The sequence below is a fragment of the Arctopsyche grandis genome, chromosome 12 (assembly GCF_051622035.1).
Source record: "Arctopsyche grandis isolate Sample6627 chromosome 12, ASM5162203v2, whole genome shotgun sequence".
NCBI classification, from domain to species: domain Eukaryota; kingdom Metazoa; phylum Arthropoda; class Insecta; order Trichoptera; family Hydropsychidae; genus Arctopsyche; species Arctopsyche grandis.
Window position 1 is genome coordinate 6,417,689 of NC_135366.1, and position 282,841 is coordinate 6,700,529.

The 282,841-nt window shown below is 32.8% G+C and overlaps 7 protein-coding genes across 8 annotated transcripts in view; 6 read left to right on the forward strand and 1 right to left on the reverse strand.

Annotated features, from left to right (window-relative positions):
* Positions 1-15,809: 15,809 nt before the first annotated feature.
* LOC143920358 (uncharacterized) lies at positions 15,810-21,695 on the forward strand. The gene is made up of 2 exons (XM_077443221.1): positions 15,810-16,037; positions 20,935-21,695. The coding sequence occupies exons 1-2, from the start codon at positions 16,011-16,013 to the stop codon at positions 21,490-21,492; spliced, it is 585 nt and encodes a 194-aa protein (XP_077299347.1). The 5' UTR covers positions 15,810-16,010; the 3' UTR covers positions 21,493-21,695.
* Positions 21,696-27,349: 5,654 nt separating this feature from the next.
* Positions 27,350-41,745, forward strand: ImpE3 (Ecdysone-inducible gene E3). The gene is made up of 5 exons (XM_077442745.1): positions 27,350-27,388; positions 35,093-35,195; positions 36,853-37,028; positions 39,138-39,891; positions 41,206-41,745. The coding sequence occupies exons 2-5, from the start codon at positions 35,148-35,150 to the stop codon at positions 41,422-41,424; spliced, it is 1,197 nt and encodes a 398-aa protein (XP_077298871.1). The 5' UTR covers positions 27,350-27,388; positions 35,093-35,147; the 3' UTR covers positions 41,425-41,745.
* An 8,923-nt stretch (positions 41,746-50,668) lies between these two features.
* On the forward strand, positions 50,669-68,236 carry LOC143919781 (protein takeout-like). The gene is made up of 5 exons (XM_077442302.1): positions 50,669-50,903; positions 57,720-57,812; positions 66,997-67,144; positions 67,240-67,373; positions 67,548-68,236. The coding sequence occupies exons 1-5, from the start codon at positions 50,831-50,833 to the stop codon at positions 67,859-67,861; spliced, it is 762 nt and encodes a 253-aa protein (XP_077298428.1). The 5' UTR covers positions 50,669-50,830; the 3' UTR covers positions 67,862-68,236.
* Positions 68,237-81,925: 13,689 nt separating this feature from the next.
* Positions 81,926-240,993, reverse strand: LOC143920054 (GAS2-like protein pickled eggs). The gene is made up of 9 exons (XM_077442740.1): positions 240,621-240,993; positions 220,748-221,128; positions 152,622-152,907; positions 150,526-150,722; positions 103,058-103,165; positions 86,212-86,399; positions 84,015-84,745; positions 82,483-83,579; positions 81,926-82,267 (listed from the first exon to the last, which is right to left on the reverse strand). Exons 2-9 carry the CDS (start codon positions 220,916-220,918, stop codon positions 82,175-82,177), a joined length of 2,871 nt encoding a protein of 956 aa, XP_077298866.1. The 5' UTR covers positions 220,919-221,128; positions 240,621-240,993; the 3' UTR covers positions 81,926-82,174.
* A 9,594-nt stretch (positions 240,994-250,587) lies between these two features.
* Positions 250,588-265,109, forward strand: sno (Protein strawberry notch). Of its 2 annotated transcripts, XM_077443449.1 has the most exons (25): positions 250,588-250,783; positions 253,584-253,689; positions 254,031-254,150; positions 254,240-254,344; positions 254,932-255,057; positions 258,101-258,297; positions 258,368-258,446; positions 258,521-258,730; positions 258,806-258,981; positions 259,056-259,220; positions 259,291-259,532; positions 259,614-259,767; positions 259,850-259,984; positions 260,054-260,199; positions 260,279-260,427; positions 260,500-260,733; positions 260,808-261,187; positions 261,268-261,458; positions 262,033-262,109; positions 262,183-262,544; positions 262,631-262,885; positions 262,962-263,149; positions 263,220-263,403; positions 263,479-263,626; positions 263,710-265,109. In XM_077443449.1, the coding sequence occupies exons 1-25, from the start codon at positions 250,781-250,783 to the stop codon at positions 263,811-263,813; spliced, it is 4,236 nt and encodes a 1,411-aa protein (XP_077299575.1). In that variant the 5' UTR covers positions 250,588-250,780; the 3' UTR covers positions 263,814-265,109. The 2 variants fall into 2 exon arrangements, with proteins under 2 accessions (XP_077299575.1, XP_077299576.1); XM_077443450.1 differs by lacking the exon at positions 254,932-255,057.
* A 4,438-nt stretch (positions 265,110-269,547) lies between these two features.
* On the forward strand, positions 269,548-270,597 carry LOC143920284 (solute carrier family 35 member G1). Its single transcript, XM_077443104.1, has one exon. It carries the CDS (start codon positions 269,548-269,550, stop codon positions 270,595-270,597), a length of 1,050 nt encoding a protein of 349 aa, XP_077299230.1.
* Positions 270,598-274,857: 4,260 nt separating this feature from the next.
* The window catches only part of Pp2C1 (protein phosphatase 2C), a 13,080-nt gene continuing 5,096 nt past the window's right edge, over positions 274,858-282,841 (forward strand). Inside the window, exons 1-4 of the mRNA XM_077442003.1 lie at positions 274,858-275,313; positions 282,191-282,325; positions 282,401-282,492; positions 282,565-282,767. Of these exons, the coding sequence (XP_077298129.1) occupies positions 275,010-275,313; positions 282,191-282,325; positions 282,401-282,492; positions 282,565-282,767 (734 nt within the window). The 5' untranslated portion in view covers positions 274,858-275,009. The remainder of the gene's footprint in view (positions 275,314-282,190; positions 282,326-282,400; positions 282,493-282,564; positions 282,768-282,841) is intronic.

Here is a 282,841-nt window from a genome sequence, read left to right on the forward strand (position 1 = left end):
ATTAAAATTCCTGTAAAGGGATAGTCAGATAAGACACGAGTGCCGGACTTTGCCCAATCCAGGAATGCCAGAATTTGCCCAACCCAAAAGATAAAAATAATTTATATAGACCACGATTCAATCACATAAGTTAGTCATCATGATCGAGACTCCGAGAGTGGCAGTCATCACCATCGAGGCTCCGAGAGTACCTATAGTAGTCATCAATATCGAGACTCCGAGAGTGGTAGTCATTTATATCGACCCCGCAAGTGACCGTCAGCACAGCAGCAAAATAAAGTGACCCAAAGTTAATTAGTGAAACAAAGGTCATTTTAATTTCATCATCGTTCCATAATTAAATCAGTAGTTTTTGAATATATCTACATACAAATAACATAAATGTAACGTTTTTATGATAATAAAGAAATCTTGGTTTGTTAACCAAGTAATTTAAAAAATATATAAACTGCGTTTTGGAACATGACAATATGTACATACATATATGTACATATGTATATGTATGTGTTTGTCAGTATTCACAGCGTGATATTCTGCATTCCTATGAACTTTTGATAATTATAATGTTTATTTTCTGAAATCTCCATACTTGTTCATGCAAAAAACATACATACATACATTCCTTTCGTTTTTTTATATACCTGTACATATGTACATACAAACATTATATGAAAACCGGCAAATTTGATGATTAACGTACATATACTTACGATGCTTTCATTAGGTGAAAATTCGGATCGATAAATTTCCATCATCTCACACTACAACTATAATTTACATATTTAGTAAATATGTATCTACATAAGTGCTTTTATAAACAATACCCAAATAGATCTGAGCAGTTCGTTAAGCTCATCTAAAATAACAAAACAACGTATAAAATCAAGATCGAAGTTATAAAGTAAAAAAAGGAGCAGAAAAAAATTTCAACATAGTTGATCTATAAATTTAGATCCTAATAAAAAAACCGACAAAAAATGCATCTACAAAACATCAACATCTAAGCAGTTAATATATGTATATGCAACTGCAGCGTGGACTAGTGGTTAGCATTATGCTTTCGAGCAGAGTAGTCACGGTTCGAGTCCCACTAATGGCTGCTGGCCACACCTTGGTTTGTGACTCCAGGTCGATCGTTTCCTATCAGAGGTTGCCAATGTTTCTGATTTTCATTCAAACAGTTCCTGTAAAATTGGCATCTCTTTTCCTATCTCTCTCGCAAATCTCAAGTTATTTAGCGTCTTATTTGTATAATAAAATGCTGCAAAAATTTCCAAGAATAGTCTCTGTGGATTATGTTTGTATGAGTTCGCATAGTATAAATCCTTGTATTGTATAAATGCTTGAGATTTTTGACCATAGATGTCTCTGTGGATAATATTTGTATGAATTCGCATAGTATAAATGCTTGCAATATTACTTTGCAATGTTTGAACAATAAATGTCTCTGTGGATAATTATTGTAAGAATTCGCATTGTATAATTGCTTGTATTGATTGTATTGATCGTATTGTATAAATTCTTGCAATGATACATTGCATTGTTTGACCATACATACGTATATGTCTGTATATGATATTTGTATGAATTCGCATTGTATAAATGCTTGTATTGATTATATTGATCATATATTGTATAAATGCTTGTATTGATTATATTGTTTATATATCGTATAAATGCTTGTATTGATTATATTGATCATATATTGTATAAATGCTTGTATTGATTATATTGATCATTTATTGTATAAATGCTTGCAATGCTACTTCGCAACTTTTGACCATACATGTCGTATATAATGTAAAAATAAATATATACTAATAATAATTATGTATTAATATATGTATAATCTAGAGTTTCTTGAACTGCATTAGTACACTCGTCGCTGTGGAGCGATCTGTAACAGCAAGTGTAAATCTTCGATTGAATAAATAAATAAATAAATCCCCAAAATACACACACACACACACACACACACACACACACAGACACACACTTTTTTCTAGATAATTAAAACAGTATCCGGACATGTACCCCCTGGACACATACCCCCCGGACACAAACACACGGTCAAAAAGCCCCTGCACATTAACCCCCCGTGCAAATAACCCCCACCATGCATTAAGGCTGGCCGCGCACTAGGCAGCCAGGCTGCCGCAGCCAAAATATTGAGCAGCCAGTTTCGGCAGCCAGAGTCGACGGCCGGTAGTCACCCTTCCGTCAAGCGATATGGACGTAGAAGAAATAATTCTTTACCTCTTGTTTCGTAAGAAACGCAAAGCAAAGAGAAGATTTTGGATGCATCCTCTTCTTCTGGAACGACACTCAAAAGGCTAATTTAATAATTATTTTATGGATCTTCGTAACGTTTTTTTAACTTTACAAGAATGTCAGTGAAATCGTTTGATAACCTCTTGAACAAAATAAGAAATTCAATTACGGGTACTAATACTCGTATGCGAGCTTGTATAATTCCAGAAGAAAAATTGATAATTACTTTGAGGTGAGTACATAAATCAAATATATTTTGTTTATTTTTAGAAGCATTTATTCTTTTATTTTTTGCATTTTCTATAATGATTCTGATTCCCGAAACAAGTCAAGTATTTCAGTATTCTGAGTATCTGATACATTTGTATCAGTTGGTGATAACCGCTCATTATATGCCGTAGTACGATTGCGATATTGTCCACTGCTGAAGGTTTCCTGTTCATGGTTTGGCTGTGTCGAGTATTGGCGATATTGCCCATTAACTGAAGTTTCTGCTCCATAATTCGATTGTGTCGTATATCTTCGGCTATATGTTGCTGGTTCATTATCAGCATAGCCTTGGCGAAACAGACCAAATTGCGAATGCTGAGTTTCCATAGGTTGCGGTTGTGCTCTTTGTATGACATCCATTATCTCCATTCTGGCAAATAAATGGAGAATTCATTCTTTTCATTTTCTGCTAAGCTTTCCTCACACATTGTATTTGTGATTTCTTCCCATCTTCGTATTTTCACATCCCGATCACTATATTCTTCTGAAGACATATCCCATATTGCCTTACGATTTTCGATTTCTCGAATTAGTTTCTCTGTATCGAAACTCATTTTCAAAAAGAAGTTAAAACTAGTTTCGGAGCGTAAAATACTTCTGGCTGCTACGACAAGTGCGCGGAGACTGAAGGCAGCCACATACTAGCCTGTCAGTTCTATGTACCTTGCACGCTCTGGCTGCGTGCAGCCAGCTGGCTGCCGTGCAATCGTACGCGATCTATTGGCTGCCGCAGCCAGGAATTCTTGGCTGCCTAGTGCGCGGGCTCCAATGAGCCACCGTATGTTAGATTGGCTGCGGCAGCCTGGCTGCCTAGTGCGCGGCCAGTCTAACATTGTTTATAAATAGTAATAAATAATTAATAATTAATAATAAAGTAAAGTAATAAATAAGTATAAATTAAGTGTGATAGAGCATATATAATTTCAATTTATATACAATATTTAAATTCATTTTATTGTTGTAAATATAATAAATATCAATTTAAAAGACTTTTAGTCACCCGTTTAGCGTTTGGGTTCTGTGGTATTGAAATTAAATTTTAATTGAAGTGTATATTATATGTATTATTATTATACTTTAAATATTTTTAGACTATCCATGATGGAATTTGTAAAATCGAGAAAAGGAAAAGAAAAAGAGATTAAAATACAATTGACATTGGAGTTTTGTATATTTTAAATTATTATTATTGATTATTTATAAAGAATCTGATATATGCATTATTAATATCAGTATTTCTGAATCTGTATTTTTCTAGCTGAAATAAAATAGCGTTGATACTGACTTTTTATTAAAGATACTGTCAATTTTTATAAAATATTTTTATCCTTGATGGGGAGCTAATTTCCTGGGGGATTTTGACCGGTGATATGTGTCCAGGGGACAAGTGTCCTAGAACAAATGAAAACGTGATCAGTGATCGATTCCGAGTTCAGTCAAAACCTCGTGTTCGAATTTTTGTTCAATGTTCACAAAACTTCATATACTTATTGTTACTACGTACAGAAAAGTAAATATAAATAAATATGTATAAGACAATTAGTAAGCACCTACATGCATACATAATTACACAACGCCGAATACAAATTAATAACACACGAACGAATATACAATATCAACATATTAGTCAAACGACAATAAAAAAAATAAAATAAAAAACAATCACAACAAATGAATGAATTGCACGTAAAAAAAGTGAATAAAAACAAACGAATAATAATAAAAAAAAGAAGTCAACGCACATGTTTTATTTTTTGCTATTGCCACACCTGCCGACTGACGGTTCGACATTTGTCAGTTTCGAAACGAAACAACAACAAACACTCCGTCTCTGTCGCACATTCCACGAACGGCGCGCAAATCTCCGCGAAAACTTCTTCCCCATGCACAACGCAAACTCACACCGGAGAATTTTCGTCGGGAAAACTCGCGGAAAACATCGCACGCGCGGATAAATCGCGAAACGTGTCCCAAAACGAAAAGAACGCGCGACTTATCTGCCCTCTCTCTCGCGAACGACTGACAGTTCGGAGCGATCGGCTTATAAACCCATTATACACAACTAGATTTTGGTTTTGTTTTTTTTTTTGTATGTTTTCTACACGCAGTTGAATGAAACAACACCGACTATACACTTTTATACGGAAAGATTTATATCTTAATTGAATTTTCCGCACTATCAGATACATATATAGATGTGTACATACATACATACCTACATACATGTTACATTGGATTCGTCTTGTTTGTCAACTCACCTTTCACAACTACACGGTTGGGTATTTGTGTCCCTAATAATTAAGTGCGTGGTAGATATCATCATTTGATTCATCATTCCGCTCGCACAGTGCTTTATCGATTGGTTCCTATTCCGAGAGCCATCCGACTTCTCAATGAAATCGTTGCTACTAAGCCTGAATGTGATATTTTCCACCTCAATGAGCATTATTTTAACAACAATGAAGAAGATGAAACTAGTTTTGAAAAAATACATTCATGAACAGACTTCTTTTGTTTATTTTATATTGTTGCAAGATACATATATAAGAGAGTCCAAACACACCTTTACAATACTCGAAATCCTCAGCGCTAGTGATCTAGGGTTTGTTTGGATTTACTACAATTTTTATACCTGTATATATATCATTCTAGTTGGAAATATTGGCGAAATTTTCAGCGTGGCAGGTTTTCAACAGAAAACACGTCAGCACTCAAAGGATTTGACTGATATACAGTTCAGTTCTATTTTAGGTATTGAACTTAATATTAATAAATGTGCAATCGTGGGCTATGGACGTGGACATTCCTTCTATTGTCACGGATATTCGATTGGATTCATCTTGTTGAAGCGTGTGGAATATATGGTTTAGGTATCACTTTTGATCCTCAACTCTCCTTTCACAACCACATCAAGACAGTCGCTGACGTTTATTTTCGTCGACTCGAATTTGTCTTGATATACATATGCTAGGCTATTCTCCTAAGGTCTTCTAGTTTTATTTTAACACGCTTATGAGAAGCAAGATTGAGTATAGTACGATTGTGTGGAATTTGCATGAAGCAAATTACTTTCTAATTATTGAGAAAGCGCAAAAAGCATTTTTTCGTTTCCCATATATGTATGGGAAAGAGTATGCGTATTACCCATATTTCTGCTTTACTCTTTTTTTTTTTTTTTTTTTTTTTTCGTTTTCTTTTTGGCGTGTTTGGGTATAATTACTTTGAACTTCGAAGAAGAAAAGAAGAAAAGTTTTGTTCTCCAGCTTCCACGTGCTAATACATCATGCCCGTCGTTGCAGGAACAGTCGGGATTTTATGTCCCTAGTAATTACATACATATGTAATTACTTAGTAAATACCTTCTGCTCACACAGTTCTTTATCGAATGGCTCCTATTTCAAGAGTTATCCGACTTCTCAATGAAACATTGCTGCTGATCTTGAATGTGATATTTTCCACTTGAGTGAGCGTAGTTATCGGAGATTATTTTAACCTATTTGTCTGATAGCCTGGGCACATCGTTATTTTCACAATTGAATGTTATGTACGAGTGGAATTTTGATCTTCTCTCTTCTATTTGGGCCTCGCAGGGATATTTTGTATTTTCGGCTGGTTCTTATATATTGGTGCTGGCTATAGGCTACTTTTATTAAATTATTTTATATTTTTACTTTTTCTGTTATTAGCCAGCAGCATAGTTCGGTCGTTAATCATCTGCTTAGCGTCGAGAGGCGCCGGGTTCGATCCCATGAGCTGACCTCGATTGAAAATAAATTTTCTGAGTATACCTGTAGTGCTGCTGGTCACACCTGGATTTGTGACTCCAGGTCAATCGTTTCCTATCAGAGTTTGCCAATTTCTCTGATTTTATTGTTGAAATGGTTCCCGATTAAAATTGGCTAAAAATCCTTCCTATCTACTATGTCACCACTATTTGAGATTGATTAATGTACAATTCAAAGATGTCTCGTTAATTTGCGAGTTTTTCAGTGTCTCGTCATTCAGCGAATTGTATAATAAAAAAATGCTGCCATGTTTGTAATTGGCCAGGAAGGCGCATTCGGGTTACCTGTAAGGCCTTCCATACATATGTACATATGTATATGTATGTAAAAAATAAATAAATAATAATGTGCAACAAAAAAAAAAAATAATAATTAAATGCTATTGTATTTTTTGTCTGTGTATGAATATACTATATTTTTTTATATGAATATATTTTTATTTTTCTCATCTAAATTTTTTCGACCGTTGTGTCGCATTAGGGCCTCCTGTATTGCCACAATGGTCCAAACTTAAACTTAAAGAAATATCTACGGATGAGGATTGAATCTCGCCGATTATTCGTCTGTATTAAATTAGTAAATTTTGACTCACGTTTTGTTGGTCGGCGACGATGTCGTTTGGCAAATCTGCATAATTATTCCGTCGTCTATGTGGGGGAACGGGGATGGCAACGGAACTCTGAAAAAAATTAGACAAGTTGATTATAATTAAAGACGCTAATTGTATAGATAAGACCGCACCGAAACGAAGCATCGATCGATTGACCTTAGCTGAAATGTTTTAATAAGCAATAAATGAAAAGTATGGTAAAATTCGAGCGGAAGCGTTGTGGTACATTTTCACTATTGCGAATCCAATCTAATGAGATTTTCCAAAGGAGACGATCAAATTCGGTATATATTGTATCATATTTAATACAAAAAAAATATTAGTATTTATTATTATAAAGAAAAATATAATATTTATCTATTTAATAATATGTTTCTTTCATAGAAAGTCGTATTTTTTGTACATTTCACAGTTTAATCAGCACGGCCATTTATTCTTACCTGAAACAGACTCAAAATGACATTCCGAGATTTTATTAACAAACTAACCAGCAGATTATATGACAGAATCACTTATAACCATGATATGTAATACACTGGTGAAGAGTCTCAGTGATTACAACAAGACGAACAGGTATAAACACAGATTACTCAAAACACAATTTGGGTAATCGTCGAATTCAAAGAGCTTTTAGTCAAAAATAATGTTTATGTATAAAATGTATACTAAAAATTTATAGGAATTGTAAATATTTAGGTTTTTAAGCTTTTGTATAAGCCCACTATGCTGTTTACACTAATATTGAAATAAGATAATAATTACAAAAGGTGCAAAATAGGAATAAGAGGACACTTAAGAATGTTTAGAGTATATATGTATGTATTTATGTTAGATGAATTAGAATGATTGGATATTAGAAATAGTCCTTCTTAGTCATTCCTAATTTTTTTGTATAATCTATTACCTAAATATTTGAATAATTACATAGTTAGCAATATAGATACGTAGAATCAAAAAACTAGGAATGGGAATAAATTTATTATCGGTAGATATGATATTGTTACGTATACTAAAATAAGAGGTTAGTAAAGAGCCGCCGGTTAGTTGCAATCGGATTAGGCCGGGTAGCCTCCCAGAGACTGTGTGACCGCTATAATTGGTTTCGGAGATTATCGGCAAACTAAGTGCTATCGGCTAAACAATGGCGTAGTAGCGGCACTCGGTCCCGTGGAGTTCTCAGAAGTGACCGATACCTTGGTACCGTGGGACCGAATGTCGTGGGAATACATATAGTACGTGACCATAACAATAGGTAACAAATTAGACGTCGAAGATGTCCTGAGAGATCTATCCCTTATGAGGCGATACTTAGGTGATATCAAGACATTCTGAACTGAGCACTGCCAGTGTGTGTATCTCCTTAATCATCAATAAATGCTGTGAGACGACTTTGGCCTTTGACTTTGATCCTCCACCCACCCCTACGCAACAATATATTAGAATAATTTGAAACGAAAAATATTGAATATAATTTGTAAAATATTGAATTTGGAGTGAAAACCCTATAAATCTGGCAGTATAAGAAATATATGTATGGATGTATCTATGTACATGTGTACATAATACATAAATGTTGCAAATTTAAGACGATAGTAAAAACAGAAAAATGTTTCCTTTTCATGTAGTCGTTTGTAACAATTTGAAAAAATTCACTTATTATAAAACGAATTGCTGCTGATGGTTATTAAAATACATATGTAGTTCAACCTAATAACCTTATACAACATAATATGAAGTACATATGTACAATTACAATCAATTCAAAATTGTATTTTACACTAGTGGTTTTACCCGGCTTCGCTCGGTATTTATAATATAAACCGTCTACCATGACTAATCTAATAGTAAAAATTTTATTAAATTTATTTGAATAGTTTTATTTTATATAAATTTATTTGAATACTCATTCGTTTTTTTGTTAAATTGACTGTTACGAACAAACAAATGTATTTTTTTTACATAGATACATATATACCAGGAGGGCTTGACAGGAAGACCCCAATGTGCCTTCCTGGACAATTAATTGCAAACAATGCAGCATTTTATTATTACATAAATCACTGTATTTCCAGAAGCTGAAGAAATAACAATTAATTAATTAATCACAGAATTAATCCATTGAGACATCTATGGATTTAGATTTTGTACATAATTTTTACAAATTATAAACACAATAAATACAGAAGATTTGTGACAACAGGAAAGATGATTTTTGCCAATTTTGAGGAACTGTTTCAACAATGATCAGATAAAATTGGCAAACTCTGATAAGAAACGATCGATTTGGAGTCACAAATACCCCCAAATCTAACCAGCAGTATGGGGGATCGAACCCACTGATCACTTGGTGCTAAACATATACGCTACCATTAAACCACATTGCTTAAGCCTCTTTCGAAATTATATGTATACCAGAATCCGGCGCCCCCCTCCCTCTCCCCAGCGCCTTCGCCCCCGGCGCGAAGGCGCCTTTGCCATCGGCCCCCAGAGCCTTTGCCACCGGCGCCTTCACCCTCGGGGACTTCGAATCCTTTGAATCGATAAAAATCGAATCGGCGCCTATGAATCGAAAAACAAATCGAATGTGTCTTCCACGAACCAACCAACGAAGGTTACATGCATATGTATATACAAAGTCGCTTTCGAAATTATATATGTATGTATATATAAGATTACATAGATGTAAAATCATAAAAAAATGTGAAATTAGTTTAAAAAATAGTAAATGTATAAAACACACATATTTATATAATATACAAGAATGAAAAGAGAAGGGAGGCTCAAACGCCCAAAAAATATTGCACAACTGCATTGCAATGTGATGAAATTTATACGGACCAAAACGAGCACGAAGGGAACGAGTTTCAATTTCCGATTTAATTTGGACAACGTCGTGTGCTATACCTACATACAATGTACATACATACAAAATATAAACATAACATTACTAGGCATGTTTCCGCCAAAAAAAGTTTATTTTTTGAAAATGTCGTATTTTAATAAAAAAAAAATCGTAAGATCTACATACATATATGTATGTAGATCAAGATTACTCCAGCTTAAGCATAGGTACATACATATAAATCAATTTTTCCAATGTCAGTGTTTCTCAAGTTATACCTATGTATGTACTTAAGTTATACCTATGTAGCTGGCGAAACTCGTTCAGTGAATAAATACTAATAGAAAATAAATCTCCATTTATGGTATGTAACTATACCTTATATTATACTTACATATATATAAAACGTAGTGCGGCCCAAAAAACTCACAACTTTCAAATAATATCCACCGAAAATCCAATAAACGTGCATAATTGGTCGAAAATCCCGCGATAGGTAAACAACGTCTTTCGTACAAATTAAAAACATTTCCATTTAAAATTATGTATTACGATCGATAACGCGTTCAGTAAAATTGCTCAAGCGCGCAATTTCGTATCAGCTTTAACGAGTTAGCAATTAGAAAACGAAACTAAAGAAACGTAAACGAATTGAAAATTTTTCCATACATATAAAAATTACGAAATACATAATCACACACACACACAATTAAAATAATTACAATCAAGGATACATCCGAAACTCGTCAAATCATTATGTCAACACAATTCGCATATACATATACATACGTACACACATACGTATATAAAACTAAATAAAAATACGAACGACGTCGAATGAGAATCGATTTTGCGCACATTTTTAGACATCGACGAAATAAAATGCCACATTAGAAGATAGGCGCACATAAAATACACAATAAAAGTGAAAATGCGATAATACGAAAACAAACCAGGTTGAACGTACCTGCATATACATATACATAGTATAAAAATAACATGCCGGTTTTGACAACGTGATGCAATCGCACAATAATCGATTATCTAAATATACATACATACATATGTACATATGTATAACCCCAGGGATACGCTGGTAAACTGTTAACAACCGGTTAGCACTTAAAAAAATTAAGATGAGATTTTAAACATTTTGTTTTACTTTTCAGCCAAGGAGGATCCAGGAAGAAGGATCGATTATTAAAAAAAAGTCGGAAGGAAAGTTGCAAGCAAAAATGTAAATCCATCAGTATATTATTAAATATGTAATTATTTTAAATACATATGAAACATAAAAAAAAGTTTAATATGAAATAACTACGTAAATATGTGCAAAATACATTCATTAAATTAGTAATGGTAAAAAAGAGACTTTGTAATTTTCTAATATATAAGCAATTTCGAAATAGGCTTTGTAAGGTTTAATGTAACTATACATATGTACATATGTATCTAAGGTTTTTCGATTTGGAAAAACAAATTTTATAATGCCAGGATGTATGCGATTTCGATTTTGATGTCGATTTCGATTGGGTAGCGGCCTAGGGGCGCAGTCTCGGGGCAGCCGCCTAGGGGTGGCAGCCTTGATTACTGTTTTAGTTCCGATTACTGTTTCAGTTCTGGATCCCGATTCCTGTTTCAGTTCCGGTTCCCGACTTTTGTTTCAATTCCGAATCCAGAATTCTGTTTCAGCTCCTGTTCCCGACTTTTGCTTCAATTCCGGAACCGGATTCCTGTTTCAGATCCCGTTCCCGATTCCTTTTTCAGTTCCGCATCCTGATTCTTTTTTCAATTCCGGTTCCCTATTCCTTTTTCAATTCCGTATCCGGATTCTTGTTTCATGTCTGGATTCTGATTCCTATTTTAGTTCCGGATCCCGATTAGTGTTTCAGTTCTGGATCCCAATTACTGCTTCAGTTCCGGATTCCGATTCTTTTTTCAGTTCCGGATGCCAATTACTGTTTCAATTTCGGATCCGGATTTCTTTTTCAGTTCCGGTTCCCGACCCTTGTTTCAGTTCCGATTCCCGATTCCCGACTTCTGTTTTAGTTCCATTTAGTTAAATTTTTGACATCCGCAGCGTACAATATCCCACGTATGTATGTAGTTCATATGAAAATAGCATATTGATGCAACCTTACCAATTGTTACTAAATTTAAAATAAAGCTACTTTAACGTTGTACAAGAGGAATGAGAAAGTAAAAAATAGTGCTATTGATGATGATACATATTATCCTATAAATCAAACCCAATATATACATAGTATATGAAAATATGTACATTAATAATAGTCGATAAATATATCGAACTCTGACTTCGCTATTAATTGAAATAATAGTATTAAAAATAATGTTCAAAATGGACTCCACCAATAAAATAACAAATTCTGAAACTTTATAATTGTGAGAAGTATGAAATGTGGTTGATGTCATGGTGAGAGTGAATAAATTTAAATGGCAATGGACGAGTCACGTAGCTGGAAGAACGGACGATAGATGGACGAAAGAAGTGTTCGAACGGTACCCCAGAGAATGCAAAAGGGTGACAGGAAAGCCACAGGGAAAATGGATGGACGGATGAAATCGATGAGAATTGCCTAAAACATAAACGAACGGTAGCGTGTCGGAGAGGCCTTCATCCAGCAGTGGATGGAGAATGCCTGTAAATGATGATGATAATTATGTAAATCAACTCATCACGAATAAAATTGCATTAAATATTTAAATGCGCCTTCCTGGCCAATTACAAACATGGATAAACAATTTCAACAGTAATTTAAGAGCATCTATGTATTAATCTTGAAAAATTTTCATTTTCTTCTAAATATAAATAAATAAATAGAATAGAAAATAAATAGCCGAATTTATAGATGCTTAAAAACTGCAATTTTGCAATATGACATCTATGGACAAATTTGCAGCATTTTATAAATCAGATAATTTGAAATGCTGTTAACTCGAACTTTGTGAGAAATAGGAACCGTTTCAATAAAATAATACAAATTGGCCAACTCTGATAGGAAACAATCGACCTTGGAGTCACATATCCAAGGTCTGGCCAGCAGCACAGGATAGCCAAGGATTGAACCCATAACCACACAATTGAAAACATTTCACGCTAACCATTGATCTCTGTTGTTGCTTATTTTCTTGACATTCTCAAACGCAGCTAAAATATACTGTAAATTAATTGATTTCAAAAACTCCATTGTTCGCGGGTTCATCTTTTTTTTTTAATACATTTTTCACTTCTATTATAATCAGCTTGATCTCCTGCTCCCAAATAAAATGCAGCACTAATTTTCATCGGCGAATTTTCCTAAATCGCTAAATAATTTCAAAATCTCAACAACAAAAGAAAATTCCAATTATGGTACGCGACTAGGTACGGCATAAAAATGCACAAGACATGTAAATTTATATGATTATATAAAAAAAGAATATCTAAAATTAAACCGGCTGACCAGACAAAACAGAGATCTCAATAAAACAATTCACACACAATAAACCGACTTCGATTAACACCAAAATCGCTTCAGACTATAATAACTCTACACTACATACATAAAACAAAGCGCATAAAATACGCAAATGCATCTGCATATCACGTAAACAAAGCAACTGCCGAATATACACAAACCAGACGCGTCGGTGAATCACAACGACGATAGCAACAACAACCCAAAAGTGATTACGATTTTAATTAATAATTAATTTACTTTATTTTATGTTTAAGTTTGGACTATTGTGCTTTTAATTAATAATAAATGCCTCCTGAAGCATTTGCAGCGTGCATGCCACATGCGTCTTTGATGTGCGGCCGGGCTAATGCGGGAGAAATATACAGTGAGATGAGAAAAATAAAAATATATATGTATGTACATACATACTTTTATACATAATCATAAAAAACAATACAATTATAATAATAGCAGATACAGTAAAAATATTAAATAATAAAATACAAAGTATGGAATGTCTTGCATCTACAGCCAGCACCAATATATAAGAACCAGCCGCAAAAACAAAACATCCCTGTGTGGCCCAAATGGAAGGGAGAAGATCAAACTTACACTCATACATAACATTCAATTATGAAAATAATGATGAGCGCAGGTTACCAGACAAATTTCTGATAACCTACGCTCACTGACGTGGAAAACATCACATTCAAGCTCAGCAGCAACGATTTCATTCAGAAGTCGGATAGCTCTCGGAATAGGAGCCATTCAATAAAGAACTGTGCGAGCAGGAGGTACAACAGCAGATACATCAAATGATTATGTCTACCACGCACATAATTAATTATTAGAGACAAACCATCCAGCAACGACGGGCATGATGTGCTACCACGTAGAAGCTGGAGAACAAAACGAATTAATGAGAAATTTCTCCGAAATTCAAAGGAATTATACCCAAACGCGTACAAAAGGAAAGAAGTAGTTTAAACGAAGAAATCCTTTTTGTACCGTCTCGATCATTATAGAGTAATTTGCTTCATGCGGATTTCAAGCTTGCTTCTCACAAGCGCGTTGAAAAGCAACCGAGAAGACCTTAAGGTTGGAGAATAACCTATCATATATCAAGACAAATCCGAGTCGACGAAAGGAAACGTCAGCAACTGTCTTGATGTGGTTATAAAAGATGAGTTGAGGATCAAAAGTGATACCCAAACCGAGACCATAGATTCCACACGCTTAAACAAGACGGATCCAAAGAAATATCCGTGACAATAGAGCCAATGTCCACGTCCATAGCCCACGATCGCACATTTATTAATATTAAGTTCAATACCTAAAATAGAACTGAACTGTATATCAGCCTAACCCTTTGAGTGTTGACGTCTTTTCTATTGAAAGCCCGCCACGCTGAAAATTTCACCGACATTTCCCAACTAGAATTATTTAGAAATCCAATAGAAAGCAGGTACTAAAATTGTAGCTAATCCAAACAAACCCTAGATGACTAGCGCTGAGGGTTTCGAGTATTGTAAAGGTGTTTGTTTGTAAAGTTTGGACTCTCTAATACATCTTGCAACAATATAACATAAACCAAAGAAGTCTATTAATGAATGTATCTTTCCAAAACTAGTTCCATCTTCTTCATTGCTGTTAAAATGTAATGCTCGCACGCCAAATTCAGAAATTCCGGTGTAAACCAGTCTTTATAAACATTGACACGGATCACACGACCCATGTTCAATCAGAGAAATGTTATATTAATAGAAGTGGCTTTAGGCGTCATATTGTTGTCAAGTGACGATTGTCCACAGACAATCCTAAATAATTTTAGCATCAGTGGTATTTGATACTTGGTGCTCGACGTATGTTATTATTACTCGCAAGATGGGTAAGTATCGGTAAAAATTGCACAAAGCATTAAAAACACACACAATAAACAACATGTGATACATTTTTATAAGTAAACTGATCCAATTGTATTCCGTGCGTTGTAGCATATTTATAGAGACGTACCGAGCAATATTGACAACAATTATTTGTTCATAAGGGTCCTTCTATTATTATTACATTTCTCTGTGTTAAATGCATTTATTTTTCGATGCTACCTGATAATGCTTAGCGGGTCGTATTATCTTGTTTACTTTGTACAAATACAACGCCTATCGACGTTTTTAGGCCTATGGACTTGTTGGCAAAGCGCTGATCGGCGTCGGTCGGCATTCAAAGGGTTAAAAAATTAAAACGGAAACTCTCACACCGATCCGCTCCTTTGTTACGATCACGTACAGAACAAAGATAATACATTGAAAAATAGCAACAACGTCGAACGTTGAGCAACTAACCCCCATGTGACACTTTTCCGCCGATTGTATTAGCGGCGAGTTGCTCAATAATATTCCCAAAAATTAAGCATGCATATGTACATACATATGCAGATACATACAACACGACGTATTTATGTATATATATAAAACGACGATCGGAAAACGCGTCGCATTTTCACCGGTGACGTGTGTGTCGGGAGCGGAGAGCTACATATATATGTACATACAGTAAAATCGGCTAGTGGAATTTTCGCACGCGACCGAGTGCAAAATCGAATCAGATGCAATCCGGATGAAAGGCTAATCCTGGGGGTGACCGTTAAACGTCGCATTATATTTACGTGTGTTGTTGCTTCAGACGACGGACGTGCGCTGAAATTTAAAAGGATCCGAAGAACGCGAGCCACGCTTTTATTACCGAAACGTGGTTTTTCCCGCTTTGACGTCATGCTGTCAATTACAGGCGCGTTTATGGTGAGGGACAAAATACTAGATGCCCGTCAAATCGTTGACATTGAGACATCTCAAGATTATACAAAATCCTGATATCGTATGTGTGTATATTATCATTGACAGTGAATCGCAAAGGTCGAACATATGTATGTATGTATTTATATTATTTATGTAATGTTAATATTATGACAGTGTGTTATGTGCATCAATGACAAATTCGAAGCGACCTGCCAACATAATTAATAACACTGTTCGACAAATGACGACTTTTTTTTTGGTTCAGAGACGAGATATGACTTTTCTTATAGAATTATGGCCAGTGAACACGAATCTGGTAAAAAAAAATGTTGATTGGCTCGAGATTCGGAGATATTTGTGTTTTATAAATCGCGCGATTTTTCTATATCTTGGTGTTGTTCGGTCGATGTCTCAAAATCTGTCAATTTCCTGTTCAAAATGAATATTGGAATCTATAGTCGGGTATTTTATCATCCATTTGTAGTATTTTTCAGCTTTCAAATCTCTCTAAGTAGTCATCCAGTTCAAATCAAAAGTCAAAAGTACGTATTTTCACTTGGGATTTTTTCCCAGTGTTAATACTATTTTATATTGAGTTTTTTCTATTGAAACATGTTTATTGAGATAGTGTTCTGACCACACTATTTTCTGTTTTCGTTTAAAAAGGCTTATTGGAAGTGTGCTGAACTTTAAATCGGTAAAATTTCGAGCAAAAAGCTCGTACTAGTGTTTTCTCGTATTTACACGAATCTGAATTGAATTAATAGGGATAATATATTAAATTATCTTTATATGAGAATTAAATAAATTTCCACTTAGAAAAATCATATTTCGACTATTCTTGTGGATTAATAACAAAAATTCTATTGATAACTGGCTTACCTCGATATAATAAACGAATTTTTCATAAACCAACCTGTTAACGTGGTTACCAACAAACACATTTCATTGACTACACAAAGGCGCTTCATACTTTCGGGTCGGTAAAATCGTAATTTCAAATATTATTATTAAAAGGTTTTTTAGACAAACAGACAAACAGACATTCAATTTTATATTGTATATAGATTCATTTTATTTATTCATTAAAAATAATTTAAATTAAATAAATTAGAATTTAAGCGCTCAAAAAAACGTATGAACATATACAGTTGTGGACAAATGTATTAGGCCACTTATAAAAAATGGTTTTCATTGAAAACTCTCAGGTATTTGAAACAACCATTATCTGCATCGTATCTTACTAGGAATTCCTATATTGTTTGATCGTACTTTTTCTTCTTTGTGTCGCTTATCCTTAAAAGAAAATTGCGAAAATTTCCACTGTACGCAAATTAGTGTTACGAGAGAAATGGTTGCGTTTAGTGTTTCGATAGAAATGGTCGTCGCGTTGTTTCCATCGTTTCCACTTGTATTTGCTTACTTTTTTTAATGAATTCCATCTTATTTTATTGAAAAATATGGTAATCAAGTGACGGAACAGGGCTCAGATTATTTCAAAACATTTTCAAGGTTTGGAATAGAAAAAAAAATCACGCACAAAAATCACTTCAATTATACCGTAAGATTGGTTTTATGAAAAATCGATCAAAAACTGGTAGAATAAGGAAAAGAAAACTGTGTTCAGATCTCATTTAAATGAGCACGTCTTTAAAATCCCAAAAACAGACCTTCTGAGGTAGCTGGAGAAGTGGAAAGAGATTCAAATTGAAAATTTTCTTCGCGAACCGTAAGAAGACGTCTCATGGAAGCTGGAATATGGGGTTGCAGAATCGTAAAGTAGGGTTAAACAATAGATGAATTCCCAGTAAGATGCAGTGCAGGTTGTGGCTGTTTCAAGTGCCCGAGTATAGTACTTTTTATTTGCTAGCTACTAAACATTTAAGTATTAGACCTTTGTACAATACGTTTATAATCTAATATATAATTTCGAAAGAGACTTTGTATGTTTGTTTGGTTCGTAGATTCCTTGACGTTCAATGTAATAAAAAATCAAATGAATATTCAAATAAATTTAAATAAAATAAAACTATTCAGGTAAATTTGATTAAATGTTAACTATTAGATTGGCCACGTTAAGCCGTTTATATTACAAATACCGAGCGGAGCCGGGTAAAAACACTAGTATTATATATGCACGTATGTATATTATATCGGAAATAAAAATATTATTATGGCATATATAAGGATATGTTTACATTGAAATTTTCCATCTCAAATATAATAAAACACTATATCTACAAACATGCATATATTATAGTACATTTATGTATGCATGCATGTATGTAGTTTAAAAATTTCATAGACTTCGATTCCGTCACACAAATATTATACAACAGCAGCTGTGTTCAATATTGACTTCGAGAAAATTCTACTTTGTTTGCATGTAGTACATATTCGAGAGAACTTTTACTATTGCAAATCAATAAATCGCGTTATAAAACTTCGCCGTGCAAATCAGAGATGGCATTCTATTGAAATGATAAAAACATCGAATAGATAAGAAAGTAATATCGTTGCAAATATGTATGTACATTTAAACTATTCACACTTTCTATACACCTTTAAATTTTAAATGTCGATATCATTTTAATTTAAACTTGAACTATGCAACAACTCGTGTGAAAGCGAATTTTCCATAATTTTTCAACATTGTCCTGTTAAATATTATTTAAAATCAAATTCAAAATATTTAAGGCGAAGTTTGATCTAAAAAATTGTTTATTTTTTGACGTCCGCAATTTCATGACTTTTTTTTAGTATAGTATAATATAAATGCAAACATATTAATAAAATTTATAACCAGCAAACAATATACTGTTTGTTTATTATAATCAAATTTTACGACTCGACTATTAAATTGTACTAAAAAAGATTCACGAAATTGCAAATGTAAAAAAACTAAATGTATTTTCCAATAAGTAGACAGTCAATATACCTAATATTATGTATGTATACATATGTATGTACATACATCTAATAACCTTGCTAAATTAATGCAAATCCAAGATTTTTATTTTATCTAATATTTACATATGTATTATTACAGCGATCTGACTATTGAAGAACGACTATAAATTCGAATTGAATAAAATAAAATAATACATGAACACAAAGACAAGGAAAAAAAATAGTGGATATCGAATGATCTACGGTTTTGAAATACCAATAAAATAAGAACATATTGTATTAATTATCAAGCAAAATCCCATTTCAATGTCCAATCAGATCTTCACTACATATTTCCCATTAATCCCCGTTATATCAACTTTTTCTGTAATTCCTTTTTATTATATACCCAGATCTTACGCTTCTCTTAAAAATATCCCCCCTCATATTGATCTATTTTGTTTTACATACCTTGTCTTCCTTTAAATTATTATTGTTTAGTCACTTTTCCAATTCTTAGTATCACACATATCCCATTTCTCCCACTATTCAAAGATTTTCTTCATTGTTACTTTATCTACTGACGTAGTAATAATAGATGAAGTTTTGTGATCATGCGAAAATTCGAACTCGTGATTTTGACTGATTCGAACTCAAAATCGATCAAGTTTTAATGATCTAGAACAAATGTGTGCGTGTCTGTGTATTTTGGAGATTTTTTGAACACCGTTAGTCCTATCTAACTGAAATTCTTATGGACACGACGTAATTTTTTTTCAAATTTTTAAGTTGACCGGAAATGGTACCTCCCCTTATTATGTATTTTATATAAAATTGTGAGAGTCAAACCAATCTACAGTTTCGATTAAAGAAAGATAAATTACCTCACGTCTATTACAAACTATGGTCCATTTCATAAAATTCATAGAATTTTATGAAATGGACCATATAATGAAATGCCCTTTTTTAAGTTTTTGAATTCAATAATCTCCCAAACCGCTAACTGAATCGGACTGAAATTTTCTTATATGTAATAGAAATTATAAATTTTATAACCTAATATGTTTTTGAATATTTTTATCTGAACCAGAAGTAGTACTTTTACTCTAGAGAATCGAGGTTTTTTATGTTTGTCTTGGAAACCTTTTGATTTATTGAACTAAAATTTCATATCTAGAAGTTTAAGCTTAATACCAAGTTACATACGTATAAAATTTGGAAAACATCCGTCAACCGAAAGTGGCAGTTTACTCTTGTACGATTTAGCTTCCACTATTTTTTTCAACCCCTTAAACATGTGTATAATTCTTGTATTAATGTGATGAAAATAAAAAAAACTAAATTTTATAAAACGGAATTGGGATTTTTTCCTCTTAGAAAGGTCAAAAATGTTGTAGCTATGTATGCTACCACACCCCTCAACGTATCAAGCTGAAAATGTATATTTGTATTCTTTATGTATTAACTTAGAGCTGATAAGGTTTTGGTCATAATTTGTAAACCGGAAGTAGTTTTCTTTAAAACAATATTTCATTATTTTATTTTGACCTTTTAAATTATTTTAACCTTCTTGATATTTATTATGTATAATACTGATACTAATTGTAAGTAATAAAAAAATTTTGAACAAAATCCGACAACCGGAAGTAGAGCTTGTGCAGTCTTGTGCAAGTTTCCATACATTTCCGCTCAATTTGTATCGAAAACGCTGTCATAGCTATTACATAGTATTTCATAATGCAGCCGGCATGTCTGAATGTGTCTGTACGGTTCAATATCTAATTTTGTTCTGTGACCTCTTTATATTCCTCAAATACATAGATAAAGTCATTGGTTGGTCACATCCGAATTCATTGTTTAGAATCTGTTTTGGTGTCAATGTTATGTACACACATATGTACATTGTAATAATGTTTGTTTTTTATAAATAAATTAATGCAAACACATTACCTGTATACGATGTATGAATTATCACCATCGATCATCATAATAGCATCGTTTTCTGTTTCAGCTATTGTTAACGACATCGTCGACACTTTCTGCAACATATCAAATACAAGAAGACTATGAAAACGAAACGTACAACACAAGTTCAAACACAAACAATACAGAACAACGTGACGAAACAACAGACTCTGCATATGACGATGATAATGAATTTGATGCAACATCTCCGAAATACGAGGCACGAGTGACAGTATCGACTTTGAATGCATACGAGGACCAAAATCAAACTTTGGGCGAAATGCAGGGGGATTTTTCAAATACGAACCAATATCTCCACAGACCGGACGGAAGCAGCGTCGGGAAAACTTTCGGGTTTTTCCTGAACGCGGGGCACAATTGGCGACCGTTAGCTTCGAAATTTCACTTGCACTTCGGCTTCTATCCAAACTATTACGATGCCGCTGGCGACAACTACAAGGCGAAGTTTGCCAATTTGTGGAAGTTTCCTGGGGTGTTGTTGAACAAAGCTTATCGGAAGGGTGCAGCGTTGCTTATGGGACCCCATCAAAATATTTACAGCGGATATTCAAATAGGAAAAAATTGTTTTATAATAATAACTGACTGAGAGCAGCATTTGTGTAGAGTAGTGAATTATTTAATTTTAATACGCACGTACGACTACATATATTATAAACGACGATTTTCTATAGAAAGTCCATTGTTCATTGCTTTGAGATGACGCAAGGCAATATTCAACAATATTTTCTGAATAATACTGACGCTAAATTGTATACTAATTTTTATAAATAAAGAATTTAAATTTTATATGACACTTTTATTTTTGTCGCCCAATTTAACGAATATTAAATAAAATAAAAATCAATACATCTGAACAAGTCTTTTTAAAAGTATGTAGGTACATTTGATTTTGATTTTTAAATGCTTTTTAATATTACGAAATTATGTTCACAATCTACATATTTTAATAGCTACTGATCTACTGATCATTTTCTATTTTACAATTTTTTTAGTAATCATAGTATTATATTATTCTAATGTTATTGTACAGCATAATAGAAAAAAGAGCTCAAAAACCTATTTACAATTCTCATAATACATCTAATACATAATATTAATTAAAAACTCTCTAAAGTCGATGACATAAAGCAGATTGTGTTTAAAGTAAAGTATGTACATAAAATATGGAATTGCTATGAAATTAAACCTCACTAATTTATGGGTATCTGCAATATATATGTACATACATCTATAAATTCATCCATTTCCAATAATTTTTATTCGTGACAAGCTATTGTACGGATTTATCTTTTTCGCATAAAGCAAACTTTAATACTAATAAGTACTATCGATTCTATCGATGTTCTAAAATACATAAATATATGTATGTTAAAAATAAAGTAAAAAAAGTTTTGGCACCACAATAATAATTCTAATTGAAAAATTTAATTTAATTTCGATCGAGAATGTATTTTATTAAATTTATACAAAATATCATATTTAAATAAATTTTAATATAAATTTTCATCAAGCAGGCGATACTCAAGTGGAAGAAAGGTGAAAAAATCGAAAGTGAAATAAGAAGAGGCTAGTAAAAAAAAGTTTCCATAGAAAAGCAAACAGATTCGACCCTTTCCATAACACATCAACGGTATAAACTAAGGTAAAGTTAATTAGATAAAATGTATACCAAATTTAGTGATCCAACGATGAAATTTAAGTATTTGCATAGACAAACAGCGTAGTTCACTGGTTAAGTAATTATTTACCAACGGAGAGAGACCTAAGGTCCGAAAGTTTTAATTAAAATAATAATTCCCGCCTTTGAACGAAATTTTTCAAAAAATAGACCATTCCAAATATTTCGATTCATATATACAAAATTTTAATTAGACAGCAAACTATAAACATATGAAAATAGCATATGAGTGCTTTCGAGTATTTCAGAAGCCCATATCTTTGCCTCGTTCATTTTTTTATAATTTTTAATATAAAAAAACTCCAATTAATTTCGGTATTCATGTCGCTTCGTATAAAACGAATAAACGCTTTCCTATTTGTTTAGTTAATCATAATTTACATATGGGCATATATTTATTATTTTAAATATTTATTTTTCATTTTATGGAACGGGGGAAGGGGCAAATTTAACCTTTTACCCCGGGTGCAACTTTTTCTTCGCACTGCTCTGCATGCAAACCTTCAATTGTATATATTTCATTTTTATTACATACATATGTACATCATTTGTGCCATGACAGGAATTATTCCAAGGTGACACATATGATTAGATTATTTTGTACATAAATAGTAAAAAAATTTCAAACATAACAGGAGATAGAATACAATAGAGACATCTATGGAAAATCACCAAATTTTTTTATATACGGCAAATTTATGAGGAATGCATTATGTAGGTAGCAAATTTTTCTAAGATTCAACAAATTCGAGATGCTAATAGCTTGAATTTGAAAGAAACTGAGGGAAAGGATATCGATTTATTAGATCCGTCACCACAATTCAACTAGAAAAATCGGAAAATTCTAACAGGAGACAGTCGATACGTTTGAAGAATGGAGCGTGGAGATCAAACGAGTGTCCCAAACCGGGGTCGAGTAAGACCCTAGTATTTTTTAATCAAAATACAGCTTTTCTCAATACAAATGGGTTCAATATATATCTTATTAATCATTTTATACATCAACATAAAAAAGTTTTAGTCCTATAGCATGTTTTTGACTATTTTTGTATTAACAATTAACGATAACCATCGACATGCAAAAGCACATAGGTAAGGCCAACAGGCAACTGCATGACTCAATAGCCACGCGCCAAAAGCGAAGAAAATATATCTTACGAAAATACAGCTGTCTCATTCTCTCGCATTGATTCATCGATCAACAAGAATATGCAAGCGAACACTCAAAAACATGACTTATCGCTACTGCCTTTAAATCATACTTTGGAACGTAGAAATGTGTAAATGTATTTTTTTACGAAGTACCCCTTTTCTAAATCATATAAAATCTATTAAAATAAATTTTTCGTAGTTCATTTTAGGAATACAAGAAATATAGCGGTGTATACACAGCTTTAAAAACCACATAGTTATTACGAAAAACGTAAAATTGGGGCACTTGCGTGAGGGTTAATAACCACAATATTTCGCCTGCAGCGTATTTGGCCGCGACCTTTCTTCTGATATGCTATTGCATATATACATGCTATTGCTATACCAGTGCACTTCATTGTGTATATATAAATAGATATGCACAATGCAAATTATTGGCTTTTAATCATTGTTGTGTAAGATGAAAATGCAAGGTTATTTAATTTTGAAAAAAAATCGTTACACAGCATAATTCCATGACGATATTTACCATTTTGATATATGTACATATATGAAGTATATTACATATGTATGGTGTTCGCATTAGCGTTGTCGTTACGGAAACAGGTTAGACATCTCCATTGTTTCGTTTAACATTTAACTGCGAAGTCGGATTATGCACGTTTACGGTCCTCGGGATTGTTGCGGCTTAGCGCTGGATTAACATGCCTCTCGTGCCAACTTTTGAAGGATGTCGAAACAGGGATTTAAGGACGTAAATCCTGGAAGGACTTACATCCATATTAAGCGTACATAGCTCGCTCACGTCGAACGAGAACGACTCGTTTAGAGCGGACTCGTGTCCATGAACTTGCCCCGAGCGCCGCACTGTCGCACTTTAACGGTCATTCTAAACCAGAGATTACAAAACTGCGTCGTGAATATCTAATGCCCAGCTTCACAAAATGCGTGAGAATATTACGGAAGCGGGTAACAGTAAAATAAAATCGTCAAACTAACCGAAAAGTCCAAATGCGTACAAGTGAAAAAAAAGCGGCCATTTTGGATTCAAAACACTATGACAATACAATATAATAAGAAAACAAATGATAGTAGTTAAATTCAATTATTTAAATTTTCCACGAAAACAATTATGAATTGTAAATAATATAAACGGTAAGAATTGTAAATTGTCATATACGAGCATTGATTTGTTTGGCCGAATAGATTTAAGTTCGAAAAATATTGATTTAATTTAATTCCAGTTATATTCGTTGAGATTGTTATCATCCTGGAATACCGGTAAGGTTATATACTGAGTTCATAGACCAAGTTTGATCCAGTCAAACAACTCCTGCATCTATGTGTGTATGTATGTATAATATGTTTGTATATAAAAACCGTACATTATTATAAATCTATTGATTTATTCTACAAATCGTGGTATTTTCAATGTGACTCGAACGTGAAATGATTATACGAAATGTACACGTTCAAATTTTACATTATTTACTATTGATATTACCGTTATTGACTGTAATTGAACAACAAAGTTGTGTGGCAGAGCGCAGTGGTGCAAGCTGCGATTTAAGCGGGCAAAACTAATGTTGTATATAAATTTTTAATTGTGCAATTTATAATATTTCAATACTGTTCAATGAACTTAAAAAATAATCTGTTTAAAAAATAATTAGTTCAGATGTAAAAATAATTAGTTCAGATGTAAAAATAATTTGTACAGGTAAATTTAAAAATATATTTAAAAAAAATTATGTACATATTACAGATATGTTGCATATGTATTTGCATCAATATTCATATTCATCAGTAGCTAAAAAATAATAAAAAACAACAACATATTCGGTAGGACTATCGAGTATAAATTTGAATTTTATTTTTGACTACTGTCTCTATTTTCTACAATGCAATTTCCCATAGCTCAAAACCTATATATTTTTCATATTATAGGAAATTATAATGTATAGATAATTCATGAAATACTATCTATGTATATACAAACATCAATATCCAAACAATATTTAAAATATTTGTATTTGAATATACAAACTCCATATTTTGGCTAAAACAGTAAAAAATGTATTGATTCATGACTTATGTATATGTTTCGGCTTTTAAGTCATTTATATTAAAATGCAAACAATTTTTTTTCTTCGATTTTACATATGTATACAACAATAGCCAGCAGTTTGGCTTAATGGTAGCGTATATATTTAGCACTACTGAGGTCGAAGGTTCGTGTCCTCGTCAAACTGCTGGTTAGGTTTGGGGGTTTTGTGACTACAAATCGATCGTTTCTCTATCAGAGTTTGCCAAGTTTATCTGATCATTGTTGAAACGGTTCCTGAAAATTGGTATTAGATCATTTCCTGTTGTTACAAAATCTGTGTGTATAATTTGTAAAAATTATGCACAGTAATCTGAAATCTATAGATATCTCTATAGACATCTCTATAATTTCGTGTTTATTATATGTATAAAAATTGTAATAATAGTCTCTGTGATTATTATTTATGTACTGATTAATTGTTATATGCTATGTAGTATTGTATTTCTGACCGTTATCGTACACTCGTCGCATTGGAGCGATCTGTAATGACGAGTGTATATTGATTGTAACAATAAAATAAAATATATGTATGTACATAGACATAAATCAACGGTGTCGACTAGTTAGCTTAGCATATTGTGCTTTCGTGCTGAGTGGTTATGGGTTCGAGTCCCACTAGTCCCGCTGGTGGCCAGACCTTGGTTTGTTACCCCAGGTCGATCAGAGTTTACCAATTTTTCTGATTTTCATTGAAACTACCTTGGCGAGTGCGTGCGAATCGCCAAGGTAGACACTTGCCTAGACCATAGAAACATTAATGGATCGGGGAAGCTATACGGTGCAACTTGATTATGCTATTTACATATATTACCGGAATTTGAATTGAAATCGAAACCACAGTCGAAATCGATATAATAACTTTTGATAATTCTAAAATTTGTGTTTTTTTAAATTTCCATATTGATCGACGCGTCCGCCACATGCCCACAAACATACATACATCGCGTCCATTTTTATATATATTATTAAAGATTATATATTAGTTTTTTTATTCAAAAATACATCTCAGCGAACCAATCAGCGTCCTTTAAAATGATCATATTAAAATTTTCATTACAGAAGCAGTGGCCCGAATACTTATCGTAATTCATTAAATCGGCACGAAACGGCGCACTCAAAATTCCCATATAATACAATATTAACGAAGAGAAGAGAGCACAATAAAAATTCAAATGCGGCCCGAAATTTAAGGGTTCGACATTAAAACGATCGAAATTACCATCCCCCGGAGTTCATACAATATTCATAGCTCGTCCAGGACGATTTTTAATTGAACGTCCAATCAAAGACCGTGACATTGAACGGACCTCGAGGATTTCACATAGAGTTTTATTTTTGTATATGCACACACACCTACACCGATAAAGAGAGAGGTTGTCGTTCGAAATATAAATGTTCAATAATTTAAATTTAATCGACGACATGGCATTTGGTACACATCGAACGTGGCTGGTGAGCTATAGTCCGGTTTTGTCAGGATAAGCCGGACTAGCTCATCGGCCAGTCCAGTGCCGTTCGCTATAGCAGGTTTGTGTCTTTCGGTTCGTTCATGTCTCTCATGGTTTTTCTCGGCTCGAAACGTCCCGATCCGCCATTTGAATATCTGAGATTATGTATACAGTGTGTGTGTGTGTGTGTGTTTTTGCATTGTTGCTAATTGCAATTTAATTATGCGTCAAGTCGATTTGAATTCGTGTGTTTGATTCGCGTCAGTTATTATCTCGTCTATATTTAGTCTATCGGTGTTTCAATTAGTGTATGTGCGATTTTGTATTATTATTTTAACATATATATATGTACATATGTATATACGGAGCGAGATCAAAAGTTAAGGTCATGATTTTTTTCTTATGTAATGAAGTTTGTTTTTTTGCTTCATTACTATGCAGGTTTGTGTGAATTGATGGTAATTGCTGAAGATTCCAGAGGAAGTTCATTGTATCGAGAAATAAATAATAAAAGTCGAATATATTACTTTTTGATATGTATGTACCATTGTTTTCCTTTTCATCGTTTGCCTTTTTTGTTAATATACTGTTGAATATATTTCGCATTGTTTCATTTGAAACGTCATCATGTTCAATTGCGGATTCATCGGGGTTTATACGCTTGAAAGTTTTTATTTATTTTTAACAATTTGGCATTTTCATACTCTTGATAACGCTTTTGTATAATAATAATTTTGATTTATTTAAATTTCGAATACGTTTCCATTGTTTGAAAATTTCAAATGTGCGCATTACTCGCTCGTCATGCTGTACGTGTCAGCTTAAAAAAGTAAATAAAAATACGATTTATTTTCTTGCCTAAATGTTCAAAAAAGGTTCGCCGCATTCATTTTACTTGATCATATTTTATTTCGTATTTAAAAATAATAATGAAAGTATAAAAGATCAAGAACAAAGAACGCACACACGTCTTTCGCATCTTCAAAAGGTTCGCGTATGTATAAATTTTAATTTTTTCGTACTTCTTTTGATAGCTACAATTTACATATACACATTATAATTAGTGGAATTTTTTTCCAAAAGACACACACGTTCGTTTGAAAATTTGTATACACGTGTGTCGTAAAAAAGCGCTCTTTCTGTGTAAAAAGTTAAGCTAAAAACTCATAATTGACATCCTCGAAGCGCCTTTGAAGTGTGTAAAAAGGATCGTTAAAGGCGTCGCTAACGGAAAACCTTTCAGGAATAAATATTTTATTTCTCGTTAGCGAGCGGCCCCGCCCGTTGGAAAGTGACAAAAATCCGTTGTGTAAAAAAATATTTATTTTTTAAATCACACCGGTGCAAAACACACGCTCACTGGATTTATATGTATGTATGTAAATTCAAAACGAAAAAAAAAACTTGAGAAGCACTCGTTCTTGTGGTTCTTATATAATGTGACAAGTCAGTCATACGAGGATAACATTTGTCGGGAAAACACGTGAGTCAGTGGCCGAGTCCTCGTTGGCTAAAAGGACTTTTTATTTGTTTATATATTTTATCATATTTTTATTTTTATTTATACGGTGACTACTGCGCATCAGTTGAGGTTGAACCTTTGTTTGATGTTTACAAGGCTATTCTCATCCTTCGGTCATTTCAATGTGTGTACAATATACATATATAATATAAAAACCGAAAGCTGTATAAAGGATCCCTTCAATACATACATATTTACATTCAATATTTACTCTGTATAATAATAATCCCACTGTATGTACCTACCACGAACAATATACAACCTGAAATATCAACATTCGATATATTATATCAAGTGAATTTATTTTTCAAAATAAATTTGCAAAAATCGAAAGCGTTCATACTACGTATTTTGATTTTTAAATGCTTTTTATTATTACGAAATTATGTTCACAATACATTTTATATATATTTTAATAGCTACTGATCTACTGATCATTTTTTATTTTACAATTTTAATTTAATTTTGTTAGTGATCATAGTATTATATTATTCTAATGTTAATGTGCAGCATAATAGGAAAACGAGCTCAAAAACCTATTTCATACTACATATAACATTTATTAACCGTTTCAAATATGATTTCAAACTTTCATTTATTTAATATTTCATTGAAACAGTAGAGCACAATAACGTATTAAATCCGATCTATTCTTCAATTTTCAATGAACATTTATTTCCCATTGTAACTTTCTATTGCAAGTAGTTTTTAATAAATCCTTTGAAATGACGTTTATTGTGCACGATAATACAAAATTTTGACCTAAATAATTGCAAACGTAGTTTTTGAATGCTAGTCGTTTAGTTTCCGTTCTTTTTGTATTCATTTTTTGTAATACAAATTTAAACGCAGTGTTTATTATATTGTACTACTTTCCTAAATTTTATAATATCATAATTATACACTGCTGTGTTTGTATCATACCAATTTGTTAACAAATTTTGATTGCATAAAATCGACTTTGACTTCGAATTAATTTAGGGTACCATTTATCGGCCCACCAAATAAAAATAATGCCCCTCTCTAAAATTCGACAGATTCGGTTTTCGCCTGATAAATCAAACGTCAAATGGGTTGCCAGTAACAAATATAAAATTTAACAAAAATAAATACTGACCCCAACAACCTAATCTTAAATTAATAATTAATTTTAACCAGCAGCGTGGTCTAGTTGTGAGTGTTGTATTCTTTCGTGCAAGGTGTCACGGGTTCGATTCCCACTAGAGTCTCGTTGTTGGCCAGACCTTGGTTTTTCGAGGTCGATCGTTTTTTTTCGATCGAATTTGCCAATTTTTGTTATTTTCATTGAAACAGTTCCCGTAAAATTGGCTTTTCCTACCCAATTTTCTATTGCAAACCTCGATTTATTGTTATATCTCAGGTTTCGCCAGATTTCTCTCCATATACATATGTCTCTGTGGATGATTATTGAATGTAAAAATTCGTATTGTTACATAAAAAATGTTATTGATCGTATTGTTTACGATATTTGTAATGTCTGATCATAGATGCCAGGTGTTGTTTCGATTTACATTTGTATATTTACGATTTGTATGTATGTAATAATTATGTATTTAATATATGTAATATATAATTTCTCGAGTCTTAATCTATTGAGCACACTCGCCGCTTTGGAGCAATTTGTTAGGCAATAAATAAAATAAAATAATAGGACCAACCTTAACTCAACCTAACCTAACCTAACCTTTAAATAAATAAGTGTTGGCTGCTAAGATATTACGATTACCCAATGAAAATGTAACTGGTTATGATTTCAATAAAACGTCAGTTTTTATTTTTGTTACTGGCAGACCGTTTTGGTGTTTGATTTGCCGGGCGAACGCCGCTTCTGTCGTGCGATCTATTTTAAAGATGTTAATTTAACATTAAATGACGTTTTGATATTTGTCGTGTAATTTATTTTACAACCGTACCAAAAATATTATCCCATTAATTTATAGCAACACTACTATTAAATGTACGAAAAATAATAATATTCTCCTCATATGTATGCATATTTGAAAATTTATTTTATATTATTGTAAGTAAAAGTACACGAAACAAAGACATCGTCATTCATTCTAATCACTGTATTTTATTTTTACGACTTATTTCAGTATTCATATTATTATATTAAAGCAATTACGGATTAATGGACGCTTTAAGGCAAACTGAAATGATAATAAAAATAAACGAAATAAAACAATAATCTATTGCAACTGTGAAACTTTAGTCATTCATTAGCTCCAAGTTTTCCGACGTCGTCTTTTCAATGTCAAAATAATAAAATTTGAAAATATTCACTAATTCAAATACATAAAAAAAAGGAAACATTTCAATATTAGCTTAAGTCTTTTTTTATTTATAGAATGACTAGTATTATTTTCAAAGTGAAAATTAATTAATGATATTTTAGCTTGCTCTCATTGAAGATGAGTTTATATTACGTTATAAAATTCAAACAGAACTTTTTATGTAAATTTTTAATTGTACTTTGGCTAAAATTATTAAATAATATGACCAACATAGATCAATTGTCATCGTACTACATATACATATGTATATATATACGACGAGTATATTTACTATACAATATATTTAGTATACATTCAAACTTTTATGGTAAAAAGCCACAGATTTACATTGTGCAAAACGCTTATTGAAAGCGCAGCAAACAACAAAGAAGCGTTGCATTCCCGCGAATGCAATTTACGAGTTGTGCAGCGAATTCTGCGCCGTAATTTCGTTATATACAGAGAGTACTCGAAAGTCGTTGACTTTTCCTGTTCCCAAGACACTCCGCATAATAATAACAATTTAAAGAAATTTTCACACACACACACATAAACACCCACACGAGAAAAGGGAGTGTTCAAACAATGCGATGAATATTTACACGCAATTTACTTTCGAGCCGAGTCGCGACTTAAATACCAAAAGGCCCCCAAAAGACGACAAAACTGATTGCATCGAACGATTCAATCAAAATATTTACTCTCTAGATCAGTGTTTCCTAATCTGTAAAGGGATGTGTTTGTATATTCAGCGAAAGGGTATAAAATAATAAAAATTGACTAAGTCATCTCAAAACATTTGCCATAACAGTTTGCCTCAAAGCGATACCTATGGCCGGTTTTATTAGATCCGTCACAAAAATTAACTAAGATAAATTGTAAAACTCATGAGACATGAGACGGTCGATATGAATTAATAAATTAATAAACATCCAGATCTTGCCAGCATCGTATATGTATGTATGTATATGTACGGTCTCCGTGACGAGCCAGAATGTTAAATTACAGAAAACGCAAATATCGGTCGAAGATCGAGAAGATATTCAAAGATCGAAAATCGAAAGATCTTAAGTCGAAGGATCAAAAAAAAGGGTGCATGGTAAACGGTACATACTCACATAATTTGCGCGAGCAGGGTACAACAGGAACAAGAGGAACAGGCTTTTCCTCCCGTATTCTGCGCGCGCACATTAATACGGGAGGAAAAGCCTGTTCCTCTTGTTCCTGTTGTACCCTGCTCGCGCAAATTAAGTGAGTATGTACCGCTTACCATGCACCATTTTTTTTTTGATCTTTCGACTTAAGATCTTTCGATTTCCGATCTTTGCTTTCCGATATTTGTGTTTTCTGTAATTTAACATTCTGGCTCGTCACGTAGACCCGTATATGTAAATCGAATAATTACTCGATTCTAACCTGAAATTGAGTCCTTAAACTCTCTACTGGTAAATAATGGCTTAACCAGTGAGCTACGCTATGACTTCATTGAAAATATGTAGTTTATATTATTTATAATATTATTGACTAGTTATTTTACCCGGCTTCGCTCAGTATTTGTAATATAAACAGCTTAAACACGGCGAATCAAATATTAAATATTCATTTGTTTTTTTATTAAATTTATTTGAATCGAAAAAAAAATATTCAACCAATCGAATCGTCATATAAACTGACTTGTTTTCGATTTCCAACCAACTATAGTTACAAACTTACAAAGTCTCTTTCTAAATTAAATATTAGATGTATTATATATTATACTAGAATCCGGCGGCTCCCCCGGGGGCATTCGCCCCCGGCGCCTCCCGTCCCCCGTCCCCATATCGTCATCAAAATTTTGACTTGTTTTCGAAGTTCTCAACCATTATCCAACCAACAATATTTACATACAAAGCCTCTTTCGAAATTATATAGTAGATTTATTATCTATTTAGTGCAAAAAAATACCAGGCCTGTTTCTTTGTATATTAAAAGAGCTGGTAAATTGAGTCCAATTTGCTACACGTTTACTGAACTGACTACTCCAGAAGCAAGCTGCTTCATACTCGTAGTATTTTCTTCGAAATAATTCGAACGAATAGTAGAATATGTAAAATATGTTCTATGTTCAAAGGATTTTTTTCAAGTGTGATATTGAAATTTTAAAATAAAATTTTATTTTATTTATTTTAATAGTTCAAGTTTGTTAATTACCTACATATGTATAGGTACGTACATACATATATACAAATATGAAAAAATATCCTATGCATTATTCATATTTCGAAAATATTTTCGTGCATTTTCATCATTAAATTAATTTAATATTGAAAGAATTTTTGTTAATTAGTAAATGCCATATTTTTATTAAAAAACCCAAGTGATAAAATATTTTTAAATAAAAAATAAACCATTACTAAAACTTAAGCATTTTCCATGACACAAGTATTGAGCGTTTCTGTGTCATTTTACATGACACAAGAACAGCGTTCTATTTAAAAAACATATATTTATTTTAGTATATGGAATATAATTTTAATATAATAGAAAACACTTAGAATTTGAAACTAAATATTATGTACATATATAGTCACTGGTGTTATATTAATCAACTATTATAAATTACAGCCAATAAATGTATATATGTATGTATAGTAAGAGTAAAAAAAAATGTTTCAACACTTATTACCATTTCAATTCAAATTAATGCTAACTACGGAGAGGTTGCCGGATTCAATCTCGATGGAAAAAAAATATATTCCGAGTATTTCTGCAGTGCTACTGGCCAGACTTGGATATTTGCGACTACCCGACAATCGTTTCTTATCAGAGTTTGCCAATTTATTTGATTTCATTGTTAAAACGGTTTCTCATGAAATTGGCAAAATGTACCTGACCCAAAATGTCACCACTATTTAAATCTGATTTCAAAATTGATATACATATATGCTTAAAGGCAACCCGATAATGGCATCATGGAAAAATATTAAATTTGGTCCATCATGCTGCCTTTCCAAAGTTGTAAATAAATAAATAATTAAATATTAAAAATCAAGGAATAGTCACAAAATCCTCTGTGTTTATATTTTCTGGGAACTTATCTCATATGTACATACATATATGTATGTAAATAATAAATCAATCTACAAATGAAAATGTTTCAGAAACTCAGGTTTTCAACCTTTAGACTCGTTCAGAGTAGGCGAACATGCAGGCATCATCAGATAAATATTTACCCCGCAAAAATAATAAAAAAGTAAAAAAAAATATATCAACCGGTTCGCTAACATAATTTTTACAACACCGTACAATATTTCACATAAAATTATTAAACCTTTCATTTAAAAAAAACACATCTTTACATTCCGGAAAAAACATATCAATTAATTCACAGCAGAGCGCAAACATTACAATTAACTTTAATTATTATGCGCACGAAGCCACGCTTAAAAATAACAATTTAAACAAGCAATTTTGCGAAACGTGACATTTTTTATATATATTATATATCTAGATCGCATACGAGATTACGAACTTTCCAATCGAGACAACCGACAATAAAATAAACATACCAAAAAAAAAATAATTTTGAAACCAACATTACATATGTACATACGTATGCCTAAATTTATTACAATATTCTTGCGGTTTCTAAAAAAAAACCGCAATTATTATTTAGACCTATTATTTAAATATCGACAGTTGTGTAACGGTATATTATAATTTTTTTTCATCTTACAATCGATGAATCATCGCATCGTAAATCACCCACACGTTAATAAAAACAATGGCCGCGTTTTGGCGTTCTTCGACCGGTGTTGTAAGTCGGCAAACACAAAACCAAAAAAAAATAAAACACGATCTTCTCGTTCGCAATTCGGTCAATTATATTTTAATTTTGCCATATCGTACGATATAATGATCGGTGATTGTGCAACAATGGAGCTGTGTTGACACATTCGATTTTGCATATTTTTGTTTTAATTAATTTATCTTATTTTGCAGAGACTATTGTATAATATTCATAATATATTGAAAATTTCACCGAAACACAATCAAGATGAAAGTGAGACTCTGGATGTTGGTGATTTCGATTTCGATTAATTCTGTGAGTATTATTCGAATGACTTATTAAAGCGGTGTCTCTTTTGAATTTAATATATAATAATGTAATTTAAATTCATTATAACGTTATGGACATTATATATTTTAAACGCATACATATGAATGAATTTACATATTATATGCATTTTTAATATGTATTTAATCAACGGCTGCTGAACGGTGCTGATTTGATATCAGAATCATTTATATTTAATAATCTGAATCGTGTTTGTTTATATATGTGTTTAAGTTGATCTGCCTACTTAACTGCAATAATATATCCAATCGCTTAAGCTTTTCAAAAGTTACAAACCATATTAATGTTTTGTAAAAGTTAGGTAGATAGAAAGATAGCTCTGTTCTTGAGCTCGTACTAGCAAAAGTAGTTCAGACAACTGTACAATGGTTTCTTCTGTTCTTATTGTTAATAGGAATACACAAAATTGATCATCGAGTAAAGAAGCGAGTTTTTACATGGCTCATAGATTCATTGCTCTCTTTTATGTATGCTCTGATATGAAGCATAACATAAAAAACTACTTACATATTAGTAAAATATTATCTTCTAAATTAAAGTTGATACTTCCAGTATCAAAATTTCATTCTCAAATGTTGATAACACTCTAAAGAAGCAGAAACTTTAAAAATACAGGGTGTTATGAAGCTAAGTGCAAAATCTTAAAGGGTTGATAGCTTATATTATTTAGGACATTTTGAGTCACACATATTTCTGTACAAAGTCTTATGGCACAAAAAAATGCTTATTAGAAAAATATAAAAATCTTTCAAACCATGATGGAAGAGATGAATCTCAAAATTACTACCAAGGAATTGAGACAAAGGAGTCTATCATACATTAGAAATCGGCTTTTGAACATTAAAATAAATAATTTTAACAAAATTTTTGTTTTATTTGACATTAAAAGTTAAAATTAAAGTCGCGTGTGAATGACGGCTTTTGTTCGGCGTGCTCTTTCAATTAGGTTTTACACCCTAATTCTGATAATTGACAAGATATCTGCATGGCTAATATCTTAAAAGAAAGGGCAGTAAGCAGGCATGTTTTTAAAAATGTTATATTTCTTATAAAAAATTTAGTAATTTAGCAATACAAAAACAACATTAGTTTTTTCCTACTTGACAAATTTTTGAAAACTTATTGTACCTCTAATATTTTTTTCTGTTGACACAGATGGTTGTATTTGTTTTCATTTGATTGAATAAACATTAGAAAAACAAAAAAATAATAATTGATCAACATAACACTTTTAACTTGGGCAGTATTAGCAATCAACAGTGAGATTATGGTGTTTTTACTAAAAATCTTTAAAAATGAAATAAAAAAAAAACCATAAAACTTTGTACTGAGGTATGTGTTGCTCAAAATGTTCTAAATAATATGAGCTATCAACCCTTTTAGGATTAGCACCTAGCTTAATAACACCTTTACATACATATATTAGATTTTTTTTTGTCCAGTTTTGAAAACGTACAATCGAAAGGTTGCCTAATGTGAAATACATATAATATGAATAATCTCTTTAGATCAAATATTTTTTCAATAAATAAAAATGCCAATTGAATGATCAATTACTAAAATCTATCTATATGATTCAGAATTACTATTTACATAATCTTAACCGAACAAAAACTTCTTCCAGTCCCTGTGCGCCAACAAACCAATAGCCCTTACAGCGCCAGCGCCAAAAGGTGAAGCATCTCACCTGAACTCATACCTACCAGCAGCTATGCAGATCCTAGCCCACTTCACCAATCAGATGAAGTACGAAAGAGAGCCTGACAAACCTCAAGAAGACGCAACTACGGAGAAAATTAGGTAACTATGTAAAACCCGCAACAATACAAACAAACGTTTCTAGTTGCATAATGCTATGTAGTGTGGGTTACAAGTGAGTAAAGTTTGAACTCGGTGCATCGATCGAGTGCACTTTGTGACGTTAGTCTCGGCATTGTGTGGGCGAAAACGGTTTTTCCAACTTGCGGAACCAGTGTGAATGGACCAATGCACTCTGCTCGCTCGAGCTGAAAACCGTGCGATAATCCCAGCTAAAGGTTAACACACACGCTAGCTAGTTAATGTATATATGTATGTAGTATAGTTTGCAGAGGAGGATTACAGGAAGCTGATTGTGCACGACCTACAATATAGATTTTCGATTAAGTTCAAAGTGGTTATGCTTATGGCTTGCTTTCAAGGATCGCTCTTTCTTTAAGACAAGTATCTCAACACATTTTCTTTTTTTTCAGAGAAAATTAGTTTCAGAAATTATAAATGTGGAAGAAACAAGTATAACGCCTTCATAAAGAACTATAGACCTTAAATTAGTATTTCATTATTTTGAAAATTCAATTTAAAAAAACTAGAAAAATCGAAGCGGTTTTGCTTAACTATAATACATAGTAAATAAATAAATAAATATATAAATATAAATATATAAATAGTATTGTGCCCGTTGATTTCAACGGGTGGCTTCGGAAAGGAATTAATACACGAATTTAAATAAAGTTATCTATATATAGGAATATAAAATTGAGTGTCTGTTTGTCTGTCTCGTATAGGCTCATAAACCACTCAACCGATTACGATGAAACTTTCTGGATTTGTTGTATGCATGTCTGGGAAGCTTGCCGTGAAAAAAAACCTCTTAATAATAATATTCATAATTACGATTTTTTCGACGCGAAAGTTTGAAGCGCCATTGTATAGTCAATGACATGTGTGCATTGGTAACCACGTTACCAATTGGTTTATGACGACACGGCTTTGAAGAGACGTTAGTTGAGCTCAAACCATCACTTGAAACGGGAACGGTAACGGGAATTGCATGCGTTATTGTGGCATTGCAACACATGCCGGGTTCAGCTAGTGCTATATTTTATTTTATTTTATATAAATATAGTGTATATATGTATATTAGTAAAAAGTCGAGCGCTGATGAATAAATGTGTGTGTGTCGTGGATGTGTGTATGTGTGTATGCTCCCGCGCATCTGACGCTGACGCCATCCATTCCAAGTCAGGCGCTCAATATCAGGAGCACATGTGAAATGCTCCACCCCCCCCCCCCCCACTTTCCCGCTACCCCGCGTCTTGTCACGATCGGTCATCACGCCACATCCCTACGCATAACGTATACTTCTGGTATTCTAAAATTTGTTTTTTCCTCTCACATACATATGTACATACAAACTATATTATTATAGTTCATTATACATACGTATGTATATGTACAATTAATTTATTGAATATTAAGTAAAGTCAATTTTACTATACATACATATATGTATATATGTAGGTATACATACATATATACAGAATTGTAAAAAGGTTTAATATATTAAGCCTAAAAATATCCAATCGAATTTTATTACAATAGCCAAACAAAAAAAAATTATAAATAATTTAATGCTAACCTCAAACCTTCGATTTCATTGCATATTCATACCTTTTATGTATGTATTTAATAACAAAGCAAAAGCTCTTTAATATACCTTATTAAAACCGATATTTTAGATACCCATTAAAAATATAATATTTCATCATATTACAGTATTAAAAGTAAAAGTGTAAAATATTATATATGTATTAAAAAATAAGCTCGATAAATTTACGGAGAAAATCGAATATACATACGAATAACGACATTCTTTATGCGTTTTACAAATTAAAAGATTAAAATCTATACTTCATAATACATAAAAAATTCTTTGAAATACCGCCGATATAAAATACGGTGCATATAAATTGCACATATTAAATTTTTCATAAACAAAATTATCTTGTATAATTTACAGAGGCATCTTTCGATTGAAAACCAAAGTTTTACAACCTAACTCAATATAAATCGATAGATAAATTTTTCATCGAACTTTATAAATACTTCTACGTATTATAATACCAATATAATATTAATTTCATATTACAGAACCACGACATCCAAAATCGACCTTACGACTCAATCGCACAAGCCGGGCATATTTGCCCCGATACCTCCTCCACCGGAAATCATTCCAGGATCTTCTCCTCTCAAAGCGGACCTAACAGATGCTGTACTTCCGCCAATCGTAGACATAGAGAAAACACCCCCATATCCGGAGACTCTATTTTTGCCTGGATTCCACCAGAACGAACCCAACCTACCGGTCATTCCAGACGAGTACCCCGAAAGTCAATACTCAATACTACCAGCATATCCTTACAAATTTTCACAAGACTCTGCTCCACAACCGTCAGCACCGACAGGACCTCTCTATTTCCCAGGAAATTACCAAGGACAACCTTACACATATTCCCAACTATCTCCCATAGCCAGGAGCGGCGAGGACGATGCCATAGTGCCGGATATTTCCTCGCTTCCGGTCCAGAACGAGGATAATTTCAAATCGAATCCGCTGGAGATTGAACCGGAGGAATTGTCCGATGAAAATCTCCAATATCTCTCGCCGGTTATAAGGGACATGCTGCGTGGAGTCAGAGATAATGACGATAATATTGACAATTGGAATCCAACTGTTGGATACCAATCTATCGAGCAGCTCTACGACGATTCCACTAATAGAAATAATGTCGATTTGCTGAGGTTGAAAAAAGCGGCTCCTACACAAACTCTGATTCAAATGTTGCTCATGTATGATTTGCTGAGCAGAGATGCGAAGAAGCAGAAGCTTAATAAATATCAGGTATTATAACATATATTTTTTAATGTATAGTTCATAATCTAAAAAAATATATGACATCAAAAAGCTTAAGAATATCTATATGTAATAATAGTCTGCACTACGAGATCGCCGTCTCTACAGAATCAACTTTCATAAAATTCAATGAAAGCTAGAATATATGATACCTACTATAAGATATTAGTATTATAGGTACTTCTTATAAGTTATTACATGTTTTTCGAAGATGTCTATTGTGGAACTCATATAATATTTACATCGTACATTGGCAACCATTATTACGTACTCATATTTATACTGTTCGAAATATATATATATATATAAATATTATAATGGATTTATATATACATTTCATAGAACAGGTGTTTAAAGTATCATAATAAATTGCTTAATAATATTAGATAGAAGCATCCCGAATCCAGAAGTTGAGTGTATAAGTTGATATATACATACATATGTATATATGTTCAATTATGACGATTAAATAATATTCAGCTATAATTCAACATATTAGCAATAATATGTACACAATAGAAGCACTTTTATTGATCATTAGCTCTTGAATCTAGAATCTATTGATCATTAGTTTATCAATAGATTATAATCTATTGTTCATCAGATATTGATTATTAGCTCATTGATTCTACAAGTTGAAAGTTTCAGGACGTATAGGTATACATGTATAGCCAGCAGTAGAGCTTGGTTATTGCGTTAATGCTAACCACCGAGAGGTTCTCGGGTGCAAGCCTTGGGTTGATCTCGATTGAAAATAATTTATTCCGAGGATTTCTGCAGTGCTGTTGATCAGACTTGGATATTTGTGCTCCAAGTCAATTGTTTTCTATCAAAGTTTGCTCATTTATCTGATTTCATTGTTGAAACGGTTCCTTATCAAATTAGCAAAATCATCCTACCTACTACTTGTCACCACTCTTTGAATATGATTTCAAATTTATAATTTATAAATTTACGTACAAGTTTAATGCCATAGGTGTCGCTCAGGGGTAAATGGAGAGCTATTTTATTTATATTTACTATAGCATACTGATCTGTAGATACTATCATACAATGATACATCACAACTCAACTAGTACTTTATATCCAGAAAGTGCATAAATATGTATGTATATTTGTAGATATGAGGTTTTTTCAAGAGAGTGATTGAGTGAACAAAGACAGAACTTTATCTAAATTAAGATAAGAAAGTTATGACATGGTTGTATCGGGATAATTCAGAGGTGGTACAAAATAGACGCACCTGGAGGAGAAATTTTAATTTCAATTTAAAACAAACAGCACATTTTCATGTGATTTCAGGGCTATACAGAAGATCTAATAACAGACTTGTCTGAAACGTCAAAGGGTACAGCCATAGAACAGCTCAAAGTAGTCCTAGACAGGATGGTAGCCAGAGGAGACTGCACACACGATTTCGCCAATAATCGAGCCAAGGATATGATGAAGGAGTTGGATAAACCAGACAGTAAACTGTCAATGCAAGTGAGATACCTGGAGCCGTTACATTTTACGGAATAGAGTTTTGCAGTTACATTATAGCTCGCAATAACAACGAGTAATCATATCAAAACTAGTACGGTAATGTGAATTCAAGGTCATCATTCCTTTTTCTCCAATGACTTTTCCAAAACATGTAAGTGAAATCAACGCGGTTAAGCTGAATACTAAACTACATCATTTACATAAAATGTAACTGTACTGTTTAAGCTTATAGAATATATTTATATATAATATATATAAAACGAACGATACTATTATCCATATGTGTGTATGTATGTATGTACGTACGATATGAATTAATTGTATTTTTTATAATTTTATATAATAAAAATAAACTCCAAACAAATATTTTGTTTTATTTTTTATTTAATATGAAACGTGCGCGGATCGATGCAGAGAACGGAACACTTTTTAACACTTTCGCTGCCGTCACTTAGCGAAATAAATAAATATTTTCAAATACGGCAAGTTCAAACAGACACGAGTGGCAATAGTAATAAAAATAAACGATACGAAATGAAAAGTTGTGGCCATTCGGCCGGTAATGGATTCCGAACACATTTCGGTCTCACCTCTAAAATCTATTGAAGCGGCCGATCTGAAGCTGGAATACAAAACGACATAACAACCACACACATACACCATATGCCGGTCACGTATGGCCCTGTTCCTCAATCTGACATACCGAGAATCCTTCGCAATACATCAGCCAGGGCCGTTTCTAGTCCCAGACCACAAAAGTGTTCGACGCCCTCTGAAAAATTCAAAATATCCACATGAATATCTTAAACTACGGTACAAATAACTAATTCCATATAAAAACAACTTCATACATTAAATACTAAAATAAAAAGCAAACATACACTTAAAATAATGATTTTTATTTTACACCATAAATAGTCACTCAATAAATAAATATTCAAGGATATAGATTCATTGTTATGCATTGTATATAGTAGGCAATTTGGACAAATAAAGCTATATAAATGTTCATGCAAGTCTTGGCTATAAACAATATAACATATTACATATACAAAAGCAATACATGTATGTATGTAAATTTGTGCATGAAATATGCAATATATTGCATAATTTAGTATTCACTTTTAAAGCTTGTTACAAATTATAAAATTTGAGCACTTATTATATACATAGGTACACAATATCATAATAATGTTTCAAAAAATATGATTCATATTCATCGACTTTGTTTTGATAATTTGTAAAATATTTGTAGACAACTCTAATTAGTAAAATTTGGATTAAATAAATAACAGTTAAACAATTTAATAGTTTAATATCAATCTAAAAATATTCAGTAATTTTTTTATTGGCATTTCATCTCTTAACCCTTTGCCGCGGTAATTTTTGCGGCATATTTTTACCGAATTTGTGTAATCGAGTTTTTGACCATAAATATACATATATTCAAATGATCAAATATGTCAATTGACACCTGAAGTATTTTTTTAATAGTAAATCACGCTTGAAGTATTTTGTTTACACAGTGAGTCACATAATTCTCGTGACTGGCATTTAACGCATGACATCTATAGTGGTCATCCACGGGCAAAGGGTTAACAGTAAATATTATCTAAGTAGATTTATGGCCATTTGATGGTACGAGTATAAAATTATAATATAATAAAGTTTGCCTTTAAATTTATGAAACAATAAAACGTGCACATATTTGATGCTTTCAATAAAATAAATTTGAATAAATTTACAATTTTCATTTAAATACATGAATTTCGATTTCGTTTGTATTCCAAATCTTAGCAGTGTAAATGTACGGCTTTATTTTTTAACCTTATATATAAAATATCAATAAACAAATTATTGTTTTGTTTTTTTTTTTAGATATATTCGTCTTTTAAAAATTGAATATTACATACATATATATCTACATATAAAATAAATGTCTTTCAAGCAAAATATGAATTTGCCTCACATTAGGGTTGATAAATAATTTTATACATCTGAGACTTACTATATATTTCTAATGGAAAAAATGAGTTTGGAAAATAAATAAAATAAAATCTTTTCAAAAAATCGAAGGCCACTTCTATGTATGTATGTATATATTATATACTACATATATATGCATATTAATACATATAAAAGCACACATGACTATTTTTTGATTAAAAAAATTCTCATTGATATGTATTGATGAGGCAAAAACTATAGAACAATTTGTTTCGTTTATATTCGAAGCTTAAAAAATTTTAATTAAAAAAATCATTGATAAAAAAGTCAAAGACATTCTCAACACTTGACTTTTTTTAACAGTTTAAGCATTTCAATTAAATATTGTGATAGTAATTAACGAAAGCATGTGCTCCACTACAAATATGTCGATACGAAAACATACTTTCAACATACTAACGAATAACAATTTCATCCCTTACAAACTCCGAACAATGAAACGACCCTTTGTACACAGCGTAACGTCAACCATGAAATCGTTCACTCGCAAAGTCACATAAAATGGCACATCCCAGCATTCACCGGTGGACAACAATCGAGCAGTTTCAAATTAATTTGGGTCCATCATCGGCCTGAAAAGAGCGCTGAAAGCACCTCCCAAGAGAGTGATGGTCGAAGCCACCAGCTCGAGCACTCTAAGTAATCCGTTTTCTGTAAAATCCTTCCCCTTGCTCTCCCCTTCGGCTAAATTTAGATCGTCCTTTTCGTCCCAGTCGATCTCCCGGCTCGGTTTCGAAGTGGTCGAACCCGCACCGGAATCCAACACGAATCTCTCAGGATGAGACCGACCCATCGGTATAACTTTGAAGCTGGGATTCGAATCGATCAATTTCGGATTTATCAATTCTTTATCCTCGACCTCGTCCTCCTTGTCCGAATCGGCTGAATTCGTCTCCCTCTCGCCGAAATCCTCATTCGAATCGTCCACTATTTCCAATTCTGCATACGTTGGCTCCCTATTCGACACAATCCTGCTGCTAGTATTGATGGGAATAACCAGACGCGATACAATCCTTTCTAGAACATTCCTAGCGATTTGTTGATAGACAGTAGGAGATTCGGTCACGATTCTAGCACTCTCTGAAGTTTTAGCTGTTGTTGTGTAAATGCTAACATTTTCAGACTCTCCATCTGATGCTATTGCGGTTGAGAAAGGGTTGACGAAAAACAACGGAGATGCATCCTATAATGAAAACATTACAATTGTCAATAATTCAATTTATTTATTTTTAATCTATAACCTCAATGCGCCTTACTGGCCAAAAACATTGTAGATTTGATAAAAGTATTATATAGTTAAAAAGTAAATATATATCAATTAACGGTAATTGGATTATTAGTCACATCACGATCGCCCAAAAGACAATTTTTGCCATGAAAATCGCGAATATGGAATATTTGACACTCGAGTTCTCTTTAGTATGATGGACTTTTCGGCTGCCAGATGTTCCGTTATAGAGATTTTAGTGACTTTAAGTGACCAATAATCACCGAACCCAATTAACACCTACAGAGACATCTATGGTCAAATTTGTAAATTCGTATCATTTTTAACCCTTTGAATGCTGACCAACGGCGATCGGCGTTTTGCTGACATGTCCATGGGCCTGCAAAACGCCGATAGACGTGTATATTGAACATGTACAAAGTAAACACGAAAACTACCTGCTAAGCCTTTATAGGTAGCATTGAACATGGGTCGTGTAATCCTTGTCATTCATTTGTCAACGTTTATAAAGACTCGTTTACACTGGAATTTCTGAATTTATAACCATAGCAGAATTACCCCCATGGAAATCCCTAACTGCTGAATATTTTAGATTGTGAGCATTACATTTTAACTAGTTTTGGAAAAATACATTCATTAACAGACTTCTTTTGACTATTTTATATTGTTGCAAGATATATTAGAGAGTTTAAACACACCTTTACAATACTCAAAATCCTCGGCGCTAGTGATCTATGGTTTGTTAGGATTAGCTACAATTTTTATACCTACTTTCTATTGGATTTCTAAATAATTCTAGTTGGAAATGTTGGCGAAATTTTCAGCGTGGCGGGCTTTCAAAATAAAAGACATCAGCACTCAAAGGATCAAACAATTCAGCGAAGTTCAGTAAATAAACATTAGAGATAGAGAAATGGTCAGATTTGCAAATCTGCAGCATTTTATACGATTCAGAGAAATTTGAGATTGCTGACAACTCGAGATTTGCTTGAAAATTTGTAAATTTGTTGAAACCGTTTCAATGAAAATCAGATAAATTGGTAAACTCTGATAGGAAACCAGTGGGATTTGAACCCGTGACCACTCTGTTCAAAGAATTATATGCAAACCACTAGTATATTCTGCTGGTCAATCAATTAACACGAATAATAATAAAAAAAAATGCTTACACAATTCAGGATGAATATGAACACTGTTGATATGAGGCACGAGTAGTACTGCATTGTATCTGTTTTCTATCCCTCGAGAGTGTTGATTTTATTTTAAATTAAACTTGTAAATTTAAATTTAAATTAAACTTTTATAAATACTGATGGGTTTGATTCAATCGAGTGTTGTTTATAATAAATAATTGCATTTATTATAAACATGCGTGTGCAACGCGTTTACCGATCGCCGGTTGATTGAAGTGTCACAAAGACAGTTCGATTACTTTATTCGGCACAATGCGATGTTCGCTAAAGATTGTTCGGACAGGGGTATTCAACTCTCAACAGTTATACAATTCTAACAATATTTTAAATCTAAATCATTTTTCAGGTTTAGTTATTGAGACGATCACATACAAAATTGGCATCGTATGGAAAACGCGAAGGTTAAATATGTTTCCGTGTTTTTGAAAATAGAAAAACCAAATTTTCCATTAAAAACTTTAAATTTTACTATTTACAAGGCTTTTCTATATTACACTTCGTTCATTGTTCTAACAACATATGCATTATATGTATTATAATCTAGATTCTTCCGATTGTTTTGAAACTTTGCCATTTTGCGCGGTTTGGTCAACGATAGATATTTAAATCGATTCCGCCACTACGATGGTGAAAAATAATCGTAATAGACTCGTTTAAAAATGCAAACATTTTGGACACTTTGTGGTCAGTGGTCAGTAATTAAGATTTAACCCAAAATTTAACATTTTTTTAACTGTCATGAAATATCTGTATGTTGTTTTGGGTTTCACAAGTACTACATCGGTTGATGTTTTTTTTACTATTGCTGCGTAGGGGTGGGTGGAGGATCCAAATAAAAGGCCAAAGTCGCTTCACAGCATTTATTAGGTCATTAAGGAGCCCGCACAACCAGTGCTTCGTTCAGAATGCCTTGATATGGCCTGCTTATAAAGGGGAGGTCGCTCACTACATCTTCCTCGACGCGTTTGTTTACTTATTGTTATAGTCACGTACTAGATATCCAGTCCCATAGTCTCGGCATGCAGTCCCGCGCTTTCACGCTGTCAGTTCTGAGAACTCTAGCGGGAAGTGACCGAATGCCGTTACCGACCACTTAGTCAATTCGGGGGTCTTCATTGTTAGCCTACTGCACTTAAGCCTGCAGAAAATCCTCGAGATAAATCTTATACCCTGAAAATCTTATTTTCAATGTGCAATCTTGGATTGCACATTGAAAATAGTTTTAATACTGATTTTTACATAATAAATCTATGTAGCTAAATTTTCAAAATTGAAGATATAAATATAAAAAAACCATCAATAGAAAATCTCACTACGATAAAATAAAAAGAAAACAGTTAAAAAGAGAAAGAATAGTGAATTGGCAAGTACAGAGATAAAAAACTTTTAAGAAAAAAATTGAACATTCCAATTAAATTGAAAAAAAAGCTTGATCAACCACAAAAAAATTAAAAATGATTTTTTAGGTACATTCCACTAGTTTATATTCATTTAATTAATAAAAATCATATATTTTCTTACACTTCGCCTGAAAGCGATGGGAAACTTAACAAAAAAGGATTATTCACGAACACAATGAAAATTAATAAGCTTACGACCCCGTCAGAGAGTATTACAATATTTAACTGGAATATATGAATAAGTAAATTTGATTCTAACAGGTTAAGTGAACTGTTGGGCTTCAAATGTTTCCCGTCTACTGTTGATTTAATATTGTGTAAGTATTTAAGTTGACTCGAAACACTACACGAGGGGAGCAATTAATCAAAAGCTATAATAAAGTTACACAAAATATAATATAAACATCTGATGCTGAATATATTGTTTAAAATTCAAACCTTGATGGTGCCGATGTGCAATATCAGCCGTGACAATAGTCAACTGAGACGAGAGCGATGGTCACGATAACCTTCATAATATGACTTATGGAATGCAAAAATAAAATGAAATGACTTCCAAATACGATCAGGAAATGTATTAATCGATTATTATAAATGAAAATCGATATTTGAAGCATCCATAATAATGCTGCATAATTTAAAACAACGAAATACATACATACACTCGAAATGTCTATCTAAAAATGTATGCTACAAATTTAAATATGATAGATTTTATAATAAATATGAATTAATTGTACAATATTATCTTATAATATACCTATATATGTATGTTTGTAAAAAATAATTTAAAAAAAACCAGCGACATCTATTGAAATTTGAGTATAGTGTTTGTAAAATTGTATTGTACACTACATATGTACATTAGCGTTCAAATAAGTGTTGCCAATTAACAATAGGTCATATTTATTTGTACTTTAGTAATTATTTGTTTCGTTTTGTGGTCTATTGATATATTACACACAATAATAAAAGGCCTTTTGCGACGTAGAATGAATTTAACTGACAATTTCCTTAAAACATGAAACGTTAAAGAGGATTCCAAGAAAATTCTCAATGACTGAAGTTTCTTTTGTGAGTCTTTGATATAAAAGGCGTAATATTTTTTTGTATTGGTCTTTTCAAAACCTTGGTCTTGAACTCGTGTTATAAACGATGCGAATGAAATGAACAGGATGCGTCGACAAAGAAATGAATATATTTTATTTTACTTATTTGTAAAAAAATTCAGTGACGACGTTTTAAATTAATAGTTTAAAAAAATGTTATTCAAGCGAGTTTTCATAGTTTTTTTTCTTATTTACAATATAATAATATTAAAAATAATATATAAATATAGTTTCGCTTATTGAAACTTATTCGTCGATGATCTAACCATAAATATGATCAACAGCTTATTTATTTTAAATACGTAGTTGATTGTAAAGTACACATATTAGTTATATTGCTATATTATATAATATTATTATACACAATATATTATTCTTTTATATTTTTCTTTTTATGATTATAATATATTATCGTATATATATGTAAATGAGTATATTGGCACCGTCACTAAGCCGCGCGGGACAAAGTCGCGGGGACAAACTCGCTTGGATGAAACCTTTGAGCGACAAAATCGCGCAAACCAAAATAGCGCGGTGACAAAATTGCGCAATTCAAATATAAACAAGAAAATAAATATAAAAACAAGTAATATACATAAATATTAAAACAGGTTAAATGTATCTATGTAATCTAATATATAATTTTGAAATAGACTTTGTAAGTAAGTAATGTTGTTTGTAAACATTGAAAACAAATCAAAGTTTCTATGACGACGATTCGATATTTTTTTTCGATTCAAATAAATTTAATAAAAAAATAAATTTTATTTATTTTTATTTTACATAGATATGTATATGTATATATACCAGGAAGTCTCGACAACAAGACCTCAATGTGCCTTCCTGGACAATTAATTACAAGCAATGCAGCATTTTATTATTACATAAATCACTGTATTTCCAGAAGTTGGAGAACACACAATAACAATTAATTAAGTACAGAACTAATCCATTGAGACATCTATGGATTTTAGATTTATACATTATTAACAAATTGTACATACAATAAATACAGAAGATTTATGACAGCAGGAAAAATGATTTTTTGCCAATTTTGAGGAACCGTTTCAACAATGGTCAGATAAAATTGGCAAACTCTGATAAGAAAAGATCGATTTGGAGTCACAAATACCCCCAAATCTAACCAGCAGTACAGCGGATGAATATTTACTATTAGATTCGCCATGTTTAAGCTGTTTATATTACAAATACCGAGCGAAGCCGGGTAAAAGCACTAGTAATATATAATTTAGTAATATGAAATACACTTTGTAAGGTTGTAAGCTTTCGTTGGGAGCTTCAAAAACTAATCAATGTATCTATGACGATGGTTGAATATTATTATGTTTTTTCGATTCAAATAAATTTAATAAAAAAAACAAAATGAATGTTTACTTGAATAACAAGATATTAAATATAATTATATGTCCTAAATTTAAAATAATATCGAAGGATCAGCAGAAATTCAAAAGTACACTTCCAAAATAAACACTCGATTCTTATTTTATCATTAATGTGTAATTATATGTATATTAGACGTGTTTTTAATATTTATGTAACTTGTTTTTGTATTTAATTTCTTGCTTATATTTGTTTATATATGCGTTGCACGATTTTTTCGCCGCGCTATTTTGGTTTGCGCTATTTTGTCGTTGCGTGGTTTCGTCAAAGCGATTTGCTCTGCGCGGTTTTGTCGGAACACCCAGTACATATATTATACCAATATGATCACATGTAGCTATTTATTAAAATGTAATAAAATTAATTATTCATTTAATTAAATTTATCATAATACTAATTCTGCATAACTGTTTTCAAACAAAGTAGTACATACATATGTATACAAACAGAATAAATATGCATGTATGTCTGTAGTTATATGCATATTGATTTTTCTGTACATCAAGCACTATATCCCGCGGTTTCGATTTTTATTTCTATATTTTTTAATTTTATCTCCCCGATCAACTTTCGACATATCGGCTGGTATTAAATAAAATAAAAATTCCAAAATATGGTTCAAAATAAAATATTTAAATGAACGATATACCTTTAAATCACGTAGACTTATAGTCTCATAGAGGATTTTGATTGCCATTACCATATATATGTATATAGTATGTTATATTGAAAAGCCTAAATCTTGACAAAAATATATAATACTTAAGCAAATTGACAAGCGTCTTTATTAGATAATAATCATTACCCAATTGGTTTGATAATATTTGATGGCGTATTTTATATATGTACCTAGGAGCGTAAAAGAAATTCACCTGCACAGTTTGGGCACAACTGGTTTTTACAAATCACCTTTTATAAACAGCAATAATGTGGAAGTTGAATGCAGTCGCGAGCGGAACGCGAAAACGATACCGACAAGACGCGTTCGTTTTCAATCAAAATAAATAAAATCCGATACTAAAAATAATAAAAATTTAAAAACATATAGTTCAGCCCTTCATTTCCTTCTTTAATTTTTTTAAATTAAAAAAATTAACCGTAAAAATGGTACAAACGGTGTGGATATTGTCTATTATAAGCATTTTTTCAGCAGTTCAAGCATTGGATAAGAGATTACGTGAGTACAATTTTATTTATTTATTTATTTTAATATATTTTCAAACATAGGAGATTATAGCTAATGGAGCTGTCTAAATAAAAAAAAAATAATCAACAATAACAACTGAAAAATATAGAACGTTAGCATAAAAATTATTTCGAATGAAAACAAAATTTTTATTTTATTATATTTAAAATTATCATTGTTTTTATTTTAAATAATTTATGTAAGTCTTAAAATCAATTCACAATACATATGTATACATATGTGTAAATTGGTCTCAAATAATATTGCCCCATATTCAAATTCAGTTAAATCTCGATCTACCTTGAAAATGATAAACAGTACTAATTTTCGGCATTGCCGTGTGAAATATCAACATACAAGTATTATAATGCAAATTTCCACAACTTGAATGTATATTCATTTGCGACACATTTACAACTCCATAAATCAATTACCTCACACTTCGAATTTGAATCGTATGCTGCCAAAAGTGACAATTTGTCAACATTGCCATTTCTTAACAACACGGTAACAATTTTAACCGGTCGTTGAACGTTTTCGCCTAACAATCACATAACAAATCGAGAAATGATGCATAATTGAACGTGAGCCTCGCAATTGAAAATGAATCGACAATATATCAGACGTACATATATGTAAATTAAAATAAACAGACGGTTTGAATGATCGGAAATTCGTATTGAAATCAAATGTTTATTCATTCGAAAATCATTAGAGTCGAATTTGAATTTGACCGAGAATTTATTCGAAATTCGACGACTTATAAAGTAACTTGCGTAAAAGCGGTATTAAGAAAAATAAAAAATAAAAATAAATTGTACACAATAATTGAGAATAAGTACAAAAGCACGAGTCGAATTAAAATTTAAAGGTTTTAAAGGTCAAATTAAAATTTAAAGGTAAAAGGTATAAACATTAACCTATCATTGAAATAAAGACACATTTTGCAACGGAAACTTGTATTTTATTTAAATTATGCAACACTCTTGGCTTATTACTTTGGTGTGATATTTCGTTGATTTCCCAACTCATAAGATAAGACGATGGGAAGAGATTATATTATATATTAACCACAAATTATACTTTTAAATTGTTAAATAAATGTCGAATACGAATTATACAGTACAACTGTCAAACCGGCATTGTATACGTAATTTTAGTTAAAATTTGCAATTTTCAAACCATTTACATAACTTTTTCGATGACTTTATATGTATATTACAATATTTATAAAAAATATTTCAAATAAATTTAATTTGAAGAAAGCAATTGGGCAATGATTATAGACTTGCGCAAACCGAAGATGATAATACAACGTGTATAATAAACTCTAAGGTAAGATTGCGCGTGTCGTAAAGCAGGATTCAATAATAAAAATGAAATAATAATAATTTCGTTCCAAATTTAAAATTTCCTAATATTCTAATTAAAAAATAAAATACACACACACACATGCATAAAGTGTATATCAAAATAATTACCTGGTGAGAAATTACGAAAAACGTTATACATATACAATATTGGAATCTTTTTGCAATGTCCATTAAGAATGTGTTAATGATTCGTAACCTGAATATGTGTATGCGAGTTGCATAAGACAATCTATCAAAACTTCACCGTTGATCCATTGATATTTGAGTATTATGACGCGATTACCATTACCCGCTGCATTTAGAGCTAATTGCATTATTGCGCACGTGGTTGCAAGATGCAAAGAAAAAATTAAACGTTTCGTCAACCGACGTGATTTGTTATTGTGTGATCGTATTATATTGTATACATATATTGGACTGTGTTCATTTGATTATCAGACCGTGTTACCTTGCATTTTTTGTCGTTTTCAATGTATATATCAAGGATTTTTTTGGAATTTATAATAAAAGCTTTAATAAAAACTCGCTAATCGACTTCAATGATATAATAATATACGTGATGTGCTTTTTTGATATTCATTCGACAACGTTTTTTCATCACTCTTCTATTTTAAACAAGCTATTTATTTATTGCACAGCTTTTTCAATGCCAGTTTCCTCATTATAATATTGTATAAGTAGGTACAAATTCAAATTTAAACCTACATTGTATAGGTATAATATATTGTATGTGATAAGAAAATGTAAATTCGGTAAAATAAGTGTGTTAATTGCTTGATTACTTTAATTTGTTATAGTCCAGTGGCGGTTTTAGAGAAGTTCAAAATTCTGCCCCTTATTAATTTATTTCAAATTAAATTCAGACCATCGTGACTCTACAGGTCGCCCCAAAGCGCTACTATGGTCGGAAACATGAAAAGAATACTCATTAAAAAATAATACAATCGTACAAATAATAAAAAGAAAAATAATACAATATTATTAAAAAAAAAAACAATAAAACAAGAAAAAAAAAAATTAAATTATAAAAATACCAATAATACAAAATCAAAATTTGAAAAAATAGAAATGTTTATAGAATTTTTTCAAAAAATGGTCGGTAACTTTTACAAAAAATTTAATGATAATAGGTTATTTTTTTAAAATATATTTTGACCACCAATACTGATTACACTGAGCAACAAAAAATCACGTTTTTGAGTTACCAGAGCGGAGACTAGCCAATCTTTACTAAGTTTGACCCACTGAATTCGAATATGATATTGAATAGAATATCGCTTGCACCTAACATATTACGCGATACAACCATATATACGACGAAAGCATTTAAATTAAAATTACCGCTTTCGTTAGTACGTTTAGATAAAAAAAAATATTAAGATAGAAAACCAATCCTTATAAACGTGGTGAAATAAAAAATTTGCCAAATAAATGAAAAATAGCACGGAAAAAAAATCCGTAAAAAAAAATATATTTTTGACTTTTAAAATTCGCTAGACAATTAATTAGAAGTATTTTAAAGCAATAAAATATAACAATTAATAGGAAAAATATCTGACTATTGATTCCAATACTCACATTGAGCGTAACAATTCTAAATTTTGAGTTAAAGACCGCAAAAGCCAAAAAACTGTAAAAATCGCGGATTTTTTTAAACGATCATATCTCGTAAACGATCGCCCACCAACAATATCATATTCGAATTCAGTGGGTCAAACTTAGTAAAGATTGGCTAGTCTCCGCTCTGGTATTTTTTTTTGTTGCTCAGTGTTATCTATTTACTGACCAAATCAAACGTCACCGACCAAAAAAAAAAAAAAACAATTATTATAATAAAACCAGTAATCATAACAAAGCTACAGGCCTTTTAAAAATAAGATACTAGCGAAAAAGAAATGATAAATAATATATATTTTAAATTACATGTGCACATAATATATATTTATATATGTATATATATATATATATATATATATATATATATATATATATATATATATATATATATATATATATATATATATATATATGCACTGCATAATTTAGATCATTTGAGGATTGGCGTTAAATTCTCGAATTTCAAAATACATATAAATGGAAGATAACAATTTCGATTCACAATTGCAATTCGTTTTTCCATCTTTGATTTGCCGCCCCTCAACATGTGCCGCCCTTGGGCGCTGCTTACTTTCCTACGCCCACGGGACATCCCTGTGCTATACATATTTATATACATAAAAAAGCTCAATTAGTTTATTTATATTTAAAATAAGGCGGTCTAAATCAGAATATAAACTTTTTTAACATATTAAATTTAGATATAGTAAGCATTGGTTGGGCAAAGTTTTGTTACGTTACATTATTTTCAAATCATTCAAATTGTTATATGTATATAGAATTTTCGACATTTCTAGGAAGAAATCCTACATTTCTTCCGCTTCCACATGTTAACATGTTCGATATTTATATTTCCTAGATATGTACATACACATGTTCCGTTCAAGAAAAATTCTCAATTTTGTGTATTTCACATACGTACGAAGAACGCGAGCCGGTCGTCCGTGATAATCAATTTCTCCGAAGAAATGAAACGACAAACGTGGCACCGAGAGAGAGAGAAAGTGATTCGGTATTTTTAATTATGTAAACTTTGGAATTGTGCTATCACAACACGAGAGAAAAAAGCCTCAAATCTGACACAATTGTAACACAAACGAGTAGGTTAAAAAAGGTTGAATTGAAGGTTGAAGTCATTACATTCCTAAAATTGCCTTAAAGAGCAATAATTTCCAAATGCTATAATACACTAAATGTCAATGGGCAAGTACGAAATTAGGTTCACGTGCACATGTATACATATATGTGCATACATATATATTGTATGCATATTTCGAAAGATCGACTCAAAGCGTTTGAGAAGCACTCGTCATCGTATGCAAACCACTGTACGATAAATTGCCCAACGATGTTCTTCGTAATACAAATGTTCGATTTTAGCGCGTTTGTTATTCGCGGCGAAAAACAGGACGATTTGAATAAATATTGCAAGGACGTGTCTGTGTGTGTGTGCGTGTATAATAACCTCTTGTCATGAAAAGGACGTGAAAAGATTGCACACGATTTAAAATATTCCGATCTTTTCCGAGTCAATGTCGACGATGACGATGATGTGTTCTAAAATGGATTGTTTTCATTTTCAGTTGCATAATGCATCTTTTATGCTCATGGTGGAAATTAGAAGGCTAGTACATATGTACATATGTATAATACATATGTGCATATGTAGATAGATAGGGTTGCCAACTTTTTTAAAAACTTGTGAACTCACATCATTGAGCCGTAATAATTGAATGTGGCTTAAGTTCATTTTTCTTCATTTCGAGAAATATCTCGCAAAACATTAAATATAATGATTTGAGTTTAACAATATTTAAAAATACTGGTGGACTTTAATACGTGTACTCTGCTTTTCCAAGATTCTGGCCATATCGAACATAAATAGTGTTTTTGGAACTGAAAATTGTATCAAATTTAACGGCTCATGTATTGGATTTATGAACATTTTTAAATATAAAATATTTATATAGAACTAATTCTGCTCATCGGAAAAACATAAAAATTGCACCGCCGTCAAAATTTTATTTTATAATATTAACTTGAAACGTACATATGTACATATGTATAATGAACTTCCTTAATGAATTTCTCTCTAAGCGTCCTGTGAAGGATATTTCTCTTGTAATTTCACATTGTTCTGTGGATAGATAGATGGAACAATTATTAAAAGTTAACAATTATTAAAATCCAGCAGCATAGCTTGGTGGTTGCGTTAATGCTAACCAGCGATAGGCTACCGGATTCGATTCCAAGGGTTGACCTCGATTGAAAATAATTTATTCCGAGTATTATCTGTAGTGCTGCTGGTCAAAATTGGATATTTCGAGCGCAACTTGCATTTGATAGTGGATTCTGGCGCGGTTTTGTCGCCGAGCGGGTTTTTGCTGGCGCGGTTATGTCGCCGCGCGGTTATGCCTGTCGCGGTTTTGGCTCTCGCGGTTTTGTCGCGAAGCAGTAACGTCGGCGCGCTTATGTCGGGGCGCTTATTGACCGCGCGGTTTTGACTGGACACCGTTTTCCACAGAGTTGTGGAAAACGGTGCCTTGAGGGGTGTTAATGGATACCTCTGTGGAAGATGACGTAATTATATATGTACTTAAGTTTAATAAAATGCTTGGTATTATATTATATTATTTTAGGATTACTAATATCATATTATATTGTTATTTTTAGTTTAAAATTGTTAATTGTATAATAATTCATTAGCAATTTGCTATTTAATAATAGATAAATAAAGAAATAAATTGCCCTAATTATCTTCAACAATTCTTCAAATGTCCCTTAAACCGGATTGATACGATACGAGTACACTCGAACCGTTTCCACAAATTTGGTCACTCGGACGTTGCAACGTTACGAGTAACGTCAAAGTGACTCGGTTTGGATTCATTCGTATCGTGTCGTTATTACTAGTCACCGGACCCAGAAGGTGCCGCGTATTGTTCAAAGGTTGTAAATGCATTGTTAAAGGTTTGCCGAACCTTTTTTACTAAGGATTTACAACAATGGAACAATGGATAGCACTGTGACTATCCGGTGTCTAGTTATTACGAAACGACTCAATTATCTAATGGCCTAATTAGACGGAATATCATTTTGTACCTATTGGGAGCATAAAACAGTATCAACTTAATTTCACAATTATTAAAAAAAAACTGTTTTTCTTGGCCTTAAAAAAGAACTAAAGATTATTTTCTATTCAAAGGAGCACGAGAGACAACCCTGACTTATAATATTAACCCACAAACCAGCATCATAATCATTGTAAGTTTGCAAAAGACCGGTTGCGTGACAATCACCACTAGTTTTAGAAACTAGATTCGCTCGTTGAAATCTCTTTTCCTCATATTTCGTATGCACGTCAACTATAGCAACGAACAAGCCTATGGTTGTATATTCGAGCAACTTTCGAGCTGACAGAATAAAAATCTAATCAAATTTTTACAATCAAAGCTAAGATTACGTGTCAGACGAGGACAAAGAAAATTCGCTCGAGAAACGGTTATATTTAGAGCAAAGTCAATAGGCGGAAGTGTTACAAATCGAAATTGATATGCAAACATTACGGAATCATCAACAAATCAGCCATCTATGAAATAATGTTATAGGAAAGTGCTGACAAATTCGCTGAAACATGTAATATCGGTGTTGGCAGCGTCGAGCGCTTTCCGTTTCCGGCGAGAGAGCGTCGGAAAAGCGTCGGAAAACTCGCTATCGGAAATGAGCTCACGTTATACAGCAGAATGATCATGATGAGCCGGTTTCCCTACGGTATGAATTAATTGTGAAATTCATTTTGTTTTATTTTGATTTTCAGCTGAAGATTTTAAGAGATGCAGCCAAAATTCAGCCGGACTGAACGATTGTCTTAAGAATGCAGTGCCAGACGCTCTGCGCAAGATGATCAAAGGTAAACATCAATTTATATAAAATAAATCAACGGTAATTGTATTATTAAATATTACATTAAAAAAAACAGTTAAAAAATAAAATAAAATATTATTAAAATAATTATGTACTACTATGAAGTTTTGTACTAGTTATTTCAACATCAATATTTAGTCTGAATTAATTATGTATTAGTTATTTCAACATCAATATTTAGTCTGAATTAATTATGTACATTATGTACATTTATTATGTAATAGTAAAAAAATCAATGTTAAATTAATTTTTTAAAAATATTTTTTTAATGGGTTATGTATTTAAATTCAGGGGCGGATTGGATCATCAAGAAAAGTTGAATAGCAAATTAAGTACGCATATTATAATTAAAACTAGTGTTGTACCCGATGACATATCATCGCATGGGTTTTGGCATAAATAAATAAAAATTAAAATAAACGTGTCGTTGATCAGCTATTCGATCCCCACGCGCGCGAATTTTCAAAAGCTTTTAAATATATTTAATTTAATATTTAGATTTAATTGTTTAATGTGAAAAAAAAATGGTAGAAACTACCTACGTACATATGAACAATATAAATCACCGATACAAAAATTAATTAATTAATTAATTGATTAAATAAATTTTCAATAGACGGCGGGAAATTCTCTGCCAAGTGGAAACATTAGTAGCGATCAGTATATATAAAAGTTTTTTTCTTTTTTTTTTGTGTTCGCATATACGTTTTGGCTGTGGCTTAGTACGGCGAGCGTTATTTCAGACAAACAGACACACAAACGGAATAGCGTTATTATAAATTTATAGGTATTTTATTTTTATCTATATGAGATCAGGAAGGCCTGACAGATAAACTCCAATGTGCCTTCCTGGCCAATTACATACACATCCAACTCGAAACAATACCTGACATCTATGGTCAGATATTAAAAACATCGTATAAATATGTTCAATGACATTTTTCATGTAACAATACGAATTTTTACATTCAATAAACAACCACGCCAAAACCTATTAATTTAAGGGTTAGGCTAGGTTACAGATTGCTCCAAAGCGGCGAGTGTGCTCATCAGATTACGACTCTATGGCCAGACATTAAAAACATCGTAAACAATACGATTTATAACAATACGAATTTTTGCATTCAATAATCATCCACAGAGACATCTATGGTGAGAAATCAGGCGAAACCTGAGATACAATAATAACTCAAGGTTTGCAACAGAAAATTGGGGAGGGAAAGCCAATTTTACAGGAACCGTTTCAATGAAAATCAGAAAAATTGGAAAATTCTGATAAGAAATGATCGACCTCGACAAACCAAGGTTTGGCCAACAACAAGACTCTAGTGGGAATCGAACCCGTGACATAATGCACGAAAGAATTCAACACTCACGTCTAGACCACACTGTTGGTGAATGATGAGCAAAAGACAAAGCTAGTAAAAAATAAAAATATTTTGTATTGTTTTATATTTAAGTATAAAACAATACGAAAATTGTGACCCTAGTGGTGAGTCACCAGAGGCATTTTGGCGCCTTTTCATTGCTACAGCTGTTCCATCGAGACCGGTCGGTTCACTGTCACTTGAGATTTCGACACGTCTTTCTCGTTGAAAAAAATATTCACATATTTTACATACACACAACATGTATGCCACTTCCACTCCTTCCTGTCTTGGGCAAGCCTCATCCGAGAACGTTGCACTTTTCACATTTACTTCTTGGATACGACCTTGTCGAAGTAAATACATACATATATCTACATATGTACTGAGAATGCATTGAGATACCAAATAGTGATCACAAGAAAATTAAAGTAGGTGTAAAAAATCTATCTATGTATATATGTATATACATATATAAAAAAAATGAATGTCTGTCTGACTGTCTATCTGGCTGTGTGTCTTGAATAGGCTCCTAAGCCACTGAACCGATTACGATGGAACTTTCAGGATTTGTTATATGCAAGTCCGGGAAGATTACTGTGAAAAAAAACGGGAAAAACCTCTTAATAATAATATTCGTAATTACGATTTTACTGACGCGAAAGTAAAGCTATGCCGCGAGTATGACAATAATCGCGCCACGCCTACCTCGCACTCGAATGTACTGAACATTCAGGGCTGTACCACAAACACACAGCGGATGGCCCACGTCAGCAAATATATCTATACACCTATATATAGAATTGAATGTTTGTGGAATGGTAACGGGAATGGGAATTGCACGCGTTTTTGTGGCATTGCAACGTATGCCGGGTGCAGCTAGTGTAATATATAAATGAATAAATAAAATCTTTTTTCTTGATATTTTAAGTTGGTTAAATCTTTCAGTTCGCATGGAATTTTATTTTATTTCTTTTGTCAATTAATTTCATTTAAAATGTATCCTTTATTTAAAATATGAGGGTTTTTTTTTTTTTGACATTTATAAGGCTTCGTGATTTTTTCTATACAATATGAAAAGAAAATATAAATAGTATTATGTACATATGTATATTTAGAATCAGGATGCAAGGGCTTTCAAACGATGCACGTGGATTAAAATATAAACTACGACCGAAAAGAGCCCGCGTGGCGTACACTGCTATACACGCTCGGTAACTACACACACTGCACGTTCAAAACCAAATCCTACATAGATTTTATTTTATTTTATTTCAATCGAACATACAGATAAAATACAATAATACAATTAATACAAGCATTTTAATTGAATGCGAATTCATACAAACATCATCCAAAGTGACATCTATGGAGAAATTTTTGCAGCATTTTGTAATAGAAATTGGCGAACCTCAAGACGCTGAATAACTTGAGATTTTCAAGAGAGATTGGAAAGGAAATGCCTCTGAAAGGAAACAATCGACCTGGAGTCACAAACCAAAGTCTGGCCAACAGCTACTAGTGGGAATCTAACCGTGACCACTCCGCTCGAAAGCATAATACGCTAACCACTAGCCCACGCTGACATACGACAGCTCTTTTGTTTATTTTTCTTGAGAAATGCTATAAATTGGTTAAAAAGACATTTTGCAATACCATCTTAATATATACATATACGTACATAGTTTGTTAGAAAAAAAATAAAGCTATGATTATTGCCGCATTTATAATACATGACTACATCAATCTACTAGAGGTAAATTTAATAAATTTGCATTTACTACATATATGTACATATGAGCCGTTATAATTTAAAGTGGCATGAGTTCACTTTTGTTCAATTTAAGAAATATTTCGCAAAACTTAAACATAACATTTTGCGTATAACAGTATTTAAAAACACTGGTGACCTGTAATACGTTTATTCTGCTTTACCGATATTCTGGACATATCGAATTAAAATAAGTGATATCAATTTTTGAATCAAGTCAAATAGAAATAGTGTTTTTGGAACTGAAAATTGGACTTTCAAATATAATGGCTCATATATTGGAAAGAAAAAAAATTGATCCTTTCTTCGAAGCTACATTTGTATATTAATTATTTATATGTGTGTCCAAAATCTACATATACATATTATAATGCAACTATCGATACGTAACACAGGGGTGAAGCGTAACACGCGATAACACGATATTGCACCACAACGCATGACATTCGCGAAATCCACACACGCATACAGAATTGCATATAACATTTCCTGAACACTAGTACATATTCATACATATACCCAGTGGTGTAGTCGGGCCAGGTCGCCGCCCTGACACTTTGTTTGATATAAACATTGTTTTTCCGAGTACAATTGATAATAATATTTCACATAAAAATTTGTATACATACATATATTGTGAGCAGACTCTCGTTCTAACACTCGATGACCACAATCGAATAGTAATCTGAGCACATTCAAAACTTAAAATACATTTAATGAAATTTATTGGCTTTTTTATCTAAAACCAACCACTCAAAACTTTGATAGAAAACATTCTTTGAACTATTGACCATACACACTTAAGGATAGATAAGATGAGGGAACTCAGCTTAAATGAATAGTCATCTCTAAATTCACATGCTAAAATTTCATTTTTGACATACATACGTATACATATGTACATATATACATTGCTAAAAGGAAATATTGCTGTTGACACACAAACACGGGTTTTGCAAAATCAAAGATGTTGAAAAGGATGCATTATGGAAGTTTTTATAAAATATAAGAAAATACATCATAATTTCCACAAGTAAGAATATTTGTTAATTAATTTGAGAATTAAATAAAATTCCACTTAGAAAAATCATATTTCGACTATTCTTGATAGCAAAAATAGCAAAAATTCTATTGACAACTGGCTTACCTCGATAAAAAAAACGAATTTTTGTTATTAATCTACAAGAAGAGTCGAAATATGATTTTTCTAAGTGAAATTTTATTTAATTCTCATATAAAGACAATTTAATATAATATCACTATTCATTCAATTCAGATTCGTGTAAATACTAGTACGAGCTTATAGCTCGAAATTTTACCGATTTAATATTCAGCACACTTCCAATTAACCATTTTAAACGAAAACCAAAAATAGTGCGGCCAGAACACTATCCCAATAAACATGTTTCAATAGAAAATATTCAATATAAAATAGTATTAACAGTGAGAAAAAATCCCAAATGAAAATACGTACTTTTGACTTTTAATTTGAACTGGACGACTACTTAGAGAGATTTGAAAACTGAAAAGTACTACAAATGAAAGATAAAATACCCAACTATAGATTCCAACATTCATTTTGAACAAGAAATTGACAGATTTTGAGACATCGACCGAACAACACCAAGATATAGAAAAATCGTGCGATTTAAATAACACATATATCTTCGAATCTCGAGCCAATCAACATTTTTTATTACCATATTCGTGTTTACTGGGCATAGATCTATAAGAAAAGTCATATCTAGTCTCTGAACTATTTTTCATGTCGAATAGTGTTATTATTTTGAACTACCAATATTAGAATACAACCTTTTTTTAGTAAGGAAAAAATCGGGGGGGGGTCATAAAAATTAAACACCGGCCTTGTTCTTTTTTATTTAGCACTACACCACTGCATATACCTATGCATGCATTTTCTAAGTGGCACCGTTTCATTTTAAAATTGCACGTATAAAAATAATTAGAATATACCGGAACGATAAGACAGTGGAATAGTAAAGAGCATACCTACGCTCAATGGGTACAAAATTGATAACGAGAGTGTCGATGGCAAGTGCCTGATTAGGAATGCGAAAGAGGTTTTCTCAAAAGAAAGTTGCGGGTGATGAGGCCCGGCCTGGCCCCGGCCACTGGCCGTCAAATGCTCTCATAATGGCCAAGTTGCGCAACAGTCGTTAATCCGTAACCGGTTTCGTAACCGGACGATTGTCCGTCCGTCAAATCGATTTTCCGTACGCCCCATTTCCGATTTAGCACCGACCGACCGATCGATCGATCGACCTTGTAATACAACGCTATGATAATAAAGATGATGCAAATACACGTGTAGCTAAACGCTAAAACGCGTTTGACACCTTTCAATTCGCCTCGATTTGATTTAATGGTCCTGTGCCGAGAAATGTTCTCGGATGTGTCGTGGTGATGATCAAGCTCGCATGACTCTCCCTCACCGAAGTGGGGTATGCAAGTGCCCCAATTTTTACGTTTTTCTTAATAACTATATGGCTTTCAAAGCTATACACCATAGATGTATAATAGCTTTCATTCTTTTCCTTTTCATTTGTTTATTTTGTATTTACCTTTTTCATTTGTTTTATATTTGTAAATTTCAATTTCTTCTTATATTCTATTTTATAACCTTTTCCAAATATTTTAATACTATAGTTTAATTATGCAATGTTCTACATATTTTGTCATGCCTCTATTCTTTACTTTTTAATTTGTTTTCCTTATATTTATCTTTTCATTTTTGTAAAAATCTATTATTGGACTCGGATGTTACATATATAGCCAGCAGCATAGCTCGGACGTTAAGCTTCTGCTTACCGTCAAGAAGGTGCCGGGTTCTATTCCTGAATGAAAATGAATTTTTCAGAGTATGCTGTTGGTCAGACCCGGATTTGTGACTCCAGGTTGATCGTTTCCTATCAGAGTTTGCCAATTTTCTCTGATTTCATTGTTGAAACGGTTCCCGGAAAAAAAATTGGCTAAAAATCCTTCCTACCTACTATGTCACCACTATTTGAAATTTGATGGATGTACAATAAAAATGTATGTACAATTCATAGATGTCTCGTTAATTTGCGAGTTTTTTCAGTGTCTCGCAATTCAACGACTTATAATAAACAAATGCTGCATTTTTATTTGTAATTGGCCAGGAAGGCGCATTGGGATTTACCTGTAAGGTCTATATGTAAAAATAAAATAAAAAAATATATTATTTATTTACTATTTGTTTTTTTATACATATCTATGTACATCCTGTCTGTTGATTTTTCAATAAATAAAATAAAATAAAATACATAGATCCGCCCTCACGGTTTATACTGGTCTCCCTTTTGGCGCATGCACACTTTTCTCTCAGTAGGTTAGTAGCTTCTAAGTAGGAAAGGTCGATTGCAGGGATCTTGTCGATAGATATACGGAGATCTTTTCATCTTTTCGTCACTAACTGAGGGGTTTAACTAGCGGGGGTAAGTGAAAATACGCCGACCGCTGCGTCGTAGGGAAAAAAACCTTTTTTTTCCCCAACTTCCCTCCGCTAGTTAAACCCCCCGCACCCCTCAGTTAGTGGCGACAAGATCTCCAACGAAATTTGTTGCAATGCCATATCTAGTATATTCTAGATCTATGCTATACACCCTATATTTCTCGTATTCCTACAATGAACTACAAGAAATTTATTTTAATACATTTTGTATGATTTAGAAAAGGGGTACATTGTAAAAAAAATACATTTCTACGTTCCATAGTATGATTTAAAGGCGGTAGCGATAAGCAGTGGCGGACTGGCCATACAAGAAAACATGCCCAATGGCATGTGGGCCCCACTATTTGTTTGAAAATATGGGCCCTCAGTAAAATTAAATAACTTTTTAACTATTTCACGTGTGTAAAAATTTATAGGATATTTCAACTTTGGGACCTAAAGTTTGGGTATTTCAACAAAACAATTTCTTACGATATACACAAACAACTAATACCTGCTTTAACAGCCCAAGGATCGGTTAACTTTTTTTATTAGGCTCGAAATGTAAGTTTCAACATTTGCGTGGGCCCTTTTGCTGGGCCCATTTCCAACGTCAATATTATGTACATATATACCAATACCTATGTAACAACTAACTACTGAAATAAAAATGGGAATAAACAAATTTTCGTGAATAATATAAACTGAATTGCTTAAAACAATTTTGATTTAAATTTGCTTCATACTTTCAAAATAACATTTGATTATACTTCGATGATATAGTAAGATTTAAATACACAATTTTAAACAGTTTCCGAATATAAAATCTATTCCTAATCTAGACACATCCATGTAAATAGAAATATAGGATAGGGGCCCCCTCCCCAAAATCCCGATTTTCGATTAACATTAATTGAAAATATTATGCATTTTTTTCAGGGACGTAATTTGGGGGGCCATAGGGGGGCACTCGCCTAAATTAAGGAATAGAGTGAATTTAGAAAATATTATGAATTTAATGTGATACTATGGATCTATGAATGCTAAGTTTATTTCTTATGTATGTTACTTTTGGGTAACTAATAAAATAATCGCTGCTATGTGCTTTGAAAAAAAAAACAAAACAAAACTTTATCTATTGTTATTACGTACATAGATAAAGTGAAAAGACAGTCGGTAGAAATTAAGTTAATTGATAGTTTTTTGGTGACTCAGTTTGATGGTCGATTAATGTTGACCATGTAAAGATTTGTGGAAAAAATGCGCTTTTTTCTCTTTTTACATAATATTTTTTTATAATTAATTTTTCAAAAATAAGCTTATTTTTTTCATATTTTATAACTCAATAAGGTAAAGAATATTTTCCATTTCTATTCCGATTTAAAAAAAATTCAATTTCACCAATCTTTGCCTGCCCCCCCAAGAAAAAGTTGAAATGACGTCCCTGATTGTTTCTACCGAAAGTAAAAGCCGCTTTTATGATGCATTCTATTTAACTAGGACAAAATTTAGGTACAACTTTTTTTGTTTATTTTATCTGTTTATTCCCATTTTTTTAAATTTTATTTATTTTTTACCCTTGATTTTTAGCGTGGTGGAAAGAAGAAATTTTTTTTATATGGGGGGGGGACAAATTTTTTTAACCCTGGGTGGGCCCCCTTTGACTCCTGGCATGCACTGATTTCAGTCCCAGTCCGCCACTGGCGATAAGTTATGTTTTTGACTGTTCGCTTGCATATTCTTGTTGATCGATGAATCAATGCGAGAGAAAGAGACAGCTACATTTTCGTAAGCTATTGTTTTCGTCGCTTTAGGTGCATGGCATAAAATCTAACAGCCGAAAAGTCCATCATACTAACGAGAACTCGAGTGCCAAATATTCCGTATTCGCGATTTTCATGTAAAAAATTGTCTTTTGGGCGATCGCAATGTGCGTAATAATCCAATTACCAGTTTGAAGTATTTCAAAATGTGGAAAATGAAATTTGTTTGCGTATTTTTTAATAATGAGCTCACAATCAAGTTAAAAATTGAAAGCGAATTAAAGTGAGCTTTTGTTATAATTAATACTCCATAAAACATTTAGTTCAGCTAAAATATAATACATATTTGAAACGTGAAATTTGCCGATGTGATGATTTTGTAAAACTTTTGAATATGTTTGTATATGTAAATCTCTAATTTTAATTTCAAATTTACACATTTATAAATATCAACAGTTTTTTTTACATGCAAACTGAAATTTGTCTAAATTTTTTTATTATGTTAAAATAAAAAACTACTTTTCATTCGTTTACAAAATCTTATCAAGTCAAAAGCTTAATATCACAACGATATTTGAATAATGTTTCACAATTTAAAATATATAATTATTATAGATACAAGAATGAATGTCAATTTCATATTCTTGTGTCTATTTTTATTTGAAAAAAGCAATATAAGTTTCATAAAATTTAAATTGATTTAACAAAACATTAGAATTATGTAACTCAAAATGTGTTAATTTTATGATTTAACAATACAATTTTATTAAAAGTCCACTTCTCATTGAAAATTACAGGAATTCCAGACCTCAATGTGCCAAGATTAGAACCATTGTCAGTATCGACAATAGATATTCAGACTGGATCAGGTCCCGTCAGCATCAGACAAGTTTATAACAATATTAAAATTCTTGGACTGACTAATTCAACACTGTTGAATTACAAGTAATATAAATAAGATGTTATGTACATACATATATTGATTCATCTATTTAACTATGATATCCAATGTATATTAATTTCCATCCGATAATTTCCAGTGCTGATTTGAAACAATACACTTTGATTACGGATTCATTTACTCCATCACTTGAATTCATATCTGATTATGTTATGTCTGGACGGATCTTGTTGCTGCCAATTCAAGGAAAAGGAAGGTGTAACTTTACTATGGGTATGGAAATTTGTATCATATGTAATTATGTTTATAGTATATAATTCAAATTTATCTGCAATAAAATATCAAAATTTATTAACCAGCAATGTATTTACATATATATTCATGAGTTCATTACCATATGATGAAATTTGTGCAATCATAATTTTAATTACAATTCTATTATTTCAGCCGACCTTGTGGTGAAACACGTGTTAGTTGGAGAACCAGTGACGAAGAAAGGTCAAGTTTATATGAAAATAAGACAGTATGATATCAAGCTTATACCAAAAAAGATTTCTTTCTATTTTTCAAATTTGTTCAACGGTGACAAGGCACTCGGTGAACAGATGAATAGATTTTTAAATGAAAATTCCGAGATTGTTTTCAATGAATTGAAACCCTCGTATGAGCAATCGTTTAGTTTATTATTTAAAGACATAACAAATAAAATATTCACTAAAGTTCCGATGGATCATGTGTTCCCAATCGAGAAGGAAAATTAAAAATTAGATCTAGATCTAACAAAATGGGTGTCTGTTTGTACATTTACATATTTTAAAAAGAAAACAGTATTGTTACTAAATAAGGTGTAGATAAATAAAGATGTATTATAAATTAATATTTATATAGAATAAGGAATAACGACGAAATGTTTTACTGCTTTAAAAAATGTATAATTATCTCTGTGGTTTCATAAAATAATTTTTAAAACATTTTCAAACATTATTTTAATTGCATTTATGAAGAAAATATTAATTATGAAATTGATTGTGTATTAAATTTGAATCAGCAGTGTGTAATAATATGTGTGTGTGTGTGAATGAACTGTTGCAGAAAAATAATTATTTTTATTTTTTAATAATAAAAATTATATAATTTAGAATGTTGTTTTTTTTACAAGGTATACATATATGTACATACATATTTTTGATACGATCAATATTAACAAAATTACATATTTTAATAACATAATTTTTAGCACATTTGTATTTGTTTTTTACTGACATCTATGGTTAAAAATATAAACTATACAATAACCAAAGCTCAAAACCGTTTTATTAAATAATAATTTGAAAATCCCGGGACCCGAACCGGAACCGAACTGATATGATATGAACCAAATCTGATACTTTCCATTGAGAACTGTTCTTTCCCTCATATCAACGGAATAAAATGTGTGGTATATACTTTACAATTAGCAATCAAAGATTTTATACAATTATATGTGAAGCTCACAAGTTGGTTAAAAAGTTAAGAATCCCTTCTCTTATGAAATTTAACGAAAATTATACTAAAAAACCTGTAATATCTGTACTGTATTATTAGATGGAATAGCATATACGATATGTTAAGCTCTTTATTGTTATGTATATAATTTTGTTCAAAAATAGCTGAAAACAATATGGAGTACTATTTCCCAGAACATAAATGGATCGAAATTAATGTCATCGTTGAGACATTACGGCCATTGAATTCACAATGAAATTTCAAAGCGAAAAAAAGACGTTGAGTGATTTTTACGGAATTTAGATTCAATCAAAATCGAAACTACAAAACTTAAATGAAACATAGAATATAGAATAGGCTTGTAAAAATAGATACACCCATACCTGAAAAAATCAACTTCTAGAATAAAACACTATTAGATTATTTCTGAACTGTAGTCGCAATTTTGTTCCTAAAAGCAGGGCCCGATGAAAAGTTGGTAAGCCTAGATAAAGTCAATTATGAATAAAAAAAGATAGAAAACCAATCCTTATAAACGTGGTGAAGTAAAAAAAAACTGGCCAAATAAACGCATAATAGCATGAAAAAAAATGTGTAAAAAAAATATATTATTGACTTTTAAAATTCGCTATATAATTAATTATAAGTATTTTAAAGCAATGAAATATCACAATCAATAGAAAAAACATCTGACTATTGATTCCAATACTCATTTTTAACACAGCAATACTAGATTTAGAGTTAAAGACCGCAAAAGGCAAAAAAACTGTAAAAATTGCGCATTTTTTTAAACGCTCATATCTCGTAAACAAAAGTGAATCAATAAAAATCATTATCATATTCGAATTCAGTGGGTTAAATTTAGTAAAGATTGATTAGTCTCCGCTCTGGTAACTCAAAAATGTAATTGAAACACTAATAATTTATAAAAAAATAATTATTAAAATTTGACTTATAATGACAATTGTATTTTAAAGTGAAGCTGAAATGAAATGTACATATATTTCATATACAAAAATAAAATTTATACCAATAAAATTTGAAACAAATAAATATATTTTAAAAGAAAAATATAAGATAGTGTAAAACTATTGTATACCTTTGTACCTACATACATATATATTATAATGTAATCGTTCTTCTTTCCTGATAAGATAAAATATGTAATTAATTACAAGCCATTTTCCAATTTACTCTTATAGTCAATTGAAATTGTATCCCCATTTTAAAATTCAAAAGAAACTAATGATTGAAAATTAAGTATTAATTTATTTACTTAAAAAATCCGGGAGCACAAACAAAGCTCAAACACAAGTTAACGACAAATTAAATCAGCACTATTAACATAACTAGATTTTTCTACGTGACATCCTACATTACAACAAACGCACCTGCACATCATTCAACGACAATTAAAAAGGATAATATTTTTTTATTACTCTCACATTATCATAAAGCTACAATTTTTTTTCAAACTGAAAATACCCATAACGGTACGAACATTCAAATCTATTCACCAACATACATATGTACTTCCGTATAGATTCTACATACATATGTAGTATAAATAATTTGTAATCAAATGAAATGAGTCGAAAGTTGAATCAACAATCAAACAACTACAATTACTCAAGAGAAATACATTATTTATAAATTTATTTAAATAATACTTTCCAGATAGCACAGCCGATGAGTCCAAAAAATATGTCACTTCATGATGAATTTATGTAATATGTATACCTATATGTACATACATATGTATGTACATCGGTTAAGATTAATTGAAAATATAGATTAAGTAATAATGGATTTCTCTCCGGTACCCCTAATACATAAATATATTATTTTCAATTTCGTTCTTTCGTTCGTTCGTTTCGATCGTTTCTTATCAGAGTTTGCCAATTTTATCTGATCATTGTTGAAACGGTTCCTCAAAATTGGCAAAAAATCATCTTGCTGTATTTATTGTATGTATAATTTGTTAAAATTATGTACAAAACCAAAAATCCATAGATGTCTCTATGGATTAATTAATTGTTATTTCGTGTTCTTTAGCTTCTGGAAATACAGTGATTTATGTAATAATAAAATGCTGCATTGTTTGTAATTAATTTTCCAGCAAGGCTCATTGGGGTCTTCCCAGAGAAATGTAATAATAATAGAAGGGCCCTTACGAATAAATAGTTGTTGTCAATATTACGCGGTACAATCGGATCAATTTACTTATAAAAATGTATCCCACGCTGTTTATTGTGTGTTTTTGAATGCATTGTGCAATTTTTACCGATGCTAGCCCATCTTGCGAGTAATATAAACAAACAGATAAGTTTTTATCGGACATACGTCGAGCACCAAGCATCAAATACGACTGATGCTAAAATTATTTAGGATTGTCTGTGGACAATCGTCACTTTACAACAATATGACGCCCAAAGCCACTTCTATTATTTATTTATTTTATTTTTACATATATACCAGGAAGGCCTTACAGGTAAATCCCAATGCGCCTTCCTGGCCAATTACAAATTACAATTACAATTACAAATGCAGCATTTTTAATACAAATCGTTGATTTACGAGACACTGAAAAACTCGCAAATTAACGAGACATCTATGAATTGTACATAAATTTATTGTACATCAATCATACTTCAAATATTAGGTAGGAAGGATTTTTAGCCATTTTTTTTTTACGGGAACCGTTTCAACAATGAAATCAGAAAAAAATGGCAACGGAATCAAATCTCTGATAGAAAACGATCAAACTGGAGTCCAGAATCCAGGTCTGACCAACAGGGTTTGGTGCATCCGCTCTAAAATCGCCAAACAAACGAACGACAGATTAACAGAACGGCAGCTTTAAACGTAATTCTTGTTTTCTCGAATGATATATTGCACATCAGATGACGGGTAACCTTTCGATGTGCACAGGTGCAATTATTAAAATTGAGTTGGATCTTTCTGGCGAGTTTAATAAGGCAAGATTCGGAACTTATCGAATCTTGCCTAATTAAACTGGCCTGAAAGATCCAACTCAATTTTAATAATTGCATCGGTGCACATCGAAAGGTTACCCGTCATCTGATGTGCAATCTATCATTCGAGAAGACGAGAATTGCATTTAAAGCAGCCGTCCGCTAATCTGTCGTTCAATTTGTCTGGCGATTTTAGAGCAGATGCACCGCATCCCTGACCAACAGCATACTCTGAAAAATTCATTTTCATTCGAGGCCCGGTCCCAGGGATCGAACCCGGCGCCTATCGACGCTAATCAGAAGCTTAACGACCGAGCTATGCTGCTGGCTAATATAACATTTCTCTGGGTCTTCCTGTCAAGCCTTCCTGGTATCTATGTGGGTAAAAATATAATGTGAAATAAGACAAGGAATAGGGGAGATATTATAAAAGCTAGAGATATTGTTGTGGGGCGCCAGTCTGGAGCCGGGCCTGTGCAAGTGGCGGCCCATATTTGGATATCCAGTTTCGCAGCAATGAGTGAGGTTGTGACCTCCAAGGTCGCGTCTCGACCATGGCTACCTGGTCACACTCACCTCACGAGGAATGACCTACCGCAACAGGACGACAACAAACTCACCAACCCCTCGAGCCGACAAAAAGATTCAAACGATTCCAACTCATATGATATATACATATAAATATATCATAAATCGCTTCTTCTCACCTCATCGAATACTCCAAGTGGTGCGAATCGATAAAGCGACGTTCAAACCAAAAGTGCATTGCAACTTTTACGTGCTACTAAATGCATCCGATTGCCTTGTGCAACCTTTTGGGGCGACATTCAATTTCGAATCGGCTAATAATAGCGTCAACCGTGTCACGATATCTCCATTTTCCATGACCTGACGGTGTTATTAACGGTTTTAGATAAAATCGTCCGATCGTTAATGATTTATTTACGACTGTGGAGATTTATCGTTTGAGATTTTGCTTATTAGAAGATTGGCATTTAAAATTGATCGAAACGTCGAGAAATCTTATCTTATCTTTTATGCATGTTTGAGCATTGGTTTTATGAAATCATTCGGAATGATGGAATCTATAAAAAAAGATCCATATGGTCACTTTCGAAATTGAATTCAATGTCTGTGACTCATAAACTACAATTTTCGTAATTGAATCTTGAAGACACTCTAAAATAAAATAAAATTTAATTTATCTAAGTTGGATTCATATAGTATTGTTGCGGATTGAGCGAATTGCACATAGACCAACGGATATCTGTTATCGGATTAACTAAATGCATGCACTTACTTCCAAAGATTATATCTGGACTCTAAGTGCATTTAGGCTAAACAATGACCGTTATTAGTTATTTCTCAGAATCGGTACGGGAAGACCCAATGTCGTGGAAACACATATCCGAATACGTGACTATACAACAGGTAAACAGATTAGGCGTCCTGAGAGATCTACCCTTTATAAGGCGGTACGTAGGCGATATCATGTCATTCTGGACTTAGCAGTGACACTGCGTGTATCTCCTTAATCATCAATAAATGCTGTGAAACGACTGTTGGCCTTTTACTTGGATCCTCCACCCACCCCTACGCAACAGTATAATCAGAGAAATTATTTGCTTCATAGCGTTTTATTTTCTTCATTACTTTGAAATACAAATTTAAAGGATGTTTGTTCTATCAAATTTTATTTTATTCATTGACTAGTGGTTTTACCTGGCTTCGCTCGGTATTTGTAATATAAACCGCTTAAACATGGCTAATCTAATAGTAAACATTAATTTGTGTTTTTATTACATTTATTTGTTAAAATTTATAAATTGCACACACAATGAATGTTTTTTTCTATTTAAAGGACCCGAAATTTAAAAAATAATCCTGATCCAGAACTGAAAAAGGAATCCGGATTAGGAACTGAAACAGGAATCTAGACTCGGAACTGAAAAAGGAATCAGGATCCGAAACTGAAAAAAGAATCGGGACCCGGAGCTGAATAATGATTTCGGAACCGGAAATGAAAAAGGAATCCGGAACCGGCAATGAAAAAAAAAGGAATCCGGAACCGGAACTGAAAAAGTAATCTGGAAACGGGACCGAAATCGGCAACGGAATCAAAATTGATATCGATATCGTCGTCATAGAAAACCCGATTTTTTCGATAACGTCACGGATTCTACCACCCAAACCTTATATACATACATACATATATACTTGCATACTTAAAGAGTCTCTTTCGAAATTACATATATATTAAATTACTATGCATATATAATGGTAGTTGTTTTTATTTAAAACTTTTTTCTAAATCTGTGAAAAAAATATATGAACAAAAAGTAACTCTTGGTAATTTCTCAGGCATATAATAAATTTCTTAAAAATTTTCCCAATTTGTTCGTTTAATTTTTATTGCAAATTCTTCTGCTTCATTGCAACATATTTGCTGAATCAAATTTCAGTGCAAAAAGTTTTACTTTTTACAGCCGATATGTATGTATGCATAAGTTTAAGGGGTGCACCTCACGGGATCGAATTAGAAATGCACGAAAAACCGAATATCGGAAGGCAAAGATCGAAAATCGAAAGATCTTAAGTCAAAAGATCAAAAAAAAGGGTGCATGGTAAACGGTACATACTCACGTACATACTCATTTAATTTGCGCGAGCAGGATACAACAGGAACAAGAGGAACAGGCTTTTCCTCCCGTATTCTGCGCGCGCACATTAATACGGGAGGAAAAGCCTGTTTCTCTTGTTCCTGTTGCATCCTGCTCGCGCAAATTAAATGAGTATGTACCATTTACCATGCACCCTTTTTTTATCTTTCGACTTAAGATCTTTCGATTTTCGATCTTTGCCTTCCGATATTTGGTTTTTCGTGCATTTCTAATTCGATCCCGTGGGGTAGACCCAAGTTTAAGGTATCTTACCATACAAAGCCTGGGATGCGGTGCATCCGCTCTAAAATCGCCAGACAAATTGAACGACAGATTAACGGACGGCTGCTTTAAATGCAATTCTCGTCTTCTCGAATGATAGATTGCACATCAGATGATGGCTAACCTTTCGATGTGCATAGATGCAATTATTAAAATGATAATTATTAAAATTGAGTTGGATCTTTCAGGCGAGTTTAATAAGGCAAGATTCGATAAGTTCCGAATCTTGCCTTATTAAACTCGCCAGAAAGATCCAACTCAATTTTAATAATTGCATCTGTGCACATCGAAAGTTTACTCGTCATCTGATGTGCAATCTATCATTCGAGAAAACGAGAATTACGTTTAAAGCTGCCGTTCTGTTAATCTGGCGATTTTAGAGCGGATGCACCAAACCCAAAGCCTGATATTAAGAGGGCTGTACACCCGAAACCTTAATTTTGTTACCGTTCCTTTCTTCGATATATATATTGAGTGTATGTATATATTGAGTGAATGCGACAATATATATCAATATATATATTGAGTGAATGCGACAGTTGCGCTTCGACCAGATAAAACGTGTTTTAAATTGACAAAATCGAGGTTTCGTATTCTACTATTTTCTCCTCCAAAACTGGACCAATTTTTAAAAAAATTTCATCATCGGTATGAGAAAGATATTTTCTGTGCATCTATCGGCGTATTTTTTTTTAAATCGACCGTTAAATAACCACGCTAGACTCTTTTCGTGGGTGTAAAAAAGAGGCGATTTTATAGATGTTTGGCGGCTCCTGGCTCCTATAAAAAATAATTAATCAAAAAAATAAAACGATAGATGCACCCTAATGGTGGATATCCATAGCATATTAAAAAATAATTTCTCTAGTGCCATAATTGAGGTAGGGAGAAGTATAGTACTGTTTCGTAGGGGTGGGTGGAGGATCCAAGTAAAAGGCCAACAGTCATTTCACAGCATTTATTGATGATTAAGGAGATACACGCAGTGTCACTGCTAAGTCCAGAATGACATGATATCGCCTACGTACCGCCTTATAAAGGGTAGATCTCTCAGGACGCCTAATCTGTTTACCTGTTGTATAGTCACGTATTCGGATATGTGTTTCCACGACATTGGGTCTTCCCGTACCGATTCTGAGAAATAACTAATAACGGTCATTGTTTAGCCTAAATGCACTTAGAGTCCAGATATAATCTTTGGAAGTAAGTGCATGCATTTAGTTAATCCGATAACAGATATCCGTTGGTCTAAGTGCAATTCGCTCAATCCGCGGCGTACGTTACAGTACGTTTGTATGGACAATGCGCTGCTGTCCAGCCCTCTTAAACATTAGAGTTTATATATATATAAGGGAAACTTAATCAGGAACATAAATAAAATTATGTATATAGGTATGAGAAGCTTCTAGAGAGAAAATGTTTTGCCCTAAGCTATCTTATTAAATCGTGGGAAAATTTTCTAAAGTTTATTTTCAATTATTCAAAGTGCACTGAAATGCATGGGGAACATTAAATTGTATGCACATGGATAGACGTGGTTAGCGCTAGTTCACTTTTGATTTGAGCGACCCGCCATCCATATCGGGCGTAATTTTCATCCTTCTCAGCAGTAAAAGGGTAAACGGTCAGTTTTGCATGCAAGTGTTGCTCGCCCCGTCACAGCTATTTATTTGGTGCGAATTGTTAAGGACTCTCGATGGTGTTTTACGCCAAACATGGCGCGAGCACTCACTTAAAGGTGAAATAACGATTCTCGCCGACCAGTTAAAATATGTCGCCGATGACATTACTCTGGCTGGCCGGCCAATAAGGAGTCCTCATTACGCCAACAATGGTCGAGTGACTCACCGCAAGGGCACACCACCAGCTCGAAAGAAATTGACCGGGGGCCCCCGAAACGAGCCTTCAATTATATGAAAGAAACGTGCATAACAATTCCAAGGAAACCTGTTGAGAGTTCAAGTTGCCGAGTAATCAATTCATTGATCGTTATCTGCGCTCAAAATATCAACAAATGTTTTTATTTGTAAGCACTAAGCTATACCTTATGCATAAATTAACTTAACCACTTGGCAATGTCCAGGAAACGGTTGCAGTTCTCTTAAATTTCCTTGTAAATAGTCATAAGTTCTATGAAATTAACCGGTCTCCGTGACGAGCACGAATGTGAAACGCCGGAAAACGCAAATATCGAAAATAGAAAGATCTTAAGAGGGCTGGACAGCAGCGCCTTGTCCATACAAACGTACTATACTTCTCCCTTCCTCAATTATGGCACTACAGAAATTATTTTTTAATATGCTTTGGATTTTTAATATCTGGACTCTAAGTGCATTTAGGCTAAACAATGACCGTTATTATTTATTTCTCAGAATCGGTACGGGAAGACCCAATGTCGTGGAAACACATATCCGAATACGTGACTATACAACAGGTAAACAGATTAGGCTTCCTGAGAGATCTACCCTTTATAAGGCGGTACGTAGGCGATATCATGTCATTCTGGACTTAGCAGTGACACTGCGTGTATCTCCTTAATCATCAATAAATGCTGTGAAATGACTGTTGGCCTTTTACTTGGATCCTCCACCCACCCCTACGCAACAGTACTATACTTCTCCCTACCTCAATTATGGCACTAGAGAAATTATTTTTTAATATGCTTTGGATATCTACCATTGTGGTGCATCTATCGTTTTATTTTTTTGATTAATTATTTTTTATAGGAGCTAGGAGCCGCCAAACATCTATAAAATCGCCTCTTTTTTACACCCACGAAACGAGTCCAGCGTGCTTATTTAACGGTCGATTTTAAAAACAATACGCCGATAGATGCACAGAAAGTATCTTTCTCATACCGATGATGAATTTTTTTTAAAAATTGGTCCAGTTTTGGAGGAGAAAATAGTAGAATACGAAACCTCGATTTTGTCAATTTAAAATACGTTTTATCTGGTCGAAGCGCAACTGTAGCATTCACTTAATATATATATTGATATATATTGTTGCATTCACTCAATATATACATACACTCAATATATATATCGAAGAAAGGAACGGTAACAAAATTAAGGTTTCGGGTGTACAGCCCTCTTAACCTTCCAGCGGGCGCGCTGTCGTAAAATTTACGACAAATGCGCTTTATCGCATCTCCTACTTTTACCACATAGTGATAAGCATCGAACTTCGAGCTATTCGAAGGTCAGTGTTTCCCGAAACTGTAGTCTAATCGGTTGTGCTTAGAAGTTTTTGTGAGTCATCGATATTTGGGAATTTCCGTTGAGCGTTCCGTTGAGTCCTATACATGCAAGAAGCATTCTGCAGTTGAGGTGGTTTGTAATAATGGTAAGGATGAAAATATTAATTCTGACTAATAGGTAATATTGATTCTGATTAATAATTCTGACTAATGATCGAATGGGTCGAGAAAATATTTTGTTTTGAAATGTTTGTTTATAAAGTAAAATATAATTTTTTTAAAGTATTTTCATTTATCATTTTTCATAACTTTACAACATTTCCTTAATATTTACATAAATAAATCACCATTTACATAAATAAAACACCATTTACACGGAGAAAACTTGATGACGTAAAATTTACGACAAGCGCTCGCTCAAAGGAAATAACTCCGCGCGCCCGCTGGAAGGTTAAGTCGAAAGATCAAAAAAAAAAAGGTGCATGGTAAACGGTACATACTCACGTACATATTCACTTAATTTGCGCGACCAGGATACAACAGGAACAAGAGGAACAGGCTTTTCCTCCCGTATTAATGTGCGCGCGCAGAATACGGGAGGAAAAGCCTGTTCTTCTTGTTCCTGTTGTATCCTGCTCGCGCAAATTAAGTGAGTATGTACGTGAGTATGTACCATTTACCATGCACCCTTTTTTATCTTTCGATTTTCGATCTTTGCCTGCCGATATTTGCGTTTTCCCGCGTTTCACATTCGGGCCCGTGAGGTAGACCCGAAATTAGCATATATATTCAAAAAATATATGTATATATGTGTGCATATAGCTAAAACTGTTTGTTGAGGTTTGATTTATCACATTAATAGACTTGCTATGATCCTGAATAGCTTATAGGCCAATTATATTGAACCTATGACCCGTGGGTCAGACACAGACTCAATAAGGCTTTTTAAATGACCCACGTGTCGATGAGTGAAAATTAAAAAAAAAACTAATAACGTTGAAAGGGTAGTGCACTGGTCTAGACATTTTTAAAGAATTTAATAATACATTTAAAGAAATGGATCAACTTACAGAAAATTGTTTCTGTAACAACAGACGGTGCTCCCGATGTGGTGGGAAAAATATTGGTTTTCTTCAGCAGCTTAAGCAAACTATTAGATATTCTCTGATTGAATTTCATTGTATAAGTTCCATGTGCGAAGCAAGGTTTAAAAACATTTTCCAATGTAATGCCAGTTGTAATAAATTCATCAACTTCATAAATGCTTAATGTAAAATTTTGACGTTGACCTTCATTTTTTGATCTTCACTTGTAAAAGTATAGTAAAATAAAAATAAAACGTAAACCTTTTTGGAGGATCAACTGATAAACTTTGACAAATCTTTGGTATTTGATTTCCAAATTTATTGGTATTCTTTTTAACCCCCCCTTCAAATGATTTAACTGACTTAGTGACCCACGGGATAGTTCTAAAAAAAATAACTAACGAAATTTGACCCACTTCTCAAAAAGCTTCGCAATCACTGTTATAGGCAGTAACTTTTTGCTATTTTACTACAAATTATTATGATTCATTATTTGATAACGGCCCATTTACATAGTAATTGGTTTTAGATACTAGAAATCTTTTATATCTAAAGGCATGGTATATTTACTAGTTGACAGTAAAATGTATGTAGCTTTCCTTATTAGAAATATTATAATTCATGTCAGTGTGTTTTTTATTATTTTTGGTGTCATGAATGTAGTGTAATCATAAAATTAATACTTTTACATGTAAATTTCACTGATTTTGCATTTGAATTATACTTAATACACCTCGGTTCGAATTGTAAACTTTCTATTATTATTCCACCTGTTTTAAATTAGGACAGAGGTATATTCTTTATGCTAACAATGATCATTTGAAAGACGAAGTTGACCCAGTTTTTATTTTAAGTCTCTCTAATGGACCCTAAATGCTAAATGTCATTAGTTCATACTAAATATAGATCTCTATTTCACATGATCAAATTTTACTTTGACTCAAAAGAAAATATGCCCATAAAAGATAATGCTAGAAGAATTTATTTTAAGTATGTACTGAATATGCTTTACCAATACTTTGCTAGAAATACTTTGCAGATATGTTTAACATATTTTTGTATGCATAAATACTGCTTTTCATAGAAACATTAAAATATGTGATACGGCAGGTATGTATGTAAAATGAAACATTTGTATGTGGTTTTACTCGTTTTCTTTATTTAGTACCATTATTCTAACGGTTAGTTTTAGGCAGTAGGATAAAATTATCCAAAAAAATAATAATAATTTATACAAAATTATAATAATTAAAATAATTAAAATTAAAGATTCTGTGACTAAATTAGTACAAATACGCATATGCGATAAAAAATAAACACAATAATAATAATAATAATAATAATAACAACAAAATACATTGTAAAAAAAGTCACTTGAATAAAATTAATCTAAGATTAGCTTCTCTATTTGGTATTGTTAAACTGATTCGTCAATTATAATTGTAATAATAATATATTTTTAAGAATAAACAGCGACAGATAAAGTCATAAAATGTCAAGAAAAGTGTTTACATGTAATAACAGTGTAGCTTACAAACTAAAACGTTATACATTAAATAGATCAATAGATAAACAGAAAACTTGCTCATTTGTGCACTGTACTATGTATATACTCGCATATTTAATATATATATTGTATATATTTTAATTTAAAATAGAGCGAAATAAAGTTAAAGGTTTATATGTACTTAAAACATAAAATTTTGTTAGCAAATTGTATAAAGAATAATATAATATACATATTCAATTTATTGCTAAGAAACGTACACTTACGTACATGTAAGTTTATTATGGAAAAAAGAAAAGTTGTCAAATGCAACTTTATAATATTTGTAAGCACCATTGAATATTAGGATAGAAATGCTTCTAGTAAGTAAGTATACAATATGTGCGTGAATTAATAATTAAATAATCAATAATTAATATTGAACTGGTTTTTTTTTTAATTTTGTATGAAAAAATATAGCCTACAACCTACAAGGCAATCATTTCATTCAAAAAATATAATATTAGACCACAACTAGTACTGTAACTACGAATAGTCAAATTAAATGTTCCCAAAAAAGTTATCAATACTATATTTAAAATCATCAAAATCAATTAAAAGACCATTTTTTTGTGTTGTATCACCGTTTGAAACCAATATTACATTCATTGCACGCAATAATACAGCGTGATAAACTTTTAATAAAACAAGATTAGGACCAATCGAAACAATCCTAAACTAACACATGTATGTTTGTATAGTACTACATACTATAATATAATAGAATAAATGTCAACAATAAAATAAACATGCTACAAACTTATCTAGCACCAATCTTCTTGAGAAGAGTCGAAACGACGACGGCACACACACACGTGCCCCTCGTCAAAATATATTTATGGTAGGGTTTAAAGCGGCGTTTACCAACGGTGCACATTTCCATCATCACAACAATAATCCTAGTATAAGATAGTCAAAGTTCACAACGTGCTACTTATGTATGGGAAACACCGATTTAAGAGTAGAGAGAGATTGTACAATTCTATATAGTATATTCATATTTGTGATCAATATAATACACTCAATTCAAATACATGCCCAACGTATCCCCTAATACTAACATGAATACTTTCAATACTTTCAGGAACAAATCATATAGAAAGTATTTTTTATTTCACTATAATATATTATATTGTAATTTATAACACTTGTCAAGAACACGTTCTATGTATGTATGTAGTTCAGTGTTATGTTATTATTGATAATTTTCTACCGTTCGGAATCGTTATTGACAAATGTTAGCCGAGACTTTCACCAGAGCGCGTTCAAATCGATGTCAGAGGGCACCGGTAGATCCTGAAGACAAAAGCGTTCATCTCGGCACACACACATTCATACAAACACTCGGTTTTTCCACCGAGTGTACACTTTCACTACATTATAACAAATGCACTATAAATCTCTACAGTTTAAAAAAATCTCCTTAAATATCACTAAGCGTTCGTACCCCATGCAAAGTCGTACAACACCAGCACATCCACCGCGGATAAAAATTTGACAAATTCGAGTGTCTATAATATAAAAATAAACTAAATATAATATTTAAAAATAAAATATTTTTCTTCAAATATTAGTGTTTTTTTTTTTGTTTTTGTATATGTATTTAAAACCTACATAATTCTAAGCTCATATCTGGATTAGTAACGGAATGGTGATTCAGTCTACTATATAAATATATAATTTAAAAAATTAAAATTGCACTTCAGATATACTGTAATCCGTACGAATCAATCCGTCCCAGGGAGATTTTCTTCTACAATTAACGATTCTTCATTTGATGCCATCCTATGCAATTATCGACGATGCTTCCAGCATCATTTGCATAAATCGGCTATTAAATATTCATAGCGGTCGATGGTGAGCTTCTTTTTTCTGTTTGAGAAGCTCGTCGTTTACTTGTCGTGACGTCGTGTTCGAGCCCATATCTTGTAAAGCCTATTTTATATACAATGACAATGGTAAAAAAAAGTTTAAAAAAATAAAATGAATAATAAAAACAAAAACAGAGGTAGAATGGAAGGGAACGGGTTTTATCAATCGTAAAAATCAGACGATTTCTTATAGGAGGCTGTCGATATGGGTGCCGGTATCCTGGACGTTATCCCAGCCTTAGGATCTTTTCTAGGGGTAAACATAGGTATTTTACTAACTAAAGCAGCCGACTTCAATCCGGAAGAGTCCTCTGAATCGACTATCAAGCCGCTGGAGCTTTGACTCCTCTCTAAAGTTCCATTGGAGTGGACCCAAGCTCTGGTAAAGTCGGAGAAACCACCCTCGTCATTAGCTACTTTCGACATACCGTTCTTAGTTGCGGTATTGGTATCTGAATATTGCTTTATAATGTCCTTTAAAGTTTCCAAAACCAAAGTGTCATCTTCTACATTTTCAGCCGACTTCAATATTTTCTCTATCAATGGACTCCTCTGTTTATTAGTTTTGATTGGAGATGAGTTTGGCGATCCTTTGATTTTGCGCCCGTTGTGATCGTAGCCGTTCATGTTCTTCAAAGCGGTAGTGCTAGATCTCAAGGTAGTGTTCCTTTGGAATGGTGGAGAGGCAACTTTGTTTGGATTAGTCTTTCCGTTGGGTGTAACGAATGTTTCGTTATTGATGGCAGGCCTTGTTTTGCCTTTAGGTGCTGGGCTTCTACCGTTCCATGTGTTATTTCCAGAAGGAGAGGTAGTCCTGCTGCCTGTTGATCTACCGAAGCTTCCAACGCTGTTGCCAGTTGGTGAGTTTGCTGGAACTGTAGGGGGTTTGCTTGAAGCATCTTTGGACTTAGCTCCTGGTAACGGTCTCTTGACTGGACTCGGAGACTCTCTAATCATAGACTTTTCCCTATTCATAGAGCGATCATAACTGGCCGACCTGGACCTGTTCTGAGGGGATAGATTCTCAATAGACAAACGCCTCCTTGTCAGAACGGGAGACTGGGGTATTTTAGTCGAAGTGGCTGATTTCTGCAAGCTTTTGCTAGGCGAGTCGTTCTTATCCAAACTCATTGGAGGAGTATTAGTCGACTGTTTTTTGTCCAAAAATGAGAGGGTGGGTTTCTTATCTGAGCCGTAAAGATTTTCCGAGTAATTCGTTTTCCTGAGGCCCGTAATCGAGCTGACTTCTTCGAAGGGTTGCGTGCGTGGCTTGCCGTAGTTCGGTGTCTCGTCGTATCTGCCGCTGCGATCTTCGTTCGAAGACAAATGGGAGTTGCAGTACGCGGTCTCGGTGCTGGCGATTGCATCAGGACGCTCTGCAATTAAGATACATCACACATTACTTAATTATACTCGTGGAGATAGCGATAGAGACGCAGCTTAGCTTAATTGATAGGACATTAGTTGGTGACATGAAGAATTACGATTATCAACAACACACAGTAGCAGCTGGAAAGTTTTGGATACTACGGTATTTGTTGGCACAATACACATTGCACCTTTGAGTGGGAGGGAAATACTAATGCACAGTTTATATGTAAGATCACGATCCACGTTAAGATATTAAACTAATAGTTTTATTAAATAAGTTCAAGTGTGGCACAAAAATACACACTTCTATTGAAGCAGTTGATCCTTTATTTGAATTATAATAATGCTGTTTTTTTGTTTGTATCAAAGCTCAATTGAATTAGGCAGTTTTGTCTATTCATATAAAACTAAACGTATTCAAGGATTTAAATAGTACATACCAATAATATCAGCGTCCTCCGTGGAAGCCTGGCTACCGAGAGAGAGTCTGTTCAATTTCGTTGTCAATCCTCTATCAGTTAAATCTTTAGTGTTTGAAGAAGCACTAGGAGGAGACGTCTGAGTAGATCCACTTCCTTGTTGAATCAATCCAAGACTTCTATAACCTTCATCAGAAACTTCGCTACCATTATCAGAAGCATTCTCAGAACTGTTTCCAATATTATCCAATGCAGATGAGGTATCACAATTATGACCGTCGAACAAATTCAAAGATTCCTTTTCGGGCGACATGGTCGTCTTCCTAGTATCAGTTGGGACTTTGGGTGTTGGGCTTCGAGACATGTAGCTCCTGTGCGGGCTGGGAACCAAAGTGCTCGCTGGAACTATCGAAGGATTCGTTATAATATGCAATTTCTTGGTGGGATTTGGAGATGGGGCGCGGTTCTGGCCAAACTTCCTAGCTGGACTTGGAGACACAGATCTTCTGCTCAGTTTGGACTGGTAATAAGCATTGTCGGCCGTGAGATGGTTAAATGCCTGGTTCTCGAATGCGTTGTTGTTTTGTCCCATGTAGGGGAGCGAGGTGTGTCCTCTTGAAGATGGTGAACGGCTTCTTTGACGAGCTGCAGTATGCTGGGGAGCACCCAGCTGCATCGGAACATGCTGAGGACTTCCACCTCCTGATGATCCAATGCTGGATACCGAAGAACGACGGGTACGTGGTGGAGACCTGCATAAAAAATGCTAAATAAGTATTTTAGATAATATAATTCAATATTAGGGTCGAAACTGAAAGTAGCATTTGCATAAAAAATGCTATTCTCAATTGTGCGGCGAAATATAATTTACATAATATGTGCAAAAGGGTGTAAAGCCTTGTTAGAAGCCGCGTATTGTAGAGTTTTGGCACTTAAACCCTTCAGAATTACAACCCCTAAATTTTGTGAAGCCTTTATGTATGATACTCATGCGGCAAAGCCTTTCAAAGGTACGAACGACTGTCGCTGATTTAAGTCCTACTTTAACAAGCTTGAAACGGGTCACATTTTGAATTATGAGGTCAAAATAAATTGCTCTACATGAAATTTCAATAAGATATTACACGAATTCGACGCATAATCCCAGGCTTAGATTGATAAAAGTGCTCAAATGTGAAAGATTTATAAACTTTGAGCCTCGGCGAGTGAAGAAATGAAAATAACAATGAGGGTGAAATGTAGCTAGAAGTTATAATTATAGAAGAGGGAAATATTTTTAAGGTACCCAAGAGAATAACAAGGATGAAAGGTAGGCCTTAAACGCGCTGGGGTGACGAAGTAAAAGAAAATAAGCGAAGTTAAATTGACGAAACTAACTCAAAGTAAGAATAAAAGTCGTGTAGCTTTTTCTGCCTATCTATAAATCTATCTTCACTTTGAACAACTTTCTTCTAAAATTCAAACTCTTCTTTCTCTTGGACAAAAATTATTTGCGTACCATATTTTCAAAAACTCCAAAACTCCTTTCTTCAGATAGATACACAAATGCATATACATATGTAGCTTCATACATATGTATGATGTTGAGATTTTTTATTTAGTTTTCATTCTACCGTATATTTTACAATTCAAAAGTCGTGTTTTTATATACATACATGTGTATAAACAAAGTACCTCATTAGCCATTCTAACCCTTCACAACCCAGTAGACAATGGAGCAACTTGAGCAGACTGAGGACTAGTCATGGATGCTATGCATACTTCTACATACATACTTTACACACACTTTAAACTGCAAAGAAACCTATCTAAGTACGACAAAGGTTACTAGGATTAAATTCATATCCAAAACTCAGTTTTAATATATACTTAAAATCCATATAAGTAAGATTAACTTCATTTTTTTTAACTGCTTCATTTGTCAACGAGCATAAAACGCTGTCCACACATTCAGGAAGAGATTAGAAGTCGGCCGACCGACAGGAGGAAGGTTTTCGTTTTTGCGCGTTAATTTAAACGTCACACCGTGCTATAATTAATATGCCAACCCGTAAATGGTGCACACGAGCTATATAATATGTCAATGTAATTAAATCGCAAAGGCGAGATAGCGAACACGTGTACTCGAGCGATTCGCCCGAGGCCCGCGGCAGCTTCCGTTCCGAGACAAAATGACAAAGCGAATCCACCTGGAAGTTCGACAATCACAAACACACACCTGTCATAGTGGACTTCAGCCCCGTTCAGGTCCATGAAACCGGCTGCAGGTGGGTATCTCTGGACCACTCGCGCTGCGTGCGTGGCACGATGTTGAGCACGACAACGACAAGGGTCGTGCTTGTCCAGATAGTGGGCCAGGGTGTCCCATCCTCCGCCCACTCTCACCATGACGTGGCTTCTCAATACCTGAAAAGAGCAATTATGGAGTATGAGTAGGAGATTAAAATAATTACAAAAAAAAAAACGGTTGGTTTTGACCCCGCATCGTTCGGTCGAGGTCGCGGAGTTAGCAAACGATCTGGTGAAAATGCAAGGCTCTGGGTTCACTGGCCAAATTCGCGGACAATCGATGTGACCGTGTTGACGTATGAGAATTTTCCAGATTGATTGTTTGGCATTTGAACCTTGGAGTGTGTGTGCCAAGTGTAATGGAGCGTGTGCTCTTGAGAACAAAGAGTGTTTGTTGTGTAAAAAATCTGTTTGAAATGGTAAGTGCTTTCTTTTGTATGGTGGGTACTGAGTAGTGTAATTATTTCAGTAGTTAAATGAAATATTGGATTTTAATTTTATGTATATGTTATTTGATATATGTACATATGTATAGGTACTTACACACAAGGCAGAAGTTTAAAGTACACCCCAGAAGCAACAAGTGTCAATATTTGTGTATAAATAAGACGAAGAAGGTTTCATATACCCATGTTGACATTTGACACTTGTTGCCTACTTGTACTATATGTAAGAACTACTTTTCCTTGTTAGATTTTTATAAAAAGAAATGCATATATACATATGTACATAGTTCTTGAAAAAAGATCCAACCAAAAAAATAAAATAAAATAGTGGGGTAACATTATATTCTTGCTACTGTTGCTATACTAGTGTTCGTTGATAATTCATCGGGTAGTTTTGGAAAGGAATTGATACAATATAAACAACGCACTAGGCTATTGTTGTTAACAGTTTCAGCATATACAGCCCTTGCGGTAAATTTAAATCGCACCCCCATTTCATCCCCATACGTCCAAGTATTTTTTCGTCAGTGGTAATGGCACGATCTCCTGCATTCTTATGTAGACATTTAAAACCTTATCTATAATATAGTTCGGTGACGCATACGTCACTAAAATCTCAATCATGGAATATCTGGCAATCTAAGATTCCACCCACCGAAAGCCACCCACGCTAACGAAAATTTGAGTACCAAATATTCCGTCTTCACGATTGCCGTGTGCGAGATTGACATGTGCGAAATTTTCTGTTTACTATCTATAATATATGTACATATACTATACATATAGAGCCGTTATATTTAAAATGGGCGTATTAAAGTCCACTTAAAATATATTTAAAAAGTCCACTTTTCTTCATTTCGAGAAATATTTCGCAAAACATTAAATATCAGAATATACATGTAATACGTATATTCTGCTTTTCCGAGATTCTGGACATATCTAATTAAAAGTAGTGATATCAATTTTGGAAATAAGTCAAACTGAAATTTTTTTGGAACTGAAAACTTTCAAATATAACGGCTTATATGTATGGACATTTTAAACCATATAACTCTCTAATATATTTCAAGTATTTTAAACTGTCCAAAATCTTATTCTGAAATTGGAAATATGTAAGTACTCAAAAACAAACCCGAACTTTCCTCACTTACATACATACATACATAATTATGCTGTAAAATCAGTCGAGAGAAAATTCGGACCCAGAGGAAAATATAATTTAGTGACAAAAAAAGAGTAATTAAAATGGATAAAAATAATTGTGCATTTAATAAGTACATACAAGTACTTCACTGTTATTGGCAAATTTTGTCGACGAATTCCTCTCAGCTGGGCAGACGGAAAAATTGCATTCTTCGCTTAAATCGCTTACCATTTCAGACCAAGCCCTTAAAAGTAGTCCCGGGAATTTGTACCCCCCTCCCCCTCTCTCTTGGATATTTATCTTAATGAAAGGGCCATCATCAATATACATTATACAATATAATAAAACTTTAACAATCTAATATATAATTTTGAAAGAGACTTTTTAAGGCTTAATGTACATATTTTATAAGTCTTGGGTGGTAGAATCAAGAAAAAACCTGTATATATGTTTATATTGTTTAATAGTGCCACGAGCATTTAACGCCATCTACTAAAAATCAATAAATTATTTTTTCTATTGCTGTTTTATATTGTTTATATGTAGGCAATTCGGTAGTTTTTACTTAAAATACACCCTATGAAACTTTCATCGGGTCTATCACTAGTACTAAATAAAATGCAAATTAGTTATCTAACCAAAAAGTACCTCAAGTTTTCATTATGTCTACATATATACACAGCTTCAATCTCAAATAAACACCCATAAACTAGAACTAGGCATTAAAATTTCGGGAAGTCCATATATGGACACCATCAACGGAACCATGACCGAGCTCAACCGAACCCTGAGAGAGTCCACCACAACCGGACCAAGGAAGTGTACACACACACACACACACACACACACACACATCCGAGGAAGGTTATCCAAGTAAGGATCCTAGACAGATGGAATCAGACGAGATTAAAATTGAGGAGGTTGCACTTTTTCTTTCGCACCCAGAAGTACGTAGTTCCCGGCGAGACCTTGGCTTCCACGTAGGGTCGACCTTCACCCGTTGAGCCACATGTCTCGCAGACGTCAAGTTGGGGCAGATCTTGCAAGTAAGTGGTCGTTAGAAACGAGACCATATATGGGATTCGAACCCGCGACCGTGGTGGCTGCGTTAGTCACCTACACTTGATCGCACACTCCATATACGCACTGTCAATGTCAGCCCGTTTGGCAATTACACCACATATCGATACATATACACCGTGGCAACACTATAAAATTTGTTATGAAACGTTATAGAGATGTAGTGTACATGCTGGATATGTTGCCAGCAATGTGTTCAATGAAATGTCTAGGAGATTCGTAGAATTTTGTTCGTTGTCGAGCTAGTGCTGGAACTACACATGTATCTGCTGCGAGTATGTGTGGAATGAGAGGTACATCGTGTGAATAATAACTTGAACCAACTTAAGTGTTGGTAGTAAATGTTTGGTTTGCCTCTCATTTGTCTCCAAGTACAGATCTATGCATGTGTGTAGTTTCATCTCAAATTTCAGAACCGGAAATTGGTTACTTGTTCAGCGAACAAATTGGACGTGAACGTGATGCACTGTTGGCTTGTTTATAGGACGGGAACATTTCGTGGAAAATTTAGATCCATCCGTATAAGGAAATGAATTTTCGAAAACCTTAGCTGTCCGTGTTCTATTCCTGGACTGAGCATTCCAACTATTAAATTCCTTATACGGAACAATCAACATTTTCTAAGAAGTAAACTTGTCCAAGCGAGCACTAACTAGAATTAGAACCGAAAACTATTTTTATTCGTCTTATTTTACATATATACCAGGAAGGCCTAACAGGTAGCCCCAATGCGCCTTCCTGGCCAGTTACAAACATTGCAGCATTTTTTTTTATTATTCAAGTCGCTGAATTACGAGACACTGAAAAACTCGCAAATTAACGAGACATCTATGAATTGTACATAAATTTTATTGTACATTAATCAATCTCAAATAGTGTTGACATAGTAGGTAGGAAGCATATTCAGCCAATTTTACCGGAAACCGTTTCAACAATGAAATCAGAGAAAATTGGCAAACTCTGGTAGGAAACGATCGACCTGGAGCACAAATATCCAGGTCTGACTAGCAGCACTACAGATATACTCAGAAAAATTCTTTTCAATCGAGGTCAGCTCATGGGATCGAACTTGGCGCCTCTCGACGCTCAGCAGAAGCTTACCGAACGAGCTAGGCTGCTGGTTATGTTTTTTACAAGGCTTTTATTAGTTTTACTTCGCCTATTGCTATTCATTAGGCGCAGCTTAGTGCACTGGTAGAACTATTGCATACCAGTAAATAAGTTATGGGTTCAAATGCCGGGCAAATACGCTGCTGGCGAGATCTTATAGTTATTAAAACACAGATTAGAATCTTCCGATTTTTCTAGCGTAATTGTTGAGACGGATCCAATAAATCGGAATCCTCTCCCTCAGTTTCTCACAAATTCGAGTTATTAGCATCTCGAATTTGTTGAATCTTATAAAAATATGCTACCTAAATAATGTATTTCTCGCAAAATTTCTGTATATAAAAAAATTGACTGTCAATAGATATCTCTACTGTATTCTGCATACATATGTACATATGTCCGATTATGTTTGAAAAATTGTTAGTACTTATGTAGAAAAATAATCTAACCATAAGTGTCGCCATGGGGTAATTCTTGACATGGAACAAAGGAGTAGAAAAATAAGGACTAAATCTATACTTCTGATACTCTATAAAATTCATAAGCGATGGGTATGTGCTAGAAGAAGAAATAGATATTTGATGAATCAAGCATCTGTACGAAAATGGAAAACCATCAATAAAGATAATCACAAAAAATAAAAACTAAAATATCTATAACTAGTGTTGTGCCCCTTGATTTCAACGGGTGGCTTCGGAAAGGAATTGATACACGAATTAAAATAAAGTTATATGTTATATATAAATATAGTATAAGGTAATTTATATTAATAGTAAAAAGTCAGGCGATCATTAAACGCTCGCCGTTCACCCGCGTCGAAATAACGATTCAACGTGTGTGTGTGTCTTTGTGGATGTGTGTACAATCTTATACACTCCTACGCATCTGACGCTGACGCCACCCGTTCCAACTCAGGCGCTCAATATCAGGAGCACATGTCAGACGCTCAGTTCCCCATTTTCCCGCTAAACCACTTCCCCGCGTCTCTTCGATACGATCGGTCGTCACATTCCTATGCATAACGTATACTCCTGGTATTCTCAAAATTTTTGAAGTCCACGCATCCACCACATACATACATACCCACATATCCACAAACATACATCGCGTCCTTTTTTCTAATATCCTGTAAAAAATCATAGGGAACGTGTCGTTAGTCTCGAATTATTAAAAGTTATACTATGGAGTACGTACAAATTTTAAGGAATTCTTAAAATTTTGAAGGTAGAGATTATTCAAATTGCCAGTAACACAATTTTTCCCGCTTGTTTCCTTCCAACAATGGAAATCGGAATTGTTTACGACGCCATTAGTACACTTTACCGCCTTGTAGTTCACAGTCGCACAATGATTTATAGAATTTTTCTATCATAATGAATAACAATGTTGAAACGACTGTAGTCTTACGTGTACGGGTCGTTCGGTCGGTGAATTTGGTACACTTAAAATAAATCAGCCGGTGCGATTGCATCGATATGCAGGTACATGTATACATGTATATGAAGTCGTTTCAATTTAACGTGAATTATTTGTTTAGGAAAGGAATTCGCGCGATTTCAATCTTGTACAAATGTACATAGTTGCACAATTTAGAAGTCAGCGGTAGTATTTAATAGTCGAAATAAAATAATAAGTTGAATTTGATCATGTCTAGATATGTACTATATGTATATGCATGTGCTAGTATGCAATCGTGTAATGATTGATGAGTACGAGAGTTTATTTTGTATGACAAATTTTATCGTTCTGGATATGTGCGTTTGGACAAGGTAATATATTTAAGAAGTTGCATAAATACATAAATGTAGAATAAATCCTTCGGGTGAATGTATCAGGGTTTGTCAAGCTGTACCACCTATACACAACTATGTATGCACATTGTTGAATTTAAGTTCAAATATCCATCTGTGCGAATTATATTGGAATATAAAATCGATAAATCACATATATGGATTTTCTTATGCAATACACAACAAACAAGCGTTGGACAAGGTGTTAATAGGTTTTTAACCTTTGTTTTACTATTATTTTGTATCCTATGTATATCATAATTTTTCTATTGATGTTTATATTGTTTATATGTAGGCTTTATATTTGAAGTGAATTGATAGATATGACTAAAAATTAACGGAATTATTAACTTATGTATATAATAACATCATCTTCCACAGAGGTATCAATGAAGAAAGCACCAATGTTATTAATACTTCTAATGCTCTCCGAAAGGGCATTATAGATTACCTCATATATATGTATATACCTCAGTGAAAAACACCTCCTGCAGTTCCTGTTTTATCAACTCTGCCAATAATTAATTTATTCCTATTTCTAGTTTTATAATCATGTACATCTCTATTCCTAACTATGTATGTAATTATTAAAATATTTGGGTAACAGATTCTAATCTAGCTTATTTACAAATTTGAAAGTGCTCAATTTAAGACTGTTTATTAAATATCCAACCATTTCAATTCATCTAACACACTTCTAACCAGTGGTGTAGTCGGGCCAGGTCGGGTCTGGTCGCCGCCCTGGTACTTCTTTTTGATCCAAGGCACTTTGATTGATATGAAAATTGTTTTTCGAGTACCATTAAAAAACATTTTGGGTCATATAAAATTTCGTATACCAAATATTTCGTACAGTCGTTCTTACATTTGGTGACCACAACCGAATAGTAATCTGAGCATAGTTTAAAAGACAACTTAAAAAACGTTTTGACGAAATTCTTAGGCTTTTTTTATCTAAAACCACCGAAAACTTCGAACGAAAAGATTTTTTGAACTATTGACCATACGCACTTGAGGATAAATAAAAAAACCTGTGCATTAAAAAAAAGTTTTTTAAAAACATACCTCTTGTATAATTTGTATATAAAATTATTATTTTGAATAAAAACACCGTTTTTTTTTACCACCGCCAAATATGTATAAAATTAATGACTACCAACTGTCACCGAGATTAAAAATCTTCGGACCTGAAATGCTTCTTATACGATATTTTATCTCTATCGTAATGGCGGAGGCTCCATTTACTGATGACCAAAATGAGCAATATGGCAAAGTATGAAAACGATCGGATAAGAGGCGAACTTTATCCTGAATTGCAATCGTAAGTGAAACGTAAAGGAGGTATGTAATAAGAGAACTCAGCTTAAATAGATAGTCATCTTTAAATTCACATGCTAAAATTTGCGTATGTACATATATGTTTTTAGCACTGTTAAAAGCAAATGTTGCTGTTAACACATAAACACGGGTTTGCAAAATCAAAGATGCTGAAGAGGATGTTTTTATAAAATATAAAAAAAAAAAAACATTACAATTTCAACAAGAGCTAGTTAATTAGCATTTGACTTTTCTTTTTATAAATATTTGAACTACCAATATTAAGATACATATTTGAAGTATCAAAAAAAGCGGAGGTGGGGGGGGGGGTCGAAAAAATTAAACACCGCCCTGGTCATTTTTTATTTAGCGCTACACTACATACACCACTCACATTCAAATTCTATCCTCATACAAAAAGCAACGGAAAATAACTTGTGCATACACATGTACTATCTTAGTTACAAACGAAATTGAAGACACAACCTTTGAAATCAAACACACCGCGCGCTCAAACAAGAAATTTTTCAAACAAATAATGACGGTTTTTTTATAAATCTCACAAACCATCGCACCACTTTTTCATCGAGCAGCAATCCAACGCCAACAGATCGAAAGGTGTGAAAAGCGATCACATCCCATTTCGCTAATTGGACAGAAAGCGAGGCGTTTTTCTCAATCACCCATCGACGCGGAACAAAGTCGGCTAATTAAGCTCAAAACCCCAATTAACACGGCGCGCTAAGACAACAATGAGTTTTTAACCCCTTGCGGACGTCCGCGTGCAAATTCGATCGGCGTGAACGTGCTATCTCCGCCACCTCGTTAGCAGTCCTACTCAATTACGAACAGGCAGCATTCCGCGTCTCTCAAATTTGCATACAGGCAGAGAGAGATAAGGGCCCGTTGCATTGCGCAGCGCGCCACAGCTTGGGAACCGTTTGCCTGCAAGTACCCTACACTCGTTTTCTTTTCTGTTTAATGCGAGCCGATACTCGAGAGCGGAATGGGTACATAGTAGGATTTGTATCTTCACACCTAAGCTGTGTCACGAATTAATTTAAATGATAATTTCGTTGCACTGTATATATACATATGTACGAAGTCGGGCTCTTTCTTAATTAATGTTCAACGGTTTGGGTTTTAATTAAAATTTTATAATGCGTATACATATGTACAAGAATGGGTATGCATTTGTCGAGTATTAGTTTCACAATGTGATGCAATGACGGTTTTAGTTCAACGAAATGTTTTTGTCGGTCAATTATTAATATCTAATATATTTAATTTCAATTGTAAATAGATTTTTGAGCTCTTTTTCCTATTATGCTGTACATTAACATTAAAATAATATAATACTATGATTACTAACCACATTAAATTAAATTGTAAAATAGAAAATGATCAGTAGATCAGTAGCTATTAAAATATATATAAGATGTATTGTGAACATAATTTCGTAATAATAAAAAGCATTAAATAAAAATAAAAAATTTCGAAAGAGACTTTGTATGTGAGTAAATATTGTTGGTTGGATAGTGGTTGTGAGCTTCGAAAACAAGTCAAAATTTCCATGACGACATGGGGACGGGGGGTGGCGGGGGCGAAGGCCCGGAGGGCGCCGGGGTCGAAGGGCCCCGGGGGGTCGTCGGATTCTGTTATAATATATATTACATCTTTTAATATATAATTTCGAAAGAGACTTTGTAACTATGTATATTTAATTGGTTGAAAGTCAGTTTCAAAAATATAATAATCGATTGGTTGAATATTATATTTTTTTCGATTCAAATAAATGTACATAATAAAAAAAAAGAAATGAATATTTACTATTAGATTTGTCATGTTTAAGCTGTTTATATTATAAATACTGAGCGAAGCCGGGTTAAACAACTAGTATATTATATATATGTAGTTATAGAAAAATAATTGCGCTTCAAGGCGCAATTAATTCGAATTATATATCATTGAATATTGTTTTAATGAAACGTGAACTTCCTTTCGTGTCAGTAGAAAGTTAATGAATTTCGTATTGCCGATAAAGTGCATGGATTTATTTTTACTAATTAAATACACATAGGAAGTAATAATTTGGAAAATATGTATATAGTAACTGCAATCATCTTTACAGCTTAGTAAAATTAAATACATTTAATTAATTGCACATATACTGACTTCCTCAAGTATGTAAGGAATGGTAATGTTAAAGAAAAGAGACATGGAAGTATGTACATACGTAGAATTAGAATGGTATCTAGAAGTACGTATCTATTATGTTGACTGATTGAAAAATACTTTCCAAATATTATGAAATGTTAATAAACATATGTGTATACATATGTACATACATACATAATTAGTGAGTAAATTTTGAAAATCTCATGCATTAATTTTACCTATTTATGTAGATCTTCTGGAAAAGACAGGTGGGAGATTTGAGACCCTTATTTTATTTTTATTTTTATTGCTTATGGATATACATATGTGTACATACACCATATGTCCCATGAGGGGAATTACCCCAAGGTGAAACATTTGGTTAGATTATTTTTGTACATACATAAGTACTAACAATTTTTTAAACATAAGAGGACATAGAATACAATAGAGACATATATGGGCAATAAACTACATTTTTGATACACAGAAAATTTGCGAGAATTAATTTATGTAGCATTTTATAATATTCAACGAATTCGAGAAACTAATAAATCCACTTTGCGAGAAACCAAGAGGGAAGATATCGATTTATTGGATTCCACACAACAATTAAGCTAGAAAAATCGGAAAATTCTAGCACGACATGGTCGATCTGGGTTTTAATAACCACAAGATCTCGCCAGCAGCATATTTGACCGGGACTTGATCACACGACCTCTCTACTACATAGTCTGCGATAGTTTATTTCAAGGGTTTCGCTAGTAGTTCATTTCCTAACTCTTTATAAGCTTTTCGAAAGAACAATTTTAGTCTAACATTGCACTACGCTGTAGTAGATATGAGCAGAGGATGTGAAGTAAATTTGTCTATATAATGTCATTTATAGTGAAATTTAAATATCGAAAATTGTAGGTTTGATCCAGACATATGTCTCAAGAAGTTCACTATAAATATTAAATATTTATTAAGAGCACAATTTTCTATAATGTAAATTCTTCAACACCAAAGTGTTAAAATGAAACTTCTTTTATAGAGAGTTTAATTGCAAAAAAGCGATAAATAATAATTTCGGGGGAAAAACGCCTTTCTTTTAGATATTTCATGTTTGAACAATATATTTCAATTATAAGGAAAAGTGTTGACGCTAGTAACACATTATACATATGTACGTACATATGTAAATGTGGCTCAGTCTTTATATATGTAGGTCCTTTTGAAGTCAAAAATGGCTAGTTTTATTGCAAAAATCAAAAACCGAAAGACCAAATCGTACAGTTCTTTTGATCAGTGATCCAATAAATCGACCCTTTGCGACATCGTCTTCCCTTTTTAGAACCAATATTCACTAAAATATTCTAAAGGAAGTGCCTTTTTCAATCCCCCTCGTTCGTGGAATTTCTTTTGTAGCGTCGATTTCACTCGAAAGAAAATGAATTTCCTTTCGCTCGACAATGAACAAAGCCAGACTGATGATAAAGCGCTCGATTTAACAAATCATACTCGCACAAAGAAATATTAATTAATTCCAGAATAAGTCACCATTCAAACACGACGGAATCGACGGATTTAATCAATTTCGTGAGACATTTAAAAATTCAATAATCCTAAAAAATGACTTGCACTTGTCTAGCTAGGTATTAGAAGCCGGATCTCCTGCTTAGCATTTTCGCGAAATTGATTTCGCAGATGACGCTGCATTTTCGCGCCGCGAGTGGGAAAACTATTTATCCTGTTACGTACGACAGATCACGAAATGAAAACATCCTTGTGTCGATAAACGGCGTAGGCAATCGTTTAATTCAATCAAGAGGCTTATTATTTGTAGGTCAACTTTATTTCGGACCATTCCGGCGCCACTTTGAAGGCTTCGAATTATCCACATTTCGTCCGCGTCAAAGGTCAGAGTTGACGAAAATGAAGAAATGACACGACATCGGAGGCTGCACATCACGCGAAGGTTATCGCGATGATATATCGCACTGCGAGAATCCATTATTATAATACAATAAATGCATATTATTATCAAGAAGACGGGGTGAATGGTAGACCGACCGGCGAGAAACTCCAAAAAACGAAAGTGTACGAAAACGTGACTAGAAAACGCTCGTGTCTTCATGCAAACGTATCTTCATGATATAACAACGCATGTTATTAATATTTCTTAATTGTGAGCAGATTATGATGAAAAGTCGAAAGTGGAAAAGTCTTACGGCATTTAGCAAAGAAAAGTCGTGATCTGCAAGTAAGAATCAGCGGCGAATTAGACTCATCAGTATTATTAACGGTTACGTTGCTAGTATATGGTTTTAAATAATTGTTTTAATTTTTACGTAAAACTGCGTATATCCGTGGGAACTATGTAAATATGTACGTCTATAAAATAATTTCTCGTATAATACTGTTGCGTAGAGGTGAATTATGGATCCAAATGAAAGGCCAAAGTCGCTTCACAGCATTTAATCAACGATTCTGGAGGTCCACACGTAACCACCGCTCACTCCAGAACAATTGATCTACCGTGTGTACCTCCTTATAAAGGACAAGTTGCCCAGCATAGCATCCCCGATCCGTAGGCGTGTCTATTGTCTAGGCACGTAGATCTACCCGCACTCGCCCCATCCTGTGAAAACCCCAGCGAATTTTTTGTTCGGGCACTTACTTCCCGTTAGCCTAATACGGGGTCTTTATTGTTCACCCAAAAATTCAGTGGATACTCTCTTCCATGTTTTGACGTTACAATACTGACATCCTAAACCAGAGCCATACTGAGGCATTTTTTTCTATTTCACATATTTTGTATATAGAGAGGTTTGGAAATCGTAGCTATTAAAATATATAAAAGATATATTGTGAACATAATTTAGTAATAGTAAAAAGCATTTAAAAATCAAAACAAAATCAAACCATAACATATACCTACATATATATGCGAACGTTTGGTTGACCCGGCAACGGCGATAGATTCATTATATAATAGAATGAATTTGGTAACTCAATCTCATAAATGAGTTTTCCCAAAATAAATTGCAATTTCGATTACTTTTGGACCCAAAATAGTAGTAAGGGTAATTTCATTAAAACTATATGTTCAATAGTTATTAATAGTAATATGTAGATATTATTATTATGCTAGTATTGGAGATTAAATATTTTATATATGTATACAATCACAAATCAAATGAACCATTGATTATATATTTATTAAGAAATTAATTCATTCTAGAGATCAATAGGTCTGTGATTATGAATACAATGTCACCTTTTTTTTTCTTCACATTTTTTGTATCTAGAAAGGTTTGGAAAACGGTACTTGACTCGGGTCATTCGCCGTCGAGATATATTAGATGTGTTGCCAAGTTTAGAGCCGGACAACAAGACAAGAAACGTGGCATTACGGAATCAACGAGTCTCAGAGATTTATGGGATCAATTCCCAATCAGGATAACAGCTCACCTACATTCGCCATACAACGCTTGATAATTTATCCGCTGTGTACTTGTTCCGGAGCCGGAATTACGAATTTATATGATTATGTGCTCTGTTTATACGTGGTGTGATATTTTACATACATGGAACGCGTCTGTGTTTCCCGAACTGTGTTACGATGAAAAAATCAAACTAAAACATTAAGACTGCACCCATCAAATAAAACATATACTCGTATAAAAAATAATTTCTAACAATTCAGAAGAAAAAATAAACTTTGAATCATTGACTAAAACTGTTCTTTCGAAAAGCTTATAAAGAGTTAGGAAATGAACTACTAGCGAAACCCTTCAAATAAACTATCGCAGACTATGTAGTAGAGAGGTCGTGGGTTCACGTCCCGGCCAAATACGCTGCTGGCGAGATCTCGTGGTTATTAAAACATAGACCTATCATCTCCTACTTGAATTTTCCGACTTTTCTAGCTTAATCGTTGTGACAGATTCAATAAACCGGTATCCTCCCCTCCGATTTCTCGAAAATTCGAGCTATTAGCATTTCGAATACGTTGAATATTATAAAATGCTACCTACATAATGTATATCTCCCAAATTTTCTGTGTATCAAAAAATTTGGTAATTGCCCATAGATGCCTCTATTGTATTCTATGTACTGTTGTTTGAAAAAAATTGTTAGTACTTATGTACAAAAATAATCTAACCATATTTTATTTTATTTTATATTTATCGCCTTGTGGTAATTCCTGTCATGGCACATTTGTACATACATATATTTATAATAAATTAAATTAAAATAAAACACATCGATTAAATAAATCGAATATCAATCACTTGTTCAGCTAATATGATTAAAATATTTTCAATGTTAGGATTAACCCATTCTTACAAACAACCATTTAATGCTAAATTTGCAAGGGACTATAATATTTTTACTTAGACAGAGATGTGTTAATTTGGGGATATATGTATGTATGTAGTTCAAATAATAGCGAAAGTTTAAACGGTTCATAAACTATCTGAAATCACTCTGCCGATCCTCAAATCTACAAACCACTAATTAAAACATATAATCCAGAGTTATCAAAACGAACCGTCAAATTAAATATTCAAATCGTGTATGAAATTATATTGTACTTAAATGTCGGTTGCAAAAATAAATAATATATAGAGATTGGTATAATTTCGATTGGATACATATCCTTCTTGATAATAAATCTTCGAGAAAAATTTGTATTCAACACAGAACATTTTTTATTGCATAGGAAAGTAAGATACATATCAGTGAATGTATGCATATATACAGTGAAGAATTAATTATACTAATCTAGATTAATTTTGACATGAAACATACACCCATTATCCAACATATATTTATAATATCATACGCAGATATTTCAAACAAACGAAAAAATCCATGTATTAATGGAAGTTACACAATAAAGACAAGGCCGCATTAGATAATGATTACAGACTATTGAACAAACAAAAATTTAATTAAATATGATATCTTAATCCACTCATTTCTAGACGAACTAAAAAAAACGCGATATGATCCTCACACTCGAGACAAATTATGCAAGATCAAATATTCAAATTATTTAAGTGCTAAAGTGCATTAGCTGTCTTTTTACATACGCTCGCATAAAACATGTATAACGAACGAATACAAAACCATTGCGATATGTTAATGTTTTAACACAAAGAAATACAAGCATAGAAATGTATGTAAAGAGTGAATTATTGACCATTTTCGATCAGCTCCTATTCGAGATAAAGCTCACATAATCATAATAATGTCCACAGGCATATTTACATACATACAATATTCGCAATATAATGCGGTATAAATTTGCAAATAATGAAAACAAAAGACCATTTATTATGCCCATTATAATATTACGCAAAAATTAAATGGCGATTATCTTAACAATATACTATATGTATGTAATATACAATACGAAATGGAAGCGCGAGGGGATTCTAGTTCGAGATTCGAAAAAATTATACGACGTCGGCTCTCGGCTTTACCTTTTTGGGATCAGATCGTCCGACAGATATCTTTGTTGATCGAAAAAGGAAACGTACATGTGTAATATGATGTTGGAAATGTCAAGCGCAATAAAGTTGAATAAATGTATTGGATTAACCCTGAGCTGGCGCCCTAAAGACTAAACTGAAAGCGCAATACATGCATATGTACATACATTCAGACGTATGTATGTATGTATGTATTTACGATTATGACAAGTTTCGAGATTGTCCGACAAATACCCGTATAATGATTTCCCGTTAAAGGGCATGTGCAAATTGGAGATATTAATGAGTGTTGACGTCTCGTCGTAAGTTGGCATGTACATAGTATGTGAATAAGTTTGTATGACGATTTAATTTTTATTTCAGTATATGCAATTCGCAGTAATAATGCGCGGCGTCGTTAATAGTTGATTATTTTCGCAATTGGCTTCTGGGAACGAAAAGGTTACAAGTATATAATGAAAGCACTCTATCCATTAGTGATTCAATTATTCAATTATATATTGTTTGCAATAATAATGAAGACCCTTGTCGGTTTGTTTTCCGATAGACGTTGACGTCAAACTTCGACTTTGAAATGACTAGTCTTTTTTTAAATACTAAAAAAAATCGCATAAAAAGTGCTGTCTTTATACATATGTATATTGATTTTCAAAAAATGATATATGTATAATTTAAATTTCAATAGTTTGATCTATTAAGTCCTACCGCGCATTATGCAAGTTGAATATTTCGATTTCAGATATTTTTGACAGCAAAAAAGGACTAAAAAAGCTTGTAAAAATCAATGTATCTATTGAGATATACTAGAAGGCTTCTTCTATACTAGAAGACGTTATCATATTCATACTTTTTTCATGATGGTTTTTCATGTATTGACTTGACAACACTGAGCAACAAAAAATCACGTTTTTTAGTCACCAGAGCGGAGACTGAACAGTCTTTACTAAGTTTGACCCATTGAATTCGAATATGATGATTAGTGCTGTTGGTTTACTAAGAGTTAATTAGATATGAAGTTTTACATAATGCGAAATTTTACAGTTTTTTGGCTATTGCGGTCTTTGACTCAAAATCTATAGGTAGTATTGCTGTGAATATTGAAATCAATGTCTTTTTTTAAAGTGAAGTCCGATGTTTTTTTTCTATTGATACTATTTTTTTCTCTAAAATATTTGCCATTAATTTTCTAGCAAATTTAAGCAGTCAAAAATATATTTTTTACCCATTTTTTCCCGTTCTTTTTATACATGTATATTGGGCCAGTTTATATATGTATTTCAAGGATTGATTTTTATCTCAATTTTTTTTTATCTAAACGAACTAATTCGAGCGGTAAATGATTTCGAGTATTTTAAAACAATAAAAAGATCACAATCAATAGAAAAAACATCTGACTTTGATTACAATGCTCACTTTTAGCACAGCAATACTAGATTTTGTGCTTAAGATTGCAAAAGCTAAAAAACTGTAAAAATTGCGCATTTTTTCAAATGCCCATATCTCATAAACGAGAGCAAACCATCAAAAATCATTATCATAAAGATTAATTAGTCTCCGCTTCGGTAATTTTTTGCTCAGTGTAAGCATTCAGCAGTTCAAAATTGTATATAAATTTCATTAATTGTATGTCCTTCTGAATTGAATCGCTATTTTATTAATTTAAAGAATGTGCCTCAGCCATCATATTTGATACATATTACATCTCGTTTGGTTCAATCTTTGGTACATTTGATGCAAATGATTTCTCTAGGCTACGCATACATACGTCTACATATACAATGTACACAGCGGTCAGTCAACCAAATTAAATGTAGATATCTCAATGAAATATGAAGAATTAGTAAATACATGTAGAAAGTCACAAGCCTTTAAATTTTAATGCATATATGTATATATAAAAAGCATTCATAATTCTATTCATCGATCTTGAAAAGTTTATTCAAAACGAGCTATAAGACAAAATAAGCTCTACTTTATGTGCCACAAATAGGTTATTTCCATTCCCTTTCCCTTTTCACGTATAAATCAAACCCTCCCCTTTCAACCGTTTATCGTGAAATTAAATACAAATTAAGCTTGAGCCTTCTCAGGAGCTGCATTGTGGGGTTTCTCTCGGAACGCCCCAAAGTTTCAACGCCATTTAAATTAGTACACAGATGGTATCTCGATTATTTCGATTCATTTTTAAACAAATTTCCATAGCAACTCATAAAAACATTTACAAATAACATGAAGCATAACTCACCCTGACAAAAATCAGCACTTTGGTATCACCAATCCTGTATTTTCCTTCAGAAACCCTAATCATAGGGAATTGAGTGGGGCAAGTGCACCTTTCGACCAAATCTCGAACCTGTAACAAACAAGAACACACATATTAGATCATAAATTTTCACCGAAGATGTACATACATATTCAGCATTTCCTGATATAGATTTCGAATCGAAACGGATTATGAAACAATGTGCGTCAAATACGTACGATAAAGCGAATCAATGTATTACACGTTATCTAAACGACACCACAATCCGACATTTCCTACGATATCGAATGCGATAAGTCACGTGCTATATGGGGTGACATTAGAGGGATCGATAGTCGTCCAGGGGGTGCCATTTACGCCACAGCTAAGGGATCACCTTGAGGAGATCGAAGCCTTCGAATCGCATCTCGTATCTTTAGAACGGATCAATTCGGTTATCGACGCAACTAATTGGTCGCCCACGCGACAAATTTATTATATAGTATAACTACGATTTATCGGCATTGCATAATTACATAACGACACCAACTTCAAGGATACTCGGATCGAGTCCTGCACCTCGACAAGTCCCTATAAAATATAATTATCCATTGAATCCGCTAGATAAATTGCCCCTATTAAAAACGCCGCTTTAATCTCAATCTTTAAGACATTTTTTATTAATATTTTTAAAACACATTATAATGTACTAAAATAGCCGGAAGCGGCAACAATTGGTCTACGTAATGATATACTTTTACTAAGTATGCAGATTGGGTTCGTATCGATTGCGCAAATGTTACTTTTGTGCCGGTCTGTATAAACGCTCGGTATAAAGGCGATACGATAAGTAAATTAGCGTGTACGAATTCGATGTTTATTCAAAGGAAAATTTCAACGTGTCTAAAATACGGACACGAACGACTGGTTTCACATTATATTGAGAAGTGAGTATTTGTTGAACAATATCGAATAGCAAAAGTGAACCAAGTCCGCTTAAAAAAATAACATATCGAGGAAAGCTTCATTAAGTATGCAGGGATTTGAAAGATTAGATTGAAATTGGTCTGCATATATTCGTATGAGATTCTTATCCATAGATTTACGATATAAACAGAGATGATCAGAAACTTGAAAGCTGTGGTTCTTTAATTTTTTCCAGAGAATAAAATTTTAAAATTAAATTAACTTGAATGAAAGTTGTCATACGAATGATTAAGGTAAGCGGCAAACACGCTAGAGCTTGACATGCTATCACCAAAAGTTCAATTTTTATGGTGGATTTCAGTTTCAATCATCAGCAAGTCGAATGTGTGAAATTGACAATTGACGAAACATTGAGAAGAAATATTGGAAGTGCAAAATCACACAGGAAGGAACGCGGCACGTGGATTTTTTTAGATCCTTTTCAACATGCGAAAAAAATGTGGCATAACGTGACACGCAGCACACACCGTCCCAAAACGACCCCCTAGAGTGTTTTCGGTAAAATTTTATCCTTGTATTTATCCTTGCTTGACAGTAATCGATAACGGTGTATCCCATATTTGAAGAACCCCCACAGCGGGGAGCCAAGCACACGACGTGCCGTTCTTCCCTGTGTAATTTTGCCCTAAAAAGATTTCCAGATAACGGGCGGTGTAGAAAAAAGTTCGATATGCGTAGGAAAGGGATGTAAAAACAGTTTTACAATTTCAATGAAAATACACTTTACAATCATGACCCAAAGTTTAATAACCACTGTCCAAATCACATAATGCATTAAAATCCCTAGAGATATCGACTATCCAAACACTCAATTCCAATCAAATAAATCGCGAGTATTATCGTCCTCGAATATATGTACCTATATATAGATAAAATTTTCCCCCGAAGGAAAAAAGCTCAAAAAGATTTTCCTCTCGAACGCACACACAGCAAATAAATCCCCATACAGAACGAGCTTATCCAAATCTAACCCCCCCCCATCCCCTTCCCCTCCTCCCCAACAACAGTACATACTTCCTGAAACCCCAAGTGATTTAATACCGAACACTTCAAGAGCGTATACGTATAGACAGTAAGTACTGTGTGGAAAAGTGCAGGCAGCACATAATAATAAGGTGGAAAATGCCATATCGACCGTTTTTCCCGGCACGACATTTCCGCGGCGGGAAATTGCTGGAAAGCGATTTGCACGATGCATGCACCAACTGCATTATAGACCTGCATTGCGGCTGTGATGCATTAAATCGAGCAGTCTAGTATGTCCTGGAGGCACACGGTACACCGGGCTACGTAATTTGAATCAAACGTTTCGTGACAACTGATTTTTATATTGCCAAATGCAACCGCATGCATACAACTTACTGAACAGAAAATTACATAGTAAAATTATATAAGTCGAGTCAAAAGTTATGGAAGCCTTAACTTTATGACTAACCTTTTAACTACAATAAAACATCAAATTACCAAACCGTCTATGTAGGTATATGGAATCAAAAGCCCATTAAACATAAAATTTTAAGCACTGAAAACTTGTCTTCATATTAAAAATATTCATATGTATAGCTAATACATCAATGAGTATGAAATACATGAACTATTTTTTATTCATTAATGAATTAATGGTTCGGTAATGAATACATTAATTTGTTATAAGGTCTCATCATCCTAATACAAGTGAGTCATTTTTTAATTTTGTATAAGGAAATTTCTGATGAAGTATTAACTGACAAACCCGATTAAGTAACTGACCAAATTAGTATATATTATATGTACCTGTAATAGTTACTGACCATTTAATTTGAAATGTTTGTATTTAATAACTGGTCATACATTTAGTTGCCATGTTTATTATCTTTAGGAAGGAAAACTGCAAACATTTCATTTCCTATGTCTACATACAATATAACATAATATCTTGCAGTTATGCAAATATTAAGTCGAATGTCAGCCATTAATTAGCATTATGGTGCCTCGAAAAAAAATCTTCTTAGCTTCCATCACGTCAAATACACAATCTAGTGGGAAATCGCTAAAGAAACACCTTTGCTAATATAATAATTGCATATATTAAGATATGGAATATAAATAAAAATAATAAGCTTTATATTTTCATGTAGAAAAAAAATCAGATGCAATTAAATCATATAAATAATGTTTAATAGTATCCAATTCAACGCTTGAAATACAACAGATTCAAAAATGCTATTCAGAAAATGAAGCATCTAAGTTTTAAAACTGATGCATTATTCTTATCTTAAATATTTTTTATTAACACATTATTTAAATGAATGGAAAAAAAATATTTCAAAAAAATATCCTTCATAAAAAAACGCGTCCTTCCATCAAATCGGCAAATGAATTCCAGAATTAGACATGCTGAGTATAAATCTTACATGTATTGCATATAACAATAAAAAACACGATTACTACATACGTAGAACTAGAACATTAGAAAAGTAAAAAAAAAAACCACCATCACTTATGGTCCACTTATTATACAAGTCCATTAAGAAATTAATATGCATTTTCCAACAATTATTCATAAATTAAAATATGAAATGAATTATTATCACTTAATAAAATTTACATACAGTATATCTACTTCACGTTCATTAATACCGGTATAACATAACGATGAAATATATGTATTTCATTATCAATTCATTAACATTGAAGACCGCGCAAATAAAAGCTCAAGTTCAGATCAGGTTTTTCGCGTTCAGAAAACGAGTTAAAAAACGCACACACACATAAACACAATTTTATTTATATATGGCGAGCGGCTCCTTTGGTACAATTAATCACTGTCCACGTGCTTTTTTTCTTGTTCATCATTGTCACGAGCTTTGGGTGAAGCTCGCTGATCCGACATGAAAAAGTGAACGAGCTGACAAAAGCCTTCTTATCTTTGACATTAGGAATAAATCAGTTACGACTCGTATTATTGCATTTTATGTTTTTTATACAATCGAGACAATAGTAATATATATGACTTTGTCATTATTGGAACAGTATAATGATTATTCGTTCGTATGACACGAATATCCCTGAACAAAAAATAGCCATTTCATAATACGTGTAATCTATTGCCGAATTCAAATTGAAACTGTGCACTTTCTCTTGCGGTTGCGAGTCAAGTTGAATTCATTACTACATATTTCAGTGACCCTTTTGTTGCGCTGAAACATTCATACGTTTGCCTCATTCAATTATTTCCATTAACAAGATAAAGCGACGGGCGTATAAAAAGAAAATGGAAAAGCCGCATATGAAAAAAGTTTGACCTGGATTTAATCGTATATGTAGATTTTCACACAATAATCCACATACAATGTATTTTATTATCGCTTAATATAATATAAATCTACCCCATATTGAATATACGAGCGTGCTTTTTCATTACATATAATATTTTTATGTAATCTTGTGGAGTTACTCCTATGAGATTCCATGGAAAATTCCACATTGATAAGTAGACATTCAATTCCAGTCAATCTTTCTACACTTTTTACGATTCCAAAGAAGAGGAATGTCGAATTGGACGTTTTTCTGCGTGAAAAATCATCCGTTTTCCATAGGCTCTGAGATAAAATCCACGAAAATAAAGGTGAGCGATGTCGAAAGGTGAGATAGCGCGTATAAAAAATTAACTTTGGCCCTTATTTTTTTCCTCGTTCGCTGGGAAATTCATTATTCACGATTAGACCGACACGTTTCCGAGCAAAAGTCGGGAGGAAAATTCCGGGAAATTCGAATAGGGGGAGGGCAGGAAAATAAAGGCTTAGACTGAAATAAATGTAAGCGGGTTGATATGCACATACATTATTCAACAGCTACAACGCAACGGGTGCAGTACAGTTGCTTTTTCAATACAATAAAAATAATTAAATCAACAATATACCTATAATTTAGGCTATTCAGTAAAACAAGCAAACGACTGCTTGAAATTCACTGATTTAATCAACTAATTGGTCGAACTTTTTCATGGAAAGTTTCCCTTACTCACTATATGTAAATCGTGCTGAAGTTTTTAATAGTATATTATCTGAAAAATATATATACATATGTACATTTTTATGTATATTATGTTTGTAATATACATATTTTGTAATATACAGGTTGATATGAAGCTAAGTGCAAAGCCTTAAAAGGTTGATAGCTTTGCCTCTTAAAGAAAATTTAGCTATTTTTTTAATACAAAAAAAATATCAGCTTTTTCCTGCTTGACAAAATTTTGAAAACATGTTGTGTTCTGATAACCTAAACACAATCTGCTTTAGATCGTCGACTTTAGAGAGTATTTAATTAATATTATGTATTAGATGTATTATGAGCATTTATAAGAATTGTAAATAGGTTTTTGAGCTCTTTTTCATATTATGCTGTACATTAACATTATAATAATATAATACTATGATAACTAACCAAATTAAATTAAATTGTAAAATAGAAAATGATCAGTAGATCAGTAGCTATTAAAATAGATATAAGATGTATTGTGAACATAATTTCGTAATAATAAAAAGCATTTAAAAATCAAAAAAAATATTCATACTTTTTTCATGATGGTTTTTCATGTATTGTCTTGACAACATTGAGCAACAAAAAATCACGTTAATTAGTTACCAGAGCGGAGACTGAACAGTCTTTACTAAGTTTGAATTCTATTACAATAGATATTAAATTAAGGTATTAAAATAGATATAAGATGTATTGTGAACATAATTTAGTAATAACAAAAAGCATTTAAAAATCAAAATTAAAATATATTGCGCCTCTAATATTTTCATTTGATGACACAGATGGTTGTATTTGTTTTTATTTGCTAAATAAACATTAGAAAAACAAAAAAATAAAGTAATAACATACCACTTTTAACTTAGGCAGTATTAGCAATTAATTCACTGGGAGTTTTCGGTGTTTTTACTAAAAATCTTTAAAAATGAGACTTTGTACTGAGGTATGTGTTGCTCAAAATGTTCTCAATAATATTAACTATCAATCTTTTAAAGCCTTGCACTTAGCTTCATAACACCCTGTACTTTGGGAAAAGTACTTAAGACTTAACTATGTACATATGTACTAACTATCGATTACATACTTATTGGAAGTATTGAGAATAAATAAAATGGTTAAAATTGAGTAGGTCAATATTAAAGGTACCAATTTTTCATTAAATCAGATGAGTGCTAAACTATATTGCTAAACTAAAAACTCTACATATATTTTGTCTTCACCTACGAATATACAGAAAAAATACAATTAAATTCACACTGAAATGTTTAAATTATACTAGAATAATGTCGTTGGGGGTAGGGTGAAGAGAGGGGGGGGGGGTAGGTTGAATTGAATCCAGACGATAATTTTGCAGAGCCAGACGGTAGTATTGATCCAGGGGTGGCCGTGAAAGTTGTATGTGCGTGCCATAGTAGGAGGCCAGAACCCCATCCGACCCTGGAAACTACCCCATACCATAAATCCCATACACACCGAATCCAATCTCACCGACGAAGACAACCCTGGAATGGCGGGTGGATGGCGTTTTGGCATCGTTTCCAACGGCGACCTCGAACAGCCAGCCCCCTTTCCCCGGAAAGTGATAATTTTCACACCGAGTAGCTTTCCCTGAGATTGGGAAACCGCCAAACATTGAACTTCCTTGGCACGTTTTCCTTTTCCAAATGAAAATATGTGGAAAATTCTACGAAAGATTTTCACGTGAAAAACGTTTTGTACCTACGTAACTAATAAAAGAAACAATTAGGATGATTGTTTCGAGTTAGACCCCTCTCGCTTTTATACTAATGAGTTCCGTTTTAGCATCAATTCTACCCTTCTAAATTCGAATTTGCTTTCCAGTAAGTGCCTAAAATCTAGAAAATCGATTCAAAATAATGTCTATGGATGCGTAAAGATTTTAATACAAAAATATCAATTTTAAGTAGGCCCCATATATGTATTATATACATATATTTATATTTAAATTTATATTTTTCCCATAATGACATTACGGGTTGCCCCTGAGCGACACCTACGTACGGTATTAAGCTTGTACAAATATAAATTTAAAGATTATAAATTTGAAATCATATTCAAATAGTGGTGACATAGTGAATGTGTCGTTTTTGCCAATTTCACGAGGAACCGTTTCAACAATGATATCAGATAAATTGGCAAACTCTGATAGGAAAAGATCGACTTGGAGTCACAAATATGCAAGTCTGACCAACAAACAGCACTATAGAAATTCTCGGAATAAATAATTTTCAAACGAGGTCAACCCAGGGCTTGAACCCGGGAACCTTTTGATAGTAAGCATTAACGTAACCACCGAGCTTGGTTAAGTAAACGTAAATGTAAGTCAGAAAATAAATTAGAACACAAATCTAAGCGAAACGATCAAATGGATTGATTGTATTTTTCATAAATATGACATGTATTACGTCCATGGCTTCCCGCTACGTTTTTTACTACATTTACTTAATATTTTACGACCGTGTCGACAAGGAGATGAAAATGATGGATACCGATGAGACATCGACCTCAATATTTCATGTAAACGTGCACTCTGACTGACTCGGATAATGAACTTTTTGCACACTCGGTTGACCCCCTACGGCCCTTCACAGTTTGAGTTTAAACTTTATCTGTTTGAGCCTCAGTATTCTTAATACTCAAAAAATACAGTGAAATTGGACATTAAACACATAATAATTAAATTTTTATCTTCAAATCAAATTGAAACCGAAATAAATAAATAAAACTTCACATACATTCAAATTATGCGTCTAATACAGCTACACATATCTAACATAATATAAACGAGTATGTACGAAAAAAAATCTACTTTGTTATTAAAATGTGACATGCATTATAATAAGGATACATAATAATATTGAAATTGAAAAGGTTAACGTAAACGTACCATACATAATATAATGGCACACGAAAAAAATCAATTACACACAACAGTATGAATGATTTATTATTACGCTACAGTAATAATAATGATACGGAGTAATAGATAATAAATAAATAAATTAAAAAAAAAAAAAAAATCAGCATAGCAAATCACTTCGCAGGTACACAAATACAAATAAGGCTCAGTAAATACGCAATTACGGCGACACTGAAACGGTTTTAAATTATATCGATATGCAAATCACAAACTGTCCATGTCGACATGTTGTCATGTCACCGCAACGTTTTTGTCATCGAATAGAAATAATTAGAAGAAAAAAACACACACGACATCAACTTCGCGGATGATTAAGCGTGCAAAATCAATCACTGAAATATTATCTAATGCGCAATCGCATCGACCACCTTATGAATTACATAAATAAGTGCCATAAATATTTTCCGTCGGTGCATTATCGGGTCTTAATGGACTTGGCATGATCGACACGATGATGAATTCCGAGTATTTTCCTCCTTTTACGGCTGGTGGAAAATTCTCGAAATGCCCGGACTATGAATGTATGCAGGTCGTTTAATATTTATGTATTGTGTTCAGTTGTCTGGCGCTTGTTTCTTGGCAGACATTGCGAAGGGCAAACACAGTAGATGGGGGGGTGGGGGCTTAGGGGTTAAAAAGATGGATGCTGGAGGTGGTATGTAGAAAACGACGTCGTTAAGAAGATAAATAATACCTGGAGTCGAACCGGTAAACTTTAGATACGCACGCCAAAAAGGTTTATAACCCTCGGGGGTTTGAGCGAAAAAATGACAACACTTTCGTATACACGATTTTCCAATTTAGAACGCGTATTATAAATGCGAGGAATATATCAAAGTGAAATTGGGGATTGTTTAAGTTTTTCTTTGTCAAATTATTTATGGTGCATATAAAGTTTTAACGCGTAAGTTATACATAGCTGTCACGAACATTCGAATTTTGATCGATTGATTGAATACGTTTTCAATTTAAGACAATTGTTAATAACACCAAAGAAATTAATACGAGATTTGCCAGAAGCAATGAACATAAAATCAGAAAATACGTCTGGGAAAATCAAATCATACAACTCCTACAATGTATTTCGAACAAATCGTGTACAATGAATTCGATAGATGAGTAATTATCGTACATAGAATAGATATATTATGTAAAACATTCATGTCGGATATTATAATATATATTGGTATTATATATACATACATTCATATATAAGCGAATTCTATAGCAATAACGAACACAATCCAAGAGATTAATGAGACAGATATAATATAATATATTGAAATTATTACATGTCCATAAAAATCATAATACATAAATGGTACGTAATTTATTATAATCTTAAAACCAAAATTATGTCATACAAATCTATTATCATATATTACTAAATCAGTTTCAACAAAATTATTACACATACATACAACATACAGCCGTGGACATCTATGTAGATGTATTAGGCCACTAGTAAAAAATGCTTTTCACCGAAAATACCGACTTCATTTTATCTTACTACGAATTTATCTATTGATTAACCCTGCTGTGTTTTTTCTTAGTTGCTAATTATTAAAAAAAAATAGGAAAATTGTCTATTTTACGCAAATCAATGTTTCTAGATAGTTGGGTTCGTTTTTTCTTCCTTCTTTTGGTATATTTTCAATGAAATGCATCTTTTTTTATAGACTAGTGCCCAAAACATGGAAATGAAATTAAGGGAAAAGAAAATTATTTTAATGCATTTTCAAGGGTCACGATAGAAAAAATTCAAACAACTTAAATTATCGTGATATACGGTATAAACGACATTAAAAAGATACAATGAGATTAGTTCTATAAAAAATCGATCAAAACCGGGAAGAGAAAACTGTGTCCAGATCTCGTTTTAACGATCATGTCTTTAAATTTTTCAAAAAGAAGAGGCTAGTAAAAATAGACATTTTGAGCTAGACGGAGAAGTGAAATGGAAATAAAATACAAAAATTTTAACAGAAAGCTGGATTACTCGGTAAGCATCCTCGGATACCTTATATTTAAAAAAACATGTTAATTAAAATAGATATCCCACTTTGAATGTGCGTCAAAGATATACATACATAAGTACATATTGAGAATTTCTCGTCTAAATTCAAATCCAAAGTACCCTCTTCCCCCCCCCCCCCCGATAAACGATACGTTTAAACTTAAACCATTCTAAAACAAAGGATTCCATTTACACTGAACTTCTACGAAACTAACTAAATGTGTAAAAGAAGACATCACGTAATATATCTATATTGATACATCATATACGTACATACACACATACATTTGAACTTTTCTTTTTTATGAATTGTTAATTTTTTTTTTCTTTCATATAAGTATTTTTGACCATTGTGGTGCATTAGGAATTCCTGTAATGCCACAATGGTCCAAGCTTTCAAATAAATAAATAATATCTATAGCAAACAGTCCTTAATAATGGCACCACATATTCAATAAATACTACAACTTTCAAGTTATTATACATTGCATTTTAATACGATTTAGGTTGAGTTAAGGCCACCGTTCAATTTATTCCAAACATTATAAAACAATTTAAAATTAGTTCCGTCAAATGAAATAAAAATACTCAAATACTTACCGAACCGTTTAGATATGTATATGTAATGACAAAACCTTGAACTAAATCTTTAGAATCGCGAAAATGTATAAAAATAAACGTATATATGTATGTATGTATGTTCTTAATAGCTACTGATCTACTGATCATTTTCTATTTTATAATTTTAATTGAATTTTGTTAGTAATCATAGTATTAGAGATATAAGATGTATTGTGAACATAATATATGTATAGTAATAATAAAAAGCATTTAAAAATAAAAAAATATTATGTACATACATATATACGTTTATTTTTATATAATTTTGCGATTTTAAAGATTTAGTTCAAGGTTTTGTCATTACCTATACATATCTAAACGGTTCGATAAGTATTTGACTATTTTTATTTCATTTGACGGAACTAATTTCAAATTGTTTTATAATGTTTGGAATAAATTGAACGGTGACCTCAACTCAACCTAAATCGTATTAAAATGCAATGTATTATAATAACTTGAAAGTTGTAGTATTTATTGAATATTTAGTGCCCATTATTGGTGACTATTTGCAATAGATATTATTTATTTATTTTAAAGCTTGGACCATTGTGGCATTACAGGAATTCCTAATGTTAATGTACAGCATAATAGCAAAAAGAGCTCAAAAACCTATTTACATAATATGAAATTAGCTCTCTGTGTGCAAACATTCGCCACGTACTGCCTTATTACAATTTATGATTTGATCTCTATCCAGACTAGGACACGAGATGAACAACGCCCGTGTCTGGTCTGGACGCGTCTTTAATAAAAACCGATTCTCAATTCGAAATTTTCTCGGTTCAAACTGGCACAGCTTAATAAACATTAAAGCCCCGCTGACCCGATCGATCGACAAGCAAAAGGCGTCCACAGTGAAAGTAAATATAATAACAAAGTCAGGTATGCGGATAGCCACCAAAGTCGCAATAAATCACAGGTGGTCTATCGTTCGGTTAAAAGTCATCAGGCTCCCTGGTCAGATGGTCGCACACGATTCGCCCCGGGACACGTCGAGATCGGACCGCGGCACTCAAAGGGTCAACGACACACATTACCTGGGATCATACACATAATAACCGGGATCATACATACTATACACACATGTATGATACATCCAGCTTTAGCTCGTATTCTCGGCTCATTTTAGCCGGAAAAGCCGTAATTTTTCCGACGCCCGTGCTCAGCCTCGGAAAACGTGACCGAGAGAGCTTTTCCGCCGATGCAGATACGGCCGAATGTATTATTTATGTATTCATTAGTGCAGCGGGTATTTAAATAAAAATAGCATAAATCAAAACTCGCAATGTGTAATGTAAGAGTGCGTGACTGAGCAATTATAAGCCACTTTACGAATGCAATGCCGTGATTGATACGTTGCATAATACAAAGATCGTACACGTATCAATTAACCAGAGCGGCGATTCTCAATCTGTAATGTATTATCTATACATATGTATACATACATACATAAAAGTAATACGGCTCGAATTGAAAATAAATACTAATTAAATTAATCAAAGATTAACTTAAGCAGTACCTGAACCATTGTAGAATATCTTTCCCCGAAATAAAATCTAAAAGTCAAACACACCTTGATATAGTGCACATGTTACAAGGAAAGCATATTTCAAGTAAAAATATATTTTCACCAATTCAAGCAGTGAAAATGTATCAAACAATGAATTTACAACGTTTAACTCTATAAATTAACCCTAACAACCCAATCTTTTATGAATAGGGCCAACCCTTACTTAACCTAACCTATCCTAACCATTAATAATAATAAGCCTAACAAACTAATCTTAAATGAATAAAACCAACCCTGAAAATGTAACTGGTTATGATTTCACCGAAACGTCATTCAAAATATATTTTCACTGTGACATATATATATATATATATATATATATATATATATATATATATATATATATATATATATATATATATATATATATATATTACCGTTTACCATGCATACATTATTTTCGATCTTTCGACTTTCGTTTCACTGTGACACATACATATATTATCTTATGATATTACATCTAATTAAGATGTATTATTCAAATCTAACTCTATAGATATTCCTAAACTGTAAATGTATATGAGCTAGGGGTGCTGCGTTTTTTTCGCATGTTTAAAAGCATCTAAACAAAAACACGTACCACGTACCATTAAGTATATTTTTGCCCTTACTTCAAGAACTGCCCCAAATAAAGGAAAGTTTTGACCAGTCAGATTTTACTGTACACTTAAATCAAACACGATATAAATATTTATTTAAAACATGTGTGTAAATTCTAGAAAAACTATATTAAATAAAAATTACATACGTTCAAATGATCGTTTTTCATTTTGATACGTATGTATATAAGTTCAAAAATTAAATAAAAATATAGGTTTATAAAAATTTAAATTACTCATACACAAGACCGAAATGTACGTATGTATGTACATAGTTATTCTGCTAGGTATTGATTTCTTATTTTTTATTTTTATTTTTATTTTACATATATACCAGGAAGGCCTTACAGGAAAATCCCAATGCGCCTTCCTGGCCAATTACAAATACAAATGCAGCATTTTTTATTATAATTCGTTGAATTGCGAGACACTGAAAAAACTCGCAAATTAACGAGACATCTATGAATTGTACATAAATTCTTATTGTACATCCATCAAATTTCAAATAGTGGTGACATAGTAGGTAGGAAGGATTTTTAGCCAATTTTTTTTTTCCGGGAACCGTTTCAACAATGAAATCAGAGAAAATTGGCAAACTCTGATAGGAAACGATCAACCTGGAGTCACAAATCCAGGTCTGACCAACAGCATACTCTGAAAAATTCATTTTCATTCAGGGATAGAACCCGGCACCTTCTTGACGGTAAGCAGAAGCTTAACGTCCGAGCTATGCTGCTGGCTTATGTGATGAAATTAGATATATCACGTGGTATGAGTACCAAGATTAAACAATTGAACTACACACTAGAATCATCTTGCATAAAGCTTGACTCGACAATATAAACTTTTAGTCAATCACTGACTCGGAAATTTTAAGTGGCATTTATATCACTAATAAATACATTTGAGATAAAGTGAAAGAAGCATCGCTGGAGCAAGCAGACAAGCACTTCTTATGCACATATAGATAATAGATGGAGAGAAGGGATTAAAATAATTCAACGTATTGATAATTTCCCACGTGAAAATGACATTAAAATCCCGATCGTGCAAACTTTAAGATGCATAAAAGCACATTGTGTACGTAGACCGCAATCGCCGTTTCGATTGATGAGTACTAATAATAAAACGTTTACCGTAACGGTTAAATATTTACCTAGAGAGGCGGGCTGTCTTCGAAACTTTCTACGGACGACGTGAATTGTACCAGATCATGGGAAATACTGTGCCCATATAAAATTATAGCGAGCTCGTAAAGCGAGAGAGAACATTTTTTGACTATGTACAACGCGTTAAAACTGCCACCGCAATAACCGCACATAAAATTACCGGGAAATGCTATGAGTACTACATATGTACATATGTATGGGCACTTGAGATAAATACGCATTTAAACATAATATCATAGCAAACAAATCTGGAGAGTGTACACTTGAATATCGGCTTTCAATTGTAAAATGTGTGCGATATTCTCAGATTACACGATAATTAACGGATGGCAGTAAAAGTCGGGAAATTCCGTGCTGTTGCAATAAACGGACAGTTTATGGAATGATAGCTTAAGTTTTGTTAACAATTGATCGGGGCTTCTCAATAATCTTGGAACATTGATGATTACAACATTAGAAACGGAAAATTGTACCAATAAAAACAGAAAAAAATAGTATACCTATAAATTAGTGGAAATTCAAATCAAGAGTGAATTTTTCAGGATCAATTTTTCTTAGGATATAATTATTTTATTGAATAAGTATGAATGTAAGGAAAAATGTAGAATAAAACTCAACTGAAATGAAAATCAGTCTCGAAACTATTACAAGAAGAATTCTCACGAGGAGACGAGAAGAATGAGAAGTGATCTAATTGAAATCTATAAAATTATAAATAACATTACAATTATTGTATTATGATAAACCTCGTTTAACGATAAAACTCATCTGTTAGGTCATACTCTAAGACAAAAAAAAAAAAAATATATATATATATATATATATATATATATATATATATATATATATATATATATATATATATATATATATATATATATATATATGTATATATAATATGATATTTACTTCAAAATAATTAGAGAATTCTTCTTTACAAATAGAGACGCTAATATTTTGAATAGTCTTTCCAATGAATTAGTAACTTCTTATAACTTAAACATTTTTATTTTTAAAGTAAATTTGATGATTTCCTTACAATAAATGGGTTTTTGTAGTTCTTTCTTTTGTCAGTTTATCTTTGTATTTTATTTTCTTCTATTTTGAGTTCTTCATATTTCTATTCGTTATTTTTTCATCTTATTTGATATTTGTATTATATTATAACTTTGTGCACCCCTTAGGTCCATCGGCTATGCTGCCTTTCCCAAATATTTTTAAATAAATAAACTTAAAGAATTTCCTGAAACTAACCTATGGCAGCATTTCTCAAAGTAAAAAATATAGTAACTCTAATTTTTGAAATTACATATTTTAATGGATTAAAGCTCACGTTAAATTTAAACAATTTTCACAAGAAAATTCACAGACAGCGGAATTGAAGTGCCCATCTACATATGTAAAATTCACCAAATACATTTTTAATTACATATTCTTTAATTAAGATATTTATTTCATAATACTATACGTACATACATACACATATTATAATAGAAAAATAGCATAATCGACGAAATTGAAAAAAGCGAAGATATCGATTTATAGAATTAGACTCTTCAATGGCATGTGAACAAAATCATTTCACACAAAAGCGCTAATAAAAAATAAAATAATTTGCGACTCGTAAAGAAAATTCACACGACCAACTAACTATACATACAAATTAATTTGCGAATAAAACTTTGAAAAACGCTGACCTACGTGATCCACACATATACAAATAGCGAAGAGCCTCCACTATACATATGTAACAATAGGTTCTACATAAAATAGGCACAGCAAACACGAGCATCTGAAATCGCCCTAAACAGACAAAGCCATATATCACAACAGAATCAATATTAGAACGAGAGATTTGACAAGATGTGTGGGTTGCCGTGACACGACGCTGTCGAGACGTGTGAGGGATTTTCCATATAAGGAAAAGGAAAGGGGTACGAAGGGAGGCAGCAGGGTAAGATTTCTGTGAACCCCGGTGGCATTTTCACGAGCGCGAGTGCACGTGCGCAATTGCACGAAAAGTCGTGCACTTTCACCGGGTGCACACGCGTCACGTAGATGCGCGCGCGCGTGCAGTAACTATCATAAACGATTGCATACTTTTACGTAATATCGCATAATAATAGCACATACCACGTAGATAACTAGAACAAGCGTAATCGATTGATTTTCGACTTGGTACTACATACTACATATGTGAGTGTATTCGTGAGACAATGCGTTAGTAGTGGATGCGTTGCACAGTTTGTGATATGTAACATAGTTTGCAGAGGCTTTATAAGTTGAAGTATAATAATCTAATATATAATTTCGGAAGAGACTTTGCATGTACATAACTATGCTTAATATAAAATTCCGAAAGAGGCTTTGTATTTAACTACATACGTACATATGTATGTCTAATATATAATTTCGAAAGAGACTTTGTATGTAACTACATATGTAACTATATATGTAAGGTTTGTTGGGAACATCGAAAACAAATCAAAATTTCTACGACGACAATATCGATATCTCTGAATTTTTTTTTTTCGATTCAAATAAATTTAATAAAAAAACAAATAAAATTTTACTATTAGATCGTTTTGCCATGTTTAAGCTGTTTATATCATATATATAACGACGGTAATCTGTGTGTGTGTGGGTGTGTGTGTGTGTCCTAACTCTCGCCGAACATAATGAACGAATCGATAAAAATCGATTAATTCATTTTTCGACGAGACGACTTTGTCGCGACTCGAACCGATCACCCCAAATAGCCTGAATATGGGTCTAAATGAGCTAATGGTCTCTGACATCGTGCCAAATCCAATTTTTCATTTCGCCTTTTTTTTTTAAACATTAATTGAAATATTCCTTCTCGCCATATAAAAATACGTAATTTTAATAATTTCATTTATCGAAGTTTTGAACCATTTTTTTTTCTTTTCATATAAAACAATTAAATATATATTTTTAATTGAAATTATTGAAATTGAAATTAATTTATATTTTAGCGATATTTGAAAAAATAAAATCAATTCCAGGACGCCGACTCGAACCTAACCCCATCGCGCCCAGATCAATATACACTGACCAGTACACCATGATTCGGATATAAAGGCTGCTCTAAATAACGTTAATATTCAATAATCGTACAGAACGTATGGACAACCAATCAAAACGGAGTCATATCTTCGGTAGTTGTCGGGAGAAGTCGGGTGTCATGGATCGAGTGAATCGATTTCGATTTGCAGTATCGCTCGGGGCGATAGCTAATAATAATAGAAAAAAATAGGAAGTCTTTAAATAAATAATTGAAAACTCTCCATGGGAGTCTGCGTATTTTTAAGAATCGAAAATTATTACAAATAAAGAATTGAAAACTATCTATGAGAGTCTACGAAAATAACGGTTCCGGTTCCGGATTTTTTTTTTAGTTTTATAAGAGTATATAATAATTTTATACCCATGCGATGATGTTTCATCGGGCTATTCACTAGTAACAAATACCGAGGGAAGCCGGGTAAAACCACTAGTATAATGTTTGTGGCGGACGCTTGGACAAGTATGGAGATATTTAATAAAAATAAATACACGCGAACAAGGCGCACAGCCTATCAGAGTCAAGTGGACTACGTGGACTAAAAATTAGAGGAACATTCTGACCTATGGGTGGATTTTAAGCATTCGATATATAGATGAGGCGTGCAAGCGGGGACGCGACAATTGGTGCAAGGCCAAAATGTTCAACGACAAAATGTACCCGAAAATTAGTGCACTGACAAAATGTACCCGCGACAAAATGTACCCGCGACAAAATGTACCCGCGACAAAATGTACCCGCGACAAAATGTTCAAAAATGTTCAAAATGTTCAAAAATCCTAAATTATCCTATTTTAATGGCAAAAGTAACTTTTTATTGTATTATATTTATCGATGTATATGGTACTTTTTATCGTATAGATCGCGGATGTTATTAAATTATTATAAATTAAAGGTGTTCTTAACCGTACCAACATATACTTATTTAAATTGAACAATTACATTTTAAGCGAATGTCATTGTGACTCATTGAATATCATTTTAAGATGTCATTGAATTAGTATAAATGACAGGGGTTCCCAACCGTATCCAATATTTACGTATTTAAATTGAAAAAAAAAACTTTCCGAGCGTATGAACTGCAGATTATATTGCATTAGTTTATATGGCAGGGCTTCTCAACCGTCTCCAAAATTTACTTTATTTCAAATGAATAATTTACTTTTTATCGTACACATCGCGGGCGTTATTAAATTAGTATAAATGACAGGGGTTCTCAACCGTATCCAATATTTACGTATTTAAATTGAAAAAAAAAACTTTCCGAGCGTATGAACTGCAGATTACATTGCATTAGTTTATATGGCAGGGCTTCTCAACCGTCTCCAAAATTTACTTTATTTCAAATGAATAATTTACTTTTTATCGTACACATCGCGGGCGTTATTAAATTAGTATAAATGACAGGGGTTCCCAACCGTATCCAATATTTACGTATTTAAATTGAAAAAAAAAACTTTCCGAGCGTATGAACTGCAGATTACATTGCATTAGTTTATATGGCAGGGCTTCTCAACCGTCTCCAAAATTTACTTTATTTCAAATGAATAATTTACTTTTTATCGTACACATCGCGGGCGTTATTAAATTAGTATAAATGACAGGGGTTCTCAACCGTATCCAATATTTACGTATTTAAATTGAAAAAAAAAACTTTCCGAGCGTATGAACTGCAGATTACATTGCATTAGTTTATATGGCAGGGCTTCTCAACCGTCTCCAAAATTTACTTTATTTCAAATGAATAATTTACTTTTTATCGTACACATCGCGGGCGTTATTAAATTAGTATAAATGACAGGGGTTCCCAACCGTATCCAATATTTACGTATTTAAATTGAAAAAAAAAACTTTCCGAGCGTATGAACTGCAGATTACATTGCATTAGTTTATATGGCAGGGCTTCTCAACCGTCTCCAAAATTTACTTTATTTCAAATGAATAATTTACTTTTTATCGTACACATCGCGGGCGTTATTAAATTAGTATAAATGACAGGGGTTCCCAACCGTATCCAATATTTACGTATTTAAATTGAAAAAAAAAACTTTCCGAGCGTATGAACTGCAGATTACATTGCATTAGTTTATATGGCAGGGCTTCTCAACCGTCTCCAAAATTTACTTTATTTCAAATGAATAATTTACTTTTTATCGTACACATCGCGGGCGTTATTAAATTAGTATAAATGTCAGGGGTTCTCAACCGTATCCAATATTTACGTATTTAAATTGAAAAAAAAAACTTTCCGAGCGTATGAACTGCAGATTACATTGCATTAGTTTATATGGCAGGGCTTCTCAACCGTCTCCAAAATTTACTTTATTTCAAATGAATAATTTACTTTTTATCGTACACATCGCGGGCGTTATTAAATTAGTATAAATGTCAGGGGTTCTCAACCGTATCCAATATTTACGTATTTAAATTGAAAAAAAAAACTTTTTAATCGTATTGGAGATGTCATTGAATTATATGTATATATATATATATATATATATATATATATATATATATATATATATATATATATATATATATATATATATATATATATATATATATATATATATATATATATATATATATATATATATATATATATATATATATATATATATATATATATATATATATATATATATATATATATATATATATATATATATATATATATATATATATATATATATATATATATATATATATATATATATATATATATATATATATATATATATATATATATATATATATATATATATATATATATATATATATATATATATATATATATATATATATATATATATATATATATATATATATATATATATATATATATATATATATATATATATATATATATATATATATATATATATATATATATATATATATATATATATATATATATATATATATATATATATATATATATATATATATATATATATATATATATATATATATATATATATATATATATATATATATATATATATATATATATATATATATATATATATATATATATATATATATATATATATATATATATATATATATATATATATATATATATATATATATATATATATATATATATACATATAATTCAATGACATCTCCAATACGATTAAAAAGTTTTTTTTTTCAATTTAAATACGTAATATATATATATATATATATATATATATATATATATATATATATATATATATATATATATATATATATATATATATATATATATATATATATATATATATATATATATATATATATATATATATATATATATATATATATATATATATATATATATATATATATATATATATATATATATATATATATATATATATATATATATATATATATATATATATATATATATATATATATATATATATATATATATATATATATATATATATATATATATATATATATATATATATATATATATATATATATATATATATATATATATATATATATATATATATATATATATATATATATATATATATATATATATATATATATATATATATATATATATATATATATATATATATATATATATATATATATATATATATATATATATATATATATATATATATATATATATATATATATATATATATATATATATATATATATATATATATATATATATATATATATATATATATATATATATATATATATATATATATATATATATATATATATATATATATATATATATATATATATATATATATATATATATATATATATATATATATATATATATATATATATATATATATATATATATATATATATATATATATATATATATATATATATATATATATATATATATATATATATATATATATATATATATATATATATATATATATATATATATATATATATATATATATATATATATATATATATATATATATATATATATATATATATATATATATATATATATATATATATATATATATATATATATATATATATATATATATATATATATATATATATATATATATATATATATATATATATATATATATATATACATATAAGCAGCATAAAACGGAACGCTTGTGAATTTTGCGACATACGTGTTTGTTCTAATCATCACTTCGTTATTTGTAAATTTATCTTAGTTATTTCTTCTGTATATTGGTAAAAAAACGTAATTCTCTTTAACTATGTACAAAATACAGTTATCTTGTATGTATGCAAAATAAAACAGACTAAGGTACAAAAAACCCGTAATATACCTGCTAAGGGTTCGCCTTTGTTCATTGTGCGTCAAATGCTTTCAAACATTGAAAAGATCATGCTCAGCTGAGACCTTTTGCTGTATGATTGTTCTAAGGGTAATTATGGGTTTAATAGTTTTTATTTTATAAAATTGATGGATTTAATATTTAATTTTGAATTTTTAAATTAACAATATCGATTCTTCAGAAATTGGTCGCTGCAGGGATATTTCCGCCGAAAAAAAACTTTAATTGCTGCGTATTTGAAAGCGAAGAAGGTGTCCATGCGAAAAATTGCCAGAACAGAGTGTTTCGGTAAACACAGTTTCGATAATAACTCCGGAGTTAAGTTCTTGTACTAACTTCTCGGTTTTGGCTTGGAGACCTTGAAGGGCTTTCAAGAACTTCCACAGGTTTGGAAATTGGGCTCTAATTGTATAGCCAACTTTCATATGGAAGCCTTCCACTTCGTTGTCCGTTTTTCCATAATTATGTAATATTCGGTCTCGAACATTCCATATGTCTATGGAAGCTACACGAGGTTCACGTCTGACATATGGCCAAATGCGCAAGTAACGGGTTGCTTTTTCCATCTGTCCCAAAGTACCTACAGAAAAATCCAGGAATTGGGATTATCTGAATTTTACGATAATCAGGAAAATGCAATTAAATTTAAAATGGTATTGGCATTAGCATTTGTTCCTCCAGAAAATGTAGTCGAAAGCTGGGAGGAACTCCTCCAAATTCTCAACCCATGGCTATTGGCACAAGAAAGAGAAATCCAACAGAAGGTCGATGATTTCCTCATGTATTTTGAGGTTAATTACATTGGGAAAATTATTTTACCAACCCTAACTACATAAAAAATGTTAAGATTCCTAGAAAAAGATTTGGTCGAAGCATATGCGCTTCAATACTTCGAAGACAATAGGTTCTTTTGAGCTGAAAAATAAAATTCGATTTACAATCATTTTATTTTAACCATGCATTTTTTTTCTCAACGTGTGAATTTGATTAGCAAAAAGTTGAATTTGATTTACAAAGGAGTGAATACGTAATAAATAATAAATGTAATTATTTAAAAATTCATCATTATCAGTATATAATAAAAAGAAGACACTAGACATTTCCATGTTTTAATATTCATATAAATTATTGATATATTAATTATCTATTAACATATGTACAGTCCATCCTAAAATGCCAATGTAACACAAAACCGGACTACGGAATGACCTTAAAAACAAAATTAATTATGGTTTTTTTTTTTACTAAAAAAAATTCGGGTGTGACCAACCCATGACTTTATCTATGTATTTGAGGAATATAAGAAGGTAACAAAACAAAATTCGATATTGAACTGATGACTATGATAGCGATACAAATTGAGCGCAAATGTATGGAAACTTGCACAAAACAAAAAAAGTTCTACTTCCGGTTGTCAGATTTTGTTCAAATTTTTTTTATTACTAAAAATCACTATCAGTATTATACTCATTAAATATCAAGAAAATAAAAATAATTTTAAGGGTCAAAATAAAATAATGAAATATTGTTTTAAAAAAAAATACCACTTCCGGTTTACAAATTCTGACCAAAACCCTACCAGCTCTAAGTTAGTACGTTCAGGGGTGTGGACAGAGTAGTGGGCACAACATTTTCAACCTTTCTAAGAGAAAAAAACCCACTTCCGGTTTATAAAATTTAATATTTTTTTTTTCTTTTCATCACATTGCTACAAGAATTATACTTGAATTTTTTGTGACGAAAACACATGTTTAAGGGGTCGAAAAAAATAGTGGAAGAAAAATCGTACAAAAGTAAACTGCCACTTCCGGTTGACAGATACTTACTAAATTTTATATATAACTTGGTATTGTTAACTTGATAACCTTATTAGAACTTTATAATACCAGAGTAATTATAAATTAATTACATACATATATGTATATTTTTCTATAATAAATGTGATCGAGCTTATCAACTGTGAATAGCTAAAAATTATTATTCCATTGCTACAAACCGACGTTGAAGAGGACATTGAAGAGATTTCGAACCCACCATTTGCCTATTGTCCTAGGGTTTTACGCAAAGAAAAAAATGCATTCAATAGCCTCTAACATGAGGGTAGTAAAATTTTATAACCCATTTGTCTTTTTACATATTTTCGTCCATTTGTGTAGACAATTCATCTGTCAATCATAGAACTAATTTCAAAATATATTATTGTTTTGCCATCTCCATTCAACGCGCGTGATTTTTTTTACATTTACATTTTAATTGTCTTTTACATGTCAAAATTAAATTTTGTATGCAACCCTTACGCATAATAGTTAGTTGTAAATGATGCAATATTAATGTGAAACATAAAGGAGGTATGTAAAAATAATTTTAGCTGTAAATTTCTAATGTCTGCCTTTTTTACATACCTCCTTTTTTCTACAATACAATGTCCGATTCATACATTTGTTTTTTGCTAAACACTAAGTAAAATCTCTCCATCGTTAATCCGAATAGTCGTAATTCGAGACTTGACTGTAAAATAATACATTAAATTTATTATACATATAGCTTGTTTAAAAAAAGTTTAAAAAAAACTTTCATTATACATATAGCTTGCGAATGTACACTAGAAGACTTATTTGGAGAAGAAATAAAATAATTGCATTTTAAACAAAATTTTGGAAAAAATTATGTGAATTTGATTTAGAGACGCCGTAAAGGTCACATTCAATGTTAAAACTCGAAGTACACGTGACCGCTGGCTGGGAACTGTTTTATCAAAATAAAACGTGGCGTTCAACGTTTATTTATTTATATATTATCTTAGCTATAAAGCTAATTTTAAAAATACATCTTAATTACTTAACTCTAAATAACACTAAAATTTATAATTATCTTATATGTACTGTCCCTCACAGAGGTCTTCGCACCTCTGTGAGGGTGTTAAACTAATTCAATGACATACGCTTTAAAAGTAATTTTTTCAATTTAAATAAGTAAACATTGGATACGGTTTAGAACCCCTGACATTTAAACTAATTCATTGACATCTGCAATACGCATAAAAACTTTTTTTTTTCAATTTAAATAAGAAAAAATTGAATACGGTTGAGAGCCCCTGTCATTTATACTAATTTAATAACGCCCGCGATGTGTACGATAAAAAGTAAATTATTCATTTGAAATAAAGTAAATTTTGGAGACGGTTGAGAAGCCCTGCCATATAAACTAATGCAATGTAATCTGGAGTTCATACGCTCGGAAAGTTTTTTTTTTCAATTTAAATACGTAAATATTGGATACGGTTGAGAACCCCTGTCATTTATACTAATTTAATAACGCCCGCGATGTGTACGATAAAAAGTAAATTATTCATTTGAAATAAAGTAAATTTTGGAGTCGGTTGAGAAGCCCTGCCATATAAACTAATGCAATGTAATCTGGAGTTCATACGCTCGGAAAGTTTTTTTTTTCAATTTAAATTCGTAAATATTGGATACGGTTGAGAACCCCTGTCATTTATACTAATTTAATAACGCCCGCGATGTGTACGATAAAAAGTAAATTATTCATTTGAAATAAAGAAAATTTTGGAGACGGTTGAGAATCCCTGCCATATAAACTAATGCAATGTAATCTGGAGTTCATACGCTCGGAAAGTTTTTTTTTTCAATTTAAATACGTAAATATTGGATACGGTTGAACATTTTGAACATTTTTGAACATTTTGTCGCTTAAACATTTTGTCGCGGGTACATTTTGTCGCGGGTACATTTTGTCGCGGGTACATTTTGTCAGTGCACTAATTTTCGGGTACATTTTGTCGTTGAACATTTTGGACTTGCACCAATTGTCGTGTAACCGTGCAAGCAGGGTAGTGGGGAAGTGGGGGAGTGTGGAACGTCTGTCATGTGCTCCTGATATTGAGCGCCGAGCGATGGGTGACTTCAGCGTCAGATGCGCCTAAAAGTGCGCGGAAGCGTACACACATAAACACATCCACGAAGACACACACACATCATTTCGAACGGGTTGGATCGGTGATCGCGTAATGCACGCACTCAACTTTTTCAATTAATACATATAAATTACCTTACATACATTATATTTATATACAACATATAACTTTATTTTAATTCGTGTGTCAATTGTTGGAATCAACGGGCACAACACTATATCATATAAATAATGTAATCTTCAAAAGCCCACAACAAAGTCAAAGATAAACCAACGTTTATACTCTTTATTTAACCCCATTAATCTTCCAACCCATTAAATCACAACAAATTAAATTATACTTTACAATGAAAAGTTCTTCTTCTTGATTAAAAATTCGGCCGCATTGCACCACCTCTCAACCCTCTGAGATTCGACCTTTCACTCCTTACATATTTTATAAGCTGCGTCGCATAGATTCAAGCAAATTTATCGCGAATATTCACGATTGATTATTAATAAATAATACAGAGAGATCGACCCATCACGCAACCCAATATATTATTAATACAATTTGGCTTTCAACTTGTGACATTTAATGCCCCAAAACTACATATTTATCGAAAAACTAAGAGAGTGATCCGTAGCCTTTTATTGTTTTAAAAAAAATGTGTATTTAATATTATTCAACAATCTATTGATTCAGTTTTGGAGGGCAAAAGGTCAGACACTTATTCTGTCAGAACTTTACGACTCAACGACTCACGGGTCAACCACCACGCTTTGTGCAACTAACCCGAAACACTTTCGGATTACACAAGTCGCAATTTGTAGTCGTATGATAAAAAGCTCGGGACAAGATTAGGAAATGCTCAAAATTGAAATTTGAAAACAATGGAGACAACAGTGGCACACCTGTCGCCGGTTTGGAATCGCTTTAAAAGACCTCCGAGAGAGTGCATTGTGTCACGACATTTGCGTAATGCAAGCAAACCGTATCCTGATTATCCATTTTTAGTTGTCATCGCGTACGCAACAAAGGAAAACTAGTTTTCGTTGTTTTTTGGTTTTCTGTTTTTTTTTTTGTAACAAGTACATAGAAGTATTTTTTATGGTAAAATAGTTGAAGGAAGTTGTCGTTTGAAACCCTTCCGGTGCGGCTTGCTCAACACCGGGGGCCATTGTCTTCGGGGAGGGCATTGTTCCCTTACTCACACTTCACAGGTAATTAAATGCGAAAACACGAAGCGGGCGGGAACGGGTTGGTGCAAAACTATGCCTAATGAGTGTTAGGAGAGGGACGCTTTAAAATTTTGAATGTTGGCTCACGTTTCATTAACCTTTGCAGATTAATTTATGATATCGCTCGTTATGGAAACTTCACAGTGTCAAATTTTGCATTGTCACCGGTTAAAATATTCATATTTAATATAATATTAATGTTAATTTAATGTAAGTATATGTATAATATATTACTTGGATTATTTTTTACCGGAAATTAATAAAAAAAAAAGTAAACTAGTTTTGAGGTATCGTTTTTCAACATTCCTGCCCGTCGAAAAATGTTGATCTTATTCTCAACAATTTCCACTCTTAAGAGGGTTGGATACCCGAAACCTTAATTTTGTTGCCGTTCCTTTCTTCGATATATATATATATATATTGAGTGAATGCGACAGTTGCACCTCGACCAGATAATATCTATTTTAAATCGACAAAATCGAGTTTTCGTATTCTCCGATTTTCTCCTCCGAAACTGGACCAATTTTTAAAAAAAAATCATCATCGGTATTAGAAAGATATTTTCTATGTTTGTCTTGGTATTTTTTTTAAAAATCAACCGTTAATATAGCACGCTGGACTCTTTTTGTGGGTGTAAAAACGAGGCGATTTTATAGATTTTATAGGTGGCTCCTAGCTAATAATAACTAATCAAAAAAATAAAAAGATAGAAATATGCCTATGTTGGATATCTATAGCATATTAAAAAATAATTTCTCTAGTGCCACAATTGAGGAAAGGCGAAGTGTAAAGTGAAGTGAAGTGAACGTTTGTATGGACAAGGCGCTGGTGTTCAGTCCTCTTAACCCTTTGACTGCTACAACAACGATAAATCGTTGTTTTGAAATCGGCGAAGATTGCTACGACGATCGTTGTTGACGTCATTAATTGTCGTATTTCAATACTTTCTTTGAGCCACCAGCGCATCAGTGGCACGAAACATTTTTTTTATATACGTATTTATATTTATTTTTCAACCAAGCTTTATAAATATTTATCAATTTTTTAAATAAAAGCTCTTCAATTTCGGGTTCATCATCAAAGTAAATTTCGGGTTCGTTGTCAATGTCATATAAGGAGTTATTACTTGGGAATTGATTATTGTCGATAAATTCATTTTCAGAATCAGTAGAGCTGCTGATTTGTCGAGTTCCTCGGCGAGGAGCTATTATTTCGCTTTCATCACTTTCACTGTCCGATATCATTTTGCAGAGTTAAAATAAATGGCAATAAACAATAGAAATCCGCTTTCAATTATATAGGTCACGAGACGTCACGAATTCATGCAATCAATCAAATGCAACTGAAATGCATACAAAATGTTTATGATACATGTTGAAAAATTATTTGATTATTAGAAACTTCGCATCCTTGTGTGTCTCGCTCACACGTACACAATTAAAACCAAGAAATAAAGAGAGAAAGACCGCTACCTGTTTCGAATATATCGCATGTTGTAAGGATACATCGATATCTAAAAATAGATTATTGAAAAGAATAAAGCGTCGGAAAAAAATCGTCAAAACTTATTTAGTGTATATATGTAGGTATCTCTTTCGCACGCACGCATGTAAAAGCAAGACAGAAAGAGAGAGCACGAGTCCACGACTGCTTCTTAAAAACGTATATAAAGTATTATAAAAATTACGAGTGTTCGGCGAAGTAAGTTTGTAAAAAAAAATATTATATTTTTTTTTTTTCAAAATAATTACAAATGTTAGCATTTTTCGCTTGGACATTGAAAAACCTCGTAGCAGCCAAAGGGTTAAGGTCGCTTCGATATCTTACCGATATACGGTAGGCTATAATTGAAGTAAGGTAATAATGTCTCCAACATGAAACTAGAAGAGTTTAATCAGTAATTAACTTATTAAATCGGAATCTTGTCTCGGTTCGGAGCGATGGCAGCTAGCTATCCTAGTGCTAAAACTTTTTTCATTCACATTTATTTTCATATAACTTCGGGACGTTTAGTGACGCTTTGAGCTTGGGCTTGAACCCGGGAATCTTACAGTGGTTAGTATTAACGCAACCAAGCTATAATGTATACGTACTGTGAGCTTTCGAGATGATTAAGAGTAACCTGTCATGGCACTATGGCATATAAAAAATATATTAAATAATCTAAAGGCGAAAATAAATAAAGACGATCCTTAAAATCCTTGATGTGAAGCCATCACTCCCATCGAATATTATTAGTATGAAGGACCTTTAGATCGAAGAAAAAAACAGTCAGTATATCTAGGAATTTAAAACAAAAAAATTGTAAATAAAATATATGCAATAAGTTTCGGAAAATCTTAATTAAAATCATACGAAAAAATCAAATGTAGTGACGCCAACGAGTCACTCAAACAGCAAAAATGACTGCTAGATTGATAAAATTAATATATCTATTATATACATTTCCGTCACTTAAATTCATTTTGAATACATACATATGATTACGAATAGTTCACGTCCAAAGAGACCACAAACAAACGAAATTTCCACAGCAATTACGCAAAATAGCATTTATTTCATTGTATTAAAATATCCCATAACACCCACCGTATTAAAGTAAATGACTCCGTATAATTCGTTGACGATTAATCTTAATGTGGAAACAAACATAAATAATAGAAATTGACATTAAATTTTATGTTATTTAAAATTGTGTAACAATCATCTGAAAATAACGTAACGTAACGTAGCGTTACGTACGAACTGTTTATATGTAAGATACATATTATACATATGTACATACAGGATGGCATGATATAAATGCGCCATCGGCTAAAATTTCCAATTGCAGCAAAACAGATAGATAGATTCGTTTCGAAAATCTTCGGTGTGTCGTGACGCCAAGCAATAAAATAGAAAATCACGTATTCGCCGACAGGAAATTAATAACAAAAGTTACACAATTCGATACAATTCCCACTGTGGGTTTACGTTTCAGTAAATACATACATAAGTACACATGTACATATAAACTCTGAAGAATTTTTACTTCAAAAGCGACCGGGTTTAACCGGGCGTTGTTAGATCGATCGGCGAGCTACAGTAGTTAACGGGTCAAATCGATTGTTGTCATTATAGAAAGTGTGTGAAATGCGAGAGCTCATTGAGTGAAGATGTCGATGCGATGTGCATAGTAATTAAAAACTTATATGATTTTCCTGAGGAAATTCGTTCGGAAAATCGATACAAGTATAGTGGCGCTTTCTAATTTGCCGTAATGGGAAAAGTTTATGTGAAAACTTCGTCAAAGTTTCGCGATTTGATTCGATTACATTTAGTCAATCGAATAAAGATCACGCTATAATGTTACAGTGGGTATAATGGTATGTTTTATGTTGAAAATAGACTTGGTTCACTGATTCGATTAATCACAGTTGAATAGCTCCAATGCATCCTTTTGAAGGTATAATATAATAATCTAATAATAAACGTATAAACTGCATGTCATAAATAATAGTCCGTTTGCTAAAGACATTACTAACAAACTAACCAGTAGATTATGTGACACAATCACTAATAACCATACTAACACACTTGTGAAGAGTTTCGATGATTACAACAAAATACCTATACCCTTCAGGTATAAACACAGATTATCTAAACACAATCTGATTTAGGTCATCGACTTTAGATATTCTTTAATTAATATTATGTATTAGATGTATTATGAGCATTTATAAAAATTGTAAATAGGTTTTTGAGCTCTTTTTCCTATTATGCTGTACATTAACATTAGAATAATATAATACTATGATTACTAACAAAATTAAATAAAATTGTAAGATAGAAAATGATCAGTAGATCAGTAGCTATTAAAATAGATATAAGATGTATTGTGAACATAATTTCGTAATAATAAGCATTTAAAAATCAAAAATAAAAATAATAAACGTATGCAAATAAATGCAAAAGGAAATTAACTGAACCATTTTCGTATGAAATTTTTTAAAGGACAAGGGACTGCATGCAATCGTACTAAATAATATGACGTGACACACTTTTTCGTCTTATTATTTATTAGAGGGCGGGTTTTTCGTTTTTATTTCGAAATTTAATTTATATCATTATAGTTTATCAGTCGCGAGTTGAAATGTCACGCAATCGTACAGGGATATACATACATATAATTTAATAACTTAAATACGAATAAATGAAGTTTAATAATATGTATGGCTATTTGTCCTACGTACGAGTACACATCAGTGGCGTGTCGTGAAAATCTCTCTGTTTTACAAGGTTTTTCTTAGTTTCACTTGTGCAACGATAAAATTATTATTCAGTTTTACACACATCTGCGCAAATAGGATACAAGGGTGTGATATCACCTATTCCTCAGGCTGTGCTATAAAAACAGGGTGATTCGCATGCCACTGATACATACATACATATATATGTAGGTTTATCATTGGCATACAAAAAAAACCTTTTATATAATAGTATGAACTACTATTGCAATGCATATTCTATGTACATCACGAAAATAATGTTATTAGATTCAAGGGTAGTAAAATATTTTCACATTTTCAACAATATCAAACCACTTGATACACTTTTCAACAAAATGTATTGATAGAATTTATTAGAAGATACATATTGTTTTCTCTCTGAATACGTCTCGGCCGTAGCAAGGATTAAAACGCAGGTGGGTGGTCATTAGGGGGGCTGAAACACAAGTTGACCCTCCCCCTAGCGTTTTTTTTAAACGTTATTTTTATAAACCTTTTTTCCTTTGGAATTATGAAAAGGTGTTGAAATAAAATTAATTTAATTTTATGTTTTTTTCTTAATATATTTATCAAAAGTAATAAAATTTATTAATTAAAAAAAAGTGGAGATCACTGAAAACAAAACTGGCCTAAGGCTGTAATACTCTTCAGGCCGGGGCTGGCATGTAATAAATACATACATATATGCTATGATTTATGCACATATGTATTATATGTTAAGTTAACGTCATAACTCAATCTCACAAAATACACCAACAGTGGGGAAAAAACTCAAGAATCAAAATTTAGGTAGAGCTTTCAAACTACATACCAAGATGACTGGAATAAAATATATATGTATATATACATATAACATTAACCTTATCTAATATATAATTTCGAAAAAGACTTTGTATGTATGCATGTACATATATATGTTTGTTTGTTTAGTTCGTAGAATCGGTGACGTTTAATTTAATAAAAAAAACAAATGAATATTCAAATAAATTTAAATTAAATAAAACTATTTAAATATTACATATGTTTATATACTATTACCTATAGATTAGCCATGTTTAAGCGGTTTATATAATAAAAACCGAGCGGAGCGGGGTAAAACCACTAGTCTATTTTTGTATTAAATCTTAAATTATCGTGACCTACATAGTACATATGTATGTACATACAGTGGTGTAGTGCTAAATAAATAAGAACCAGGTCGGTGTTTAATTTTTACGACCCCCCCCCCCCCCCGGTTTTATCCTTACTAAAAAAAAGTTGTATCCTAATATTGGTAGTTCAAATATTTATAAAAAAAATCAAATAATAATTATCAAATATTCTTACTTGTTGAAATTATGATACATTTTATTATATTTTATAAAAACTTCCATAATGTATCCTCTTCAACATCTTTGATTTTGCAAAACCGGTGTTTGTGTGTCAACAGTAACATTTGCTTTTAGCAATGCTAAAACCATGTACATACTCGTACATATGTATGTCAAAAAATATCAAATTTTAACATGTGAATTCAGAGATGACTTTTCATTTATGCTGAGTTCCCTCATTTTATCTATCCTCAAGTGTGTATGGTCAATAGTTTAAAGAATGTTTTCTTTCGAAGTTTTAGATAAAAAAGACAATAAATTTCATTAAACGTCTTTTAAGTTTTGAATATGCTCAGATTACTATTCGATTGTGGTCATCGAGTGTTAGAATGAGAGTCTGCTCACAATATTTTTAGAATACCACATTTTATATGTATATGAAATTTTAGTCAAAATATTTTTAATTGTACTCCAAAAACAATGTTTATATCAATCAAAGTGCCAGGGCGGCTACCTGGCTCATAAAGAAGTACCAGGGTGGCAACTACACCACTGTGTATATATTAATTAGAAAGCATTGATGCAAGCAATACACCACTAAAAAAGTAAGTCAATTAAAAAAACCCCCTCTTAAGCTTTTCAATAAATGTTTAACAGGGTTACAATAAAAAAAAACACATCTGATGAAAGTAACACGCACCCCAGAAAGATTTTTACCACGTTATTGTTGTACCTGCACACATATTATAAATTATAATACATCCGAACACTATAAATGTCCTATATGAGCAAAATACAATCCGTCTACAAAAATTAAAATACACACACACACACACACATATTACACATCTGGAGAGAAAGTGGTCCAATTGATCAACAGACATCACAGAGACGTCTCCAACCTAATATTTTCGCGCAGGAAATTACAATAAATCGACGGTCCAAGTTAAATGGCGTATTGTTGGCCGCCGAAACGTCGCTCCACTTATAATGTGCCGCCAATTATTGCAGATTAACCATTTCGCAAATCGATGCACGGACGAGATTAAACCACACAGTTTCGATTTGACCGCGCTCCGGGACATTTAACCTTTACAGCAACGGGCCGATTAGACCCCACCCTCGTTGACGCCGATTTAAATTATCACCGATACTATTCACGTCCAGTCGAACGCACAATTGGCACATTTCAAAATTTACGAACCCTATTAATGAATCAAGTTGACAAGAGCGAACGCCAAGAGAAAGTACAAATTACTACGGGGGAGGGGGAGGGCAAAAAAATATCACAAAGAAGGCGAAAGTCCCATGCGGGATGATCCCATCGACCTCGAGCGGAAACCGCGTGATCGAGACGTATGGTTAATTAAACATGAAGATCAAGTGCTGTGTGTTGGACAGCTTCATTTGTTAATTTGAACCATCTGACGGCGGATGTCAAGTTGCTATCGGTTCTGATTACCGATTTTGCCAACCGGCACTTAATCATGGCGCGCAAAAAAGATCGGAAATAATAATCAAAATATAATGCTGAAACGTGACAGGTGAATTACCGACGGCGCTCAAGGTGTTGAGAAATTATCGGAGATAGTAAAAATATAAATAACGTGAAAAAAAATGTAACGACGTTGAAAAAAAAAACTCGTTAGTGCGTACTTCACTTTCGCACTATGGTCACTGACAAGTTTCCCATGTGATTAATGGGGAAAAAGGTCTTCTTCTGTGTAATAAAATTTTATAAAAAAAAGGCTGCCAGAGAATACATTATATTGTGAAGGGTAAGCTTTAGTTTGGGATCTTGATGAAAATTTTCCACGAAAACTTTTCCTTTTGTGAATTTTAAATATAATTTTCTTTTGTATTATGTATGCTCGAATAAAGGTGAGTTACGAACCTGCCCGTCTTAAATATTCCATAAATTGTTTCGTATATATAAAAAAAACAGCGAAAACAAATCTCATTACATAAAATATTAAGGAAATAGATTTTCCCAAATACATAGACCACACTATAAATAGCGAATGTCAATAACAAAGAATGACACTTGAAGTTTACGAGCAATAAAATGCAATACACACTTTAGCATAATGGCCAGCCTCGGAAGGAATTGCTAGCTTTGAATCAAATACAATAAATTTAAATATGCAGTATGGAACATAAAACATAATATATTTATTTATAGCAAAAAGTCAGTGAAGAGAGGTTCAAACTTGCTCCTAAAAGGAAATATGATACTTCATATCAAACTATTAATTTGATAGTTATTTATAGGTCAGCCAGCGAAATTTTCTTTAAATTAAGTCCAAATGTTAGAGAGCTTGAAGAAAAAGATCTTCGATCAATGTGATTTTGAAAATTGAACGCCAAGTTGCTACCACATAGTCCAATGCACTCGAAGAAGCATGGAACATTGTATGCATGGCATAACGAGGAAAGACAGGAAACGGAACACGTGGTTGAGAAGTAAGACAAGGGTTGTGGATATAGTAGATAGAGTGAAAAAATTTAAATGGCAATGGGCGAGCTATGTGGCTAGAAGAATGGACGAAAGGTGGAAAAAAGAAGAGCTAGAATGGTACCCGAGAGAATGCAAAAGGGTAAAAGGAAGACCACAGAGAATATGGGTGGACGAAATTAGGAAAATGTGTGGAGTGAGATGGATCAGTGTTGTGCAAAACACAAATGAAAGGAAACGTGTTGGATAGGCCTTCTACATATATATGTATGTACATATGTATACATATAGCTGAAGATGATGATGATGATGTTGTTAGAGGAATTGGCGGTGATTTGCATCCCGTGTTCCGAAACTCTTCTACTGAGATGATTAAATTCAGCCGTCCCGATTTCCCACTGTAAGGATCCCCGCTTAGAAGGGTTTGGATGTTTGGTCCACGACAGATCAAAACATCCAACATGGTACAAATAAACAATGGCTAATGTGCAACGGCGAAACGATGCACGCTAACATGATCACGCGTCCAATATGCAAACCGACCAATATATTACGAATCGTTCACGAATTATCGTGACTAATGACATGACCCTATGTCGCCACGAATTCACAATAATAGAAAATAACATTATATTTCTTTATTGTGTTCTTTTTCAATGCTAGATAAAGAACATACAGAGGCGTGCATACATACATACATAAATATTTATACATTTCGATATTTACACGGAAAACGTGACAAAATTTCAACACCACGCGCTCGCCGACATTTTTCATATAAAATTTACATTTCGTTGTTAAAATTTCAGTTTCGCCCGTTTATAATAGATATAATATATTATATTGCGGAGAACATCACAATGCGCGATCTCTCTCGCATCTATTACGTGTCCTATTTCGTACTGAAAAACGACGTGGGGGTATTGCTTTTTTGCCACACACGAATACGAAAATGTCCTCAACACCATATTTATAGTAAAATTGACAGTATAGTATGTAGTTTCTCGGCGTATGTCTCGTTTTCGCAACGAGCGTAGGCTTTCACAGTTACATAAAAAAAAATAATCAAAACATATACAGAATAAATTTAATTAAACGTTACAAATATAAACGGCGCAGTCGTAATGACGTTTGCCTATTTGGTCAGCGAAAATTTCACGATTTCAAATCGAATTTGATTAGCAGTGCGAAAGTTGCTAAACATACAAATTTTTTCAGCGTATCAAAACGACATAGAATGTTTACTTATTACGGCGAAAAGGTCAGATGAACCGTCTGAATTTATAGGTCAAAAACATCATCGTTAACGCACATACTGAACGTTCTAGTGTTGCGAACGAACGCTTGGCACAATTTGCAAAATCAAGTTTTAAAATTATCAATTCGCTATGTTGTATATAAAAAAATAAATTAATCATACACTTTTTAAACGATTTAATTGCCCCGTAATAAATACGTTGTGCACGGATTATGATTTAATACATAATGACACGTTTAAATTAAATAATGATTCTCGCGCTTTAGTGTGTCCAATATTATAATATACATACATACACATGTACAAGTGTGTTCAAAAGTGAAAATATTATAACATAATAATATTTAGAGCTGTGATTTATTCGCAACATTGTGCCATTGGTGATTTACGTAGTCGGAATGGATAACCGCTACGAGCATAAAACTGGACGAGATTTATACTGGACGATATCAAATATAATAATAAAATATGGACGGGTGAGAGTTTGACTTTAGAACGAAACGAAAGTTCGAGATTTAAGGATTGGATTGTTTGACTTTTAATTGAAATTTCTATTGAAGTTTCTAACTCTTTGTAATACATACATACATATGTAAGTCACAATGAAAAGTTAAAAGTAAAATCCAGTCTTTGAATTCGAAGAAAACGTATTCAAGTCGGATTAATTATGTGAGGGTTCGGGTTTTAACAGTGAAATAAAATCAATAAACCCAGAATTAACTAAAATTGAACTTGTTCTTCTACTTAAAGTGACGTAGTTTATTTCGTCGTCCATTTGGTATTGGAAGTTTTATCGGCATGATAAAATATATGTCGCAGAAGGAAAGATAATAATACCCTGTATTATTTTTAGACCGTAGACAATATTGAATGGAACATAGAACAATTTGATGGATTAAGCATTTAAAAAGTAAACAATGACTGAAATTTAGTTATTATCGATTGTACGAACGAAAAACTAGTTAAATAAAAAAAAACTCGAACTTTCGAAAAAGCTCGAATTGCATTGTAGAACAATTGTATGAGCAACACAAACTTGCTTTTAATATAGTAGTACACTATAAAAAAACAATTTTGGGGACTTAAACCATATTTAAAAAAAATCTCGCTCGCGTATTTGGATTTATTTTTGGCACTTTTTATTTCCAGTATTCATATCATCATCATCAACATAATCTACAGCCGCTCACCATCCACTGCTGGATGAAGGCCTTTCCAACACGCTTCCACTCGTCTCTGTTTCGCGCAACTCTAATCCATCTCACCCCACACGTTTTCCTAATTTCGTCTACCCATCTTCCCCACGGTCTTTCTTTTGCCCTTTTGAATTCTCTCGGATACCATTCCAGCACTTATTTTGTCCACCTTTCGTCCATACTTCTAACCACGTTACCCACCCATTGCCATTGCAATCTCTTGACTCTATCCAATGTATCAACTACCCTTATCATACTTCTCACCCACGTGTTCCGTTTCCTGTCATTCCTCGTTATGCCGAGCATACATATATAGAGTTCCATACCTCTTTGAGTGCATTGGACTTTGTGTAGCATCTTGGCGTTCAATGTCAACGTTTCACATCCATACGTCATCACTGGCAAAACACATTGATCGAAGATCTTTTTCTTCAGACAGAGTGGCATTTTTGATTTAAAAACAACATTCATTCGTCCAAATGCACCCCAACCTAATTTCATACGTCTCTTTATCTATTCTTAGGCATGCATGCAATAACTATTAAACATTAGATGTGGAATGTATAGTAGTACAGAAATATGTAGAATGAAGCATACAAAATGTTTTAAACGTACAAAACAAAACATATACACGTCTGTGAAACAAAGTGGTCGTATGCAAAACATCAAATAAAGATAAACATCAAAAGATATGATATTATAAACGTCACATATGTACATACATATGTTATTACATTCCCACCCAAGATGCCCGCCCCGCCCCATATACCCACCACGTTCAAGTTTAACCATCTCGTAGCCAAATCTGAATGAACTCTAGTATACTACTACTACACACTGCATACACTATCCGACCGAAGAACTCGCGAACGCATTTAGCCGAGCTGCAATGTCAAGTGGTCCATTTGACATTCGAGCTGCACAAAACGGAAACACAAAAGACAAACCGAGAGATATATATATATATATATATATATATATATATATATATATATATATATATATATATATATATATATATATATATATATATATATATATGTATATATATATATATATATATATATATATATATATATATATATATATATATATATATATGTATATAAGTATGTATACAGAAAGAGTAAGCTGCAGGTATAGTACTTATGTGCGTAACTAAAATAGCTCGTAAGCCCAGCGTAGGTCGACGTACCCGAATATAGCCACCATCGTAGCACGGGATTCGCTCCAGATGAAGAAGTGTCGTTTGCGAGAGCAGCGCGCATACTCCAGCGATGATAGAGCACGAGTTCTATTTGTGAATGCATGTATGTATGTATGTACACAGATGCATTCGCATTCTTATGCATCTCTTGTGCATCGGAGTCATCCTGACGATCCGCGACACGAGTGGAGTGGATGCCCCAAATAAAACTATGCGAAAGGGGTTTTACGGGATAATAACACGCCATTTTCGAGAGGTTCATCAAAGTTCTGAGGGTGCCGCGGCAATAATTCACCTCGTCAAAAATAAGATTAGTTTTTGTTCGATTTTAATTAAGGTTATTATTTTGCAATGAAGCTATTATAATGACGGGTGTGCGGACTGCAAGTTTATTCTCACTTAACCTTCAAAAGTTGAACGAAATGTTTTGATAGTGGATAAAAAATGGCCCAGAGAGTGGAGAAGAACAAAAAGTAACGACGATCCAAAAATTTTTTGATTAATTTTAATTTGAAAAAAATGAGTAAGTACTATCTATATACCTGTTCTATCTGCGTGTCGTATTATTTTGGATAAGTTTTTAATAGAGCGACACAAGCAATATAAAATTCAAGCTGTGAAAAAATAATGTCGAAATTTCTGGAAATTAATTAAGTTGTCAAAAGTTTCGTGCTTTTGACACGAAGCCGAATTCAGAAAAAAGACATTCACATCAAACTTTGTCAATCTGATCAATCAGGAGACATAAAAAACTTTTCCGTATAAAATAAGAAGCAAATTTGTAATAATCGAAAGTGGCAGTTACTATAACTAAATAAACCAAAAAATTACCTTGTTACAAAATTACAAAATTACCCCTCGCTTTTTTCGTACTTAAAAAATATGTATCCTAATATTGGCAGTACAAATATTTATAAAAAATCAAATGCTAATTGACTTGAAAAGTCAATGAAAGTGGTCTGAATAAGGGTTATTATTTTTTGCAATATAATATAATATGCAGTTCTGAAAATGTTGTTAGATGATTCGATTTCGGCATCTTTCAAAGTGTCTATAATTTTTAATATTTTTTTCAAATGAGCATTTGAGTGAGGATACGGTTGGAGTCACCAAATGTTAAAACGAGAGTCCGTTCACAATATTCGGTATACAAAATTTTATATGAAATATAAGCAAAAATATTTTTTAATTGTACTTGAAAAACAATTTTTATATCAAAGTACCAGGGCGGCGACCTGGCTCAAAAAAAAGTACCAGGGCGGCGACCCGGCCCGACTACACCACTGCTTACAGGTAAACCCTAGTGCGCCTTCCTGGCCAATTAAAAACAATACAGCATTTTTATAATACAAGTCGCTGAATTACGAGACACTGAAAATTTGCAAATTAAGGAGACATCTATGAATTGTACATACATTTTATTGTACATTAATCATACTCAAATCGTGGTGACATAGTAGGTAGGAAGGATTTTAGCCAATTTTTAATCGGGAACCGTTTCAACAATGAAATCAGAGAAAATTGAGAGTCACAAATATCCAGGTCTGATCTGCAGCACTACAGATATACTCTATCTTTTCAATCGAGGTCAGCTCATGGGATCGAACCCGGCGCCTCTCAGTGTTGGGCAGAAACTAAACGACCGAGCTCTGCTGCTGGCTATATTTATATATTTACTGATAAGATAAATGTATATATTTATATATAAATGTATTATTTATATTTTTTAGTATGTATGTATATATTTACTGATAAGATTACCAATTTTTTCTCTCGTCAGGAATAAAAAAATATTACTATTAAAAAATTATTAAAATTTGAATTACCCATTAGAACATACAAAGTATTATGGTGTATTGATTTCCGTAAATTATTGGGCAACACCGGTTATTAAATGGTAGTGAAACTATGATAATAAAATTTAACAATACAATGATTACCGTTTCGAATAAAGTACGTATTGACAATAATAAAATCCAAAGTGAAACGAAATCGTTTATTTCACAGCATTGTGAAATGTATTATAAAATAATAAAATACACATACATATCATACACAAGTAGTTTCAAATTCGAAGGGTAAAATAACTATCTTATAATAGCTATAATTCATAAATAAATCAACAAATAAATTAACAATGACGCATTCTCCAGAAATACATACATTCGGTAAGAGTAGAAAAAACGAATGAAAAAACGTACTGAATTTAAAATTATTTGCACACAAAGGAAGATTATACACGCTTACTGTCCATTTGCTAACAAAGGCGATCCGGTCATTTTATTGTCAAACTTGCTACAAAGACAACATTAGACAACTTGCAAAAAAAAAAAACACGATAATAATGCGAACGATTTGTACACACACACACATACAATATGTTACATAGTGAGTATATTATTTATTTTTTTACTCTCAACTGTTTGTCTAGTAATCAATCAAGAAGAGCAACGCCAGGAAGTCAAAACGACAGTACAGTAAAAAAAAAACAGAATCAAACAGATAATTTTCACTCCCACGTTTCGATTCATCAATGAAAATACACCGTGCGAAAAGCGATCCCTCAAACTTTCGCTCCTATACAACTTTGATACGTGTTATTAAGATTATATCAGCATTTAAAAAAGTGTGTCTGCTACTTGTTGTGCAGCAAATAAATTGAAAAACTCAAAAGAAAGTATTCAATTTAAATTTCGCACATATATCGTTGATGCGCAGTTCGAAATGTTATTTATGACTTTTCAAATAAAGGTCTGCGGTAGGAAAATGGCCAACCGCGATTGACCGGTTAGATTCGAAGCGATTTTTAGCCGACCAAAATTCGTTAAATCGCTAGTTTATCGACTTCTTATATTTATAAGGAATGGAAATATTTTAAAAATAGAAAAATTGATGAAAATCGAATATTTTCCGATGAAAAATTGACTTTTTCGTAAAAAATATATGATGTAGTGCAATTTTGGTAGATGAAATCAACTCATATATTATAATCATACAGACATGAGACTAATTTTCAGAATTTAAAGCGTTTCCTAACCCTTTTAACCCCCCCCCCCCCTCCTCACAATAGTTGTTCGAGAGAAAAATAAACGAAAAAGTATATACATATTAACATTATAATATTAAAAATTGCACCGTTTATTTTTAAATTCTAAATATATTTCGTATGAAGTGTACGTACTCTTATATAATATATTATTTAAAAAAAAAGTAATTAATTGAAATCCTTGTGTCTGATTCAAACTAGCAAGTTTATTAAGTACATATATTTGCATACATATATTTTTATTATGTACATATATTTGCGACAAACGAAAATCGCCTCTATTGACAACGTCAAGCAAAAACTGACGGTTACAGGCTTTTGAAAGGAAATAATTATAATAAATTGATTAGAAATGCAATGAATGAACTAACCCTCTATCGGAGCTGTGGAAATGTACTCGTTCGTCATTTCAAAGCGTATCCAGTCACCTTTATATCATTTAAATTTACATATTTATTATTTTATTCTCCCTATACGACCCTAGATTTTGCTACTCCTTCCCAAAAGTTGATTTTGGACTTTGGACCCTTGAAACATTCTGGCGCTCCAAGACTTCAGTTGAGAAAAGCTGATATATAAATAATATATAAAACGTTTTCATCATTCGAAATAAAATTGATTGCATCACGAATAACATATGCACACACATACATCGAAATAAATTTTACTGAAATTATATAACAAATAAGGTTTGGAAATGAATATAAATGTTAATGTATGTATGTATGTAAATACACATATGATGTATAGAAAGGTGATAAAACGTGATAAAACTTACAAGAAGAGTGCTTAATTTCCATTTTATCAATGTATTTATAAGAGGAATATAATTAATATATATATATATGAGTTTGCAAACTAAAACTCTTAAACGGAACGAATGGAAAAAAAAACAAATGATTATTATAATTTTAAATAAAAAATATCTTTGTTTATTATTCGAAATTTAATCGTATATTTTTTTCATATTGAAAAATATTACAAAGAAAGTTCTGAAAATTCACCCCGATTATTTAATCAATGTTCTTTCCTTCATTTCAACACTTCGTATGTATCTTTCCTTCAGTAGAAACTTCAAACGTTTCTTTACATAAAAACAAAGAAAATACGTCAACTTCCAACTGAATGCAAACAAAGTCAAAAGTGTCCTTTTTGCGCCGATAAAGGAACAGGATGTGGCAAATTTAAAAGACTCATAAATACATTTACATGACGCATAGCACGATGCAAATATGTCAGTCATTTCACGCCACGCGCGTTTTGTCACACGCTGGATGCAAGATTAAAATATATAAAAGTCGCCGGATAAAAAGCAAAAACTTCTCACACAGACCTTCAGAGGTCCGAAGCCGAATTTATAGCGATCGTCTACTATCCTGACTTTGACGTATTCTGTCAACGTATAAAAAACTCGACCGTACAAGGAGAACTGTATCACAAAAAATCATCATCCTCACTTTCATTTGCATAACGCTCCTCGTATAAAAAATATTTAAAAAATAACAAAATCGCCATTTTCTCGATGCGAACCGCCGCCAGGCCTGGAAGAGCAAAAAACTCGACCTGCCCTTATTGAAGAGAGACCGTTTTGAAAGGACACATCAAAGGATCACAAACCGAATGGCTTTACGACAAAATTATTGGGTACGCAGACCAATCCAGATGGATATATTGAGAGAGAGAGCAAATCTTCACACGTACGCTCGTACCCAATGGTGGCAATCCACTTTTTATGGTAACATCGTATAATCTCCTATAATATTATACAGAGTGAGTCATTTGACGTATCCCCTTAAAAAACATACGTATCGGCTAGAAGGCGCCCACATAATTGAAATATATATAATATATAATATAATATAATCGGCGGTTTCCCAATATGTATTAATTTGACGTCGATTAAATTATGCATGAATATTCAACGTAGTGGTTTTTTTTCCTCACTTTATTCATATGTAATGTTAAATTTTTTATTAAGATATATCTTAAATTTTTGATTGCTCTGTTCAATTAAAATAAAAAGCGTCCGATTTGTGCGTAGGCGTAGTACGGTTAGGCAGTTAACTGTTAAAGTTAAAAGTTCCGATCGTTAACCAATCAATAACGCCTTGAATGTACGTTAAAATTTTAAGTGAAGACTTTGATGTTGTTAATTTGGCTTTTTAACGACTTTGTAAGAAAAAATTACACTATAAATTTGACTTGATTAATTTTGGAAGTATGTACCTACATTCTATGGTAGATTCCTGTTAATTGGGAACGTTTACAATTATAGAACACTTTGGATTTTAAAATATTATAAACAGTTGACTATACAAAACAGTGACTCGACTATGTATGGGCTGATTTATAATTTGACTGATTTTTTACACGAAAATATATAAAAAAATAAACTATGTAAAGATCTGTTCTGTCACGCAAACAGTACATATTCTTTCGTGCAAATGACCCATTCTATCGTGCCAAAAAATATAATCTAACCAACGTATTTTTGCATTAACCTTTCTAGTAAAATATAGGTTAAAGCAATTTTGCAATAAAACTTTTGAAAAAAGTTTGATATCTTGATAATCTTACAAATGGGTTTTACTTATATAAAAAAACACATCTTAAATGAAATCCATTGACATTACCATCCCTAAAGATAAATTATAATACACCCATATAAACTAACTTGAAAAAACTGCATGTCATAAATAATATTCCGTTTGTTACAGACATTAATAACAAACTAACCAGTAGATTCTATAACAGAATCACTAATAACCATACTAACACACTTGTGAAGAGTCTCAGTGATTACAACAAAATGTATATACCCTTCAGGTATATACACAGATTACCTAAACACAATCTGCTTTAGGTCATCGAATTTAGAGATTCTTTAATTAATATTATGTATTAGATGTATTATGAGCATTTATAATAATTGTAAATAGGTTTTTGAGCTATTTTTCATATTATGCTGTACATTAACATTATAATAATATAATACTATAATTACTAACAAAATTAAATAAAATTTGTAAAATAGAAAATGATCAGTAGATCAGTAGCTATTAAAATAGATATAAGATGTATTGTGAACATAATTTAGTGATAATAAAATGCATTTAAAAAAAATTGACATTACCAAATTTAAGATTTTAAGTTTTACATTATTATAATAAGTGATTTATTATACACACCTTATTTATATAATTCTATTGAACAAATAAAACAAAGTGTAAATCAGCAAATGTCAAAATCTGCAAACTCGTTACACGCTCATTTCCAAGAATACGACCGAGAGTAAAAGCACACCGATCACATTATACAAAGATTCAAATAATGACCATAAATTCAGTCTAAACGCAACACTAAAACGACGTCAATTAAATAAAAGATACATCAAAAGTTTAAATGGCATCATTATACATACGAGTCACCTTTCGTCTGAAAATGATTCACGCCGCTAAATAAAACGCACAGCATCCAAACGCTACAGCAATTACGAACGCTTGTACTTGACGATCACGCAAATGAATAGCAAAAAAAAAACTACAATACGAATCGTACACAGTTTGACAAGCGCTACGAATACCCTTTCAATCCCGAAGCGAACAATACGCAGAATTAACTTATCGAAGTCATCAAACCTATCCATTATCCTTTGCAGAGACTATTACGCTAGATTTCACGGTTTGAAATGCGCGAAACGATTACATGCACACATATATGTATATATGTATATACCTAGAGGTTATTAATGCGAGTTGACTAGATCAGGAACTCGGTAATGTCGTTATGGTGTATGTATCACAGGTGAGATCACGACACAATGACAAACGAACCCATCTACCCTGAACTAGTAGTGCGAACGGCCTTGCGCCTTGAATCGTAAACTAATGCATATGCATCATTATGCAATGGACCATTGTCTGGCGATTAGCTCAAGAACATGTACGTAAAATATTATAAATACTAAGAATGCCTACTATTTTTATGCGCTATCAATTTTAAGTTAAAATGTATGATATTAGATCTGTTCTTTACACATTTGATAATATCAGGCCTTCACCTATAGAGTACAAGTAGGGATCCCAAATCCCTACTTGGTACTGTAAAATATTCGAATACTTTTTATACGAACTTATCTTTTTATTTTCAATCTACAGCACATTTAGTTATATTTGATGTTCCGGATAATAGTAGTCTTAAAACTTTAATAATACATATCTTGAACTTCTTAAAACTACAAATAAATAACATTGTTCGACAAATGACGATTCGTTTATTTTATCGAGGTTAGTCAGTTATCAATAGATTTTTTTTTATTGATCCACAAGCATAGTCGAATTATGATTTTTCTAAGTGTAATTTTATTTAATTCTCATATAAAGATAATTTAATGTATGTATTATCCCTATTAATTCAATTCAGATTCGTGTAAATACTAGTACGAGCTTTTAGCTCGCAATTTTACCGATTTAAAGTTCGGCACACTTCCAATTAACCCTTTTAAACGAAAACAAAAAATAGTGTGGTCAGAACACTATCCCAATAAACATGTTTCAATAGAAAAAAACTCAATATAAAATAGTATTAACAGTGGGAAAAATTCCACGTGAAAATACGTACTTTTTACTTTTGATTTGAACTGGACGACTACTTTGAGAGATTTGAAAGCTGAAAAGTACTACAAATGGAAGATAAAATACCCAACTATAGATTCCAATATTCATTTTGAACAGAAAATTGACAGATTTTGAGACACCGACCGAACAACACCAAGATATAGAAAAATCGCGCGATTTAAAAAACACATATGTATATCTCCGAATCTCGAGCTAATCAAAATTTTTTATTACCAGATTCGTATTAACTGGGCATAGATCTATAAGAAAAGTCATATCTCGTCTCTGAACCATTTTTCGTGTCGAACATTGTAATTTAAAGCTACTATTCGATATTCGAATATATTCGAATATTTGGGATCTCTAGTACCAAGTAATAATGTTAGATACTTTTCCCGTATAAAATGATCAGAATCATCACCGATGACTGCTTAATCAAAATCCTATTCCATTTCCGACTATGTATTTGGCGTGTCCGTCATCTTTTGTATTCCCAAATAAGCATCCATTCATATCCGTTCAATCTTATTTGCATTCTACATTCGAACATCCCAATCTCTTAGGTAGTACGAGTATTTAGTCGATCTCTCATCTATTCTTCGATCGCCTCAGTTATAATTTTCACCCGATTGCTCCTCTTTCTATTATTTATATTCTTTGTTCGTATTGAATATTCATTCTGTTTTGTTTTCACGTAAATACAGTCACAACTCTCGAGCATTCAACACTTTCTCTCATCTCTCATTTATTAGCAACAACCAATTTTAATTCGCCACTTTCATCCTATTCGTGTTTCATTTTATTTACCAGGAAGGCCTAACAGGTAAACCGCAATGCGCCTTCCTAGACAATTAATTACAAACATTGCAGCATTTTTATTACATAAATCACTGTATTTGGAGAGGCTGAAGAACACGATATGAATTAATTAATTAATTAATCCATAGAGACATCTATGCATTTAGACTTGTACATAATTTTTTACATATTGTAAATAAATCAAATTCAGATATTGGTGACATAGTGGGTAGGATGGCCAATTCGATGGAGGAACCGTTTCAACAATGAAATCAGATAAATTGGCAAACTCTGATAGGAAACGATTGACTTGGTGTCACAAATGTCCAAGTTTGACCAGCAGCATTAAAGATTAGCACGGGATCGAACCCAGTTACCTATCGGCGCTTAACATAAACGCAACCACCGAGCCATACTGCTGGCTTTTTAAATTTTCAATCTCTATATTACACTTGGTTCTTTGTGTACATTAAATTCTTAAGTCATCAAGCTTCATATATATGTAGTAAATATGTACATATGTACGTACAATAATATATTCAGCACTAAAAAGGCAAATTGAATGTTCTTCTAAAGGCTCATATCCCTATTTCACTATTTATCTCATTTCCTCTTTTTGCATCGATGTATCTATTAGGTATGTAGTTACAATCTGACCTAACTGTATATAATTACCTACTAGTTCAAGGTTTTCAATTTAAAATAAAGGTCATTAGAGTCGCCATATAAATGTTACGATAAATTGAAAAGAGTACATATAATATCGAAACTTCAAGATCATAAGGAAGCTAGGTCCTGATTCGAAGAGTATTGTTCAACCAGTGATACATAAATAAGAATCACATACCATTTCATCCAAGCTTTTCAGGTCATTGGTGACAATCTGAGGCATCGGACCGTACATCATGGGTGGTGCTTCCTGTCCAACACTGTCATCTTCCTCTTCTTCACTGTCCAAATTTCCTTGACCAGCTCGTCTGGCATCGGCCAAAATCTCCCTGTCGATCTGTCGCTCCATCTGGACCAGCATCGGAGCGAGCATACCTTGAAAGTAAAAAAAACCTTGTAAAAAAAATGACAATGATATAAAACCGCGTAATGACAGTGAGATACGCGCTACTGAACGTAGCGACAAATTTTCGTTCCGGGAAATTGCGGCAAAAGTGAAAACGCAAATAATTTTCCGGTATCGTATTCCACACGAGAATCAATCAACGGTAACGAATTTCGGCTCGCGTTCGCATAAAATTATCACCATCATCATCATCATCATCAAATTCAGACGCTAAACCTCAACACAATACAAGCGTGTAAGCTTTCATTTATCCAAACGGAACAAACTTCAAAGCGAATAAAAACGCATGAAAAAGAAAAGAAAAATAAGCACGCCTGGCTAGAAGTGTATGTTTCAGCTTTTTCCTTCACAATTTTTTTCTTTTATTAAAGCGAACGTACGAGTTCTTTTCTTTTTTCGGAACAATGGATGTTTTTCCAGGCGTTTCATACAAAAACAGTCGCGTTCGCGGCGGTTAATATTTTCAGGCGTTCTTATTGTGTGGTCCATTTCAAAATAACTACTGCCTCAGACGAATAAATACTAGAGGATTACGTTTAAATGCAAGTTTCGGATGTAATTTAATCAAAAGTATGCGCCGACAATCGTTAAATTCAAACACAGGATGCGGTTTACTACATTTATAATTGTTTTGATACAATCACTAGCCACATTCTAAAGTTCAAAATTGCATATTAAAACTAGATATGCATTAAAACACATAGTTTTCTAAAATTTTATACACAGTTACAAATAAACATTCTAAACGTTAACTAACAATACAATTGATTTTAGAGAAAGGTTGATGTAATACATTTAATGCTTTGAAATGAATTTTGGTACAATGACGTAACCAAATTCATACATGATTAGTACATTATGATTAAAAAATGCGGTTGGCCTATAAATCTTATAATATTGAACATTTACGTTCTAGGAAGTCGATTGCAAAAATATTACAGTCAACGATTTGCTAATTATAAAAACATAAAAAATAAAATAAAAGCATTGAATTGTTTAATCATCGCAAATAATAAACCTAAGGAATTTCCAACTTTCATATTGTACGTAATATACGCGGTGATTCATTCTGATATAAATTTAATTAAAAGGAAAAAATCTAGTCAAAACTGTAGACCAAACTGCATTTTGTCATCATTGAAAAATTTAAAAAGCTTTGTATTGAATCAACTCTTAAATAAAAAACAAATTGCTTATGATAAAACGTTTACTTCTAACTTTTGGCGTCTTTTTTTAATACAGTGGTAAATATATCTGTCAAAGTAGTTTCTTATATATTCAATGACGTAATATTTGGCAAAGATCATCATTATAAATCGATCTTTTACCTGACGTTTTCCGAACATATCAATATTAAATTCAAATACTCTTATTTGCTGATCACTTTTGAAATTTAAAAATAACCACAAATTTTTAATTCTATTAATTACAAGCACACATTTTTGCATGATTTGGTGCACCCAATTCATCCCAATTAAAACCTGATTCATTCCCGAGTCTAAATTTCGCATACATGCGTCATAAATTTTGATTGTAAACTGCAAACTACATATAGTGGTTAAATATTTTAATAATAATAGTTTATTTTCTTAAATTTAAACGACCTTACACGAAATTTACATATGTATGTACATGACCTTCTTAATCATCCCTTTAACAAAATACGTACCATGAACCGAAAATTGCCCATTAAAATAACAACAGTTGGAGTCTAGTATCGATTACCATGAACGCTGATACGAAATCGAGGTTAATATTAATGCCAAACCGTAAGGGCATGTATATATATTTACATGTTGACACACGTTGCGAAAATCAAAAATTCAAATGTTGAATACGTATAAGGTGTTATAATTGAGATTAGTTACCAAATTTGGAACCCTTCCTGGCGACCTCAAGCAGACATAGTATGACGTGCTTTTCGTTCTTCCTCATGATGAGGTCGTCGGTCTCGAACAGCAGGCACTCGTATATGATCAAGGCATTCCTGCACCATGCGATGAAATTAGACACGTTGTCCCTGGCAAAGAACGTGGCTGGTCTAGCGGCTGGGAAAAAGGTGACGGTGTGGAAAGTCAAGCATCTGGCTGGTAATCCTCTTGCTACCCTTTTTCCTTCGTGTTCGTTAGCTGATTCTCGGACATTGTTGGCATGCTGGAATTAAAGAAAAAGAAAATGGTTAAAATACGCATTATGAACATTTTTAAGAACTAATCTAAGCCTAACGGCCGGGCCGCACCGTGCAACTTTGTCGGCCGACTAGTTGCACGACACGAAAAAATGTATGGAAATGTGTGCGACAAACAAGTTGATGGGTGTAGCATGTCCCATCTACCTGCATGCATTGGTCTGGGCGCCCTCAACCAAGTCGCTCGCAAGTCGCACGGTGCGGCCGGGCCCTTACACGAAGCGTTTTTGTAATAAATATCAATTGAGAAGATGAGCGTTTTTGGTTTATTATTATTTTATTTATTAAATTATACCAGAAAGGCCTGACAGGTAAACCCAGAGAAATGTTATATTAATTTCTCTGGGTTTACCATTATACACCAAAAAAACTTGTGTATTAAAAAACGTGTAATTAAAAAAAAACGAAAACATCGAACAATTGAAAGTGATGCGATTTCAATGCACTTATATATAAGAACCAGCCGCAAATATAAAACATCCTTGCGAAGCCCAAATGTAAGAGAAAAGATCAAAATTCCACTCATACATCACATTCAATTTTGAAAGAAATTATAACAACATTTGACAGAAACAGATAAATGATCTGAAAGTTATATATAACATACATACATAAGAAACGCTCCTTTAAGAAATAAATTGTCGCGTAAAATTTTTGAGAACAATATACCGGAATTACCTTGGCGTTTTAAAATTGCATATTTGAATTTTTCCATATAATCACTTAAAATGAATGGAATTTCAAAATTGAATTGCACGAAAAGCCAATCATATAACATATAATAACTTGAATGAATGCAAATGTTAATAACAAAGTGTTTCAAAGCATGAAGCGGATATATGTACATACATGCATATGTATGTATGAAAAGTCAGACTGATTATTTCATCACCATTTGATGGTCGAACCTCATGCCCGCCCAGGTCTTTATCGGATGGCTCATATTCAAAGAGCGATACGATTTCTCAATGAATGTGATATTTTACACTTCAATGAGTGTAGATTATTTTAAACCGATGAATTTAAATGGTAGCCTGCGCTCATCATTATTTTCATAATTGGATTTAATATTTGTATAAGTGAATTTTTATCTTCTCTCTTCTATTTGAGCCTCACGGGAATGTTTTGTATTCACTGCTGGTTCTCATTTGCTTATGTATATTGGACTGTTGATATAAGACATTCGCAATTTATCTCCGTATATTTAAGTATTATTATATGTTTTGAGACTACTTCTATTATTAATTGAACTTTTGATGCTATTTATTTTATACATTTTATATATATATATTTATTTTATTTTTGTATAATTTTAATATATTTTTACAAGCCTATTCTGTTTCTTCTCTGTTATATTTTCGACAATTGTGGCGCATTAGGGGTTAATGTAATACTATAATGGTCCAAATTTTAAATAAAAAAATGCAATGTTAATCATATTAATATTCATTAACATAAAACTCATACAGTTACAGAAAAAAACCTATTAAATGACATATATATCGATGAAACTGACAGGTCAATATAATTATAGATCAGTTATACGTATGCATATGTAAGTAATAAATAATCTATATAATACATCGGACGATTTTCTTTATTAAATCTTATGTAAGAGATCGTTTGACAAGCCCTTTTTCAAAAGACAAGTCTTAATTATGTCAATGCAATAATTACCGAGTCGATCTTAATCGTAAATGGTAGGCAAAAAGGTTAAAATGGCCTCAAAAATAATTTCAATGTAAAACACATCGTTAATGCGCGGTGTTTAATTGCTTCATTTCCATTAATTTCTTGTATTTATTCAAACTTTTAGGAAGTGCTCGACTACTGCTTACGTAACCAATCATCGTATTCAAATTAATTTAGAATTATATCGCGTATTGCAAACTGGATGTGCCTATGTTTGATACACACGAAAACATATGGACTTATAATCCGGAACTTCCGGTAAAAGAAAGGTTGAAAAAGATCGTCTCGGTGCAATGAATTCGCCAGCTGACCGACCTTCACTCTAAGCCGAGACTCATGTGGATATAAATTCTTAATCCATTTATCATGTGAGAGCAGAAATGGTGTTGCGACCTTAACAATTCACTTTCCGCTTTGGAAAGGAGGTTGTGCAAAAAATCACAAGTATTATTTCATATATATGAATTGCAAAAATCGTGAAAAATCGCCTTCAGGCCAATGAAACTAACATAACTCGAGAATAACCTTTAGAAAAATTTATTTGTATACGTATAATATCATCGCACGAATCGATTGAAAATTTATAATAACAATAAAAATAAATTTATAGCATTGTTATGTAAAAATTAAATATTTAAAAAAAAAATCGCATATATGGGAAAGTCATATTGTATGTTTTCGAATCGAATATCTCATCATAACATTTGAAAAATTACAATGATTTATCAGTAAAATTTGTATTGTTAATATATTTTATCTATACGATCGTTTTACAATGTCCAATTTAGAAATGATAGAAGAGCCATTAAAAAACGTAAAATCTATACACATTAATTTTTTATGTTTATTTTTTTTTAACTCGGATATGAGGTTTTCTCTCTTTATTGATATCCTATGCAAATTAAATCAAACATTAAAATATAACACAGCATTTCCTAAATTGAATTCTGCCGAGACTGAATGTGATATTTTCCACCTTAGTGAGCGTAAATTGTTATTATATTACTGTAACCCATTTGTATATTACTGTAACCCATCTGGTAGTCTGCGCTCATTATTGTTTTCATGATTGATTGTGATGTATGAGTGGAATTTTGATTAACTGTCTTCCATTTGGGCCTCACAGGGATGTTTTGTATTTGCAGTTGGTTTTTATTTATTGGAACTGGCTGTAGGTGCAAGGCATTCCTTATGTTATATTTTGTATTTGATATTTTTACGTATCTGTATTTGTGTCTGTGTATATACATATGTTTATATCTATTTTTCTTTCTCTTTTTTCTTTTATTCCCTTCTTTGTTGTTTTTTATAATTTGTAATTATTATTATTATTATTATTAGTTATTTGTGTATATATATATATGTTTTATTTTTGTTATGTCTAATTTCTTTAGTCATTATTTTGTTTCTTTTCTTATCTGTTATACTTCAAATAAATAATTTAATTTAATTTTGCAATTAAAATAAAAGTAAACAAAAGTTTAAGAAATTCATTTTAATTTATTATTATACTAATTTTTCAAATAAAGTAATGTCAATAATTTATGTATGAAGAAGGTAAACAATGACTTCTAATTCTAAGATTGCGGTTTTATCGGCATCCACGAGCACCGTTATAGCAAACAATTGAACCGAAAGGTTAAAAATTTACAAAAGGCCAACAATGGGATTTTGCCGACAAAGGTGGAAAATTAACAGCAAAAAGTGCCAGTGCAAACAATAAGGAAGTGACTAAAAAAGATACCGCTTGACCTTTCTCTGGGTCACTTTTCAAAAACAGTCGACTCGCCTATTATATTGAAAGACCATTTAGTTAAATAGAAGAGGGCAAGAATGAAAAAAAAAATATGTACAACAAAAAAAAAACAACATACAAATAGACAAAACGGTTAATGACTGTTTCCCATGACCAGGTGCACGATCACGGTCTCCGCGAGGTCCACAATCGAACCTTTTAGGACCTCGGATGATGACGAAATCGATTGAGAACCCGAACGACATATAATTTTATACATAAACAAACTCTCGATTTGGCAAGAGCGAATCAATTACGCAAAAATTGCATTATTATATTCACTCGAATCGTAACACATGTACGTAATAGCGATTCAGAAACGATAATTGTGACGTGTCAATCAAAACAAGTCGATAAATTAATTTTTTACCTTCCCCGACCGGCAACTTTTTATTATGTCGAGAGCGAATCTCATATAAATAAAGCTTTTCGATCAATCGCGGTAGTTGCGTGGAAGATTGAATGAAAAAAATTGAGATCTTAACTGAATAATAATTGAAACGTAAAAAATCAATTATTTAACGTCGAATTATTACGTCAACTAATAGCGAGTATTGCAAAAAAACCATCGAGTTTTCCGAATCTATTATTTCTTTTTGTTGTAGTTGTTTTTTATTATACATAGGTAGTTGCGAGAAATGAAAATCGGCAACCTTGTACCACTTGGAATATTGTGTCACTTTGCTATTTTATATTTGCATTGCTTAACTTATGTATTTTCGTCGAAAACAAAGAGGAAAACATCCACGCTTCCAAGCATCATATAATAACGTCCTTTATAAACGGTGTATTTCCTGCGATTTATTTTTAAATGATGTAATAAAAAAATTGTATACACGCATCTATAAATAAAGGCAAGGAATGTGCCATTTGATGACTTGTTGTTTTATTATACCTGCCCATTCTATAATAGTATTGAGATTTCTAATTTGATCCAAAATAATGTTTCATATTATTATTATGTGAAATACTTTAGAAGCATAAAAAATCGATTAATACGGTTACAGGATTGATCCAAATATTACGACGGAAACGTTTTTATTAACTTTTTTAAACTATAAAATGTAATAATAGGCTCTTTTATACATATTTATGGACGAAATACAAGCAGGAGACAATAAAGAGAATAAAAGTACAATGCAATAACTGCAAATGTGCTCCCTTCGGGGTACCAAGTGCTTTCAGTGCGTCGCAGATGTTTGTGGAAGGGCACGTGCCTCACCTTAAGGTCATTCTCAGGATGAGACCGACCTCCCTACGTTATCGTGTCTCTGCATCGTCAAATTACATATATTCTTGCTGTCGCGACTACTCATTTCCGTTCATCACTTTTTCTTAATGTGATAGATGAGCATTTGGACCTGTTTGATTATCATGTTGATAAACTGGTCAGTTTCGTGAGATTCAACCCGAGTCTATCAATGATTTTTTACTGATCTTGTTTTATTGTAAAACTGGTGTGACGTATTCGGGTAACTTGTCAGGTCGCATTGGTCATTAATTTCTTATTGTTATTATTATTCTTTATTCGTTTTTATGTATTTATTATAATAATAAAATAAATAAATACATATATTCGATGGATGGAACTGCTTCACCGACAATTAGCAACACCATAAAGTAATTGTCCATTGATTAATTAATTATTTTAATTACTTGAGCCTTTATATAATATTTAAAAGTGGCAAAAGTCCATTTTTCTTCATTTCGATAAATACGTCGCAAAACATTAAATATAATGTTTTGCGTTTAACAATATTTAAAAATACTGGTGGCCTGTAATACGTTTATTCTGCCTTTCCGAGATTCTGAACATATCGAATTAAAACTATCAATAAATAATAAATAATAAAATAAGTGATGCCAATTTATGAATGAAGTCCAACAGAAAGTGTTTTTGGAACTGAAAATTGAACTTCCGCTGTTTTCAAATATAACAGCTCATTTATTTATTTATTATTATTATTATATGCATACTATTATTATAATTATTTTATCATTTGTATTATCTATGTATATATATTGTTTAAATGGACGATGAGGATTGTACTATTCTATCGTTTGGAATAAAAATTATTATTATAATATTGTTTATCCACATATATAATATTGTACATATGTATATTCAAAATAACTTCAATGAAATCACATTTGAAGAAGTCTATTTTAAAAAAGTTTTATAACAGTTGCGCTGTCGTATTCATCGGTTTTTACTTTCGGAAAATTCTATTACTAATTTCCGTTCAAAAATATTTTTAGTTATTAGTAAGAGGTTAAAATCATCGATTCATTAGAATGACAGTTGGTATAATTTCTCAGTAAAAACGTTATTTAAATAAGCATAATAAAAAATACTTAGAATTCAAACAGTTTTTATACACATTTGAGAATGTACAAAAATAAAATAAAACTTTACAATCTAACATCAAATTCGTGTTGAATTAAATAAACTGTCGGAAAATTAGTTGGACAATTTATCGCAGCTATACAGTTTTTGCACTTCAAATTCGTCATTTTACAAATTAAATTCGTCGTTTTACAAATCGAATTCGTCGTTTTACAAATCAAATTCGTCATTTTACAAACCAAATTCATCATTTTAAAAATTAAATGCGTCATGCTGCAAATCAAATTAAGCAATTGAATGTATTTTATATAAAAAAAATGAGAAATCGTTTTTAATCAGACCTTTATACTTTAATTAATACCATTATTAATTTTATACTTAATTATGAAATTATATTATTTATTATAATACTATATAATTAATAATATATTATTTATTATAATACTATATAATAAATAATATATTATTTATTATAATACTATATAATTATATTATTTATTATAATAATATAATTTAATACTTAATTATATTATTTCATATTTAATAAAAGTATGAAATTAATAATGGTATTAATTATTAAATTAATACCATTATTTATTAATTAATTAATAAATGAAAAGTATGAAACTGCCTGCAGCTGCAGCAAATGAACCTTTATAAAGTATAGATAATACATTCTCTATGTATAATATATTCTCTATACATATGTACATATTATATTTTTCTCTAAAATATTATCTATAAAGTTCCATATGTATAATAAAATGAATATTAAAAAAATAAATCCAATTGTTTAATTTGATTTGCAATATGACGAATTTGATTTATAAAACGACGAATTCGATTTGTAAAACGACGAATTTAATTTGTAAAATGACGAATTTGAAGTGTAAAAACTGTATGTAGTACATATGTATTTAGTAGATAGCAGAGCTTTGTTCAGACTGCTCTCTCGACATAAACATGTAAAGTTTATTATAATAGTGCACAGCATCTTCACTGAAGAGGCTCTTAAATGCGGAGAAAGTCTCGTGACGGTCACACGGTAATTCTTTCAATCGCCACTCTGGACAATTTTCCATACACAAGCATAATAATAATCGATACGCTATCAATGGGAGCACAATATTTACACATTGCGCACACGGAACGTTCTCTTTTATTGACACAGTTCACACGAGATGTGTTTATGTGTGTATGCATACCACATATTTATACGGTACACACTCATCGGGAGTCCAGAACACGTCAAGTGTGAGCACACGTGAGAGAATTGGGCGAGAAAATAGAAAGTCATCCGAGCGGAAGACTGACCGATGTGCACTTTTCCTTTTTATCAATCACATTATGACCGAATCGAATCGGTCGAACGTTACAAATGACCACAAATCAAGATCTGTGTGCGTGTCGGTTTAATTGCGGCAAACGAGATGTTTCTTAAATTGTGATTGATGTATGTGTGTGTACGTATGTAGTTGGGTGCTTCCATTGGATGCACTTAACCAATTGAACTGAATTTAAAACGATATTAATTTAATGCACTCGGGTCGCATTGTCTTCATGCTATTGCGTCGTCGAGTGCATTCTTCACAGTCAATAATATCAATTAGAACTAGCGTCCGTATTGTTATAGCAAGTTAAATTGAATGTGTGTTTGTTCCTGTTTATATGAATTATTATGCATTCACATGTGTGACTAATTGAAAATGAACTTAGGAGAATTGTATCCGATGTTTGTATTCAATTTCAAGTGTTCGGATAATGCGTAGTTACTGAATATAATAAAAGGGCATAACTTGAGTTGTATAGATGTACATGCATACTTCCATGCCGAAAGATTTTCCGTCAATTCCGAATTAATTTATCATCAAGCAAACTATAATACTATTTAATTTTAGGTGATCATCTTTATGCTACTATAAACATACATATGTACATGAGCCGTTATATTTGAAAGTGGCAGAAATCCAATTTTCAGTTCCAAAAACACTATTTCTGTTTGACTTAATTCATAAATTGTTATCACTTATTTTAATTCGATATGTCCAGAATCTCGGAAAATCAAAATAAACGTATTTTTAAATATTATTAAACGAAAAATATTATATTTAATGTTTTGCGAGGTATTTATAGAAAAGTGGAATTTTGCCACCTTCAAATATACAGACAGACAATGAACTTGTAATCGAATCATTTTTTTATTGTTATTATTTTATTTTTACCATAAGTTGCCCTATATAATAATTTATATAAACTTGAAACTATATTCAAATCAGGTAATGGTGACAAATAGAAGGTGGATAGCCAATTTGTAAGGATAACCAAATTTCAAACTCTGATAGGAAACTATCGACTTGGGAGTCTCAAAAATCCAAATCCGACTCATACAACGTTCGATTATTTTCAATTGATTGCTAAATTATTTCAATTATTAAGATTCATAGAATAAATAGAGTAGGTATTTTTTTACGGTGAACGGAAAAATGCACTCGAGATACTCGAGTTGCACTCTCGAGACACCCAAACTTTAAAAGATGCTCACAGAGAACTAACGCAATATAATTCCACAAAAAGCGTCAAGGGGTATTTGTATGTTATCCGAGGGTGCTAACCTTTTGTGGAATTCTATTGCGTAAGTTCTTTTTGAGCGCCTTCGAAAATTATGACTTTTCGAAAATGCGCTACTGTTCAGTGCAATTTAGTGCATCTTTCCGGGAACCATTTTTTAGTCATCCGTAATATAATTTAATGATATTATAAAAAGCTACCCACCCTCCACCAAACTGGCAAATGGAAAACGGCCCCACCAAATTGGCAAACCTTTCCTATCTCTCGCAAATTCGAATTTATAGCATCTTAAATTAACTGATATTATATGCTACCCACTCTAAAAAATTCATGTATTTCTCAAAATATTAGTAAAATCGAATTCGTCTATAGAGTTGTCTCTATGATACTGTATAGACATAATTGTTAATCGATGTTTGTAATTGGCCAAGAAAGCACATTGTGGTTTACCTGTTGGGGCTTCCTGTTACATATGTACACACACATGTATGTATAAAAAAATTATTAATAAAAAAGCCCCAGCCTGCATAATTGGGTCATTTCACTGAATCTCTCAAGATTTACAACTGTTAATCTTAAGAGGAACTTTTGAACTTGAACTTTTGTTATTTATCTAAATAACAAAAGGTTTTTATATTAGTTCAACTCAATCAATATATGGCTGGGGCATTTTCTACAGACGATTCAAAAAATGAATTAGTAATTAATTGAGAAAACTTAATTAGAAAATATGCTTTTTGGAAACATTAAAAAACATAAAAATCATTTGGAAGTGTTAAAATTCCGACAAGCATAGTATAAAGAGTATAAATACAAAGAAGAAGAAATCTTATATTACAAATAATACACGTATTACATACATATGTACGTACATGTACAAATGCATACTTTGTTTTATATGTATGTATGAACATACATATATGTACCTTATAGGAAGAAAAATTCGCGAATCCTATTGTTGAGCTAAGATGTTTTGAACCACCATGTGTGTGCATATGTACATATATACATACATACATATATACTTCTCAAATTTGAGATGTGTTCGAAGCTTTACATGGAACCATGTCAAAATAAGAATAAAAAGGAAAATCGGCAATCTTGAATCAAATCTGCTCCATATCAGGAGCGAATTTCATCCCATTAATTCGGCACTCTACCAAAGTACCGAAAGCTCTCAATCAAATTTCCACACAATCCATCAAAAAAGTTTGAGAAGCGTCGATGCGTTCAATCGTCCGCAGCATACAAATGATGTGTACGAGTGCCGAATGCATCTGACAGGATTTGAACCCTGGGCTTCCCCCTCGTTTAAGTGGCACGACGGATGTTAAGCAATATATGTACATTGCATTGATTGATGTCGGATATAAGTACATATAATATAATACATACATACATACACTGGTCCAGCGGATCGAAACCAATCATATATTTATGACTTACACATACATTTTCCCGCAGCTTATGAATGAACGTCGTTAATAGACTTCGGGTCGATCGATCGTGTGACAGCCCCACAATTGCATGTGTGTATTTAAATATTGTGTTCTCAATGCGGGTAAATTGTATGCAAAGTGGGCTTAGAAAAGGTGTATGATCGCTGTAGTTTCTATTGAGGTCCGGCGTAGAAGGATGTAGGCATTATTTGTACAATAAGATGCAACTGGAAAGTTTATTAATGTTTCCGTTTTAATATTCACGATTCAACCATTTGTTAGGAGGGTTTGAAAGCTGCGCTTCTTAAACGTGTCGGAAAATTTTCATAATTAATCATATCAAGTTATTCGTTTACGTGTGATTATTCCATTCAAGGTATTCAATGTATGGAAAGTGCTAAGTGATGTTTGATATTTGATATTTGAATTTACAATTTAAAATTTTCTGTTGGCACAAAAATGAAAAATTATCACTTCAAGGCAGGTGTTATTATAATTCAAAAATTAAAAACTTTTATTTAATATACTTTTTTGTATCCATACCTAGTCCCTTGTGCTAAAATTCACGTTACGCCACTGGTATGTTTGCAAGTAAAAGGAAATATTGAAATATGAAAGACATTTGTGAGAAACGATGGTACTATTATATCCATAGTAGCAATATATCAAATTTTATGAACCGTATACGTATGATACATTGATAAAGGGTATGACGAATGTTGATGACCTTTTTTATATATTATTCAACGTATGCAATTCGATATTTTCCAATAACCGATATATTATATGAGCCAGTTTATGTTTAGCACCGAGAGATTACGGGGTTCGATCCCGTGCTAATATTTAATACAGCAGACTTGGATATTTGTGACTCCAAGTCGATCGTTTCTTATCAGAGTTTGCCAATTTATCTGATTTTCATTGTTGAAACGGTTCCTCAAATTGGCAGAAAATCCTCCTACCTGTTCTCACAACTATCTTAATTTGAATTATGTACATACAATATGTAAAAAATTATGTATTAGCCTAAATCCAAAAATATCTCAATGGATTAATTAATTAATTGTTAATTTTTTGTTCTTCAGTCTCTATAAATACAGTGATTTATGTAATAAAAATGCTGCAATGTTTGTAATTAATTGTCTAGGAAGGCGCATTGGGGACTACCTGTCAGGCCTTCCTAAAAAATGAAAAAATATACCATAAAAAATCGAATCCACAAATTTTTCTAATGGCAGTACAATTTACCAAATTCATTCAACTAGTCGAATTAGTTTCGGCGGTTTTGCAAATAGCGATATTCCATGGGAACGAATCAGTACATAAACCTATCATAATTTTTAAACCGCACACAGGGAATTGAACCGCGACCTCTGCGGTTAAAAGAACAGGTAACGCACAATGCCACGGCCGACACGTAACCCAGCAAAACAATAAACTATAAAACGATAAAAATGAAAAATTACATCGCCAATATACAACAATCTAGTATTACATCGACGCCGCCACAATTGTAAAATTAAATAATAAAACACGGAAAAAAAATTCTATTATAAATCAAGACATTGAGCAATAATACATACATACAATAACGCCTGCACGGTCACAATAGTCGTTTTTATTTTATTTTGAAATTTATTGATTTTCCATAAACGAATTTGTAAATATGGACGCGCACACGTATGTTAATTGTTTAATGCTCTTTTCTTACTGGTTGCGCAACTTAATGGTCACTGAAATCCGCTGAGTAATAATTGAACGGTCAACCCTTGCGAGCACGCACTCCTACAAATAATTCGATTAAAATAATAACAATACATAACACGTGTATTTACATCACGATTATTGCATCAACAGATCCTAATCAAACTATTGTTCGATACTACAATATGTGTTTCACAATATTTATACGACATTTCACACTTTGCCCGATACCATACTCCAGTTTACTCATATATGTAGATGTTTAATAGCTGTTCTCAATGATCTTATATGTGAGAAATAAAATTAAATTCTGCATATAAAAGCTATTTTCCTATTCGTTTTTAAATACAAGTGACAGAAATGAAAATATATCAATACTATGTAATCCAGGGCTTTTAAACGGAAATAAAAAAATAGGCGCTTTAATCACAATTGAACGAAGAAATATGCAAATTTACAACGCTTACTTATTTTGAGAATGTTTACAAAATTTTATTCAGTACACAAATGTATGTATGTATATATGAATATGTATCAGTGGCGTGCGCTGAAATTCTCTCTCTTTTTGTCGTACAGCCTTACTTAATGTGCACGAACAGGATACAAGAGGAACAGCCTCTTCCTCTTGTATCCTGCTCGTGCACATTAAGTATGGCTGTACGACAAAAAGAGAGAATTTCAGCGCACGCCACTGATATGTACATTATAACAATCAAAAAATTATTTAATCTCCTTTATTTGAAAGCTTTTTTGTGGAAGTTGATTCAATTCTGAAATTATATTCTTACTGAGCATGTCCTGTGATAATTTATGGTTAAGATTCCTAGACCTGTATATGAAAAGAAGATAGTCAAACAGTAGACTTCCATATGGGCTGCGAGCTGAAGCCTTCTTAGTATATAGTACATATTCATGCAAATTTTGTTTGCATTTGGTCAATGGAATAGTCAACGAACTAAGACAGTCCGATTCATCTCTGCAGCTCCGCCACTGTGAATTCTCAAGAGCCGCCACTGGAGTCAGATTCTTTGATCGCAACGAAAGAAATGTTCAGATCAATACAAATAATGATGGATCTCACAGGATCGGTGAGTTGAAGGAGCTGAATGGATCACATCTAAATGATGTATAGGTAGACATGCAGAACCTCGGAAATTGTCTGAATGAGAACCTTGAAAGTTAAAAGTTTGCAAACTTTAGACGAACATTCTGTGCCATGTCAAAATCCTGTAATAGTTAAATGTTGATGGAGATGGTGATTCTTACTCAGAACATGACCTACGATAATTTATGATAATTTACCTGGGCTTGACTCGAAAAGAAGAGAGTCAGATCAAATCCTTTGATCGCACGAGAGATCTCACAGGATCACTGAGTTGAAGGAGATGGTTGCGAGATTTCACCAATCATAAAATAATGGATCATATCGAAATGATGTAGAAATGCAGAACCTCGAAAATTGTCTGAAGGGGAACCTTGAAAGGTAAAAGTTCGTAAGCTTTTAGACGAACAGAACATTCTATGCCATGTCAAAATCCTTTAATAGCCAAATGGATATGATGATTCGTACTCAGAACATGGCTTACGATAATTTATGATCGCAATACCTGAAGCTTGACTCGAAAAGAAGAGAGTCAGATCAAATCCTTTGATCTGACGTCTGATCACATCGAAATGATGTAGAAATGCAGAACCTCGAAAATTTTCTGAAGGAGAACCTTAAAAGGTAAAAGTTTGAAAACTTCAGACGAACAGAACAGTCTGTGTGCCATGTAAAAATCCTGTAATAGCCAAATGATGATGGAGATGATGATTCGCACTCAAGTGGGCCCAAAGTAGTCTATACCATTTTAATAAAGCAATTAAATTTATTAATCTCGCACTCAAATCACGTAAAGCATCGCTTAATAAAAACTAATGTTCAATCGAAGCTAGGTATAATGGGCACTCCTACATCAAGGTCGATCATTCAGCAAAATCGCAATACGTACCCACTACATCAAAAACAAGCACCTCGAGTGCGATTTGATTGAAAAAAAAGAACACGAGCTCCGCAGAGATAAGGCGAATATTGCATATCAGGTGTTGGCGAGTCGGGTTAGTGTTTTGTATGCAGCACGTGCTCTTGACACCTGAGAGACAGGTGAATATAAACACAACACGCGGTTTACACGCTCGATAGAACGAACCGGTTGTCTGCCTATCCGACAATTTACTATCTAACAGGAAATAATAACACCTCATCCAGTGAGTGATCATGACTAAAATTCAACCAAAACCATTAAGAAAATAACTACTACATTTTGTCGTTGAACCTTTTGGACTTGCACCAATTGTCGTGTAACCGAGAACAACATAGGGGAAGTTCTCACCGTGCGGTTCGCCACAACTACCGACGGATATGCTCTTCCCGAATGATCAAGATGCAAAATAGCACACTGGATACTTATACATAGTATATATGTACATACAGTTTCCAAGTTCGTCCTACTGATATTCAGTGTTTCAGTGGTGGTACTTTGCCAACGCACCGCAAACAGGACGTGGGCAAACGGATGACACGCGCAGATAACAACGGCCATATTTAAACGGCATTAACGCACAACATTTATGCTTTGTATTGTTTTTTTTTTTGCTGTATTATTTTATTTTGGACACATTAAATTGTTCACGAGTAAACACATCCGACAATTAGACCTTATCTGTGAGCGTTTAATTGACGATTCGTTTGTGAAAAGTTCAAAGTCGACGATGTTTAACTGTGAATTGAACATTAAGCATTCGGTTAAGTTATCTGGGGTTGAAAAGTTGAACTCTATATGTGTATGTATGTATGTATATAATACTAAAAAAGGTTTTTGAGCTGTTTTTCCTATTATGCTGTACATTAACATTAGAATAATATAATACTATGATTACTAACAAAATTAAATTAAAATTGTAAAATAGAAAATTATAGGATGTATTGTGAACATAATTTAGTAATAATAAAAAGCATTTAAAAATCAAAACAATATAATACTAAGAATATATATATTTTCATTGTTTATACATATTTGTTCAATAGCGTTTGAATATGTTTAGACATGTTATTCATTGCGAAAGATAAATATTAGCATGTATTAGCATAGGCAGTCAATATCAATACATGTTGTGTCATTTGTTAACTTCTAATGGCAAGAACCAGGGTGTGGAGTCGGAGTCGGAGTCGGAGTCGAAGTCGTGGAATCGGAGAGTTTCAAGCGGAGTCGGAGTCGTAAAAAATCATCCGACTCCCGACTACTTTTTACAAGGCTCTTTTATGTTTCATTTCACAAACGATTGAGCAAATTATTATTATTTTTAGTTAATAGTATTACACTATGCCTCAACTAGAGTTTCTAATTTTATTGAAATTTAATAATTTCATTACAGAAATCATGAATTTAAATTGCATTATAAATAAAATCGTTGAATTGCACATATTTTAATGTGTTCTGGCCAAAACCGATGCTTCCTCCGTCTCATACTTTTTATTCTCATTTTTTTTATTAAATTGATTTGTTTGTGTATGAAATTCATACACATATATGTACATACTATGAATATACTAACGTTTTATTTATACCTATTTCATTACCAATAATTCAATATTGGTAACATGTCAATTTTTAGTGATTTAATTTTTACCTTTCCTACACTTTCTTTATTTTTTTATTTTTTGAAAATTTTTGGCAAGGAAAGTCCATCTTACTAAAATAAAAGTTGAAGTCGAAGTCGGTAAATTTTCTTTCGACTACACAGACCTGGTAAGAACAAACTCAAAAGTACAACATACGCAAAGGTAGACCCATCTTCGATAGACGTGTCTTCATGTCATTGTTAATTTTTACCATCTTATTATTTCGACAAATTTCTACTACATTTCTTCAAATATGGCAATTATTGTCAATCCTTTTGTAAATAAAAGGATAAAATATTACCGAAAGCACTCCTGGGGGTAAGTTTTAACAAAGATCGCGATAGCGCAGATTAGGTGGGTAACGTTTTTTTATGTGCAAAACTATCTATAAAAAAAAACACGTGCCCGCGTACTACTCTGTGTTTTCACTTTAAGTCTACGTGAGAAAGATTGAAAGATTGTTTATTCTTGAACTCAATATTTAACATTTCTAAATATATTTTAGATTGACTGTATTATATTTCATTTATTAGTATTGTCATTTCCGTTCTTTCTTTACTACATTATGTCTTGTCTATTCTCAATTTCTAACTCTTCCTTATTACTTTCACTCCCTTTTATCTATGTATGTACATTTCGCTGAACACAGACAGTTAATTAATTTCAGCAAGACTTTGACATGAGACATTTTCAAATTAGCACACAAAATGCCCATTTACATTTTGAGACACGCCTCAATCTCCTCTCATCACCATTCCATCCAATATCATTGAATCACTATTAAAGCCCCACCCTCTATTATACATATTTAAAAGTCACCGTTCTAAAAAAGCTTCAATTTAGATCGCGACGTTTGAAAGGTCAAACTGTCAAAATGTGAAAGTGCAAATTTTGACAACCATTACATTATTTAAGTCACCGGTAATTTACAAATGTCACGCGGCACGTAAGCCGCGGAATGTCACAACAAAACAGCAATTTTGATTTGTATTCGTTTACTTTAGAGTCAAGTGAGTGAAACTTGACTAAAAATAGTACAATACCATAAACGTAAGGCACGGTTCGTTTTCGCCTTCTACATGCACACTACTACTACGTACATACTACATTCTCCTATAACCCCTTCCTAGCGATACCCAGTAGTTTATTTACGGACTGGGTCGGCTTAATTGACAAATAAAGTAAGGCATTAACAAACGTTTAGGAATTGTAAATAAGCGAACGACAGTGTACGAGTTGCATACTAAAGTGACCCACACATTGCCAACGAGCCGGCCGAGGGCTTCTGGCTCGCGATGACTCAAAACTGGGTAGGTGCCACGAGAGAACGAGCTAGCTGTGGCAGAACGGCAATATTCCCTTTTGGGGAAACTTGACTTTATATCAATGAGTCGGGATGGGACACGTCCATGTCGGCGGGACAGCTTCTTGTGGCCACCGGTCAATAGTTGCACGCGGCTGTAATGCAAATGTGCAAGGAAGTTTATTTTTGGAAGAGGCACTCTCGTCCAGCAAACGTGTTCTCCAGGAGTGTCCACTGTTTTTTGCGCCATGTACCGGTAAATCGCGGTCGACTTTTCAAGTTTACTCTGCTAACAACGTGTCCACATTAAAAGACGTGATCGATTAAAGCAGCAATAAACGAGGGATGGTATTCCAACTTTTTTGAAAACTTTTCAGGTTTCGAACTGTGCTTATTGGATCAAAAATTCACGATGGTGCAAAAACCTAGAATGGTTAAAAATGTATCCCAACTTTTTTTGAAAACTTTTCAGGTTTCGAACTGTACTTATTGGATCAAAAATTCATAGTGGTGCAAAAACCTACAATGGTTAATAAACAATTGAAATCTGACATGGCGAAAAGTGAGAAAAGTCTAAACAAACGCTGGATAAACGTCAGGCACTTTTTCGTAGGAGAAGTTTCAAACGCGGAGGATCCATTTACTTATATTGATGACCAAAATGAGCAATATGGCAAAGTATGAAAACGATCGGATAAGAGGCAAATTTTTTTCAGAATTTAATCGTAAGTGAAGCTAAAAGGAGGTTTGTAAAAATGACGGCAACTGCTAGCAGTGTCTCCTTCTCCTCCAGATTTAAAATTGTGTATAAAGTTTGGTAGTTTTAATAAATAATTGGCAGCAACTAAAAACTGTGAACAAAATTGCACATGCTGCACCAAAAACAACACGTCTAACTTGCTACCGATTTACGCGAGGGCATAAATGTTTAGGTTCTATTGCAGTTACAATAGACCTCGTCATTTGAATATGATATTTTCTACCTCAGTGAATATAAATTATCAAAGATTACTTTAACCTATTTGTCTGGTAGCCTGCGCGCATTACTATTTTCACAATTTGGTGTGGTGTATGAGTGAATTTTATATTCTATTCCTCACGGGTGGTTCTTATACATACATTCATACATACATATGTACATATATTGGCGCTGACTGTTAATGCAAAACATTTATTTTTACAAAAATTAGCTTACACATTTTAAATGTCTTTGCTTGTCTTGAAATAAATCACATATTTAAAAAAAGGTTTCAACAGTAAATATTATAAGTTTTTTTTTAATCTGGATTGAATTTCTTCTATACACAAATCACTATATTTTGATTGCTTTTAAAATTCATATTGGGATATAAACGAAATAGAGTATTATATAACGAACGCTTATGAGCTGTGACGATTTTCTTATGCTATTAATAACTTTTTCATTCTTTAAAATATATGTATTAATATAAGAGATCTGACCTCAAGGGCCTGCATGCACCGCATACCCTGCGCCATAGTAATTACGCCACTGAAATAACTATTTAAAAATATATATAATGCGAATAATTTGCAGGATCAAAGCAAGTGTGCAAATTTTGACCCCGATTGGTAAAAAAAATAAGGGTTGTGTGTATTTGTTTGAACAATCGCGATTGCTTATGCAGGCCCCCCCAATATGTATACCTTATTATATGTACGAATGTAAATAAAACCTTGTATGTCGCGTTATCTCACTAACGTAAGTGACTAATATCCTAATATAAATGACTAATGCGATTTAGATATGCATTCGGGTGTGTCTACTATGTGTAAGTATATGAGCCATTTCTAACCCCTCGTATATAGTAAAATTTAATAATATGTATGGTAATCAAATATCAACAAGAACAATAATCGATGTAACCCACCCTTCTATGTATGGTCAAGTCATAAGTTGCGATACAAAATGGACTTGGCTTACTTGGATATGGAGAGAGATTAAGAGATGGAGAGAAGGGGAGAGAGGGAGACCTGTTTGCAAAAATACCCGTAAAAAATGCAAAATAAAAAATAAAATGAAAAAAAAAACATATGGCGACATGCGTTCTGTGGCTATTTTAGGATTTTTATGGATTCTTGCAAGCCGATAATGCGTTTCGAGACTGAAGTAACGCTCCCACGTCTTGCACAAACGCGTATGTAGAGTACAATACACACATAATGGCCACCGATTAAAACGTAAGAAAAAAAAACAAGAACCATAAGACTAAAATTGAATCATAAAACACACCACGGATCCATTCAATTGCACGTGGCATAATAATCATTAAGTACCACATACATACATACATGCGCACGTGTTTTGCTTGACTGAAATATAACTTCGACATAAAGACGATATTTCATACTATACTTTGGTTTATTTTATTTCAATCAAAAATATGCACTCGCATTTACAGATCGCTCAAAAGCGACGACTGTACCAATACAGATACAATTAATACAAGCATTTTTATACAATACGAATTCACACAAACATCATCCACAGTGAGATATATGAAGACATTTTTGCAGCGTTTTCTTATAGAAATTGGCGAGCCTCAAGACGCTGAATAACTAGAGATTTGCAAGAGAGATTGTAAAGGAAATGTCAATTTACAGGAAACGTTTCAATGAAAATCAGAAAAATCGGCAAACTCTGGTAAGAGACGATTGACCTGGAATCACAAACCAAGGTTTTGACCACTCCGCTCGAAAGTATAATATGCTAACCACTAGTCCACGCTGCTGGTTATACAGTGTGTATACAGTTATATAGCCAGCAGTGTGGCTTAATGGTAGCGTGTATGTATATTTAGCATCAAATAAGTAATCAGGGGGTTCGATCCGCTATACTGCTGGTTAGATTTGGTGGTATTTGTGACTCCAAATCGATCGTTTCTTATCAGAATTTGCCAATTTTATCTGATCATTGTTGAAACGGTTCCTCAAAATTGGCAAAAAATCATCTTTCCTGCTGTCACAAATCTTCTGTATTTATTGTATGTACAATTTGTAACAATTATGTACAAATATAAAATCCATAGATGTCTCAATGGATTAATTCTGTAATTAATTAATTAATTAATTGTTATTTCGTGTTCTTCAGCTTCTGGAAATACAGTGATTTATGTAATAATAAAATGCTACATTGTTTCTAATTAATTGTCCAGGAAGGCGCATTGGGGTCTTCCTGTCAAGCCTTCCTGGTATATACATATCTATGTAAAAATAAATAAATAAATATAAGATTCGTTGAGTGGATTTTACTTACAATCCTTCCTCTTATACAGAATAATAAATGTTAATCAAAAATCAATCATAATAATTCAAATGACTAACTTTGAAAGTTTAAAAGGCTTTCCCTATCGTGAATCATTCCATACCCTGACAATATCAATAAATAATAAAATCAACATAACAATCAATTGTAACTATGTATTATACATATGCAATGAATTCAAATCCATATAAACACGTAATATGTAGATCAAATGATAATCCCTATATTTAAAACAAAACATACGACTCAGAAGATCATTTTGCAGTGAATCATCACGTTAGTGGTCGATCATTCCGTTACGCGATAATGACAGTCGATCAATCGGCAGCAATTATTTAGCAATCTAATCTAAAGGCCATCAGATGCTGCGTGCACTCTACACACACAACTTCGCACAGAGCCTTATTAGCACGGACAAAACCAGAGTGCAAATGAGTTTGTTTTATTTATAATATATACATACATACATTAGACACATGTACTTGCAAACGAACGATTAAGAATCACAAATACCCAATATGAAAATCTGTTGAACCGTGCGGTTAATTATTATTGTCGGCGAGTGCGAGATCACTATCCGACCGGGACACAGTTAGTTGGGTTTAAGCCGCGATCGGTTAAATTGCACGCGTCTTATCTAATACATCGAAGGGAGAGAAGGAGATGCTGAATACACGAGAAGAGTATCCTCGGCACAATTAGCAATCGTAAACATGTTGCAAAATTAATGCCACTCTTTGTGAGATAGGAGAAAAGCCGCTGTGGCAAATTTACGGACCTCACAGACTGGTATACATAGTACGTATATAGGAAATAAAATATAATTTTCTGATTTTACTGTTAAATCGAACACTCGTATGTACACTTTGTACTATCGGAAGTCATGGTATATTATGTATTTTTACCTTCTTGATAACTTTTTCGCGACAAGTGATTCGGGTTAAGGAAATGGTATTTGACAATTTTTTTTATCTATTGGCAAAATGTCTATCTAAATCCATTTACTGTTTTTTTTTGAACGCACAATTGGATGTTCTATGAAGTGTATAGTGTTAGTCATTGATAAGTACTATTTACAAATTGATAAACACTTCGTTTAATAGTCACTTTAGATAAGCAATTTTTAAATTATCATCTTTGAAGCATTCTCAATACAACTACGAGTATTAGTTTTGACTACAAATTGACTATGATGTGTTTGTTTACTGACATCGATATTTGATAAAAATTGATTTTATATATATTGGAACAACATATAAAATTTAATTCTGAAGTATCATGATAAAACCATCTATAAAATGAGCTGATAAGCTTCAAGCTTTAATTAACTTTTTAAAATTTATTTTGGGATATTATAAGGAAGCTTAATGTTTTTCACGCTCTGAATAACATTGACAGATAATAATTCTATTTAATGTTGTATATTATACAATAAACGCGTATAATACTAGACGAGGTGTGAAAATTCAAAAGTACAACAAAAAATTAGCGTTAACTAATTTTAATCATTTTAAAGACTTAAATTATTATATTTATGTATATTTTTAAAACTACTCCATTGACAGAGTAGTTTTAAAAATACAAATAAATAATTTTCGTTAACGCTTTTAAAATAAAATAAATATGTGGAAAATAACAACATAATAAAAATCAATAAATTCATTGAAAGTTTCCAATAACTGTTAACGAAAAACGATGCATATTATCATCTACATACAATTACATCAATAAAATTTATAGAATAATTCATTTTTAATATACACAACACATACATACATAGGTGCATACGTACAATATAAATAAAAAGCACTTTATAGACATGTATGGAATGTGAATGTTAACTCCAATTAAGTACTATAATGGTCGTATATGTACTTTTTTGACAAAAAGCGAGTATGATTCAACCTTAAATCTTAATTCCGCGCCTATTTTTTATCAACTTCTCATAAAATATCTTCAACAATGAACCGTCAAATACTTTTATTACACATCGTACAATCGTTCAATCAAAAAATACATATCAAAAAAATATATTCCCAGAATTGGCAACAAGCGCGACACTCATTACATTTCAAAATCGGTCAATGATTAATTAATTGACTACCATAACTGAAACACGTGCGTGATGCAAATCTACATACATACGAGAAGGGAAGTATGCATACGTGCATTGAAAATAATTAATCAACATTAGTACACCAGACGTCTACGTGACCCCTAATCGCTTCGAACAATTAACTTCCCACCACATTAAAATCCACTAGATAATAATAACTCAACCAGAACTTGGATGAATCACAGCACAGACGTATTAATTTTTTGTTTTAAAATTTCAACAGGATATGAATTTCGAGTTGATTGCAATTTTCGATGCGTTTAGCCAAGGGCACCGACCGTGGTATACAAGTATACATCGGCCTTGTTGCCAATTAAACCCTCATTCCGATCGTTCCGCCGGGTTTGGTCGGCACTTGTGCAAATTGCTAAAAGACCACAGATTGTCGTAAATATATCAAAAAGTTTGAAAATAAAGTAGCCAGAAGTCGGCGACAAATACAGCGTTCGGTGGGATGCTGATTGCGCGATAGAGGTTAGTTCAGGCTGCTCGCGGCAAACAGGTTAATTGTTTATATTGACTCGTTAGTTTGCTAACCCGCTGACTGCTTTATTAATCGATTGAGTGGCCGCTGACAGATGTGCAAGTACCCAACGATCCCTATCGGAATCGTGTGAAACACGTATGGTACTTATCATCCCTGCGATAGTAATCGATATGTCAGATATAGTACAGAAGCGGATTGCACATTTATGTAAGATGAAAACAATGCCGCAGAACTGCGTCTATTCACGAGAGTACATGGCCTTCAATGTATACATAATTAAATAGTTAGCCAGCAGCATGGCTCGGTGGATGCGTTGATACTAAGCACCGAGAGGTTCATCCCGTGAGCTGACCTCGATTTAAAATAATTTATTCTGAGTATAATCTTTAATGCTGCTGATCAGAATTGGATTTGTGACTCTCAAGTCAATCGTTTCCTATCGGATTTCGCCAATTTACCTGATTTAATTGTTGAAGCAGTTCCTCCATCGAATTAGCAAAAACCATCCTACCCACTATGTCAGCACTATTTATTTATTTTATTACATTTTATACCAGGAAGGCCTTACAGGTAAACCCCAATGCGCCTTCCTGGCCAATATTACAAACAATGTAGCATGTTTTATTACACAAGTCGCTGAATTACGAGACACTGAAAACTCGATAATTAACGAGACATCTATGAATTGTACATCAATTTATTGTACATTAATCATACTCAAATAATGGTGACATAGTAGGTAGGAAGGTTTTTAGCCAAATTAATCGGGAACCGTTTCAACAATGAAATCATAGAAATTGGCAAACTCTGGTAGGAAACGATCGACTTGGAATCACAAGTATTTAGGTCTGACCAGCAGCACTACAGATATACTCAGAAAAATTATTTTCAATCGAGGTCAGCTTATGGGATCGAACCCGGCGCCTCTCGGTGTTAGGCAGGGGCTTAACGACCGAGCTATGCTGCTAGCTAAATTTAATTCTAATTCTAATTTGAATATGATTTCAAAAATTTACTATCTATAACATATGTATATGTCACGCTAATTTTCTTATATATAGTACATATTTGTAATATGCTTATATGTCTGGTCACAGTGACACGTTATAGTATTCTGTAATGTCCTTGTGGGTAATAAATAAATAAATAATATGCATGAAGTTTTGTATCAAGTCTCGTAAATGACCGCAATAAATGAAATGGTTATTAGTTTCAATGATTTTATCAAAATCAATTAAATATTCAATACTTTAAATTTATAATATAATATGTAGAATGTAAATAGTACGTTTCGTTCGTACAAAAGTATCAATCTTGATATATGTACTTAATGTCAATTGAAAAGTCTTAAGTATTATAAGTAGACGATCTATCAATTTCGTAATTGAAAGTGTCAACTTTTTTTCACACTTGAAATTATAAAATATGTAATATTAAAGCGGGTCGAACCTCGCTTATTCGAAGCATTCAATAAGAATGGATGAATGAATGGAGATTTCAACATTCTCAATGAAATAATAATATATGTATGTATGTTTTTTTATTTATTTTGTAAATCACATTTTTGCCAGAAGCAAAAGAAGTCAAGTTTATGCTTAATTCCAATTAAAAGAATAATTTTATTTTCTTTTAAACAAACTCGATTACGAGCGTAATGGTAGTATTGAAGGTTTTCATTAATGAAGACATGAAACTGCATAAAATATGTTAATTCCAGCATTTCGAAAAAAATATCGAAATGCAAAGACAAGATTCGAATGGACAGAGTTTTCTCTACGCATTCTTACTTCTTAATCAAATTATATTTGCTAATTTAACGTATTACACTCAAAGTAAACGGACCACATTTCTGCCGTAATTAATATGAAGGGCCTTTGTAAGATTTATTTATCAGCTTTAAAAAGATTATTTATGTACCTCATTTGTTAGCTTAAGACTCGAACATTTATCCCTAATTAGCAAATACGATTACAGTAATTTTATATGCTATACATCAATATCAACTTTTTGTGCTTTTGTAATAATAATAAACATTAATTAAAACACTACTACATATTTATATAATAAAAAACGAATATATGCTCCTTGCCATCGAATCTTCATAAAAGGTATCAATCAAAGTAATAATAAAAACACACTGAAAAGTGTGGCACGGGACGGACTCGTGGTTTCCAGCTGTGATGGGCATATCTTCATGTCATTGCTAATTCGTACGATTTTATTATTTCAACAATTTTCTTACACATTTCTTCAAATTTGGGAATCACTTTGTAACCTATGCTTGTCAATACAAAGATAAAAAAAATCAGAGAAAACAATCCAGGGGGTGAGTTTTGCCAAGGATCGCGACGATATACATAGATTAAGCGTACTAGGAAAATGATATATTAAATAAATTGACATAAGTATGTATGTAAGTACCTATTAGGTGACCTGAGGCAGTTTATCACGTTAATGCTAAAAACACACTCAAAATTGCTCGTGGTTTCCAGCTGTGCTGGGTGTATCTTCGTGTCATTATTAATTCGTGCGATCTTATTATTTCGACAAGTTTCTCCTAAATTTCTTCAAATATGATAATCACTGTCAAACTTATGTAAACATAATATAAGGATACAATATCATAGAAAATACTCCAGGGGATGAATTTTGCCAAGGATCATGGCGGTATAGATTAGCGTTTTTTGGTTTCATGTGCAAAACTATGTATGAAAATATACTGTGTGTCTTATTTTACAAATGGGTAGAAAAAGTTTTGCCAAAGAAAACTTTCGGACGGCATTATTATAATTAAGCAAAGCTTAATTATAATAATGCTATATAAATCAAGCCACTTTAAATAGAAATATGGATTTGTAACATAATAAAATTTGATCTGAAATATTATTTACCGCATTTCATACCGTGCGTATAAACAGATAGATACAACCTACCATATAAGGAATAAACAAAAGCATTAAATTAAAATCGGTCGAGCGAAATTACAATATAATCAACCTTATGTGCACTTCAGTCATGAAAATTTCACATTTTCAACGTTGTAAATCGCATTTAACGATATGTAAGTAAAGTTAATTGCAAACATTGCGATCCACGGAAGTGAGCATTATCCTTTAAAAATATTCTCAATGTCGTCCGCAAACGGGGATAGGTTTATTTGAATCGTGGCCGCTGGAAAAACGAGTTAATTTTCATAATTAATTTCCATATAAGGCACGCACCACCATTTGACGTTCACCGAAGACCTGCAATAATAATCTCGTCTGTCGTAAATAACGCAATTTCGTATTAACACGCATACCTACCACGTAATTTAATTTTCGTATACAACTCATTTTCACCTGCATTTTATTTATGCATCCCATTTCGAAACGCGACATTCCTAACAAAAAATCAAAAAAAAAAACAAGCCTAAAACTAGTTTCACATGTCAAAGGTTAAACAATTTTCATTCCACTTTTTCACTTAAAAGATAAATTTTCAAAATGCACGCTTTTAATTAATAACCTGCAGAGTTGTCCATATAAAAAGTGATGTTTTTTTTTAATTAACGACCATTTTTAGAAACCACTTCAAATGAAGAAACACGACCGACAGTCTCGAGAATCATTCAACAAAATCCACAAACCCAATCTCCAGACTGAGTAAGCAATAAGCGAGATTACTTAATACGAGTTCAGATCCTCACGTATATTATAATATGTAGGTATAGAAGCAATACCTTGAAGAGGATTACCTCATCTCGCCCACGACAAAAATCCAACAGCCTCACAAATATCATCATTACAATGCACACACAAACACGTGGCGTAAAAAAAAACAATAATAATCATTCTGCAAGATTCGAATTGAAAAAGCAAACAATGAACGTTCGGACAAGTGTGGTCGATTCTCAGCTAACATACGTACATACATATAATATTCAAAAGGACTCGAATAAACACTGAGTTATTGTTGTATGGTATAGTTCAACGCGCGAATGACATTAGTGACAGGCGGTAATTAATAAGGATGCATTTATAGTAAAATAGGATTTTAAACGTGTCCATTTTGAGCACACACGTGGGTGTGTGAATCACTTCGTATGCTGTGATTAATTGGCTGTGATACATCATTGCGACACACGCGTGCATTTTAGCTTATATTGATGTGAGTTCATATCGCGAAAAGGGCAAAGATTACTAACAACGTGTAATTATAATGTTGCTAACTAAACGATGAGTAAATGGCAGATTATTTGCTAATAAGAAAATATTCAGAGGATATGATTTATAATATGTATTACAAAAGAGTGCCGAACACGAGATTGAAACACACGTCAATATTCGCGATTGACATACTCGTTTCCAAACATGACAGAAGTGGGTTACTGAGTAATTTTATAGCTACCAATATGCAGTAGAGCTAGTTGGTGCAACTTGAACTTGTTTTTAAGCTTTTGTTAAGTTTGGGTTGAACGAACTCCAAGACAATACTTATGCTTATACAAAGGAAAAATTGAGCCAAAGTTTGGACATATGTATATACATATATATGACATGTAAAAATAAATTAAATCTTTACTATACATATGTAGGATGTGCTGAGGCACGTTAAAGTTGGCTGGAATATGTTCTTGGGATGTTTGTAAAAGTTGCCGAGAAGAGCAATAGGAGGAGGAAAAATTAATGGGACGACCGATAGAAGGTTGAAAAATTAAATCTGTAAAATATGGTGGTAGCAAATTACAGTAGAAACCGTAGATAAGTTCTCTTGCAAGAACTTCTGCAAAAACTTTATTAAGATATCAAGTCACTAGCCCCAATAACAAAATAGGAAAAAAAGTGAATATATAAATTTGCAGTCAATAGACATAAATATGTATGCATATTAAAGTAATATCCACGATTATTTTTTAGCTGTCCAATAAATGTAAATCTTATGCTCTGTATTTTTTCTTCTTTTACACATGTATAACTAATGTTCAATAGTTATTGCATTTCATTAGATGATAAAATAGTAGAAGTAGTAAATAATTATTTATATTTGGGTCAAATAATAGACATGTCCAGTAGTAAAGAAGAAGAAATAAAGAGACGTATGAAATTATGATGGAGTGCATTTGGATGACTGAATGTTGTTTTTAAATAAAAAATGCCACTTTGTCTGAAGAAAAAGATATTCGATCAATGCGTTTTGCCAGTGATGACGTATGGATGTGAAACCTGAACATTGAACGCCAAGATGCTTCACAAAGTTCAATGCACTCAAAGAAGTATGGAACGCTGTATGCTCGGCATGACGCGGAAAACGTGGGTGAGAAGTATGACAAGGATAGTGGACATAGTGGGTACAGTGAAGAGATTGAAATGGCAATGGGTGGGTAACGTGGCTAGAATAATGGACGAAAGGTGGACAAAAGAAGTGCTAGAATGGTACCCGAGAGAATTTATTAGTGTAAAAGGAAGACCGCAGGGAAAATGGGTAGACGAAATTATGAATGGAAGCGTGTTGAAGAAGCCTTCATCCAGCAGTGGATGGTGAGCGGCTGTAGACGATAATGACGATTTGTATGTATAATAAACATAAAACATTATATCTCAACCAAAATGGGGTTCTAGTAAACTGGATTAACTGACGCAATATTGGCTATCCAATAAAACTGTAAATCATTTAAATGTCACTTGCTATATTTCCTCTCAGATCAACCAATCAGTGTCAATCAAATGAAAGCGAAAAAGCGACATGTGTCAGTGTAACAATTACACGAGACATTCCTCGCGCTTCGACTTACATTCTTAAAACCGAGTAATTGAAATCAAATCATTGGCATTTGAAAAATAATTTTTCTATTCAAGAAATACAATACAGTGGTTTATCAACGCCTTCTATGGAGAGAAAAGAAAGTACTGTTTAATATAATACCTGTATAATATTACACAAAAAAATTCCCAAATATTAATTAATCTTTTTTGCATTACTAAGCACATATAAATCTCTGCTTTGGATATATGGTTCAGATAATTCAACGCCTAATACGACAAAATTTTAGAGGATGATGAACGTCACTCATGAACCCACTTGTGAAGAGTCTCGGTGATTACAACAAAATGTCTATACCCTTCAGATTACCTAAACACAATCTGCTTTAGGTCATCGACTTTAGAGAGCGACTTTAATTAATATTATGTATTAGATGTATTATGAGCATTTATTAGAATTGTAAATAGGTTTTTGAGCTCTTTTTCCTATTATGCTGTACATTAACATTAGAATAATATAATACTATGATTACTAACCAAATTAAATTAACATTGTAAAATGGAAAATGATCAGTAGATCAGTAGCTATTAAAATAGATATAAGATGTAGTGTGAACATAATTTCTTAATAATAAAATGCATATAAAAATCAAAAAAAAAATCATGATTATTTCTAATAAGTAGACTACCCGAGGCTATAGAACTCTGGATAGGGAAAAATCGGATCGTAAGTGGAAAACCCAGCCAAGCAATTATAGTAATGATACCCATGAGAAGCATTATTCCACAATATTTACATATTTTCAATAATACGAAGTAAAGCTGATACAAGTTTTTTTTTTCACATCACATAATTTCAGCTCCAAGGACCACTTTCGACCGATCTTTGGAGCACGTGCCACAATATTTACTCCTCGTTAGTACCGAGCACATTCGCTCATGAAACTCATGATCCAGTTAACGACCGTCCTTGACATTATGGTATGTGCGAAGCGAGAGCGGAAAGGAACTGAGTCTGAGACCACCCGGCGAACAAACTTACAACGCGTGCCACTGCCGAGAGAGCTATCTGCAACACACCGGCCTTGCCAATGTGATCTATGGATGAAATGATTAACCGGACAACGGCAAAAAATTCAAAATCCCCGACGAACGTTTCCTTAATGAGTCCAATTTCGCAATCGGCCTTCGCCATCGCAGACGGACACGTCCGTCATTAGTCGGATCTTCCATCCGAAAACTTACGACCAAGTTATTCCACTTTTTTTCAGCCCAAATTTGCGGAAGTCATATTTTTCGTACGCTCGATAATGTACAAAATACACATATGTATTTGCAATTGTAATTTTAGCACGAGTGTTGATCAAACGTGCGAATTTCACCTTTGTGTGGCAGCATATTGAACTAGCGCTGTACTTTCAATTGACACCTACCGATGTGTCATTTAAATCATTTACACGTTCTGTTTTGATTAATAATGATAAAGTGTTCAGTTTATTTACAGTCACTGATCATTTCGAAATGAATTCTCAGTTCCATTCAAAATGTATACACAGTTGAGAACAGGAAATCTCAAACTAATTAGTTGAGAAAAATGCTCTCCGCTGCATGAAAATATGAAATATCTTATTTAGAAATTAATTCAGCCGCTGAATAAATGTGAGCTGAGCGCGGAAATTGCACCTTTTTAAAATCAACGAGTAATGTTAACAATTAATTGTTTAACGAGCTCGTGAATAATTATTACGACAGGTTAATGAGCGTGTGATTGCGCGATTTATGATGCAAATCACAACTGGTTCAAATTCTGACGTTTCAGCTTGATTTTATTTCCAAAATTGTATTCGTGTACTTATGTCGAAAGTAATAAAATAAAGCATATCTCATAACTCGAGTAAATGTTAAAAAAAATGTATTTGAAGAAAGTTTTTCCATGTAGAAGTTTTCGACTCTTTGTGATCTGAAGAAATTAATAGATCGTTCTTAAAGACTACATAAAGTTTTTGCGTTTGATAAATGATACCCGTAAGGTTACAAGAACATATAAAAGTTTCATAATAAACGAAAAGTAAGAACGAAATACTCAATCATTTGATGTAAAATAATAAATAAAAAAATAATAATATACGTATCATCTCAGATGTTTTTACATGTATGACGATTATGACAATTTTTCTATCCTGTCAACAATCTTGAAGGTGTACTGTTATCGATTAGAAGTGAACAGGACCACTATTATAGCTATAGGCATGAACGGTTTCCACTTTAACTTTAAAATACTACGGTCTTCCAGTTGGATATTTTCAATAACTTTCTTTTATCAGATATTAAATATGCTTATATAATAAATAAAATTTACAACAAAATCTGCAAAACCTTCCATAAATTATAAGCCAAAGAATAATTTATAACTTTTAACAGCAACTACTAGACGTAAGAGTAGAAGAACGTCGTAATAAACTTGACGTGATCACATTAATCATGTCTGATTGAATCTCCTACTATGTACGTACATATAATACGATATAATAAAAAAAAAATAGCTTCTATAATAAAATCAGCATTCGAAGTGAACTCAGGTATAAAATTGAATCACCTACAGCTAAAAATAAAATCCCCTGAAAAAAGCATACCTTCTACACAGGAAAAGCAACGAAGAAAAATCACACTTTTCCACCATTGATTGATGAATCCTTTCAACGACAACGCCCAAATCTTAAAAGGAAGTTTCTCCTGTCACCATCCATTCGATCAATCGATTGGGTTTTAACGTAGAACCACATACATATATGTACACTATAAATCATAGCATTACAATACTGTTGGCCCAATGACTAATTCATAGTAAACCGTAATATTAAAATTTAAAACTTGAATGGTGTCCACTAAGTAAATATACATACATATGTACATAATAATAATGATTTTTTATTTATTTATGTACGTTTGGACATTACAAGAATCCCTAGTGGTCGAAAATATTATAGTTTTAATGATTATTTAATAAAATATCAATATAGTTATTTAATAAAATATCAAGATACAATAAAAATATCAAATAAACAGAATACATAGTATGGAATGTCTTGCACCTTTGGCCAGCACCAATATACATATAAGAACCAGCCGTAAATACAAAACATCCCTACGAGGCCCAAATGGACGAAAGAAGATCAAAATTCCACTCATACATTACATACAATTGTATAAATAAGGATGAGCGTAGGCTACCAGACAGATCTAATAATAATAATTTACGCTCACTACGGTGGAAAATATCACCTTCAGGCTCAGCAGCAACAATTTCATTGAGAATTCGCATAGCTCTTGGAACATGAGCCATTCCATTGCAATGATAAAGAACTGTGCGAGCAACAATTGTGACATAGTCATTTCCTTAAGAAATCCTAAGCTGTTTTGTACGTAGTTCTAATTAATATGCGAATCCATTTTAGGGCGAAATCACACAGCGGTGAATGTGGCACGTGGGTTTTTTTAGATAGTTTTAAACATATAGAAAAATGTGACGTTCATGGCTCACGTCCTTTCAAAACAACACTTTCGACCTATGTCGTTGAAATTGTATGGTAGTATTTATCCTTGCTTGACTGTGATCTATACCAAAACGACCCCACCCTTTGGACCATTTTCGGTCAAATTTTATCCTTGCTTGACAGTGATCGATAACGGTGTATCCCAAATATGATTAGCCGAACCGGTGATTTCTTTCATCCCAAAGGTCGACTAGGACCCAGCGACCAGACCTAGTTACGACGGGGAAATGTCTCAGTGGATGCAGTGCGTAACCACAGTGTTCATTGAGAGAGCCAGTGCATTTGAATAGAGCAGCAGTGGCGATTTGTGGGGTTCGAGTCCGCCCACGATCGCCGAAACCCGTTCCATTGGGAAGGCAGGTGGGATAAAAAAACCACGAGCTTTGAAGAAGAAGGTGGGCGGTGGTCTCGCCGCGAACATTCGCCACACAAACATACACACACACACATTCGACTATACAACAAATCAGGAATAATGATAAATACAAATAACAAGAAGAAAAAAAATAGATCTCGCACAAGAACCAGATAACCGAAGAGAACCGACAACCACCTGGGAACAGCTGTGACCGTAACCACTGTCGCACTGGAGGCTTTATGCCTCTGACAAATATGTCCACGTCGACAAAACTTGCACTGCTATATTTAAACTGGAGCGTTTACGCGTTTGTAACTGTCTCACGTTGTGTTTAATATGCGTGGAATATTAAATTTCCGTCTTTCGTGGGACTTGAGAGATTGATTCAGAAGGCGCGCGCGGTTTGAGATTGTCATCGTTGAAAGTGAAAAGTGAGTGCAACGGTGACACGTCTCGGGTATTTTATGAGATGCGATATAAAGTGCAAGCCCTTCAAGGATAGGATAATATATCAAAAATAAACTAAAAAAGTACCAAAAGTGCATATTTGATTACTGTACGTACAATATTCATCACACACTATTGTATATGTAAACTAATACATATGTTCATCAGAAAATTTTAGAAACAATAGTATCAATACCTCTAATACCTGGTTGATACGATACGAGTGCACTCAAAGCGAGTCAGAAATTTGGCTACTCGTAACATAGCAACATCCGAGTGACCAAATTAGCGTAATATGTATGTAGGTGTCATATCGTGTCAAACCCGTATTAAGCCTTAATGCATACAATCTATACCAATAATGGTTTTCCGAAAAAATTCTATGACACATTGAATCATACATATTTTTCGACACCTTTCCTGATGGTTTATTGAACTAAAGCACACATGTACTTGGGCTGTAAGAAGCGATTTCCACTAAAGCATATTATTTCATATTAATTTACAGCAAATTGCACCGAAATGAGTCGTCAACGACCGGTTTTAGACTGAAGTATATAAAATACGATCAGAATTTCTGGTGTAGTATCCTCATAAAGATACATATGTATAACAAAATCTACAATAAACAAGCGATTTATTTGCTAACATGTTAATGCTAACCACCGAGAGGTTCACGTGATCAAGCCCTAGGATGACCTCGATTGAAAAGAGTGTATTCGGAAGTATTTCTATAGGAAAGCTGACATGGATATTGGATATTTTATTTTGACAGACATGGATATTTTTTACAACAAGTCGATCGTTTCCAATCCGAGTTTGCCAATTTAACTGATTTCGTTCGTTGACATCATCTCTATATCACCACTATTTGATTTCAAAAATTTATAATATTTAAATTTATATACATACATATGTAAAAGTTTAAAGCCATAGGTGTCGCTTAGGGCAACTGTAATTTTTACATACATATGTATGTACCATGAAGGCCTAACTGGGAGACCCCAATGCGCCTTCCTGGCAAATTACAAACATCGATATACATTTTTTTAGAATAATATTAAAAAAGCATCACAGAGACAGACATCTATGGATGTTGACAGTCGATATTGAAATGTTGACAAATGTTAACTGAAATGTTAATTGAAATGTTAACGTTGAAATGATGACAAATTTTTGATAAACTTACATTTTCGGAGGTTTTTTTTATATATAAATCGTCAAATTTCGAGATGAAAAACTCGAAATTCGCGAATCATTTGTGGACAAATTTGCCGAATTTTTATATGAATCAGCGAAATTCAAGATGCTGAAAACTCTCAAATTGCGAGAAATGAGTAATGGCAAAATGGTAAAATATAAATAAAAATAAACCTCTTTAATAAGATGATAGTACCAAAGTTGAAACTTCATGTATGTAGACTTTGTAAAAGTTGCAATGTATTTCCAAAAGCTTTTATCATAACGTTGCGAAAATAAGAGCTCATCAACGGAAATTTTCGAGCTTTCTCAAAGTTAATAAGCGTAGAATTTTATGACCTGCTTTTATGTCTTTTATAATGGGCTTTTTAGGCACAAGTAACGTGCATTTATTTGGGAACACTCCATTTAAATTTTATTTACTTATTTTTATGTTCATACTTCTTTACTTCCGATCGCATTCCGACACCGTCTAAATGTCAATTTGTTAATCAGCACGGAACAATTTGATCCTACCCAAAAGAGACTATCTAACGCCGAGATCCAACATCCTCCGAGTACGAGCCACACATGCAACATCCACACGATCAGTTAAGACCATTAACATAATATAATAATGGAAGTCGATAATGAACACACGACGAATTCAAATCCACCAGCACCAGGTAGTACACTCGTGATCGGAACACCAACAACAATGGTCACGAGCCACATACATTATTATACACCACACATACAATCGACACTACACAGTAGTTAGTGAAAGAAAATTCGAAAAGGTGAAAAGTTGCCGAATCACTTCCGACCTTCAGGGCTTTTTCGTTTTGAAGCGACCAAACCAAACCAAACCGACCAACCTTCCTCTCCTCTCCGCGAATTGACACACATATCAAAAAGATAAACGCTGATTCATCCACGTTAATTGTTTTCGATCATTTTATATTTTATACATATGTGATATGTTTCCACTTCAAACGTTGACGAGTGCATATTCCATACATACACATCTACACAACAAAAACTTGTGTATACGTGTGGTAGTAGTATAATAGAAGTCAGATTTTCAATTAATATTCACGATGCACTCCTCTCGAGCGTTCATTCACAAAGAGAGACACCATCCATTAGAGAGACACATTCGCACTGATTTGAATACTACAATGTGAAAAAAATTGAATAATATAAGCATTGTCAGAATATATAGTGGGTAAATGTGTCACGACTTAATGATTTTCGACCTTTATTTCGAGACTTAATAATCTCGTCTGTATACCGAGTGTAATGATCACGTTGTGCTGTTGGTAGACAGACCACGAGTGGTCTTAGCCTGCAGCCACGCAAATTATACTATATGAAGATTAATCCTTAGCAATTGCTAGAAGGACATCTTGATGTTAAAGCATCATGCGAGATGATAAACATCTTCATAATGAAATAAATTGCAATTGAAATCTAATATGCTCGATAATTTTATAAGTAATAACCGTGATAGGTCAAAGTGTCTATACTCAATCGTAAATATAATTTATTTATTTATTTATTTGGAAAATTTACTGTTTATTAAGTTACATAGATTGATAGTAAAAAAAATATAATTATGTTAAGTAAACCATTAATAATTTTCACATATAGGTAAAAAAAAGAAAAGCTCAAACATTTAAAATAAGAAACAAAAATGATAATAGAGTAAGATAGTTAAAGAAAACAAAAAAAGAAAAAAAATAGAAATAACAGTATAATAAAAATATCAAAATAATAAGAATAATAATATGATAAAAATTATGAAATAATAAAAAAAATATAATATATAACAAAAAACAAAAAGACAAAATAAATACATCAAAATAAAAATTCATAATCACAATCGTAAATTTTCATTAAAATTAATCATCGAAAAACAAATTTGCAATAATTACTCTAGCTTGTATAGCATTAATATTAAATAAGTCAAACATAGAAATTGTTAAGATTAGTTTGTTGACGGTGGAGCTTGCACGCCAGATGAATGAGCTTCTTCCATAATTAGAAAAAGTATTAGGTATGTAAAGGAGCTCATTACATCTAGTCATTCTATTTGGTACACGCAATGATAGTCTGCTCAATAATTGAGGACAGTCGATCGAGCCGTTAAGGATGTTCAAAATTGTTGAGATGTCAGCTATCTCCCTTCTTTTGACAAGAGGAAGTATATGCTGACACCTACAAGTATCTTCATAGGAAGTATAGGTTAATCCAAAACGGCTACTGACGTACCTCAAGAATCTCTTCTGAATGCGCTCCAATATGTCTCTTGCACCAGAGTACTCTGGGTTCCAAACTTGGGATGCAAACTCAACAATACTTCTTACGTATGCACAATATAGTATTTTGTATGATTTTATAGAAGTAAAGCATTTGGAGGACCGGATGACGAACCCGAGGGCCTTCGACGCTCGAGCTACAACATTGTCAATATGTTTACTAAAGGATAGATCAGAGTTTAAAAAGACTCCCAAATCCCTAATTTCCGATACCCTTGTGAGTCTATGTCCGTTGATTGAATGAGGAAAGTCAACTGGACATAGTTTTCTGGTGAAGGTTATGCAGGAGCATTTTGCTACATTAATTTCCAACTTATTTATGCTGCAATAAGCCTCTAGCCTGAACAAATCATCTTGTAGGGCCAAAGTATCATTTCGGTTGTCTATTCTCTTGAAAATCTTCATATCATCAGCAAATAATAGTACATTTGAATTCTGAAAACATTTTTCAATATCGAAGATGAAAATATTGAATAATAGAATAATAGAGGTCCCAAGAGGGAGCCTTGTGGAACACCAGAAGGAATATTCATCCATTTCGATATAAATCCATTTAATGAGACAGCCTGTGATCGACGTGTAATGTATGAGGTGAACCATCTATAGAGATCACCATGAATACCGATCTGTAAAAGTTTTTCAAGGAGAATATCGTGATCAATCCTGTCAAATGCCTTACTATAATCTGTATATATAGTATCAACCTGAGACCGATCGTTCATGGCATTAGTAACGAAATCATTAAATAGTAGTAAATTTGTTGTAACTGAGCGTCCTTTCTGAAAACCATGTTGTTGCATACTAAGAGATTGCGAGATAGCTGGAAAAAGTTGGTCGTACACTAATTTTTCTAATATCTTAGCAAATATACATAGCTTTGATATAGGCCTGTAATTGGAAATTTCGTTTTTTTTTCCTTTCTTATGTACAGGAGATATGAATGCTGATTTCCAGATACAAGGTACAAGGCCCTCACTAATAGATCTTTTATAGATAATGGTTAGTGGTAAAGTTAGGCTTTCAGCACATTTTGAGATAAAAATAATATAACAGAAACTTATGTATGTATATTCTACGATTCAGTTTAAAGAAATTCAATTGATATGTGAGTTAATAATACAATATTTGATGGGTCAAATGCAACCCAAAACATCTGCGTAATAAATGTTGTAAGATATATCAGCTATATATGTATGTATAAGATAAATTCGCACGATGGAAATAAGAGATAAAAGATGACATTAGATAAGAATAATTGTATAATCAAGCACTGAATGAAAGAATTGCGATGATGCTTTTGATAATAATGGACCATATCATGTTGCGAATTGTGTGAAAGAATTAAGTAATTATATGAGGCGAGCTGCCATCTAAACTTTGTTGGATATTCATCCGAAATTTTAAGATGGAAAGTGATTTCCCTTTATATTTATATAACTTCGACTAAATAGCTTTTGTTCAAACGAATATTAAATACATAGTTTTATAGTAATCTAGATTTTACTACTCAAAATGAGCTTCTTCCTCTTCGTCAATTCAAACTTTCACTCAATGGTACAATTCTTATACACCTATTATTCGAATCTTTTTGTAATGTTTCAGGCAAATTTTTCTTGTGATTCAACTGTTGATCGAAAGTACTTTTTACTATCAAGTGGCTATTCAATGTGAAGGGAACGAAAAATAAGATCCAGGCTTCTATAATGTATAAGTACTTTCAATTTAGCACTTTTAGCACTGAGTCACGAAAGTATGAGAATACTCGAACGAAAATTGGAACAAGTTTTTTTCCAAAGAATTTTCCATACAACACAAAGCCGTGGAAAACCACTCGTAACAAAAGGAAAACGTCGGCAATTTTTCGCGATACGTTTTTCTAGCATCGGTACAGTCCTCGTCTTTCGTCCCACATTCAACATTCAACAACAATACGACTTTTTGATTCAACACATATACATGCATATACATATACATACAGAACAACCTTGAAGTTGCACAGAATCGATCTCACATCGTAGCGGAACTCGAAACACGTAGAATTAATTCTGTTTCTACGCCCACCCGATATCATAATCGACCATCGAGTGAACGATTAAGAGAGAAACGAACATAAATTAAAAACCGATCGAGTCGAGCACAACTACCGAATCGTTGATAAAAATTCAACGAGAAAAAAAAGTACATGAATAAGTGTGAATTGTGAGATAACGTGTTAATTTAAAAGCGCACACACGTCAATTCTTACGACGGCGAATTTGTCATGTCAATTTTTTTCCACACGGCGCTATAAAATTATGAAAATTTATAACCGTGTAATTTTTCGACCAGTTAAAAACTAAGGTACGATTAGATTGCCAACATCGCCGTGGGAAAGATGAGATCCCACGCGCTTATTAGCGAGATAAAACGTTTTTACTCAAGAGTCTTCCGAGCTTTATAAAGGTATACTGTTATTAGAGATAGCATCGACACGCCCTCATTTGATTAGATAAATCCGTCCTAAAGTGGTTATTAAAAATTAATCCGAAGACGGACAGTTTTGGGTTGAAACCCAAGCTCATGTATACGTGACCGCGAAATTCTTAGATATTAAAATGATAATCAAATTCGTGAGAATATTTAAAAATAATATCTTAATTATGCCTGCTGCCATTATGAACAATAAAAGATAAGATATACATTTGGAATTTTTATATCTCAATTTCACGAAAACTATATTGAAATATAGTGTGATTTTGTATAAATTCATTGTAAAGAAAAATTACAATTCCAAGACAATTCATTGTTACGCATAAATTCAATAAAGTGATAAAAACACTGATTTAAAATAATAACTAATTACAAATCATAATTACGTATGAGAAAAAATTGACAGAGAAAACTGATATATTAAAGATTAAATATTTCAAAATTATTTTTATTATTCTAAGATAAAAATGTCCGAAAGATAAGATAAAATATATTCTGTGATCTCTTCATTGAATAAATATATATTTTTTTAGAAAAATTAGTTTGAGAAAACAAAGAATTTTATCTTTAATGAAGACTTTGATAAATCAAATAAATAAACTTCATCTCAAAATATGTATTCAATCGAATGAAGTATCTTTAATTATTTGTATTCTAATAAGAAACATAATAGGTTTTTCTTAAAAATACAAAGGTTTTCCTAATAAATTTCAATATTATTTAAAAAAAAAAACGAAAGTAGCGTTTAAATTTCATATATTACCAATATATACATAAAGTCAAAATAATCAATCTCTAAATGATTTCTTCAATTTAAAGGATTTATTCAAAAATTTCACTTAAATTACAGTCATTAATTTCCATGTCAAACACGCCTAGAAATGTTAAATACCAAATCGACTCGACATTTACTCAATAATCAATTCCATGTAGAGGAGACGAAAATGATGCTACGCAACAACTATATCGCACAGTCGGCGAATAACAATTTTTTCCATCGACTACAATTTCGAGAACGCCAAAAAGAATTCGATTCGGAATCCAACACGCGCAGCGTGCAGCCTAAAACGACAACAATAAAACTACATGCAAACATTTAATGGGGGCAAAAATAATAACAATAAAAAACGAAAGAGAGAACGAAAACCTCAAAGACGCCTCTCAGAAGCAATGTGGCGAAAGACGATGGAAGAGTGTCGCCGATATAATGGCCGGCGCTGATGACCAAAACAAAAACAAGAAGTATATCTCGAAAAGCGATTGTATCAATTTCATTGACCGGCCCATATAAGGGCTGGCACACAACCTTCGTGGGGTCCCTTCGTTACGTGGGATTCCGAAATTAACCCGTTCGGTGCACTTGGCTACTTACTGCACACCGCCGACCGGTGCAATTAACGCATCTGCATCCGCGAATCGGCGACCTTATACGGGATACAGGACAATTATCAGACTGGGGGGAGAAAAATAGCGCACGATTGTGTTAAATTTAATTAAAGACACTTGAAATATTTCCAAAGAAAAAAAAAACAGAAAGAAAATCTATACTTAAGTGAGTACGCACAGCAATGCAAGGTGTTCCGCGTGAATGCAAGAAAGACCCTACTTCATAATACATACATACATAACGTATCCGATCCTATACTATTAAACAATTTTTGTATAATTGTCAATTTCATCTTGAAAATGGGCCAAGGATTTTTTGTGAAATTGAATTAATTTGCCTTTTCCGGATGCGAGGAAGTTATTTAGCCACATACATACATACTACATAGGTCTCATTTTGAGAAATATCATTTGGGTGTTTGAGTTAAATTATTTATGTAATGAAAAATTTGAATCTTTGTGGCATTACAGGCACATACTATATTGTTTTACATTGGACAAAAAATATAGTCCAATTCATTGAGCGGTATCAGAGATAATTGGATCCAAAACTTATAAAAAAGAGGAGACCTACATAAGGGAGGTACCACTTTCGGTCAAAAAAGATTCAGTTTGATGGAATTAGCTGTGTTCAAATTATCTCCAAATATACAAACACACACTCTTAAAAAAAATTGAAACGTAATTACTGATCAATTCTCAGTTAAGCTTGGTGAAAATCTTGAGGTAAAATTTTTACATGATCACAAAATTTCATCTATTGTTACTACGTCAATGGTTTCCCAACTTATTGCTACTAGGTCTCCTCTTTTAAAAAAAATCTAATCTTGGTGCCCCCCCCCCCCCTTCCCTCTTTATTTCATAAAAGAACACAAACACATTTGTAAATGATAAAAATGTAACAATATAAAAAAAAATACAAATATAATTGACAGAACAATACAATTCTTCTTCCAACTGTATTATCAGAAAGCTACATATATATTCACAACTGTTTCGCATATGATTCGCCGAACATTATTATTATCATATTATAATAATAGCTGCTGGCAAAATTAGTGTCTCTCCTATTGTATATAAGTAGATATGTGCTTTTCTTTACATTGTACGATTATGTAAAAAACTTTGTACGATGTTAGCAATGCATTTGATGGAACAGAAACTAATACATTAATCTAATTTTCGCTGAAAGAATGAGCTTACCAAAGTATTTAGAATGCGTAGTTTCATGGTTTTAATTTATTGTAACGGGGTAACATGAGAGAGAGTATCCACTATATTGTATTCATTCGTAGATGAACAATAGAGACCCCCGGATTAGGCTAACGGGACTCGGTAAGTACCCGAACATAGAATACGCTGGAGTTCTCATAAACCCGGGCGAGTGCGTGCGACTCACCAGGGTAGACAACGTGCCTAGACAATATACTCATTAATGGATCGGGGACGCTATACTGTGCAACTTGTCCTTTACAAGGAGGTACACACGGTAGATCAGATTATTCTGGAGTGAGAGGTGGTTACGTGTGGACCTCCTGAATCGTTGAATAAGTACTGTGAAGCGATTTTGGGCTTTCATTTGGATCCTGAACTCGCCCCTACGCAACAGTATATTTAATATTTAATCTACTTGGTCTCTTACTATCTGCAGCCAAAACTTTCTTACAGAGCAAGCACAATGGTTTTCCAAACTATCTATAATAGCACTTGTGATTTTAATTGATAAATAGGATGAATCGTATTTTCTTGTTTTGATATTTCTACTTCCTTGTTCCCTATCGCTTATATCTTGACACTTTTATTAGTGTATTATCTCTTGTAACCAGTCAAAAATTACGTGCGTTTCAGGAACAGATTGTAATGTTTTTAAAGTTTATTTGTAAGTTCCTATATATATTATTTTATTTTATTATGTTTTATTATAAACTGACTTTTCGCGCCTCTTTGTACTAGTCCGCGCCTGTTTGTACCTATGTATGTACATAGATTAAGTGAATATTCATAATACAAAAAATAAGCTTTCAGGAACTGATACTCGGTCTACTAAGCACTATATCAAGTATGAAATAAAAACAATTTGATCTATACAAATTGAACGAGGGTTACCTAAAATAGGTCCCGATTGTTTTCATCGCGTTTTACGGTCGGTTCTTTTCAAGGCAAATGAGCGATAAAATGCCGAAATTAATTTCACGCTCGACCGAATGAAAACGTGGAATTAAGTGAGTGTAATTTTATGCAAATCGTTTGTCAGGAAGTGTACACAAAGTGAATTTATGTTTTCGGTTTGGAAAAATTGCCGAATGCGCTGTCGCAAAAACATGTTGTCGTTTTTATGTAATTTGGGAACCGAACGGCTCGTAAGTAATTTACAAATAATAAGCGCGTTGTAAGTTGACTTTATTGATCAATTAAAAATACAGCAGCAATGGAGATATGTGTGAACAAGATTGTTTGTACATAAGATGTGGCAATAGGAGCAAATTACGTACATACATATAATACAATATGTAAAAAATGGCATTATATGTATAATATAATACAAGATCATTTGATTAGGAGTAGAATGAATATTCAATTTAAAAAAAAAGCAGTCAAAACGGGAGCAAATTTTAAATGTCAATAGAAACGAAATTAGATTAAACATTGGTGGCAACCGCTAAAGTGAGTCTGCTTCATATATTATTCATGATATAATTAAATGTTATCTGGTTATCGCTATCCGCATGATCATTTTTTATTGTGGGAATTTTCGCTAATCTTGGCTGTCGCATAAAAACAAACAAGATACACGAACTTTGCGCATTTTTGCACCAATGAATTATTTTAAATGTCTAGGTGTTTCATTACGTTACCAAAACACTCGCAAACAGCGTCGCGTACAGTCGAGATGAGGCATTTTCAAGAAAATATATTCATATTGTTAAAAAAAGCACGTCTTTCTTTGTTATTTCGTTTATGTAATAAGAAATATAATTTTTATTTTTTATGCATTCCTAAAACAATAAAAATTAAACCATGATACTTTTACAACAAGGCTTGTACTGAAACTAACCCACTTAATACTAGGTACATATGTACATACATATATATGTAAATAACCGTGCAAAGAGAAAAAATTGCACCCGGGGCAAAAGCTTGAATTTCCCCCCCTCACCCTCCCGCCTTCAAAAATCACATATAAACTTGTACTATATATAGTATATCAAAAAAATATTTTAATTTTCATTAGTTGTGTTAATTCTAGAATTTATTTTTTCACGCTTTCAATTGAAAGTACGTACATATGCACAATTTGACCCAAGCCATTGAAGATCTTTAATAACTTCTGGCTATTTAAGCTTTTCAAATTAAATTAAGCATTCAGTTTATGCGGTGATTAATGGTATAATACAACAAAAAAATTATATATGCTCTCTTCGTATTTCTATATGTAGTTTGCTGTCAAATCTAATCTATTAATAAAAAGGTATTCTTAATGGTCCATTTTGTATATATCAATTAAATACAATTAAAATCCACAGAGACGTCTATAGTCAAATTTGTAAATTTGCAGCATTTTTTAAACAATTCAGCGAAATTCGGTAAATACATATCAATTAACATCCACAACAAAGATATTTATGGTCAAATGTGTAAAGTTACAGCATTTTATACAATTCAGTGAAATTCGAGATTGATGAAAACTTGAGATTTGCGAGAAAATTGGTAAGGTTGCCAATTTGTTGGAATCGTTTCAATGAAAATCAGATAAAATGGCAAACTCTGGTATGAAACGATCGACCTGGAGTCACAAATCCAAGATGTGACCTGGCCACCTGGCCAACAGCAACCAGTGGTAATCGAACTCGTGACCACTATGTTCGAAATCATATACGTATGTATCATCATCATCATTTACAGACATTCACCATCCACTACTGAATGAAGGCCTCTCCAACACATTCCAATCGTCTTTGATTTGCGGAACTCTCATCCATCTCACCCCACACTATTTTTTTGTGGCCTTCTTCCCATCTTCCTTGTGGCCTTCCTTTTATATTCTCTCGGGTACAATTCCAGCACTTCTCCGGTCCACCTTTCGTCCATTCGTCTAGCCATGTGACCCGCCATTGCCATTTTAATATCTTCACTCTTTCCAGATAAGAAACGGAATACGTGTATATGTTAATAAGTGCAACATTCACTATCTTGCGATTCTAAATATAGTTTGAATATCACAAATAAAATTTGAAAAAACAAAAATAAAAAGAAAGCATATCGAGAAAATGAATAAGAAAAAAACCTGAAGCTTTCACAGATTGAAAGTTAGGGGACACATGTGCTTTCGGGTATTCCAATTCCGAGTTCTAAATCCGGAAGATTAACGGCTCACAAGGGGTTATCGAACGTCGAAATTCTAGACCGAGATGGTTCGGCTCAATGTTTACATTGACTGCACTTTGACGGCGCACTCACTGTTTATTCAGGGGGGGTTTATAACGTGTTAAGGAAAATGAAGGAGGTTTATGGTGTGTTTATTCAACTCCCCCAACCAACCTCCTCTCATCCCAATCATCCGTGTTGACTGATTCGAACAAAAACACCCACGTGCTTCATCTGGCGCCCAACACAAACAAAAATTCGGGCAATTTCGTCGGCCCAGCCGCTAAAGGGTTAGCACGCCGCCAAGTTTAATTAAAATTCGTTAAAGCGTACGTAATTATTTAATCGGATTCCGAATACGCACTAACTACTATTAAGTATTCCGTTCGAGGTCAATTTTACCACTGTTCACGGCTGTCACTCATAATTCATAAATATATAGCAATTTAATTAACCCTTTACACTCGCGTTCGACTGGTTGTGCGCGTTTCATTAATCAATTCAAATCGACGGTATTAAGGCTATTTTTTTACGATATTTCCAACTACGAAGATTATCGACTCGTTGAATATATCATTTCTGAAGTGTCGCAATGTGAGATTAATTCTATTTCACGTCGAATGATTGATCGGTGAAATATTCAAAGCTATTTTTTAAGTGTCGAAAAGGTCACCGTTCGGAATGGATACAATCAGGGATACTAAGTCAAACAAAATCAATGGTAAACTATTATATTTTTATACAAGACTCTTCTTTGTTTTTAAAATACAATTTACCGACACCAGCATTGTCCAACGTGGTCAAATTTCAACACAAAACAAGCTACAAATCGAGTAATTTTATAATCAAAGTCATTCAGACACTCGTCAGCATCCGTCGTGGTATTAATTTGAAGCCAAAAAATAATTCCAACATAAAATATTCTAGAAAAGTAAGAAAATATCTAAAAAAAAAACGTTTCCCAAACAAAACACTACGACAATAGAAAACTTTTTATGCCAAAAATAGCATTTAACAGAATGGTAGTTCTTATATCGACTTAAAAAAAACATAGTTTATAGATCATTCAATAAAAGAGCACTTTTAAGGTTTAGACACACGGAGAGGTGCGCGGCACGTGTTATCTTTAAATAGTTTTGCACATGCAAAAAAAACGGCAGCACGCCTGACCTATACCGTCACGATTCTTGGTAAAACTCACCCCCTGGAGTGTTTTCGATGATATTTTATCTTTATATTGACATATGTACATATGTAGGTTTGACAGTGGTCAATAACGAAGATTATTGTATTTGAAGCAATGTAGGAGAAACTTAATACGAATTAACATTCACTTGAAGATACACCCCTCACAACTGGAAACCCCGAACACTTTTGAGTGTGTTTTTAGAATTGACGTTATAAACTAAATCAGGTCACCTACTATGTAGGTACTTAAATATTTTATTTTATTTTATTTTATTTTATTTTAAAAAAATCAATACCACAGAGACTTGACAGGTTGCCCCAAAGCGTCAATGTGATTATAATACAAATAATAAAAATCATAAAAATTATAAAAAAAAAACATCATAAAAAATAATAAAAATCATAAATAAAAAAAAACATCATAAAAAAATAATAAAAATCAAGTAAAAAATATGTACATATGTAAAAATATGTCAATTTATTTAATATTATATCATATTCCTAAATTTTTTTTTTGACATACTTCACAACCCTGAATATAATAAGTAAACGAATAAAATATAATAAAAAATATGAACTGCGCGAGTCTCCTCGCAACTCTCTGTATCCGGCTAGCAATTTTTCTATATGAATTATGGATTTTGAGATGCGCGACTGATGTCGAGTCGTGAATGTTAAGTAGACGATTACAATGCTGCAACAATTAATCTTTGGCTTCTGGCGCAACTGGTCGGCTAAAAGATTAATTGATTTTAAATATATGGAAAGTTGTTAATGGCGTAGCGGGCGGGGTCCGTTCGCCAATTATTAATATTTTAAATTGTTCGCATTTATTACAAACCGATGGGAATTAATAGTCGAAAGCTTTTATTGTCATTATTATTACACTTTCAAACACACAGAACAAACAGCGAGCGATAAACACATATAATATTTCCACGAAAGGGATCCGGGTACGAAATTAGAATAAGCAAACACACTATTGTGCAAATAGAGGGGAAAGAGTCCCGGTTGTAAAGTTGGAAAACGATTCCGTGCAATTTTAGATGCTATTGTTCTCCGATAGGGCGGCCAGCTGATGTTTATCCCGTGTGCAGGGCCGCGCGTGCCACAAAGGAACAAAGGCCAGGGGTCCAGGTGCAAAGATAACGAGAGCACACGTATAAATAACAATAAAAAATAAACAACGGTGAAAGTGCCAACTTTACATAAATATTGATTGGAATAGCGGTAGTGTAATCAAATTCGAATGATTTCATCGAAGAAATTTTCAATCTGTAAGTCCTGTTTACGAACCTTTTTTACGATGCAATATAACTAACTATAAACTCAAATTGCTTACTATATTTGCACCAAACAGGCTTAAAAAGCTGTTTTGCTAATTAAAACAATTCGCTAGCGCAATTTCAATATGGGAATAAAGCAAAGTGTGTGTGCGAATTAACGATTCTTGAGCTTATTCGTTTAATTGCATAGGTTCGATGTGAGTGCAGTTTATTAGTCAAACTTCCGCAAACGAGCTTTCTTTACGTCATAAAGTGAACGTATAAACATGCAATACAATGTATTAAAAAAACCAATACAAATACTCCCAATTATAATGATTTAAGTGAATGAAAGAAATATACAACTGAATTTTTTGAGTGAAAGACGTATAAACAAGTATAAAGAATAAATGATATTTACGACAAATCACTATTTATCCGTACATAGGTTTGCCAACTGTGCCGGGTTGACCCAAATTGTCCCGGAATGGAAGTCCTTGTCCCGGATTCCGGCTGGACATCAAATGTCCCGGAGCTTTGGAGCTTTCGCACACGACAATAAAACCTCGATCGCGAAATATCTGGTACTTGAAAATTCCACCCACCGAGAGCCACGCATGCGAATTCTAAATATTTTGAGATTAATTTAAATAGAAACACTTAAATATCTAAAATTCGACTACTTATCACCTACTAATAAAAAAAAACATTCATATATTTTTTAATTACAATTAAAAAGTTTTCTTGAAAACATTAAGTACCTACTTATAAAGTGGAAAATTATAATTAAATATTTCATTTTTTGTTTTGGGGAAAAATGTCCCGGAATTATCTCAAAAATAATTGATAACCCAATCGTACATATTTGTGGCCTTAATATGTATTAATAAACGGGCCTAACGATTTTGAAGAAATTAAATGAACTTCCTGTTTTTGGGTGCGAGAAAGCGATTTGGCTAGGTCCATTGACGTGTGATTTTGGTTGGAGATCTTGTCTTCACTAACTGAGGGGTGCGGGGGGTTTAACTAGCGGGGAAGTTGTGAAAAAAATGTTTTTTTTTCCTACGACGCAGCGGTACCTACCTACCTACTAAGAGAAACCGTGCATGCGCCATGTATTTTGCATGCGCCAAAAGGGAGACCTGTATAAGACGTGAGGGCGAATCTAGTGTATTATACATCAATGGCTAGGTCTCGACTTTGAAACAGCTCATTTAAGATATGAAATAACTAAATTTATTTCTACAATTTACAACTCACTAAGTATGTAATACATCATTTTTATACCTTTACCGGGTCTGCATGGTCTTCGACATTCTAAGTACTATAATTGAATACGAAAGACACCGTTATATTCATAAAATATTTGAAGAATTTTAAAAAACCAAGGAATTTAAAAACAATTGCATCAGTTTATCCTTGGAAGGAAATGTTATGCATCTATATTAAAAACCGAATAATGAAATCCAAAAAAATGCTATAAATCAAGCAACTACAATACACATATGACTCTTCACCTACATATTGTGCTTAAAAATTATATTCCACCAAAAAATCCTTCTTTAAACTTTCAAACGCTAAAATATACTAAAATATATTATATTTCCAACAGTTAACTACTCCTTTTTACCTATCTAATCATAGGCCCTTTGAACGGCCCTGCACTAACTACGGCTCGGTCCACCGCGCACCGGGACGACCTTTGGTTCGCCACTCCTAGAAATGCAACAGTCGAGAGCTCCAGTATGCAGCGGCCATTATGCACCAATGGCTTCCTCTTCCCACGCATGGAGCTGTCGATATGTTTAGGAGTCTGTCGCAGAGGTCATCAGATGCAAAATCATCGTTATCGACCAAGACATGCACATTATGGTGTTTCAACGCGGCGATTAATTACTCAGCACTTACCGTGCCACCTTAACCGCAAATCATTTCATGACAATAACACATATTGTATGCAAAAATTGTGCACTCTTTAAAACCGCAAGACAGAAAAACGCGGCGCGCCATAAGAGATATGGTAATCAAATGAAAAATTTGACACAGACCAGCGAAAAAATACTAACTGCATACTTAAAATTCGAAATAAAATAAACACAACATATGTACAAGTAATATTATGCAAATTGATATACCTAAATCATCTAAAATATTATTTTCATAAATCGACGTGACGACGCGATAGCTGTGGTAATTATAAAAGCCGGATTCCTCGACAAATTTACTAATGATTCGTGCGAATTCTCAATTAAATTCTTGCATGTATGAATAAAATTATTCGCCATAATATTTATAATGCTTCGGTGACAAAAATTAAGCGGAGTTATTAATTTAGCGACAAATTATCGTAAAATACCAGGAAAATGTAAATAAACTTTTATTAAATAATCGCATACGCGGATGTTTTTCGACCCGAAAAGCACTTGTTTTTTTTTTGCATAAATAAATTGCAAACTTACACGTTAAAAGAAAATAAAATTTTATATATTTTTATTAAAATTTCAAATATAAATATGGATTTTATGATAATATTAAAAAAAATTAAAAAGTACTCTTACAAATACCGTCTGTATTATTAACAGAATTTTCTATTGAAAAGATCAAAGCAATTTGAGAGTCAATTCTAACACTAACAAAAGAATAATAAACCACATTAATGGCAAATTTCTTGTATTTTACAAGTGAATTGTGGGGCGAAATTGAAGTGCTCGCCGAAATACTGCAAATGACATTAAAGGACAAATTACAGGACCCAGAGCTTTTAATGTCAACGTTTCACCCACCCCCATCCGAGGGCGTTAAATGATGAACGCTTCGATTTTCACCATGACGATGGGGTTGGGGAAACTTCTTCGAAAGTTGGTCTTGGAAAATCGGGAAGGTTAGAGGGGTGAGAATCGCTCTCATTATAATGCCGATATCTAGAATCTGGAACGGAGAACCAGCAGTAAGGGGGTTAAGGACGCGAATTGGATCCCATTTGGCATCAGGCAACTCCATTTTTTAATTATTTAACATAATATTGAATCATGTATTGTTCTCTGGTGGCGTACGTGCGACTCTTTCGGGACGGAAGTCTCCTCTTATGGACCATCGCTTCCGCTTTCTGATGCGCCACGAAAGACGTAAATGGCGTATGCAAATAAATATATAAACCATGGTGTCGCATTCAAAGACGTCATAATTCAAATTTGCGTTGGAAGAAAGTGCAAATTTGCACTAATGACACTGAAGGTTAACAATCAATTCCTTGGAGCATCAAACGGTACACGCATATCCAAAGAAAATGCTATTTTTTATACTGGTAGTGGAAACACAACTTGAACCATCCAATGACTGACCCAAATATAATACTCTTTTTAAATTGTTTTTTCAACCTGTTAAATTCCATGCGTCATTCATTTTCCCATTTTCTCCCAAAGATTTAGGAGTGTCTATCAACCCAAGCAGTCTTCTTCTTCTTTAATTTTCGCCAATGATTTCTCAAATAATTTTGGACACAAAGAACCAATTCAAGGCTTTATTCTTAATGATAAATCCCGCTTCGGAAACTTGCTTTCATTCGTCCAATAAATGGGAATGCCCAAGCCAGTACATATAATTAAGTCGTCTTAGCAAAAGGATCAAAATGAAGAACTTTTCTAATTCTGTCTTTTCTCGTTACTCCCATCATCTTTGCTATTTGCATGCTTGACCTGGATTCTATAATATTCAACTTTGATATTTCGAAATAACTACTTAACATATGTATTTAGATAAATTTCTATTCTAATTACAATATTTCAATTGAAACATATGTTTTATATACACTGCGGAATCTGACTATTAATTACAATTTAATATGTATTTAGTATATAATTTCGAAGAAATACTTTATTCAATGTTTACTAGTAAGTATATATGTAATTGAATTAATCGGGATCAAATTTATATACATATGTAGCTCGTAAATAATATAACGTGATCTGAATTCCCAAACGTACATGTGTAAATTGTGGAATACACAGTTATAAACATCCAATGGGTTAAGTATATGTATGTATGAGAAAATATTAAGGCAACATAATGATTTTCATATTCCCCCTGTAAATTGAAAAGACGTGGAATAAAAAAGAAAGGCGCTAGTCAAAACCACACTTTCCTTCGACTCCGGAAAAATTTGATTCATAAATCAAGCTTAAAGCGTGATTTAAAACGATTCTGAACACGTAAGCGTATTTAAGTTCAGAGATAAGGGGTGACTATGTACGAGTAGTACAAATTCAGCTCATCATATTTAAACAAGGAAAAAGTTTTTCAATTTATTACGATCGTTGTCGTTGAAAAGTTTTTTAATTTAAATAGAAAACATAATTAATTTCAACGGTCCAACGCAATGCGACAAAAATTAGTCAAATTAACCCGTTGACATCACCGCATATCGTATTATATTTACGCAAAAAAAATGCATGAATGTAATATTATACGGCCGATTTGCATCAGGATTAAATTTCAAATGAGCATCGAAACGAAAGTCGAAAGCTTTACAAACAAAAAATATTCCATTCGCGTACGGTTTTAATTTAGGAATAATATTTGTGTACAAAGAATATATAAATCATGCGATTTTAAATTAAAAAGCTTGCAACTATGTAAAACGCGTTTAACCTAAAGCGAATTTAAATACAACGTTACAATGAAAATAAATTTAGACTCTCTCCCCCATATAAGCCCTAAGCTTGCACGTTCTATATATATTTGCGTTTAGAAAAAAAGGAGAAGCAGAGCTTTATTTTTTATTTTATTCGACACAGAAGCACCGTTTCCAGTCTCCGTTTCTCCCCCAATGTAAAAACGCTTAATAGCAGCGGGAGGAACCCCTCCCCCTAAGCCGAGAATGAGGGTTGTGACATATGGCGTTATTATTTTTATTTATCTCCACACAAGAAAGCGTAATTTAAATCTAAGAAGGCAACTCAAAAAGTAAAATAAAATAATAGACTAAATAAAAATACACTATGCTATGATTTTCTGCCTTCTTGGAACGTAAATGCTACATATTATATTAGACATTTTATTAGTCCTAGTGGCTTCCATGACTTTGATATGATATTAGTCCTAGTAGGTCCTTAAATTTTCACAGCAGGGTGAATTACATATGTATACGTACATACACACATATGTATATATGTATGTAAATTGACACATTCCTATGAATCAATTATGTATGTATAGTTTTAGTCACATACATATTTTGTGACTCTGAACTAATGAAGGCTCACTGATCTGTGTTTTGTTCTAGATCTAAAGAAAACTTTGCGACTTTAGAATGTAATAAGACTACAGCTGAGTCTTCAAACCGTGAATAATCCATCTCAAGAAAAGAAGATCTTCAGAAGAATCACAAGTATTTATTTGTTCGATAAATCCGTCCGCAGTATACTCAAACACTTAAATGGCGTCAACTTTTTTTGCGTTGTTTTGCACGCCAGACGGCTGAAGTGAAAAGTTCACAATTAGAATTTTGCATTAGATGAATAAGTTGATAGCACTTAATCGATGACCCCACACGACTATGAATCTCTCGGCACTTCGACCCTGAATATCATTCGAGTCATCTGCGTGCACGTCCCTGCACTATAATGGCGCATCAACCTCTCAACTCGAAATAAACATTACCGCAACGACGACGACAACACGCACGGAAAATGGGGAGCTGCAATATAATTGCATTAGGAATGCACACGTGCCGGATCTCGTCTGACGAATGGTTCAAGGGTTCGCTCCCAGCGATAAAATACATACATAGTGCGTTTAGAGTAAATTGGCGTGGAACATAACAAAACGGGACGACTCAACTCTAAAAGGGACAATGTCATAATTGTATATAAAATAGTATAAAAACATATATCAAAACGGAAGGGATGTACGTATGTGTGTATGCATATTTTTTTGCAAGAACAAGTATGAAGATTTCAAAAAATAAATGTTACAATCATCAGAAGTTCATAAGAAAAGACAACACTTGATCATTTGTACGTGGACGGCCGCTCGACCGTGCAAGAATGGAATGAAAGAGTAGCGCATATAATTTAATTGATTGAATTAATCTAATATAAAATTTCGAAAGAGACTTTGTATGTAATGTTTATTGGGAGCATCGAAAACAAATCAAAGTTTCTATGACGACGATATCGATTATTAAATATTATATTATTAAATAGAAAATTGCTAATGAATTATTTCACAATTAACAGTTTTAAACTAAAACTAACAACTTTAATATAATATAGTTAACAAAATTAACATAAATACATGTATATGGTTGAATATTATTATTCTTCGATTCAAATAAATTTAATAAAATAACAAATGAATATTTACTATTATTAGTTTCGCCATGTTTAAGCTTACAAATACCGAGCGCAGCCGGGTAAAAATACTAATTATTAATAAATATTAATTATTTTAATTTCATTAAATGAAAGAGTATTAGTAGTATTATTTAAGAATTTCCCATGATACAGAACATTTTTTTCCAAATTCTAAAATTCGCTGCTTTCACTGAACCCTTAATATGAATGTTGCAACCGCTAGCGATAATAGCCTCGGATTTCGATTATGTATCGATTCCTTTTCAAAACCACCCGTTTAAATATCAACGGGCACAATCCTAGTCAAAAATATTTTTCGTAGTAGACTAGATTGCATATTATATTAAAAAATATCTTTAAAATACAACAGAAGCATCTGAGAATAAGAAAATTTATATCTTTAACAGTATATGTATATGTACATATGTACATATACATATGTATGAGCTCGCTAAGAGCAAAAGCTTTTGTCTAATGAGGCATATGCCTCGTATGCCTCGTACGTACATACATTCATATGAAGTGAATTTTTCCCCTATTAGTCTGTTGTAGAGATAATTACTTACCCTATTTGTGCTGGAGCTGGTGGATTTACTACACCAAATCGACTATTACAAAGAAATTTATCATTGATAAAATATTTAGAACACATTTTACACAATTTTGTAAAATTGCGTTTGATAAAATTGATCAGAGTTCGAAATGTAATACAAAAATATTTTGAGTCATTGAAATACTACCACGATAAATTGCCCAACGACAGTTTGAAATAAAAGCGTAAATTTAATATGAAAATCAAATATATAGTTCTACATAATGCACAATCGACTGAAGTTACGTCGAATAATTTAATTTAAAACCGTTCACAAGTAAATACATATTATAATATACATATTCAACGTTGGAAAATTAACGATCCATAAATAGAAGTTAAATCCCTTCGCCTTGGCACGTATCAATCATAAGGAGTTCTAAAAATACAGAGTGTGAGCTGGCAGGACTGTGCTGTAAGGATTTCCGAGGACGTTGACACCAGACGAATAAATCCAGACGGCAGAATAAATAGTATGCCGAGTGGAAAATGTGCATTCATTAAAATTCACTCGCCTCGGCGACGAAATGTGACAAAAATGCAAGACGTTCTTAATAAATCGAGTGCAACAGAACAATGCAAAGAGCCGACTTCCCGTGTGAATAAAATGCACACAAATATGTGCATATACGCATACGATCAACACAAAATAAAGAACTAAAACGTTCGTGAGAAACAACATCACTCAAAATCACACGTGATGGATAAGAAAGTGTTGACGTTAACTCACATTTGTATCACAAATCTACCCTAATGAAGAAACGAGTTTTGCCTGAAATTTTCTACGCTCGTATTTTTTGTCCGCGTTTCTTACGTGTCAAAATGCAATTCTTTTGTCCTTTTTTTTCGCGTTTTAATTTGTGGATCGTGACCGGTCGAAAAAAGACTAAAAAAAGATCATATAAATACTGTATGTATATGTATGTATGTATAAATATATATGCATACTAAAAATTTCACTCGTAAATTAAAGTTCGACGCGCAAGTCGTGATGAAAGCATAAATATCGATACAAACGAGATGTACCTGTTAGAAATAATAAAAATAAATTAATTCGATTTGCGGTTAACGGGTTTATTGCGGTCGCGACACGTGTGGGCGCTTCGTATCGGATTTCATTCAAGATTTCGTTGTGGTCCTAAGGGTGGCTGCATACTGGGAAGACAACGATCATAAGATGCTTGACATGTTACCCTCAAAGGATTCTATCGACGTGAGATAAGAATGAAAGAAACCAACGACTTATGATATAATGTTCTAAACAAAATAAATTTGAAGGTTTATGAACATGGATAGGAAATTGTTTATTATTTTTATTATACTATTAAAATTGTATATATGTATGTACTAGGCATTAAAAGTCAGTACAAATAATATTGACTTGAATAATATTATATTTAATTTGTTATAATTATGTATTTCCCAAATACATAAGATGTGAATAGAAACAAAAAGCCTGATCGGATTTAGTAAATTTCTATGACGAATACATTTATTTAAATAAAATTTTCTCCGTAGAGCATTTTTCAATTCTATAATATGTTAGTTTATTAGTTAGTATATTTTAACAATAATAAATTAATAATATTTTTTTTTTCATATATATGTACTTTAAAAAGCTTCTAACCAGAAGCATAGCTCGGTCGTTAAGCTTCTGCCTAACACCGAAAGGCGCCGGGTTCGATCCCATGAGCTGACCTCGATTGAAAAGAATTTTTCTGAGTATATCTGTAGTGCTGCTGGTCAGACCTGGATATTTGTGACTCCAGGTCGATCGTTTCTTATCAGAGTTTGCCAATTTATCTAATTTCATTGTTGAAATGGTTCCTCCATCAAATTGGCAAAATCATCCTACCAGCTATTTTATTTTATTTTATTTATTGTCACAAATCAATACACACTCGCCATTACAGATTTGCTCCAATGCGACGGGTGTACGTTAATGAAATACATAAACAATCAGAAATCAGAAATACAGTAATACATACATATACAATCAGAATATATAGAATATAACAATTAATCAGAAATAATAATCATAGTGACATCTATGGATTTTCAGATTACTGTGTATAATTAATACAAATTATACACAGGCAGATTTTTGTGACAACAGGATTAGATTTAATACCAATTTTCAGGAACCGTTTCAGCAATGATCAGATAAAATTGGCAAACTCTGATAGAGAAACGATCGATTTGGAGTCACAAAACCCCCAAATCTAACCAGCAGTGGCGAGGACACGAACCTATGACCTCAGTGATGCTAATTATATACGCTATCACTAAGCCAAACTGCTGGCTATGTCACAAATGTCACAAATGTCTGAATTTTATTTGTATATGTAAAAAATTATGTACAAGTCTGAATCTGAATCTGAATTAATTAATTAATTGTTAATTTCGTGTTCTACATCCTCTCGAAATACAGCGATTTATGTAATAAAAATGCTGCAATGTTTGTAATTAATTGTCTAAGATTAGCACGGGATCGAACCCGGTAGCCTCTCGGTGCTAAACATAAACGCAACCACCGAGTCATACTGCTGGCTAAATATTTACATACGTATGTAAAGTACCTACGTATGTCAAGTGAGTAAAGTATTTGCGCAAGACAATAGCCGAAAGCCTTTAAATGAGGCAATAAAAGTAACAATGATAAATTTTAATTAGTTTCATACCTCACGCGTAGGGTTACCCTTAGTTGCACTGCGACAAAACGCGAAACTCGTCCAATTTACGATCTTTTGTATGCAGATTCGTGCACGCGCAAAAAACAAAAAGCCATTATTAAAAATCGAGAGCGAAATCGTTGGCTCGTTTGAGTTTTATCAATCTCTCGCGAGTACATTCCCTCTCATCTCCCCGCACATCCTCTCGCTCTCGACGTCGGGCGAAAATACAATGGAATAAATCATGATAATTCCTACACGCACACAATGTGAGCAAGAGATTTAATGCCGCGATGGCAATGACACCGAAAATTCCCATGGCATTATAACACGCAAAAAAGCCTCAATTTTTTATAATCGGGCGGATAATCGCGAGCGTGAGCGAGAAACTCAATATGCTTAGACGCGCGCGGTCGCTTTCTGCACTTTATCAAATTCGGTTGAACAAATAGCACGTTGTTTTTTTTAATAAATATTATATTAAAGATGATCAAATATGTTTGCGCAACGTGAACAAGTCACACGAAAATTACGGACAAACAATAATTAAGAGGTAAATTTAAGTTGATTGAGACGACACTCTAAATGAGTTGAATTTTAATCAATTATTTTCTTAAGACGAAAAAAATCAAAATAAATATGTGATGATTATATTTCGGAAATGTTTTATTCAAATTATGTATGTAATACACAGTCGTATTTTTATTGAATCAGACAATTTCGCGTGTGTGTTTATTTGTCATGGAAACTTATCAATGTATGTATTGAAATCAAAAGAACTTGAATTTGCTTTATTCCACTTGAAACCCATTTGAAATTTTTTAAAAAAGATGTTGTGTTTGAAAAGAATGAATCTTTACACTTTGGGGACGAGATATGTACATATATGATCTAGTTGAAGGCTTTAAAATTATAAATAACCATTAAAATTGTCCTATGATAAACCTCCTTAAGCTTAACAATATCACTCATCTGGTCATTCTCTTAATCACCAAAAAGATATTTACTTAAAATTAATTAGAGGATCCATCATTTCAAATAGAGTGATTAAATTTGTTACGGTCTATCCAGTGAATTAGTAACTTTAGTAACTTAAACCGTTTTTTTTTAATAAACTTAATGATTTCCTTAAAATAAATGGGTTTTTGTACATATGTAGTTCTTCATTTTTTTATTTAAGTTAAGTTCATATCTTGTATTTTCTCTTGTTTATTTTATTTTCGTCTATTTTGACTTGTTAATATGTTTTTATATCTATTAGCGTTCCCCTTGGGTGCTTCGACTTTGCCACCTTTCCCTAGTATTCTTAAATAAATAAATAAAATGACGACATCTAGATAAATGTGGACAGCAGTTTATTTGGGAAAAATCTGAAAGAAAGTTCTGTGGATAATTAGGGCATCAGGTCAATTGGATAAGTGTTTTTACTAACGCAACCAAAATATTATGAAATGAATAAGAGAAGAGCAAGAGTAGAAAAAAATGTACGTATCTTCATATTGTTCTCTTGATTCGTAGCACAGTATATTTTAAACGTGCCTCAATAACTTTAGAAACCTACCGAAAAAATTACGTCACCCAAATTGATCAATTTCGCCGAGGAAAAGAGCGCAAATTTTGAAAGGTCTCGAAATTAATTGCGCCGAAACGTTCAACCCTAATATTTCTTACGTAAAAGGTTGCTAAATGAGAAAAGAAAGGTATAATTTAACACATCCAGTTTCGGCGGAAGAAATTAACGCCCTTTTTTCGTAAATTTCCTTGTTTAAATAATAAATTACACGTTTACAACAAAAAGCTCACCTCACGCCACACAACAGGGGTGATCAAATAACGATTTCGTTTATTATTGCTACTTCTTTTATGTATATGTACGTTCACTTGCGAATTGGAACGCAATTTAAATGTCATTTTCGTGCATACAATCAACAGTAAATAAATGAATTGGTAGAAAGTCGACGAATAAATTACCACACATAAAAGTACGTATTTAAAATAAATCCTGCAAGTATTATCATACCTACACTGTACATTATATACATATGTATGTACGTATCACCTAAAGTTACAAAAGGATATGGCGTGAACCGATTGCAATCGATCATTATAAAGAGGCGTCGAAAGCTTAATTAACACTTTAACTGCCTTATATTGATTGCACATATAAGAGATCGATCGATATACTGTTTGTTATTATTACAACATACCGTCGGAAGAATTGCTTGGAGAGGTAGTGCATATAATACTATATTAATGAGGCTGCATACTGGCACGATGTGCTGTCATACTAATTACATAAATTACTCCTTAAGTGGCTAATTTTCGAGAGATTCATCTTTCAATATCACATTACGTCATAGCGAATAAATTTTCCGTCTCCTTAGTAGTGTTTTTGAACGAAAAAAGTACGAACAACTTTGTATTACATAATAAATATGAACACCGATCTTTAACGATAGTCCAAGCAAGTCACAGCTTTTGTTTCATGACAGTCATGACTTGACGAAGTCAAGTATGTACAAGTACAAACCTTAATGATAAAAGTCAAAATTTCTATGCAAACATATACTGAGAAGATTTATATAATAAAATATATCCATAGACCGGTGACCCGACAATGCCGCGCCGAAAAGCCTCATCAATGCCGCGCAAAATGGAACTACAAAATAAGATATAAGTAAGATAGACTGAGGTTGTTGATGAATATTCAAAATTGTTAAATTATCGAATTGTATCAATATTTTCAGTTTTAGGGGAGTCAATTTGTTTTGATGCCGATTTTTTTTCTTCAAAACGTTATTTTATTTTATAAAAAAATGTAACTACAATGTCTAATTATGCGTATGATTTAATTTTTGATATTTTATCCATGTATTGACATACAGGTTTGACAGTGATCAATAACGGCGAATCCCATATTTGAAGAAATGTAGGAGAAACTTGTCGAAATAAAAAGATCGTGCAAATTAACAATGACATGAAAACACGCCCATTCACAGCTGGAGTCAACCTAGGTATGCCGTGCCATACGATTCAATGTGTGATCAAGAACTGATCCTCTAAATTTACCGACCTACATAAGGGCGAAAACACTGAGTGGGACGTGGTACGTGTTTTAAACATAGGAATAAAACGCAGCACCCCTAACCCATATTCATACATGGTACACAGTCTCAAAAACCCATAATCATGTAACCCATATCATGGTACACAGTCCCTGGAGTGTTTTCGGTGATATTACATATATCCTTGCTTGACAGTGATCGATAACGGCAAATCCCATATTTAAAGAAATGTAGGAGAAACTTGTCGGTTGCATATTGATATGCATACACGTGCGACTTCCCAAACATATACATTCTGCACGTGCAAGTACATCCGAATTCGGTTTAGAGAACACCCACTGTCTACGGTCACAGCGGGAAGCCAAGGACACATAACGTCCCATACCACTCAGTGCGTTTTCGCCCTAATTGTGATGACAAAAAAAGCCAATTTATAAGCAACATTGCCCAATTTTTTTTATATTTTCCCTTGACAAAAATCTCTTTGATAGATAGATCAACAAGGACGTAAATGTCGAAAAATCATATATATATGTAATTTCGAAAGAGACTTTGTAAGTATGTATGTAAGTATTGTTGGTTCGTAAATTCATGACGCCATCGAACAAATGAATATTCAAATAAATTTAAATAAAATAAAACTATTAGATTGGCCATGTTTAAGCGGTTTATAATACAAATACCAAGCGAAGCCGGGTAAAAACACTAGTTATTTAAAAAGCCCACCTCCTCTTTTTAGAAAATGTCGAAAAAACGTGCGTGCGCATGTTTCCCCTGGAGTGCTGGGCCTTCATAAATAAAACTAGCTTTTATAGTAGCACATGATTTTCAAAATCCATTAAGATGATGTAGGAATCATAAAACTACACATTTCTATGATAATATTTTCTAAATTGATAAACCAGACACCGCGCCTTAAATATCACACAGCACGGGAAGTCTTTATAACTATTACTATTGATTATATTACATCGTTGAATAAGTAAATAGGAAGTGCAAACGGTTTAAGGCAAACAACAACAACAACAGCAGAGATAAGATCCCAGCTTCGAAGATCCGGAATCACTCGGACGTTTTTCCCGCATTATTAAGAGCCTCCGAGTGAAAATGCGGATATCATTACCGACCATAATACCACAATACAATAAGATCCGTTTTTCTCACGATGATCGCAACTGGAGATATTATCGTACATCGTGTCACACCTTCAAACAACTTCTTAGTGAGTAACTACTTAATATACTATATAATATGGCATTAAGACTTAATGATTAAGTACATATTTCCCAACTGGGTCGTTTTCACTGGGGCATTCTGTCCTACTAAAACGAAAAATTCCGTCGAATTTCCAAACAATAAAAGCAATCAATTCTAACCTATTGTAAATCTGAACTAAACTTCGACACACGAACGCAAGTCTGAGATATTGCGAAGTCATCCACGTGTCTTGCACATTCAAAAGTCCCTACGGTCCGACGAAACAAAGGTGTTTGTTGCAGAATACGTCGGGGAATTGATTTCGTAACACCCGAATTTTGAAAAATTACATATATTTTTTCTAACAATAACAGTCTCGGATGTGTGAATTTTAATTGGAGATAATTTCAAAATATCATAGTGTGTCGCTTGGATATTGACAGTCAATTTCGTGTGTATGTTTACCTAAAATTTACACCGGACGCGATATATCATAACTCTCGTTCCAATGCGGGGGCGTTAGTTACACCACTTTTCTTGAAAAGGCACAAGGTTACAACGGAGGTTTTAACTATCTAGCCAAAAATATCGTCTTTCATGGTAAATAAATAAACGGAAATCAGACACGTTCCTGTATGCATATAAAGTCCACATTATCTCTCCAGTTTACATACGTAATATGTACATACATAGCTACGTACATATATAATACTGTATGTTATCTGCCGTTTCCGGATGACTTACTTTAAGCACATATTTGAATTGCATTTGCATGCTGTTTACAAAATGATTATTTTCGATATTTGAAACAAAGACTTTGTTCAATGACTCTATCTATACCACATTTCATTTGGCTCAGTTTTATTTATCGACGAAAATTTTTATAAACTTAAGCATATGTTATTCCTATTAGCATCTTACCTGAACAATAATATAATTTCTGTACTTTTTTTCTTCTGTACTAAATGAAGCATTTAACTTAAAATGACTGACTCCAGCTAGGCTACACCTTTATGCGTAATTCGAATGAGATCAGGATTGAGACTCGAAATTATACTATTTTTACGCGATACGTTCCACGGTTTGATACTGCGTTAAAAAAACTAGGCTGACATGATTTTTAAGAAAAATTAGGGATGCTATCGAATGTGCTAGTCATTAAAGTTTGTAAAGGAGGGGGGGATATCGGTTTGTCTCGACACAAAACAAGGCCGGTTGGGCTTACCTTCCACCTTCCTCAACACCGACACGAACAAAATTTTGTGTTGCGATGAAACGCAGGAAACATCGGATTTCGCACGTAGCGTTTGTATGCAACTAATATTATGGTAATAACGTTGAAATTATCTCTTTCTTTTCCCATCAAATATAAGCCGCATTAAAAGAGACCTGAGTGTATATATTACAGTCGAAATTTATTTCCAATTTTAATATATATTGACTGTAGCATATGTATATACAAATTTCATATTAGTAAAAGTATTATGTATAGATACATATACAGTCCCTGGCCAGATAGTTAGGGACACTTCGCAAATTTCATAAATTTTACGTAAACTAGTATATTATCAGAAGTGAGTGGGTTTACAAAACTACAAAAACTATTATCTATAAGCTGTTTTTAATGTATTTCACAATCAATGATCCTATCAAAAATGTATAAGTACATTTTTGATAGGATCATTGATTGTAACCATAAAATCTTTGGAGATTTTCTGAAGTATTGTCAATAAATTGGAGGTGGCCATTTAGAAAAAAGTCGGTTCGCATTAAAACTGAAATAACAAATACATTCATCGATAGTGAATACGTAAACATACCGGATCTCCTTTATATAGCCTATGTACATTATTCTTAACCCAAACTTAATAATATATATGTAGAATATATAAAGAGCTTCTTAATAGGTATACTAATATAACATATTAACTTTGCAAAAATATCAAGATATAATATTAATAATACAGAAACAAATAGAAGAGGATGTACATACTTAGCTCTCGTCTATTGTATTCAAAATTCCAAGAATCCCAACAATGTCTCTACAAATATAATATTTTACAGGTGAGCACCCGGATCTCTAGCCTGACAGCGAAAACAAACGAATAATCTCAAACTAAAAATCTGCCGACTTCAACATTATGAATTCAAAACAACAGAAAATTCTGAAAATCGCAATAGTACACGAGGCGAATTCAAACCAAAAAAATATATACACAATATACAGACATACATAATGTAAATGACTCGCGTAAGTTACGATTACAAGTTTACGAGCGTATCGCGTGAAAATTCCGCGAAACCCACGGACATTATAATATAACCCATCGGTTGGGTACTTTTGCGCAAAAATCGCTGTCGGCGACCGTTTGGGCCGGTTACACCACCGTGATCTCCACCTACCTGTTCCGATACACTCATAAGTTTCAAAATTACCTCCCCTCCCCCCTCCCCTTTCCCACACTAATAACAATAATAACGAATAATAATAATATAGCGACACAACGGCAATTAGACGAGTTTGCCGAGACCGATCTGGGGCGCCGAAAAACCGTGTCAGGCTCACCGCGAGGCGCCACGCTTCTCGTGCGGAATATTAATTATGAGGCAATGTTGCGACTCGCTTGTGCAACGTTCATTGATGCTGGAGTGTCCAACCAAATCCAAGGTGAAACGTGCCGATATCGATCGATTTGGCCGAAATATAATAGAAATATCTACTATGTGATCGATACTACCTACTTTCGTGCGGTGGGACGACTTTAGGTCAAATGAGAATTTATTAAATAAAAAGTAGACGCTACCGAGCATATTCTATGTAAACTAACTGGATCGGACGATATGTATGCATAGATAGGGATGAAGTCAGTGGTGTAGTGCTAAATAAAAAAAGTACCAGGTCGGTGTTTAGTTTATACGACCCCCCCCCCCCCGCTTTTTTCGTTACATACAAAATATGTATCCTAATATTGGTAGTACAAATATTTATAAAAAATCAAACGCTAATTAACTTGAAAAGTCAATCAAAGTGGTCTGAATAAGGCTTATTATTGTTTGCAATATAATATAATATGCAGTTCTGAAAATTTTGTTAGATGATTTATGAGTATCTATAATTTTTTCAAAGGCTGTTTTTAAAATATTTTCTGCACTCAAATGAGCATTTGAATGAGGATACGGTTGCAGTCGTCAAATTTTAAAACGATAATCTGCTCACAATATTTGGTATACAAAATTTTATATGAAATATAAGCAAAAATATTTTTGGCTCAAAAAGAAGTACCAGGGCAGCGACCCGGCCCGACTACACCACTGGATGAAGTATAGTTGCGGGCAGGGTCACACCTATCATAATTATTTATTTTACATAGATACATACATATATGTATACCAGGAAGATTTGATAGGAAGACCCCAATGCACCTCCCTGGATAATAAATTACAAACAATGCAGCAATTTTGTTATTACATAAATCACTGTATTGCAAGAAGCTGAAGAACACGAAATAACAATTAATTAATTAATTAATTTAAAGAATTAATCCATTGAGACATCTATGGATTTAGATTTTTGTACACAATTTTTACAAATTGTACATACAATAAATACAGAAGATTTGTGACAACAGGAAAGATGATTTTTGGCAATTTTGAGGAACCTTTTCAACAATGAAAAATTGACAAATTCTGATAAGAAACGATCGATTTGGAGTCACAAATACCCCCAAATCTAACCAGGAGTATAGTGGATCGAACCCACTGATCACTTGGTGCTAAACATACACGCTACCATTAAGCCATACTGCTGGCTAGATATGTATAAATTTGTGCAATGCACACAGGCGGTCGAAATATAAAGGGGTTCGATTTAACTGTACATTGAAAAAATACTTTGTATCTTAAAACAAAATAAAAATGCTGTAAAATTAAAGAGCGGCCAAGTTTGCACACAGGCGGCCGAACTCCTAGGCACGGCCCTGGTTGTGGGTTTTCTGCTTTGAATGGTTCCATTTCTCGCATCGATCAAACTGAGAGGGGAACTATTTGAAAGGAATGTATATTGAACTAATTACAAATACCTAAGCTCAATTCGACAATTCCTGTTTGAAATATGAAGGAATGAGATAAGGAAGGAGCGGATACCTTTCTTCGAACTCCTGGTGAATTATAACAATGTTTATTTATTTTTATTTTGTTCCTATCCACTTCAAGCTATTGTTATCGCAATCATACAATTTCATCTTTTGAAATGGGTGCTTATATCAAAGTTTGTCAAACTGCAAAATTTTGAGCATATGAGCAATATCAACATATGTAGGCTAGAAGCACTATGTATAAACATACTTATAAGTACCCTTGAGTCGCGTCTTAGGTTATGTACATATGTATGTACGCATGTACCTTTATTTGAGGAAACATTTCTTTGAGTTACTAGTTGGCTTGGTGAGCAATCCTCAAATCCTTGTGAAATTGAGCTTCAATGTTTCCAACCAACTCGGTGCCGCAGTTTATTGTCTTCTCCTGTGGCACGTACCAATTTGATGGTCTCGGCTGATTGAGCGCATATCAAGCTCCTCAACTTGATTTCTGTTAACTTGAAATTGTTTTTATCTAAAATGTGCTAATCGGGTTGAGGGATTGTTTAGTTTGAGATCGTAAACTTATTCTATTATCGTATTTCTTTTTCTTTTAATTTTATTATTATTGTAATTTTTTTTAACTATAATAGCAACTAGGGACTACTCTGTAATGTCACTCTGACAACCTTGTTAATATAAAATAAAATATGTATGTACTATATAGTCACCCGAGATTCAAATCAATTTAAGTTAAGGCTGACACAATAACAGTGACATTTAATCAGATAATTAATAATTGAAAATCTTATGAAAAAAAACGCTTAGCTGATTATCGACATCAGATTATTGATATGTTACTTGATATTGACTGAAATCGCCGCAGTTGAATTTAAGCCAGCAGCATAGCTCGGACGTTAAGCTTCTGCTTACCGTCAAGAAGGTGCCGGGTTCTATCCCTGAATGAAAATGAATTTTTCAGAGTATGCTGTTGGTCAGACCTGGATTTGTGACTCCAGGTTGATCGCTTCCTATCAGAGTTTGCCAATTTTCTCTGATTTCATTGTTGAAACGGTTCCCGGAAAAAAAATTGGCTAAAAATCCTTCCTACCTACTATGTCACCACTATTTGAAAAATTTGATTGATGTACAATAAAAATTTATGTACAATTCATAGATGTCTCGTTAATTTGCGAGTTTTTTCAGTGTCTCGCAATTCAACGACTTATAATAAAAATGCTGTATTTGTATTTGTAATTGGCCAGGAAGGCGCATTGGGATTTACCTGTAAGGCCTTCCTGGTATATATGTAAAATAAAAATAAATAAAATAAAAATATGATTAGTATATTGGATTATTGCAAGTTCGTACCCGATTTTCATGATGATGGTAGAAGTTTTTTAACTTATGAACTTATGCTATCATATAATAATATGAAAATCGACTCAAAATTTTGAGAAACAACCACACAATACATCTTCAATGAGAAGAGGAAAGATCAATGAAATCCTAGAACATATTGAGATTGTATAGTGCTTCGAGGAATAGTAGACTCAACGAGACAAAAAGCAATCGATAAGAGTAAAAGCACCATTCATTCAAAAGCACAGGTAACAAGCAAAAGGTAAAATAAACAATTTCCCCCAAATAAAAAGGGCTCACAAGTCATTACGAATCGCTCTCGTGATCGACTGTTTCGAATCGCTGATTCTCAACGCTTAATTTACAATGCGCCAGTATCGGATTTGACGCCAACGCTCTCGATGGCAAAGAAACGGTTAATTTGATGGCAAAACACACTACCTCTATTATTCCTATTGTACATACTCGAAGAAGCCGTGCATATTGTTATTATTTTTTTTTTTTAATTTCAATTTTCAAAAATTAAACAGTACACTAAACGAGGCCGACATGTAATAATAAAACAATAATTACTTACACGAACACAAACTCCAATCCTCAGCCGTAACACACGCACACGCAATTTTTTATTACGAAAAAAAAATATATAATAAAAATCCGATATACATCTCAAAAAGGCGTGCGTAATTTTTACGAGTAGAAACAATACGATATAAAAAAAATAATAAAATTTGAAATTGAGCAATGTTACTATTCGAGATTATTTTCAGTTCAACGTACGCCTTTTAACTGTAATAATATACATAATACGATGGCTCAATATATAATATTTAACAAAACATAGGGTAGTTTAGATGTAATAAATCATGCCATACAATCATTAATCAAACCCCCCCCTTTCCTTCCTGGATGATATTACGATGTATAAAATAATCCTTTAATTATTTCGAGAACAGCTTGTAAAGCATTCCAGTACATAACATTTCATAAATGTTAACAAAACCTTTAGGTTGAAATTTGCCTGCAAATAATAGAATCCCTGACTGCGAAACATACTTACATACATATATGTATGTATGTAATATTGGGTTTTTTATTATACATATGTATGTACGGTGACCATATATTTTTTTCAGAAAATAAAGGACATCAAAATAAAGAATCGTAAAAAAGTTTATAACACTTATTATAAAAAAACAATTACCGCTCGAATTAGTACGTTTGGATTAAAAAAAAATATTGAGAAACTAATCAATCTAGTAAAAATTGTATAGTAAATACAAAGTAAATATGTGTATAAAAAGGAAATTTCTAGCATTTAAAATTCGCTAGATTATCAATTATAAGTATTTTAAAGCATTAAAATAAATATTTTTGACGGCTAAAATTTGCTAGATAACTAATTATTTTAAAGTAATAAAAAAATCACAATCAATAAGAAAAACATCCGACTATTGATTCCAATACTCATTTTTGGCATAGCAATACTAAATTTCGAGTTAAAGACTGCACAAACCAAAATACTGTTAAAATTGCACATTTTTTAAGCGCTCATATCGTAAACAAAAGGAAACCAACAAAAAACATAGTAACGATGAATTGTATCTTTAAATATTTCGACGTTAATATTTTTATCGATAGTCGATATTACAAAATAAATGACCTAAGGGCAATTTTAGAAAATAAATAAATCTATAGACATCTAAATATAAGACCTATGGTCAACGTTAATATATGGCATATTTTGTTCCTGATCTCTGAGAATCAGCAGACAAATATCTCCACGTCACCTTTATATACAGTAATTAAATATGTAAATACCTTGCACAAAGCGACACCAGTCTCCAGTCGGTCCATGAAGTTGTAAACGTTGATCATCAACTCCGGATATAGCGTGTTGAGCCATTCGGCCAAGTCCTCTTTCATCGCGTACAGATACTCCTCTGAGGATTTGAAAGGTCTGAAAGACCTGGCTTCGATCATAACGGCCATCTTGAGGCGATTTAGACACGTGCGTCGGAGGAGGAAGCGAAATTGAACCGAAAAATTGAAAAACTAAGTCCGAAACGTCAAGAAAATGTCATCACGGGATCGATTTGCGACGATCTATCGATCGATGCTTTCAAGCATCGTATCCTTCACTATTCAGTTTATTCTGGTTGATCGTCCGTCTGATTTAATATTTGCAGGCGATTTTTGTATCTATAAACAAACAAAAAAAATGTATTATTGAAAAGTTTAAAAGCAAACATACACATGTACATTAAATGTATGTAACACGGAAGAGCAAACAAATGATTTGTACACGTCAAAATGCATCGCGCTCATTGTATCGCATCGACGAAGGAAAAAAAATGTAATAATTACAACAATTTGTATATTTTAATGATGTACAGATTTGATTGATGGCCACACTCTTTCAACGGCAATGGTAAACCTTTGGCGTGCGGGAATTTTAGCACGGATGAATTTGGACGCAAAATATAAACTAATCGAATAAATTTGTTTCAAAAGAAGTTGAAAATTACATAATCTAATATATAATTTCGAAAGAGACTTTGTATGTATGTAACTATGTAAGTATTTTTGGTTGGGAACGTTTGGTTTGGTTTCTATGACGACGATTCAATTTTTTTTTCAATTCAAATAAATTAAATAAAAAAACAAATGAAAATTTACTATTAGATTTTAATTTGCTTATGTTTAACTATTTTTTTATTATCTTTGTATTAGCTGTAAGTTTCTCTCTGTAAATAAAATAAAATAAAATAGATTCGCCATGTTTAAGCTGTTTATATTACAAATACTGAGCGAAGCCGGGTAAAACAACTAGTTATTATATATATAAAAACGGACGCGATGTTTGTATATATATGTGGGTATGTGCGAGTGCGTGGACAAATATGGAGACTTCAAAAAAACAAATTTTAGAATACCGGGAGTATACGTTATGCATAGGGATGTAGCGTGATGACCGATCGTGTTGAGGAGACACGGGGAAGCGGGGTAGCGAGGAAGTAGGGACCTGAGCGTCTGACATGTGCTCCTGATATTGAGCGCCTGAGTTGGAACGGGTGGCGTCAGCGTCAGATGCGGGGGAGCGTACACCCATCCACGAAGCCATACACACATCCATTCATTAAGTCGACGCGGGCGAACGGCGAGCGTTTAATGAGTGCTCGACTTTTTACTATTAAAATCAACGGGTACAACACTAGTATATTTTCTAATATATAATTTCGAAGGGGCTTTGTATGTACTATGTATTTATGTATGTATGTAACTAATGTTGGTTCGTAGAAAAACAAATGAATATTCAAATAAATTTAAATAAAATAAAACTATTCAAATAAATGTATTAAAATGTTTACTATTAGATTGGCCATGTTTAAGCGGTTTATATTACAAATACCGAGCGAAGCCGGGTAAAAACACTAGTATGTATATAATATTAACGATTGACCCTTCGGGCGGCAATAATGCAGCGTCGCAACAAAATTGCATCGTAAAATATGAATGAACCAAATTAAAAATACGATTCGAAATGTTATCGTATGTACTTACTTTAATTATAATTAAAAATATTTTACTAAAGCTCGCACCTTAAGGCGCTTTGCAGTGAAATTTTCGACTTAAGGGGCAATTTAAAATGTCATTATATACAAATTCTGCAAATATACTTCATACAATTTAAACAAATACGTGCATATAATACTTTCTCAAAATTATTTTTAGTTATTGTTTCTTTGTCATAATTAGACGGTCGATTCCTGAACACACGCGTTCAAACATTGCAAAATAAATAAAATGCAGAGAGTATATAAGTGGATGACCAGACAACTGAACGCATGAAAAAAGAAGATTTTTTATTTTATTTATGTTTATTAAATACTACATATGTATTTAAAAAATTTGCGGGTTGTCTATAAGTTCACACGTTGCTGTGTCAACAGCCATGTGTTCAATTGTCGTACCTTCAGTAGTTGTGTGTTCTCTTGCCATGCGTTCAGTTGCTTTAAAACCGACATTTGAGAAAACCGTGCAATGTTGCCAGTATGTATTGAGAATTATACTCAAATTTGAGAATGTCATCTGTTCATTTTACATATCTACGTCAAATCAAATCCCGGCAAAAAAGAGCGCTGGGCTAACCTTGATTGAAAAGAATTTATTTGGAGGTGTTTCTGCAGTGCTGCTGGTCAGACTTGGATATTTGTGACTTCAAGACGATCGTTTCCTATCAGAGTTTACCAATTTATCTGATTTCTTTGTTGAAGCGGTTCCTCATCAATTTTGCAAAACCATTCGACCCACTGTGTCACTACTTGAATACCATTTCAAAATTATAATCTATAAATTTATTTATGTATCTAATATATAATTTCGAAAGAGACTTTGTATGCATATATGTAACTATCGTTGGTTCGTAGAATCCATGATGTTAATTTTAATTTAAAAAAAAACAATAAATTTATATAAAATAAAAATATTCAGATAAATTTAATAAAATGTTTACTATTAGATTAGCCATGTTTAAGCGGTTTATATCACAAATACCGAGCGAAGCCGGGTAAAACCACTAGTAATCTTATAAAGTTAAATATCATAGGTGTCGCTAAATAAGGTGACCACTAGTACTGATTTTACCAGGACAGTACTGGTTTTTTGGGTATCTGTCCTGGTAAGTCGTGAGATAAAACCAGTACACTTTTGTATGTGATAGAAATTTTATCTAATAGATGGATAAATATATAAATTCTTTGGCGAAGATGATGTCTCCTACAAAAATATTGGAAAATTAGTCAAATGTTGTTTCCATTTATCAGGAACAAATGCACCAGCCAAAGGATTTTTTACTTTGATATGCAGTGATAAAACGAAATTCAATGTTGCAACCTTAAAATGTTTGCTAATGACTTAGTGTATAATTTCAACCAGTCTTGTGTAGAATTTTATGAGATCATTAAATAAAATGAATTCATTTTTAAATTTGGAAAAAATGGCCACCTAACGCTCAAGTATATTACATATACATATTTATATATTTGGTAAATGGCAAAAATAATTTAACAACAAAAATAAACGACCACTTAGGGTTGATGGAACTGTACGAAATTCTTATTCATTTTTCATTAAAAGCTTTCATAAAAAAGATATGAATTTTCAGTATTACACGACCGTTTGTTTGCAAGCGAAAAAAATTAATTTAAAATAACGATTGAAGAAGAAGCGTGAGCAAACAACACTTCACTCAAAATTTTTAAGACAATTTATAATGCAAGCAGTACATATGTATGTATGTAATATATGTAAAGCTCTTATATGTACAATATTATATCATTGAAAAAAAATAACGCAAACACATAATATTCAAATACATTTTCAACATCAAACTCATCGCAATTGTAAATCAAACATGATGAAATTTATCATCGGATGAGTTTTACTTTGCAGTTTTCCTTTTGGTAAATCGTCATATTTAGCAACGGACTATTTTGCATTTAAAAAGGCGATACTTTCGCTTTTTCTCTATACGAAAACGAAACCAGAAAAGCATCCATGCAAGATTATTATGCCAAGTTGTCGAGTTGCAAACCAGTTTGCGCGAAACTCGCGCATTATGCGAAGCACTTTATTATTATGACGGCGACCTTGCGAATTTTTCACAATGTATTATTTATGCACTCATACGCAAAAAATGCACACAGATGTATATTTCTGAATTTATGGTAATAATTAAGGAGCTGAATGCTAACAAGAAAAACCTCCGCGTCTCGCACTAAATCGAGCGATTCATTGAATGATTTTTTTTCGAGATCACTATCCTTGCCATGAATGCAATCGCTGTTGCAAAACTGAAAATCGAAATCGATTGAAGAATGCAATAACTCGGAAAAAATGCTAAAATTACTCAACACGTTAACACAATCATCGCTGAAAATTTTATATTATATTATAATACACATGCAAATTAAATTTAAATTAATATCATAGTTAATTGCCAATTGATTAATAAAACTATATATGTTACATCTATAATGATAAAGCAATTAAACTAAATTAATTAACAAATAAGTATTAAGTGCAATATCGAGTCGTAAATTTAAGTGTATTTGTAATGGAAATATTCATCATATGTACTCAAAAACGATTAAATTCAATTTCAAATATGAAGAGAAGAAGTTTAAAATAATCACAGAAAGATTTTTCCTTAAAAAAAATTAACACATTAAAATCATACATTTATTTTGACAATATTATTAATGAGTCAAAGTAAATATACACATATATTTTTATCAAAATAAATTATAACATTGTGGAATTCTCAAGCAATGCTTCTTTCTTGTTTTAATTTCAAATGCCTTTATTCCAAAATATAATTAAAAGATCATATGAAACGCGAATGGCAATGAAGAAATTTAGCATACATAATAGAAATATATTAATTAGCGTCAAGAAAAATAAAATTAATGAATAAATCAATTTGTCTATCCATTTTCGTCCGTTACGAAGTCGATGATGATAAATCATGAATATTTATCACACCGCGTATTATTACGCAATTCGATACGATTATTCTTTTTTTTACGAGAACTAACTACTGTTACTCATCATCATCGTTAAACGAATCGTTGCATTTTTTCCCCTTAATTATAAAACAAACGGAATCATATATAAATCATCAACAACAACAAAATAACGTAACAGTACAGATAAATAATTCAAAATGAAAAAAACACAGCCGGCCACGAATAGGGTTAACGAAAACGAAAAAAAAAATTCTCATTAATAGCACTGGTGTCACATTTCGCAAATCCGGGACAATTTTATGATTGCGAATTTCCCCCGAGGCCATAAAACCAATTTATGTAATGGGGTGCAAAAAATGGGGATACATATATCTCATACCCTATTTGTATTGCAGTACGTTGCGTTTCGATCTCTTCAACGCTCTGGATATCCCTTTAAAGGGGCAATTTATTATGCGAAGGATTGCATTTAAGCACTCGATAACATTGAACATTTTATTAGTTTATGCACACGGCAATAAATACGAAAGGGAATAAATGCATAAACGCAGGTGAAATTATCGAACAAGAGACACTTCCGTGTGGTATAAAATCGACAATATCTAGATAATTCTATAGCTTCAGAACAAATGTGTGAAAATAATGTTCCGTTCAATTTAATGTCTGCGATAAATCTAAAATGACAGAAATAATATATTGACATTAGACGTTTACTGGAAGGGTTCCGTAAACATAATACATAATAATAATAAAAAATTAGATTAAATTGAGCAGTTTGTTTCTACATACATACATACATAACAAAAGTCAAATTTTGATTTTAATATTATGTCAAATTCACACATTAATTCAATTCAATTTAATCCCACATACATATATGTAGGATTAAACACTTTGACCCAATTAAGCAACGACCCCAAATATACATTGTATGTATACTATGTACAAAGCTTTTTGAATATTTGCAAATTAAAATCTACATATAATATGTATCTCCATTAACGCATGGCATAATTAACCAGAATTACATACATACATATTTATTTAATAGAATTATACATATAAAATTACACAACCGTGATTGTTCACAAATAAATGCATGAACACTTTACCAACCCAACTTAATTAAAGTAATATAATGATTTGTGCACTGTCAAATATTCTACAGAACGTATTGACACGGTTGCTCTTTATACAGAACAAATTTTCAAAATATATAAGTATATCAAAGGTTATATTTTTGACGAAAGTTTTTTTTATACACATATACTCAAACATTGAACTGATAAATTTTTCATAGTACCATGACAGATCATCCTAAACTGGCACAATGGCTAAACGTGTACAAATCCAAACACATTATACAACGTAAGTGTAGAAACATTGATTAAAAACCGCAAGCGAATGCATGCTTGCAACAATCAACACATTTGATTCGAGAGAGGATCATTTTATTGGAACCGTCACAACCAGGGGCGGCTCGTCCAAAGGAGCGCTGGTGCGGTGAATTAACAATAAATTCGAATATGTCAAAATTTAAAAATATATATATATCCGATACATGTAATTGCAGTAAAATAACCGAAAATCACAAAAAATATTTTAAAAAAAAAAAGGTATTTTTTAAAAGCTATGCGTTTTCTACACTGGGTAGGACAATAATACACACAATTGTTCCCGCCGAGCCTGGTGCGTCAACGATTTATTTCGAGTGTTCGTTTTATTTTGCACTCCTATTGAATTATCTGCCGCTACTTCCTACTGCTACTGCTGTTACTTCCCTTCTACATCTACGCCACGTTATACATATTCTATAAATATGTTAAAATGAACCAAAGAATACTTTACGGACTTGCTGGTTACATGCAGTTTCCAGTACGTGCTGTGCTAGTATGAATATACATACCTTTAACCATTTGCGAAAGCAAATATCACCATATTCCAAGTTTTTTTTTAATATTTAACATCCAAGAAATAATATCCAAAATATATTTATCAGCAATTTAACTCCCCTTTCGTACACGCACATCACGACTCCCAAATGTGTGATAAAACACGACAGCACGTTAATTATATTCATACGTACATACTTGACCGTTTTCATTTATCTCGAAATCGATACAAACACTACGCACAATTGCGCAAAAAAATCGCACCCGAAATTAAGTGTTAACGACAACACACATACACATGCACACAGACACGCAATATTATAAATAAAGCCGTTAAGAAACACTTTCGATGAGTCGAGAGAAGTTTAAACGTTCGGATATAATAATATACCGAAAGAGCACACTCGTGTGCATGTGCATTACATATTGTTACGAAACGCGCGCACATTATGCGATTTAACTTCTTCACGCCTCGCTCGTCTCATACACAGCCATACATACATATATTTGTATGGATATGGTATGTAGCGGTAATCGAATTCACACTCGTCTCGAGAGATAAATAAACCGTTAAAAGTGCGGGTGTGACACGACAGTGCATTACGCTGCACAAAATTATAATACGAATGCACACAGATGCATTATTTCGGCATGCATACATATGTACATACATGGTGTCTGTAGCGTATCCGTCTTGATATCTGATATGATTATTTTTCTCTGCGCATATGAATGTGCACGTTTTTAGTGAAGGTGGGTTCAACCCTAACATAATTCGTGCCCGAGTTGATATTGCCGAAGCGGATCCACTAAAAGCAAATATTGCAAATATTGTTTAACTAATCTAATTAAATTAAGTAGATAACAAATGCATATGTATTTAACCACTTCAGAGATAGTGATAAAGTGTTCTTGAAACTTTCATCGATTAGATAAAAGGTTCGAGTGATTTAGGGCGAAAACACACTGAGTGGTATGAGAAGTCACGTCCCTGGCCTGTAAACTGTGGGTGTTCCACAAACCGAATTCGGGTGTAGTTGCACGTGCAGAATGCATACATTTGGTAGGTCGCACGTGAATGCATATCCATATGCAACCGACAAGTTTCTCCTACGTTTCTTCAAATGTGAGATTCATCGTTATCGAGCAATGTCAAGCAAGTATAAAATATCACCGAAAACACTCCAGGGACTGTGTACTATGTATGTATGTATGTATGTATATGGGCTAGGGGTGTTTAAAAGTATCTAAAACAACACGTACAACGTACCACTTAGTGTGTTTTCGCCCTTACTATTTCATTATCTGCCGTTCTATAAATAAATATAAAAAAATATGTCGGTACAAATATTATGTGTAGCATATCTTGCAATCAATTTTTATGATCAAATTTGTATATCCTAAAGCAAAACCTATGGTATTAAAACTAACTACTAGTTTCTCCCCTAACTAATATTATTGGTATGATGCACTCAAAACTATGTCGAGGGAATCCAAAATATGTAGTTGCAATATTTCACACGATTCCTTTCGATAATTTCACTGTTGTTTATTTACCGGGCAAAGATTAAATATAACTACATAAAATAAAAATTTCTAAATTCAAATGTCATCCTAACCACGAAAGACAACTATGTATAAGGACAACAACTTAGCGAAAAACAAAAACAAACTTATCGGAAGCCAAATCAGCAATTTTGCAATTGATAAAACTAACTACTTTGTATATGGATGAATCTGAGTTGAATTAATAGGGATAATATATTAAATTGTCTTTATATGAGAATTAAATAAAATTCCACTTAGAAAAGTCATATTTTGACTATACTTGTGGATTAATAACAAAAATTCGTTTATTTTATCGAGGTTAGCCAGTTATCAATAGATAGAAACAATTTAATATATTATCCCTATTTAATTCTCAGATAAAGACAATTAAATATATTATCCCCATTAATTCAACTCAGATTCGTGTAAATACGAGTAAATACTAGTACGAGCTTTTAGCTCGCAATTTTACCGATTTAAAATTCGGCAAACTTCCGAGGGTTTACCCTTTTACCCAATTAACAAAACCCTTTTAAACGAAAACAAAAAATAGTGTGGCCAGAACACAATCCCAATAAACATGTTTCAATAGAAAATACTCCATATAAAAAAGTATTAACAGTGGGAAAAAATCCCAAGTGAAAATACGTACTTTTGACTTTTGATTTACATAAACTGGACGAATACTTAGAGAGATGTGAAAGCTGAAAAGTACTACAAATGAAAGATAAAATACCCGACTATAGATTCCAATATTCATTTTGAACAGGAAATCGACAAATTTTGAGACATCGACCGAACAACACCAAGATATAGAAAAATCGCGCGATTTAAAAAAGACATATATTTCCGAATCTCGAGCCAATCAACATTTGTTATTACCAGATTCGTGTTCACTGGGTTCGTGTTCATAGATCTATAAGAAAAGTCATATCTTGCCTCTGAACCAAAAAAAAATCGTCATTTATCGAACAGTATTATTCGTCACAAAGCGATCGCCCAAAAGTCACTAAAATCACTATAACGGAACATCTGGCAGCCGAAAAGTTCACCATAGTAATGATAACAATTATTACATAGATTACCCAAACACAATCTGCATAGATCATCGACTTTAGAAAGTCTTTAATTAATATTATGTATTAGATGTATTATGAGCATTTATAAGAATTGTAAATAGGTTTTTGAGCTCTTTTTCCCATTATGCGGTACATTAACATTAGAATAATATAATACTATGATTACTAACAAATTTAAATTTAAATTGTAAAATAGTAAATGATCAGTAGATCAGTAGCTATTAAAATAGATATAAGATGTATTGTGAACATAATTAAGTAATAATAAAAAGCATTTAAAAATCAACATCAAATATGTAACTATCATACTAACGAGAAATCAAGTGCCAAATCTTCTGTATTCGCGATTTTCAAGGCAAAAATTGTCTTTTGGGCGATCGTGATGTGACTAATAATCCAATTAGCGTATTGGAGAGGCCATCGAGCAGTGGACGGCTGTAAATGATGATGATGATGTAACATGAAACAATTATATTTTTATTGATTTGTAACATACATATACATGAGTATTCAAGTGGGAAAAAAACTTCCTACTTGAAAGCGAAAAATTCCCCTACTGAATTTATTTCAACATACGTCCTTCGAGCGTTATCACGAAAACCGTTCGAGCTTCAACAGGAAAAATAAGAAAAACATGCAGAAATTCCTCGACATTTCCCACACGATTGTTAACCGCATTCCATGCAACGATGGGTCACACTATTATATCTATACGACAAATTGAATTGGACTCTAAACGCGCTTTAATACAGTTAAGCACTGCTTCGAATTGCGCAAGAGAAAATCAAGTGTCACTCTCACACACACACTCACATGCGCTTACGATTGAGGCTTTATTAACATAACTGTACAAAATTCAAATGACGCTAAATATGAATAAGTGACTTGCGTCTTTATGTCGACCGAACACAAACCGGAGGACGGAAAAAAAACCTATAAAAATGCATAAATAAATAAACGGCGCATTGGGAATCGGAACGGTTAACATTTGATTTGAAATGAAAACTATTTGGTGACAATCCGAGTCAACTCGATTGTGTACTTTAAATATTTAACCCGATTCACATGTGTATATAATAATAAATATTTGTATAGAACGGGCCGGGTTACAAGTAACGGAAAGATCTATTGCAAGTGGTCCAGTGATGATGTAACTTTTTTCAGCACACAAACGATACACACATACATATGTACAGAACAGCAACTAGAAAAAAATGATTTCATTTTAATTTTCTAATAAAAAAATTGTATATATTGTAAAATTGTATATGTGTAAAAATATAAATGACGTGAAGATCTTAAAAGAATTTATATTCTAACTCATATTCTCAAAACCAAATATAAAATTCAAATCAAATTAACCACTGAATCGTGGAGGTTAAACTGAACAAAATTGCTACACCTTCCCGTGAAGTTAAAACGCAGAATAGTACGGCACGGTATGCCTAAATAGACTCCAACTGTGAATGGGCGTGTCATATGTCATTGTTCATTCGTACGATCTTATTACTTCGCCAACTTTCTTCTATGTTTCTTCAAATATTTATTTATTTAAAGTATTTACAACTACAATAGTATAATAATAAAAAAACTAATACAACAATATCAAAAAAACTATAAACTAATAAAATAAATTATACTTGACCATTTATTCATTTGGAGGTGTTTTGAGGCTACCAAACTTATGTCAATATAAAGAAAATGTATCACCGAAAACACTTCAGGTGGTGAGTTTTAACCTGGCATAGATCAGGCGTGTTAGATTTTTTTTTACATATGCAAAACTAAATAAATCACGTGCCGCGTACTACTATGTGTGTCTGCACCCTTAAGTGACTCCTAAGGGCGGCACATTTCGAGGGGCGGCAAACCAAAGATGTCGAGACTGACTGTAATTGTTATAAATAATATGTCATTAAAAAATCATCAACTGATCTATAAGAATTCATCCTAATTTCTTTCTTCGATATGTATGTATTTCAAATACATTTAAAGATATTTGTGCAACTTATTAAGTATTTATGAAATACCATAGTTGATTTTGATTTTTAAATGCTTTTTATTATTACTAAATTATGTTCACAATACATCTTATATCTATTTTAATAGCTACTGATCTACTGATCATTTTCTACTTTACAATTTTAATTTAATTTTGTAAGTAATCATAGTATTATATTATTCTAATATTAATGTACGGCATAATAGGAAAAACAAATCAAAAACCTATTTACAATTCTTAAAATACCATAGTTAAATTTTCATGTACGTATGTTCATACATATTGCAAAAAAAAATTAAAAACGGTTCCTAATTTTTTTTGAACATTTCAAAAAGTACTATTTCTCTCACATGACATGTCGAAACAATTTCAAAAGATTAAAACCAACATTTCAATTCAAATCTGTGCTTTTTTTTATTGAACGATCAAAAAAAAAACATTAATGAACCAAATCCTACCATTAATTACAAACCCACTCCATACTTTCTAATAAAATTACATACACATGCATATTGCGTGTAAATGTAGGATTATAATGACGAGGGTTACAATACATATAATATCTCACAACAACTTTGACAGCCTCTCTGACGAAGGTCCATCTCGAGGACGACAATGATCGCGTGGACACGTCAACAAACCACAACGACTAAGAGGACGACACCTCGATATTTTGATTGATATTGAAGAATCGAATATGTCATGGGTAAAATCACTATATATATTATATATTATATACAATATTACTATCAACGCGTGGCCTTTCGATAAGAGGGTAATCAATACATTTTTGGGACGACATGACGAAATCGATTCGAGGTTTCGATGCACGTCAAAACCTATCGTCAAGTTGAGTGGAAACAATCGCTGACTGTGTGTGTATGTACTTGAGAAAATGTATTTTTTGATTATAATAAAATTGACACAATTCACAGAACGGAAACGGAAATCACATACACGCGAGAGTACATATTACATATTTGCAAATTGCATTGTGAAACAATTAAAATATAATATTAAAAATTGATCGATTAAAAAAAAGCATATTATGCGCAATATACAGTGACAATCAACTATCTAATATATAATTTCGAAAGAGACTTTGTAACTATAGTTAGGTGAGAAACGAAAACAAGTCAAAGTTTCCATTAGGACAACTAAATTCGCCTCCTGCCCGGCGTTGGATTCTGGTATACATATAATTTCGAAAGAGACTTAGTATATTGTATGTTTGTTTGTTCGTCAGTCAATTTAATAAAAAAGACATGAATATTCAAATAAATTTAATAAAATGTTTACTATAAGATGAGTAATGTTTAAGCGGCTTATATTACAAATACCGAGCGAAGCCGGGTAAAACCACTGGTATTTTTTAATTTAATAAAATATATTGCATATACGAATACTTCGTCTTGTAATTAATTTGTATTCGGTTGAGGCTCATTTATTTGTCTGATGCGTTTTCCAGGCCTGATACATATGTAAATGGTAAAACATATGTTAAACTATGTAGGCTCATTCCATCATGCATGCATTAATAGCTCAATATATATGTATGTATGTACATATGTTTGTATATGCAGACGACCGGAAATCATCTGATGGAATGATTTTTCTCGAGGCGGTTTTGATTTGTTGTAAATCAATCTCAAATGAGTACATAGACGCAGATTCGTCGGGCAATCAGTTGGTCAATTTGTCGCAACGACGATCGGTGCGATTTATTTTTTTTAATAAATACTATTACACCATGTTTCAACTAGTCTCCAATATTATTGAAATAAATCCACTAATAAATTAAAATTTAATAATTTCTTTATAAAAAAATCATGAATTTAGATTATATTATATGTAAGTGAAATCGTTGAATTGCACGAATTTTGATGTGTTGTGGCCAAAACCGATTGTTTACCATTTTTATTCTCATTTTTTTTTATTGTAATTGATTTGCTTGTGTATGAAATTCATACACTTACACTATGGATGTACTAACTTTTTATTTATATCTATTTCATTACCAATAATTCAATAAATTGGGTTACATATCAATTTGTAGTGATATTTTTAATTCTTTCGATTTTTTACATTTTTTTATAATTTTACACGTTGGCAAGAAAAGTCGATCTTACCAAAATCCAGCTAGACAAACGTCTCGTTCTCAAACGAAAGACTTCAGACTGTTTTCATTAAATTATTTAAGTCTTTCAGACTGTATCCATTGATGGATGGTGACCACCATATTAAGGGCTTTATTGGTTTATAGATTTCATTGACCTTTAAAAAGGCTTTAATAATAATGCAATTGTCAAACTTGGTACTTTTTAACAATAGGCTTGCGATCGTGTTAAAAGTCAGTCCGCGTTCGGGTTTTTCAATGACTCAAAGTATTTTTAGGCAATTTCGCTTAAGCTTACATAATTGCGGTAAATTGCAAGTCATTCATTAAACTTTGATTTTTTCACTATATATGATTTCAAAGTTATGTTTGAGAAAAGAATTCTCCAAAACGAATTAACCAACTTGAGCTAGCGTAAACAGCAATGTCTACGATAGACAAATCGCATCGACTGTGGGCCCGATTAAAGACATACATAAATTTATCTATCAAATAAATAAAACATTTAAACTTTATCTATAGGATTACTTACGCAGACAATTCGAACACAAAACCGAATTTCGGATTATTGGAAAAGTGACGTAGATAGAACGCACGATTAAATTGATAAAATCACAAACGTACTTAAGTAAAAAACGAATCTCGAACAAAATACTTGAAATTTGTCGCCCTTGAGCAATACCTATGATATTAAATTTGTATTTTAAATTTTGAAATCATATTCAAATAGTGGTGACATATGTACATAGATAGTTTCTACAACAAAATCAGATAAAATGGCAAACTCTGATTGGAAAAGATCAACATAGATTCACAAATATCCAATTCTGACCAGCAGCACTACAGAAATACTCTGATTTAATTGTTTTCAATCGAGATCAACCCACGGGATCGAACACGGCAACCCCTCGATGGTTAGCATTAACGCACCAAGCAATGCTACTGTCTAATATTTACTATCCTAAAGAAAATACTATGGAAACCATGAAAATACTATGTTTCCGCCAATATTAAAAATATTGCAAGATTGTTTCGTTTGTAAATTCTTTTCATTGTGTCCACTATAACTGAGCAGATTTGCTCGGTGGTTGGGCTTTTGCCGAGCACCGAGAGGCACCGGGTTCGATCCCGTGAGTTGACCTCGATTGAAAATAATTTATTCCGAGTATATAAGTAATACTGCTGGTCAGACTTGGATATTTGTGACTCCAGGTCGATCGTTTCCTATCAGAGTTTGCCATTTTTTCTGATGTCATTATTGAAACGGTTCTTCGATTAAAAATTGGCTAAAAACCTTCCTACCTACTGTGTCACCACTATTTGAGTATGATTAACGTACAATAAAATTTATGTACAAGTTAAAATTCACAGAATTTCGAGTTTTCCGTGTATCGTAATACAGTGACTTGTGTAATAAAAATGCTGCATTGTTTGTAATTGGAAAAGAAAGCGCATTTGAGTTTACCTGTTAGGCCTTCCTGATATATATGTATATACAATGTATAATAAAAAAACTTTGCACCGCAACAGATTTAAACCGTTTCATTCTAAACACTAATATATAATTACAGCCTTAGGCGCGAACAAATTATACATATGTATCATATTATTATACAACCGAAAGTGTGAGAAATTAATACACCAATTAACAACACAATAATTCGAATATACGTATATTATAATAATCACACGTTCGATTAATTAGTGCGGCCGTGTGAAGCGTATCGATCGATCGAGAACCAATTATACATTACCATTGTGTGTGCTTTTGATTTTTTTTTTTTAATTTTATTATTATTTAATTCGCTTCTCACTCTCGCGAAATTGGGAGAGTCGAGAAAGTCGGGGCCTTTATTTGTTTAATGCCTCTTATCGTTATTGCCGTTTTGTGGCCGTCGAAATGGGACAAAAAGAGCCTAGTGCTACAACCTCTGGCCATGTGAAAATTGTTCCGATTCCGGCACGCACGCCGCCAATTGACTACCACAGCCTCCGGCTATGTGACTCACTGCCTAAACGTATGGGCCCAGGGGTCAACAATCACCGAACTTAGAACGCGACACATTTTCCAAAAAACGCCAATTACATATGTACAATCGGTCTTGTAAGGTGCTTTTGACTCTCACACATTGGTCAATTCGATAGCTCAATTTGCGTATGAAAATATATGTATATTTAAATTTTGAATTACAATATCGAGGGATCAGAATCGAGTGCGTCGATTCGAGCCGATGCAATTGTGCGAAAAAATATGTGAATCAATTCGTTGCGACACACGCCAATGGATCCATTCAATTTCTCAACTTTTATATTTGAATTTCTCAAATAAAAATTGGTCGATCTACATATTTCACACGATGATAAAATAAATTTTTGGGTCAAACATGTACACAAATTTTCCTTATTCGTTCATTCATATTTGCGTGCGCTTCTAGGCTTATTTTTTTTCTTTTGTCTAATTTTCGTCCATTATTTTTAACCATATGACCCGTCCATTGCCATTTCAATCTCTCCACTGTGTCAATAATTCTAATAGCACTGTTCGACACGAAAAATGTTTCAGAGACGGGATATGACTTTTCTTATAGATCTATGCCCAGTAAACACAAATCTGGTAATAAAAAGTGTTGATTGGCTCGAGATTAGGAGATATATGTGTTTTTTAAATCGCGCGATTTTTCTATATCTTGGTGTTGTTCGGTCGATCTCTCAAAATCTGTTAATTTTCTGTTCAAAATGAATATTGGAATCTAGAGTCGGGTATTTTATCTTTCATTTGTAGTACTTTTCAGCTTTCAAACCTCTCTAAGTAGTCGTCCAGTTCAAATCAAAAGTCAAAATTACGTATTTTCACTTGTGATTTTTTCCCACTGTTAATACTATATTATATTGAGTATTTTCTATTGAAACATGTTTATTAGGATAGTGTTCTGGCCACACTATTTTTTGATTTCGTTTAAAAGGGTTAATTGGATGTGTGGTGAATTTTAAACCGGTAAAATTGTGACCAAAAACTTCGTAATAGTAGAGCACAAATTTGTGTTGTGTGCGCTGCATCATTGAACGCTGCATCATGTGCGTCATTGTATACAACGATATAGTGGTCACAAACTTTTTTCAGTGTGTTTTTAAATAATTTTGTAATGAAATAATTAGAAGGATTTGAATTTAATAATATATTTATTGAAAATAAAAACAAAAATCAAAATGAAATTAAATATGAAGATAATGAACATTTCAAAGATAAATAAAAAATAAAAAATAAAAAAATGAAAAATGAAATGTTCATTATCTTCATATTTAATTTCATTTTGATTTTTGTTTTTATTTTCAATAAATATATTATTAAATTCAAATCGTATTCAATAAATATATGAAATATATACAGATAAATTTGCAATCTCTAATAGGATACGACTGACCTACGATTGTCACATATATCCAAGGTCTGACCAGCAGTTTACAGATATACTCGGAATAAATTATTTTCATCAGCACTGAATCGGGGATCGAACCCCTGAACTCTCGTTTTGCTAGCATTATTTGCTAACCACTCGCCTATGTTGCTGTTTTTAGAAAACGTTACAATGTGTGAACTTGTTTTTATATCTACTTTTTTTTAAATATCTTGAATTGAATTGAATTTATTTTGATCGAATGATATTTTTTTCATAAAATACTAAATGTAATATCTAAACAATTTTAATTTTAATAAATCAACATTTATGTACATCTAAAATACAAACCGCTGCTGGATGAAGGCCTTCATGCATCCATCTTCCTTGCGGCCTTCCTTTCACGCTTTTACATTCTATCGGGTACCATTCCAGCTCTTCTTTTGTCCACCTTTCATTCATACATCCTTACGTACGTGTACGTGATCCGTCCATTGCCATTTCAATCTCTTCAACCTCTCCACTACATCAACTACCCTTGTCATACTTCTCACCCACGTATTGCATTTCCTATCTCTCTTCGTTATACCGAGCATATATGTACACGGTTACATATTTCAATTTCGAGAAATAATGTGACAAAAATATCAAAGATAGTCACCTTCATTCAAATCGTTGTCAGTACACACGATAGTAAAGTAAATATTTCTTGATGATAGACATATGTATGTTTACATTATATATGTATACATACGTACTTACATATGTATACATACGTACGAATTATACAAACAAATTTCAAGTACACAAATAAATTATCGAACTTTGGCATTAGCAGAGATAACGACCGTAACACGCGCATTCACCGAAACGATATCCAATAAATATTAAATAAAAAAAAAAAAAAAAAAAAAACGATTTACGGATTTCATACACCTATTAGTGCCCCTTCGCTTTGGTGAATTACGACCGAAAAACACGCGAATTTTCGCGCGAGCGAGAAATTTCGTCTTTCCGTAAAGAGCCAGCACTACACATATATAGGTGTCCGACGTTGGGAAATGCAAAATAAAGCAATAAATAAGATGTAACGCGAATAAAAATGAGTCTGAAAAGGTGCACGGATGATTCACCCGGTCGGTGGTTGTGCCGAGTGTGGCAACTCCAATGAATCATTAGCATTTTAGAACACGCTAAAGCCCGAACGCGATATTTTGACGAGTGGATGAGGAATTTTTCCGAGTAAATTGACTTTTCCATTCTATATTTGCACACTTGCAACGGTACGAATAAAAAATGAAGTGTGGCGGACGTGTCGGAATCATCGCGATCACATATCGAACTCGGTGAAATCCTGCGAAAAATGCGGATTTCCCCTCTTTTTTCCGGATGCGCGCACGAAAAATCGAAAAAAAATCACCAAAGATACGATTCAAGGAAACTTTCGAGGGTTTCGCGTTAATTTAGGTTATTTATATCGGAATAGTCGATGCGATACAGCGCGAGACTTGCGAGAACCGAGCATGCTGTCGCATTCGTGCAATGTGCTGTAACATTGTAAGGACGTTTTTAATTATTTCTTATTTAACTATATAATATCATATCATATACATATAATATCGCTATTATGTGTGTCTGTGTAAAATAACGCTCGCCGTACTATAATAGTCGTTGTACATCTGTACGTCACAGCTAAAACACTGCCAACAAAACGTACGAATATAATACGAATTCAATAAAAGAAAAAAATCTATATATATTTATATACTGTTTGTTACCAATGTTTCCTCAATTGAAAATTTATTTAATGAATATATTTATATATTTTTTACAGGTAGCTTTTACCATTTTTTATCATATTAAACAATTAAATATAAATATTAAATTAAATATATTTAAAAGGTATTTGAAAAAAATTCGACCGCGTGAGGATCGAACACAATTCATTTAATTTTTTTTTATTTAATAACTTAATATGCAAAAAACCCATGCGATGATATTTCATCGGGTACAACGCTAGTTATTACAATACAATTCAATGCAAGGTCTTTAATAATATATGTAACTGTAAGTTTTGCTGCCCATAAGATGACGTTGACAATTACTTTTATCGTCTAAATAAAAAATATAAATTTCCATTAATATAAAATATTAACGTATTCCACAAATAAATAAATAATATAAAAAATTTACGTATTTTATATTAAAATTTTATTTATGTAAATATTTCAAAATACGAAACACGAACTCAAAAATAACAAAAAATAAAATTAGCGATATAATAATAATGCACATATGTAACAAATAAATATTATATTATTATATCAATATCATAACCAATCTTTTAAGTAGCCTATTGAATCAATAGATAAAATTAACAATAATAAAATAGATAAACTTTGATCTCATAAATATTAAATCACAACATATGTAAATAAAAGCAACTACGTTAAATATTGCCTTATTGGATCGATTTCACTTTTTGATACATACATAATACACGTATAATACAAAAGCAAAAAAATAGGCAGTTGATTGCTGAAAGAGATGATAGGCTGAATATATACAATAGTATATTAGATAGTAATGAAAATCTTTGCAGACTGAATCGAATCGGTCTGGCGGACAGACAACAATACCTTTTTTGCAACAATGTCTCTGTGTCTAAAAAACGAGTAGTAGGTAATTTCGCGAAAAAACAATCGCTCAAAATTTTTACTTCGATACCATCATTACCCTTCATGATAGCACAGCACACACACACACATCAATTAAAACTAGTATTGTTCTTTGGGCGAAAGTTTTTCCACAGAATCTCGAATCTCTTACGTACATTTTGTGTGAATTTCGCCGTCAGTTCATTCATGTCCGTTGATAAGACGACAATTAGAATAAAAAAAAAGTACACAAATTCTACAATTTCGCCGGCGATCTCTATCAAAAAATCGAATTACGTTAGAAACAAACAAAACATTTTCCAACCGTGCGAAAATCCGTCGATGAAATAACACAATACAATGTTTTTATAACGCAAAATAAACGCACGAAAGGGAAACCGTTCTAGATTACATGCGTGTACAAAATCAGCTGTTCGGAAAGAGTATGTATGCCAATTCCAAAATCGATACTCACCACCGGGGGCGAAACGTCGCCGCTTATGCCTGAAAATTTCGGCCAACCTGTCGTCCCCTTTCGCTCCTCCCCTCGCGGAGAACACTTCAAACTAGCACTGGCGAAAATGCACAAGGGCCTAAAAACGGCGTTCGTAGAGAATTCGAAACGCTTGCTGAAAAACCGTTTGAAATTTTGAAAAAATTCAACAGCCAAATCGGACTTCGAGATGGCTCTCGTCGGAACACTACCGAAGCGCGCGGTCGTCCGTTTGATTTTCGTTTGAATTTATTTACTTTGTATGTGATTATTTGATGGAAACATGCATTTGACAGTTAGCTTCTCGGAGCGCCGCAAAAACACGACCGAACGGAACGCTGCGCGTTCGCGCACTGACTGCTCGTCGTTGACGAACATCAGTCCAAAAAGCGAAGCGCGCAATACGACACCTAATTACCATACGAGCTTAGGTACAGTCGTGCGCACATTTATAAAGCACCAACACAAACCAAATAAAAATCTAATATATTATTTCGAAAGAGACTTTGTACATATATAAGGTTTAAAGTTTTTTTGGTGGGAGCATCGAAAACAAATCAATGTTTCTATAACAACGTTATCGATATTTATTTATTTTTATGCAATTTCGCTATAGTGACTTTACAGATTAGCTCCAAGTCGTCACTATGGCTACACAAAAAAGAAAATTATAAAACAAATATTAAATATAAAATTATAAAAATATAAAATATAAAATGCTACGGATCCCAAACTAAACAATCCCTCAACCAGATCAGTATATTTCAGATTGAACAAATCCAAACCAATAGAAATACGCTTGAGGAGGTTCATGAATATTATTTTTATTCGATTCAAATAATCTAATATATAATTTCTAAAGAGCCTTTGTATGTATGGCTTAAAGGTTTGGGTGGGAGCATCGAAAACAAATCAAAGTTTCTTTGACGACGATATCGACATGGTTGAATATTATTTTTTTTCAATTAAAATAAATTTAATAAAAAAACAAATTAATTGTTTTGCCATATTTAAGCTGTTTATATTACAAATGCCGAGCGAAGCCGGGTAAGACCACTAGTAATTTTATTTTTATTTGTTACATACATATGTATATATTTGTTACATACATATGTATATAATGTTATTTCATTCAACATAAACACTCACCTCAGAGGTCACACGCTTAGACTCCAAAAAGATAAATCTAATAAATTGATCAGAGATACATTCTTTTCTAACAGAGTGGTTTCAGTTTGGAATAGTCTTCCCAACGATTTAGTAACCTCTATTAATATTAATATTTTTAAGAATAAACTTGATACTTTTTTTAAAACCAAAGGATTTTTGTGATTCTTCTTTCCCATAATCATATTTCTGTATTTTTATCTTTTTTTGTTTATTTATTTTATATTTTTTTTTCTTCTCTTATTTTATTTTATTTTAATATTGTTTTTTTTTTAATGTATTTTAATTTTTCTCATTTTTTTATTGCATATATGTATAATTTGTAAAATAATGTTTATTCAAACCCCTTGGGCCTATCGGCTTTGCCGCCTCCCCCAAGTATATTAAATAAATAAAATAAATAAATAAATAAATAAATAAATATATACAAATATACCGGGAAGGCCTAACAGGTAAATCCCAATGCACCTTCCTGGCCAATTATGTACAAACAATGCGGCATTTACATTCAAGTCGCTGAATTACGAGAAACTGAAAACTTGAAATTAACGAGACATCTATGAATTTGTACATAAATTTTGATTGTACATTAATCATATAGTGGTGACATAATAGGTAGGAAGGTTTTTAGCCAATTTAATCGAGAATCGTTTCAACATTTATTTATTTACATATTAGCTACAGTGATACTCTAACGCGTGTAACAAGACATATACGCATAATACAAATACTATACACATATAAGAAAATTATCGGGCATTTATGTTATAGATAATACATTTTTGAAATCATATTCAAATAGTGATGACATAGTTGGTAGGATGGTTTTTGCCAATTTGATGGAGGTACCGCTTCAATAATGAAATCAGAAAAATTGGCAAACTCTGATAGGAAACGATCGACCTGCAGTCACAAATATCCAGCAACATTACAGAAAATACTCGGAACTAATTATTTTCAATCGAGGTCGATCGGGATCGAACCCGGCGTCCTCTCGGCACTAAGCAAATGCCCAACCACCGAGCCACACTTTATTAATTACTAGTTGTTTTACCCGGTTTGGCTCAGTATTTGCAATATAAACAGCTTAAGCATGGCGAATCTAATTGTAAATATATTTTTTTTTTTTTATTAAATTTATTTGAATCGAAAAAAATATATATCGAATCGAAACCATATCGAATCGTCGTCATAGAAACTTTGATTTGTTTTCGATATTACCAACCAACATTACATACTTAAATGGTTACAAAGTCTCCTTCGAAATTATACATATATTAGAATAAAAATAACAATACGACACCTTATTTTGTATGTAACGATTTTTTTATGTAGCGATTTTTTCTCGATTAAGAATTCGAAAGAAACATCATTTTAAATCGTCACTCGTGAAGGTTTTTTTTTATTTTTAAATCATTTTAGCAGTTTTAATCCAATTGTGTATTTGTATTCAATTTTTACTTTATTTTAAGTTGGACTTCGATGTACTTAATTTGTGTTATTACAATTATCATTAAAATACATATATAAATGTGTACCTATGTACATAAATATATACGAACTCTGTGGTTTGAATTTCACTATATAGTGAAATAGCAATTTGGGACTTCTCGGTATTTATGTATTATCGTCAATTATTTACATATGTACTTATGTAAATATGTATATCGGAAAATATTCGAGAGTTTAATAAGTGGCCGATTTAACCTATATTACAAATGCTCATAAACATATTAATTATATTTAAATACATAGCTTCTGAAAAATGTATGACTCTAAAATTTTCATAAGCAACCAAATGAAAAATTCAAATAAAAAAAAGAACAAATGAATATCATACGTTTTCCCATACTAAAATATATTGATACAAAATTGTAGAAATAAAATCCAATATGGCGGCTATCCGAGAGAAAAAGTATTAATTGGAAGGTTACATAGAAAAAATACATATATTTTAAAAAGTCGTCGAAACATCAAAAAATATGCAAATGGCGCTTTGCAAAATGTGACATTGCGTTCGTATTTGCGCGGCGACACAAAGATGGAATTATAGACCATTTACTCCTTTTACGGACGGTGAACTATACACTTCCCAACTTCCTAAAATAAATTATAAGATCGACAAATAATATAATGCTAATACAATCCGTAAATTATGCCGCCATCTGTTGTGTTATCGATACCATTTACGTTCAATAACGCGAAGAAAAAGGGTTGAAAATATAAATTGATCGTTTTAAAACGTAAACGCTCGATTTACGACCATAAACATATTTTAAATCCACATACACATATGCGTATTGCGCAAAGGAAATAATTCACTATGCATAATCTAAAGCATAAATGGTATCGATATTATCCTCATTATCATTTAAAATTCGTCGAAATTGGAAATCGATTTTAATCCAACGTCCGGTATGTGAATATTTTTGATGGCTAATTTTGACGTTTCTCGTTTATTAATTTTTAATTCCACGTCAACAATCTTTTATCTCGATCAAAAAACATTTCTATAGATAGAATACACAAACACATTTTCTCGATTTATTACGTTACGATAATTTTATGTGAATTTGTCACGAATTGCTTTATCCTCGTTCTTTTTTGTTGTTATTTATTGTGTTCGTTACCATAATCAAAGTATGTTTAGAGCCGCAAGCTAACAGGATAAATTACCACTAGAGAGTGATATTTTATTAACTGAGACGGTATTTGTAAATATTCGATAAATTACAAATCTTATAAAAACTTGCGTGCGTGTAGTAAAAATATAAACATGAAAAAATAAATAAACGTATGACGGATAAATCAATAAATTATTTTAATTTCATTTAAAAAAATATTTTGTAAGATAATGCAATTTATCTCGAAGGCATCATTACTTATATTTATCGTACACTGGTGGTTTTACCCGGCTTCGGTCGGTATTTGTAATATAAACCGCTTAAACATGGCTTATCTTATAGTAAACATTAATTTGAATATGGAACGGAACTGAAACAGGAATCGGGATCCGGAACTGAAAAAGAAATCGAGATCCAGAACTGGAAAAATAATCGGGATCTAGAACTGAAACAGGAATCCAGAACTTAAACGGAATCCGGAACCGTAACCGAAAAGGGAATCGGAAACCGGAACTGAAACAGGAATCCTCATCTGGAACTGAAACAGGAATCCGGACCCGGAACTGAAACAGGAATTCGAATCCAGAACTGAAAAAGGAATCGCGATCCGGAACTGAAAAAGGAATCGAAATTGAAAACGGAATCGATACGTCGTAATAGAAAATTTTATTTTTTCGATAACTTAACGGATTCTACGAACCAAAACTTACATATGTGTCTACCTCACGGGAACGAAAGTGAAACGCCCGAACACGCAAATATCGGAAGGCAAAGATCGAAAATCGAAAGATCTTAAGTCAAAAGATAAAAAAATGGTCTCTCCCCCCCGTCGTACATACTCGATTAATTTGCACGAGCAGGATACAACAGGAACAATAGGAACAGGCTTTTCCTTCCGTATTCTGCGCGCGCACATTTAACAAGGCTGTATGACAAAAAAAGAGAGATAATTTCACCGCATGCCACTCATATACATATATATTATATATACATAGTACCGTTTACCATGCACCCTTTTTTTTATCTTTCGACTTAAGATCTTTCGATTTTCGATCTTTGCCTTCCGATATTTGCGTTTTGGGGCGTTTCACTTTCGGTCCCGTGAGGGAGATCGCTTACATATATACATCCATACATAGTCTCTTTCGAAGTTATATATTAGATATGTATCAATAAGCATTATCTTGTATTTATTCCATCGTAATAATCTTCAATTCATACACATACAACGAACAATATAATTGAGATTAATATATTTTATCTCTACGTAGAAGTTAATTTAATTAATGAGTGATTTATGTATATCACCTCTAAAGTGATATATCAATATCATTTGAAAAAGATACAGATAAGAATATATATCTCTTATGGTTATAATCCAACAAATGTTGATATTTAAGTAATTTCAAATCGATTAATTTTTGTATTGAAAAACAAATGACATTATTCTATAATTTTATTCAAATTTATTTGCTCGGTCACTAGCGAACTAAGATAAATTTATACGTGTATCTGTATTAGAGTTGAAAACATTTTTTTTTTTTTTGGTAATCCAAAACGAGTTCAGATTAGATTATTCTATATTTGGTGCACAAATGTTGGGTTTTGTCAACACTTTCGTGACCCGCAGAGGTGGGAACATTTGCATTTTATGGTTGATTAGGAGTTGGTCGACCGCGAGTTATTGAACCGAGTCCATCAAACTAAGGCCACGCTTCGGCTAACGCTCACAAATCGCACAATTGTGCACACCGATTACAGACTGCATTAACAAAAAAAGAAAATAATGATACCAGAAGAATAAATAACAAAAAAAAAACGAGGCAATGAAAGTCAAAAATGCCCTTCGATAGTGTCATATTACGCTTTTGTTTATTTATGGTGTAAACTTTTGTTATCAAACACACGATCTACCTTGAGTCAATCACCTGGCTGACTGTTGAAGTTTTGGTATTGTCCAAATAGAGTCGCAAAATCAATATGGAAGGATATCTTCTTGTCTCTAAAAAAAATCATAAACTTAAAACAGGAACCGATTTAGAAATAATTTTGATTCACTATTGTAATTAAAAACATGCACATACATAAATAACAAGAGCAACATATTAAGGCCTAGGTTTACTTTCAGCTGCGCGATAAATCTTCCCTCGTTCCTAGACCATATTATTTGCTCAGTAATAATGTCTTCATTATATGTAGATATTTAGTGGTTGTGGTATTACAGAGTCTTTGACAGTTTTTCAGAAGTCCATTTCATGTGCAACTTATGTAATAGATGAAGTTTTTTTCATTTGAATGTTAAATTTCAGAATAACAATCAAATCTGAAAACGGCTAAATGTGTTCATTTGTTGTTTTTTTTTTTTTTTAGTTAGTTTATTTTAACTTAATATTAATAAAGTGTTACACAAATAGTGTAACACTTTATTAATATTAAGTTTGGAATTATCATTATTTTTTTCGAAAACAACGAATGGCAGTATATAATTAAAATTTTGGAAACCATTGTATATATTAAATAATAAAAAACAAATAAAACATCAAAAAACAATAATAATTTTTGACAATAAAATTTCGCTTTAAAAGAATTTAATTGTTTGTTGTTGAGTTTCAAAATCTAAAAAGCAATATCAATGTAAAATACTTACATACATATGTAATTAATCTTAAAAAACATGTTATAGTATTCTTTTGGAAACAATTCAATCTTTCATTATTATAAAAGTTTTTATTTATCTCTCCAGATTTTAGTTTTCGTAATATGAGCTTTATATTGCATATGTTGGGTTTACTTAAACATATTATGCAGTAATTCAATAAAAATCGAGCATGTTTTTCGCCTTTCATAGGCATATTTCAAAATAACACCGGATGCAATGGTGCGCTTATTTCGCTACATGGAGCATTTTCGTCTATGGTTCGTTTTTGTTTCACTCTTATCCGTCGATCAAAGACGGTAAAAAGCGAGACGGCAAATAACCAGTCATCGGGAAATTTAAAAACTCTATCGGCCGTAGTACGAACTAAAAATGTTCCATTCTTACATAACCTACAAATCGATTACGGAACATGCGCGAGAATTCAGCAGGGTGGTTACAAACTTTCAACGCATTTGCACTACACGTAATAATTTATCAGTAATTTAAAATCGCACGATAAGGACGAGTCTAATATAACATACATACCAATGAATAAGCGTAAAAGAATTATCTGCTTCAATTTGTATCATAACGTAGCAACTTAAAATAAAATTGTATGTTATTGGAAGGACAATATGATATCGTTTGCTTATTATTGGCATGTTATTTTCCAGTTAGTTTTACGTAGAACAAAAAATATTAAATTATTATATGTAGTGCATTATATTTTATTATTATTTTTATAAAATTAATATTTAATTAATAATATAAGAAATTTCTGCCAGCGCCATAATCCCGGTATTCAGACTAGTTTCAGCACAAGATTCACGGTACCAGAAAACACCGGAATCCTGGGATTAGAAGCCTTAGTTCACAGTGTCTTGAAGGTTGGTTCAATCATCCTTCCACCAACCATCCACCATACCAGTATTTCCATTCAGACGTGAAGTAACTATCCTGAGAACGAGTTTCGTACACCTACTCGAACTAAAGCAGTTTAAAAATTAACAAAATTATAATTAGTTACCCTAAAATAATATAATAAAATTCCAAACATAGCATTTTATTAAACTTACATATATAATTACGTCATATTCCACAGAGGTATCCATTAACATCCCTCAAGAAAGCACCAATGTTAATAAAACCTCTAATGCTCTCTGGAAGGGCATTGTATATTTGAACACCTCTGTGGAAAACACCTCCTGCAGTTTTTGCTTTCTTAACTTTTGAAGGACGGAGCGTCGAGACCGAACGAGTGTCCCGAACCGTTGTCGAGTAAGACCCCAGTATTTTTTAATCAAAATACAGCTTTTCTCAATACAAATGGGTTGAATGTATATTTTATTAATCATTTTAAACATCAACATAAAAAAGTTTAAGTCCTATAGCATGTTTTTGACTATTTTTGTATTAAAAAATAACGAAAAACATCAACACGCAAACGCACATAGGTAAAGCCAACAGGCAACTGCATGACTCAATAGCCACGCGCCAAAAGCGACGAAAACAATAGCTTACGAAAATATAGCTGTCTCTTTCTCTCGCATTGATTCATCGATCAACAAGAATATGCAAGCGAGCAGTCAAAAACACACTTATCGCTACCGCTATCGCTTTTAAATCATACTTTGGATGTACCCCTTTTCTAAATCATACAAAATCTATTAAAATAAATTTCTTGAAGTTCATTCTAGGAATACCAGAAATATAGGGTGTATAGCTTTGAAAATCACATAGTTATTACGAAAAACGTAAAAATTGAGACACTTGCATACCCCACATCGGTGAGAGAGGGTTAACTCTACGTATAATTAATTTATTCCCATTTCAAGTTTTATAATTATGTATATCTCTATTCCTAACTATATATATGATTATTAAAATATTTGGTTTATAGATTCTTACCTATTTTATGTACAAATTTTAAATTGCTTAATTTAAGACTATTTCTAATATCCAACCATTTCAATTCATCTAACATTCTTACATTTCCTCACATTAAAAAATTACCGTATGTTAAATAGATAATTTGTATCGGTCTCTGTGACGGGCCCGAATGTGAAACGCCCGAAAACGCAAATATCGGAAAGCAAAGATCGAAAATCGAAAGATCTTAAGTCGAAAGATCAAAAAAAAAAAAATGGTGCATAGTAAACGGTACATACTCACTTAATTTTCACGAGCAGGATACAACAGGAACAGGCTTTTCCTCTCGTATTAATGTGCGCGCGCTGAATATGGGAGGAAAAGCCTGTTCCTCTTGCTCCTGTTGTATCCAGCTCACGCAAATTAAGTGAGTATGTACCGTTTACCATGCACCCTTTTTTTTGATCTTTCAACTTAAGATCTTTCGATTTTCGATCTTTGCCTTCCGATCTTTGCGTTTTCGGGCGTTTCACATTTGGGCCCGTGAGGTAGACCCGTATATAATATCACTATTCTGTGTGTCTGACTGTCTGTCTGAGATAACGCTCGCCGTACTATAATAATAGTTTCGATTCGACATACAAATCGAAAGATCTTAAGTTGAAAGATCAAAAAAAAGGGTGCATGGTAAACGGTACATACTCACTTAATTTTCACGAGCAGGATACAACAGGAACAGGCTTTTCCTCTCGTATTAATGTGCGCGCGCTGAATATGGGAGGAAAATCCTGTTCCTCTTGCTCCTGTTGTATCCTGCTCGCGCAAATTAAGTGAGTATGTACCGTTTACCATGCACCCTTTTTTTTGATCTTTCGACTTAAGATCTTTCGATTTTCGATCTTTGCCTTCCGATCTTTGCGTTTTCGGGCGTTTCACATTCGGGCCCGTGAGGTAGACCCGTATATAATATCACTATTCTGTGTGTCTGACTGTCTGAGATAACGCTCGCCGTACTATAATAATAGTTTCGATTCGACATACAAATCGAAAGATCTTAAGTTGAAAGATCAAAAAAAAAAGGATGCATGGTAAACGGTACATACTCAGTTAATTTGCGCGAGCTGGATACAACAGGAGCAAGAGGAACAGGCTTTTCCTCCCGTGTTCAGCGCGCGCACATTAATACGGGAGGAAAAGCCTGTTTTTTACTACTGTTTTTAATACGGGAGGAAAAGCCAGGCTTTTCTAATGTGCGCGCACATTAATACGGGAGGAAAAGCCTGTTCCTCTTGCTCCTGTTGTATCCAGCTCGCGCAAATTAACTGAGTATGTACCGTTTACCATGCACCCTTTTTTTTGATCTTTCAACTTAAGATCTTTCGATTTTCGATCTTTGCGTTTTCGGGCGTTTCACATTCGGGCCCGTGAGGTAGACCCAATTTGTATATATCGGTCACATGCAGTCGATCAGGTGAGCGAGGGAGGGATCCGTTTGTGTTGCATTTTTTTCTATACACGCATTGCACATGGCGACGAAAAATATGTGGTCACATTGAACTGTATTTGCATCATTCTAACTAGAGCCCTTATTTTATCATTTATCAAATATATATAAAAGAGCCTTGTAAATAAAAATAAAATAAAGCGAGTCGTAGTACGGTGTAGTTTGCGAAACAGACTGTAGTGGGTGGTAGTGGGGAGTGTGTGGCGGCAAGATGGCGACGGGTGCTCCCGTATCGGACTGCTGAGTGACGAGCGAGTTAAAGCCGGCGCCCCCGACGCCCTCGGCCTCCGCCCCGCGCCCCCGCCGCACCCCCGCACCCCGCCCGCCTCGCCCCTTCACAATGGTAACCCCCCTCACACCACGCACTTTTTTGTTTTGACATTTTTTATTCTTTGTTTTGGTTGCGGGCGGCGTCCTGTCGCCCCCGCCGCTGCGCCCCCGCAGCCCCCACCACTCCCCCGACTCGCCTCCGGCCTACGCCCTCTCGAACACCAACACCTCATCCCAATTTCCACGCTTTTTTTCACCGGAAAAATATAACATGAATATGTCAAAAAAAAGCGAGGTTAGTGCTGCCGCTGTCAGGGTCGGAGCGCCCGCCTCGGCGACTCCGCCCCCCGATTCACAATCACCCCGCCGCGCGTTGTATCGATCGGGCGCAGCCCCGCCCCGTCTCTCCCACTCAACCCCGAAACATTTTTTCACATGTCGAAATTTAAAAGTGAGGTTATGTTCGACTTCTTCGAAAATGATGGTGTCATTCGAAATGCCCTCACAAGATTTTTATTACCTTCGCTCTTTTTAAACATGTGCTATTTGACATTTGGCGCAATATTCGATGACCTCAGATACGAGTATAAAAATCCGCCTTAAAATATATTGAAGAATGTGCTTGTAATTACATATGAATGAATATATTATATACACATAGTTCCTTCAAAATATAATCAAGTTGAAAATGTGTCGGTTACTAATCAAGGAATATAATTTAAAATCGATCGTCTCAACGTGCTACTTTCATAATCGGCGAAACATACGTTTTCTTTATAAACGTTGTATAATGTTTGAATATGTCAAAAAGTATTGATTTACTCGAATGTATGAAGAAAAAATATTGAGTATTTTTCATAGTAATTGATTGTGAATTGTTTTTGACAAGTGTGATAGTGTCGACTTGTAAATTCTCTATATTGAAGTCAATTGATATTTTTGTATTGACAGGTAGGCTGATAATATTGATTTTTTTTAACTTGTCACTGTGAATATATTATTATATTGTCAATAGTTCGATCGAATTTTATATCGATTCAATCTGCATTATTAAATTGTACTCAAGTTGAGGATGGTTGGGGGGCTCAATTTTTGACATACATTATTTGAAAGAATTACATTTGCTGCATACAATGATTTTTAAACGTTGATACTCGGGGAATTTTATGTAATTTTTTACAACCTTGTATTGATTATTCACATATATTTCCAACTGCATTGACTATAAATGATTTACATATTTTCATCGGTGATTTTCAACCTATATATACCTGCATAAGTATATACAAGAGAGCAAAGACATTAATAATTTAAGACTTTTAAGAAGTAATGTTTAATTTTAACATTAAAAAACCAAAGAAATCACACTTACATTTATAATTTGCGTGATGTAAACATCAATAAGTCTTTTGCAAAACCACCTTTCATATTTTTTAGATGGAATTGATCTTTTATATAAACATTACTTTGATATGAATCCGTTTTAATCTAAATGTGACTCACACTTCGGGTTGCCAGATTTAGAAAATAGGAATGTGAGATATTTTCACATTTTATAATGAAAGAGCCTTGTAATAAAATGGCACATTTTTTAAATCAAATATATTCTAATGCACCTTTTCCATTTGTTGTAATCTTTTATGTATTTTTTTACATTATGCGGAGGCTATGTGAATAAATAGCTACAAAATTTGAATAATTCTTTTTTTTTATTCTTCTACCTCGGCAATGGAGAAAAAATTGGTCCATTTATCATTGCATGGTGTGTTTTTTTTATTCACTTTGTTTGGTCATTTCCTACTGTTTTAGAATAGAAGGTAATTTTTTTATTTCTGTTCCTAAATCAGATGGATACTCAGTCGTTTGGAACTTCTTCATAGTGTGTGGTGGTTTTATTGATAACTTCCGATTAAAACTTCATATTTATTTAAAGGTTCACACCAGTTTCTCAAATATGCTAAACAAATGTCTTAGCAATTTGTACCTTCATCAAAAAACATTTTCTTTTTGGTTTTTCGAAATATATGTACATATACACACATTTGTTGCCTCAGTGATGCATGGTCCAAAAAATATTCTTAAATATATTTTGAATATAGTTTTTAATTAAAATTACTTGAAAGCGAGACATTTAACTGTTTCGACAGCTTTTATAGAAAACGAAACATGTCCTGTAAATACGGAACGTCCTATAATATTTACACTTTAGAAATAAAAATTGTAGTTGGATTAGGCTAGCTTGGGTGCCTTATCAGTTTAATACAATATAATATGTTGCGAACTGAAATATTTCAAAGTGATAAGTAAATTTATTATGTTGATTTCGATAAAAAAATATGTTTCATTCGTTTTGTTGGCTTTTGCTGATTTCATATACTACGTGTATCCCTCAAATATTTATCTATATTATTGAATTTGTTAATCTAATCGTCATATATCAATCTAGATTTAAATAAATGAAATTTATTCGATTACACGTTATCTTGTATTGAAATTTTGTTAATTTTCGCACGTTATTTTGCACTGTGAATTTTTTATTTGCGTATGCTCGACCGTTTTGTAATTAATTATGTAAGTACAAGTGAATGGCGTAACGATTTTCTCCCCAGTTAGTCCTTGAGATCAAAGTTGGCCATGTTTTTCATTACATCCCTTTATTATTTATATATTTAGCTTTCATTCGAATCTAATTTTAAATTCTGTTTATACATAGAAGACTTTAAGATTTTACTACGACGGATATCTGTTTTACAATTGTTTCATTCTTATCATATGAGAATTAAAAAAATGCAATTATCTTTGATTATTAAGTGATATATTATATACGCGTATTGTATCGTTGAGATTTATCTTGTGTGTGTTTTTTTTTTCAGCCTAAGAAGAATAAGTATCACTCGGATGGAGACGATAGTCCTCCGTCTGCATCTGACGATTCTGATTTCGACGAAGAGGATGACCCCGATAATTTGGAAGTTCCCGGTAATTATTTGCATCGATGCTTTTATTTTCAATGTTTGTATATGTAGGGTTGGAATTGAACGAAAGGCTGAGAAAGAGTATGTTACGACTGATTGTGAGAAGGGGATGAAAAGGGGCATAGATGTGACGGTTAGTCGCAGTTGGACCTGTGCTCCGCGCGGTTGGTCGCTAAACCTCCGCACGTATCGTCTTAATTTTAACAACATGACTGAAAACGCACGTGTTTGATGTTCATCTCAACCGCCTCATCCTAACCGTGATCCTGAACAGCGTCATCTGTCCGGAATCTCTACCACATATATAATAATAAATTTTATATTGGTGTAAATGTCAATTTTAAGGTGGAGGCAAAACACTCGCCGCTGCTGCTGGACTTCCTGAAAAGCCGAAAGTTCTTCCCGCCCACGGATTGCCTACTATTAAAATTAAACCAAATGCAAACATCACTTCAACAATGCCTGGTAGGCTATTTTGTTCCTTTCTAAGAATTTCTTTGGTTTTTTTTTTAATATTCGGTTGTATTGATTTTTTTTTAAATGTTTTATTTCAGTTGGATTAACGGCGTCTGCAATGTTTAAAAATTTCAAATTGCCCGGTGGAATAGTGACAAAAAATAATATCACACCTGGTTACGAAGTGGTCAAAATGAGTCCGGGTAAATATCCCCTTTTTTATTTATATATATAATTATTTTATTGTAGACAAACATTTCATGAGATTCCCCATCCTATGGTTTATTATCAATTACAGGCATGTTTTTTTTTTGTTTAATTCATTTAAAATGTTTTTAATGATCATTTTATTCATTGAACACATTTGTGATTGTGGGTGTGAGTATATATATATACCATGAGTATGAATTCCATACAAATTTGTATGCATTGGAGTTTGTGTCTATATTGTAATTGTGTTCGTAAAGATTAATTTAAATTGACGTTGATTTATTTTCTTGTAATCATTGGTTTAACTATGCTATTTTATCGTGTTAATAATACCATCAATATTTGTATATTCATATATTCAATTGTGTCCTTAACAATATATTGTGATAACAATTTTTTGGTAGGGATTTGTAATTGTGTGATTTGATGCGATGTGATAGAGCTTTAGTGATGGTCGAAATTTTTATTCGTTTTGGTTAATTTTTTTGAATTGGTTTTATTGTGGGATGAGGGTTTCTTTTCATCATGTATGTTATATTTGCTTGTGACCGCAACTATGGTCTGTAATATCGTAATGCAGCTGGCATGGGAGGAGTACCAGGAATGTCTCCAATGTTGGGTGTACATGGGGGCTATTTCCCAACTGGGCAGCAGCCCCCTATGTCAAACGCGGCTGCCTACAACGCTGCAACTCTTCTCGCACAGAGTGAGTTTCATATTTTAACAGGAAGATTATTTTTTCTTAATCCTAATAAACAATTTTAATTTAATTTTAGTAGCATTGCCTATTTTTATTTCAGTATTGAGGTGTTTCAGCTATTCTTCTTGTTTGTACTTTAGTCGTTTGCTTTATAATGTGTTTGTTTTGGTTTATATATTTTTATAATGTGTAACAAACTGAATTAGTTTGTCAACGGAGAAGTGATGAAACCGGTCTGTTTGAATATTATATTTAATATATATAAACTGTTGTTAAAATTTCTTAACCCTTTGACTGCTACAACAACGATAAATCGTTGTTTTGAAATCGGCGAAGATTGCTACGACGATCGTTGTTGACGTCATTAATTGTCGTATTTCGATACTTTCTTTGAGCCACCAGCGCATCAGTGGCACGAAACATTTTTTTTATATACGTATTTATATTTATTTTTCAATCAAGCTTTATAAATATTTATCAATTTTTTAAATAAAAGCTCTTCAATTTCGGGTTCATCATCAAAGTAAATTTCGGGTTCGTTGTCAATGTCATATAAGGAGTTATTACTTGGGAATTGATTATTATCGATAAATTCATTTTCAGAATCAGTAGAGCTGCTGATTTGTCGAGTTCCTCGGCGAGGAGCTATTATTTCGCTTTCATCACTTTCACTGTCCGATATCATTTTGCAGAGTTAAAATAAATGGCAAAAAACAATAGAAATCCGCTTTCAATTATATAGGTCACGAGACGTCACGAATTCATGCAATCAATCAAATGCAACTGAAATGCATACAAAATGTTTATGATACATGTTGAAAAATTATTTGATTATTAGAAACTTCGCATCCTTGTGTGTCTCGCTCATACGTACACAATTAAAACCAAGAAAGAAAGAGAGAGAGACCGCTAACTGTTTCGAATATATCGCATGTTGTAAGGATACATCGATATCTAAAAATAGATTATTGAAAAGAATAAAGCCTCGGAAAACAATCGTCAAAACTTATTTAGTGTATATATGTAGGTATCTCTTTCGCACGCACGCATGTAAAAGCAAGACAGAAAGAGAGAGCACGAGTCCACGACTGCTTCTTAAAAATGTATATAAAGTATTATAAAAATTACGAGTGTTCGGCGAAGTAAGTATGTAAAAAAAAATATTATATTAATTTTTTTCAAAATAATTACAAATGTTAGCATTTTTCGCTTGGACATTGAAAAACCTCGTAGCAGCCAAAGGGTTAATATGATATTTTATTTATGTTTGCAATTATCGAATAAAAGGGTTGGGATAGTTCTCCGTTGACCAACTCAAATAAAATAAATTATATTGATGCATGTAACTCGTTCATTGGCTGTTTAAGTTTCTTGGCTTTAAACTTTATTTAATTTACTTTTGAATAATCGTGGGGAGTTTGGTTAGAATTACACTGAGCAACAAAAAAAATACAAGAGCTGAAACTAATCAATCTTTCCCAAGTTTGACCCATTAAATTCGAATATAATAATGGTTTTTGTAGGTTTGCTGTCGTTTATGAGATGAGCGTTTAAAAAAATGCGCATTTTTTTTTTACAGATTTTTGGCTTTTGCTGTCTTTAACTCAAAATCTAGTATTGCTGTGAAAAAATTAAGTAATTCATAGTCGGATGTTTTTTCTATTAATTGTGATTTTTATTGATTTAAAATACTTATAATTAATTATCTAGCGAATTTTAAAACTCAAAAATATTTATTTAAGAATACTTGGGAAAGGTGGCAAAGCCGATGGACCTAAGGGGTTTGATAATACAAGCAGTATGAAATATAAATACCAAATAATATAAAAAAAAAAAAATCAAAAACAAAGAAAACCGAATAGAAAATATTAAATTAAAATAGACAATATACTTTTTTCCGTGAAATTATAAGTTTATTTCGCTTATTTTTTAAGGATATTTTTTTATCTAAAGATACTAATTAGAGCGAATAATAACTGGAAAATATTGAGATTGATAACCAATCCAATAATTAATTATGCATATTTTAAAGTAATAAAAAAAATCATAATCAATAGAAAAAACATCTGACTATTGATTGCAATACTCGCTTTTGGCACAGCAATACTAGATTTTGAGTTAAGGACTGCGAAAGCCAGAAATATGTAAAAATAGCGTATTTTTTTAAACGCTTTGTCGTTCAAAAAATCATTGTCACATTCGAATTCAGTGGATCAAACTTAGTAAAGATTGATTAGGCTCAATGTTATTAATAACTATTTTTACCCATTGGTTAAATTCGTTTTCATTATTTGGGTGGTTTTTTAGTGATTTATGCATGCATGTATAAATTTATATTTGAAATATTTTTCTTATTTAACGCTTGTTTATTTCTATTTTACGGTTATTGATTCATATATTAAATTGTCTGACTGAATATGTTTAACCACTATTTAATTTTTTTAAATCATTATGTATTCAGTTCTTATACATACCTAATTTTCTCAAAAATATTTCATTTTAATTGAGAGCTTTATTTTTAAAAGTAATGTATTTTATGATCTACCATTCACACAGAATTACTAAATTTTGGTATTAAAGGGACTGGACCCCAGCGCCTTGTCCATACAAACGTATTAGACTTCTCCCTCCCTCAATTATGGCACTAGAGAAATTATTTTTTAATACGCTATGTATATCCTCCATAGGCATGGTTCTATTTTTTTTTTGATTTTTTGATTAATCATAAAAATAAAAAAATAGAACCATGCATATGGTGGATAAAATAGCATTCTAAAAAATAATTTCTCTAGTGCCATAATTGAGGAAGGGAGAATACGTTTGTATGGACAAGGCCCTGGGGTCCAGCCCTCTTAAAGTGCATGTCATTATTATTAATATTAAATCTGGATGAAGAATTATCTTATATTATATAATATTATTTTCCTCTAGTATTATAACTTTTAATATTTATTTCATGCTAACAAAATCACATTTTATAACCGTTGATTACAATTGCAACACACTTCTTTTTAAATGTTTCTATGATAGTAACGGTTGAATTTTTTAGTGGAAATGGCTGGAATGGGATTGAACATGAATCCGTTTCTTTTACAAAATCTCAATCAAATACTATCAAGCCCTATGGGCAATTCTTTACCCGGAATGCTCGGGGGAAACATGGCCGGAGCAATGGGTATGAACATAATGGGCATGCAATGGAACCAACCAATGGTGAATCCCAAGCAAATGTGGAACGACCAGAAGGTAAGAAAAATTGAATTTATTATCTAGCTAAAAAGGCTTGGATAGTTTTCAATGTATCGAATTTTTATAGATGGTCGGAGAAGAAGAAGAAGTAGATGATGAAGAAATGGGCGTTGCTGAAACGTATGCTGATTATATGCCTTCAAAATGTAATTCTCTTTCTTATGTTGTAAATTTATTTGTTGCTTAATTTGTGCTTTAATTTATTGTTTTAATTTTTCAGTAAAATTGGGTAGAAAACATCCTGATCCTGTTGTCGAAACTGCTTCTCTATCATCTGTCGAACCTACGGACGTTTGGTATAAGTCTGTTTTGCCAGAAGAAACGATTAACATGGGTCGACTTAGCGCTTTGCAACTAGAGGCAGTCGTGTATGCCGCCCAGGCTCATTCTCATTTGTTACCCGACGGTTCAAGAGCAGGCTTCCTGATCGGTATAATTTCGTTCAGTAATTTGAATTGATGTATACGATCTTCAGTAATGCATATCAATTTATTTAAATTAATAGGTGATGGAGCCGGTGTGGGCAAAGGTCGTACGATTGCTGGAATTATATTCGAAAACTATCTGAGAGGTAGAAAACGGGCCATTTGGATATCTGTTTCAAACGATCTCAAATATGACGCAGAACGAGATTTAAAAGATATATGCGCTACGAAAATAGAAGTTCATCCATTGAATAAAGTATGTTAATAACTTCTTTGTGCGGCTTACACGATTATTCAAATGTACTGTTTGATGTTTTATTTATTTTGTAGTTTAAATATGCTAAAATATCATCTCCAGTGAATGGTAATACCAAAAAAGGTGTAATATTCTCAACATATTCGGCATTGATTGGCGAATCGCAATCGTCGGGAGGTAAATATAAAACCAGGCTGAAGCAATTGCTGCAGTGGTGCGGAGAAGACTTTGATGGATGCGTATGTTTATTGGTCCTTTTTTTATTATGTAATATTTAAAAAAAAATTCTATCAAAGTATAAATTTATAGATTGTATTTGACGAGTGTCACAAAGCGAAAAATCTTTGTCCTGTGGGTTCATCAAAACCTACCAAGACTGGCTTAACAGCTTTGGAACTGCAGAACAAACTGCCTAAAGCACGCGTTGTGTATGCATCAGCTACTGGAGCATCTGAACCTCGAAATATGGCTTACATGGTCAGATTGGGAATGTGGGGAGACGGTACACCTTTTCCGACTTTCATGGATTTTATTTCTGCTGTAGAAAAACGGTACATTTTCTATTAAGTCAATATTTTTTTTAAACTTGTAAATCGAATTTGATATTAATACTATTGTGTGATTGTTTATAGAGGTGTCGGTGCTATGGAAATCGTTGCAATGGATATGAAACTGCGTGGAATGTACATAGCTAGACAACTCTCTTTTCATGGTGTCGGATTTAAAATTGAAGAGGTTCCTTTATCAAAGGAATTCAAAGATGTTTATGACAAATCTGTTATTTTGGTTAGTATATTTTGTAGTAATATCTATGTACATATCTAGTAAAAGATCGAACATATTAATTGAATTTTTATTTTTATTGCAGTGGGTAGATGCTATGCAAAAGTTTACGGAAGCTGCTGAACTTATAGATGCTGAAAATAGGATGAGAAAAACGATGTGGGGTCAATTTTGGTCATCACATCAACGTTTCTTTAAATATTTATGTATTGCTGCAAAGGTTAGTGTACTTAAATTTTAATTTCTGTTAGTTTTAAATGTTTTTTTTTAATTAAAAATTTTATTTTAGGTTAATCACGCTGTTATAGTAGCTCGTGAAGCTGTGAAATGTGGTAAATGTGTAGTCATAGGTTTACAAAGTACCGGTGAAGCTAGTACATTAGAACAACTCGAAAGAGATGATGGGGAATTGAATGATTTCGTTTCCACTGCAAAGTTTGTATATTTTTAGATTTTTTTTTCTGTTAAATGTATGTATGTATTGATTTGTAATTCGAACGAATTGTCATTGCAGAGGAGTTATGCAAGCACTAGTTGAAAAACATTTTCCTGCCCCAGACCGTAATAGAGTTAGTCGTATACTAGGTCTCGATCCACTGAAGAAAAATTCTGTTAATAATTCTCATAAAAATAACGGCCAAGAAACGACCAAACGAAAATCGAGTATGAATAATTGCAATTTGTGTGTTCGTTTGATATGTAAGATCACTGATCATTTTAATTTTCCTGTTACAGCACAATCTAGTAACTCGGCAAATCAAAGATCATCCGGTCGTGCTGTGAAACGTCCTCGTAGGTATTCATCTTCTTCAGGATCGGGCCCACCATCACCAGCACCCGTACGAACCCCATCACCTATTGCTATAATTTCGGATTCTGAAGATGCTGAAAGTGCCGCAGAACACGACTCAGGGTCTGATAGAAGTAGTGATTTCAATCCATTTTATAGTGGAAGTGATAGTGACGATGGTGAGATTTGACTACTTGTAATTCAATTGGGATTGTTCAATCAATTATTTTATAAATATATGATTTTTTTTTAGATCCTTGGGTCAATCGTAATAAGAAGAAAATGATCAAGAAACCTTCTAGTAAGAAATCAGTTCCGCCTAAAAAAAAGACAACGAATCAGGATAAAATACAAGAACACATTGAAAAGAAAACAACTGACGCTACACATACAAATACAAATAGGATAACCGTAAATACATCGACCGGTAGTGTCACCGGTACACCCGTAGGAACTAATGGTATATATCTCGGCCCTCAAAAATCTCAACCTCCACCTAGAGACGCCATAGAAAGAGCTTGCACAATGAAAGAACAATTACTAGTAGCTATCGAAAAATTAGGAGAAAAATTACCCGCTAATACACTCGATCAATTAATCGACGAACTTGGCGGTCCTGAAAATGTTGCTGAGGTGATTTTTTTTATTATTATTGTATGCGTAATACTAATGCCAACGCGTGTTCTACATATTTGTTTGAATGTTTGCAACAGATGACGGGCAGAAAAGGTCGTGTCATTCAAACAGAAGGAGGACAAATCCTATACGAAAGCCGTGCTGAAGGCGATGTTCCATTAGAAACGTTAAATTTAACTGAAAAACAACGATTTATGGATGGCGAAAAAGATGTTGCTATCATTTCCGAGGCGGCGAGTAGCGGTATATCTTTACAAAGTGATAGGAGGTATGTTTTTACATAAAAATTGGCTAACTTATATTATTTCAGTATTTTATACTATATATTGCCAGCACTATATGGACTAGTTATTAGCTTGTCTTGCTATGAACAGTATGGTTATGGGTTCGAGTCCCACTGGTTGCTGCTTGGCCTGACCTTGGTTTGTGTTAATCGTTTCCTATCAGAGTTTGTCGATTTTTCTGATTTTCATTGAAACGGTTCCTGCAAAATTGGCTTTCCCTCCCATATTTCTCTCGCAAACCTCGAGTTATTCAGCGTTTCAAGGTTCGCCGGGTTGTATGTAAAATGCTGCAAAAATTTCTGTCCATAGATGTCTCTGTGGATGATTATCGTATATAAATTTGTATTGTATTAATGCTTATTGATCGTATTATACGATGTTTGCAATGTTTGACCATAGATGTCATGTATAATGTAAAAGTATATAATAATTATTTATTAATATATAATTTGGTGTGTTTCTCGATCTGTATAGTACACTCGTCGCATTGGAGCGATCTGTAAGAGGAGTGTACATGATTAATTGAGTAAATATATAAACTTTTTCGTTTTGTTTTAGAGCTCGGAATCAAAGAAGGAGAGTGCATATTACATTAGAATTACCTTGGTCAGCAGATAGGGCTATCCAACAATTCGGTAATTCATTTTTAAACTTCTTTATTTGGCTTTTTTTTTATCAATTTTTTTGTATTAATCGTGTGAATTTTAGGTAGGACACATAGATCTAATCAAGTCAACGCTCCGGAGTATATATTTTTAATATCGGATTTGGCCGGAGAGAGGCGATTTGCTTCAACGGTGGCTAAGAGATTGGAATCTTTGGGTGCTTTGACCCATGGAGATAGACGCGCAACAGAAACTAGAGACTTATCACAATTTAATATAGACAATAAATACGGCCGTAGCGCATTGGAAGCGACAATGAAAACAATTATGAAGTACAAACCACCTCTAGTACCTCCTCCCCAGGATTACAACGGAGACTTCTTCCAAGACGTGGCGAACGCTCTGGTCGGAGTTGGACTTATAGTGAACAGCGAAGCCATGCCAGGCGTTTTATCATTAGACAAAGTATGCTTGTTAATTTATTTATTTTTTTATATCAATTTTTGTGGATTGATTATATTGAGTGTGTTTTATTATTTTTCCATTTATAGGATTACAATAGTATGTCTAAGTTCTTGAATAGAATTTTGGGTATGCCTGTAGATCTTCAGAATAGGTTATTTAAATATTTCACTGACACACTCCAAGCTATAATCGCACAGGCTAAACGCACCGGAAGATTCGATTTGGGTATTTTAGATTTGGGAGCTGCCGGTGAGTGCGTCAGGCGAGTGCGTCGAGTTCGATTTATGAGGAAACATGCTACCGGTGTAGCTCCAACAGAACTGCATCTCGTCCACGTTGAGGTAATTTCATATATATTTATTATATTATTATATTTGTTGTCACCTTTTTTTTTTAATGATTTAATTATTTTTTCAGCGAGGAATGAGTTGGACCGAAGCTATGGACAAGTGGTCCGAACTTACTGGATCACGAGAAGGTTTCTATCTGTCTCATCAAGTACGTAACGGCAAACAGACTGCCATTCTAGCTATAGCACTTGAAGTTTCTTCATCTAAGAAGATTGAAAAAGTTTCCAAGAAAGACCAAATGTATCAAATATATAGGTGAGTGTTGATTGGTGAGTGTATTTCGATGGTTTATAGACATTTTTTATGAGTTTTTTTTTATATATAGGCCGAATACGGGTTTGCAATTGCGTAATGAGTCACTATCAGAGGTTGAGAAGAAGTATAAAAAGACTTCTTCGACTGAGGCAGAACAACCTTGGACGTCTCAATATGATGCTAGTGTTACTACCTGTTCGCATGCATATTGGCGAGCGAATTGTCGGAATGTAGCTATGGGTCAGGAGTGTGAGGTTTGTGTTGGGGATTTTGTTTTTTTTTATTTGGCATGTTTGTTATATTATATTAATTTTTTGTTGAATATTAAGGTTGGTCTGCGACGTAGAAGCTATCACGTTTTGTCCGGTTCTGTGTTGGCAGTGTGGTCTAGAATTGAGACTGTGTTGAGTTCCCGTTCGTCGTTGAATAAGATGCAAGTAATACGTTTGAAAACTACGGAGGGACTCAAAATTGTCGGTTAGTTAATTTTTATTTGTAAATTTGATCATTATCATCAATGGTGGTTCGTTGTGTTTGATTTGTTTTGTGTTTTTTTGTAGGAACTCTTATACCAAAAAATTGTGTCGAGGCGTTGAAGGATGCCTTGTCGACCGATGCTGAGAAAGTAGACGAGGAGTCGTACGATTTTGAATTTAAAAAGTGAATTTGTGATAATGGAGTATATGAATGAATATATTCTTTGAAACAGTAAGACGTAATTACGGTGAATTGAATAGAAAAGTTCCTCAATTTAGATTTTTTATCTGAAAAAAAAATGTATATCTTAAAGTGAACGATGAAATCATTTGGTTTTGATTAACAAAATTATTTTCGTTTGTAATTATAATTGTAAAAATCACAGCTGGAGACATTTTGTTTTTGGATAAGTGTCGAACATAACCCAAGTACAAGGCTAATTAGATCTCTGTTATTTTAACGTAATCCTTAGTTCCGATGTAAAACAATGTAGTTATTATCCACGTAACATGTGTAGTTTACATTTTTTTTACTTACTTAGTCTTAGTGAAATGTTAATTTTCAGTCCAATTTTATTTTTGAAGAATTTCAGAAATTAATTTAAGAGTAATGTGATATTCAGTTTTAAATTATTTTTGTATATTGTCTTTTTCAAAATCAAAAAAATGGTTCCCGAACAGAACCTGCTAGTTAAGGTAATTAGTTGAACCCTCCCCTTGTCCCCGAGTACTGTTGATTTGTTGATTGTAGGTCAAATAACGTTATATTTTATCTAAGGTTTTTTTTTATTTCGTACTAAAAACCAGAAAATTATTATTCAACAAATTGTCTGTATTAATTAGAATTCACACATATTAATTATTTATGATGAAAATGTGATATTTGTACTTTTGGTAATATCGATGATTTTGTTGTTGGTTTGAACTTCGGCAAACATTAATTTGACATTTAATGTTGTCCATTTTTTTATTCGATGGGTTATTTTTATGGGTCATTCGATAGTTGAAATTATAAGACCGTTGCATAATTTTAATCGCTTATTATTTTAATTTTATTTATTTTCAAGTGGTTTCGCATTCGTTTTGTGTATCAAACTGTGCCCAAATACCAAAGATAATCAATCGAAACGAAAGCATTGATTTGCATTTATTGAGAAAATATGTTACAATAGTCGTTGCTAATTTATACGTACTGTAAGGCACAGATTTCGAGCGGCCGTCAAATGTTGATGATTTCATATTTCACCGTTGCAATTTATATAATAAGTGCCAATAAATTCCCAAATGTGAATAGCATAAACAATTAAAAAATCTTTACACAACCATTACATATGTGTTTTCTTTCTGTTGTGACAGCAATAAATTATGACTTATCCGTGCCTTTTTATTTCAATTTCAATGCAATATTTTAAATTTGTGCCTTACAGGATATCACAAACTGCATAACGTTTTACAATAAATATTTATTTCATGATTCATATATCGAAATCAATCTTACTATTATTATATATTTATAATGAAATATTGTGATGCACACAAACATATATATAATACATATTTAGAATTACACTTATGAAATTAATTCAATTGATGGTACATACATAGATCAATTGAGGCTGCATACATACATGAGATCACTCGCCGTCTCTACGTCGGTTCCATTGTTGATCTAAGCTTCTCTTCGGGACTTGACTAGGCTTGAGTTATCTCATATAAAAAAAATAGCCTTTATTTTATTCAGTATTATGTAAATAGGTGTAACTTATTTTTCTTTGTAATATGTAAAACTGTACATATGGAATTTACACTGTAGAGTTATAAATTGTTTATATTTACTTAGAATGCACAAAAGTTTATTCTTAATGGTTGTGGCTATTTGCAGGTACTATATCTGCAAATTATTGGCTATTTGCAGGTACTATATCTGCGACAGGCGCAAATCTTTCTGCGCATGCGCGTGAACTGTCACTGTCAGCGTGTTTACTGTTTAAATTTTGTTTTAAACCTCTTAAAATTTTGTTCGAACTCGTAAAGTGACGTTGAGTAAAAAATATAATCCAAATTAGTTAATATTATTAATTGTTAGAAAATTATTATATACAACGTGTAATACCTACATACAAGTACAAGCCGTGAACTAGCTGAATTATATAAATCTATTGTAATAACGTGCGAAATTTATTTGCCTCATGTATAATGAATGATTGATTAAACAAGTCTCTAGCATACATTAAGTGTAAGAAATTATAATCGGATTATAAGTTTACGCGCATGCGCAGAAGGCTTTGCGCCTGTCGCATATATAGTACCTGCAAATAGCCACAATCATTTTTTTTTTTTTTTTTTTTTTGGATATCGGGACCATCTGTGAAACTATTTTCTTAAAATTGGTATAGTATTATGAATATACTATGAAACGGTTGGAAGTATACATTATTTGCATATTAGAATCAAACGTTGCCGTGCATTAAGTAAACTTTTTGCTAAATAAAGATAGAATGCATATATGGGGCAAACTCACTGACGAATGTGCAACAAAAATCCAACAGGGACTACATTTTTATTAAAAGCCTTTACTGGTTTTATATATATGGTACTTTTGCTGGGTTTTCATCTCGTATTGTAGTGTTTTTGTCCCGTTATGCTGAATGCTCACAAAATGGTTAGAAGTGAAAGCCTTTGATAGATTGTCATTTTCGGCCATTCAAAGATCATCTCATTAGTTTGCACCCGTCATTATAATATAGAGTTGTGACCCTTGACTGGTTAGTAATGATAAGTCGAACTTTCTACATTATAAGTTAGTATACATTTATGACATTTATCGGGTATTGTTTTCTTGGTGTATAATAGTAAAATTATATTGTTTTTTTTAAATATAATATTAAATGCACTATGGAAATACACAATAATACGGATTGAAAGTGTTCTTCCGTGAAATGGGAGACTGGATATTAAATATTTTTACTGTACATTTAATAAGTATACGGAAAATTGGTACTGTACTTATGAATCGCATCTAAAATCATGTTTTGGATGTCGCCGATTGCAGTAGTTTAATGACTTGGATGACCAGGCCGGATATGGCCCGGCTTAAAATGAGGCCCGAACTGAGAGTAATCATTGTGAATGTTGACTTAAGAGTTCAATTTGAGATGCATTTGTGTATGTGTTTGTTTTGGATGTACATTAAATGTATGTAGTAAGGTTGTCCTAATTTTGCGGTACGTATCCCGATTTACCAATATTTAATTACATAGTTGTGTAGTTGGTATTTATTTATATATATACATATGTATATTGTATATGAATAATCTGCATACTATTGAACTAGTGGAACTTTGTCTATTCTCACGATCAGTGTAATGGTTGATTGGATATTTTACAGTGTTTGATTTTTTGTATCTGTGCAAAATGTATACATAATATATATTAATAATGAACATTTCGGTGATGATTATGGTTATTATGACGTCATTACTATGTCTATTTTTTTTATATTATCGTAGATACAATTTTTTTTTTTCTGAAGTCAAATACGTAAATATATATAATCCACTATGCATTGTAACAGTAAGATTTGTCATTTTTTCCTTTGTTAAATATTATTAATATTTTTAATTATTTCAGGGGAGTTTTACATGTGTGTAATTTACAAGAAATAAAAGTAACAAACTAATTTTTTTTCTGACGTTTAACAATTAAGTTACATAATTATTTTTGTATAAACACTTCTTGTAAATATTATTTCACTGATAATTGACTATGGTAAAAATAAAAAATAAAACTATTAACTATTGTTGTATTATTTATTATCCTTACAAGCTTGTGAAATCATTTCAGAACTCATTGGGAGAATTGAAAAATTAAAAATCTCTAATTTTTCCCACTGTTTTACGTTTATTTAGCTCTTTCCTACAATTCAATTGATGAATTTCGGCTGAAAATTCCACTTTCATATTATAATTTATATTACAAGTTTTATCGGTAAACGGATTATTCCGCAAATTGCAATCGCGCGCACGACAATCGTTGCCACAAACATCGCGAATACGGAATATAGGCCACTCTATTTCTTGTTAGTACAATATTTCGCGTGATTGATGGAGTTTTTGGGTGCCAGATGTTCCGTGATCGAGAATTTAGTAACGTGCGTGAGATCGCTTTTTGCAGAATAATCACCGAACCGTTTTTATAATATTTTGTAATATAAAATTAGACTTGGCAAATACAGAAAAATGTTATATTAATAGAAGTGGCTTTAGGCGTCATATTGTTGTCAAGTGACGATTGTCCACAGACAATCCTAAATAATTTTAGCATCAGTCGTATTTGATGCTTGGTGCTCGACGTATGTCCGATAAAAACTTCTCTGTTTGTTTATATTGTTGCGTAGGGGTGGGTGGAGGATCCAAGTAAAAGGCCAACAGTCGTTTCACAGCATTTATTGATGATTCAGGAGTTACACGCACTGTCACTGCTCCATCCAGAATGAATTATATCGCCTACGTACCGCCTTATAAAGGGTAGATCTCTCAGGACGCCTAATCTGTTTACCTGTTGTATAGTCACGTATTCGGATATGTATTTCCAAGACATTGGATCTTCCCGTACCGATTCTGAGAAATAACTAATAACGGTCATTGCTTAGCCTAAATGCACTTAGAGTCCAGATATAATCTTTGGAAGTAAGTGCATGCATTTAGTTAACCGATAACAGATATCCGTTGGTCTAAGTACAATTCGCTCAATCCACGGCGTACGTAACAATATTACTCGCAAGATGGGCAAGCATCGATAAAAATTGCACAATGCATTCAAAAACACACAATAAACAACATGGGATGCATTTTTATAACCAAATTGATCCGATTGTATTCTGTGCGTTGTAGCGTATTTATAAAGACGTACCGCGTAATATTGACAACAATTATTTATTCGTAAGGGCCCTTCTATTATTATTACATTTCTCTGAGCAAATATGCAGAGACGTAATTTGGCGGGGGAGGGCATAAACCCCTCCAGATTTGGCCAGGAACATGCATGTCATTTGATGAAATACATGTCGATCAGAAGCAAGACAAAAAAATTGTCTAATAAAAAACAAATACAAACTAACCAACTTTTATCCCCCCCCCCCCCTCCTATAAAATACTGAAAAGATATCCCCACGAATATGTATGTGAAAATTAATGCATTAATACAATTTTTTGCATTACAGTAATATTTGTTTGATACCTGAAATTTCAGCCAATACTCTAAATCAGATTTTATTTATTAAAATAAATATACTGGATAGAAGTATCTGAAAATTTTGAATTTAACGAGTTAATAATATTTCAATGACTAAGTTTTTCAGGGGTGATTTTTTTGGTGTATGTGGGTGTAGTTTGTTATGTTAGGGTGGGTTTCTGTCACCCCCACAAGGACAAGGGCGTCTAGGGGGAGTGGTGCTGGGGGGCCTAGCGGATGTTCCGCTACGAGCCTCCCCTAGCCATGTGTTCTGATTGACACAGGTAATCTTCTTCAAAGAATGTCCTACTTCATCTAAGCGTAAAACATTCAATTTATCGATCCATTTTGTTCTAGAATTACCCTTAACCTCTTCAATGTGAATAACGTTCTCATTACACCATGACGCTTTATTTGACTAGTTTTTTCAATTAGAAGGTAAAACATTTATCCATTTTCATTATATTTCTGAAAAACATACACATCTGGACAATCAAATGGAGTTTGTTCATAGCAGTACAATTTGCAATAATTGTAATTTATTTACAATGGCAACATTGCTTTTATTTTGTTGTTATTTTTATTAAATTTGAATATATATGTACTAATTTCATATAAACGTGTAATGAAGGTTTTGATGTTGAAGATGAATCTATTGTTAATTTCAGATTCCTGTGTGCATGTAACAACATGCCGGAGCATTTGGAACTTCAACACCTCGTTGAGCTCTCCAACGGGAGAGACGATGGTACCGACATCTCTTTAAATCTCTATGAGAACAGGAGACCGTTATTGAAAAGATGTCCATTTCTTGGATTGATGTTGGCTGCTCTCTCATCCTTATTCTTTTCTCTGTGTTCGGTCATCGTCAAAGGATTAGTGAGCGTCGACCCTATGGAATTAGCAGCATTCAGATTTGTAGGCGTACTTCTTCCGACTATACCCGTTGTAATATGGAAAGGCGAACCGATATTCCCAAAAGGCAGAAGGACAATGCTCATGTTCAGATCTTTCGTAGGAACGAGCGGATTAATGTTGAGCTTCTACGCTTTCAGGCACATGCCGCTAGCTGACGCATCAGTGATAGTATTCTCAGTGCCGGTATTCGTTTCCATATTTGCCAGGATATTCCTGAAAGAACCATGCGGTGTCTTCAATGTGATATCGATCGTTCTGACGCTGATCGGTGTATTGTTGATCACTCGTCCGCCACTCATATTTGGCAGTGTCGGATTGGAGCTATCGAGCGAAGACGGCAATTCCAATCCTTGGGGTGCTGCCGCAGCCTTCGGGTCTACACTCTTCGGTGCTAATGTTTACATTCTATTGAGAGCGTTGAAAGGATTACACTTTTCAGTCATAATGACGAATTTTGGCTGCTTCGCTCTGGTGCAAACGGTGTTTGTAACCTGGCTCATAGGGGCACTGTGCTTGCCCCAGTGCGGCATGGACCGTCTGCTCGTTCTGTGTCTGGCTTTGTTCAGTTTCAGCGGCCAGATACTATTGACTATGTCCCTTCAGCTCGAACAAGCTGGACCGATAGCTATAGCTAGATCTGCTGATATAGTGTTCGCTTTCATTTGGCAAGTTATGTTTTTCAATGAAGTACCCAATAAATTTTCTATACTCGGCGCCGTTCTAGTACTATCGTCCGTTCTGCTAGTTGGGTTTAGGAAGTGGGCATTAGCTTTACCTGATAATTCAGTTATGAAAACGTCTCTGGGTGTATTAGCCAGATAGGTTACAATTAATACATATGGCAGGATTTCTCATTTTGCGCCATTTGGAGCACTGGTGCTCCGTAACAAAAAATTTACCACTGATTTCAAAACAGTTTAAACTTATCTATCTATAGAAACGTAGATTTTTCTGATTCATTTAGTTTTACAGTTCCAAAGTACCGTAAAGGTTGAGAAATACTGTTATACGAAAGCCAATAAACTAGAGTGAATACGGTTTAAGTGAAATCACAGTCATTATACATATTTCTAACCATTTTTTGAAAATAATGAATATTTATAGTTCCCAGCAAATAAAATCACGACATTTAAATAACTTCTAGATAATGCTTCAAACTGATGAAAGTGATTAATCAATAGGAAGTTTATAAACTGCTAGTGGGTTTTAATAGTTGATTGAACTGTGACTCTGATAACTTAGAAATAACTTAAGTAATTTTTTTTAATGTTCACTGTGGTTTTTATTTTATATCAAATTTCACAATTTATCACTTTCATACAGCACTGAATTTTCATTGTTTTAGTTGTTTGGATCATTTTGCACATATTAAATTTAAATTTTGACTTCATTAAAAACTATGATTACAATTAAACTGAAAGAGATTTCAATCAATATAAAAACTAATAATTACGATTCGTACATAAAATATTTAGAATTTAGGCTTGACTGATACACTTTTGCAATGTTATTTGTTTGTGAAAGAATTTTAATATACATATATACTCATATAATATTTTTAATAATCGAACTACGTTTTGGAAAAAAATAGTTAGAATAAAATCTTAAATAATACGTTAGAATTGAAATGCATTAAAATATCGAAAATCATAGAAGTATTCAAAAAATGAGTATTAAATACAAATTATGAATTAATTCGATTTTTATTTCAGTATTATGCATACGTATATACATAATATTACTTCTTCATCACTGTGTTTGATTTTATTTGCTGAATTTTTATCTATTTATTGGTGTTAAAGCTTTAACTTTTTATTGTGTATTTTTGTATGTATTCAATTTGAAAATTTTTGTAATAAAATAATCATTGAAATATTTATATATTTATAAAAAAAGTTGCATCAGTTAAATTTTTTTGTTGAGTCGACGTTGACGCTATTTGGCATCGGCGAAAACTTGTTACAAAATATGCTATAGCAATATATAAAATATAATACATACATACATATATCACTGTTTTTGCATTGTAAGTGTTTGGTTGTTGCGAATTTGAAAACATTGTGATTAAAAATCTCTTGAAACGATCACTATGGGCTATCTGAAATCACGGTTGTTAATGTTGTAAATTAGTTTAAGTCATTTGAATGTGTGCTAATATCATGCTTTTACGTAGTCAAGCTAGAGTCCAATGAATCATTACGCACATTCCATTTAATTAAAATTGATAATTTTATTTTTACAAAATTATTTAAAGGAATTATTACGTTTCCTAAATAATATAATCACGGTTTTAGCATTTATGAATGAAAAGTATAATATATCGTACGAAGCTTGAATGAATAAATATACACTGTTATAAATAATATATTTAAATTATAATAAAGAAGGTGTGTACATGCATGTGTTATATTTGATAATGTCAGCGACCATTTAATAATACGTATTTCCACAGCGTCATATTTTGCAACAGTACAATTTTTATTGTTTTTGCTGCTAAATAATAAGTCACCATTTTTACATGAGTATAATTTGTAAAATCTTTCATGATAATGTCATAACAATTAATAAAAACTATCACACTATTGATAATTGTATTATTTACGTTTTTTCTGCGTGAAAATAAATGGAATTATGTATAATAAAAAAGTCAAACCCCATTTATGTGGTAGCTAACATTGAATATTTTTAATTTTATTGATCTCAGCGTGAACATTGTGAACATTCTTTATTAAAATAAATCTGTGAGTTATTAAAAAGCAATTATGTATGCAGATACAATATGTATTTCCATAAAGCAAATTATCATTAAAATAAAAGCAATTGTTTGATTTTATGTATATTTAGGTATTTTACTCTCTTTAAATTTATGTTTTGAATTAAATATGTAGACAAGATTATAAGTGGGGCGAAGATTTAATTGTATACAAAAAGTGGATGGGTGTTAGAATATTCTAAATTAATTTTATTCTTTATTTTTTCGTTTCCTCTATTATTTTACTCTATAAACATCAAATACGACTGATGCTAAAATTATTTACGATTTTCTGTGGACAATCGTCACTTGACAACAATATGATGCCTACGGGCCGGGCCGCACCGTGCGATTTGCGAGCGACTTGGTTGAGGGCGACCAGACCAACGCATGCAGGTAGATGGGGCATGCTACACCCGTCAACTTGTTTGTCGCACAAATTTCCCTACATTTTTTCGTGTCGCGCAACTAGTCGGCCGACAAAGTTGCACGGTGCGGCCCGGCCCTAAAGGTCTGACCGCACTATACGACAACTGAACGATCCGACACTTCACAACAGTGTGCGACAATATTAGGTAAACCGCACTTGAACGACAGCAATGCGACACTCTGCAGTAAATTATGTCGATCCTTCGTTCGGTACCTCGGAGCAAAATGGACGAAACGGACGCTAGTATAGTATCTTTGCATATCAAAGATACTATAATAGCGTTCGTTTCCTCCATTTTGATCCGAGGTATCGAACGAATGATTGACATAATCTGTCGTTTAAGTGCGATTTACCTAATATTGTCTCACACTGTTGTGAAGTGTCGGTTCGTTCGATTGTCACATAGTGCGGCCAGACCTTAAAGCCACTTCTACAAAGCCACACAGGCACGCACGCACGCACATCGAAATTGAATGACAAAAGTGTGTGTTTGTGGGGGGACGTAATTGTTGCAAGTTTATACAGGCATACAAACTATATAATTGCCAGGCGCGCGTCTATGCACAGACTAGTCCGGTGCAACAAACACGTTTTATGACACGACTGCCCACGAGCATGCAAAAAACAGCGGTCTTCGTCACGGGCCCGAATGTGAAACGCCGGAAAACGTAAATATCGGAAGGCAAAGATTGAAAATCAAAAGATCTTAAGTCGAAAGATCAAAAAAAAAGGGTGCATGGTAAACGGTACATACTCACTTAATTTGTGCGAGCAGGATACAACAGGAACAAGAGGAACAGGTTTTTCCTCCCGTATTAATGTGCGCACGCAGAATACGTGCGCACATTAATACGGGTGGTATGTGAGTACGTACATTTTACTATGCACCCTTTTTTTTTTTGATGATATTTCGACTTAATATTTTTCGATTTTCGATCTTTGCCTTCCGATATTTGCGTTTTTGGGCGTTTCACATTTGGGCCCGTGAGGTAGACCCAAGAAACAGTCGTGTCCCACGGGTTCGATGATTACTAGTGTTACGTACGCCGTGGATTGAGCGAATTGTACTTAGACCAACGGATATCTGTTATCGGTTAACTAAATGCATGCACTTACTTCCAAAGATTATATCTGGACTCTAAGTGCATTTAGGCTAAACAATGACCGTTATTAGTTAGTTCTCAGAATCGGTACGGGAAGACCCAATGTCTTGGAAATACATATCCGAATACGTGACTATACAACAGGTAAACAGATTAGGCGTCCTGAGAGATCTACCCTTTATAAGGCGGTACGTAGGCGATATAATTCATTCTGGACTTAGCAGTGACACTGCGTGTATCTCCTTAATCATCAATAAATGCTGTGAAACGACTGTTGGCCTTTTACTTGGATCCTCCACCCACCCTTACGCAACACTAGTCAAATGTGAACCGGTCACACATGATCACCCGTCACACTAAAACTGGTCACGAGAAAACGGGTCACACCCGAAAATTGGTCACGAAAACACTGGTCACACTCAAAAATTAAAAATTGATCGAATTTTTGTGTGTGACCAGTTTTAGGGTGACGGGTGATCACATGTGACCGATCTAGAGCAACTAGTTGTCCTGGGACTGGTTTACATATGACTAGTAGTCCGTTTACCGTTCCACGAGCATACAAAAAAAAATGACTGCAATTGCAGTCGTGTCCACTAAAGTATTAATATAACATTTCTCTGCCCCCCCCCCCCTGGGAAAAGCTGAAATGACGCCCTTGCTTTGCACCAGGGCTCGCACTGTTGACGCTACACTACCGTACGCAGGTAATTAAACGACGAACGATTGTGTAGCGCGTTCGCGAACACAGTGTGCGCGGGCGTCAAGCGGCAACATTGCGTCGGCTTTGGGCGGACGAGTGGCAACATTAGAGAGTGGAGTGGTGTTGGTGAAAGTGGTGCAGTTGGCAGCGGGCGATCGCGGTGACAGCGGGGACTCGTAAGGGGTAAGGGGCAAGGGGCAAGGGCCTCGGAAGAGAGGGGCGTCGGCTCCGCGTCGAAGAGTGAAGATGCCGGCGTCGATAGGCGTGAACATGCGCGTGACGGGTCACTACAGCCAGGGCGGCCGCCTCTACATGGAGGACAAGTTCTCGGTGGCGTACCAGCAGACGGAGGACGAGCGCGACCTCGAGTACGCCTACTTCGGCATCTTCGACGGCCACGGCGGCAGCGAGGCGGCCGCCTACGCCAAGGACCACCTCATGGAGGCCATCGTTCGTCAGAAGCACTTCTGGTCCGACGACGACGACGACGTGCTGCGCGCCATCCGCAACGGCTACATGATGACGCACATGAACATGTGGAAGGAGCTGGGTCAGTATTCCTTTTTTCTTATATGTGATATGTACCTTGCCAATTTCAATCTGTATTGTATCACCTGTATGTGTTGCCTTTCGTCCTAGTACATATGCATGGGTATCAAAATTCTTGCTCCGTTGACAATTCATTTTGAATGTATTTATATATATATGTATATGTATATTTCATCACTTCTTTGTTTGATTGTACTCTTCATATGTAAACAGTTTGGGTTCGTTATTATTTTATAAAGGATCATAATCTCTTTAACCCTCTGCCCGCGGCGATAAATATAGCGAACAAACACCCTGTACGCGGCCACCTTTTTCGCGAATTTGGCAATCGAGTTTTCGACCTTAAGATGGCTGTACACCCGAAACCTTAATTTTGTTACCGTTCCTTTCTTCGATATGTATATATTGAGTGAATGCGACAATATATATCAATATATATATTGAGTGAGGATGCGGTGCAACCGCTCTAAAATCGCCCAAACAGATTAACGGACGGCTGCTTTGAATGCAATTCTCGTCTTCTCGAATGATAGATTGCACATCAGATGACGGGTAACCTTTCGATGTGCACAGATGCAATTATTAAAATGGTGATTATTAAAATTGAGTTGGATCTTTCAGGCGAGTTTATAAGTAAGGCAAGATTCGATAGGTTCCGAATCTTGCCTTATTAAACTCGCCAGAAAGATCCAACTCAATTTTAATAATTGCATCTGTGCACATCGAAAGGTTACTCGTCATCTGATGTGCAATCTTTGAATGTATTTATATATATATGTATATTTCATCACTTCTTTGTTTGATTGTACTCTTCATATGTAAACAGTTTGGGTTCGTTATTATTTTGTAATGGATCATAATCTCTTTAACCCTTTGCCCGCGGCGATAAATATAGCGAACAAACCCTGTACGCGGCCACCTTTTTCGCGAATTTGGCAATCGAGTTTTCGACCTTAAGAGGGCTGTACACCCGAAACCTTAATTTTGTTACCGTTCCTTTCTTCGATATGTATATATTGAGTGAATGCGACAATATATATCAATATATATATTGAGTGAGGATGCGGTGCAACCGCTCTAAAATCGCCCAAACAGATTAACGGACGGCTGCTTTGAATGCAATTCTCGTCTTCTCGAATGATAGATTGCACATCAGATGACGGGTAACCTTTCGATGTGCACAGATGCAATTATTAAAATGGTGATTATTAAAATTGAGTTGAATCTTTCAGGCGAGCTTATAAGGCAAGATTCGATAGGTTCCGAATCTTGCCTTATTAAACTCGCCAGAAAGATCCAACTCAATTTTAATAATTGCATCTGAGCACATTGAAAGGTTACTCGTCATCTGATGTGCAATCTTTGAATGTATTTATATATATATATATATGTATATTTCATCACTTCTTTGTTTGGTTGTACTCTTCATATGTTAACAGTTTGGGTTCGTTATTATTTTGTAATGGATCATAATCTCTTTAACCCTTTGCCCGCGGCGATAAATATAGCGAACAAGCCCTGTACGCGGCCACCTTTTTCGTGAATTTGGCAATCGAGTTTTCGACCTTAAGAGGGCTGTACACCCGAAACCTTAATTTTGTTACCGTTCCTTTCTTCGATATGTATATATTGAGTGAATGCGACAATATATATCAATATATATATTGAGTGAGGATGCGGTGCAACCGCTCTAAAATCGCCCAAACAGATTAACGGACGGCTGCTTTGAATGCAATTCTCGTCTTCTCGAATGATAGATTGCACATCAGATGACGGGTAAACTTTCTATGTGCACAGATGCAATTATTAAAATGGTGATTATTAAAATTGAGTTGGATCTTTCAGGCGAGTTTATAAGTAAGGCAAGATTCGATAGGTTCCGAATCTTGCCTTATTAAACTCGCCAGAAAGATCCAACTCAATTTTAATAATTGCATCTGAGCACATTGAAAGGTTACTCGTCATCTGATGTGCAATCTTTGAATGTATTTATATATATATGTATATTTCATCACTTCTTTGTTTGGTTGTACTCTTCATATGTAAACAGTTTGGGTTCGTTATTATTTTGTAATGGATCATAATCTCTTTAACCCTTTGCCCGCGGCGATAAATATAGCGAACAAACCCTGTACGCGGCCACCTTTTTCGCGAATTTGGCAATCGAGTTTTCGACCTTAAGAGGGCTGTACACCCGAAACCTTAATTTTGTTACCGTTCCTTTCTTCGATATGTATATATTGAGTGAATGCGACAATATATATCAATATATATATATTGAGTGAGGATGCGGTGCAACCGCTCTAAAATCGCCCAAACAGATTAACGGACGGCTGCTTTGAATGCAATTCTCGTCTTCTCGAATGATAGATTGCACATCAGATGACGGGTAACCTTTCGATGTGCACAGATGCAATTATTAAAATGGTCATTATTAAAATTGAGTTGGATCTTTCAGGCGAGTTTATAAGTAAGGCAAGATTCGATAGGTTCCGAATCTTGCCTTATTAAACTCGCCAGAAAGAACCAACTCAATTTTAATAATTGCATCTGAGCACATTGAAAGGTTACTCGTCATCTGATGTGCAATCTTTGAATGTATTTATATATATATGTATATTTCATCACTTCTTTGTTTGGTTGTACTCTTCATATGTAAACAGTTTGGGTTCGTTATTATTTTGTAATGGATCATAATCTCTTTAACCCTTTGCCCGCGGCGATAAATATAGCGAACAAACCCTGTACGCGGCCACCTTTTTCGCGAATTTGGCAATCGAGTTTTCGACCTTAAGAGGGCTGTACACCCGAAACCTTAATTTTGTTACCGTTCCTTTCTTCGATATGTATATATTGAGTGAATGCGACAATATATATCAATATATTTATATATTGAGTGAATGAGACAGTTGCGCTTCGACCAGATAAAACGTATTTTAAATTGACAAAATCGAGGTTTCGTATTGTCCTATTTTCTCCTCCGAAACTGGACCAATTTTTAAAAAAGTTTCATCATCGGTGTGAGAAAGATATTTTCTGTGCAACTATGCGCTTATTTTTTTTTTAAATCGACCGTTAAATAAGCACGCTGGACTCTTTTCGTAGCATATTAAAAAAAATAATTTCTCTAGTGCCATAATTGAGGAAGGGAGAAGTCTAATACGTTTGTATGGACAAGGCGCTGGTGTCCAGCCCTCTTAAATACAGATTTTAATATTTACTCAAGTAACCAGATATGTTAATTAACACATAAAGTATTATTTTAAACAATAAAATACATAATATATCTCGTAGTTTTGGATTAATTGTCAAATAATCATTCTTCATAATTGTATGAAGACGTGACGTCACATAAACGAGGTTTCAGTATGGTTCCACAAAAAATTAATTTTTGACTGGTATATATTCATTTTAAGCAAATTGAATAGATGGCATTCAACTCTCAGTAATGTATTCAACCAATTTTGAACCTTAAAACAGTTGAAATAGGCGCATATAAGCCTCAAAATCCCGTGCAAAGTTCAGAAATTCTATGGAAGACAGCCGCGCTACAGACTTGTCGCCCAAAGCTTCCATAGAAGACGGCCGGTTAATGAGCTCAACGTTTTATACTCTTACTGTATACATATGATGAGTAGTCCTCTATTTTTGTATGAATAGTGAAAGCGGTTATTAAAATTGTGGTGCAATTCTCATTGTTTACATAAAAATTTAAAATGTATGACGTTCAAATTTAGTTAACCGTATTGAACATATATTATTTTCATACGAGCCGTTGTGTTTGAAAGTAGCATATGTACGTCTGCTTTTCTTCATTTCGAGAAATATTTCGCAAAATATTATATATAATGTTTTGCGTTTAATAATGTTTAAAAATACTGGTGGAAATGATTTAGCAAGAAATGTAGCTATGTTTAGATCTCCATTCAAAAGAATTGAACGTTGTATGAGTCTGATTTGGATATTTGTGACTCCGAGTCGATAGTTTCCCCAATAGAAATCATATTCTTATAGAATTTTTTACTTTTTATCTGTATAAGGATTATTATTATTTTATTTTTATATATGTATATGTCTACATATTTTTTATTAATTAATCCTTAACGTTTTTAGTAGAAGTAATTATATAGCAGCAATATCTATACTCATAAATAGATCAAAATGTTAAAAAAAAAATTGAACCGCAAATGGTACCTAATTACCGTCATCTATGCAATGTCTCTGGACTAGTTAAGGCTAATGGATTTGTTGGTAAAGTGAGCTAAACAAGCTGTTACCGTTGTCAGTGCCGTCAATTGTTACGATGATATAAAAAGTGAGCGAACATTCATTTCAATGGTGCCTGTATAAAACACGACATACTGATTGTATAAGGTAAATATTGCTCACAACATCCGTGCCTTTGTGAAGGTTAGTCATAAATAATAACGTCGGCCGTAGCAGTGATGATTGCGATGATTTTTTGTTTTGTGTTTGCTCAAAAGTATCATATTTTTCACAATTTAAATTTAAATTCGTATTCCTACTATTCACCCGTGAAGTATATTGTAAATGCAATCGGAGAATTCTGAGCTTTTCTATTTTATAGTATAGTATTTGGTGTGTTATGGAAAAAATATTTGCTGAACAAACTAGCCCGTTGCCTCTTATAATTTAAATGAAGAATGATTCTAAAGAGAGTTTATGATACATTTAAAACAAAATGCGATAAAACGTTTACAGATAACCATACAAAGATAAGTAAAATATAAACAATGGAAAACTTGTGTACGTCTCATGGACAAATTGTTGCTTCAGTTGTGTAGAGTGCATATTTATGTACAATCTTATTCATATAGACTGCACTCGGAAATATAGTAGTTTCTAAGAGTATTTGTGAGTTTTCTATGCAATATTATCCCGCTTTATTGCCGAGATACGTTCGTTGCTTGTTATAACTGTTGGTTTTGATTCCTCGTCAATTGTTAGGCCAGTTGTGATGGACTTCGAACACATTGATTTTTTCTTTGTCCTGAAAATCAAGTTGAATTGATTGGATTACATTTTTTTTTGCCAAATTTTCGGAATATATTCGGTATCATTTTATGTATTCTGGTTTATGAGATTTATCTGAAAAATTGTGGTCCAGACTTACAAATGGCTGTTATTTATTTATTATTTTTTTTTATTTCATACCAGGAAGGCATTACAGGTAAACCCCAATGCGCCTTCCTGGCCAAATTACAAACAATACAGCATTTTTTATTATATAAGTCGCTAAATTACGAGACACTGACTTAAACTCGACAATTAACGAGACATCTATGAATTGTACATACATTTTTATTTTAATATTTACATTAATCATACTCAAATAGTGGTGACATAGTGGGTAGGAAGGATTTTTAGCCAATTTTTAATCGGGAATCGTTTCAACAATGAAATCAGAGAAAATTGGCAAACTCTGATAGGAAACGATCAACCAGGAGTCACAAATCCTGGTCTGACCAGCAGCATTACAGATATACTCAGAAAAATTCTTTTCAATCGAGGTCAGCTCAAGGGATCGAACTCGGCGCCTCTCAGTGTTAAGCAGAAGCTTAACGACCGAGCCACGCTGCTGGCTATGATTTAAAAGTTATATAAAGCAAATCATTTACTAATTATCTTAATCATTCAAATAACCAGCGGTGTGGACTAGTGTGGTTAGCATATTATGATTTCGAGCAGAATGGTTACGGGTTCGAGTCCCACTGGCACTCTAGTCTGGCTGCTGGCCAGACCTTGGTTTGTGACTCCAGGTCGATCGTTTCTTATCAGACTTTGCCAATTTTTCTGATTTTCATTGAAGCAGTTCCTGCAAAATTGGCTTTCCCCACCCCGTTTCTCTCGCAAACCTTGAGTTATTCAGCGTTTTAAGGTTCGCCGGGTTGTATATAAAATGCTGCAAAAACTTCTCTCCATAGATGTTTGTATGAATTCGTATTGTATAAAATGGTTGTGTATATTGATTGTATTGTATCTGTATAAGTACACTCGTCGCTTTGCAGCGATCTGTAAAAGCGAGTGTTCATGTTCTATGAAATAAAATATGTATATGTTACAGTCCTAGTGTTCACTCCGGTTCGTTCATGAACATACTAGTTTGTTCATACATATTGGTTTGAGTTTAAGTGCTAACAGTCAAAAGTCATCTTCGAATAAATTTACCGAGTGTCGCATGATACGTTTAGAAATCCTATGGAAACCATCATTACAACCTTGCTATAATTCCCGTTTTCTCCAATATTGAAATTTTGCAACTCAGGGTAAGCATATATATATACATAGAGAATGGAACAAACGATTGAGAATACTTATGCTTAATAGTTTGTCCATGAATAAACTAGTTCATTTGTCAATTTGGTCTTTCGTGTACACTAAAACTGCCAGATTGATTTGTGTATGGACATACTAGTACATTTATATATACATATAACTTTCAGGCGGCCTCTAGTAAAAAGTAAGCAATTCAGGAAAAGTCGAATTAAAAGTAATTATTTTTGTACTGGAAGAAAATGTGGGACTTTTAATAACTTTCATGTAAACTCTGCCAAAACAAACATTGAGCTGAAGTTCTTTAGTACATAAGTGGCATTCTTAAGAAGGGTTGCTATTCTAGCATTGAACAATCTTATGGAGGTCCTTGGTGATGTTTTAAATTAAATTAAGTATAGAACAATACCATTTGTTAAAAAGGTGTGCAAAGGTATGTGAGGTTTGTTTGTTTTATGATAAAATTTTCTATGAGTATATACTGCTATCTAGTACCGAGTTCAGAATGCATTTTCAACGCTTTAAAATTTGTTTGATTGCATAATTTCGTATACGTGTGTTGATTTTAATTTGTTTGTTTTCAGAAAATTGGCCAAAGGTCATACACGGTCTACCGAGTACGGCTGGAACGACCGCCAGTGTTGCGTTTATTAGACGCGGAAAAATTTATATAGGTCATGTCGGCGATTCAGCCATCGTACTCGGCTATCAAGTAGACGGTAATTGTAGATTCGTATTTTTTTAAATAAAACTTCTTTAGTATTCTGTCTTACGTTGATATTTATCCAATACAGGCAAAGACGAATGGTGTGCCAAACCATTGACCACGGATCATAAACCCGAGTCCGCTGCGGAAATGCAACGAATACAATCTAGTGGTGGCAAGGTCTAGTCGATGTTATGTATAAAATTTTGCACTTAATATGTTATATTGTATTGATCGTTTGATGTGTTTCAGGTGGTGCCGAAATCCGGTGTATATAGAGTTGTGTGGAATAGATTTGTAGTAGGTAAAGGTAAAATACGTCACGAGGAGATACCGTTCTTGGCGATAGCTCGCAGTCTCGGTGATCATTGGAGCTATAATAATACCACTGACGAGTTTGTCGTAAGTCCCGATCCAGACGTGGGAGTTCTCTCTATAGATCCTGCTAAATTCAGGTCAGTCTGATGTGACACTGATGTGCCGTCTTAAGTATGCGAATTTGTACGAGCTGGTGTTGTTTATGCTTGGC

Coding starts and splice junctions, on each gene's coding strand:
- sno (XM_077443449.1), top strand. Junction 254,345..254,931: donor AGTGGTCAAAATGAGTCCGG/GTAAATATCCCC, acceptor ATCGTAATGCAG/CTGGCATGGGAGGAGTACCA. Junction 261,459..262,032: donor TCTTTACAAAGTGATAGGAG/GTATGTTTTTAC, acceptor GTTTTGTTTTAG/AGCTCGGAATCAAAGAAGGA.
- LOC143920054 (XM_077442740.1), bottom strand. CDS start 220,918: ATGGCCGTTATGATCGAAGCCAGGTCTTTCAGACCTTTCAAATCCTCA. Junction 150,723..152,621: donor CAGGAAGGGTTCCAAATTTG/GTAACTAATCTC, acceptor TTTACTTTCAAG/GTATGCTCGCTCCGATGCTG. Junction 83,580..84,014: donor GGAGGACGCTGATATTATTG/GTATGTACTATT, acceptor TCTTAATTGCAG/AGCGTCCTGATGCAATCGCC.
- LOC143920358 (XM_077443221.1), top strand. CDS start 16,011: ATGCTGTCAATTACAGGCGCGTTTATG. Junction 16,038..20,934: donor CAATTACAGGCGCGTTTATG/GTGAGGGACAAA, acceptor TTTCTGTTTCAG/CTATTGTTAACGACATCGTC.
- LOC143920284 (XM_077443104.1), top strand. CDS start 269,548: ATGCCGGAGCATTTGGAACTTCAACACCTCGTTGAGCTCTCCAACGGG.
- LOC143919781 (XM_077442302.1), top strand. CDS start 50,831: ATGGTACAAACGGTGTGGATATTGTCTATTATAAGCATTTTTTCAGCA. Junction 50,904..57,719: donor AGCATTGGATAAGAGATTAC/GTGAGTACAATT, acceptor TTTGATTTTCAG/CTGAAGATTTTAAGAGATGC. Junction 67,145..67,239: donor TCAACACTGTTGAATTACAA/GTAATATAAATA, acceptor GATAATTTCCAG/TGCTGATTTGAAACAATACA.
- ImpE3 (XM_077442745.1), top strand. CDS start 35,148: ATGAAAGTGAGACTCTGGATGTTGGTGATTTCGATTTCGATTAATTCT. Junction 35,196..36,852: donor TTTCGATTTCGATTAATTCT/GTGAGTATTATT, acceptor AACTTCTTCCAG/TCCCTGTGCGCCAACAAACC. Junction 39,892..41,205: donor AGAAGCTTAATAAATATCAG/GTATTATAACAT, acceptor ATGTGATTTCAG/GGCTATACAGAAGATCTAAT.